The sequence below is a fragment of the Callithrix jacchus genome, chromosome 11 (assembly GCF_049354715.1).
Source record: "Callithrix jacchus isolate 240 chromosome 11, calJac240_pri, whole genome shotgun sequence".
Lineage (NCBI taxonomy): Eukaryota > Metazoa > Chordata > Mammalia > Primates > Cebidae > Callithrix > Callithrix jacchus.
In genome coordinates this window covers 11,008,203-11,251,995 of record NC_133512.1, presented here as the reverse complement: position 1 = coordinate 11,251,995, position 243,793 = coordinate 11,008,203, and the positions used below count along the sequence as shown (strand labels likewise).

At 41.6% G+C, this 243,793-nt stretch overlaps 3 protein-coding genes, 2 long non-coding RNA genes and 4 pseudogenes across 6 annotated transcripts; 3 read left to right on the top strand and 6 right to left on the bottom strand.

The window, feature by feature from the left end:
• Positions 1 to 17,126: 17,126 nt before the first annotated feature.
• On the bottom strand, positions 17,127 to 138,758 carry LOC144578321 (uncharacterized). The gene is made up of 3 exons (XR_013523843.1): positions 138,682 to 138,758; positions 106,693 to 106,769; positions 17,127 to 19,984 (listed from the first exon to the last, which is right to left on the bottom strand). It is a non-coding gene; the product is annotated as an uncharacterized LOC144578321 (long non-coding RNA).
• On the top strand, positions 32,222 to 85,650 carry LOC100413573 (prolyl endopeptidase-like; annotated as a pseudogene).
• LOC100413211 (large ribosomal subunit protein uL5 pseudogene) lies at positions 86,848 to 93,701 on the bottom strand (annotated as a pseudogene).
• A 6,987-nt stretch (positions 138,759 to 145,745) lies between the features above and the next one.
• On the bottom strand, positions 145,746 to 151,378 carry MRPL32 (mitochondrial ribosomal protein L32). Its single transcript, XM_002751360.8, has 3 exons — positions 151,232 to 151,378; positions 148,373 to 148,554; positions 145,746 to 146,274 (listed from the first exon to the last, which is right to left on the bottom strand). Exons 1-3 carry the CDS (start codon positions 151,359 to 151,361, stop codon positions 146,020 to 146,022), a joined length of 567 nt encoding a protein of 188 aa, XP_002751406.3. The 5' UTR covers positions 151,362 to 151,378; the 3' UTR covers positions 145,746 to 146,019.
• A 198-nt stretch (positions 151,379 to 151,576) lies between these two features.
• On the top strand, positions 151,577 to 166,956 carry PSMA2 (proteasome 20S subunit alpha 2). Its single transcript, XM_002751359.6, has 8 exons — positions 151,577 to 151,633; positions 156,611 to 156,687; positions 157,379 to 157,511; positions 159,322 to 159,444; positions 160,414 to 160,495; positions 162,277 to 162,350; positions 165,995 to 166,052; positions 166,140 to 166,956. The coding sequence occupies exons 1-8, from the start codon at positions 151,593 to 151,595 to the stop codon at positions 166,254 to 166,256; spliced, it is 705 nt and encodes a 234-aa protein (XP_002751405.1). The 5' UTR covers positions 151,577 to 151,592; the 3' UTR covers positions 166,257 to 166,956.
• LOC103794694 (serine-threonine kinase receptor-associated protein-like) lies at positions 163,916 to 165,547 on the bottom strand (annotated as a pseudogene).
• A 5,427-nt stretch (positions 166,957 to 172,383) lies between the features above and the next one.
• C11H7orf25 (chromosome 11 C7orf25 homolog) lies at positions 172,384 to 175,139 on the top strand. Of its 2 annotated transcripts, XM_078342258.1 has the most exons (3): positions 172,384 to 172,533; positions 172,905 to 172,910; positions 173,494 to 175,139. In XM_078342258.1, the coding sequence occupies exon 3, from the start codon at positions 173,515 to 173,517 to the stop codon at positions 174,775 to 174,777; it is 1,263 nt and encodes a 420-aa protein (XP_078198384.1). In that variant the 5' UTR covers positions 172,384 to 172,533; positions 172,905 to 172,910; positions 173,494 to 173,514; the 3' UTR covers positions 174,778 to 175,139. The 2 variants fall into 2 exon arrangements, with proteins under 2 accessions (XP_078198384.1, XP_002751403.1); XM_002751357.7 differs by lacking the exon at positions 172,905 to 172,910 and having other exon boundaries at positions 172,384 to 172,540.
• Positions 175,140 to 191,892: 16,753 nt separating this feature from the next.
• Positions 191,893 to 193,332, bottom strand: LOC100412857 (importin subunit alpha-1 pseudogene; annotated as a pseudogene).
• A 9,480-nt stretch (positions 193,333 to 202,812) lies between these two features.
• LOC118143844 (uncharacterized) lies at positions 202,813 to 205,380 on the bottom strand. The gene is made up of 4 exons (XR_004728338.3): positions 205,143 to 205,380; positions 204,730 to 204,813; positions 204,167 to 204,459; positions 202,813 to 202,976 (listed from the first exon to the last, which is right to left on the bottom strand). It is a non-coding gene; the product is annotated as an uncharacterized LOC118143844 (long non-coding RNA).
• Between the last annotated feature and the right edge of the window lie 38,413 nt (positions 205,381 to 243,793).

The following is a 243,793-nucleotide window of genomic DNA, read 5'->3' as shown; positions in this document are numbered from 1 at the left end:
AACCCTCGGTGGTAATGCAGTTTCTACCAACTTCACACAATCTGTTACATTCATTGATTCGTGGAATAATTGTGACGCTAACATGGATTTGTATGCTGGTGTTTACCAAGGGAATGTAAAAATATTACACTAGGTTTTGACAGATTTGGGCCAACAGGTAAATCTTTATTATAAAAACTTTGATTCTAAGAAACGGGATGTGCAAGGGAAATGGTAATTATGTTCGCAATCAGTAACTTCGAAAAGAGAGCGTAGACGAAGATTGTTTTCTATAGTTTCAACACAGAAGATTTAATACTCTATCAAAAAGAAGGCACCTTCTCCCTGTGGCCTCTGAAGCTCTCAGAGCACACTGTAATACAATTTCAAAATGAATCCACTTCTGTACATTTATACCCACCCTGGTGTGCAATAGACAGCTTCAGAGGTAACATTATTGGCTACTTAAACAAGAAAAGAGTCTTTATGCAATGCAAATTTAAATTTCCAAGTATTTAATATTTTTAAAGATATTTTAAAACCAAAATTTAGTAAATATTTTTTAAAGTCTAGCACCCTTTTTTAAAAGAATAGATCTTCTCATTTACTGTCTTGCATTTTTCATATCATAGTTGAATCTATGTAACATTTTCTTAAGGGATAAGCCTAATAACAAAATGAATACCTGTGAATCTACTACTCAGATTGTGAACTAAGATCTTCCCAGTCTCCCTGGAGTTACCTGAGTCATACAACCACACCACCTGCCCCACCAGAGGTAGCCATGACCCAGAAATCCATACCTTTCCATGTATACATAGATCTCTTAACATTATGTTGTCCACCTTTACTTGTACTTGAGTCTTAAAAAAAGGGGCTAGGCGAGGTGGCTCACACCTGTCATCCCAGCACTTTGGGAGGCTGAGGTGGGCAGATCACGAGGTCAAGAGATCAAGACCATCCTGGCCAACATGGTGAAACCCCGTCTCTACTAAAAATACAAAAATTAGCTGGGTGTGATGGCACGCACCTGCAGTCCCAGCTACTCAGGAGGCTGAGGCAGGAGAATTGCTAGAACCGGGGAGGCGGAGGTTGCTGTGAGCCAAGATCACACCACTGAACTCCAGCCTGGCACCTGGCGACAGAGTGAAACTCGTCTCAAAAAAAAAGAAAGAAAGTTTTAAACTGAATAATTTTTCTAAGATTTATCCATTTTGTTCTATTAGCTACAATTTATTACACACTAGTGAAATGAGTATTTTGCATACTGAATAAATACTTTATTCTACAATAAATAATGTGATTCTCTCGTCAATCAATATCAGGTTGTTTCCAACAATTTGAAATATCGGATAATGCTACTATGAGCATATTTGCATATGACTTCTAGAACACACATTTATGAAAATATACTTAAGAATGGAATTTCTGGATCACAGGAAACTCAAGTATTTAACTTTTTCAAGTAATAGGAAGTTGACACTCCCACTGATAGCGTGCATTCTGACACTTGGTATTATTAGCATTCTTATGTACTTATCCATCTAACAAAAATACGTTCTTGTTTTGTATTTCCCTGACTACTAAGCATCTATGAAGCATACTTCCCTATCACTCCATTTATCTATCTATCTATCTATCTATCTGCCATTTTTGTTTTCTTTTCTATAGAATGTCTATTCCTGTTTTATTCCTTTCCCAGTGGATTTATGATTAAATCATAAGGGTTTTTATATTTCTAGATATTAGTCTTTGTTGCAAGTATCTTCTCTGGATTATGACTTAAGTTTTTATTTTCATTATGGTATCTTTGGAAAAACAGTGTTCATTTTAAATGCTTTAATTTCATTAGTCTTTACATTGGTAGTTTTGGGGTCTTATTTGAGAAACATTTTCTTAAAGTCAGAAAGATAGTGTCCTATATTTTCCACCACGTGTTTAAAGTTACGACTTTTACCTACCCTTTGAGTCACTAATCCGTTAAATTTTCTGTGTGGTATGAGAGAAATTCAATTGCATTTTTTTCCATGCGGATAAACCAATTATCTCCACATCATTTATTGACGAATCTCCCCCCCTGCCTCTGATGGCAGTGGCACTGCTGTCACATATCAAGTCTCCCTATATGCGTTTGTTTGTTTTGGATTCTTTAGTTTTTGCCTTGGTCAGTATGTTTAATTCTGCATTAAAAACATATTTTAAAACATCATTTTTGAAAAGTGAAAACTGTAGAGTCAGAAGGAAGATCAGAGCTTGCTGAGGATAGGAGTAGGGTAAGGGACTGGGCACAAGAAAACATGAGGAAATTTGAGGGAGGAGGTCACAGAAATAATTTATAACCTGATCGTGGGGAGGATTATATGGCTACATACATTTGTTAACACTCAGAGGTGAACAAATTTTACTGTAATTTAGAAACATTTCCGAAACAGTAATTTTATATTTTGTTATTTTTCTTCATAAATGGCTTCACTCTTCTTGGGGTTTTGCTTCTCTGTATAAATTTTAAAATCCTATTTTGACAAGTTTTACCAAAAATAAAACTGTGGAAATTTTGATTGAAATCGTATTGAATATACATAGATTTTTCGAATGTGGCCTCTTATTCATGAAAACAGTATATTTCTCCCATTAAGACCTTTTAAATGTCATTTAATAATTAAATATTAAAAATATTTTAGGGCCAGGTATGGTGGCACACACCTGTTTTCTTTGGGAGGCAGAGGCAGGAGGATTGCTTATGCCCAGGAGTTGGAATCTAGCCTGGCCCACAAAGCGAGACTCATCTCTAAAAAAGAAAAAAACCCTAAATATTAAACATTAAAATATTCTATATACATATGGCTGGTTTATTAAACTATTGTCTCTTGTTTCAAGCCCAGCCTTCCATACTCTGCCATGGATACTGGACTAAGTCTCTGCAAACTGTATTTCTGCCAAATGGCTTCCTTTGAGGTTATAAACGAGGGATGCTGGGGAAGAATGGAAGCAGGAAGGAAGAAGAGCCTTGTGTTCCCTCAAGCAATGGATTTTTGCCATGGCAGGAACATTTGGTTCCGGAATAAGTGGGTCCAGTTTCCAGCTCGTTTCTTCCACTCTCAGACCCAACTTAATTGAGTTAAATTACCTTAAAGGTATAATCAACTTTATATTTTGTTATTTTTCTTCAGCCCAGGGGGTGGAGACTGTAGTGAGCCAAGATTGCACCACTGCACTCCAGCCTGGGCAAAAGAGCGAGACTCTGTCTCAAAAAAAAAAGAAAACTCAACTTAATTGAGTTAATCATATCACCTTAAAGGTATAATCATCACCTGGGTCATTTCCCTTTCTCAGAAACCTAACGCCTATTCTCAGTGTCCCCTCTTCAAAGATTCTGAAGCACCAACACATGTCAAGCAGTCCTTTCTGACTGGTATACAAAAGTGCAATTGACAGCTGGGAGTGATGTCTGACGCCTGTAATAACAGAACTTTGGGAGGCCTAGCCAAGTGGATTGCTGGAGCCCAGGAGTTCAAGATCAGCCTGGCCTACCTGGTGAAACTTCATCTCTAAAAAAATAAGCCTGGCATGGTGGTGCCTGCCTGTAGTCCCAGCTACTCAGGAGGCTGAGGTGGGAGAATCACTTGAGCCTCAGAGGTCGAGGCTGCAGTGAGCCGGGGTCACACTGCTGCACTCCAACCCTGGTGACAAGAATGAGATCCTGTCTCTTAAAAAAAAATAATAATTTACTTAAGTCTAATAATCTTACATCTGTATACCTTGCTATACTCTCAAATTTCTCATGAAGTGTTTACAGATTCTTTGAGATTTCCATACAGACAATCATATATAAATAATGGCAGCTTTGTTTACTCTTTTCTATTCTCTATACCTTTGTCTGGCTTTTCTTTTTTCTTTCTTCTTACTCTGCTGAATAAGATCTCCAGTATAATGACAGACAGAAGATATCTATTATGGCCACAGTACATATCCTTGTTTTATTCCTGGCTTTAAAGGGAAGCCTTCTAATGTTAAACCTTGATAATATTTATTATTTCCTGTAAGTTTTTTTTGTGGACATCATTTATCATGATAAGGAAATACCAGCCTGGCCAACATGGCAAAACCCCATCTCTACTAAAAATACAAAAATTAGCTGGGTTTGGTGGCGTGCACCTATAATCCCATATAATCCCAGAGGCTATAATCCTATAATCCCAGAGGCTAAGGAAGGAGAATTGCTTGAGCCCAGGGGGTGGAGACTGCAGTGAGCCAAGATCGCACCACTGCACTCCAGCCTGGGCAAAAGAGCAAGACTCTGTGTCAAAAGAAAAGAAAAGAAAAGAAGAAAAGAAAAGAAAAGAAAAGAAAAGGAAATAATACACTTATATTCATAATTTGCCAAATTTTGTATCATGTACAAGTGCTGAATTTTTCAAAAGCTTTTAAAAAATGTATTGAGATGATTACATTTCCTTAAATTTCCTTCTTCTTGAGGAGAACTGTATTTATGGATTGCTTTAATGTTAATCCATCTTTGCATTTGTGGGTTTGTTCCTCCCACCCAAGTACTAACCAGGCCCGACCCTGCTTTGCTTCCGAGATCTGACGAGATCGGGCGCGCTCGGGGTGGCGCGGCCATAGTCGGCGGGTTTGTGTCTCTCACTTGGCTGTGCTTATTATCTATCCTTATCCATGACTACATCATGTTTACTATTATGTTGCGTAGGATTTTTAATCTCTGTTTATGGATAGTATATTTAATATTTTCCTTTCTCACAGTACCATTTTCTGATATTGGTATTAAATTTAATTAGAAAGTGTCCTCTCTTTTAGATTTACTGAAAAAAGTTTGCATAATATTGGGAAGATTTGTTCTTTGAAAGTTTCATAGAACTCGACTATAGCGCCTTCTGAGCTTGATGCTATTGTGGGAAGACAATTGGTATCTTTAATGGTTAGAGAAGTATCCGAGCTTTCTATTTCACCTTGAGTTAGTTGTTTCATAAGCTATAGTATTCTCGAATTTTATTTATTTTTATTTTTGAGACAGCCTCTTACTCTGTCACCCAGGCTGGAGTGCAGTGGCACTGTGCAGTGAGTGAGTGCACTGGCTCACTGTGGCCTTGACCTTCTGGTCTCAGGCTGTCCTCCTGCCTCAGCCTCTCAAGTAGCTGGGACCACAGTTACGTACCACCACAATTATTTTTATTTTTTATTATTTGTACAGATAACAAAATTCTGGCCAATTATTTTTATTATTTGTACAGATAGGGTCTCCCTATGTTGCCAAGGCTACTCTTGAACTTCTGGGCTTAAGTGATCTGCCTATCTTGGCATCCCTAAGTGCTGGGATTACAGGTGTGGGCCACTGCGTCCTGCCTAGGATTTTATTTTGTCTACATTTTAAAATGTGTTGGCATGAAGTTGTTCATCGTATTTTCCCCTCGTATCTTTAATTCCTAATTTATGTATTTGTGTATCTCTCTCCCTCTCTTCCCTCCTTTCTCTCTTCTCTTTATTCATCTTGGCAGAAATTTGTCATTTTATAGGGATAGTCTGAAATTCAGCTTCCACCTCAGTATTTGGCCAAAATATAACATTAACTTTCTGCTTCAATCAAACTTTTAAAAATGCAAATAGCCAAATGCCTGTCTCAGTATCATTTGTACAGCCCTGACTGGTGTGGCATCAGCGATTATTTAATTGCTTGGGTTAATTACCAAAAGAATAATAATCCAGCAAACATTTATAGTTTTCATTATTTTATCACATCTTAGAAGACAGACATAATGAACCTAGATCGTCTTACATCAGTAGAAGCCCAAAGTGTACCAACTTCCAGCAAACAAGATCATTCACATTATCATATCATCTCACACCTGAGGCATGGGAGTCTAAAAGAACCGACATTTCAGGAAAATCCCCGGACCCCAGTCCATTTAGCAAGGAAATTTGACTTTCTAAAACTTCTTGCTTCTACTTCTCTCACAGATGGTTTGTTTTTATTTTTGGTCTTGAACATATTAGCGAGATCTTCCTTTTCCCTAACCTGCAGGTTATATGCTTATATTCAGAAGCCTTCCCTCCCTCCCTCCTTCCCTCCCTTCCTCCCTTACTCCCTCTCTTCCTCTCCCCCTTCCCTGCTTTCCCTCTTTCCCCCTTCCCTCCCTCCACCTCAGCCTCCCTAATAGCTGGAACCACAAACACGTGCCACCATGTCAAGCTAATTTTATTTTTTGTAGAGATGAGGTCTCACTATGTTGCATGGGCTGGTCTCAGACTCCTGGGTGCAAAGGATCCTTCCATTTTGGCCTCCCAAAGTGCTGGGATTATAGAGTTGAGCCACCATGCTTGACCCTATCTTTGTAATAATAATAAGCGATGCAGAGGTGTGAGACTCACTGGAGGTTAGGCGATTGAGACAAGCCTGGACAACACAGCAAGACTCCATCTCTACAAAATAAAAACAATTAGCCCGGCATGGTGGTGCACATCTGCAGTCCCAGCTACTCAGAAGGGTGAGGCGGGAGTTCAAGGCTGCAGTGGGCTAGGATCACACCACTGCACCCCAGCCTGGGCAAGAGAGTGAGACCCTGTCTCTAAAATAAATGAGTAGTAAATGGTTAATTCTCATATGGCATTTACTATGTAATAGGCACTGTTGTAGGCACTTTGAAATCATTAAATCATTTTATTCTTATAAAAATATATAAGGTAGTTGCCATTATTACTCCAGTTTTCAGATGAGTAAACAGAGGCACAAAATAGTAAAACGACTGACGCAAAGGCGATGTGGTGAATATGTAGTGCAGTTGGCATTTGAACCCAGACAGCTTGCTTCTGGAGTTCTTGTCCTTGACAGTGTCCCCTGATTTTTGTCACCCGGTACCTCTGACCCAGGCATCTGTGGCACCTGAGGCCAATGTGCTCAAAAGAGTTGAGAATTCCTTGCCATGATCGTATGTTCATAAATCATATTCCTGGGCAAACATGTATATACCCTCGATTAGAAATGGATTTTCACTGTTTTCAGGAGTCTGGGTTGGAGAAAGGGAAGGGCTGGTTACTCTGCTGTATATTCAATACATCTGTAAATGGCCCATCTGCAGATGAGCTCAAGGTGAATGGGTTTTCAGAAGACCATTTGCATCCAAGAATGTAAGACAGAAGTGAAACTCTGCTGAGGGCTCCACTCCTGAAATCTCCCTGTAGCACAGACTTAGTGGTAAGGAATGCCCATACACTGCGTCCCAACACGTGTCACTAAACTGCTGGCTACTCCAACAGAGCCTGTAACATTCCAGGGTTCTTCAGGGGCACAGCAGTCTGCACAGGAGCCTGACGGTCGACATGGGTGGGCTACCAAGTTTCCTTCCCATAGCAACCTATGAGGTAGGCGGATTGATCATGAGACAAGGTCTGTGACTTAACATCTTGGGAGGGGCAGAGGGAGGAGACGGATGAGACTGTCGGGAAAGTGTAAGGATAGCACCCACTTGTTAAGGTTCTAGTCTTTTAGGAACTCTGGGACCACTAGTATATAGGCCTTCTTGAAGAACAACTTTTTCCTAGTCCCACACGTCCCTCCCTTTAAATATGGAGAGACATAGCTGAGATAGCTGGTCTGGCCTTAACAGACTCTTACGTACAAGAATGTGCAGCTGTGTGCACACACACCATTTTCCTTACTTTCAGCCAAGGAGGAGTCACTGAGGGCACTCCATTTGCCCTCCCTCCCTCCCTCCCTCCCTCCCTCCCTCCCTCCCTTCCTTCCTTCCCTTCCTTCCTTCCTTCCTTCCTTTTGTGATAGGCCAAACATGCCCTGCTCCAGCTGTTAGAATTAATTCAGCAAGTGCCCAAGTGCCATGTGCGGTGGCTCATGCCTGTAATCCTAGCACTTTGGGAGGCTGAGGCAGATGGATCACGAGTCAGGAGTTCGAGACCAGCCTGGCCAACACGATGAAACCTTGTCTCTACTAAAAATACAAAAAATTAGCCTGGTGTGGTGGTACATGCCTATAATCCCAGCTACTCAGGAGGCTGAGGCAAGAGAATCGCTTGAACCTGGGAGGTGGAGGTTGTAGTGAGCCAAGATTGTGCCACTTCACTCCAGCCTGGACAACAAGAGTGAGATTCTGTCTCAAAACAAAAAACCAAAAAAACCTAAGTCTTGGGGTTGAGATTTTTATATAAGTAGGATAGGTGAGGTGGCATGTCTCATGCCTGTTACCCCAAAGCTTTGGGAGATCGAAGGGGGAAGGTCACTTGAGGCCAGGAGTTCAAGAGCATCCTGCACAACATAATGAGACCCCCCATCTCAACAACAACAAAACAATATCTGGATGAAGTTGTGTCTGCTTGTAGTCCCAGCTACTTGGGAGGCCGAGGAGGCAGGATTGCTTGAGCTCAGTAGGTTAAGACTGCAGTGAGCCAAGATTGCATCACTGCACTCCAGCCTGGGTGACGGAGCAAGACTGCGCCAAAACAACAAAAAAGACAAACAGAAAGCAGGGGAAACGGTTCTGCAGAAGCTGAGGAAGTACAGAACTTTAGAATTTATAAGAGGCTGTCCAAAATTTCCATGTAGCCAAGTTTCTGCTAGACAGGACTTGAAAATAAGGCGATGATCTTGAGAAAAAACGTGGCTGGTAACTTCTGACCGAGGAATACTAAGGGCAGAGCTAAAAGGTAATGGATTGAAGAGCAAAACCAATGGATCTACTGAATGTAGATTTTATTTAGTTCAGTCGAAACTTCGAGTAAGATTTTAAAAGGAAACAATAAGAAGGGAATTGCGGCACATGAACAAAGACAGGCATAAAGCAAGGGCTTTTTCATCTTTTCATTTATTAAAGGGGAGGTTTTATGTTATATACTCAATATGAATTTAATATTCTTTCTCTTTTGAAAAATAATTGTGTTTTTGAACTTTGTCTTTAGTTGTGGAATAAAGGGTAATAGGACAGGAAAAGAATTAGGGTCCCTGAAGTATTCTTTGTTACCCCTCACTTATTTGGCTAATCCTGACCTCAGGGGGCATTGTTATGAATTATTTTAGCATGGGATAGAGAAACAACATTTTGCAGTGAAGAAATGCTTGAACTATGAACATTTAATATAAATAAGTGCGTGTTCTACATAATCCTTTTTCCTTCTGAGAACATTTGGGGTTAGGATGCACTTGTGAGTTACAGTTCATCTTTGTCCAAGTAGCAATTCAGAGGGTGAAAAAGAAAAATGGGAGGAATCATTCATTCCCTTCCCCTGGCCACCTGTTCTAAATCCTTCTGGAGGCAGCAAGGGACAGAAAGAGCTATCAAAGTATCAGGCTTTCTAAATTGCTGGCAAAGACAGTTCACAAATGTCATCTCACCAGAAGAGCTCCAGCATCTTCCCATCCTAGGTTTTCTGCAGTGAGGCAGCAATCGCCAGGGGAAGCATCTGGAGCAGGGCTGTGGGGTACACAGCAGGTCTGCATTTTTCAAGGCTTGCTTCACTGTTTTATTTATTTATTTATGAATGACAGTATCTCACTCTGGCACCCTGGCTGGAGTGCAGTGGCATGATCTGGGCTCACTGCAACCTCCACCTCCCAGATTCAAGGGATTCTCACGTTTCAGCCTCCGGAGTAGCTGGGAACACCGGCTTGCACCACCACACCGAGGTAATTTGTGTATTTTTATTAGATTGGTGCAAAAGCAATTTTGGTTTTAATGGCAAAAAAACGCAATTGCTTTTGCACCAACCTAATAGTAGAGACAGAGTTTTGCCATGTTGGCCAGGCTGGTCTCGAACTCCTGGCCTCAAGTGATCTGCCCACCTCGGTCTCCCAAAGTGCTGGGATTACAGGCATGAGCCACCACGCCCAGCCCATTGTTTTATTTATAACCCTGAGACTATCTCTCAAACCCTTCCTAAACTCTGCCTGTATCCTATTTAGAATCTCTTCATTTCTGTGTGGCTTTCTTAACGAGGCTAGAATCTGTAACGAAGACATTCGTGAGGGAAACAGGCAGAGCTGAAATGTTGTGGAGACTTTCCATCATTTGGATGCATTCTAGCCATATCCTTAATTACTTGTAAATATAATTGAGAGTTATTTTTTCCCTGATTCTGTCAGTCAGCCATATAGTCTCTCTATTTGTCCTGTCGACCAAGATGCTTAAAACTTTTCGAGTATGGCCAGGCACAGAGGCTAATGCCTGTAATCCAGCACTTTGGGAGGCCCAGGTGGGCGGACCACCTGAGGTCAGAAGTTTGAGACCAGCCTGGCCAACATGGTGAAACCTTGTTTCTACTAAAAATACAAAAATTAGCCGGGTGTGGTGGCACGTGCCTGTAGTCCCAGCTACTCGGGAGGCTGAGGCAGGAGAATCACTTGAAACCTGGAGGCGGAGGTCACAGTGAGCAGAGATTGCACCACTGCACTCTGGCCTGGGTGACAGAGCAAGACTCCCATCCCACCACAAAAAACAAAGCCACATTTGACTATGTATGGCATAGACCTTCTTCCTGCTTATAAAGCTTCTTACTACATACAAGCGTAGCTTTCATGAGTATGTATACGTTTTGCTACAAATGATTATTGGCTTTATTCTAACACAATAGATTTTCTTTTAAAAGAAGCCTACCTCTTTATTTTCTTAGAGTCTTTCCTCATTTTTCAGACCCAGGACCTCCGCAAAATGCCTTACTCTGCTATTCAGTGGGAAAGTAGTAATGTTTAACCCTTAGGAACCACCTCCGGGTCAGGTTTGACTCCCAGTGATACCAGAACCAGGGAGTGAAGGTAGTTACAACTGAGTGAGGCAATTCCCTAGAGACGTGGGTTTCCTTTGTTTCAAGGCTGGCAGCCTAATTAATATGCTGAAAACACCTTCTTAACTCTAACTGGGCTTGAGACATTTGCAGAGGATGACTTGCAGCTGCCTGCAGGGTGGGTCAGAGGAGCCTGGGCCTTGCTTTTTACCAGTTGTGGCGTCATCGCTCAGTCTGCAGACCAGATTTCCATTTTATCACCTCTTCTGACATCCTCCTTCAGGAGCTCCACTTCACAAAAAAACGTGCTGCTCTCTTTTGTCCTCTTAGCCTTATGAAGCATTGGGATAAAAGCCTGAAAGCTTTGCATCTAAAGAGTTAATACCATTTACAAGGCAGAATCTCAAATCTCGCTGCTTCTCCCTGCCAAACAGGGAGAAAAAAAGAAAGCAGTAAGGAGGAAGGGAAAGCGGGGAACATCACTATTAGAAAATCAATCAGTTTCTGGAAAATAATCCTCTTAAATCCCTTCCTAAAGGTGGGGAGAGCCCTCTTATCAGGGTTTTCAGTGAAATCTATAGCAAGGTCTGGGAACTCTCTCATGGTTGATAGTTCACATTTAGTCCTATTTATCTGGATTTCAGGATCATCCTATGGAAATTATCCACTAGTACAATTATAGGAGTACTTAGTAATTTTATCCCTTTGCTCATTAATATTAATTAGTGCTTGGAGGGAAAAGAGGACAGGGAACAGCTTCTCATATCCAAGCTAATTAACTTGGTCTAGCTCGTACGAAAGTGAGAAAGCATTTTATTAAAAACCATAAGGTAAGCTCTCAAGGGACTTTTATTTTCTGCTTAGGCTAAACTGGGATAACATTTGGCTCTTAGCGAACTTCCTCAAATTGCCAGAGAGGATAAAAAAAATTGGTACCAGGAGATTAAAAGCTACTGCATCGTTTCCAAGACACCCACTTTATTGGTGGTAACGTACATTTGACGTTTTTAGGCTATTCTGGAAAATGAAGGGTAGTTTACAAGCTGCCTATTTAGGATATAATAGTGCTAGAAATGACAAGGAAAAGTGAGGCGCGGTAGTAATTGTTACTTCTCTTTTAGTAATATGTGTTGATATGTCATCTATTGACACTGAAGTCGTGAGTTAAAACCCTTTTTAATCTAATGCCTTAAAAAATATATTTGTCTTCCAATAGAATTGGGAAATTTTTTAACTATTTATTTATTTATTTTTTGAAACCAGATCTCATTCTATCACCCAGGCTGGAGTGCAGTGGTGCAATCTCAGCTCACTGGAATCTCTACCTTCTGGGTTCAAGCGATTCTCCTGCCTCAGCCTCCCAAGTAGCTGGGATTACAGTCGTGTGCCACCATGCCCGGCTAATTTTGTCCTTTAGTAGAGACAGGGTTTTGCCATGTGGGCCAGGCTGGTCTGGAACTCCCAACCTCCAATGATCCACCCACCTCAGCCTCCCAAATTGCCGGGATTACAGGCATGAGCCACTGCACCTCGCTGGAACATTTTTTAAACCAAAGATTTCATTAGACATATATTCCCCTGCTGAATCCTACATTCTTTGACTTTTTTTTTGTTTTTTTGAGACAGGGTCTCATGCTGTCACCCAGGCTGAAGTGCAGTGGCACAATCATGGATTCACTGCAGCCTTGACCTCCCAGGCTCCAGCGTTTCTCCCACCTCAGACTCCTGAGCAGCTGGAACCACAGGCGTGTACCACCATGGCTGGCTAATTTTTGCATTTTTAGTAGAGATGGGGTTTCACCATGTTTCCCAGGCTGGTCTCGAACTCCTGAGCTCAAGTGATCCACCCACCTTGGCTTCCCAAAGTGCTGGGATTACTGTGCCCGCCCAATTTTTAATTTTTGTGCATACATGGTAGGTGTATATATTTATGGGGTATGTATTAGGTCATTCTTACATTGCTGTAAAGGAATACCTGGGACTGGGTAACTTATAAAGAAAAAAGATTCAGTTGGATCATGGTTCTGCAGGCTGACAGGAAGCGCCAATATCTGCTTCTCGTGGGGCCTCAGGAAGCTTATAATCATAGTGGAAGGTCAAGGGGGAACAAGTATCTCACATGGCAGGAGTGGGAACAAGAGAGTTGGGGAGAGAGGACACTTTAAACAACCAGATCTCCCAAGAACTCACTCACTCAGTACTTTGAGGACGGCACTAAGCCATCAGAGATCCGTCTTCATGACCCAGACACCTCCCACCAGACCCCACCTTCGACACTGGGGATTATATTCCAACATGAGATTTGGGTGGGGACATACATTCAAACTATATCAGGGTACATGAGATATTTTGATACAGGCATATAATGCATAATAATCACATCAGGGTAAATGAGGTATTCATCACCTCAAGCATTTATCCTTTCTTTGTATTACAAACAATGCAATTATACTCTTTCAGTTACTTTCAAATGTATAGTCAAAGATTGTAGACTGTAGTCAGTCTGTTGTACTATCAAATACTACATCTTCCTCATCTATGTATATTTTTGTACCCGTTGACCATGCTCTTTCCCTCACTACCCTTCCAGCCTCTGATAACCATCATTCTACTCTCTATCTCCAGGAGTTCAATTGTTTTAAATTTCAGCTCCTACACATAAGTAAGAATATTTGAAATTTGTTTTTCTGAGCCTAGCTTATTTTACTTAACATAACGACCTTCATTTCCACCCATGTTATTGCACATGACAAATTCTCATTCTTTTCTTTGGTTGAATAGTACTCCATTGTGTGTGTGCACCACATATTCTTTATCCATTCATCTGTTGATGGACACTTAGGTTGCTTCCAAATCTTGGCTATTGTGAATAGTGCTGCAGTAAACATGGGAGTGCAGATACCTCTTCAGTAGTATTGACTTCCTTTCTTTGGGGTATGTACCTAGGAGTGGGATTGCTGAATAGCTGGTAGCTCTACTTTAGGTTTTTGAGGAGCCTCCAAACTGGTCTCCTTAGGTTGTATTCATTTACATTTCACCAACAGCGTATGAGGGCTCCCTTTCTCCACACCCTCGGCAGTATTGGCAGTGTTTGTCATTGCCTGTCTTTTGTATAAAAACCATTTTAGCTGGGGTATGATGATATCTCATTGTAGTTTTGGTTTGCATTTCTCTGATAATCAGTGATGTTGTGCACCTTTTCATATGTCTGTTTGCCATTTCTATGTCTTCTTTTGAGAAATGTCTGTTCAGATCTTTTGTCCATTTTTAAATATTATTAGGTTTTTTTTTTCCTGTAGAGTTGTTTGAGCTCCTTATATATTCTGGTTATTAATCCCTTGTCAGATGAATAGTTCACAAATATTTTCTTCCATTCTGTAAGTTGTCTCTTCACTTTTTTCACTGTTTCCTTTGCTGTGCAGAAGGTGTTTAATTTGATGTAATCCTATTTGTCCATTTTTGCTTTGGTTTTGGTGCTTATGGGGTGTCACTCAAGAAATCTTTACCCAATCCAGTGTTCTGGAGAGTTTCCCTGATGTTTTCATGGTTTGAAGTTAGTAGTTTCACAGTTTGTAGTCCTAGATTTAAGTCTTTAATCCATTTTGATTTGATTTTTGTCTATAGTGAGAGATAGGGGGCTAGTTTCATTCTTTTGCATATCGATGCTAGTTTTCCCAGCACCATTTATTGAAGAAAGAGTCCTTTCCTCAATGTATGCTTTTGGCACCTTTGTTGAAAATGAATTCATTGTAGATGTATGGATTTCTTTTGATGTTCTCTTTTTTGTTCTGTTGGTCTATGTGTTTGTTTTTATGCCAGTACCATGTTGTTTTGGTTACTATAGCTCTGTAGTATAATTTGAAGTCAGGCAGTGTGATTTCTCTGGTTTTTAAATTTTTGCTCAATATAGCTTTGGCTATTCTGGGTTTTTTGTGTTTCCATATAAATTTTAGAATTGTTTTTATTTCTGTGAAGAATGTCAGTGGTTTTTCAACAGGGATTGCATTGAATCTGTAGATTGTTCTGGACATTTTAACAATATTAATTCTTTCAAATCATGAACATGGAATATCTTTCAAATTTTTTGTGTGTCCTCATTAATTTCTTTCATCAATGTTTTATAGTTTTCATTGTACAGATCTTTCACTTCTTTGGTTGATTTTTAAATATTTAATTTTACTTGTAGCTATTGTAAACGGAATTACTTCTAAAATTTCTTTTTCAGATTGTTTGCTGTTGACATAGAAATGCTACGAATTTTTTGTATGTTAATTGTGTATCCTAAAAATTTACTTAATTTATCAGTTTGAATAGTTTTTTTTCGTGGCTCCTTTAGGTTTTTCCAAATATAAGATCATATCATCCGCAAACAAGGATAATTTGACTTTTTTCCTTTCCAATTAGAATGCCCTTAATCTCTTTCTCTTGTCTGATTGCTCTAGCTAGGACTTTCAGGACCATGATAAATCACAGTGATGAAAGTGGGCATCCTTGTAATGGTCCAGAGCTTACAGGAAAGGCTTTCAGTTTTTCCCCACTCAGTATGATACTAGCTGTGGATCTGTTGTATATGGTTTTTTATTATGTTGAGGAATATTCATTCTATGCCCAGTTTTTTTAGGGCTTTTATCATGAAAGATTACTGAATTTTAATCAAACATTTTTTAGCATCAATTGAAGTGGTCTTATGGTTTTGGTCACTCATTCTGTTGATACGATGTGATCATTGATTGATCTGTATATGTTGGACCATCCTTGCATCCCACAGATAAATCCCACTTGCCCATGGTAAATGATCTTTTTAATGTGTTGTGAATTTGGTTTGCTAGAATTTTGTTAATGATTTTCGCATCAGTGCTCATCAGGGATATTGGCCTGTACTTTTATTTTATGTGTGTTTGGTTTTGATATCAGGGTAAAACTGGCCTCAGAATGAGTTTGGAAGTATTTTCCCCTCCTCTATTTTTCAGAATAGTTTGAGTAGGATTGGTATTAGTCCTTGCTAAATGTTTAATAAAATTCAGCAGTGAAGCTATCAGGTCCCACGCTTTCTCTTTGCTGGGAGTCTTTACTTTTTTATTTTTATTTTTTTTTTTGAGATGGAGTTTCGCTCTTGTTACCCAGGCTGGAGTGCAATGGTGCAATCTCGGCTCACCGCAACCTCTGCCTCCTGGGTTCAGGCAATTCTCCTGCCTCAGCCTCCTGAGTAGCTGGGATTACAGGCACCCGCCACCATGCCCAGCTAATTTTTTGTAATTTTTAGTAGAGACGGGGTTTCACCATGTTGACCAGGATGGTCTCGATCTGTTGACCTCGTGATCCACCCGCCTCGGCCTCCCAAAGTGCTGGGATTACAGGCTTGAGCCACCGCGCCCGGCCTGCTGGGAGTCTTTATTATGGCTTCCTTCTCATTATTTGTTATTGGTCTGTTCATGTTTTGGATTTCTTCATGATTTAATCTTGGTAGGTTGCATATGTCTAGGAACTTTATCCATTTCTTCTAGTTTTCCCATTTATTAGCATATAGTTACTTGTAGTAACCTCTAATGATCCTTTGAATTTCTGCAGCATTGGTTGTAATGTCTCTTTTTTCATCTCTGATTTTATTTATTTGGGTCTTCTCTACTTTTTTCTTTCTTAGTCTGGCTGAATATTTGCCAATTGCATTTATCTTCTCAAAAACCAACTTTTCATTTCATTGATCTTTTGAATTGTTTTCTTTGTTTCAGTTTTATTTCTGCTTTAATCATTATTATTTCTTTTCACTGACTAATTTTGGTCCATTTGGTCTATAGTGAACATTAAGTCCAAAGTTTCTTTGTTGATTTTCTGTCTGGATGATCTGTCCAACGCTTAAAGTGGGGTGTTGAAGTCTTTAGCTATTATTGTATTGGGGTCTAGTGTTCTCTTTGGTGCTAATATTTGCTTTATATGCCTGGGTGCTCCAGTGTTGGGTGCATATATACTTACTATTGTTATATTCTCTTGCTGAATTGGCCCCTTTACCATTATGTAATGACCTCTTTGCCTCTTTTAATAGTTTTTGTCTTAAGATCTATTTTGTCTGACGTAAGTATAGCTACTACTGCTCTTTTTTTTTTTGGTTTCCATTTGCTCAGAATATCTTTTTCCATCCCTTTGTTTGCAGACTATGTATGTCTTTATAGGTGAAGTGTGTTTTTTGTAGGCAACAGATCATTGGTTTTTTGGATTTTTTTTAATCTATTCAGAAACTCTGTGTTTTTTGATTAGAGAGTTTAGTCCATTTACATTCAGTGTTATTATTAATAAGAATTTACTCCTGCCATTGTGTTGTTTTCTAGTTGTTTTGTGGTCTTCTCTTACTTCTTTTCTCCCTTCCTGTCTTCCTTTTAATGAAAGTAATTTTCTCTGGTGATATATTTTAATTTCTTATTTTGTATGTTTTTGTGTATTCATCATATGTTTTTTTATTCGAGGTTACCATGGGGCTTGCAAATAATATCTTATAACCTATTATTTTCAACTGATGACAATTTAACTGTATTTTCAAATAGCCTATCTTCAAGCTCACTAATTCTTTCTTCTGTTTAATCAGTTCTGTTGTTAAGAAACTTTGATGCATTCTTTAAATATATCAATTGCATTTTTTATCTCCAGAATTTCTGCTTGATTCTTTTAAACTATTTCAGTCACTTTACTAAATTTATCAATAGGATTTTGAATTTACTCCCTGTGTTATCTTAAATTTCATTGAATTTCCTCAAAACAACTATTTTGAATTCTCTGTCTGAAAGGTCACATATCTCTGTCTCTCCAGGATTGGTTTCTGGTGCCTTATTTAGTTTATTTGGTGAGGTTTTGTTTTCTTTGATGGTCTTAATGTTTGTGGATGTTTACCAGTTTCTGAGCACTGAAGAGTTGGGTACTTATTGTAGTCTTCACAACCTGAGTTTGTACCTGTCCTTTTTGGAAAGGCTCTCCAGGTATTTGAAGGTACTTGGGTGTTGTGATCTGTGTTTTTGGTCACTGCAGTCATATCTACATTAAGGGGCATCCCAAGCCCAGTAATGCTGTGGCTCTTTTAGACTCATAGGAGTACTGCCTTAGAGGTCTTGGATAAGATCCAGAAGAGTTCACTGGATGCCCAGGCAGAGACTCTCATTCTCTTCCCTTACTTTGTCTCAAATAGATGAAATCTCTCTTTCTGTGCTGAGCTGCCTGGAGCTGGGGGAGGGGTGATACAAACACCCCTGTGGTCACCACCACTGGGATTGCACTGGTTTGGATCTGAAGCCAGCATAGACACTGTAACCACTAACTCTTTCCTGCCTATGTTTGCTCAAGGCCTGGGGTTCCACAGTTAGCTTCAGGTGAAGCCAGCCAGGCTTGCATCCTTTCTTTTGGGGTGGTGAATTCCTCCTAGTCCTGGGCAAGTTTAGAAATGCCATCTGGGAATGAAGGGCTGGAGTCAGAGTCAGAAACCGTAGGAATCTACCTGGTGCTTTATTTTACTGTGGCTGAGCTGGCACCAAAACCACAAGACAAAGTCCTTCTCACTCTTCTCTCCCCTTTTGACAAGCAGAGGAGTATCTTCCCATAGCCACCACCACCACCACAAGCCCACGGGGAGTCCTGCTAGGCTACTCCCAGTGTCCACTCAAGGCCCGAGGGCTCATCAGTCAGCTTGTGGTGAATGCTTCCAGGTCTGGGACTCACCTTTCAGAATAGTGATCCCTTTTGGCCCAGGGCAGGTCTAAAAGTGCCACCCAAGAGTAAAGGACTGGAATCAGGGATTCCAAGAGCCTGCTTGGTGCTCTAGCTCACCGTGGCTCAGGTGGTACCTAAACTGCAAGACAAAGTCCCTTTTACTCTTCCTTTTCTCTAGAAGAATAAGTATTTCTCCATAGCCACCACCACTGGGAATGTAGTGGGTCACATCTGAAGCCAGCACATCTCAGAGTCTCTCTCAAGGTCTATGGTGTGTGTTACCTCATTACTGCTGCTAGTTATTCAGGGATCAAGGGCTTTTTAGTCAGCAGATTATGAATCCTGCCTGTACTGGATTCTTCTCTTTAAGGCCAACAAGCGCTGGTGTGGCATTTCAGTGGAGAAAGAAACTTGGGGAGAAAAACCCATCAAGGTTGTAAGAGAGGCTCCCAATTTAACTGTCCCTGTCCCTATTTATCCACCTTTATTCACCACCCAAGACCATCCATTATTCTAGAGCACTCTGATCTATAAAAGGGGTCAAAGCATCAGGAGCAGGCTAGGAGTGAGAACCAAAGGACATCAAGAAACCAATTTGCTTGAGAAAAGCAGCAATTCTTCCTTCACAGCCCTCCAGGGCTGAGAGAGAAAATGCCCAAGAGACCATCTATGTGACTTAGAGACTGCTTATTTATTGCGTTACTTTAGACAAGCTGACAAATCTTTCTGAACTTGCTTCCTCCTCTGTAATTTAGGGACCTTGTAGCTTACTGTTGGGACAGAGGTGAGGCAGCATACAGAAGTTAATCCTGAGGCTCGCCATCCAGACTCATGTTACCCAGGGTTTTTGCCTTCCTTTCACTTGGGGTCACTGGAAACATGCAGATCCCAAGCTTGGCCGGAAGAATTGCCCAAGCGCCAGGCATAGCCGCTCAGCAGCTTGCCGCACAATGCCTGAGCTGAGAGGGCCGTAGCCCGTTGGCCTCCTGGGGTCTTGCTGTGCTCTTGTAATCCCTCCTTCTGCCTGTGTGTCAAATGTTACCCCATGCTCTCGTTCTCACCATGATTGTATAATTATAGAGGTGGGAGGGAGTATTGTCCAAAAAGCACCAGTAGGGTAGGAAGCAAGGCCCTCAATGGCCCCATTCACCTGGACCTTTAGCAGTCAGTGGTCTACTTTCAGTGGGTTCCAGCCAAGGCATGACCCCTCTTTTGTCCTACTGCCAATTCATCTTCTCCTCTAAGTGCTCCCTCAGTCAAGGCTCTTGTATCCATCAAATTCTGCTCTTACAATCTTGCCCACTCCCCTCTATTAACCATACATTCTGAAATTTCCACATCCCCTATTCCCTCGATTACATACCTCAGAGGCATAGAGTCCTAACAGTGCTGGGAACGTGCAGCTCAGAAGCTGAGTAAGTGCCCCTTCTCCTGTTCCCTGTGTCCCAGAAGCCAGGTGGTCTGTGTGGCTGGAGATTCATGTCAGCTCTGTGGTGATCATCACACTGCTCTGTGTGGGATTCGCCTGCAAGTTGGTCTCTGAGAGACTAGCTGAGTTGGATATTCCTTCAAGACTCTAAAAAAGAGAACATTTGTTGAAATCATTTTTTAGTCCTTTTTACTGAATACGTAGAGGTGCAGTATTTGTGTGCTTAGTCCTCAATCTGTTTGCATTTTCATGAATAAAGTCATAGAAAGGAATACATAGCTGAGCAATGCAATGCTCCTGGGTTGTGGGAATTATACATTCTTTAGACCATGGGGAATCTGAAGGGAGAGGCATTTGTTAGTTTTCTGCAGCTGGTTTGGTTCCCTCAATGTCTTATATCAGACAGGACACAGTTTCAGTTGCAACAAGGGGCCCAGGTGGGTAGAGGGGCTCTCAAACAGCTGTTAACATATCTATGTACGTGATGACCTGAACAACGCAAAGGCTATTTCTGATGAAAGTGTCCGGGGTGGAGACTGTGTGTTAGAGCTAGGGCCAGAACTACGGTGAGGTGAGCAGGCACCTGGCTTGGGTGCAACATTTGTAAATAATATTTTAATGCAAAATTTTTAAAAAACTCAAAATAAATGAAAAAAAAATCCATGTTAGACAAAATATAAAAATTCTAAATAAAGACAGGATCAGTTATGCTGCTGTGTTGAGCCATATCTGAGCCTGTAATAAAAGAAAAAATCAGTAATATCTATCTGGTTTTCATTTAAAATTTTAATATTTGATTCATCATGAATTTTTTGCATTCATTTGATTTTCCAGGTCACATTAAAATATTATTTTTCGTAAAAACAAAAATAAAATTAAAACAACAAAAGCAAATAAAAAAATAGAAAGTATATTATTTCTCTTCATGACAGGGTCTCTAACACCCCCTCAAACATTTTACTCAAGGCGAGTTCCTCAACTTACCTCACCCTAGTTCTGACTCTGCTGAGAGCCACAGGATTTAAAAAGCATTGCTTTTGCTTCCTTTAAATCTTTCATTTTGCTTTCTTTAATCTTGTGCCGACTGGTAAAAGGCGATTATGGCCAAGGGCCACAAAGCTACTATATATCAGAAACCATATTGACAATATTTAATATTAATTTGCATGTGATTTATTTTTGGTTTTGTAAATCAATCTTTTTCTGTACCAGAAATCCTTCAGGGGAAAACCGAATACTACTAGAATAGATTAATAATGAAAACAATAAATGATTTTTAAAAATAGAATCTTAAGCACAATAAACCTTCAGGGTATTTTTAAATAATGGCCTTATTTTTCACTCCAACACATTTTCCAAGCAGAGTGGCATTCACCTTGTCTATGAGACTGTTGCCTGGCATATTTCAAACTCCCACCATTAGAAGCCACCATGAGTCTGCGACCTATGGGGTGCGGCAGCTGTTAGGAAAAGCATTCTTTACCCCACACCCCACACTCTATCATGACGGGGCGGCAGGGAGGCAGTGATACATTGGGAAGTGCACAAGATTCACGAGCAGAAGACATTGATTCCTCCCTCATTTGTAACTCATTACCTAGAAGAAAGAGCTTTGTCAACTGCCAAAAGGCTCTCCAGATGAAGCAAGCTCTTTCCTGATCAAGCCCTTCCACAGGGATGGCTCACTTCTCTGCTAGAGACAGAATCTGTCATCTAGGTTGCATTATCAGTTGTAGTATGTTATTCTAAAACACACTAAACATATAAATGAAACGAAAGGAAATCCTGAGAGGTCTTCATGGAAAAATTCCTGCTTATAAAGTACAAAATAATCATGAAGTGTGGCCTCAGCAAAGCTTCATGAGAAAGGTATATTGACTTCAAATAAACTCTAGTTAAGTCCACGAAACTTTCCTTGATGCGACAGTGTCAAAAAATGAAGAAAAAGTGGAATATGCCCCATAATGAGAATTGCTTCTTCAGGAAATGCAAAAGTTATACCAATTCCCGGAACTAAGCCAATACATCTTCAACTAATTGGACTTGAAGTTGGTCATCTCAACTTTAAAAGTGTCCTAGCTTTTGGAGATTGAAATAGTTCCTTAATATGTCTAACTGAAGCAAGAAAGAGATAAAATTATCCTCTAAGATTTTCATCTGTCATAGTCAGGTCATGGTGGCTCACTCCTGTAATCCCAGTACTTTGGGAGGCTAGGCAGAAAGATTGCTTGAGGCCAGGAGTTTGAGACCAGCCTGGGCAACATAGAGGGACCCTGTCTCTGCAAAAATAATTAAAAAAAAAAAAAAAAGATTTTATCTGTCATATATATATACATCATTTTTGAAGAATGTTTATTTTTCAAAACAAACAAAAACAGCTCAGTTCAGAGACTGACAGTTTCATTGATTTCACGGCCCTTACCTGCTCAGTGAGCAGGTGGTATAAGAAGATACGGTCTTTGGTTAAGTTGACGGCAATATCATGTGGCGAGGGAAAAATATTCATTACTCACTGACTGCACCATAGGATGTGCTGTGTTTGAATCTCAAGCTAGAGGTGGATCAACTCCTATCTGACAATGTCATAGATTGGCGTTAGTTTGATCTTTGGAGAACCTCAAAACCTTGGAAGAACTCTCTAAGGAATATACCACTGCCACTAAGGAGAAAATAGCCAAGGGGCTTATTTCCACTGTGAATTCACCCCAGATACCAAAAATACAGTTCTCTGAAGTGAAGGATTTACTTGATGTTGTATAGTAGTCAAGGTCTCCTAAAATATCTGCTGAAAGTAAGCTAAAATATCTTGGTGGGATGAGGCTATTTTTCAACAAACACCAGTGGCATTTGGCATCCCACCAAATCCCATTGCTTATCCAGCAACATTTAAAAACTTGACTTTTATGTAGAACTTATTAAAGGAAAGTAACAAGCATCTGTTATTGATTTTAATGGTTTTTATTGCACTGTTATTTAAAATACATCAAACATGGTGACGTATCAAGTAGAAGTGTCATACTTGCATGCTGTGTTGGCTGGGCAATGAGCAAACAGGGACCAGCAATTTCCTTCCCCTGGTGGCAGGGACTGAGCTGTCCTTTCCAGACCACTCCTGCAAATAGCTGGCATCCATATCCCAGCTGCTGGCACCATGCTGGGGTGATCTCCCCATTGACAAGACAACGTTTGCCTACTTGCTCTGTAAGGAGGAACTTTCGCCTGGGAAACACCCCTGCACTGGGACACAAGCCCCATCATGTGTCCCTCACATTCTGGCTGGCCCTGGGTTTCCTCTCTATGGAGTGACAGGAAATGGGTGGTCTCATTGCCTTTTCTTGTCTCATTCCAACATTGTTACTTTTTTTTCTTCTCACTAATGCCTATTCCTTATGTCGTTCCTTATGGAATTTGTCCCAAATTCTGGTAAATAACAGATAGAGACTTGTTAGGACTCAGTTTTTATGACAAACATGAAACTAGGTATAAACGCTCTTGTAAGCATGATTCTTAACCACAAAACTAAAACGAAATTTAAAATTAAAGTATAAAAAACACGCTAATGACCCTAACGTAATATAATAATAGATGTTATTTTGGTGAAACGAAATCATCCAAGTTGGACTTAATGAAATAGAGATAGCCTTAGTTTCAACTCTTTATTTAATCAATTCTTATATTTTAACTTGAATGAAATTTTTAGAGAATGCCTGTTTGGATAAGTTTGATGGGCACAGTTTATGAATAACTTCAAGGCTTTTTCAGTTTAGGATAAACAGACTTCATCTTTAACCCCAAGTCTGCTGGCAAGCAATCACGGAATGCCTGTTTTGAAGAGGCATCTCGTAGTAACTTGTAAGGCTGCCTAGTTCATCTGAAAATAAGATCAGCATTTTGATGTTATTGAATCTACAATAAATGGGTATTTAATCCAATTATTTCTGGAATTGAAAAGAGGAAAAAATCTTCATTGTAATTCCAATAGTTGCTGCTTTTGAATTTTTGTAAGTGACTACGGAGCAGGAGGGGCTGGCTGGACAGGGTGCCATGTGCCTGCCTGAAATGGAAACCTGGCTTGATTGTTGTCTGGTGCAGACATTGAGTTTTATAAACCTTGGCTCCATGCACTATGTGAGAACTCACATGGCCCACAACTGTTTTCTATTTAAAGCATGATGAACGTTTCCTTGCAGCAGTGAGCTACGCACAATTCAGTCTGCATTCTATTCAGTCACTCACTGGCTTGTTCACTCATTCAAGCACACTCCATGTGCCAGGCAGGCTCTAGGAAATTGCATACATTGGTGGACAGAATGGAAAAGATCCTTGTCTTCATGAAACTCCTATTCCAGCAAGAGGAGGCAGAAAACCAAAGTTATTTTAATAAGTCAATTTTATAGTGTGAAAAAAAGAGTAGGACAGGGTTTTTAGGGACTGCTGTGGCTGGAGTGGGGCAGGTTGCAGTTTGAAATAGGGGTCAGAGTAGGGCTCACTGGAAAAGTGCAATGAGAGAAAACTTTGGCGAAAGGTGAGGGTGTAAGCCAAGGGCCTGCTGAGGAGAAGTAAGCAGTTCAGGCCGAAGGATCAGGTAGAGCAGGTTCCTGAGGTGGGGATATACCTGGTGTGTACAGGTAAGAGCTGAGAAGTCAGTGCGGCTGTACGTCAGCAGGCTGGGAGTGGAGGAGTGAGAGGAGTTTGAAGAAGTAAAGGTTATCTTAGTCTGTTTTCTGTTGCTTACAACAGAATACCTAAAACTAGGCAATTTATAAAGAAAAGGAACTGAAATAAACTAAATATAATTTATTTCTTATAGTTCTAGAGGCTGGGACCAGCTCCAAGGTCAAGGTGGCATCTGGTAAGGTCCTTCTTGCTATTGGTGACTCTCTGCAGAGTTCCAAGGTTGCTCCAGGCAACACATCGTGAGGGAGCTGAGTGTGTAGCTTAGGTCTCTCTTTGTCTTCTTATAAAGCCAGCAGTCCCACTCTTGTGATAACCCATGGATCCATTAATCCATGAAAGCCCTCATGACCCAATCACCTCTTAAAGGCCCCACCTCCCAATACTGCCACACTAGAGATTAAGTTTCTACATGAATTTCAGAAAGGACAAACATTCAAAGCATAGCAGCAGGGCAGAATGTGAAAACTCCAGGAAATCGTGGTAAGCACTTTTTCCTTGGGTGAAGTGGAGAGCCATTTCAGTGTTTTTGAGGAAGGAGACCCTTAATCCTCCTAAGCTTCTAAGAGCCCCTTCCCCCTAGACTTCTCCATTGCATTTCAACAGGAGAGGTAAAGGCTGGCCGGCCGGGCTACCACCCTTAATCGCACTCCTGTAGATCACAGGCATGGTGTGGAGGATCTTTCTGGAAGGCATTGTTTTTACTTAAACACGATCACACCCCACCTAAGTCAGTACCCCATGCCTGCTTCATGGATCAAGACCCTTTCACATGTAATTTCTAGAGTTGAAGACTTTAAAAGGCAGGGATTTTCTTTGTTAGAGGAGCTTGGCTGTCAGGCATCTATGCCGTCGCAGCACCCGGCCGAATAAATCCCCACTTCCTTCCCAGTTCGGTGTTTGAGGGGTTTGTTTCATGGCCTTTCCTGCTTCATTATTTGGTTCCCTGACCAGGAAGCAAGTTTCAGTTGGCACAGCCTTTCAGGAGGTTCTGCCCTGTGAAGCATCCCTGCGGGGGACTTTAGCCCACTTGGGCAATGCAATTCCTGAGAGTGCTCCTGCGCAGGTATTGGCCCCAGTGGAAAGCCTTGCCAGGAAAGCACAGCAGGAAAGTCCCCCACAGTGTGGATCCACGCAGGGGCTAAACACTGAGAAGGAACAGGTGCCTGGAGTGTCTGGATGACAGAAACACAATGGGATCAAGCCTGGGAAACTTGCCCACCTCCTTTAGGTGGAAGCCTGGCCTGATCACTCACATGTGCTGGAATTGGCACTCTTGAACTCCGTTCTCTCTCTCTAACTAACCTCAGAAGTTTTGCTTTTGGTTTTAATTTGGGTAGAGGGGGGAGTGTGATTTTGTGAGTGATTGGAGGGGTCCAGCTGGACTCACCAGCCATGAAATGTGGGGGCTACAGGCCCGTTAGAGAGGTCCGTAAGCTCTGAGTGACTTGTGGGAACCAGTTGGGATTACAGGTGATCTGCATATGGCTAGACAGAGGTGCCCTCACAATCTAGGCATTTTGAGGTGAGTAATGAACTCACGAATGCCAAGCGGCGTCTGAAACACTCCCATGAGGGAGACGATTCTACTGGCCTGAAGCAAAAGTGAAAGAGACATGAAATGTGGGGGCTGCAGGTCCCTTAGACAGGTCCTTAAGCTCCAAGTGACTTGTGGGACTGGTTGGGATTAAGGGTGATCTGCATATGGCAAGATGGAGGTGCCCTCACAATCTAGGCATTGTGAGGGGAGTAACGAGCTCTCTGATGCCAAGTGGCATCTGAAACACTTCCGAGGGGAGAGATGATCCTACTGGCCTGAAGTGAAAGTGAAAAAGAGAGTGTGTCACGCTGTGCTGGGCAGGAGAAACTGAGGGTGGAGTAAAACTCTCTTAACTGTCTGTGAGTTCTGTTTTTCTGTGCAAAAACACGGGTCACACTCATAGCAAACCTACTCCTCAAGGGACTATGCTGAAAAATTTCAAGAAGAGATTTAGTGGGGATTGTGGAGTAACCATAACAGCAGGAAAGCCGAGGACCTCATGTGAGGTAGACTGGCCAGCATTTGGGTGAATTGGCTCTCAGACGGGGAGCCTAGACAGGTCCCTTGTCTCCAAAGTATGGCATAAGGTTACATGCCAGCCTGGACACCCTGATCAATTTCCATACATAGATTCATGGCTGCAGCTCATTCTAAACCCCCCACAGTGGCTGAGATGACAGGCAGCAACTGTACTGATGGCAAAGGGACAGGCAGCTAGGGAAGGACCCTGCTCCACCCGCGAGAGGCAGACTCCTAAGGTCCTGGCAGATCCAGCTGCAGAGGAGTTTTTGCCGAGGATACCCACTCCCCCTGGTCTGGAAGAAGGACTCCTCACCCCTGGGCCTGAAATCTCCACCAGAATTGCACACCCCTAAATCAACCAGAGTAGACAGGAGAGAATGTGGAGGGACTCCTCCCATAGCCACTCGCTTCCCAGGAGGAACTCCTTGTATAGCAGCCCCCCTGCAGCCCAAGGCAAAGGTGCAGATACCTTTAAGAGAGCAGAGGTATGTGGGAGTGGATGAGCATGGCCACATGGTGGTAAGGCATGTTTTTACATACTTGCCATTCACCTCAGCCGATCTTATCAACTGGAAAAATAACGCCCCATCTTATACCAAGAAGCCACAAGCTCTCATTGACCTATTGCAAACTATTGTCCAAACTCATAACCCCACTTGGGCTGATTGTCACCGGCTGCTTATGTATATTTTTAACATGGGTGAAGGATGGAGATGACCCCAAGCTGCTTCCAAGTGTTTGGAGGACCATGTTCCAGCGGATCACCAGAACCCTCAAGAGTATATGAGGGTCCAGTTACTGGGGACTGACCGCCAGTGGGATCCAAACACCCCAGAGGGCACGCAAAGGCTAATCTGGTACAGAGCAGCCTTAATGGAAGGATTGAAAAAGGGAGCCCAGAAAGCTACAAACATCAATAAAGTCTCTGAGGTTATTCAAGGGAAAGAAGAAAGCCCGGCACCGTTCTATGAGAGGCTGTGGGAAGCCTATCGCACCTATCGTGTGTACATTCCTTTTGATCCTGAGAGCCCTGAATACCAGCGCATGGCACATATGGCATTAGGCAGTCAGTGTGCAGAGACATTAGGCGAAAGCTACAGAAGCGGGCATGGCTAACCAGGTGTTTGTGAACAGAGACCTGGTAAGCCATAGGGAAAGTCGTAGAGAAATCAAGTGTCAAGCTCAGTGGAGCACGAATCTGATAGCTGCCACTATTAGAGGAGCGCCCCCAGAAGGGTGGGGAAAGGGGGGCTCTGAGAAGGCTACCCAGTCTACCCTAGAAGGCTTTAGAAGGCTACTGCCTATGCCTGCAGTGTAACCAGTGTGCTTACTGGAAGGACACGTGCCCCCAGTTGACAGGAAAAGAAGAAGATCTTGAGCACAGGGTTTCAGATGAAAGTGAAGGAGCTCTGTTCAATCTAATGGAAGGGCCACTGGATTGAGGGGGGCCAAGCTCAATCGCCCCCAAAGAGCCCATGGTCAGGACCACAGTCCTGTAACCTCCCATCAAAGGAAACAACAAATAGTACTGGAGCTACTGGGGTGTCAGAGAAACAGTCTTTCTGTTTGCCTCGGACTTGGAAGGTAGACGGGCACGAGGCGATTCACCGGTTCTTCTACATGCCCATCTTCTTAACTGAACCAGACCGGGAGACAGGACCTGCATTAGCAAAACGATGGCCTAAGATCTGGGCAGAGGACAATCCGCCGAGCCTGGCAATCAGCCAGGCCCTGTGCTCACTGAAGTCAAGCCTGAGGTTCAGCCAGTTAGGCAAAAGCAATATCCAGTTTCCCAGGAGGCCCTGGAAGGTCTTCAGCTTCACCTAAAATGCTTAAAGGACTATGGAATTAGAGTTCCTTGCCAGTCTCCACGGAACACCCCCACTTGCCTGTTTCCAAACCAAGGACCAAAGACTGCAGGCCAGCACAGGGCTTGCATTTGGTTAATCAGGCCACAGTGACTTTGCACCCAACTGTACCCAACCTGTACATGCTGTTGGGATTATTGCCAATGGAGGATAGTTGGTTCACCTGCTTGAACTTAAAGGATGCTTTCTTTAGCACTAGACTGGCCTCAGAAGGTCAGAAACTATTTGCTTTTCAATGGAAAAAATCCAGAAACAGGTGTAACCACCCAGTGCACCTGGCCCTGGCTGTTCCCGGGGGTTCAAGAATTCTCCCACCATGTTTGGGGAGGCACTAGTCCTTGACTTCTAGAAGTTTCCTGCTAAGGACTTAGGCTGCGTGCTTCTCCAATATGCTGATGACCTTTTATTGGGACACCCCACGGCAGTTGGGTGCGCAAAAGGAACAGATGCCTTACTTCAGCATTCGGAGGACTGTGGGTATACAGTGTCTAAAAAGAAAGCCCAGAGTTGCAGACAGAAAGTGCGATATCTGGGGTTCATCATCCAGCAGGGAGAGTGCAGCCTAGGAGCAGAGAGGAAGTAAGTCATTTGCAACCCGCCAGAACCCAAGACTAGAAGGCAGGAGAGAAGTTCCTGGGAGCCATGGGTTTTTGTAGACTGTGGATTCCAAACTTCGCGGTACTGGCCAGACCCCTTTATGAAGTCACTAAGGAGGGGCAAATAATTAAAGAGGGATGAATCCGGCTGCCATATGGAAGAGTAGCAGTGCTGCAGCTACTGGGGGCTGTGGCCATACAGGCTGTACATGAAGCCACTCACTTAGGCCAAGAGTCACTTGAGAAGTTGTTAGGCTGGCATTTTTACATCTCACACTTATCAGCCCTGACCAAAACTGTGGTACAGCGATGCATTACATGTCAGCAGCACAACATGAGATAGAGTTCAACTATTTCCCCTGGCATTCGAGCTTATGGAGAAGCTCCATTTGAAGACCTCCAGGTAGATTTCACTGAAATGTACCAGTGCCGGCGACTTAAGTATTTGTTGGTCCTGGTGTACACATACTCCGTGTGGGTAGAGGCCTTCCTGACTAGGACTGAGAAGTCCTATAAAGTAACCCATGTGCTTCTTCGAGAGCTCATCCTTAGGTTTGGACTGCCACTGTGCATCAGATCAGACAACACACCAGCATTTGTGGCAGATTTGGTCCGGAAAAACAGCAATGGCATTGGGTATTACTTGGAAGCTGCACACTGCCTACCAACCACAGAGCTCTGGAAAGTGGAGCAGATGAACCAGACCATTAAGAATAGCTTAGGGAAAATGTGTCAGGAAACAGGATTAAAGTGGGTGCGAGCACTTCCCTTGGTGTTATTCAAAATTAGATGTACTCGCTCTAAGAAGACAGGATATTCCCCCATGAAGTCTTGTATCATAGGCCCCCTCCCATACTGCAGGCACTCCTGGGAACTTCTCAGGAGTGGGGAGAGATTGAGCTAGGATGACAGCTACAAGCTCTAGGAAAAATCACTCAGGATATTTCAACCTGGGTAAATGAAAGAGGCCCTGTAAGCTTATTCTCCCCAGTTCACCCTTTCTTACCAAGTCATCGCATGTGGATATAGGACTGGAATGTAGTCTCTCTGAAGCCACAGTGGAAAGAACCCCAGACTGTGGTCCTGACCACTCCCACAGCCATAAAGGTGGAGGGAATCCCAGCTTGGATCCACCACAGCCACAAAAAACCTGCAGCGACGGGAAGCTAGACGAGACCCAGACAGTGACTACAGAATCACCTTAAGGACAACAAGCCTTGCTCCAGGCATATCCCAGAAGCTGGCTGGTTCATGCACAGCCAAAGCATGAGGAAATCCATCATTTTAAGGGCCTTACTCTCCTTAAAATTTGTACTTATATAGTAGAGACATTAATTGATTTCAGAGCATGCTATCAGTGTGTGCACCAGGTTACTGAAGTATGACAGAAGGTTGCTGCCGTTCTTCTGTTCTACAGTTGTTACGAATGTGCAGAACACAGAAGGGAGCCTGTTTATATAATGGAATTTGGTAAAAGGTGTGTAGCCCAGGGGAGGGACAACCCATTGTCTGCTAGGATCCATGAGAGCCCACATGCATACAACTTTTTTTTTTTTTTTTTGAGATGGAGTTTCGCTCTTGTTACCCAGGCTGGAGTGCAATGGTGTGATCTCGGCTCACCACAACCTCCGCCTCCTGGGTTCAGGCAATTCTCCTGCCTCAGCCTCCCAAGTAGCTGGGATTACAGGCATGCACCACCATGCCCAGCTAATTTTTTGTATTTTCAGTAGAGACAGGGTTTCACTATGTTGACCAGGATGGTCTCGATCTCTTGACCTCGTGATCCACCTGCCTCGGCCTCCCAAAGTGCTGGGATTACAGGCTTGAGCCGCAGTGCCCGGTGCATACAACTCTTGAAATTAAACTCACAACAGGGTGATGGAACAGCCCTACTAAGTTAATAGCTAAAACAGAGGATCAGGAAAATGAGAATGAGAGTGAGAATTCTCACTAATGTTATAGGTGAGATTCTCAAGGCAGGGAGTGAGGAAGGAGACCCTGAATCCTCCTAAGCTTCTAAGAGCCCCTCCCCTTAGACTTCTCCATTGCATTTCAATAGGAGAGGTAAAGGCTGGCAGGCCCGGGTGCCACCCTTAATCGCACTCCTGTAGATCGCAGGCATGGTGTGGAGGAATCTTTCCGGAAGGCATTGATTTTACCTAAACACAATCACACCCCACCTAAGTCAAGTACCCCACACCTGCTTCATGGATCAAGACCCTTTCACATGTAAGTTCTAGAGTTATAAGCCTTTAAAAGGGCAGGGGTTTTCTTTGTTAGTGGAGCTTGACTGTTAGGCATCTATGCCACAGCAGCTCCTGGCCGAATACATCACCACTTCCTTCCCACTTCGGTGTTTGAGAGGTTTGTTTCACAGCCTTTCTTCCTTCATTATGAGCAGAGTCCTGGCATGATCTCACTCACAGTTTAGAAGTGTCACTCAGGTGGCCGGGCATGGTGGCTCATTCTTATAATCCTAACACTTTGGGAGGCCAAGGTGGGTGGATCACCGGAGGTCAGGAGATCGAGACCAGCCTGGCCAACATGGCAAAACCCTATCTCTACTAAAAATACAAAAATTAGCCAGATGTGGTGGTGGGTGCCTATAATCCCAGCTACTCAGGAGGCTGAGGCAGGAGAATTGCTTGAAACCAGGGGGCAGAAGTGGCAGTGAGCCAAGGTTGTGCCACTTCACCCCAGTGTGGGTGAAAGAGCAAAACTCCATCTCAAACAAAAAGTGAATGATAAAAAAAGAAGTGTCACTCAAGAAGGATGGAGCTGCCTTCACCTGAGGCGGGGAAGCTGGAGGTAGAACAGGTTCCAGAGTGGAAAGAAATGACAAGCTCAGTTCTGACTTAAGTTTGGGACACCTGGTGGGCACCTAAGTGGGGTATAAATTGGATTCTAGCATCTGAAGTTTGGGAGAGAGGTCTGAGCTGCGGATTAGATGGATGGCACTGAATCAAGAAGATGAAAGGGAGTAAACAAGGCTGGAGAAACAAAGAGGACCAAGGATCCAGACCTGGGCCCCCCCATAACACAGAGGACACCGAAATCCTACAGGAAGTCTCAAGATAAGTTTTCATCCAGGTGCTCCACTCTACACTCTGGTAACATTGTTTCCAAGGTATCATCACAGTGAAAGCATGATTTACAGGTTAAGTGGAGAACTCAGACCGTGGTGATGCATCTAGAGCCCTCTTCTGCGAAGTCCCGCTTTGCGGAACTCAATCATAGGTGAGATCGTTCTTCAAGTTGAGACAGACGGATATGATTCTAAAATCGTGCTCATCACTGTCTTGCTCCAGGCGGGCAAATTTTCACATTTACACCCTTGTTCTACTTTACCAATGTATTAGAAATTATACCCAAAATATTCCTCACCACAGAAAGGGTAGAAAATTTAGAAGTGACAGCTTAAAAAATAAAGTTTTAATGGTTTAATTTCACACCCCACTGGGATGTATCCTACTTGCCCTTGGAGACTCCTGCCCTTGAGCAGTGATGTACATCAAAGTTCCCTTCCCTGGGCAATCAGTTTTCAGGCTCTCAAGGTTTATATGTTCTCTTTTCTCACACAGAACCACCTGGGAACTCATCTGCCATATTAATGTTTTCTCAAATTTCCTACCAGGACTTCCTTTCATGCATCTTACAAAAGATTCACCCAACTGAAATCCAACTCTGGTACAGTGACTCAAGTTGCAAAGGTGTCTGGAGCGCTAAGCAAAAGAACAATTGTCTGTATCACTCAGGAAAATCACCTTCAGCAAAGACCTCATAGAATTCCTCCCCCGATCTATTTTAGTAACAGTTTCATTTCTATTAAATTTTTTGTAGTTAAAAATAATTTATCAAAATGTATTATATGTTTAAGGTATTTTGATTTATATAATTAAACTAAAATGAAAAATTTAAGTTTAGAGAGTTTTAATCAGAAAAAAAATAAATTTTAGTTTATGGACATGTTTTCCTTTCAAAGAAATTGGACAGCATGAAGAATAAAAGTTGCGTTAAAATGACTCAATGGAGGAAGTGGGACGGAAATGTGATTTAAGTCAGGAGTGAATGATGTAAATTTTCTCCCTGTTAAATAAGAAATGTTCTTGTATTTAAAAAGTGGATGATGTTGGGTTTCAAATCGCAATAGTGTTTATATTCCATTTTCAGAACACATTTTATATTTATCAGAGCAATGTAACAGTTTTATATGAAAATTTTAACATTTACAATATGCCAGAAATCACATATTTTGCCTCTATTTAAGATGAAAAAGTTTTAGATATCATCTTTAAAATATAGAAGGAAATACATCATTCTCCAAACTCAATTCAATGAGAACATAGGTTTCAAATTCCACAGTGACTTAAACTACCAAAGACAATCTCAGCAAGGTCTGTATCAAAAGATCTCAACAGCAATGGAAAACTTCATTTTTCAGAGGAGACCAATCAGTTTTGAGCCAGCAATTTCTCTCTTTTGTAAGATTCATTCCTACAGTGCTGACCCCAACACCTTATTTCTTGACCATGGATTACAGCCAAAGTATTGATTATGGTCAACTGTTAACACCCACAATGGTATGTCCCAGACACATTTCTCACAATTAGCAGAGGACTGTGTATTTGATATAGGTCAGTCACTGAAGGCAGCAGTAACTCAGTGGCTCTGCACTTCACCGTCATAAGGCCACCACACTCATGTACTAGACGTTGTCCCAGTGGAGGACAGTTAGATACAAAGTCTCTTCCATCTTGACATCTTGCTACTACAGCGGCCTCCTGTTCCATTTCTCACTTCTCCCACCCTTAATTTCCAGCTTTGGGGAACATGGCTGCCTCAGCAACCATCTTATCTGCTCCCTCTACCCCACCATTTTGCAAGGAGGAAGGGGCACTGGTTTCTTTCTCACACTCGCACTACCTTCTTCCCTTTCCTTCACTGTTTTCTTTCATTTCCTCTTCACTTCCACTCTCCCTTGTGACCTTCTTTCCCTCTGGCCAGCCTCTGACTGCTGCAGAGTGGTCCCTTCACCCAGACAAAACCCTGGACTGATGCCAGGCACAGGGTATATGACCTATGCTGGCCTCTCCTATTCGGTCCCTGGGGACTGTGGCCATAGACATTCACCTCCCTCTGGTGCCATTGATAAAGGAGAAAGAGAGGACACAGCTCATAGAAAAGGAAGCTCTAGCCAGACTGGAAGCCACCAAAGCCAGGGCGTGGCTCCTAGGGTACTGCCATCTCTCAGGAGCTTCCCAAGGCTTATCATGTAACTCCCCCAACTCTTCTTAGCATCTCTCTTCTTACTCTTTATTTTTTATTGTGACAAAATATACATAACCATAAAATTTACTATTTTCATCATTTTTAAGTATACAGTTCAGTGGCATTAATTACATTTATATGTAATGAGTTTACAAATATATGTTCAAGTCCCTTCTTTTACTTCTTTTGGGTATAAGCCCAGAAGTGAAACTACATTTAATTTTTTGAAGAACTACCATACTGTTTTCTATAGCGGCTACACTATTTTACATTTCTAGCAGTGATGCACAAGAGTTCCAATTTCTCCACTTTCTCACTGATGTCGTCTGAATACATAACCCCGCCAAATCTCATGTGGAATTGTAATCCTCCATTTTAGAGGTGGGGCCCGGTGGGAGGTGACTGGACTATGGGGACAGATCCCTAATGGCTTGGTGCTGTCCTCCGATAGTGAGTTCTCACTAGATCTGGTTAAGTATGGGGCACTTCCGCCTCTACTCTCTCTTGCTCCTCCTCCCACCGTGTGAGATGCGTGCTTCCCCGTTGCCTTCTTTCGTGATTGTAAACTCCTTGCGGCTTCCTAGAGGCAGAAGCGCAGGTATGCCTCCTGTACAGCCTGCAGAAGCACGAGCCAATTAAACCTCTGTTCCTTACAAATTACCCAGCCTCGGGTATTTCTTTATAGCAATGCAAGAATGGACTAACACAGTCACCAACACTTGTTATTTCATTTATTTATTTTCATAGTACCCATCCTAACGGGTAAAAAGGGATATCTTTTTGTGGTTTTGCTTTGCATCTTGCTGTGAATAGTGACATTAAACACACTTTCATGTATTTTTGGCCATTTGTGTATCTTCTTCAGAGAAATACCTACATGAGTCATTTGGTCAGGTTAAATTGGATTGTCAGTTTTGTCATTGTTATTATTGAGTTTATTTTTATTAATTGTAATTATTTTTTCTCTTGATAAAAATAGTAATGCTCATTTTATGAAATTAAGAATTGAGAAAACATTGAGACAAATAAAAATGATTCATGTTACAAATAAAGAATATATTTTCTCGGGCCGGGCGCCGTGGCTCACGCCTGTAATCCCAGCACTTTGGGAGGCCAAGGTGGGTGGATCACGAGGTCAAGAGATCGAGACCATCCTGCAACAAGGTGAAACCCTGCCTCTACTGAAAATACAAAAAATTAGCTGGGCATGGTGGTGTGTGTCTGTAATCCCAGTTACTCAGGAGGCTGAGGCAGGAGAATTGCCTGAACCCAGGAGGCGGAGGTTGCGGTAAGCCGAGATTGCGCCATTGCACTCCAGCCTGGGTAACACGAGCGAAACTCTGTCTCAAAAAAAAAAAAAAAAAGAAAAAGAAGAAAAAAGAATATATTTTCTCAATTTATGTTACGTGTTTATAAAATTTATTTAGGCCACATTCTTTGAGGATAATATGAAGAAACTAGGATTCATTACTTAGGAATTAAAAGTAGACACTCCTAAATAAGTCCTAAGGAAAAGAGAAAATTTAAATTTAAAGCAGATCACAGACTATTAACACACGACTACCCAAACTAATGAAACATGTTCAGAGCCAAACTTAAAAGAAACTCTCTGACTTTAAATACTGTTATTACAAATTCGAAAGAATTGTAGTTAAGCATTCAATAAAATATAAATTCTTGGAAATCCAAATGCATAAAGGGGCTACAATCGCTGGTAAAGCATTATTTCTGGGTATGTCTGTGAGGATGGCCTGAAAGAGATGAGGACTTGAATGTGTAGACTGAGAAAAGATCACCACCACCAATGTAAGCAGTACCATCCATTCTCTCAAGGGTTCTGAATAGAGCAAAAGGGCAAATGACGGGGAACTTGCTCCCTCCGAGTTAGCGCATCTGTCTTCTTCTTCCTTTTTTTTTTTGAGACAGAGCCTTGCTCTGTTGCCTATGCTGGAGTGCAGTGGCCCTATCTCAGCTCACTGCAACCTCTGCTTCCAGGTTCAAGCAATTCTGTCTCAGCCTTCCCAGTAGCTGGGACTACACGCATGTGCCACCATGTCTGGCTAATTTTTGTATTTTTAGTGGAGGCTGGGTTTCACCATATTTCAAACTCCTGACCTCAAGTCATCCACTGGCCTCGTCCTCCTAAACTGCTGTGATTACAAGCGTGAGCCACCATGCCCAGCCTGCATCTGTCTTCTGATGTTAGACATGGGCACTCCTGGTTCTCAGGCCATTGGACTGAATCACACCATTGGCTTTTTGTGGTTCTCCAGCTTGCAGACAGACTTAGCCTCTAGGAGCCAATTTCTACATCAACCTCTTTCTCTAAGTATATGTAAATGTAGAGAAAGAGACAGATACGTTCTACATGTATTCTGTTTCTGTGAAGAACCCCAATATAAACATTGACAAATTTTTAAAAAACTCACAAAATAATATAATGGTTTAAGACTGGGTAACCCCCTACTGTGTTTTCAGTTTGCAAATTCTGGGATCATTCCTAAGAACATTGGTTTCATATCTCTAGATGCTGCGCTTTTGTTGGTCCCTTAATTATTTATGACCATTATAACTTCATTTGGGATTATGTATTTTTATTGATAAAGTCTCCATTGTTCAAGTGATTTTTCCTTAATTCTAGTTGGTCTTGTATTAATATTCTTGTTTTTTCATCTGGTGTGTCTTTGTCCACCTTTTCAAAAAATATTTCTGCTTCAATTTGTTTTACGTGTTTTTTTTGAAAATAACATTTAGCTAGATTTTGTTTTGCTGACCCAATTTAAAAATTACTATCTTTTAAAGATGAAATCTGATCAACTTACATTGATCTTCGTTGATGCAGTTGTGTTTCATGCTTTTCTATTGCTTTGTTCTTTACTTTTGGCTTTTTGTTCTTTTATTTTAGTGTATTATATTTTGTATTTCGACTGAATTGGAAAATATACATTCTACTCATAGTCTATCAGAGACCATCTTTCATTAAAAGCATGTAAGCCTTTATTTCTCTGTTATAAACATAATAAATCCTCAATCCCTCAAATAAGAAAAAATTCAGCTTACTTTAAGAAGTTTCTTCCTTTTTCTCTATTTCCCAGATTACATTATGATTATCTCAGATTTTAAAACCAGGGTATTACAAGTGGGGTTTTCACTCTGCAATTTCTCTTTCAAAACTATTTTGACATTTTAAGTGTATCTGCTAACCACAGAAACAGCAATTATTCACTGGGACACTTTGTTTCATTGTTACCGCTACTGTTTACTTCTTTCACCTTCTTTCTGGATATTTTTATGATAACATGGGTAATTGGCTCTTGGAATACTTGCCTATCTCTGAACACGTCTGTCACCTCCTGATGCTGTGATGATAAATTGTCCGGGTTTACAAGTCCTGAGCCACGTCCCTTCCCTCTAGACTCTGTGGATCTTACTCCATGCTCTTCTGCCTGACTATATTGCAGAGAAGTCTGGAGGTAAATCCTACTGTTAACTTGGTTTTACTCTCCATGTCTTTTGGGTTTTTTCCTTTATCTTTGAAAATCCGAAATTTCATCGGGAGAAATATGGGTGTGTCTTTTCCTTTTCTAAGGTAAAAAGACAAAACAAAACCCAGCTTGACACCCTGAGAGCAGCTTCAGTCCGAAGCGTCCAGCATTTCTGTGAGTCCTTTAACTTTGTGTTTGCTCCTCCACGTGCTCTGATTCTTCACTCCTAACCTTCATCTCCCATGACCTCAGCCTTCTTGTCTTCTTCATGGCTATTCTAGTTTCCATCAAAACCTCTTTTTTCCAGCATGCTGGAGAAGGTAGAAAGGCTGGGAAGGAAGTGAGGAGAACGGTGCATGCCATTAGCTGCCTTGCAAATTAACTCTCCTGTGGGGCTGGTGCGGCCTCTTGGCCCTCCAGGGTGCTGAGATGGCACTCAGTGGCTCCGGCGGACTCTGTCTTCATCACTGGCACACGCAGGCCATCTGCAGACTCCCCAGACAGATTTCTCTGTGGCACCTGAGCCCCTGTCTCATAGATAAGATCTCCTTTGTGACTGAAATTAAGCTGCTGGAATTTGCCTGCTGGAAATAGTCCTTATCACGGCCAAGCCTTTTTCTTTCTGCCGCCTGCGAAGGAGACTATTCCAGCTTTCTTTCCAGACCTGCGGCCAGCAGCCGGGCTCCAGGGGCTTCCCCTACCTGCATGTTCCTTCTCTACCAGGGGCTTCTGCCATTGTAGCTTTCACTTTCTCCTGGATGTATCAGCCGGAATATTTCACTTGGAAACTTCTGGTATGGACATTTGCCTCACGATTTTTCACCAAACATCCCAGTGAAATATTAATATTTGCAGTTTCTTAACCAGAGATTCCTACAATGGATGATAGGAAAATTGGCAGGGGTCATGTTGTTGATTTTAGGTTGGCTTGTTTTGTTTAGTTTAATCATTTAACTAAGAATTCCAGAAATGGCCTTTGGATATAGCCTCCCAAATACTCCAAAGAGCTTCAAGAAACATGAATGGTACCGGCTTGCATAGCTTGTGCTCAGAAACAGTCCCAGCAGGAAAGAAAATGGGTTGCAGAATGAGTTTGCATTCCCTTTGGCTGGAAACCTCAGCACTGGCCCTGGGCGCCTTCACGAAGCAAGAGCCTTTCCCAGCTGCGGGAGTCCTTGATTCTTGTGGTTCTCTGTTCTTTTAGACACCTCTGGGATCACATTGTGAGAAGCAAAATCTTAAGAGACTATCAGGATTCATTAATTCACATGGGGATGAAAGGGCTGGCGCCCAAGCTCCAGCTCTCAAATCCCACTTTTGATTCCTCCATCTCATTCTCCACCTCAGCCACACTCTCTTACGAAGGATTTGACTCATTTGGTCCCAAATCCACATGGCGGAATGCCTCTCTTCCGCCCATCTACTGAGCTTCCTGCTGTTAATGGATGATCTCTCTGGGATGTCTTAATTGAGCCCCTTCCCCTTTTTGACTGTGTTTTACACATGCTCCAACCATTGCACCAAGAGACAAAGATTCACCTGGGGACCAAATTCCGCTGTAGAATCTGGAAACCCTCTCACAGCTTCTGGCCTTCCAACAGGTGTTACAGTTTACAGCTGTGTCCTACCTTCTAGACTTGCAAAACTGATGTCTGGTTTATATGAACCAAAGGTCTGGCTGGAATAGCAAATGTCTGAAAGGAAGCTGGGCTAGATGTCACCAGGGCCTGGACCACCTCTCACATTCTTTTCTCCACTAACCCCCATTATCTAAGAGGATTCTGACTCTCTTTTGCTCTTGTCCTCAGAATGTTCCTCTGGCTTCCTCTCCCTCCCAGGGACCCAGTTTGGAACTGAACCCCTGAGGTGAGATAATCGAGGTGAGATAATTGCAATAACAGAATCATTCTTTATCAAGTCGCTGCGGTAACTCAGTGCCTCCCCCTTTCGTGTCGATGCTACACAAGGCTAAGCTCTGAACGTACAGCTATTCATGGGGCTATTTCTTTAAAAGCCTAGATATCAACAAATGAAACTACATTAATCCAATGTGGCAATCGGGTGCCGTGAACTAATCCTTACTTTAATTCTAAAAGCTGAACGCTCTTGGCAAAAGAAAATGATAGAATTTCTCTTCCTTAGACATTTCACTAGCCCCTCCATTTGTCTTCTGTTTTCTTCCAAGGTTTCCCACTACTAGGCATAGTAGTTTTTCTCTGAACCACTCTGAATAGCCTAAGGTAGTCTAATTAAAGCAAAGGATCATTCACTCTGCTTTTCAGTAATCCTATAGCGACTTAATGAAAAGAGTGCAGCAATTTCAACCTGGGATCCTACTCACTGCATCCTAACTGTATGTAAGTACTACACAATTCTATGGAGACGCCCAGACATTTCTTTCTTCTCCTCTTCAATGAAAAAGCAAACATTAATTGAACCATACCACAATCTGGGAAAATAACGTTTCATGTACATTGAAAAAAAATACTTTCTCTAGTTGTAACATGCACCATTCTTGTTTATTTGAGTTTTCTTAATTTTCTACAGAGCATGTACTAGTTTTGTTAAGAGAAAAAAAATAAATATTAATTGACAAAAAATCCTTGCGGTTGTCTTTAAGTCATGAGTCTGCCTTTTGAAAATAGCAGTGTGATATCTTTATCTTCAGAGGTAAGTGTTTTTACTTTAGATGGGAAAGATTAGAAGTGTTTCAACAAAAGAAATAGTGCGTTATGGTTTCAAACCTCAAAGCATGTTAAGGAAGGAAACCTGAATTCTGAGCTCCATCTGCAAAAGGGAGGCTGGCCATCTTGGAAGGAGATTCTGATTGCGTAACAGAGTCATTAATATCAGAAATGCTTTTCCATAGGCTTTTCCATTGACTTCATTTTTTGAATGAGACAGCTTGTCTTTAAAAACAACTTACTTTTTACTGTTACAGCGCTACACATGTATGGTCAAAATAATTCAAATGGTAAAAAGAAAGAGGTGTGACAGGGCACGGTGACTCACGCCTGTAATCCCAGCACTCTGGGAGGCCGAGGCAGGTGGATCACCTGAGGTCAGGAGGTCAAAACCAGCCTGCTGGACATCGTGAAACCTCATCTCTACTAAAAAGACAAAAAATTAGCTAGGCGTGGTGGCACATGCCTGTAATCCCAGCTACTTGGGAGGCTGAGGCAGAAGAATTGCTTGAACCTGGGAGGTGGAGTTTGCAGTGAGCTGAAATCACGCCATTGCACTCCAGCCCAGGCAATAAGAGTGAAACTCCATGTCAAAAAAAAAAAAAAAAAAAAAAAGAGGAAGCAGTGCTGTGATAAAGATGAAAAACTCCTGATATCCCAACTCTGCAGTCCTCAGAGATAATTATCATTTCTTGTGCCCAGTTTTAGAAATTCTCTGGGCATATACTCCTCTATGTCTCTATTCCTTTAAATCTATATATTATGCCACTTTTCACCTCAAAACCCTGCAATTACATCACAATAACAATTTCATATCACACTAATCATTTCAAATTCCTTATCAGGGTTGATCATATCTACCAAGGTCCATCTCCCAAAGGGACCTCCCCCACTGACCTCAGCTTCCACCTCTCTCATCTTACTTATTACCTGTGAGTCCACCTGCACTGGCAAGCTAGCTGGTCCTCGTGTACCCCAGACAGTATGCCGTCTTAGCACATCTGTTCTGCTTTTGGCCTGACACTCTTTCCCCAGATACTTGCATGCATCCTTTTCTTGCTTCATTTAAGAGTTTGTCCTAAATTCCATTTCAACTCCTCAGAGTGCATTTCAACACTCTCCTAACTATGAAACTATCCCCCATCCTCTGTTTCCCTATCCTGCACATAAGGGGCTTTCCTCATATGACTGGCAATTCTTGATGGTATGGTCAAGATAAAGAGTGGGAGGACAGAAAGCCTTGTGGAAGCTCCATGCTCATGCTGGTGTGGTGGGACTTGTCAAGTCTGAGTTTTACTTTAAGATATTTTGGGTGGGCCATTGGTTGGGCTGCCTTGATGTCAATATTTTCAGATCTGTTCTCTTGGTCTGAGCATATTCCCCAGAGAGGCATCTTGCCTGTTAGGTAAAGGCCAGACTGCCAGCTTTCTGAGAGCAAAGGAATGGCATGAGGCTGGGTAGAAGAGGTGTCTTGGGAGTCAGCATTCTGTATGCCGGCAGTCTACTTAATTCCCCTGATTTCGATAAGATCCAAAGTCGCTCAACTGTACTCCCAGTCCAGAAAACCTGTTTTAGAGTCTCTAGGGGAAGAAACCTTCAGAAATCTGGGAGAGAGGATGAGGGAGCAGCAGCAAGTGCCTTGTGAATGGTATAAGGAGTTGGGTCTTCCTCTATGACTAAGGAGTCAGTGCTTCCCAAACAACTTACCTGATTCTCCTTGATTTAACAGCCTTCTATGCTCCATGAGCCGGAGATTTAGAGATTTCGTGCTGACAGTTCTCAAGTATTTTGAGGATTCCGAGTGTAAATCAGGTTGGACTCTCAGGAGAGCCCCCACGGAGGTACAGGAGTATATGGATAAGAATGCTCTTCTAGACAAAGGCAGTTGTTGAGTCCACAGTGGCTTTGAATGAACTATCAAAGGTACTCCTTCTTCCAGGAAGACACAGCCCCTGGCAGGGCGCACTGCTTGGCTGGAGAAACGTGTGTTCAGGGTTTCAGCTTCAACTCAGCCTCCAGGTGGGCGCCTTTCTGCCATAACCAAGCCACACACAGCTGCGGGCTTTCAGCTTCCTCCATGATTGTCCTGTTTACACCTCTTCTATTTCCTTGCATCCATTTTCAAGAAATGTGTTGCTGTTGTCTTCTCCCATGTTCTCAATATTCTTGTGGATTTATGTGCTCTTTGTAAATGTCTTTTTTATGGGATTTTAGCAGGGTGCTGGGAAAGAATAAAATTAAATGAATGAGTTCATTAACTCAGAACGATGCTCCCTGTTCTGAATGCCTGCATTTTCCCATGTTGTCTGATGTCCTGTTTGTTCGTCGTTCTGTGGAAGGTATCTGTGTTTGCTCCATACACAATTGCTGCAGGCTCTGTCAAAAAAGGGTCTCATCCTGGTCCCTTACTTCAAGCCAAGATGAAGAAAGAGGTGGAAATTTATGCTTCCAGCCATTAAGAGGAATGCCCAGTGACCGTCTCTGAAGCTATTTTAGTCCACATTAGCTTTCACCTAACCTCTTAATAAGAGAATTAAATATATTTATACTTTTTAGTGTAAATTTCACATCCAACATAATGTTATCTTAGATTTGCTTTCTTTTTTTATTCCCGTTTCCCCTTTTTTATTCTGTTATATATTATTATACTTTAATTTCCCTAAAGATTTTTGACTTAGAATGATTTTTGATATGTGCACTAGTTTTAAATTCCACATTTAGGTGTTAATGTTAACATGCAATTTATTTATATGATAATTTTCTTTTTCATTTTATTAGTTAACTAGAAATGCTTTTGATACGTTTTATAGAAAGATTACATATGAGGTTTTTTTCAGAATTATTTAATATGAAATAGTATTTCTTTTGCCTTTATGATTATGTATCATTTAATATTGTGAAGGTGAAATCTGAAGTCTGATCTTTTTTTCTTCAGAATTAAGTTAGGTGAAATTTTCCTGTGGTTGAGACAGAACAGGGAGCTCACTTAGCAGTCTGTGATCTACCCCCTAACCCTGGCAAGCATGGAAATAAAGAACAATCTTGAGTTCTATGAAGGGAAATTCCAGGCACGTAGGTAGGCCTGAGAAGTAAATAAGCGACTTGCTAAGAAGGTAATGGCAGCCTGAAACAACAGTCAGCGACGCTGGAGGCAGGAGAATTGTTCCCTATAGAAACTGAAGCTAGCATCTTAACGTGTGTGTCATATTTTAACATATACAAATGTTCTTCAGAAAGTCAGACCCCCACCAAACGAATCTGCTGGCACAGACCTCAGAGGAGGGGAAGCTGAGGATGGAACCTTGACTACCATACTTCTTCTAAATTTCTTCCTCAGGGGCCTAGAGGTCACGTACATGAACCAGAGCCAGCATTCTTTTCTGATAACCCAAAATATTTAGACAAAAGCTTCACCTCCACAAATCAAAAAAGCTTCAAATCCACCTATGACTCATGGCCCCTGCTTTGAGATGTCCTGTCCTTTAGTCAAACCAATGTAGAGCCTCCATTGCTGATTTATGACTGCCCGTCGCTTCCACCTTCCCGCCTTTACAAACCCTTGCCTGTAAGCCATTGGCGAGGTCAGGACTGAAGCAACAGCTGCTCCAGTCTCCATACTTGGGGGCCTGCAAATAAACACCCCTGTTTCTCCTGCTGCAATTCTTAGTATAGATGTCTGCCTTACTGCACTGGCAAGCGGACCCCAGTTTGGTTTGATAACATGGTGAAGTAGACTTTGTACTATATGTATATGTAAGATGTGTGTTTGTGTGTGTGTGTGTCTTGCTGAATTCTTTCTTTAGTTTTGAAAGTCTAAATTTTACTATGACAGGTTGAGGTCTCTTCATCTATGCATGGAATGGAAATACAGATGACCAGCACAATAAAAAAGATGCCCAGACACAGAGGTCATCAGGGAAACTCAAAGTATCTGTAAGAAGATACTTTATTTAAATTGTCAAGCTTTTTTTTTTTATTGAATTCTAGCATGTATACAGAGAAGTGCACATATCGTAATTGTATAGCTTGATGGATTTCCACAAACTGAACACCTGCGTGTAAGCAGCAGCCGGACCAACAGCAGAACTGTGCCAGCCCCCAGGAATCCTCCCTGGGGCTTCTGTCCAGCTATTGCCTACCCGCAAGGCGACATGGTCCTGACTTCCAAAACCCTAGTTTCATATTTAATTTGCAAACAATTTAAAGTTTTGATGATACGTAAATGATGACAAGATCGAGGGAAGAGTATATAAATACTCTTTTTATGTATATACAAATTATATATCCATTTTTGCAGATGTTTGGAGAGCAGCTAGGCAACGCCCATATTCTTAATTTTTTTTTTTTAAGATGGAATCTCACTCTGTTGCCTAGGCTGGAGTGCAGTGGTGCAGTTTTGGCTCACTGCCCTCTGCCTCCCAGGTTCAAGTGATTCTCATGTCTCAGCCTTCCGAGTAGCTAGGGGTTACAGGCATGTGCTACCATGCCTGGCTAATTTTTGTATTTTTAATAGAGACCGGGTTTCACCATGTTGGCCAGGCTGGTCTCGAACTCCTGACCTAAGGTGATCCACCCACCTTGACCTCCCAAAATGCTGGTACTACAACGTAAGCCACTGTGCCCAGCTCATCTTCTTAGTTTCTCAGTTTTCCTTTCAGTTCATTCATTTCTTACTCTCCTTGTCCTCTTTAATACAGGTTTAATTATTTCCTCTTACCTAATTATGATTCATCCAATCAACATTTGCCATTGTCCTTCCTCAGAAAATAGCCTTGCTCTTAGAGATGACTGAATGTTTTGGCCTATGGTGTCTCTCAAACTCCTTCATTCCATGCCACCTGCCAAATATACCTTGGCTTAAAATACCTCTTTCAATGCCACCTTGTCCTTCTAGTCATCCTCAATTGCTTTATTTCCCTAATGAATATTTCTGCCAATTGCAAATATAACAAAGCTTCTCACAAATGGAATAAAATGGAAATGATGTCTATAAAGCGTCTACTACAGCAGCTAACACAGAGTTTTGTTTGAAATGTTAGTTTCCTTCCTTTTCTTCCTTTTCCTTTCATTCAGAAAGCCTCATTTACCCTCAAAACAGCTGTATACCGCATGAAAACCACTCTGAAGCACTTGCACCATGTATGAAGAATCCTTTTCTCTTTCAGAGAAACGTTCACTGGTGCACCAAATTTTTTTAAATAATATTTTTGCTTATCGTTTTAACGGTGATAAATACAATCTGTAAGCTTGGAGTTTCCTACAGACTAATTATACTGGGATTTTCCCGACTAGGAAAATCCTCATGGTGTTTTACATTCTGGGGCAAGAATTGTTGGACAAGAAATGAACCTGCAGGGACTGAGCACAGGCAACTTGAAGTATTTAGACACAGGACACAGCGTACAGCATTCACATGCGTGGAGCACACGCACTCACATGTGTGGAGCACACAATTATATGCATAGAAGTCAGAACAGGCTTCCCACGCAGAGCCTGCTGGGCTACACCCAGCATTTAAACGTAGTGGCATTTAGCCTCATTCTTCCCGTTTCAGTATTCCTCTGATACGGTTTCCCTGCAGGTCGCTGTGACTTAATTTGTCTGACAACCAAAATTTTGCTACAGTGCCCCAGAAAATATTTACTGTTAGTGGCCTAATTTTCTGGGATCTAGAAAAGTAGGCAAGAAGACCAAAAAACTGACATAATTCTTCAAAACTAAGCTGTAAAAGGATTTAAAGAAATAGTTGTGGAGTCCATTAGGATCATTAGTAGCTCAGACACCAAAATGAAATAGCAACTTGCACTCAGAGCAGGCTCTTTTCTTTCTGTCGTTTAAGAAGACATGCTGAATGCCCACGCAAGGACTTACACTTTGAGGTGTCTTCTTATTTTCTGGTTGAAATGGATTTGTACTAAACTCCTTCATCGGTCTCTTGCTGTAGGATTCCACACGACTTTTAATGTATGTGTCTGCTTACTTATTTACTACCTACAGCTTGGGAAATAATCTGCAAATAAATATCCCTTTCAGAGATCAATTCCCTAACTAGGGTTTCATTAGTACTTCTGCCCCCCATTTTCTTTGCTGGAAGGCAACGCTTTATATGATAGAGTTAGTAACTGACAAGCCCTTGGTCTTTCAGTTTCACCGGCCATTCTTCACTTGTTTTACCATCACCACTAATGTCAATAGAACCCCTTCTTGGCTCTTGATCTTCTGAGCCTCTCAAGCACTTTGTGACTTTAGCGATCGTGGTAATACTCTATGACTATTTAGAATGTGAGGGAAACTAGATGCTGTGGTGAATGCCTGTAGTCCCAACTATTCGGGAGGCAGAGGCAGGAGAATTGCTTGAATCTGGGAGGCAGAGGTTGCAGGGAGCCGAGATGGTCCCACTGCACTCCAGTCGGGTGACAGAGCAAAATTCTGTCTCAAAACAAACCAAAAAAAAAGAAGCTTAGCTTGGAAACAACTATTTTTTTTATATACACTTGTGATCTCCAAACTTCTATTTTCAGCTGCTTCTGGCATATTACCACTCAAATGTTCCCACTCTCTCACTTCAAAATAAAGACACCTGGAACTCAACTGCCTGTCTGTCTGTCTGTCTCCTAAAACCAGCTTCTTGTTCCCATTTCCAACATTATTCTGGTTAAATTTCCCAAAGGACTGGTGATCTGACCTGAAATCAGAAAGGGACTGAGTAATTTATTTTCTTCTTCACTGGTAAGAACAAGACATTGTTAGTTTCTAGAAGGTAGGAATTCCTTTTTATGATGTGTACCCCCTACAGTGACTTGTAAAGTATTTCAGTGAATATCTGTTAAGCAGGTGATTGATTAAAATGCTGTGCTAAGTGAGCCAAAACATTTTGCTTCCCAAATGCAATCATCTGTTGGCTAACAATTGATAAGATAATGTGAATATATAAGGTCCTACCCATTTCTGCTACTACCAAAATAATTCCATGTGCCTGCCTTACTAATGGTGGGTGGGTGGCAGAGTTCCTGGTTTCTAATTATTAGTTTTGGTCCTGTTTAACCAAACTCATTGGGCGGACAGAGAAGGAAATAAATTAGGCTTTACTAACCTAATTGTAATTGGCTCTTTGGGTAAAAAATACAAAAATTTACCCTAAGACTATCTTCAATCATGGGATGAACATAATAGTACCTGAAGCTACCGAGAACAAGATAAAACAAAGCAAACCAAAACCAACAGCCCTCATTTCAAAAGTGCCCAAACTTCCTTATAAGTGTAATGATTCTGTGTGCATAATTACTTTGTGTGATACGCCATTAATGGCACTGTGTACGGCCTAAATTCTTCAAAGGCATTTTCTTTCTGAAATAGAATTGATCTTCAGAGACTCTACCCTATAGTGATATAGGAACTTTTCACTTTGATGCAAGAAAAACATCAGCAGAGGCTTGCTGAGGAGTGCCTGGGAATTAACACTCTCTCCTTTAAGAATTACCCTAGAGTCCTAAATAATTAGTCAACTATGCATGTTTTTCTCTAGCTTTACAATCTAACTGTATTGTCATATGAAGGTAGGCGGGCAGGATTAAGGGCTTTGCTATCAGGTGACAATGGCTTGAATACCTCTGATGCCTTTGCTAGAAAGACACCATGGCTCCCTTGTGTGAAGTTCGTCATGGAAGTGATAAAATGTGAACTGCTTGGGAACATGACTCCCTTTTCAAATGCTGGCTGTGAAACCTATTCGCGATATTCCTGTTTATTGCAGTTTCTTCTTCTAAGCCCGGAATTTACAATCAAATGTGTTTTACTATCTAACATGTTTTTCATTAAAACAAGTTCTGTCTCTAGCAATAGTAAAAAATCTGTAAATGAATCTACTTTACATGGTGTTGAGGCTGTTTTTACCCCGACAGTTCTTCTGTGTAGACCCATGTCATTTATTCATTTAATTAACTATTTGCTGCCATTGTTATTATTGTTCAGCAATTACAACTGAGCACCCACAAAACAGAGAAAAATGCTTGTGCCAAAGGAAGGGGGGGCAGTAAAACCATGAATAAGAAAGTATACGAGGACTTCAGAATATAATAGCACAGCAATTTAGTACATGTTGCTAGTCGCCAAAATAAAAGCAGAGTATTAGAAATATCAGCCACCCATCTTACTCCAGTTTACTCCATCCGCATCGGCCACAGCCACCATGCACATGAGGGAGGGTTTTCACTTCCCCAGACTACCTGGCATCTGGATCTGGGCCTCATTTTTAGCCTTGAAGAGCATCGTTCAAAGTCTGTCTCTAAGTGCCCTCATTCTTCTCTTTCATAGTCTTCTCCTGTGGATAGATCTTACAGATGGGTCTTTCTAATAAAGCACTTTTATTGCTGCACATCTGACAGGCTTCTTAATGGGTCCACCTACCCTTCCATTGCACAGAATGGGGTTTAAAAACTCCTTGTACTCTTTACCCACAACACCATTTCATAGCAACTATGACTCCCTCCCACTGCTTTTAGCATTCCTGATCACCACCGTGACACCCTCTGGCATGCCAGGTACAGCAACATACAAATGCAAACAGGCAAAGAATTCAGGGGAGACCATCCGAAGTGAAGACCTGGCTGGTTTTCCTCCCGGCAACTGTGTCTAACCCACTTTTTCTGAAATCAAAGAAACTACTGCTAGGGAAAATCCAGCTTCGTGGAAGGCACGAAGGTATCGAATTGCAGCGTTCTACCTTTGGCTGTCAGCATCATGGGATTCTGTCCTTCTTTCTACAGCTTTCTCCAGGGCTCCTCCAGAGAGCCGAACGTGAAATCACAACACCCCATTCCAACTTCCCACACCAACCATGTGAAAGGAAAAAATAATTGGGCATGTGGGAGAGAAAGATGGGACTTTGGCCAGCACCTCACTCAGTTCTACTGCCAGTGGTGATTGAAAGGATATGGGTTGGAAAACTGTTAATGAATCTTCTTGCCACCTAAAGAGTGGCTTAAAATGCATCAAAGCAGCCCACTGGGTCTTCCCAGCACTCGGGGGAATGTGAGGGGACGGAGTAGAGGTGATTTCTGCTCCATCAAGGACATTTAATATGCTAACAACGTACTAAGGACTCACTTTCCCACCCTGCACCATTCCCAGATCGGCCAGCTTTAATTCTCCTACCCTTAGTAGTGTTGAGCCCCAGGTCCTAAACTCTTGGCTCCTCGCTTCACGTGTGATCTGGACCTCCACAGCTTTGTCGCTGTTTCTGTCTCTCCTCCTGCTTTTGTAGTCAGTGTGGTTTCCACTGTTTCTGAGTCTTCCAGCACTAGAGTCTTGAACTCATGCTGCCTCAGGGGTGGACTCCCAGCCCTGGCTCCTTCTTCCCCAGATCCTTTTGCCCTTTCTCCCCCTTGGGGTTAGGACGTTCAGACAGGCAGCAGTTAATAAGGTGCTCGTCATTTAAAAGTGTGAGATTAGAATTGTCAAATCAAGGCAATCCTTGGCCAAGATGAACTCAGATGCTTTCATTTTCTGCAACAGTGAGAAACAGCTCCGAGAAATCCGGATGGCTTATAAGAACAGGATTTATTGCTTAAGATACACGAGGGTTGTGGATATCTGGCACCCAGGTTGAACAAAAAGGTTCTATATGAGCACTGCTGCTCTCAGGGCAGAGGGCAGGAATGCGGAAGAACCTGGGCCATCTTTACATCACATTTACCATGTGATGTAAAGCTTCTAGTAAAATAAAGCTAATGTCATGGACATTTATAACCCCTTGGCTAAAGCACAGTGGGCCAAGTCCCTCAATGAGGTGATCTCATGTGCTCCTTCCCTAGGATGTGGACAGATCACAACACAGGGTGAGGATGCATAATCCTACTGTAGAGAAAAAGCAAATACTTGGAAACAATATTATGGGAAACAGGGGTTAGGGAAGGGCAAGAGGAATAAAGAACCCCAGTTACTAGATCGAGGTACCAGCTGGGTTTTGTGTGCACAGAATAAGCAGTAACTCTATTATTGACTTTCTGTGAATAATTTTTTTTATTACAAGCAATAGGTAGTAACTCAAATTAGCTTAAATAAAAAAGGAAGCAATGGGTTCGCATAACTAAAAGTCCAGACAGAGTTCAAGCATGAAAGAGCTATGCCCACAAATGTCGTCCTTTGGAACTGCTTTCTCTCTGTTTCAGGCAGCCTCTTTCATACAGTTTCAAAATGGCCTCAGGAAGCTCCAGGCTTCCACTTCACTGACTTAGCGACCCCAGTGGAAAGAAAAATGCCTATTTACCAATGGCTCTAGAACTATCCTCAGGTTGATGCTTGTTGGTTCTGATCGTCTGGTTTGATTCACGTGCCCAGCACCGGTTCATCTGTCAAGAGGGATGTGATTGTTGCATAGGCCAGAGCCACGTGTTCACACTTAGAAATGAGAGCAAAGTCAGTCGTGCCTGGAAACACATGCATCAAGACAATGGGTGAGTTCTCCCAAGAGAATTTGAGGTGCTCTTACCAGAAGGAAAGGCCAAAAGTCCCACAAAGTTATTAGGTGGAACTGTTGGTTAAGTTAAATTTATTCTTGCTGGGCAAGGGAAAACACTCACAAATGCAGTCTTATCAACAAGGAAACTAGGGCAGGATTTTTACAGGACTAGCGTTGGGGAGGTTGGGTGGAACTCCAATGATGTTGGAGTGGGATTTTGGAAGTGGAGAATAAGTGGGCAGTTGGAGGGAGCTTTCAAAAGGTTGATAGTGGAAGACAGTGTGGGTATTGCTCAAAGACTTAAAGAGAGAACTATCGTTCGACCCAGCATTAGTAGAAACCCAATTTCTACTAAAATCGTACTATTATGAAGACACATGCATGTGTTTGTTCATTGCAACACAGTTCACAATTGTGAAGACATGGAATCAACCTAGATGTCCATCAGTGATAGGCTGGATAATGAAAATGTGGTACATATACACCATGGAATACTATACAGACATAAAAAAAGAATAAAATCATGTCCTTTGCAGGGACATGATGGAGCTGGAGATCATCATCCTTAGCCAACTAAAATGAGAACAGAAATCAAATAATGCATGTTCTCACTTATAAGTGGGAGCTAAATGATGAGAACACATGGACACATAGAAGAGAACAACACACACTGGGGCCTCCTGGAGGGTGGATGGTGGGAGGAGGGAGAAGATCAGGAAAAACTGTGAATGGGTTCTAGGCTTCATACCTCAGTGATGAAATAATCTATACAACAAACGCCCATAAGTGTGCTATGTAACCAACCTGCACTCATACACTTGAACTTAAAATAAAAGTTAAAATCAAAAGGGTTGGAAGACATGAAGTGAGTCTTCAGCAGTAAACCTTCAGCGGAACACCTCAGTCCTCCCCAGAGACTGATTTCCACAAAGCAATAGTAGCAGTTTCCCTAGTTTGGCATTGCTTATTGCCAGTGACAGTCTTGGTGAATATCTGTTCACAGTGGGAGATAGGTGTCTGGCTGATTAAAAGCACTGATGTCCACCACAACTATTAAGTCACCTGTTTGACTAAACCCTTAATACCCCTCAGACCTGAGGACGAGGTAGGTCAGGAACTGGGTCATTACTGGGGGAATTGAGAGGCAGCCTCTGAGTGGGTTGTTTCTCAGAGTTGCTCCATTGGTCACTGCAATCTCCTCACAAGCTTCCAATTTCATTTTTTTTCTCTGAGCACTATAGATAGGCATAGACAGAATTACATTTCAGAGGGAACAGGAAGAAGGTTCAGAATGTTAGAGAATCAGACAGACAGTAGATGGTGGTAGACAGGAAATACAAGAAGACAATGTGATTAAGGCGAGAGTCAAATCTTTCCTTTTAAAATAACCTGGGTTGGGCATGGTGGCTTATGCCTGTAATCCCAGCACTTTGGGAGGCTGAGGCAGGCAGATCACTGGAACCCAGGAATTTGAGTCCAGGCTGGCCAACAGGGTGAAACCCCATTTCTACTAAAAATACAAAATTAGTCTAGCTGAGCATGGTGGCGTATGCCTATAATCCCAGATACTTGGGAGGCTGAGGCAGGAAAATCTCTGGAACCCGGGAGGTGGAGGTTGCAGTGAACTGAGATTGTGTCACTGCACTCCAGCCTCGGAGCCAGAGTGAGACACCATCTCAAAAGAAAACAAAAACAAAAGCGACAACATCCCGGAGGCTACTATATGAAGAAGGCTAGGAGCCAAAGATTTGAATAAAAAAAACAAATGAAACGCCACACTCATTGCTTTCAGTGAGCACCAAATAATAATTTCTTCCTTTTTTGTTTATGTTAATGACTCCTTTCCCTTAAGCAGGCTCAGAAATTTTGAGAAACTTGAAAAGGTCTCATTAATTACTGTGAGCTCAGAAAAATTTAATGTTCAGTGTTGCTGCCCCAAATAATTTTTGCATGATGGAGAAAAAAATATTTTTTCTTTCTTCTCTGCCTAGTATAAAATCTTATCAAACAGTGCTGAGAAATAGGACTCAGGCCACTCCTGTGAGGTAGATGAGACTGGGGACCTTGATGGCCAGCACGATGTGAGCAGCATCTAAAGCTGCCTTTTCCTGTCTGCAGGGTCTTGGACCTCACTTCCACACCCCTGTGTTTCTTAAATCATTCCTTTCTTTCCCATGCTTTTGGAAAACAATTGACACAATCAAATTAAGGGGCTACTGGCAGAAGCAAGGAAAGTCCTTTCTCTATTTTTCCAGTGTCTCTCTGGAAAGGGCCCCATGTGGGCCATTGCATGCCTTGACTGTTGACAGTTAGGATTTGGTGAATTCCACCAGCAAGGCCGATTCAGATCGAAAGCATCCTTCTAAAGACAGATGAATTCTTGGAGAATGTTTTCCTGGTGTTTAATGATAGGGTTATATATGTTTGAATAAATGAAGTTCAAATTTGCAAAACTTAAAAAAAATACATGTAGCACATACTGCTTCAGTCCTCCTCATGCTCTGAGTCTAGGAGTCTTCACAATGGTCCTGCTCTTGCTTTGCCTCAATCAGCCCAATAGCCTGAGCCAGCAACTTGCATTCAGTGTATTCTGCTAATGCGTGCACAGTGTGGCACCTGCTCACTTCCTAATAAGGGCACAGTGAGAAGCCTAACTGCTCCCCTGAGCACTGTGCACAGCATCATATCTTGCTTGGTGAGGCAGAGTTTGGGGGCTACTGCCCTTTTCCACATTTGCGACTGAGCAGAGAAATAATATTCCATTCCACTGCGACCATCAAAGACACTGACTGACTGTTTTCTAAAGCTGGAAGATGAATGGACATCTGTTGAAAGAATTAGCAAGATTCCCGATTTTACTTTTCAAATAAAAGTAGAGACATAGGTGTTGGAGATACGTATTTGGTTTGGAGTGTTATTAAGCTGCGCTTTCTGTCTTGTGACCTCTCAACTGGTACCTATTGCACAGCCAACCTTCCAATTCTGCATGTGTCTGTCTCTTCCGCCATTTTGAGGATGCATTGAAGCCCCAGTTGCCCAGACTCTGCTAGACAAGGGAAATAGGAAGGATAGAGGAAAAAATCAGTGAAAATAATACAATTACCACTTCAGGTATATTTTATATATGATAGATACTTCTCATAATAAGTCCACTTATTGTTACTGTTAGAAACCACTTTAACTATGGGTGGAATTAGAGGAAGGTTGACAAGACTGAATTGGAAGATTTTGAAGTTGTCGAGGAGTCTACAACCCTATAAGGGAGTCATGATGCTTCTCTCCTCCCACATCAGGCAGGGAGGAAAAATGCCTGAAAGCTGGTGGCTGTGGAAAAGAGTCAGGACCACCCTGCAATTAACTCATTGTCGGAACATGGACAAGTCTTTTTCTTTAAGTCTGGGTCTCTTCCTCTGTTGAATGAGCAGGTTCTCCTGGGCGTCTCTAAAGGCTCTTCTAGTTCTAAAATTTGATTATTATTTTATCTAGAGACTTGCCCTCTAAAATAACTCATGAAATTTATTATTTTTAAATATCCCATGAGAAATCAGGGACAATTATTTTTAACCCCACACCTTAAAGATGATTAATAAAGAAGAAGAAATTAATTTTGTACTTTACACATAATAACATAATATTAATGAAGCAACCAGAAAGAAAGATCCAGAAATAGAATAGAATACAAATTCATAGATGACCTGACTTCCAGTCACTTCAGCTTCCAGCTTCAGCAAGGCACTTGTAAAGAATGAGAGTAGACTGGAATCAGGCCAACGGAAATCCAAATTCCACTTCCACCTCCATGTGGCCCCAACTTACTTTCCTCCTTGTTTGGGAAGTGGGTGACCCCACACAACCAGGAGTTGTTGCAGGATGAAAGTGATTCAGCTGTGTAACTACTGTTCCACATGCTTGATACGAAGGAGACTTTCAACAGAGGATTGTTTCTCTCATACTCACCCTCTCTTCTTTCTGTTTATTTCCATTTCATTCACTTTTCTAGGGGCCTTCCCAGTAAAACTTCTAACAAATGTAGGGCAATAGCCCCTGCCCATTACTATGCTCTGATTATGTGCCTGACACCATGCTAAACCCTTTACCTGCATTGCCTTTATTTATTTATTTATTTATGAGACAGGGTCTTGCTCTGTTGCCCAGGCTGGAGTGCATTGGCTCAATTTCAGCTCACTGTAACCTCTGCCTCCTGTAACTAATTCTCTTGCCTCAGCTGGGATTATAGGTTCCTGCCACCACCATGCCTGGCTAGTTTTCATATTTTTAGTAGAGATGGAGTTTCACCATGTTGGCTAGGCTGGTCTCAAAATCCTGACCTCAAGTGATCCTCCTGCCTCAGCTTCCTAAGGTGCTGGGATTATAGGGGTGAGACACTGTGCCAACCTCTACTTCCTCTTTTAATATTTACAAAAACTCCATGAAGTAGACACTGTTTTTATTGTCCTCAGTTTCCAAGGAACTCCTGTGTTTAGAGATGTAGACTTCCTCAAGGTCATGCCACTAGTAGGCCCCAGATTTGAATAAAGTTTGGTTAAGCCCTAAAGTCCATGCAATCAGCCACTACTCTATAATTTCCTCTTTCCTATATTAAGAGGCATAGAATAAGAAATGATCAGTCTTTTTCTTAGTGTAAAAAATAATTGAATTAATATCCAACCAACTGTACTGCCAGACATGTAACCTAAAACCAAGAAGATACAGTTTTGATCGTGAGTCTTCGTGGACTACAAATTTCCAGATAGTTCTCTGGTATTTGACTTTAAGGTGAATTTCCAGGGTCTTCTGCCAAACACATGAATTCCAAGGGTTATGCATCACTATTGTGTTTTCTAAGATCACGTTTACTAAAAGAAACGTACATCAAAGAAAGAGATAGATGAAGATTGAAGTATACTCAGTTATTTTCTAAGTTGTACACTCTTTGAAAATTGCATGCAAATTGCATTTAATAAACAGATATGTATTTTCTATTATTGCCATTAATAATATTTTGATGATTAAATTCATACATGCCACGAGTTGAAAGATTTCCTACTGGGATGTGCATAATTACTTAAGAACTTCGAAGCAAGTTTCCTTCTTTACCAGAAAAAAAAATTACAATGTTTTTATTTTGCCTAGGACTTCTCTACATTTAATTAATAGATTTCTTTTAAGCATAAGCTTTGTTTAACTAGAGCAGAAGGCATAACATGAGGGTGAGCATATGAGGGTGAGCATGACAGCACGTGCTCCAGCATCAGACAGATCTGTGCTCCAAACCCAGCCTCACCACCTCCTAACTGAGTGATCATGACACTTTATCTTTAAAATTAGCACAACTAGCCAGGCGCAGTGGCTCACACCTGTAATCCCAGCACCTTGGGGTGCTGAGGCAGGAGGATCACCTGAGGTCAGGAGTTCAAAACCAGCCTGGCCAAGATGGTGAAACCATGTGTCTACTAAAAATACAAAAGTTAGCCAGGCATGGTGGTGGGTGCCTGTAACCCCAGCTACCTGGGAGGCTGAGGCAGGAGAATTGCTTGAATCCAGGAGGTGGAGGTTGCAGTGAGCCAAGATCCTGCCATTGCACTCCAGCCTGGGTGACCTAGCAAGACTCTTTTTCTACATACATAAACAAACAAACTAGCACAAGTGTTTAGTGCTATTGAGAGAATTGTGAGGAGAATTTAAAATTTGGGACCCCAAACTAACTTAGCCAATGGGAAAAGTCAAGCTGGGAACCAGGTCACTCAAACCTGCCTCCACCTTTCGGTTCCTAAATGAAATGGCTACAAGATGAAAAGCTACCCACTTTCCACATAATTTGCCAGCAAGGAAATACCTGGTGAGCTGTTAAAACTTCACCATGGCAATGCTAAGTGATATCTTTACAGGCAGTCACCCTGGCCTGCCAGACACAAATGCATATCCAATTTGTCCCCATGTTGTCTGTGTTATCTTATGTAAAATGCAGATTCCTCACATTTTTCCTTTGCCGTTTTGTTTAAGTGAGAACTATGTGCTTCTCAATATCCCACCCTTTCCCCTTTAAATGTGGAGCCCTCAAAATCATCTTGGGAGAAAGGCATACACCTGTCTTCCGGACACATCCTTAACTTTGGCAAATAAATCTCCAAAAGTGATTGAGACTTGTCTCATCATTTCTTTTTACTTACAGAATTAAATAGGTTTTTGGTAGACCTGGGGGCTTAAACATGTATTATCACCACTGCCTCCTGCAACCTAATCAAAGTGGCATCATTGAGATAAAAGCATATATATTCTTCGGGGAAAAGAGAATAGGAAAGAAAAGGACAGCTAATGGCACATATCAGCATATGTTTTGGAAGATGCAAAGTAAAATGAAACTGGCAAGTGACCTAGCAGAGAAAATATAATCTCATGTGTTTAAAAAAGGGATGACTGACAAGAAGCAAGGACTGTGCCACAGAATTCCAGAAAGGCCCAGGAGCTGGAGGCATGGCTGGGGAGCAGACTAAGTACAGGAAGCTCTGAGAAGAGCCTTTATCAGGAACACCTAGGTCTATAAACCTCCTCCTACTCCCATACAGCCAAGTGACTAGCCCTCTCCTACCCCAGCAAGACAAGGGAAATGTATTAGCTGCGGGAACTGAGCACACACAGCACAGAACTCAGAGCAGCAGGTGTGACAGAGGTAAGTTGAAGAAACATACTGAGGCAGGAAGAGTAAGTGAAAGTCTACTTGCTGAAGGGTGATGCCTGTGTGATTGATATGAAGATAGACAGAATATATTGGAGAAAATATTGGCAAATCACATATCTATAATAACTTAATATCCAGCATATATAAAGAACTCCTGAAACTCAATGACAAAACACCAAACAACCCAATTCAAAAATAGGCAAAGGATTTGAATAGACATTTCTCCAAAGAAGTCATACAAATGGCCAATAAGCATATGAGAAGGGACTCAACATCTCTAACCGTTAGGGAAATGCAAATAAAAACCATAATGAGATACCACTTCACACTCATTAGGACGGTTATTATTAAAACAAAGATCCCAGACAACTGGAGCCCTTGTGCATTGCTGACGGGAATGCAAAATAGTACAGATGCTGTGGAAAACATTATGGCGGGCTTCTCAAAAAATTAACGTAAAATTACCATATGATCCAGCAATTCTCCTTCTGAGTGCATACCTAAAAGAACTGAAAGAAGGGACTTCAGCAGATATAGTACACTCATGTTCATAGCACCATAACTCACAATAGCCAAAAGGTGGAAGAAACATGTGAAAGAGTCTTTGTTTTACAGTTTTAGAAATTACATGTGAAAGGGTCTTAGAAAAGGGAGTAGGAGGGGGGTGGGAGTTTGATCTTGTTTAAGTAAAAACAATGCCTTCCAGACTTCGATCCAAGATGGCCCTTTAGGAGCAGCTCAGGATTGCAGCTCCCAGAGAAAGCGCAGAGGGTGAGTGGATGCCGCATTTCCAGATGGATCTTTATTGCCCACAGACCAGGAGATTCCCAGGCAGAGGAGCCCTATGGGTTGCCGGCACGGCTGTTTTGACCGGTGTGGCTGTTTTGCTGGCGCCACAGAGCGGCAGCTCTCCGTACAAAATACACTGGTCTGGTTGCCCTTTTAAGCTGGCAATTGGCGCTCCGGGAAGGCAGATCACCCATTCACCTGATTAAATGGGTCTGAAACAGGGAGACAGGCCAGGAGATTCCCAGGCAGTGCCGTTGTTTCAGCCGGTGCAGTGGGTTGCTGCACGGGAAGTCACACAGATTCTGGTGCCCTTTCAGCAGATGACTGGAACACCCGGAAGAGAGTCAACCATTCAACTTAAAACAAAAAAAGGCTCTGAGGCAGAAAGCCAGGTGATCAGGCTCAGCGGGTCCCACCCCCACAAAAAACAAACAAAACAGCAATTGGAAATGCTTGGGGTTGAGAGTTTCACAGTAAGCACAGCTGAACCCAGGACAGTGCAGCTCAGTGGGGGAGGGGCGTCTGCCATTACCGAGGCACTCCACCCCTACAGAGGTAGTCTGCCATTGCTGAGACGGCCTGCCGTTGCTGAGACAACCCACTATAACAGAGAGAGTCCACCATTACTGAGGCGGGCCACCATTGCCGAGGCAGTTCTAACCACACCCATATAAACAGGACTGCAGGGAAGCTCACATGGCAGCAGGGAGGAGCTGGCAGCAGGGTGGAACCCAGAGCAGCTCAGCAAAGCCTCTGCAGGTAGACAGAGACTAGGCTGCCTCCTTGCTGGGCAGGGCAGCCATGAAAAAAAAAAAAAAAAAGCAGCAGCACAACGGATACTCATAAATAAAGCCATAACTCCCTGGAACAGAGCACCTGGGGGAAAAAAGGCGGTTTATGAGTTCTGCTGGAGCAGACTTAAACGTACCTGCCTAGCGGTTCTGAATGAGCAACAGAGCTCACAGCTCAACACTTGGGCTCCTATAAAGAACAGACTTTCTCCTCAAGCAGCTCTCTGACCCCCAAATATCCAAAGAGTCACCTCACAAAAGACTGATCAGACTGATATTTGGTGGGCAACATTCTGGGACAAAGATAGCAGAAGAAGAAACTGGTAGCAACCTTTAGTGTTCTACAGCTGATGCAGGTGATCCCCAGGCAAGCAGGGCCTGGAGTGGATCTCAGCAGTCCTACAGCAGAGGGGCCAGACTGTTAGAAGGAAAACTAAGGAACAGAAATAACTTCATCATCAACAACCTGGACATCCACATAGAGAACCAATCTGAAAATCAGCAACTACGCAGAAGACAGGTGGATAAATCCACAAAGATGGGAAGAAACCAGCACAAAAAGGAGGAAAACACCTGAAACCAGAACACCTCTCCTCCTACAAGGGACCACAACTCCTCACCAGCAAGGGAACAAAGCTGGATGGAGAATGAGTGTGATGAAAGGACAGAATCAGAATTCAGAAGGTGGGTAATGAGAAACTTCTGTGAGTTAAAAGAACATATTCTAAGTCAACGCAAAGAAACTAAGAACCTAGAAAAAAGATTTGAGGAAATGATAACAAGAATGAACAATTTAGAGAGGAATATGAGTGAATTGATGGAGCTGAATAACACAACACAAGAACTTCGTGAAGCATGCACAAGTTTCAACAGCCAAGCAGAAGAAAGGATATCAGAGGTCGAAGATCAACTCAATGAAATAAAATGAGAAGGCAAGATTAGAGAAAAAAGCGCAAAAAGGAATGAACAAAGTCTCCAAGAAATGTGGGACTATGTGAAGAGACCTAATCTATGTTTGATAGGTGTACCAGAATGTGACGAAGAGAATGAATGCAAGCTGGAAAATACTCTTCAGGATATTATCCAGGAAAACTTCCCCAACCTAGCTAGGCAGGCCAATATTCAAGTCCAGGAAATACAGAGGAGACCACAAAGATATTTCACAAGAAGAGCAACCCCAAGACACATAATCGTCAGATTCACCAGGGTTGAAATGAAGGAGAAATGCTAAGGGCAGCCAGAGAGAAACATCGGGTTACCCACAAATGGAAGCCCATCAGACTCACAGCAGATCTCTCGGCAGAAACCCTAAAAGCCAGAAGAGAGTGGGGACCAATATTTGACATCCTCAAAGAAAAGAACTTTCAACCCAGAATTTCATATCCAGCCAAACTAAGCTTCACAAGTGAAGGAAAAATAAAAACCTTTGCAAACAAGCAAGTACTCAGAGATTTTGTCACCACCAGGCCTGCTTTACAAGAGCTCCTGAAAGAGGCACTATACAAAGAAAGGAACAACCAGTACCAGCCACTTCAAAATCATACCAAATGCTAAAGAGCATCAACAAAATAAAGAATCCGTATCAACTAATGGGCAAAACAGCCAGCTAGCATCAAAATGGCAGTATCAAATTCACATATAACAACATTAACCCTAAATGTAAATGGGCTAAATGCACCAATCAAAAGACACAGACTGGCAAATTGAATAAAAAGCCAAAACCCATTGGTGTGCTGTATCCAGGAAACCCATCTCACATGCAAGGACACACAAAGACTCAAAATAAAGGGATGGAGGAAGATTTATCAAGCAAATGGAGAGCAAAAAAGAGCAGGAGTTGCAATTCTGGTCTCTGATAAAATAGACTTTAAAGCAACAAAGATCAAAAGAGACAAAGAAGGACATTACATAATGGTAAAAAGATCGATGCAACAAGAAGAGCTAATGATCCTAAATATATATGGACCCAATATAGGAGCACCCAGTTACATAAGGCAAGTTCTTAATGACTTACAAAGAGACTTACACTCCCACACAATAATAGTGGGAGACTTTAACACTCTACTCTCAATATTAGGCAGATCAACCAGACAGAAAATTAACAAGGATATCTAGGACTTGAACTCAGACCTGGAACAAGCAAACCTGATAGACATTTACAGAACTCTCCACCCCAAATTCACAGAAAATACATTCTTCTCAGCACCACATCACACTTACTCTAAAATTGACCACATAATTGGAAGTAAATCACTCATCAGCAAATGCAAAAGAATGGAAATTATAACAAACAGTCTCTCAGACCACAGTGCAATCAAGTTAGAACTCAGAATTCAGAAACGAACTCAGAACCACACAGCTCCATGGAAACTGAACAACTGGCTCTTGAATGTTGACTGGATAAACAATGAAATGAAGGCAGAAATAAAGAAGTTCTTTGAAACCAACGAGAATGAAGACACAACATCCCAGAATCTCTGTGATACATTTAAAGCAGTCTCTAGAGAAAATATACAGCAATAAGTGCCCACATGAGAAGAGTGGAGAGATCCAAAATTGACACCCTATCATCAACATTGAAAGAGCTGGAGGAGCAAGATCAAAAAAACTCAAAACCTAGCAGAAGACAAGAAATAACTAAGATCAGAGCAGAACTGAAGGAGATAGAGACACGAAAAACCCTTCAGAAAATCAATAAATCCAGGAGCTGGTTTTTCAAAAAGGTCAACAAAATAGACAGACCACTAGCCAGACTAATAAAAAAAAGAGAGAGAGAGAATAACCAAATAGATGCAATTAAAAAACGATAAAGGGGAAATCACCACAGATTCCACAGAAATTCAAACCATCATCAGAGAATATTACAGACAACTCTATGCACATAAACTAGTAAACCTGGAAGAAATGGATAAACTCCTGGACACTTGCATCCTCCCAAGCCTAAACCAGGAAGCAGTCAAAACCATGAATAGACCAATAACAAATCTCAAGTTGAGGCAGCAATTAAGAGCCTAACACACAAAAAAAGCCCAGGTCCAGATGGGTTCACAGCCGAATTCTACCAGACACACAGAGAGGAACTGTTACCATTCCTTCTGAAACTATTCCAAATAATCCAAAAAGAGAGAATCCTTCCCAAATCATTTTATGAGACCATCATCATGCTGATACCAAAACCCGGCAGAGACCCAACAAGAAAAGAAAACTTCAGGCCAATATCCATGATGAACATAGACACAAAAATCTTCAATAAAATACTGGCAAGCCAATTGCAACACCACATCAAAAAGCTTATCCTTCATGATCAAGTAAGACTCATCCCGGGGATGCAAGGCTGGTTCAACATACACAAGTCTATAAATGTAATTCACGACATAAACAGAACCAAAAACAAAAAAACACATGATTATCTCAATTGATGCAGAGAAGGCCTTTGACAAAATTCAACAGCGCTTTATGATAAAAACCCTCAGTAAACCCAGTATTGACGGAACATATCTCAAAATAATAAAAGCTATTTACAACAAACCAATAGCCAATATCATACTGAATAGACAAAAACTGGAAGCACTGAAATCTGGCACTAGACAAGGATGCCCTCTCTCACCACTCCTATTCAATACAGTACTGGAAGTTTTAGCGAGAGCAATCAGGCAAGAAAAAGAAATAAAGGGTATTCAAATAGGAAAGGAGGAGGCCAAATTGTCTCTATTTGCAGACAACATGATAGTATATATCTAGAAGACCCCATCTTCTCAGCCCAAAATCTCCTGAAACTGATAAGCAACTTCAGCAAAGTCTCAGGATACAAAATCAATGTGCAAAAATCACAAGCATTCCTATACACAAAAAACAGGCTTAAAGAGAGCCAAATCAAGAATGAACTGCCATTCACAATTGCTACAAAAAGAATAAAATACCTAGGAATACAACTAACAAGGAAGTTCTCTTCAAGGAGAACTACAAACCACTGCTCAACAAAATAAGAGAGGACACAAACAGATGGAGAAACATTCCATGTTCATAGTTAGGAAGAATCAGTACCGTGAAAATGGCCATACTGCCCAAAGTAATTTACAGATTCCACACTATCCCCATCAAGCTACCAATGACCTTCTTCACAGAACTGGAAAAGAACACCTTAAACTTCATATGGAACCAAAAGAGAGCCTGCATAGCCAAGTCAATTTTAAGTAAAAAGAACACAGTGGGAGGTATCAGACTACCAGACTTCAAACTATACTACGAGGCTACGGTAATCAAAACAGCATGGTACTGTTACCATAACAGAGATATAGACCAACGGAACAGAACAGAGGCATCAGAGGCAATACAACATATCTACAACCATACAATCTTTGATAAACCTGACAAAAACAAGAAATGGAGAAAGGATTCCCTGTTTAATAAATTGTGTTGGGGAAACTGGAGTAGGCAAGGACTTCATGACCAAAACACCAAACGCATCGGCAACAAAAGCCAAAATAGACAAATGGGACCTAATCAAACTTCACAGCTTCTGCACGGCAAAAGAAACAGTCACTAGAGTAAATTGGCAACCAATAGAATGGGAAAAAATTTTTGTAGTTTACCCATCTGACAAAGGGCTGATATCCAGAATCTACAAAGAACTCAAACAGATTTACAAGAAAAAAAATGAACAAGCCCATTCAAAAATGGGCAAAGGATATGAACAGACACTTTACAAAAGAAGACATACATGAGGCCAACAAACATATGAAAAAATGCTCATCATCACTTGTCATTAGAGAGATGCAAATCAAAACCACATTGAGATACCATATCACACCAGTTAGAATGATGATCATTAAAAAATCTGGAGACAACAGATGCTGGAGAGGACGTGGTGAAATAGGAACACTTTTACACTGCTGGTGGGAGTATAAATTAGTTCAACCATTGTGGAAGACAGTGTGGCGATTCCTCAAGGACCTAGAAATAGAAATTCCATTTGACCCACCAATCCCATTACTGGGTGTATATCCAAAGGATTATAAATCGTTCTTCTATAAGGACACATACACACAAATGTTCATTCATGCAGCACAGTTTATAATAGCAAAGACCTGGAATCAACCCAAATGCCCATCGATGATAGACTGGACAGAGAAAATGTGGCACATATACACCATGGAATGCTATGCAGCAATCAAAAATGATGAGTTCATGTCCTTTATAGGGACATGGATGAACCTGGAAACCATCATTCTCAGCAAACTGACACAAGAGCAGAAAATCAAACACCACATGTTCTCACTCATAGGTGGGTGTTGAACAATGAGAACACATGGACACAGGGAGGGAGCACTACACACTGGGGTCTGTTGGGGGGAATAGGGGAGGGACAGCGGGGGGTGGGGAGTTGGGGAGAGATAGCATGGGGAGAAATGCCAGATATAGGTGAAAGGGAGGAAGGCAGCAAATCACACTGCCACGTGTGTACCAATGCAACTATCTTGCATGTTCTTCACATGTACCCCAAAACCTAAAATGCAATTTAAAAAAAGAGGAAAAAAAAGAAGAAAAGAATCCTAACACACATCATGGCTTTGAACTCTAAGACTAATGTGAAACATCAATATACAGATTCAGAATTAAAAAAAAAAAAAAACCCAAGCCAGAAAAATAGAAATGCCCATCTAAAAACATCAGAGTAAAACTGTGGTGGTGGTGGAGGAGGGGAAACTAAAAAGAAAATCATAGGAGCAGAAAGAAAAAAAGATTATTTCCAAAAGAATAACAAAGCAGGCTGGGCAGTGTGGCTCACACCTGCAATCCCAGTACTTTAGGAGGCCAAGCAGACAGATCACTTGTGCCCAGGAGTTTGTGACCTGCCTACCAACATGGTGAGACCTCGTCTCTACATAAAATGAAAAATAATTTGTTGTGCATGGTGGCCTGTGCCTGTAGTCGCAGGTACCAGGGAGTCTGAGGCAGGAGGATTGCTTGAGGTCAGGAGATTGAGGCTGCAGTGAGCTGTGATCGTTCCACTGCACTCCAGCTAGGTGACAGAGTGACATACTGTCTCAAAAAAAAAAAAAAAAAAAAAAAAACAGCCAAAAATCAATGGCATAGTATCTTCAATGTTCTGACTTCTAGTTCCCAGAAAATATATTCTAGAAAAACATGGTGAATTAAATATATTTTCCTATAAACAAAAGCTGAAGTAATTAACTAGCAGACCTGATCTACAAGGAAAACTGTATCTATATCTACAAGAATATAGGATATACTTCAAGCAGAAGAAACCTTATCCCAGATAGAAAGTTTAACAAACAGGAAAGAATAAAATGATATATAGATTAATCAAAATGAATATTGACTGTATACCATTTTTATAAGGCTTATATTGCTGTTAGAACTAAAATTGCAAAACAGGAAGTAATTAAACTGAGTGAAAATGCTCCAATATCCTTGCCTTGCCCAGGAAGAAAGTGGAAGTACAAAGTAATGTCAGACTCTGATGAGTCAGATGCATGCTGTGATCTCAGGAATAAACTGCTAAAAAATATTAAAGAGTGCATATCTTCCAAGCTGCCAAAAAAAAATGAATAATTTTTTTAATCCAAAAAAGCTAAGAACAGAGAATATAGAACAAAAATTAGAAATTATGTAGTAAGAGTATAAATTTATATTAAAATATATACAGATATTTAATAGAATTATAAAGCAAAAGAATTAAAACTTAAAAAACTTATAAGACTGACAAAAACCTATATACAATTTAAGAAAGACATATCTTAAACAAAGATACAGAGGGATTGGAAACAAAAGGACTGATGCTTTGGGAAGCCAAGGCAGGAGAACTGCTTGAGCAAGGAGTTCAAGACCAACCTGGGCAAGACTGGGAGAAAAAAATTAAAACTTAGCTGGGCATGGTGGTGCATGCCTGTAGTCTCAGCCACTGGGAAGGCTGAAGCAGGAGGATGGCTTGAGCCCGGTAGACTGAGGCTACAGTGAGCATTGATCGTGCCACTGCATTCCAGCTTGGGCAACAGAGTGAGACCCTGTCTTAATAAATAAATTAATTAATTGAAGAATCCAAAAAGTGTATCATACAAACACCCCCAAAAAATCTGAAATAACAATATTAATATTAAAGTTCATTTTAGGGCAATGAAAATTACTAGCTAAGGGAAGAGACATCGAAAGTATAAAATACTTCATTCCCAAAGAAGATGTAATAATTTTAAACATATATGCATTTAATAACAGTCTTATATAAAATAAAAAATTAGACAAATATAACATAAAATACACAATTAGAGCAGCAAATAATAAAACAAATAGACAAAATATCAGTAAGGATTTAGGTTTGAATGACATAATTACCAATTAGACCTAAAAGACATACATAGAATACTGCATCCAACAACTGCTTATTTTGAAAATAAGCAGAATGAGCATTATTTTCAAAAGTAAATGGATTGCTTATAAATACTGATCATATACTGAGTCATTAAGCAAGTCTCTACTAATTACAAAAGATTAAAGCATACAAGATCTTCTCTGACCACAAAGCAATAAAGAGAGAAATATGGTTCATAAAACATCATGTGTTTTAAAGTTAAGAAAATGTTTATAAGTCATCTAAACGTGAAAAGAAAAGCAATAAGAAATTAAAGTTAAACTTAAATTAAAATCAAATAAAATTGAAATAGAAAAGAAAAATGGAAATTAGAAAATATTTCAAATTAAATAATATTCTGTATCAAAACTTGTGAGATATCCCTAAAGCTGTGTATAAAAACACGTGTTTAAACATTTAATGCTAAAAAGCATAAGTATCTGTCTCAATAAATCAGAAAAAGAACAATAAACAGTACCAAAGCAGAAGAAAATGAATAATAAAGGCAAGAACAAAAATAAATGAAATAGAAAGGAAATATACAAACAGAATTGACAACCCAAGAGCTGTCTTTCAAACTGATTTTTACTGAGTGTATTGTACATACCAAAAAAGTTGCACATCATTTAGCATATAGCTCCACAAATTTTCACAAAGTGAACATTTTTGTAAGCAACATCAGATCAGGAGAAAGGGCACCCAGGCACTCCTGATGCGCCATCCTCATCCCTGCCTGATACTGTGACTCTCACAATGAGACCACTAGCCGGACTTCCAATTCCACAGATTGATTTGTCTTATTTTTTATTTTTATTAATGAACAAAAATTTATTTTTAAAAGATGAATGAAATTGATAAACTCCTGGTGGGGATTTCTCATCAAATTGAAAAGGAGAGCAAGCACAGGCATGCCTCACTTTATTGCACTGTGCGGATACTGCGTTTTTTGCAAAATGAAGGTTTGTGGCAACCCTGTATTCAGCAAATGTGGTGCCATTTTTCCAAAAGTGGGTGCTCACTTTGTGTCTCTGTGTCACATTTTGGCAATACTCACAATGTTTGAAACTTTTTCATAATTAAAACTCTTTCATAATTATTGTATGTGTTATGATGATCTGTAGTCCGTGATCTTTCATGCTATTATGGTAATGGTTTTGGAATGTCATGAACCACACTCATATAAGATGAATAACTTATTCAATAAATGTGTGTGTTCTGGGCCCCCACAAACTGGCAATTCCCCCATCTCTCTCCCTCTTCTTGGGCCTCCCTATTTCCTGAGACACAACAATATGGAAATTAGGCCTATTAATAACCCTATAGGACCTCTAAGTATTCAAGTGAAAGGAAGTGTCACATTGCTTTCTCGAGATCAAAAGCTAGAAATGGTTAAGCTTAGAAAGGAGGCATGTCAAAAGCCAAACTAAGCTTCTTGTGCCAAACAGCGAAGCTGTGAATGCAAAGGAAAATTGTTAAAGGAAACTAGAAGTGGTATTCCAGTGAGCACATGGATGATAAGAAAGCAAGACAGCCTGACTGTTGATAGGAAGAAAGTTTTAGTGGTCTGCAAAGATGATCAGAGCTGCCAAAGCACTCTCTTAAAGCCTAAACCAGAGCAAGGCCCTAACACTCTTGAATTTTATGAAGGCTGAGAGAGGTGAGGAAGCTGAGGAAGAAGAGCTGGAAGCTACCAGAGGTTGATGTGTGAGGTTTAAGGAAAGAAGCCAGCTCCATAACATAATGATACAAGCTCCATCATACACAGTGAAGCAGCAGGTGGTGAAGTTTTCTAGAAGACCTAGCTAAGATCTTTGATGAAGGTGGCTACACTAAACAACAGATTTTCAGTGGAGACAAAACAGCCTTCTACTGGAAGAAGATTCTATCTAGGACTTTCACAGCTAAAGAGAAGTCAGTGACTGGCTCCAAAGCTTCAAAAGAAAGGATGGCTCTCTTGTAAGGGGCTAACGCAGCTGACTTTAAGGTGAAGCCATTGCTCATTTACCGTTCTGAAAATCCTAGGCCCTTAAGAATTATGCTAAATCTACTCTGTCTGTGCTCCATAAATGGAACGCTAAAGCCTGGATGACAGCACATCTGTTTACAGCATGGGTTGCGAAATATTTTAAGCCCACTGTTTAGATCTACTGCTCAGATCAAAGATTACCTTCAAATATTGCTGCTTATAAAAGATACACCTGGTCACCCAAGAGCTGTGATAGAGACGTATAAGGAGAGGAATGTTGCTTTTATGTCTGCTAACACAACATCCATTCTGTAGCCCATGGATCAAGGAGTATATTTTGACTTTCAAGTCTTATTATTTAAGGAGTATGTTTCCTAAGGCTCTAGCTGCAATCAATAGTGATCCCTCTGATGGATCTGAGCAGAGTACATCGAAAACCTTCTGGAAAGGATTCGCCATTCCAAATGCCATTAAGAGCATTCATGATTCATAGGAAGAGGTTACAATCTCAACACTAATAGAAGCTTGGAAGAAGTTGACTTAACCTCATGGATGACTTTGATGAGTTCAAGACTTTAATGGAGGAAGTCACTGTAGATATGGTAGAAATAGCAAGAGAACTAGAATTATAAGTGCAGCATGGAGTTATGACTGGCTTGCTGCAGTCTCAGAATCAGACTTGAATGGATGAGGAGTTGCCTCTTCTGCACCACTTTATTGTGGTGATCTGGAACCAAACCTGTAATACCCTTGAGGTTTGCCTGTATATAGATTTAATACAAACCCCCAAAAACTCCCAGATATTGCTTTTTTTTTTCTGAGACAGGTTCTTACTCTGTTTTCCAGGCTGGAGTGTAGTGACAAGATCATATCTCACTGCAGCCTTTGAACTCCTGGTCTCAGACAATGTTCACACTTCAGCCTCCCAAGTAGCTGGGACTGCAGGTGCACACAATCATGCTGAGCTAATTTTTAAATTTTTTGTAGAAAAGGGGTCTCACTAAGTTTCCCAGGCTGCCAAACTCCTGGACTCCAGTGATCCTTGTGCCATGCTCTCCCAAAGTGCTGGGACCACAGGCATGAGCCACCATGCCTGGCCCTACATTTGTGTGTACATATGAGTGGGCGAAATTTGACACGTCAATTTCAAAATTGATATAAAATTGCAAGAAGAATTTAGGAATACTTGCTCTACTGAATTTCATAACAAAATTAAGTTATGGTAATTAAGATAATGTGAAATTGGTGGATAGAAAAACAAATAGACCAATGTAAAGCGGGAAAATTCCAGCACCAGAAGTGTGTGTGCATGAACACTTGATTTAGAGTGAAAGCAGCACTATGAAGCAGAAAATCACAGATTTCAGTGAACCGTGCTGGGACAATCTACATGTATAATATCGATTCTTGGTGGATTTTAAGTTTAAATAAATAAGGATCTTTGTTCATCAGAAAAGTCAACATTAAAAGCACAGTAAGTCACCATTTCACACTCCTAGAATGGCTAAAATTAAAGAAGACAGACAAGACTAAGAGTTGGTGAAAAGCAACTAGTGCTCACACACACTGCTGGTTGGGGTGTAGATGGGTGGACCATATTGGCAAACATTTTGACGTTTTCTACTAGTTATGATATGCCTACTTTGTGACCCAAGAAGCCTACTTCTACGTCAATGTTTTATATAAATATCTATCGAAAGTTAAAAGGGCTGGGTGTGGTGGCTCACATTTGCAATCCCAGCACTTTGGGAGGCTGACGCAGGTGGATCATCTGAGGTCAGGAGTTTGAGACCAGCCTGACCAATATGATGAAACTCCATCTCTACTAAAAATACAAAAATTAGCTGCACGTGGTGGTGGGCACCTGTAATCCCAGTACTCAGGAGGCTGAGACAGGCTGTCTATAGGCGTACGTCAGGGATATTGCAGGCTTGGTTCCTGGGAGGTGGAGGTTGCAGGGAGCCGAGATTGCGCCATTGCACTCCAGCCTGGGCAACAAGGGCAAAACTCTATCTCAAAAAAAAGAGAAAAGTCAGAAGGATTAACACACTGTAACATATTTATATCAGAGACTGCCATAAAGAATGAACACGAATGTACAAAATTATGTGCAACGTGGATGAATTTCTCAAACCTGAAGTTCAGCCAAAGATTAAACATAATACATACAGTGTCATTCCAGTTATATGTTTTTAGGAAAGGCAAAACTAAGGTTTTTAAAAGCTATTATTATTTTTTGAGACACAGTCTCATTCTGTCACCTAGGCTGGAGTACAGTGGTGTAATCAAAGCTCACTGAAGTCTGGCCTTGTGGGCTCAAGCCATCCTTCCACCTCAGTCTCCTGAGCAGCTGGGCCCACAGGTGCCACCATACCCAGCAATCTTTTAAAAATTATTTTTATTTTTTGTGGAGTTGGCAGTCTTGCCATGTTACTTAACCTGGTCTTGAACTCCTGGGCTCAAGCAATCCTCCTGCCTCGGTTTCCCAAAGTGCTGGAATTATAGGTATGAGCCACCACGCCTGGCCTACATATCAAGTGTTTAGGAATGCATGATTAGATGATACAGTTCTGTAATGAAGACAAGCATATGAGCTGCTATAAAACTCATAGGAGCTCCATCTTGGGGCTATCACAGGACTGTCTGGAGAAGGCCCTGTGTGACGCAGCTTTGGCGTGGTTGGCAATGTTCTCTTTCTGCTGAGACTGGGGGTTACAGGGCATTCCTTTTATAGTCATTCATTAAGGTATACATTTGTTACATATAACTTATTCTCATGTGCTGTTTTACAATTTTTAAAAGAGGAAAAAACAGAATAAGAAACTTTCTTGAGAAACGAAAATGTGATTTTCAGAATTAAAAAAAAAATAATAAATTCAAGAAGAGACTCCAGTATATTGTCCATAAAAGCAAAGAAAAGAAAACAGATTCATGCCCACCCAGGGACACCAAAAAAAAAAAAAAGAAAAAGAAAAAACAAAATAAATGAGACAGATGATCAGCCTTGAAGGTGTTATTATATTAATTGGTTAGTAGATTCAATAATAAAAAAGAGAAGGTGGATAGGAGGATATTGTCAAAGAAACAGAACAGTTTTCCAGAATGAGATAACACTGTTTTAAGGGCCCCACAAAACAGCGCCACACCAAGGCTCACAACTGTGAACCTTGCCCTTTAGAACAAGAGAGGTAAAGAGAAGATCCTACAGTTTCCTGAAAACAAATAACAAATTACAAACAAACAAAATGTGCTTATCTAAAAGATCAGGGATCAGAATCACATTGGGCTTAGCAACAGCCATACTGGAAACCTTGGCGTTTCCTAAAAATTATTACCAACTTCTAATTCGGCAGCAGCCAAATTATCAGCCCCGTGCAAGGTTAGAATCAAGAAACTCATGATGTCTCCATCTCCATTTACTTCCCTTGTTTTCTTTCTGAGATAGAAACCTACCTGTGGTCCACAGATAAGCTGCTAAGAAAGAGCCAGTCGTTTGACACAGTGCTGGGATGACAGGCGCCGGCCATCACACCCAGCCTATGAATTTCATAATTTCACAATCGGGTGTTGAAGAATCATCATGGCAAGAGAAGGGTCAACCTAGCACAGCAAAAGAAGTTTCAGGAAAAGAGTGGAAAAAAGAGCCAGGCCATTCGTTGCACAGTGAGACAGCAAAGACCAGAGGAACAAAAAGTGACTGAAAGGCCCCAGGGGTTGTGTCTGAAAAAGCCATAAGAAGAAGGATGCGGTATATTTCCTGACTGGTGATTGGTGAATGTATTGAAGAATTTTGGAGTTCTTTAGGTGAACTTGGGCAAGATTTAACAACAGTATATAGAAAATTAAGCAAATGAGGCCGGCATGGTCGCTCATGCCTGTAATCCCAGCACTGTGGGAGGCTGAGGAGGGTTATCACTTGAAGTCAGGAGTTTGGGACCAGCCTGGCAAACATTGTGAAACCCCATCTCTACCAAAAATACAAAAATTAGCAAGATATGCTTGCTTGAATCCAGGAGGCAGAGGTTGCAGTGAGCTGAGTTTGTGTCACTGCACTCCAGCCTGGGTGACAGAGCAAGACTCTGTCTCAAAAAAAAAAAAAGAAAATTCGGCAAATGAAAAAACAGGTAGTTATTAGCTCCAGAAAAAAACAAATATATACATAAAAAAAAGTGTAAGCATGAGTCTGTCGCATTGGCTCACACCTGTAATCCCAGCACTTTGGGAGGCTGAGGAAGGAGAATTGCTCGAACCCGTGAGGCAGAGGTTACAGTGAGCTGAGATCACAGCACTGAACCCCAGCCTGGGTGACAGAGCAAGACTCCATCTCAGGGGGAATAAAAAGTATATGCATGGTGCATGGCTCAACTGAGAAAGGAAAATAGTACAGATTTAACCAGATCTAGTATGATACTATATGAAGAGATGGAGGGAGGTGAAGGTGGGGACAGTGGGGAGGGTCAGAGGGCTAGAGGTCTTAAATTTGATATTAGGAAGTCAGTCAATAATGACTCAACTTGCAAAGTTAAGAAGCATGTTATTTAAACACAAGAGCTGTAGAACTTCTAGAATAAAACATAAGAGGATAGGCAAAGATTTGTCAGCTAGAACGAAAAAGTATAAAACTATAACAGAAAAAAATGGATAAATTGCACTTAAGTAAAATTGCCAGATTCACAGTGTCTTGATTACTGCAGCCTTAGAGCAACTCATATCAGGTAGTGTCAGTTCTCCAATGCTGCTGTTCGTAAAGGTTTCTTTGGCTATTCTAACTCCTTTCTTTCCATAGTCGTTCTAGCAGCTAATTTCTACAGAATAATCCTGTTGAGATTTTGACAATCAATTCATTTGACTAAAAATATTAATATATCAAAGCTGGCAATCATTAGTCATAAAACCTGGATCCCATTTGTGAGTTCTGCTTATAACAAGGCAAGTAATGCTTTTTGAATCAGGGGTGTAGCTTATTAGGATTGTGCATACCACAGCAAGCTGGCCTGGGTTCAAATCCTGTCTCTGGACTTACGAGCTGTATGCACGAGGTTTTTCACTCTCTCTGTCTCATCTATACAAGTAGGGGTCATAACAGCCTGTAGTTCATGAGGTGGTTGAAATGTAAATGAGTTACTATACAGAAAATTCTTAGGTTGATGTCTGGCCTGTATCAAGTACTCTTGTTCTTATAATTTTATTGATTTTTTTTCTTACCTTATCCCCAAATCTATTTAAAGTGGCTTACAAGGACACAGAAAATATATCAGTGTAGATTAAATTAAAAGTCAAAACAAAAACAAAGAAAAAATAATTCTAGAACTTCTACCAACAGATTCTGTATTTCTGCATTTTCCAAAAACTCTCGTTAAAAATGTCTTTCTCTCTATGGGTGTTATATTTATCAGAAATTTTACATGTCTAGTTAGATACATAGTTGAAATAAAAATAAACCTCAGAGAAGGTCCGAGCTAAGTCCACAAGGAAGCCTGCTGGAGGAACAAAGCCAGCAGGACAGCAAGCTCAAAGGTGCCCTGAGAGTGACAGAAGGGGACTGGGAGCTCACTGCAGGTCACTTCATAACCAGCTTGAAAGCCACTCTGAAGAATTCCATCCAGGCATAACCGAAAGACAGTAAAGGCTTTGGAGAAAGGAGACTGCATCGCTCAAGTGATGCCTCCAAAGAATGACTGCTCCTTGGTCTTTATTAATTTCATAATCAGGCGCTTAAGAGTTATCATGGCAAGATCTAAGAAACCCATTTAGTTTAAGGAAACACACAAGTAAAATCAAACGAAGATAAGAAAATAGAGTTCTCAGTTCTTTTTATTAGGATCGGCCCATTCACAGCAGACTGGCTATCGCTCATTTTTGGAAATCTAGGTCTGAAATAAATATGTCCCTTGGGTAACTCATGCTGAGAATCAAAGAGTAATATTTTAGAGCCCCAGAACTCCAGACTTCCTTTAGTTTTTCACAACATCTCCCATGGTACAGATACATGTAATGGAGAGATAGAGAGCCAGTGTTCCTGAAAAATTACTTTTCCTTTTTATGCTTCTTTGCAACCAAGGTTGAAGTAACCTGGGAAACATTAAGCTTGTAGGTTACTTTGGTCTGGAGTTCTCTCATTAGCCCGGACAGCTAGATCTGCTTGCAGCTTTGCTATAATGTGTACCCTGAACTGGAACAGGGAACCCCTGGAGACAAGGAAGCATTTATCACCCTAAGGACTGATTTGCGCTTTCTCTAGTTTTCTAGGGGTAACAAAGAGGTGATGGCAGTTTAACCCGCAGAGTAGAGCAGTCATGCTCTCTTGGCTGGGCACTGCAGTCCCCTGGGAAACTAAGGAGTGCAGACGCCTGAGCTGTATTTCAGGCTCCCTGCGTTGGAATCTCTACAGGTAAAGGGAAAGCATCTGTACACATGAGCAAAGCCCACGCGGAGACCTGCTGGAGACTCAAAGCTGCGGGAACCAGCACAAACGTGCTCCAGGAATAGCAGAAAAGGACAGGGAGGGCACTGTAGGGTCACTTCTTAAACAGCTCATTCACTTCACACGTGACCATGAGCAGCCACCCTTGGTAAGCATGAACACCGAGGGACCTGGCACCTGAAGAAGATTCCCTGGGGGAGTTCATGCAGTGCCCTCCCACCCGCCCTGGGTGCCTCTCCCCTGCTGTTCCTGCTGCCCAGCGCCAAACATACTAGGGGCAAGGTAGCAGGTGGCGGAAAGGATGCTCCGTGGTTCTCTGTCCTAGAGACAATAAAGCGTACGGTGAAATTTATTTTGTGTCACGTTATCTCAGGGTCAGCTGAGACGACCTAAGGATCATATTTGATTTTCAGGCTCTAAAAGCCCGTTTTGTTTTCAGCCAATACTTCGTGCCCCGCTTCTCCCTGTTATAAAAGGAATCATATTTTCTCTCTCAAATTTCATCTGAATATTGTTCAAATATACTGAGAAGAAATTTCAGAAGTTGTGTTTTGTAAGGTTAAATTCAAAGTAAGATCTGGGAGGAGAATAAAAATCCTTCTTGTGCAGTGGAAGCACTGTAAATAGAAGTTTCACCCAGATGATTATAAACTCATGTTGCATCTTTTGGTAACATGTTAAAAAAAATAGTAAAGAAATAAAGAAACCATGTTTGTCATCTATCTTGACTCAGCCTTCTGTACCAAAAAAGGTGGAACGTTGAGGGAAAGTGGCTCAAGCAGCAAATGCGTTGAGGTTGGAAACCTATTACTAATTCAGGAGCAAATGCATTAGGAGGTGCAGTCGGGTCAGATTCTACTAAAGAGCAGCACATGGAGACTGCCTTTTCATAATTCATAGGGCAATTTCCCTTGCTTTTGGGGGAGAAAGATTCTTATCAATACAAATTTGTCCTTGTGAGTAAATTGTTAGGATTGTCAATTATGTGTTTGGCTATTTAATTCCACAGATACTCTTAGTTAAGTTGTGAAAGTGTGTAGCTGATTGGAATCTTTTTACAGTGTTGTTTTTTAACTGTTCCAGTCTTGTCATACGTTGGTTGATTAAAAGCAAAGTTTATTAAGAATTTCTTTGGTCTTTAAATAGTCTAAGGCCAAACCCACCTTTGACAAAAAACAAAACACAAATACACACACAAAAAACACTGCTAACACTGATGCAAGGAAAGTAATATTTTTTTAATTCAGGGTTTAATCCTCTCTTCTATTGACTTGCAAATTTAAAAAAAAATCCAGTTAGCTCTATGAAAACAAATGGCTTCATTTATACTCAGTTCCAACATATTTAACTTTTTTTTTTTTTGAGATAGGGTCTCACTCTGTCACCTAGGCTGGAGTGGAGTGGTGCAATCTTGGCTCACTACAACCTCCATCTCCTGGGGTCAAGCGCTCCTCCCATCCCAGCCTCCCTGGTAGCTGGGACTACAGAAACATGCTACTGCTCCTAGCTATTTTTCTTATTTTTATCTCTTGTAGAGATGAGGTTTCACCACATTGCCCAGGCTGGTCTTGAACTCCTAAGCTCAAGTGATCCTCCTGCTTTGGCATCCCAAAGTGCTGGGATTATAGGTGTGAGCCACTGCATCTGGCCAATTCCTATGTATTTAAAGATGGTGTGTTTTAAAAAAAGAAGAAACAGAAGTTGGGATTTGGATTGGGATTCCTTGTGCATAATTACATTTTAATAGCTCTGTTAAAAAATCATTTCCCATTTACTACTAAGAATTACTGATTTTTAAATGTATTGCTAAAATTCAGCTAGGAGCTTGCAGCATCTCTGTACCTATTTTCATGTAACGTTAATTAAGTTAGCAACCAGATAGGACAAAAAAGTAAAATTTTTAAATGGAAAACAATAAAAATTACACTTAATCTCTGAGATTAGAAAAACATAGATATTTGGTTTTGTCCCAATAACCAATTATTACTCTCAATATAAAAATAATCCTAGGAAAACAAAAGTAACCTCAAAAGAGAGATACTTAGAGAAAAGTACTTGTTTATCCCAAAACGTCTACTTGGGAATATTTAATTGAAAGATGTCTGATACCCTTGTCTTTTTTTGTTTCCAAGGATGTGTATTTTAAAATTCTGTTTTTGAAATAGACACGAAAATGAATGAATACAATAGAAATCCCTTGGAAAGCTCAGGATTCATATGTACGCTGAGAATTTGAAAGTAGGCATGTCATGGGGAATTTGGGCCATGGCTTTTCCTTGAAGGCTACCAGTGATGTGACTTAGAAATGGCCACAGCAAGGTATCTGTGGATTTATGAAAGAATCGTCCAAAGGAGTCAGGATTCTGGTGTTATACAAAAGGGCGGATGTCAGCATCCAGGAAGAAACCGAGTGGTTTTAGTTAGATATTCCCAACTTCAGACAGTGAATTTGGTGTGCCATCCAAGCACAAAAAGCAACTGTAGAAGTTGAACCTGAGTTCAGGAGACTGTCTGATCTGAAGATGGAGATTTGCTGAAACCACAGTAGCAGACTAGAATCTTAGGTGGGTTGCTTTGATGATAGGACTGGAAATTCAAAACAGATTTGGGATATATTCAAATTTAGTGTATAATGGGGGGGAAAGAAACCAGAATTGGAGGCTTCCCTATGGCTCTTAACACACATTTAATTTCTGGTATACAGATTTATTTACAAAGTTTAATTATTTTCTTGATATTGGATGGGAGAGTCCCTAAGGGCTTATATTAATCACAGTTTCTCTATGTTTTATTTTAAAAAACTCAAACATTTCACACATACTCCCACCACATGTGCACAGTATCATAAATAATTTCACTAGTCTTTCAGCCAGGCAGTATTTTTTCCCTCTACTTATCACCACGTTCCATGTTGAGCCAGTTTCTTAACAAGGCAAGGTTATTCCCCATTTCTTCATCTTCCCCACAGATCTTGGGAATAGAATTTTTAAAAATTTAAACAGTTGAGAAAGCTTGCAATCTAATGCAGTTTTGCATGTTTGAGTGATGATGACACTGGTTCCTCCAAAAGACATTTTCTGTATCTGCTATAGAATTAGCTCATTACCTCGTTCCATTTAGAATCGTTTTGAAAATCTGAAGCACTCAATGCACAATGAGCATTCAAATCACGTCTTTAAGTCTTGGTTATAGAAAGGGAAGCATTCAGATCCCTGATAGGATGATCACACTTGAGGCCTCATACCTGTACAGCCAAGGCAGACTATACAAAAGTAAATCATGATTTGAAATTCAAGCCTACCTCTTGCTCTATTGTACCTAAGACTTCAAGTCTCCTACATTTAACCACTGGAATGGGTTGCTCCCTCTGAAGGGAGTGTGGTAGCTGGGTCAAGTGGCCAAAGTGATATTGGGTTTCTCAGGCTGGGGCTGGGGGAAGGATGCTGCTACCCGAAAAAAAGGGGGAAATCAGAGAGTGAAGCTGTGAGATAATCCAGGGCCCATAAAGGAAATTTGAGGATCAAATATTTGGAAGAATAAAGATGGAATGAGATTAAAGATAAAAACTGAAGTTTGAGTTTAGGTTTGATTTTGGGAGGCAAGAGAACGTGAATGGGAAGATCAGGCAGGGGTTCTGAGCTACTTTCTTTACTTCTGTTACTTGCTGTGTTTGAAGCTCACCTTTTAGAATGTTACATGGTTTACTGTACCTGTTTCAAAGGACTAGGAGTGGAGCAGACCAAACTCTAGTCAGGCAGAAAAATCTCCCAGTTTGATTTATTGACATTTGACCTGACCTCCATCTTGGGCAATCTTAGGTGGGAGGTAAGAGATGGAGGTGGGGAAATCAAGATTTTAACCTTGCCCTTCTTTAAATTCCAGGACTGAGCATTGACCACAGTGCTGACAAGGGTCCTGCACTTCATGTTCACCCTGTTCTTGTGTTGTTATAAAGAAATACCTGAGTTTGGGTAATTTATAAAGAAAAGAGGTTTATTTGGCTCTCAGTTAATTAAAGGCTCTACAGGAAGCATGCTGCTGGCATCTGTTTGGCTTCTGGTGAGTCCTCAGGAAGATTTTACTCATGGCAGAAGGTGAAGCAGGAGCAGCAACTCACACGGGAGAACAGGGGCAAGACAGTGAGGGTAGGGAGAGGTGCCACACTCTTTTAAACAAGCAGACTGCCATGAACTCAGAGTGACAACTCATTCATTATCACAAGGATGGCACCAGGTCATTCATGAGGGACCCACCCTCATGATTCAAACAGCTCCATGGAGGCCCCACCTCCAACATTGGAGATTATATTTCAAGATGAGATTTGGAGGGGAAAAACATCCAACCGTATCATGTCATTACAGACTGCTTGTCACAGCTGATGAAGAAGGTGGGTTTTCTATAATGGAGAGATTGAACCTGGGCTGAATTCCTGTAGACAGTGGTGCATGCAAATATAGAGGTGATTGTTTCTATGACTTTAAATGATTTTTAAATAAAATTTTTCGAGTTTTCCAGAAGGAATCATGGGCCAAAATTGGTCTTTTATTCTGATAATGTGACTTCGGCATGATGTTTCTTTATTCTTTTCCTACTCTTTGACTCACTGAAGAGTGTCCTCCCCAACTTTACTTTCATGCATAATCCAGAGAAGAGCTAATGAGCCTCTGGACCATCCTACAACCAGTATCAAAACAATGGTTTTAATTAGGTGAGAAACTGGGTCTCCTGTCGAGCCTTGACGCCCACATATTCCATAGTCGATGAAAAACAAAATCATGCCCATTTAAAACATTTTTTTCTTAAGCTTTGTTTTTGTAACTCAGATGCCCAGAGTTAGGCAAATCATGTTCTTCCGTCATGACACGTGGATATCAGTGGTCCATTCAAGGCCTTGCTTTTGTTTTAGTTACCTTAATCCTCTACCACACTCCTATTTATCTAATTATACATGTCCTACTTCTATAACATCTCTTCTTTTCCACTTTTGATGCTGCCTTTGGCATTGATCAGACAGCCCATTAGAATATTGTATTAGCTGGTTTACCTCATTTCAGCCTAAACCTCTCAACCCATTCTTCGCCCTTCTGATATCCTGAAAATATGGTCATTCAATGTCCCATCTTTGGTCCTACAAGATAAAGCTCAAAGTTTTTCACAAAAGATAAAATACCCTCCAACATCATGCTCTCTGTACTCTCACCAGTCTTACCTTCCTTCTACAGCCACACCTAACCCCTACACCTTTCCTCTTTTCTCCTATCCTGCACCTTTGGGTCTGTCTGGTAAACCCATATTTATGCTCCGAGGCTCTGATCATGGATCCTCTATGAAGAGTTCTTAATTGCCTGTCCATCATATAGAATTGAATATATATATATTTTTTCTACCACACCTTATACTTATTTCTATAAAATAACTCTAGCACTCGATTGCATTTACAGTTTACAGATTTGAGTTCTCTGGAGGGAGTGACCACGTCTATCAGTCCTGGTGCCATTTTGAAAGTGCTTGGCAGGGACAAGGTCTTCATTAGATGTAAGTTGAATGAACAATGAAATCTCATGATTAAGCACAATTGTCCCAACAATTACGTCAAACTTGTGTTGGGTATCTATGGCTGATTATTATTCAGGAAGGAGAAAAACGTGTGTGGAGAGGAGGTGGGGTGCAGAGGGTCAGCCTGACCTAGAGCATTGTTCTGATCACGTTACTTTCTCTGGTCAAACACTTCAAAGGCTCCATTAAAAATAAGGCAGCCAAGCCCAACTCTTAAGCCTGATGTGCAAGTCCCTTCATGATCTAACTTTGACTTACCTTTCCAGGCTTATCTTTCATGATTCTCTTTTATGTATTTTATGTTCCATACAAAATAGGTCACCCATGATTGCCAAACCTGCCTGTACCTGCCCATCTCTGCATCTGTGTTTGCTGTCCTTTCTCCCTGTTAAGTCCAACCCCACGTCTCTCAGCTTTGGCCCCTAATATTCCATGAGTCCTTCAAGGTACCAACTGAATGCAACCTGTTCTAGGAACATTTCCTTGATTCCGCTAGCAAACATCTCCTTTTTAAAATCTTCTTTTCAGGCTGGGCCTGATGGCTCATGCCTGTAGTCCCAGCACTTTGGGAGGCTGAGGCCTGCGGATCACCTGAGGTCAGGAATTCAAGACCAGCCTGGCCAACATGGTGAAATCCCACCTCTACTAAAAATACAAAAATTTAGCTGGGTGTGGTGGCATGCACCTGTAATTCCATCTACTCAGGAGCCTGAGGTAGAAGAATCTCTTGAACCCAGGGAAGTGGAGGTTACAGTGAGCTGAGATTGCACCACTGCACTCCAGTCTGGGAGAAAGAATGAGACATCATATCTCTCTCTCTCTCTCTCTCTCTCTCTCTCTCTCTCTCTCTATATATATATATATATATATATATATATATATATATATATATATATATATATATAGTGTGCTTTGTGATTTGAGGATGCATTCATTTCACCAAATCCACCAGGCAGAAATTAAAACACACCTCATTTTATCATACTTCACTTTATTGCACTCTGCAAATATTAAACTTCTTACAAATTGAAGGTTTGTGGCAACTCTGAGTCCAGCAAACCTTCAGAGCCATTTTTCCAACAGCATGTGCTCACTTCATATCTCTGTGTCACATTTTGGTACTTCTTCCAATATTTCAAACTTTTCCATTATTGTTACATCTGTTATGGTGATCTTTGATGTTACTATTGCAATTTTTGGGGGTGCCACAAAGTGTACTCATTTAAGGCAGTGAACTTAATCATAAATGTGTGTTCTGACTGTTCCACTGACCAGCCAATCCTCCATTTTTCAGGCCTCTCTATTCCCTGAGACACAAAATGAAAATTAGGTCAATGAATATTTCTACAATGGCTTCGAAGTGTTCAAATAAAATAAAGAGTTTCATATCTCTCACTTTAAATCAAATGCTAGAAATGATGAAGTCTAGTGGGAAAGGCATCTTAAAAGCTGAGCTAGGCCAAAAGCTAGTGTTCTTATGCCAAACAGTTAACTACATAGTGAATGCAAAGAAAAAGGTCTTGAAGGAAATTAGAGGCTCTACTCCAATGAGCACATGAGTGATAAGAAAGTGAAACAGCCCGATTGTTGATATGGAGAAAGTTTGAGTCGTCTGCATAGAAGATCAGACCGGAAACAATGTTACCTTAAACCAAAGCCCACTCCAGAGCAAGAAGTGAGGAAGCTGCAGAAAAAAGCTGGAAGCTAGCCTATGTTTGTTCATGAGGTTTAAGGAAAGAAGCCAGCTCGACAACATAGAAGTATGAGGTGAAGCAGCAAGTGCTGATGTAGAAGCTGCAGTAATTTTTCTAGAAGATCTAGCTAAGATTATTGATGAAGGTGGCTACACTAAACAACAGATTTTCAACGTAGACAAGATAACCTTCTATTGGAAGAAGATGCCATCTAGGATTTTCCCAGCTAAGGAGGAGGAAAAGTCCATGGCTTCAAAGCTTCAAAAAACAAGCAGACTCTTGTTAAAAGCTAATGCAGCTGGTGACTTAAAGTTTAAGCCAATGCTCATTTACTGTCCAAAAAAATTCTAAGCCCTTAAGAGCTTGAATCTATTCTGCCTATGCTCTATAAATAGAACCACAAAGCCTAGATGACAACATATCTATCTATTTACAGAGTGGTTTACCAAATATTTTAAGCCCACTGTTGAGACCTACTGCTCAAAAAGAATCCTTTCAAATTATTACTGCTTGTTAACAATGCACCTGGTCACCCAAGAGCTCTCGTGGAAATATACAAGGAGAGAAATTTTATTTTCATGCTAACATAACATTCATTCAGCAGCTTACAGATCAGGGAGTAATTCTGGCTTTTAAATTATATTATTTAAGAAACACATTTCATAAGGCTATAGCTTCCAAAAGGGTTCTTCTGATAGATCTGAGCAGAGTACATTGAAAACCTTCTGGAAAGGATTCACCATTCTAGATACAATTAAGAGCATTCATGACTCATGGGAAAAGGTCAAAATATAGAAATTAACAGGTGTTTGGAAGAAGTTGATTCTACCCTCATGGATCACTCTGAAGGTTTTAAGACTTCAATGGAGGAAGTCACTGCAGATGTGGTAAAAATAGCAATAGAAATAGAATTAGAAGTAGAGCTTAAAGATGTGAATGAATTGCTATAATCTCAGGATCAAACTTGAGTGGATGAGGAGTTGCTCCTTACAGATGATCAAAGCAAGTGATTTCTTGAGATGAAATCTACTCTTGGTAAAGATTACTGTGCTATTTCTCAAGCAGTGTCCTATCAGCGGTTTATACAAAGAGAGAATGACTGAACTGTATGGTTATCTCAAGTATAGTTGCCACTTCAAGAAAGGAAAACAGTCTTTTTATTTTTACAATGCAGTTTTGCAGAACCAGCGAGTATTATATGTACAGGATTCCTTAGAGTGTGAGGCCAAAGGATTCCTGGACCCCAAAATACTGTCTGATGATGGCATGGTGGCACTCTGAGGTTATGCGTTTGGTGAAGATGGTGAATATTTTCCTATGGTCTGAGTGCCAGTGGCTCAGACTGGGTGATGATCAAGTTCATGAAAGATGATGGTGCCAAAGAGCTTCCAGATGTGCTCGAAAGAGTTAAGTTCAGCTGTATGGTCTGGACCCATGACAGGAAGAGAATGTTCTACAACTCATACCCCCAACAGGATGGAAAAAGTGATGGTACAGAGACATCCACCAATCTCCACCAAAAGCTCTACCATCATGTCTTGGGAACAGATCAGTCAGAAGAGATGTTGTGTGCTGAGTTTCCTGATGAACCTAAATGGATGGGTGGAGCTGAGTTATCAGATGATGACCGCTATATCTTGTTCTCAATAAAGGGAGGTATGTGATCCAGTAAACTGACTCTGGTACTGTGACCTACAGCAGGAATCCAATGGCATCACTGGAATCCTAAAATGGGTAAAACTGATAGACAACTTTGAAGGAGAATATAACTACGTGACCAATGAGAGGATGGTGTTCATGTTCAAGGCGAATCGCCTTTCTCCCAACTATCGCATGATCAACATTGACTTCAGGGACCCTGACGAGGCTCAGTGGAAAGTGCTTGTTCCTGAGCATGAGAAAGACGTCTTAGAAAGGGTAGCTTGTGTCAGGCCCAACTTCGTGGTCTTATGCTACCTCCATGACATCAAGAACATTCTGCAGCTCCACAACCTGACTACTGGTGCTCTCCTCAAGACCTTCCCGTTCCAGGTTGGCAGTGTCGTGGGGTACAGCAGTCAGAAGGACACTGAAAACTTCTATCAGTTTACTTCCTTTTTATCTTCAGGTATCATTTATCACTGTGATCTTACCAAAGAGGAACTGGAGCCAAGAGTTTTCTGAGAGGAGGCCGTAAAAGGAATCGATGCTTCTGATGACCAGACAGTCCAGATTTTCTACCCTAGCAAGGATGATACGAAGGTTCCAATGTTCACTGTGCATTAAAAAAGGCATAAAATGGCCGGGCGCAGTGGCTCAAGCCTGTAATCCTAGCACTTTGGGAGGCCGAGGTGGGTGGATCACGAGGTCAAGATAAGGAGAGCATCCTGGTCAACATGGTGAAACCCCGTCTCTACTAAAAATACAAAAAATTAGCTGGGCATGGTGGCGCGTGCCTGTAATCCCAGCTACTCAGGAGGCTGAGGCAGGAGAATTGCCTGAACCCAGGAGGCGGAGGTTGCGGTGAGCCGAGATCACGCCATTGCACTCCAGCCTGGGTAACAAGAGCGAAACTCTGTCTCAAAAAAAAAAAAAAAGGCAAAAAATTGGATGGTTCTCCTCCCGCTTTCTTATATGGCTATGGTGGCTTCAACAGATCCATCACACCCAACTACAGTGTTTCCAGGCTTATTTTTGTGAGACACGTGGGTGGTATCCTGGCAGTGGCCAACATCAGAGGAGGTGGCAAATATGGAGAGATGTGGCATAAAGGTGGTATCTTGGCCAACAAACAAAACTGCTTTGATGACTTTCAGTGTGCTGCCGAGTATCTGATCAAGGAAGGTTACACATCTGTCAAGAGGCTGACTATTAATGGAGGTTCAGATGGAGGCCTCTTAGTGGCTACTTGCGCAAATCAGCGACCTGACCTCTTTGGTTGTGTTATTGCCCAAGTTGGAGTAATGGACATGCTGAAGTTTCATAAACATACCATTGGCCAGGCTTGGACCACTGATTATGGGTGCTCAGACAGCAAGCAATACTTTGAATGGCTTGTCAAATACTCTCCATTGCATAATGTGAAGTTACCAGAAGCCGGTGACGTCCAGTACCCGTCCATGCTCCTCCTCATTGCTGACCATGATGACCGCGTGGTCCCGCTTCACTCCCTGAAGTTCATTGCCACCCTTCGGTACATCATGGGCTGCAGCAGGAAGCAAAGCAACCCTCTGCTTATCCATGTGGACACTAAGGTGGGCCAGGAGCAGAGAAGCCCACAGCCAAAGTGATAGAGGAAGTCTCAGACATGTTTGCTTTCATAGCACAGTGCCTGAACATCAACTGGACTCCATAAACAGTTTCCCACTCCCGCCTGACAGTGACAGAAAACCTCAAGGGCTTTCCCACTGTTCAAACGGAGAAACCACTGGGCATAATGCTTCCCCACGGAAACATTGTTCCTGCACTCACAGACTACAGTGGAACAGAACTGCCGTGGGAATTTCCTCTCTTTTAGGCTTCTCCTTTTTAGCAAGCCCTTGATGTTTCTTTTTCCACCCTGTCTAGGCACATGTGTGGTTTTTTTTTTTGACAACAAAAAAGACAAAAGGCGACAAAAGGACAACAAAAGATTTAGAATATTACACAAAATTAGTGGCAGATGTTGAGAGAAGTTACTCCAATTTTTTTTTAAAAGTTGTGCTGTGAATAAAATGCTATCAGAGTATTGCCTACTACAGAGAAATCTTCCATGAAAAAAAGGGTCCGTTGCTGCAGCAGCTTCACTGTCGTGTTATTTTAAGAAATCTCCACAGCCACCCCAGCCTTCAGAACCACCACTCTGATCAGTCAGCAAGACCCTCCACCAACAAAAAATTACAGCTCACTGAGAGCTCAGATGATCATTAGCATTTTGTACCAGAAATGTGTTTTTTTTTTTTGAGACGGAATTTCGCTCTTGTTACCCAGGCTGGAGTGCAATGGCGCGATCTCGGCTCACCACAACCTCCGCCTCCTGGGTTCAGGCAATTCTCCTGCCTCAGCCTCCCGAGTAGCTGGGATTACAGGCACGCACCACCGTGCCCAGCTAATTTTTTTTATTTTTAGTAGAGACGGGGTTTCACCATGTTGACCAGCATGGTCTCGATCTCTTGACCTCGTGATCCACCCGCCTCGGCCTCCCAAAGTGCTGGGATTACAGGCTTGAGCCACCACGCCCGGCCCAGAAATGTATTTTTAAATTAAGGTATGTACATTGTTTTTCTAGACATAATGCTATTGCACAGTTAATACACTGCAGCATAGTGTAAACGTAACTTTTGTATGCACTGAGAAACTATGAAATGTGTAGGGTTCATTTTATAGTGATATTTACTTTACTGCAGTGCTCTAGAACCAAAGCCGTGATATCTGAGGTATGCCTGTATATACTGTTGATTTTAGTGCAGCGTTCTTGCTGCATCTCAGTACAAGTAAAAGGGTGATTAAAAAGCATTTCCTGAGCACCTGCCATGCAGTAGGCACCAGTTGAAGTACATTTATACATTATGTCATTGTCCACGTTGACACACGACAAAGTGAAGAATCTGCTCGTAATCACTGATCTAACAAGTGAGGGGCCGGGACATGAACTCAGGCCATCTCTCCCACCTCCACAGTACTACTGCTCAGGGCACTGTCAACGTGGGCTGGCACATGAGTCGAAGTGATTTCCGTTTGCGGACTTCTCTCTGCTGCTGCTGTTCAAACGGAAGGGAGACCTGTGAGCCACAGCTCATACCTCATTACTCAGACATGAACTCTGGGGCTCGTGCATTATCCAGGCTCTATATTCTTTCTTTCCTGTTCCTGGAGCTTTGATCATTGCACTTGCTCTTCCGTATGACCTTTACCCAGAGGAACCTCAATGGAAGTGGGGGGCGCTCTGCTGTAGACTTTGCTGGAAGCTCTGGAGAAATGTTGTACTTTGAAGTTATTTGCTTAAGTTAGTTTCATAAAGCAACATTCTGACTTCATAGAAATTTAACGTTTAGTTTCATAAAGCAACATTCTGACTTCATAGAAACTTAACGTTTAGTTTCATAAAGCAACATTCTGACTTCATAGAAACTTAACGTTTAGTTTCATAAAGCAACATTCTGACTTCATAGAAACTTAACGTTTAGTTTCATAAAGCAACATTCTGACTTCATAGAAGCTTAACGTTTTCTGTTTTGAAGGGATTTGAGAGATCATTTGTGCATCTATTTTCTTCCTATTTCTCATTACAGATAAAAGTGACTATGTGAAGGGCTGGGCACAGTGGCTCGTGCCTGTAAACTCAGCTCTTTGGGAGGCCACGTTGGGCAGATCACTTGAGATCAAGAGTTTGAGACCGGCCTGGCCAATATGGTGAAACCCTGTCTCTAGTAAGAAATATAAAAATTAGCCAGGAGTGGTAATGCATGCCTGTAATCTCAGCTACTAGGGAGACTGAGATAGGAGAATTGCTTACACCTAGGAGGCAGAGGCTGCAGGGAGCCGAGATTGTACCATCATGCCACTGCACTCCAGCCTGGGCAACAGAATGAGACTCCATCTCAAACGAAAATGTTTGTTAAGAAGGGACTATGTGAGTTATACCCTGGAGGTCTCTGGTGTTAAGGCCTATTGTTACATATTATAGAACGTCTCCTCTGGTTTGTTTTTTTTTGTTTGTTTGTTTGCATTTATATCATAAACAAGAGATGCAGAAGTGAGAAAGGCCAAGTGTCTAGAATGTTTTCTCTTTTTGCAGTAGAACCTCAGAAGGCAGACATTGAGCAAGAAGCCTGCTAAACTGGAGATGAATTCCCTCCAACGTTGGTTAAATTTCTATCCCCCCATCAAAACCCCCAGAGCAAAGTCATTAGCAGCATTCATTGCTCCCTGTAAGAGCTGAGAATACACCCCAGATGTTGTGTTGTGAGCACAAAGGCCTGTGTGCCAGATTCACAGCATGGCTTAGAACCTTCTGAACCCCGCCCACCCTGCAAGATATTCTTTGTGGGCTCTCCTAGGTTTCCAACATTATTATACAACCCCAGGCTCCTTCCTCCTTTGTAACCTCTCAGACAAGTAATGGATGCACTATAGTCTTTGCCAGAAAATAAAATGAAAAGGAATGAGAAGCCCCTGCCAGAGTAGTTTTCTTTTGATGCTTTCTTTCATCTTCCTTCACCTCCCCTGTGGGGAAAAATAAGGCAATGTATTTATCAGCTTTTATTATCTTGATTTATAACCTCAGGTCCCAATTAGAAGGCAAAACATAAAGGCATAGATTTAAATGGTGCTAATTGTGCCCTTTCCATTTCATTCTTTTCTCTCTTTTGTCAGAAAAAAAATCCTTTGATTTCATTTCTTCATTCTTTGTAACACTGTATTGATCTGCCAGTATAGAAAATGCATCAGCGACTCTTATCTTTGGCTAATACTACATTTTTCTGCATTAACTACAACCCACGAACTGTACATTTCGTCATTACATGCCTGGTTTACACACATTAAATTAGATGTACAATGTGCATTCTATACTTTATCGAGTTATGACAAGAATTGTGATGAATGGCATTTAATAGCTTTCATTTATCATCTAGAAAGCTTCATTTTCCAACATCAATCAGGCAATTAAAAGAACTACTAGTAGGCTGGCCTATTGTGTGTCTTCATTCCCTTGCTTCATTTCACGTTCATTATGGTTCACAGTACAGAAAGTTGACATTCCTGCATTCATTCATTCAGTCACTCAAACAGTTTTCATTGCATGCCTGCTATGTGCTAGACGGCAGTTGAGGCACAGGAAACAGCACTAAAATAGCAGACAAAATCCTTTCTCTTATGTGGCTAACAAGAAAGGGCTGGGAAGGATAACAGACCAATAAACAGTGTATTTGTAATATATGCAGAGGCATGAGCACTGGGCTGGGGAAGGGGCTAGTGAGGACAAGAAAGGGAATGGAGGCCACAGTTGTCAGGGAGAGCCTCATTAAGAAGGTGACCTGGAGCAGATGCTTGCAAGAAATAGAGAAGCAAGCTCTGCAGCCACCCATGAGAGCCTTTCAAGCACAGGGAGCCACTGAGGATGGAGCAGAGCCAGCATATATGAGAAACTGAAAGGACATGAAATATGGAGCACAGGGAGTGACAGGGAAAGTGGCTGGAGAGTAGGTAGCAGATGGATAGATTTACGTAAGGTCGTGTGAGCCAACAACAACTAAATTTCATTCTGAGAAAGTTGGGATTCCATCAGAGAGTGTTGGGCAGAGGGGACATACTCTGACTTTTGCTTTAAAAGAGTTACTCCAGCTGTAGTGAGAATAGACAATTGAGGGTAACAGTAGAAACCAGGAAACCAGATATATTACAATAATCTGGGGGAAAAATAATAGGGGCTTGGACCAGGAGGGCAGTGGTGGAGGGGAGAGAGACAGGGCTAGGTTTGTATTGTGCAGGTAAAGCCAGTAGGCTTTGTTGATAGAGTGGATAAGTGATGACGGAAGCAGGGACAAGGATAACTCCAAGAACTGGGGATGCATAGCTGGTGCTTACTGACAGAGGAAAGCCTGAAGAAAGAGAAATTAGATACAGGCAGAAAGAAACCAAGAGCTCTCTTTTGGGCATATTAACTTGGGGCTCCTACCTCTCCACAATCACCAATTAACGAATTGTCATCCTTCTCATACGTTAGGCTTGGTTGCAACATAGCCTCGTGGTCGAGTGTGGTCTCAGGAGCCTGTCTTCCTTGTCTTGAAACCCACCCATACTCACTACCGTGATCTAAAAGAAATGACAACCTTTTCTTATACAAAAAACTTTTTTCCCCTAAGTTATTGGAATACAGGTGGTATTTTGTTACATGAATAAGTTCTTTAGTGGAGATTTGTGAGATTTTGGTGCACCCATCACATGAACAGTACACACTGCACCATATTTGTAGTCTTTTATCCCTCATCCCCCCCCACTCTTCCCCCCAAGTCCCCAAAGTCCATTGCATTATTCTTATGCCTTTGCATAAGAATTAAATTAGATGTCCAATGTGCATTCTAGACTTTATAGCTTGCTTTTCACATATCAGTGACAACATACGATGTTTGGTTTTCCAGTCCGGAGTTACTTCACTTAGAATAATAGTCTCCAATCTCATCTAGGTCACTGCAAATGCTGTTAATTCATTCCTTTTTATGGCTGAGTAGTATTCCATCGTATACATACATATATATACCACAGTGTATACGTATGTGCGTGCGTGTGTGTGTGTATGTATATACTACCGTGTGTGTGTGTGTCTGTGTATTTATATATGTATATACTGCAGTTTCTTTATCCACTCATTGATTGATGGGCATTTGGGTTGGCTGCACGATTTTGCAATTGGGAATTGGATGCTATAAACATGCATCTTTTTCGAATAATGACTTCTTTGCTCTGGGTAGACACCCAGTAGTGGGATTGCTGGATCAAATGGTAGTTCTACTTTTAGTTCTTTAAGGAATCTCCACACTGTTTTCCATAGTGGCTGTGCTAGTTTACATTCCCACCAGCCCTGTAGAAGTGTTCCCTGCTCACCACATCCATGCCAACACCTGCTGTTTTTGGATTTTTTGATTATCGCTATTCTTGCAGGAGTAAGGAGGTATCTCATTGTGGCTTTGATTTGCGTCTCCCTGATCATTAGTGATGTTGAGCATTTGGCCGCCATTTGTATATCTTCTCTTGAGAACTGTTCATTCATATCCTTAGCCCACCTTTTCTTTCTTTTTCTTTTTTCTTTTTTACTTTTCACTGGCCTTTTGGATGGAAACGGGAATTTGTCAGGGAGGATGATCGCATCGTACTTCTGCTGGAAGCAGCTCATGGTCTCCTCTTTGCTGATTCTGTGTTTGGCCCCAGTGCAGCCTGTCCTGTGCTTTTTCTCTGTGATGCTGAAATCTGGCCTACCCACCGCCACACAGGAGTCCAGACCATAGATACCAATGCCTGGGTCATATTTGATACCCAGATCAATGTGTTCCTGGATCCCAAAACCAAAGTTTCCAGTAGCTGAGAAGTTGTTTTTTCTGAACTCACTCCCACACCTTTAGACCCTTCTTCAAGATTTCTTCTGCCTTGGCCCCTAAAACTGTGCAGTGGACTGCAATCTTTTCATTTCTCTGGTTGCCAAAGGAACTGACAGTGTATCTAGCTTTGGAAAACATGGGAGTCTGCCCTGTGAGCTGCTCCCGCACCTTGGCTGCTCGGGTCAGTCTGTCTCCACTCTCCCCAACACAGATGTTGAGATAGAGCTTATGGATGTGAAGTTCCTGCATGAGGTTCTCCTTTTCACCTTGATCGTGAGCCGTTATGGAGAACAGAAAGAGCCTTAGCCCATTTTTTGATGGGATTGTTGGTTTTTTGTTACTGATTTGAATTTGTTGTAAATTCTGGATATTAGTCCTTTGTCAGATGTACAAATTGTGAAGATTTTCTCCCACTCTGTGGGTTGTCTGTTTACTCTGCTGACTGATCCTTTAGCCATGCAAAAACTCTTTAGTTTAATTCATTCCCAACGATCTTTGCTTTTGGGTTCTTGGTCATGAAATCCTTGCCTAAACCAATGTCTAGAAGGCTTTTCCAGTGTTGTTTTCTAGAATTTTTATAGTTTTGGGTCTTAGGTTTAAGTGCTTAATCCATCTTGAGTTGATTTTTGCATAAGATGAGATGTGAGGATCTAGTTTCTTTCTCCTACAGGTGGCTAGCCAATTATCCCAGCACCGTTTGTTGAAAAGGGTGTCCTTTCCATTTGCCAAAGATCAGTTGGCTGTAAGTATCTGGGTTTATTTCTGGGTGTTCCATTCTGTTCTATTGGTCTATGTACCTGTTTTTGTACCAGTACCTGCTGCTTTGGTGATCAGGTAGTGTGATGCTTCCAGATTTTTTTTTCTTAGTCTTGCTTTAACTATGCGGGCTCTTTTTTTGGCTGCATGTGAATTTTAGAACTGTTTTTTTTTTCTAATTCTATGAAGAATGATAGTGGTATTTTGATGAATATTGTGTTGAATTTGTAGATTGCTTTGGGCAGTATGGTTATTTTTATAGTATTGATTCTACCCATCCATGAGCATGGGAGGTGTTTCCATTTGCTTGTGTCATCTATGATTTCATTCAGCAGTGTTTTGTAGTTTTCCTTGTAGAGGTCTTTCAATCCCTTCATTAGGTATATATATTTTTTTTTTGAGACGGAGTTTTGCTCTTGTTACCCAGGCTGGAGTGCAATGGCGTGATCTCGGCTCACCACAACCTCCGCCTCCTGGGTTCAGGCAATTCTCCCGCCTCAGCCTCCTGAGTAGCTGGGATTACAGGCACGCACCACCGTGCCCAGCTAATTTTTTTTGTATTTTTAGTAGAGATGGGGTTTCACCATGTTGACCAGGATAGTCTTGATCTCTTGACCTCGTGATCCACCCGTCTCGGCCTCCCAAAGTGCTGGGATTACAGGCTTGAGCCACTGCACCCAGCCAGTATATTCTTATTTTAAAATTTTTGCAGCTATTGTAAAAGAGGTTTAGTTCTTGATTTGATTCTCTGCTTGGTCACTGTTGGTGTTTAGAAGAGCTACTGATTTGTGTACATTAATCTTTCATTGAGAAACCTTGCTGAATTCTATCAGTTCTAGGAGTTTTCTGGAGGAGTCCTTAGGGTTTTCAAAGTAAATGATTGTATTGTCAGAAAACAGTGACAGTTTGACTTCCTCTTTACCAATTTGGATGCCCTTTATTTCTTTCTATTGGCTGATTGCTCTGGCTAGGACTTCCAGTACCATGGTGAAGACGAGTGGTGAGAGTGGGCGCCCTTGTCTTGTTCCAGTTCTCAGAGGAAATGCTTTCAATTTTTCCCCATATAGTACTCTGTTGGCTGTGGGTTTATTATAGATGACTTTTATTACATTAAGGGGTGTCCTTCGTATGCCAATTTTGCTGAGAGTTTTAATTATAAAGCAATTCTGGATTTTGTCAAATGCTTTTTCTCCATCTATTGAGATGATTATGTGATTCTGTTTTTAATTCTCTCTATGGGGTGTATCATATTTATTGACTTGAGTATGTTAAACCATTCCTGCATCTTTGGTATGAAATCCACTTGATCATGGTGTTGTTGGGTTTGATTAGCTAGTATTTTGATAAGTATTTTAGCATCTATGTTCATCGAGGATATTGGTCTGTGGTTTCTCCTTTTTTGGTTATGTCCTCCCTGGTTTTGGCATTAGGATGATGCTGGCTTCATAGAATGATTTAGAAAGGATTCCTTCTTTCCCTATCATGTGCAATAGTGTCAAAATTATTGATACCAATTCTTTTTTGAATGTCTGGTAGAATTCTGCTGTGAATCTGTCTGTTTTTGGATATACTTTGGTTGGTAATTTTTTAACTACCGTTTCAATCTCACTGCTTATTATAGGTCTGTTCAGGGTATCTAATTCTTACTGATTTAAACTAGGAGTGTTGTATTTTTCCAGAAATTTATCCATTTCTTCTATGTGTTCTATACTATGTCTGTAAAGTGTTCATAGTAGCCTGGAATGATCTTTTGTATTTCAGTGGTATCAGTTGTAATATCTCCTATTTCGTTTCTTAGTCAGGTTATTTGGATTTTCTTTCTTCTTTTCTTAATCTTGCTAATGGCCTATCAATTTTATCTTTTCAAAGAACTAGCTTTTTGTTTCATTTATCTTTTGTAATTTTTGTTTTGTTTGTTTCCATTTCATTTAGTTCCATTCTGATCTTGGTTATTTCCTTTCTACTGCTGGGTTTGGGTTTGCTTAGCTTTTGCTTCTCTAGTTCCTTGAGGTATGATCTTAGAATGTCCGCTTGTGATCTTTCAGTCTTTTTGATGCAGGCATTTAGGACTATGAATGTGCATCTTAGCACTGCCTTTGCTGTCTCCCGGAGGGTTTGTAGGTTGTGTCATTATTGTCATTCAGTTGGAAGGATTTTAAAATTTCCATCTTGATTTTGTTTTGACCCAATGCTCATTCAGGAGCAGGTTATTTAGTTTACATGTATTTGCATGGTTTGAAAGTTCCTTTTGGAGTTGACTTCCAGTTTTATTCCATGTGGTTTGAGAGAATGCTTGATATAATTTCAGTTTTCTTAAATTTATTCAGGCTCGTTTTATGGCCTGTCATATGACCTATCTTAGAGAAAGTTCCATGTACTGTTGAATAGAACGTGTATTCTGTGGTTGTTGGATGAAATGTTCTGTATATATCTGTTAAGTCCATTGTTCCAAGGTATAGTTTAAATTCATTGTTTCTTTGTTGACTTTCTGTCTTCATGACCTGTCTAGTGCTGCCAGAGGAGTACTGAAGCCTCCCGCTGTTACTGTGTTGCTGTCTCTCTCATTTCTTATGTCTATTAGTAATTGTTTTATAAATTTCAGAGTTCCAGTGCTAGCTGCATATATGTTTAGAATTGTGATCTTTTCCTATTGGACAAAGCCTTTTATTCTTATGTAATGTCCCTCTTTGTCTCTTTCAACTGCTGTTGCTTTAAAGTTTGTTTTGTCTGGTAAGAATAGCTATCTCTGCTTGCTTTTAGTGTTCATTTGCATGAAATGCCTTTTTCCACTCCTTTACTTTAAGTTTATGTGAGTCCTTATGCATTAGATGAGTCTCCTGAAGGCAGCAGATAGTTGGTTGTGAGTTCTTATCCACTCTGCGGTTCTGTATCTTTTAAGTGGAGAATTTAGGCCATTTACATTCAATGTTAGTATTGAAATGTGAGGTGCCATTGCATACATCATGCTCCTGGTTGTCTGTGTACTTTTTTTTTTCTTTTATTTCCTAACTAGTATTTTTGTTTTATGGATCCTGTGTGATTTATGATATTTTTTTTTGAGGTGGAGTCTCATTCTGAAAACAAGTCACTAAGCACATATTCAAGGGGTAAGGAAGTAGACTCCATCTCCTTGAAGGGAAATTACCTACATCAATTTTTTAAATTCTTCTATATGTGACATTTATCTCTCATTTTCATTTACTTAGTATTCAAACATTTATTTATTTATTATTGAGATGGAGTCTCACTCTGTCACCGGCTGGAGTGGAGTGGTGCAATCTCAGCTCACTACTACCTCTGCCTCCTGGGTTCAAGCAATTCTTCTGCCTCAGCCTCCTGAGTAACTGGGAGTACAGGCACGCGCCACCACATCTGGCTAATTTATGTATTTTTAGTAGAGACGGGGTTTCACCATGTTGGCAAGGCTGGTCTCAAACTCCTGACCTCAGGTGATCCACCTGCCTCAGCCTCCCAAAGTACTGGGATTACAGGCATAAGCCACCACACCTAGTGATTTATGCTTTAAAGAGGTTCTGTTTTAATGTGTTTCCAGGATTTGTTTCAAGATTTAGAACCCCTTTTAGCAGTCCTTATAGTGGTGGCATGGTAATGGCAAATTCTCTCAGCATTTGTTTGCCTGAAAAAGACTGCATCTTTCCTTCATATATGATGCTTAGATTCACAGGATGCAAAAGTCTTGGCTGAAATTGTTTTGTTTGAGGAATCTGAAGATAGAGCCCTAGTCCCTTCTGGTTTGACTGTAGGGTTTCTGCTGAGAAATCTGCTGTTAATCTGAATAGATTTTCCTTTATAGGTTACCTGGTACTTCTGTCTCATAGCTCTTAAGATTCTTTCCTTCATCTTAACTTTGGATAACCTGATGACAATATGGCTAAGCGATCTTTTTGTGTTGAATTTCCCAGGTATTCTTTGCGTTTCTTGCATTTGGCTGTCTAGGTCATTGGCAAGGCTGGGAAAGTTTTCCTCCGTTATTCCCCCAAATGAGTTTCTAAGCGTTTAGAATTCTCTTCTTTTTCAAGAACACCAATAAGTCTTAGGTTTGTGCATTTAACATAATCCCAGACTTCTTAGAGTCTTTGTTCATATTTTCTTATTCTTTTTTCCTTTTCTTTGTCAGATTGGGTTAAAGTGAAGACCTTATCTTTGATCTCTGAATTTCTTTCTTCTACATGTTCTGTTCTATTGCTGAGACTTACCAGAGCGTTTTGTATTTCTAAAAGTATGTCCAAAGTTTCCTGATTTTTCGACTGTTTTTTTAAGCTATTTCCTTGATATTTCCCCCTTCACTTTTTGTATTATTTTTTGGATTTCCTTGCATTGGGCTACACTTTTCTCTTGTGTCTCCCTGATTAGCTTAATAACTAACCTCCTGAATTCTTTTTCAGGTAAATCAGGAATTTCTTCTCAGTTTGGATCCATTGCTGGTGAACCAGTCATTTTGGGGAGGTGTTAAAGAGCCTTGTTTTCTCATATTACCTGGGTTGGTTTTCTGGTTTCTTCTCATCTGGGTAAGGCTCTGTCAGAGGGAAGATCAAGGACTGAATGCTGTTATTCAGATTCCTTTGTCCCATGGGGTGTTCCCTTGATGTAGTACTCTCCCTTTTCCTATGGATGTGGCTTCCTGTGAGCTCAGCTGCAGTGATTGTTGTCTTTCTTCTGTGTCTAGCTACCCAGTGAGTCTACCTCCGGGTAGTACTGGGGGTTGTCTGTACAGAGTCCTGTGACGTAAACCGTCTACGGGATGCTCAGCTGTGGATGCCAGCACCTGTTATGGTGGAGGTGGCAGTGGGGTGCAATGGACTCAGTGAGGGTTCTTAGCTTTGGTAGTTTAATGGTCTATTTTTGTGCTGCTTGGCCTCCTGCCGGGAGGTGGTGCTTTCCAGAGAGCATCAGCTGTAGTAGTCTGGAGAGGGACCAGTGCTGGGCAGGGCCCTAGAATTCCCAAGATTTTATTCTCTTTGTCCTCCACTACCAAGGTGGGTAGGGAAGGACCATCAGGTTGGGGCAGGGCTAGGTGTGTCTGAGCTCAGACTCTCCTTGGGTGGGTCTTGCTCTAGCTGCTGTGGGGGATGGGGTGAGATTCCCAGGTCACTGGAGTTCAGTATCTGGGAGGATTATGGCTGCCTCTGCTGAGTCATGTAGGTTGTCAGGTAAGTAGGGGAAGCTGGCAGTCACAGGCCTCCCCCAGATCTCATGCAAACCAAAGGGCCAGTCTCACTCCCATCATGTACCCCCCCAACAGCCCTGAATCTATTTCCAGGTGGAGGGTGAGATGGGCTTGAAAACTTCCCCAGGCTGCCCGCCTTCCAGCTATGAAGACAAGGGCTTGGATTTTCCCCCATATGTGGAGTCTGCACATCACATTTGCACCCTCCTCTGAGTTCTGGCCAGAAGGCATCCCAGTTCTTACACCTTTCATGATTTGTAGAACCTTGGGCCATCAACAGGATAGACACTAAAAACTCTGAGAACTCCAGGGCAGTGTTTTGTGGTTGGCCAAGATCAGGCCTGTTTGAAGAACCCTAGCAACAGACAGGTCCCTGAAACTGAGGTACACACAGCAATAGCACAGAGATGGTTGGAGAGCAGAGGGCACTCTGTGAACCCCTACTAACCCGATGACTACTGTGCTACCAGCAATGTGTGTGAGCACCCAGCTCTTGTACCGATCAATATTAAAAGGTTTTTCTTTTCAGTCATGAGACTAAAATCTGTAAGATAAGTTTTGGCCCTTGTAGAAAGCTCTACTCAGAATGTTTTTTTTCCACTGAGGCATTTTATTTATAAATGTGTATTATATCCTGGCTGGATATAGTGGCTCACACCTATAATTTCAACACACTGGGAGGCTGAGGCAGGCAGACTGCTTGACTTCAGGAGTTCAAGACTAGCCTAGGCAACATGGGAGACCTCATCTCTACTAAAAATACAAAAATTAGTTGGGAGTGGTAATGCCTGCCTATAGTCCCAGTTACTCAGGAAAATGAGCCAGGGGATTGCTTGAGCCCGGGAAGTCGAGGCTGCGATGAGCTGAGATTGTGCTACTGCACTCCGGCCTGGATGACAGAGACTCTATCTCAAAACAACAACAACAACAAACAGTTATATTACATCCCTAGAAAAAGAATCCCAGGAGTTTCCCTCCCGTGTTATCATTTTGCTTCTTCATGGTCCACGATGCCAACTAAGGTTATCAGTACAATGAAACCAAACTGGCAGGATGGGAGCAGATTACTAGTCATTTTTCTAGATCTTTGAGTTCCACATCGAATTTGGGACTAATCGCTTCACACTTGTTTAACCTGCCGGTGAGGTTGACAACCACTTTCCCCGCCCTGTGAGGATCAGGATTTCAAATTCACAAGGTAGCCATGCTTTGTCATCATGGTTAGAAACTGGACAACTACTTGAGAGCATGGCCTAGTAAGAACCTAGTGTTTGCTTCTCTTATCAGCAGCACTGATGCTCTTGAGAACATCAGCCAGGACATTCATGCACACCATTGCGGCAGTGCTGAAAGATGGCAGAAAGCGTTGCACTCAGGATTTTAATTCTCACATCTCCAGCTAATATTAGAGGATGAGATAAGTTGCAAGTAAATGAGGAAGCCCAAATATCACAGAATAATCTGCACAAATGTAAAATGATCTTTACAGGCTGAAAATACGTTTATGTTATAACATAGAAATGAAGCAAGCAAGTGATTATATATATATATATATATATATATATATATATATATATATATATTTATAGCTGGATCCCCTGCTAATTAAAAAATTTACTGTGAATGAATACTATATAACAGTCTCTACCAAGAGATATACATTTATAAGTACATATGCCAGACTGGTGCGGTGGCTCACACCTTTAATTCCAGTAATTTGGGAGGCTGAGGTGGGTGGATCACCTGAGGTCAGGAGTTTGAGACCAGCCTGGCCAACATGGTGAAAACCCAACTCTACTAAAAATACAAAAAATTAGCCTGGCATGGTGGTGCTCATATGCAGTCCCAGTTACTCAGGAGGCTAAAGCAAGAGAATCACTTGAGCCCAGGAGGCAGAGGTTGCAGTGAGCTGAGATCATACCACTGCACTACAACCTGGGCAACAGAGCAAGACTCCATCTCAAAGGAAAAAGAAAAAACGTACATGCACCAAAATATTCACAATGGTTATTTCTAGGTGATAGGATTATGAAGAACTTACGTTTTACCTTTTATTTATTGTTTTCTCTAATTTCTCAGTGAAAATATATATTGTTTATGTTACAAAGTAGTTCTTTTTCAAGGAAGAAATTCTGGTGACAGAAGAATTAATATGCACTGAAAAGGCCGGGCGTGGTGGCTCAAGCCTGTAATCCCAGCAATTTGGGGGGCCAAGGCAGGTGGATCACAACGTCAAGAGATTGAGACCATCTTGGTCAACATGGTAAAACCCCGTCTCTACTAAAAAAAAACAAATACAAAAAATTAGCTGGGCATGGTGGCATATGCCTGTAATCCCAGGTACTCAGGAGGCTGAGGCAGGAGAATTGCTTGAACCCAGGAGGTGAAGGTTGTGGTGAGCCGAGATCATGCCATTGTACTGCAGCCTGAGTAAGAAGAGCAAAACTCCGCCTCAAAAAAAAAAAAAATATATATATATGTATATATATATATATATATATATATGCACTGAAAAATATGGGTAGGTAAATTATTTATGTTAGAAACTTGAAAATCATTTAAAGACAGAATCCAAACAAGGTTTGATTGGAAGGAAAAAAAAAACAGTAAAATACATTTTTGAAGCAATCTGGAAAATTTCACCATGGACTGGAGATTAGATTGCATTTGTCAAATTAGAGGCTGCTGCCTCTTTTGATAAATAAAATTTTGGTAGAGCACAGCCATGCTTGTTTATGAGTAGTCTAAGACTGCTTTCTCTTTATAACAGCAGAAATTGAGTAATTTTGACAAAGACCCCAGAGCTCATGAAGCCAAACCAGTTATTATTCGGCCCTTTATAGAAAAGTTTGCTGATACATTAAAGTTATATGAAAAACATTCAAAACTTTTGGAGAGTCAAATGGAATAATCTCTGCATATTTCACTCTCCTATCTAGGATTTACTTTGCTATACTTCAACAAGAAAGACTAAAGTAAAAAGGGATAGACGGAAAGAATCTTGATAATTGTTGAAGCTAAATCAAGATCATCTTAGGATGCATTTCATTTTCTTCTCTACATTTTGTGACTTTTGTTCAAGAAAAAAATACAAAACTTTTAAGTCAGTTAATTAGTATACATGACAGATTATTTACCAAAGTGGCTGCAATTACTCTTCTGCATATCCTTCAACTGGGGAATCCTGCAGTGTAGTTAGTGAAATATTACTCAGCAATAAAAAGGAAGAACTATTGATCCACTCCACAACCTGGATTGGGGGAGAATCCAAGATGGCTAAATAGGAACAGCTCCAGAGTGCAGTTCCCAGTAAGAACAATGCAGAGGGTGAGTGCCCACCACATTTCCAAACAAATTTTCACTGCCCACAGACCAGGAGATTCCCAGGCTGAAAGTGCCACAAGTTTTCAGCATGACAATTTCAGCCGGTGCAGGGTTGGTGCACAGAAACTCACACAAATCTGGGTGGTTGTTTCAACTGGTGCCTGAAATGCCTGGGAGACAGAGCCACAATTCAACTGAAAGGGAGGGGGCAGAGACAGGGAACCAGGTGATCTAGCTCAGCGGGTACCACCCCCACAAAACAAGCAATCTGAAATGCTCTGGATTGAGAATTTCGCAGCAAGAGCAGCTGGACCCAGGATGGTCTAGCTCAGTGTGGGGAAGGGCGACCACCACTCCCGAGGCAGTTCACACAGCAGCTGGGCAGAGCCTGCAGCAGCTCAGCAACACCTCTGCTGGCAGACTGTGACTAGACTACTCTGTGTGGGGAAGGGCATCTATTAAAAAAAAGGCAGCAGCACAACAGGCACTTATAAATAGAGCCAACCTTCCTTGGACAGAGCACTTGGGAAAAGAGGTGGTTATGAGTTCTGCTGCAGCAGACTTAAAAGTACCTGCCCAGCAGCTCTGCATGAAACAATGGAGCTCCCAGCACAGCACTTGAGCTCCTATAAGGAACAGTCTCCTCAAGCAGCTCCCTGACCCCCATATACTCAGAGACACCTCATAAAGGAGAGCTCAGGTTGACATCATCAGGTACCCTTCTGGGAGCAAGATAACGAAAGAAGCCAGCAGCAACCCCTACTGTTCTGCAGCCCTCACGGGTGATCCCCATGCAGGCAGGGTCTGGAGTGGACCTCCAACATTCTTGCAGCAGAGGTGCCTGACTGTTAGAAGGAAAACTAAGAAACAGAAAGAAATAATTACATCATCAACAAAAAGGACGTCCACTCAGAGACCCCATCCAAAAGTCACCAACTACAAAGACCACAGGTAGATAAAGCCACTAAGATGGGAAGAAACCAGCGCAAAAAGGATGAAAACACCAAAAACCAGAACAACTCTCCTCCTCCAACGTATTGCAACTCCTCACCAGCTAGGGATCAAAGATGGCTGGAGAATGAATCTGATGAATTGACAGAAACAGGCTTCAGCAGCTGGGTAATAACAAACTTCTCAGAGCTAAAAGAACAGGTACTAACCCAATGCAAAGAAACTAAGAACATAGAAAAAGGGTTAGATGAGATGGTAACTAGAATAAACAGCTTAGAGAAGAATTTAAACTACTTGATGGAGCTGAAAAACACAGCATGAGAACTTTACAAAGCATACACAAGTTTCAATAGCCAAACTGATCAAGCAGAAGAGAGGATATCAAAGATTGAAGATCAACTCAATGAAATAAAATGAGAAGGCAAGAATAGAGAAAAAAGAGTGAAAAGAAATGAACAAAGCATCCAAGAAATACGGGATTATGTGAAAAGACCTAATCTATGTTTGACAGGTGTACCTGAATGTGACGGAGAGAATGAATCCAAGCTGGAAAACATTCTTCAGGATATTATCCAGGAGACCTTCCTCAACCTAGCAAGCCAGGCCACCATTCAAGTCTGGGAAATACCGAGAACACCACAAAGATATTCCTCAAGAAGAGCAACCCCAAGGCACATAATCATCAGATTCACTAGGGTTGAAGTGAAGGACACAATGCTAAGGGTAGCCAGAGAGAAAGGTCGGGTTACCCATGAGAGAAGCCCATCAGACTCACAGCAGATCTCTCAGCAGAAACCCTACAAGCCAGAAGAGAGTGGGGGCCAATATTCAACATCCTTAAAGAAAAGGACTTTCAACCTAGAATTTCATATCCCACAAGGCCTGCCTTACAAGAGCTCCTGAAAGAAGCACAAAACAAGGAAAGGAACAACCAGTACCAGCCACTCCAAAAACATACCAAATGGTAAAGACCATCGACACAATAAAAAAAAAATGCATCAATGAATGAGCAAAACATCTAGCTAGCATCAAAATGGCAGGATCAAGTTCAAACATAACAATATTAACCTTAAATGTAAATGGACTAAAATACCCCAGTCAAAAGACACAGACTGGCAAATTGGTTAAAAAGTCAAAACCCATCAGTGTGCTGTATTCAGGAAACCCATCTCACATGCAATGACACAAATAAGCTCAAAATAAAGGGATGGAGGAAGATTTATCAAGCAAATGGAGAGCAAAAAAAATGTAGAAGTTGCAATCCTAGTCTCTGATAAAATGGACTTTAAAGCAACAAAGATCAAAAGAGACAAAGAAGGGCATTACATAATGGTAAAATGATCAATGCATCAAGAAGCGCTTATGATCCTAAATATATACACACCCAATACAGGAGCACCCAGGTACATCAAGCAAGTTCTTAATGACCTACAAAGAGACTTAGACTCCCACACAGTAATAGTGGGAGACTTTAACACTCCACTGTCAATATTAGACAGATCAATGAGACAGAAAATTAACAATGATATCCAGGACTTGAACTCAGATCTGGACCAAGCAGTCCTAAGAGACATCTACAGAAATCCACACCCCAAATCCACAGAATATACATTCTTCTCAGCACCACATCACACCTACTCTAAAATTGACCACATAATTGGAAGTAAAGCACTCCTCAGCAAATGCAAAAGAACAGAACTCATAACAAACAATCTCTCAGACCACAGGATAATCAAAATAGAACTCAGGATTAAGAACTAACTCAGAACAGCACAGCTTCATGGAAACTGAACAACTGGCTCCTAAATGTCAACTGGATAAACAATAAAATGAAGGCAGAAATAAAGATGTTTTTTGAAACCAACAAGAATGAAAACACAACATACCAGAATCTCTGGGACACATTTAAAGCAGTGTCAAGAGGGAAATTTATAGCAATAAATGCCCACCAGGGAAGCAAGGAAAGATCTAAAATCAACATGCTATCATCAAAACTGAAAGAGCTAGAGGAGCAAGATCAAAAAACTCAAAAGCTAGCAGAAGGCAAGAAATAACTAAGATCAGAGCAGAACTGAAGGAGATAGAGAAACAAAAAACCCTTCAAAAAAACCAATAAATCTGGGAGTTGTTTTTTTTTTTAAAGATCAATAAAATAGACCACTAGCCAGATTAATAAAAAAGAAAAGGGAGAAGAATAAAACAGATGCAATAAAAAATAAAGTGGATATCACCACTGATTCCACAGAAATACAAATTACAATCAGAGATTACTACAAACAACTCTATGCACATAAACTAGTAAACCTGGAAGAAATGGATAAATTCCTGGACACTTGTACCCCCCAAGCCTAAACCAGGAAGAAGTTGAAACCTTGAATAGACCAATAATAAGGGCTGAAGTTGAGGCAGCAATTAATAGCCTATCAACCGAAAAAAGTCCAGGTCCAGATGGGTTCACAGATGAATTCTACCAGACATACAAAGAGGAGCTGGTACCATTCCTTCTGAAACTATTCCAAACAATACGAAAATAAGGAATCCCATCCAAATCATTCTATGAGACCAACATCATCCTGGTATCAAAACCTGGCAGAGACTCAACAAAAAAACACAACTTCAGGCCAATATCCATGATGAACATAGACGTAAAAATCTTCAATAAAATACTGGCAAACTGAATGCAACAGCACATCAAAAAGTTTATTCATCACAATCAAGTAGGCTTCATTTCAGGGATACAAGGCTGGTTCAACATACACAAGTCTATAAACATAATCCAGCACATAAACAGAACCAAAGACAAAATCCACATGATTATCTCAATAGATGCAGAGAAGGCCTTTGACAAAATTCAATAGCACTTTATGCTAAAAACTCTCAATAAACTAGGTATTGAAGGAACACATCTCAAAACAATAAAAGCTACTTATGACAAACCTACAGCCAATATCATACTGAATGGACAAAAACTGGAAGCATTCTCTCTGAAATCTGGCACTATACAAGGATACCCTCTGTCACTACTCCTATTAAATATAGTATTTGAAGTTCTAACCAGAGCAATTAGGCAAGAAAAAAAAATAAAGCATATTCAATTAGGAAAGGAGGAAGTCAAATTGTCTCTCTCTGCAGACAATGTGATTGTATATTAAAAAGACCCTATCATCTCAGCCCAAAAATCTCCTTAAACTGATAAGCAATTTCAGCAAAGTCTCAGGATACAAAATCAATGTGCAGAAATCACAAGCATTTCTATACACCAATAACAGACAGAGAGCCAAATCACAAGCAAATGTCCATTCACAATTGTCACAAAGAGACTAAAATACCTAGGAATACAACTAACAAAGGGATGTAAAGGACTTCGTCAAGGAGAACTACAAACCACTGTTCAAGGAAATAAGAGAGGACACAAACAGATGGAGAAACATTCCATGCTCATGGTTAGGAAGAATCAATTTTGTGAAAATGGCCATATTGCCCAAAGTAATTTATAGATTCAATGCTATCCCAATCAAGCTACCAATGACCTTCTTCACAGATCTGGAAAAAACAACCTTAAACTTCATATGGAACCAAAAGAGAGACCACACAGCCAAAACAATCCTAAGCAAAAAGAACAAAACTGGAGGAATCAGGCTACCTGATTTCAAACTATACTACAAGGCTACACTAATCAAAACAGCGTGGTACCAAAACAGAGATATAGACCAATGGAACAGAACAAAGACCCTGGAGGCAATGCCACATGTCTACAACCATCTGATCTTTGACAAACCTGAGAAAAACAAGCAATGGGGAAAGGATTTCCTATTTAATAAATGGTGTTGGGAAAACTGGCTAGCTATATGCAGAAAGCAGAAACTGGACCCCTTCCTGACACCTTACACTAAAATTAACTCCAGACAGATTAAAGACTTAAACATAAGACCTAACACCATAAAAACCTTAGAAGAAAACATAGGCAAAACCATTCAGGACATAGGCAAGCACTTCATGACTAAAACACCAAAAGCATTGGCAACAAAAGCCAAAATAGACAAATGAGACCTAATTAAACTCCAGAGCTTCTGTACAGCAAAAGAAACAATCATTAGAATGAACTGGCAACCAACAGAATGGGAAAAAGTTTTTGCAGTCTACCCATCTGACAAAGGGCTAATATCCAGAACCTACAAAGAACTACAACAGATTTATAAGAAAAAAACAAACAAACCCATCCAAAAGTGTGCAAAGTATATGAACAGACACTTCTCAAAAGACGACCTATATGAGGCCAACAAAAATGAAAAAATTCTCATCACTGATCATTAGAGAGATGCAAATCAAAACCACACTGAGATACAACCCCACGCCAGTTAGAATAGTAATCATTTAAAAATCTGGAGACAACAGATGCTGGAGAGAATGTGGAGAAATAGGAACACTTTTACACTGTTGGTAGGAGTGTAAACTAGTTCAACCATTGTGGAAGACAGTGTGGCACTTCCTCGAGGACCTAGAAATAGCAATTCCATTTGACCCAGCAATCCCATTACTGGGTATATATCCAAAGGATTATAAATCATTCTATTATAAAGACACATGCACACATATGTTCATAGTGGCACTGTTTACAATAGCAAATACCTGGAGCCAACCCAAATGCCCATCGATGATAGACTGGACAAGGAAAATGTGGCACACATACACCATGGAATATTATGCAGCCATAAAAAATGATGAGTTAGTGTCTCTTGTAGGGAAATGGATGAATCTGGAAACCATAATTCTCAGCAAACTGACACAAGAACAGAAAATCAAATACCGCATGTTCTTACTCATAGGCGGGTGTTGAACAATGAGAACACATGGACATAGGAAGGGGAGCGTCACTGTGTTGGGGTCTGTTGGGGGCAGTCAAGGGAGGGTTAGTGGAGGAGTGGGAAGGTTGGGGAGGGACAATATGGGGAGAAATACCAGATGTATGTGACAGGGGGATGGAGGCAGCAAACCACATTGTCATGTGTGTACCTATGCAACAATACTGCATGATCTGCACATATACCCCAGAATCTAAAGTACAACAAAAACAAATGGATAGATTTTAAATGTATATTGCTAAGTGAAAAAAGCCTAGACTCAAAAGGCTGCATATTTGTTTTAGTCCATTCTTGCACTGCTATGAAGATCTACCTGAGACAGGGTAATTTATAAGAAAAGAGGTTTAATTGGCTCACATTTCTGCAGTTGTTCAGGTAGCATGGCTGGGGAGGTCTCAGGAAACTTTCAAGGCAAAGCAGGCACTCTTACACGGCTGGAGAAGAGAAAAGAGAGAGACGGGGGAGGAGTTACACACTTTTAAACAACCAGATCTCAGGAGAACTCACTGACTGTCATGAGAAAAGCAAGTGGGAAATTTGTCCCCATAATTCCAATCACCTCCCACCAGGCTCCTCTTCTAACATTGGGAATTACAATTTGACATGAGATTCGGGTGGGAACACCAATCCAAACCATATCAGTATTGCATGACATTCTGGAAAAGGCAGAACTATAGGGATAGAGAAGAAATCAGTGGTTGTCAGGGGTTAAGGGACATAGGATGGGCTTACTATAAAAAGAAAATTTTGAGGGGGTATGGGAACTTCTTAGTATGCTGAGTATGGTGATGGCATGATTTTATTCTCAGTCTTGGGTGGTTTTAGTTATTTTCAGTTAGTCACCAGTGATCCAAGCAACTCTGCATTAGAAAGAATATCCAACTTCTGAGAGGCTGACACTGTAACCCTCACTTTCTAATGAGGTGCTGCCCTGAGAAGTTCCTAGCTTTTTACTATATTCGCTCTCATCTGGACTCCCCATACCTAAAAACTGTCCATGCCAGCCTCCTCTTATAACTCCCTCTCATCAGAGTGCCTTACCTCTCTTTTGTTTAGCCTCATAAACCTTTGTCCAAAGATTAGAGAGTGGTGTGTGCAGAACCTCTGGTTGTCACTCAGCTAGCTCCTGGCCAGTCCCTGAGGGACTTGAGCCTAGGTCTTAAGGAGAAAGTGATTGAAATAAGCTGAATGAGTCAAGAGAAGACGTGATCTCAGGGGATGACACGAGAAAACTAAAGCAAAATCTGTTCTGTCTCACAGCCTATAACAGCAACAAGCATAATGGCAACACAGGGAGGCAAAGGTTGAGTGTAAGAGAGACTAGTTCCCCACTGGAAAAGGGTCTGACAAATGAACAATCAGGAGCACGTACATGGTGACCAAAGTGAGGCCACCAGCGGCATTTATGGTCCCAGGAGCTGTGACCCATAGAAGCACAGCTGGGTCTACAGAGCACAGAGTGAGTCACAAGAGCACAAAAGAGTGGCCATATTGACTTCATGGAAGACATGCAATGTGCTCGAACATTTTGTGACCAAAAAAAAAAGAGAGAGAGCTAGGAGACCCTCAATGAAAGGATTCTGTGGCTGCGAAACGACCACTTAATTGTATCCTTCATTAGAGACCTGGGAAATGTGGCTGATGGATGCTTTCTTGGACACCATTGTGACACTGAGGGTCACAATAATCCTCTAAGATTGAGACATTGTTATCCTTGCTATGTGATACAATTTGGATATGTGTCCCCACCCAAATCTCATCTCAAACGGTAATCCCTCCCCCTGTGTCAAAGGAAAAGCTTGATAGGAGGTGATTGGATCATGAAGGTGGTTCTCCCCTACTGTTCTTATGATAGTGAGGGAGTTCTCATGAGATCTAATGGTTTTAAAAGTGGAAGTTTCCCCTGCACACACGCTCTCTCCTGCTGTCATGAAAATATGCTTTGATTACCTTTTGTCTTCTGCCATAATCATAAGCTTTCTGAGGCCTCCCCAGCCATGCAGAACTGAGTCAGTTATGCTTCTTTCTTTCCGTTATAAATTACTCGGTCTCAGGTAATATTTTTATAGTAGTGCAATGAAGGACTAATACAGAGAATTGGTACTGAGAGTGGGGTACTGCTATAAAGATAACCTGAAAATGTGGAATTGACTTTGGAACTGGGTAACAGGTAGAGGTTGGAACAGTTTGGAGGGCTCAGAGGAAAACAGGAAGATGTGGGAAAATTTGAGACTTTCTAGAGACTTGCTAAATGGTTTTGACCAAAATGCTGGTCATGATGTGGACAATGAAGTCCAGGCTGATGTGGTCTCACATGGAGGTGAGGAACTTATTGGGAAGTAGAGTAAAGGTCACTCTTGGTATGCTTTAGCAAAGTGACTGATGGCATTTTTGTTCCTGCCCTAGAGATCTGTGAAACTTTGAACTTGAGAAAAATGATTTAGTGTGTCTGGCAGAAGTAATTTCTAAGCAGCAAAGCATTCAAGAAGTGACCTGGCTTATTCTGAAAGTATTCAGTTATATGGGCTCACAAAGAGATGGTTTGAAATTGGAACTTGTGTTTAAACAGTAAGCAGAGCATTAAAGTTTGGAAAATTTGCAGCCTGACCCTGTGGTAGGTGCCCTCTGTCTCCTGCAGCCTTTTGAAGATGTGCCTTGCTTCCCCTTTGCTTTCCGCCATGATTTAAGTTTTTTGAGGCCTCCGCAGTTATGTGGAACGGCGAGTCAATTCCTTTATAAATTACCTAGGCTCAGGGAGTATCTCTGGAGCAGTGTGAGAATGGACTAATACACTATGTAAGAAGGGGAGGAGAGGCTCCTGACCACCGCAGGCAACCTAAGATGCTCGCTCCTCAGGAATAAATCCTTGCCACATTCCCTGAAAGAAGACATAGAGTTCCACCTGCACCTGTTCAGAATCCCTCCCACCTTTGGCTACCAGTGGCCCACAATGCAAAGCTCTCTCATCAGCTAATTTTGAGTTTACTATTCTGTGTCTTCTCACATGATTTTTTAAAATTCTGCACCATTCTTTCTCCATCATCTTCTGGAATCCCTCATTTCCTTCTAGTCCCCCTCCATCCTATCCTCTTCAAAGAAGCTTCCATCCATGTCCATGTCTGGGCATCATCACCTTCTCCCAGTCCCGCATTTTGCTTTCTTTTGTTCTATATGCTCCACCCCCTCTACCTTTGGTCATCTAACCCTATGTCTGTGCTGCAGATCCCCTGGCCACTTTTCCTCATTTACTGAGGATGTTACCTGAGCAATAGTCTTCCAGTCTATTATATCACCAGAACACCCCAGTGCTCATGTCTTGAGGCTCAGAAACATCCTAGGCTCATAACCTTTGTCCTCTGACCTTTTTGTTTACTTCACCACTGTAAAAATTAAAGAAAGAGAAAAGAAATACAAAAAGTGGCTTGCCAGTCGAGACAGATTTATTTTAGAGAAAATAAACCTGAGAGGAAGCTTCTGGCAGAGTTAGGTCAGAGGCACACTCTTTTACAGACCAAGAGTTTTTAAGGACCCAGGGTGGGAGAGTTTATCAGAGGCTTGGACTGCTTCTGTGTCTCTTTGTTGTGCTTATCTGGGAGGGAGAGTTGTATATCTGTTCCCATACATTTTTCTGCAGCTGCAGGCATGTCCCTCGAGTCTGCTTTTAGCTTTCCCATCTTAGTGCACCTGAAGGGAAAGGAATGTGCTTATAAAGGCCCACTGGTTTACTGAGGCCCACTGTATGAGGGTGACGCTTGGCAGTTACCCAAGAGACTTTCCCCCAATCTCCCTCTGTGCCCGAGCTCTCTTCTCTGTGTTTTACTCTCTGCTCTTTCTGGCTGCTTGTAGTTAGAAGAGATTTCCTTGAAATGCATGAGGCTGGAAAGTGAGCTGAAATTTAAAGTAGTGGTGTTTGACCGAGATGACAGTGCTCCCACTCTATCAACCATCACTTCTCATTACCCACCCTTCTGTGACCACACATGCCAGCAATGGCAAACATGTGGCACTACTGCCAAAATGCCTGCATCTTGAGATCCTTGCAAATTGGTTGTGTCATTTCATTTATTATTCATAGATGGGGTCTTGCTAAGTTGCCCAGGTTGGAGTGCAGTGGCTATTCACAGGTATAATCATAGCATGCTGCAGCCACAAATTCCTGCCTTCAAGCAGTCCTCCCACCTCAGCATCCTGCATAGCTTGGACCATAGGTACAAGCTACCATGCCCAAAGGTCATGTCATTTTTTTCCCCAGACCTGGATAAGGCATTAGAACTGTCCCCACACAGTGCAAACTATGTGACTATTTTCCATGTGTCTGCATGAGGTCATTACCGAGAACTTCACAATGCCTACAATCTTAAATTCCCATAAACTAGTCTCCATCATTACCACCTGCTCTTCAAATTCATGGAAAACTCTATCACTCCATTTACCTCGTTCAGGGCTACTTGACATCCTAGTCGCCTTGCCTTTCTTCCGCAGCTATCCCAATATCCTAAACCCAGGATTAAACCAACCATTGCTTTTCTCTGGTTTCTCTTCCTTTCTGGTTTCACCTGGCACAGCTGGGAGAGATTTATACAATCATACTAAAATAAAAGCATGATCACCAACATCAAACGGTCCTTCAGTACCATTTGGACATCTTTTTATGTGCCACATTTTCTGCCTGCCCCACACATTTTTAAATGCCCTTTTGGAAAATTGGAAAATGTGCACTTTCCTCCTTTTCTGGCCGCCTGTACAGCTAAAGAACAGGCCTGTGATCTATGTATTCCCAGGTAACTCACCCTTACGAGATCTTTACTCAGAAGTCAGCAATGTAAAGAAACAGGCATCAGTTTGTGAGGCATCAGTTTGACTGGTGAGGGCAGTAGCAGGAGCCTCCAGCTGTTGGAGAAGGCAGTGGCTACAGTGTTGAGAGGACAGAAGTCCTTTCCACCAAAGGCCAAGGCAGATGCATGGAAGAAGTGAGAGAACACGTCCCATACTGTATTAAAGTAAGTTCTCTGACTGCCTATTTGTTTACAACCTCTATTCTTATGTACTTGGCTTATAGTAGGTGCTTAATGAATTTTTAGCACCAAAGACCTGCCCAAGATCACTCAGTGGGTATAGGAACCAGATGTCAAATTCATGTCTTCTGACCTTAAAGCCACTAATCGTTCCCAGATGTAATTAGCAGAGCTGTTTTCTATGTCTGACTCCCATTGGGCCTTGGATAAATAGTGATGGTTGTTTGCAATAAATTAGCCAGTCTCTGGCTTTCCTGTTTTGGCTCAGCAGCAGACATAGTGGGACCATTTACAGAGGTCACAGGGAATTCTATATTTGCTAAAAGGGATGATTCACTGCGCCCTCTAAAAGGAGCAGCTGAACTTGTGTTCCTGTAAGAGACTCGACCTTGAGGAAACTGTGAGCAGGCACTGCGGGAAGCCCGGCTGTTGAAAAATGATGAGGGGCTTGGAGGTCTTCCAAATGCCAGAAACGTTGCAAGGGAAATGTTCAGGGTTAAAGGGAAACAGTTCTCTCCATTCCTAAAATGGAGAATAACAACAGCTTGAAATGAATGCAACTCTTCAGTCATTTCAAAAGTCTTTTATACTACTGCTCCTCAAGACTTTCCACAAATGTACTATGAAACAGTTGGCAGAAACAATGCTCTGTGTTGACCTATTCCTTTTTTATCCTAGTACAGCAAAATTGCATTTCCTAAGCTCCTCGTCTCTCAAAGGGTCACATGACTTGTTCTAGCCAATAGAATGAGGGTGGAAGTAATGCTATCACTTTCAGCTGGCCCTTAAAGTCTCCTGTGAGATCCTCCAGTCTTGCTCTCCTCTCTCTGTGTAGCTGGAAGTGATTACTCTGATATTTGAAACCACATGATTGAAGAGCCACATTATACTATAATATACTAGTATTAGCTAATATTACAATAACTAGTATCACAATAACTAGTATTAGCTATCCTGATTAACAGACACCATGACAAGATTCTTTTTTGCTTAAAAAAAAAAAAAAAAGCAATGGCTGCTACCATTTAAAATAAAACTTGTATCCTGAGACTTTGCTGAAGTTGCTTATCAGTTTCAGGAGTTTTTGGGCTGAGGCGATGGGGTCTTCTAGGTATACTATCATGTCGTCTGCAAATAGAGACAATTTGGCTTCCACCTTCCTATTTGAATACCCTTTATTTCTTTTTCTTCCCTGATTGCTCTGGCTAGAACTTCCAGTACTATGTTGAATAGGAGTGGTGAAAGAGGGCATCCTTGTCTAGTGCCAGATTTCAAAGGGAATGCTTCCAGTTTTTGCCCATTCAGTATGATATTGGCTGTTGGTTTGTCGTAAATAGCTTTTATTACTTTGAGATACATTCCATCAATACCGAGTTTATTGAGGGTTTTTAGCATAAAGGGCTGTTGAATTTTGTCAAAGGCCTTCTCTGCATCAATTGAGATAATCATGTGGTTTTTGTCTTTGGTTCTGTTTATGTGGTGAATTATGTTTATAGACTTGCATACGTTGGACCATCCCAAAAATCACAAGCATTCCTATACACTAATAACAGACTTAAAGAGAGCCAAGTCAAGAATGAACTGCCATTCACAATTGCTACAAAGAGAGTAAAATACCTAGGAATACAACTAACAAGGAACATGAAGGATCTCTTTGAGGAGAACTACAAACCACTGCTCAAGGAAATAAGAGAGGACACAAATAGATGGAGAAACATTCCATGTTCATGGTTAGGAAGAATCAGTATCGTGAAAATGGCCATACTGCCCAAAGTAATTTACAGATTCAATACTATCCTCATCAAGCTACCAATAACCTTCTTCCCAGAACTAGAAAAAACCACCTTAAACTTCATATGGAACCAAAAGAGAGCCCGCATAGCCAACTCAATTCTCAGTAAAAAGAACACAGCAGGAGGCATCACACTACCAGACTTCAAACTATACTACAAGGCTACAGTAATCAAAACAGCATGGTACTAGTACCAAAACAGAGATATAGAACAATGGAACAGAACAGAGGCATCGGAGGCAACACAACATATCTACAACCATGCAATCTTTGATAAACCTGACAAAAACAAGCAATGGGGAAAGGATTCCCTGTTTAATAAATGGTGTTGGGAAAACTGGCTAGCCACATGCAGAAAGCAGAAACTGGACCCCTTCCTGGCACCTTACACTAAAATTAACTCCAGATGGATTAAACTCCAGATGGATTTAAAGACTTAAACATAAGACCTAAGACCATAAAAACCCTAGAAGAAATCTAGGCAAAACCATTCAGGACATAGGAGCAGGCAAGGATGTCAAACACCAAAAGCATTGGCAACAAAAGCCAAAATAGACAAATGGGACCTAATCAAACTCCACAGCTTCTGCACAGCAAAAGAAACAGTCATCAGAGTGAACCGGCAACCAAAAGAATGAGAAAAAATGTTTGCAGTTTACCCATCTGACAAAGGGCTGATAACCAGAATCTACAAAGAAATAAAACAGATTTATAAGAACAAAACAAACAAACCCATTCAAAAGTGGGCAAAGGATATGAACAGACACTTTACAAAAGAAGACATACGTGAGGCCAACAAACATATGAAAAAATGCTCATCATTACTGGTCATTAGAGAAATGCAAATCAAAACTATATTGAGATACCATCTCACGCCAGTTAGAATGGCGATCATTAAAAAATCTGGAGACAGATGCTGGAGAGGATGTGGAGAAATAGGAACACTTTTACGCTGCTGGTGGGAGTGTAAATTAGTTCAACCATTGTGGAAGACAGTGTGGCAACTCCTCAAGGACCCAGAAATAGAAATTCCATTTGACCCAGTAATCCCATTACTGGGTATATATCCAAAGGATTATAAATCATTGTACTATAAAAACAGATGCACACGAATGTTCATTGCAGCACGGTTTACAATAGCAAAGACCTGGAAACAACCCAAATGCCCATCGATGAAAGACTGGACAGGGAAAATGTGGCACATATACACCATGGAATATTATGCAGCCATCAAAAACAATGAGTTCGTGTCCTTTGTAGGGACATGGATGAACCTGGAAACCATCATTCTCAGCAAACTGACACAAGAGCAGAAAATCAAACACCGCATGTTCTCACTCATAGGCGGGTGTTGAACAATGAGAACACATGGACACAGGGAGGGGAGCATCACACACTGGGGTCTGTTGGGGGGAAATAGCAGAGGGACAGCAGGGGGTGAGGAGTTGGGGAGAGATAGCATGGGGAGAAATGCCAGATATAGGTGATGGGGATGAAGGCAGCAAATCACACTGCCACGTGTGTACCTATGCAACAATCTTGCATGTTCTTCACATGTACCCCAAAACCTAAACTGCAATAAAAATAAAATAAAAATAAAACTTACAATTAGAGCAATTCAGTTTGAAAAGTGTTTATGAAGTTATTTTATAGCACTAATTACAATTCTAATAATACGTATTTCTGTATATGTATTTTCAATTGTCTACTAAGTAGTAAGCTCTGTGGGACTGGAGGTTGTACATGTGCTGTTCTTCACTGCAGAGCTCACATTCCTTAGAGTACAGGATCCACGGTGGGAAATATTACCTTCATGAATGAGTGAATGAAGGACCACACAAGGTTTCTTAAGTGGCATCCAGGGTAACAAAGATAAATACAATGAATTAATGATTCATAGTGAGGCTTAGTCAAGTACACAAAAGAAACAAGATGAAATGCAACATAGTTGTGATACTGTGAAGTATATACTTGGTCTTCATCCCTGTTTACTGTCATATACACAATTCCTAAAATCTTTGGAATCTCCAAAGTGCTGTGTCTTTGTACGTTAATGTTGACTGATAACTTCAGGATGGAGGTGGTCACCGAAAGGGCAAAGGCAAGATTAGAAGGCTGGAACTCCCAGGCCCACCTCTCCAACTTCCAGGGAGGAGAGTGGGGCTGAAAGACAAACTGATCACCAGTGCCCTGTGGTTTGATCATAATGAAGCCTCCATAAAAACTCAAGAGGACAGAGTTTGGCAGCTTTTAGATAGCTGAACACCTGGAGGCTCCCAAAGGATGGCATGCCCAGTGAGGTCATCAAAGCTTCATACCCCTTTCTTCATACCTTACTGTACACATCTATTCATGTGTATTCTTTGTAACATCCTTTATAATAAACCAGTAAACGTAAGTAACTGTTTCTCTGAGTTTTATGATCTGCTCTAGCAAATTAATTGAACCCAAGGTGGGGTCATGGAAACCCTAACCTGAAGCCAGTTGGTTGGAAGTTTCGGTGGCACAGACTTGCTACTGGTCTCCAAAGTAGGGAGCAGTTTTGGGGACCGAGCCCTCAACCTGTGGCATCTGATGCTATCTCCAGGTAGATGTATCAGAACTGAAGTAGGGGACACCCAGCTGGTGCCTTCTGCAGAACTGATTACTTGTTTGGTGATAGGCAGAAAACTTCCCCAACATTTGATCACAGAAGTCTTCTGTATTGATGATTATTGCAGCGTGAGAGCAGAGGAAAAATATGCTTTTACAAAACAATCGTATGTTTTAAAAGTAATAGAGTAAAAAGCCAACCTGAAGAAGCTCCCAATGGGACCTAGGAGCAATAAAATAACATTGTATTGGATTATGATCTGTAAACCAAAAAAAAAAAAAAAAGGTCTGAAAAGAGGTCTCAACCAATTTAGAGATTCATTTTGCCAAGCTTGAAGATATACCCAAGAAAAAGAAACACAAGCCACTGTAGGATCTGGGGCCTACAATTTTTCCAAAGAGGATTTTGAGGGCTTCAATATTTAAAGGGGAATAAATGGGCAACAGGGAAAAGGAAAAAAGAAAAAAAGAGGCAGCATATTCATTGGTGTTCCCTGAATCCACATGTTACACGTGAAAAGAAGAGACTGTAGGGACAGTGAATTGTGTATTTTTCTCCTGTTCAGTAAATCTGCGCTTTACATAAGATAAAGTCAACGTGGAGTAGAAGTAGTCAAATAAACGTTTGTCTCAGGGTGGGCAGAGGGGCAATCTCTGGTCTCTTCTTGTCCCATAGCCATGAAGATAAGCTGTTAATCTACATTGTCAGGGTGCAGAAGTCCTCCTGGGAAAATATTTAGCCTCCTGTCTTACAGTTATCTGTTTAGGAACAAAAGAAAAGGCAGGTTTTTATGTGACTCAGTTTCCAAGTTTAATGTTCCCTTATGGCGTATTGAGTTTGAGGTCTCAAGATTTTGTTTTCCTTTCACATATCCAAAGCATGAAATCATTATCCAATAAATCATGATGATATAAATAAATGTTTGGGCCAGGTGTGGTGGCTCAAGCCTATAATCTCTGCACTTTGGGAGGCTGAGGCAGGTGGATTACCTGAGGTTAGGAGTTTGAGACCAGACTGACCAGTATGGTAAAACCCTATCTCCACTAAAAACACAAAAAGTAGCCAGTGCAGTGGTGCATGCCTGTAATCCCAGCTACTAGAGAGGCTGAGCCAGGAGAACTGCTTGAACCCGGGAGGCAGAGGTTGCAGTGAGCTGAGATCATGACACTGCACTCCAGCCTGGGTGACAGAGTGAGACTCCGTCTCAAATAAATAAATAATGTTTGAATAAATAAGTAAATGAAAATGAGCGATAACTCCCACATGTAGAAGAATCCGAACAGTTGATGTAAGTAATTTCCTTTCAAGGAGGTGGAGTTGAATTCTTTACCCCTTGAGTGAGTGTATACTTAGTGACTTGTTTTCACAGAGCAGAGTGTGAAAAGATTTCGGAGGAGTAAGTTTACTGTAGAGAAGTCTAGAAAAAACTACCTTGGCCAAGTGATTGAGCCTAATATTATTAATAATAACTCATATTGAAAATGTGTATTCTTGCAGTAATGTGACAGGAAAGGCATTTCACCTTTGAGGTTTCCCTCCCAAAGACATGTAACCCTGGTGTAGTAATAAGAAAAGACATTAGACAAACCCAGATTGAGGAGCATCTCTTCCTCAAAAGTCGTCAGAAACCAGGAAAGTCTGAGAAACCACTTTAGCTAAGAGGAGCCTCTATTAGAATTCTCCAGAGAAACATGTGATTATGAAGCCTGGCAAGGCCAAAGTCTGCAGAGCGCGTGTCCCAGTTCAAATCTGAAGGCCAGGAGAGACAATGTCCAATTTGAAGGGTGTCAGGCAGGAGAAATCCTCTTACCTGGGGGAGGGTTGGTCTTTCGGTTCATGCTGGCCTTCGACTGACTGGACGATGCCTATCTACATTATGTACACAATCTGCTTTACTCAGTTTTCCAATTGAAATGTTTATCTCATCCAAAAACACCCTCATAGAAACACTCAGAATAATGTTTAACCAAATGTCTGGGTACCCATGGCCCAATCAAGCTGACACAAAATTACCTATTCCAGAGCCAAAGGAGATATAATTATTAAATGTAATGTGGCATCCTAAATCAGATCTTGGAACAGAAAAAGGACATTGAAGCCAGGTATGGTAACACATGGCTGTAGTCCCAGCTAGTCAGGAGGCTGAGGTGAGATAACTACCCAAGGCCAGGAATTCAAGGTGGTAGTGTGCTATGATCGTGCCTGTGAATAGCCACTTTACTCTAGCCTGGGCAACATAGAAAGACCCCATCTCTCAGAAATGACAGCTGCGGGTAACCCCCCCCATAGGCACCGAGGAATGAGAGCTAAGCAGAACCCTGGCACAGTTAGGGCTTGAGGAATATCTCACTTTATAGTGTTACTACTCCGCTATTTCCTTTTATATAACCCTTTACATAATCATATATTAGTTTATAGAATTAGGGCTTGATGGATCCCTTTATCTAATCCTCTCTATATAATCATATAATAGTTGATTATATGAGTGCCTAAAGAATATTTCCCTACATATATACCTACAATTATATCTTGGTTCATAATCGGAGGAATGCCTAGAGTGGACACAGTACAGAGCATGAATTAAGAAATAAGGAGCTTATAATCGGAGGAATGCCTGGAGCAGACACAGTGCAGAGCACGATTTAAGGGAAAAACAGTTATACCAGGACAAGAATCCATGGTCCAGGTGGCAGCGTTAAGTATCGTAAAGATACCCGCTGTGTGGCAGGCTCGGGGCAAGAGCCACTCCTCCTGATAAAGGAGTTGTAGGACCTTGCTCCAGTTCTTGTGGAAGGCTGCCCTCAGACCGGCAATCCACCCCGGTGACTGTGAACTTTATCAGCTCTTGCTATTGTGCTGCTTGAAAAGCATCTTCCCATAGAACCCACTGGAAGCTGCCAGAAGGTGGTGGTAACCTTGACAGCTCTGTCACTGCTATGTGACTTAAAGCAACCTCCTATAAATCTTCTTAGAAGTATTTTGCCCATAGATAGAAGTATTGCACACTGCACCCTCCTCACTGTGCACGGCCCACCTTCAAACCTTGGTGACCTAATGGGGGTGGACCCCTTACTCCACACGGCCCTTGCCTTCATGGGAATGGGCCCCTTGCTGCGCACTGTCCACCTCCTGGCCTAGGTGACCTAACGGGGGTAGACCCCATGTTTTATTGCTCACGACCCTATCACTATCTTTAAAGATGATTTCACTCACTGCCCTGCTCCCTAACCTATACACAACAAATACTCATGCTTCTGGACATTCGGGGCCTCGCCTGACTCCGCTTATAGGTGACGTGGCCCCCTGAGCCCAGCTGCATACTTCTGTGTCCTGTCTCTTTATTTCTCGGATCCTGCACCTCAGCACAGCATAAGGCTCACCCCATGACCCTCTGGGGCCCAATGAGCCCTACAGACAGCAACAGAACATTACACAAAACTAAAGAAATCCAAATAAAGTATAAATTTTAATCAACAATAATGTACAAACATTGGTTCAATGGTAACAAATGCACTATACTAACGTAAGTGGTTAAGGGGTTTGTGGGAACTCTGTATTATCTTTTCAACTTCTCTGCAAATCTGAAACCATTATAAAATTTTAAAAGTGTACTTGTTTAAAAAAGTGATATAGTTTTATATACAGGAAACACCACATCAGTTGATGAGTGGCATCAAGGATGGCTTTATGGAGGAGGTGGCTTTTGCAAGGCAGATTTTAAATGCAGAAGGGTACCATATTATAAAAGCCTTTGGCCAGGTGTGGTGGCTCATGCCTGTAATCCCAGCACTTTGGGAGGCCCAGGTGGGTTAATTACCTGAGGTCAGGAGCTCAAGACCAACCTGGCCAACATGGCAAAACCCCATATCTACTAAAAATACAAAAATTAGCCGGGTGTGGTAGTGCGTGTCTGTAATCCCAACTACTCAGGAGGGTGAGGCAGGAGAATCACTTGAACTCAGGAAGCGGAGGCTGCAGTGAGCCAAGGTCACACCACTGCACTCCAGCCTGGGTAACAGAGAGAGACTCTGTCTCAAAATAAATAAAGCCTTCGAATGGCAGATTGTCGAGTATTTATGCCTGATGGTCTTAGTCAGAACTTTAGATATTAAACATTAGATCAGCAAAAGAGTGGGGAAAGGGAACCTAAATTGAAAAATGATTTCTGGGTAAAGGCAGATCCATGCAAATCAGTAAGAAGTTTTTTAAAAAAATAAATTTTAAAAAAGATAAAAATCAAAAAAATTTTTTAAAAGGCATATCCAGTGTGGAGCTAACTGTGGGAATGGAAAGGAGGCGGTGGCATTGAACACTATATTTTCTACTGCTATGAAGAAATATCCATGACTGGGTGATTTATGAAGAAAAAAGGGGTTTAAGGACTCACAGTTCCACATGGCAGGGGAGGCTCACAGTGATGGTGGAAGGCAGAGGAGGAGCAAAGGCATGTCTTACCTGGCGGCAGGCATGAGAACATGTGCAAGGGAACCGCCTTTCATAAAACCATCAGATCTCGTGAGACTTACTCGCTATCATGAGAACGGCATGGGAAAGATCTGCCCCCATGATTCAATTACCTCCTACCGGTCCCTCCCACAACACAAGGGGATTATGGGAACTACAATTCAAGATGAGATTTGGGTGGAGACAAAGCCAAACCCTATCAGACACCAAGGAGTGACCTGACAGGATTTAGAAACTGACTGGATAGGACGTGGTATAGAAGAATTCAGAGGATTTTAAAGGATTTTAAGGGACTTTAACTTGTGTGACTTGAAGGATGATCTGAAGGAAGATAAGAATGTTAATTACACAAATTGAGTCATCCTTGTTACACCCAAGCAAATCAGAGTCGAGGGACCAGGAATAAAAGCACTCATGGCGCACTATACCTGCTCCAATAATTAAATTTTCCACAAGCCCAGCTGCTGAAACCACGTGCCGTGACTCTTTAAGACTGGTTTACTATCGCAATCACTCACCAATTAGAGCTCGCCAGCTCCCAAAGCTTCTCTAGTGCCTACAAGCTTTCTTTCAAAAACAATGCCTGACATTTCTCTAATGAAACTCCCAGCCTTCTCTTAGTTCTTTGAATATACTTAATACTGCACTCTGTTTGCCCTGAATCTCAATTCTTGCTTCTCAGATAAAGTGTTTTAACTGTAGAGATTCATTTCTGTTTTGTTTTACTTCAATGAGGGTAAAACAAGAGCAAGAGCAGATTTAGGAAAGAATTAGATGTTGGATTTGCACCGTTCTCAACTCTCCAGACAGGGCGTCTGGAAGGCCTTGGGAAACACATACAAGGTACTTGGGAGGGCCTGTCTGTTTAGACATACAAGTCCCTGGGTCCTCATCAGAGATGGGAAGTAGCTGCAGCCCTGAATGTAGAAGACTGCCCAAGGAAAGATGAAGGAAGAGGGCTAAGGCCAGAGTGCCAGAGGACACCAAGCTTTCAGGGGGAAGTACAGGGAAACAGAGTGCTTAAAGACATCAGAGTATCTCCAGAAAATAGTGTGCAACCAAAGCTTGACATTACCCTCCTGCCCCCTTCTTGAAGAAACAAAGTAAAAGAAAAAAACAACAAAACCCTGTAAGATGCACTGTAGATAACTCTAAACCAAAAATTCAGGAAAAGAGAAGGTGCAACCTATTCAGAAGTCCTTTTTGTTCAGAAAAAGACCATTGTAGATACGGTTAACAAATTGAAGGCAAAGACAAAAATTACTTAGGGGGTGTGTTTCAGGGGGTGGTTGTTGATATAATGAAGGGAATATTACAATAATAATCTAGAACTATAAATTCCAAATAAAATGAACAAAGGATCATCGAATTAAAGACATATTTAAAGAATACTCTGTGATAAAACAAAAGTTATTGTTTCGAAGGAATCACAGTATCATTTCATCATATTGTTTTATCCTGATATGTGTTTGTTATTTACTTGGTAACTTTGAAGGCAAATGGTTTCAAACTGTGATTTAAAGCACAATTTCTAACATCTGTGTTACTTCAAAAGAGAAAATAAATGAAACACAGCCTATGGAAGATGAAAACTTAATATTCAACAAAAAAGTATACAACAAAGAAGAATAAAAAGCAGGACACCTTAAAGGCATCAGAGATATAGAAAATATGCCAATTTCACTATGTGTGCAAGCCATTTAATCAAAACTATGAAATACAAAAATATTAGGTTAGGCGAAAGATACCAGAAAAGTTAAAAAACAGACAAAGATACACTCACGAAAATGCAAAATCGTTTATGCCCAGTGCCCATGATTTGGACACTGGTTGGATAAACATCCACACGGTGGAGCGCTACTCTCTCTTCTGACCTTTAACTGAAATAAGGATGATCTCTGCGCCCTGCTGTGGATATGTTCCAGGTGCAGTGAAACAGTCCTCTCTGTCTGATCCCTGCAGTCACCAGTTAGATTCTTCTCCCCCTCTAGACAATGGCCAGGGTTCACGTCTCTGCTATAGGATAGAAAAATAGCAAAGTGTTTTTCCTACTCTCTACTCTCAGTCACTCAACGCAACACTTCTGCAACCAGTTGAACAGGGGTTTTCTCCACACGAAGCAATTCTTTCCCCGCATGAAGCAATTTCATGTCCTCTCTGTCTGCCCGAAGCACTTCCATGCATTCAGCTATGTGGAAGCTCCCCAAACCCAATCATTTTGGGTTTCTATGACGGCTTCATTACGTAGCATGACTGATTACCTTAATACCCATAGGTGTCAACTTGACCTTCAGCCCTTCTCCCCTCCCAGGTGGCTGCTGAAAGTCCCAACTCTCTGATCATGCCTAGGTCTCTCCATGGCCAGTCCCCATCCTGAAACTATTTAGGGACTGCTAGCCACTAGTCATTCATTAGCATACAAAAGACATTCTTATCACTCCAGGAGCTAGCTCTTATCACACTTAGGAGCTGTATGCCAGGAAATGGGGAGAAAAACCAAATATATATTTCACAATATCACATCCACCCACTGGAATTTAGTCTTGCCAATAAAATAGAAGTGAAAGTGATGTGCACCACTTTTCTGTGAGCTGTTAAGAGGAAGCATGATTCACCTTTCTTTTCTGTTTGCCAAGGCTACACAATGTTCTAGATGGTGGCTGCTCCTTTAGTGTGGATCCAAGTCAGGATGACAGGGACACAAAGCAGAGCTCCTGGCTGATGGGCAAAGGGCATGTAACATGAGCCAGACAGACCTTTGTTGTATAAAGTCACGGAGACCTTGTGTTAGTTTCTTGCCGTAGCTTAACACAGTATCCTGACAGATACATAAACAGACACCCAGAAATAGAGTGTTTGGGATATAGAGAATGATTCCCCAAAATATGACACTTGGGCATACTGCATGCTCTTGAAACTTGAAGCCCAGGGCAGTGGCTCACGCCTATAGTCCTGGCACTTCGGGAGGCTGAGGCAGGAGGATTGCTAGAGCCCAGGAGTTTGAGACCAGCCTGGGCAACATAGTGAGACCCCTATCTCAATAAAAAGGAAAAAGGAAAAAAAAGAAAATGGAAAGGACTCAGAAATAAGCCTTAGAATGAAGGTTCCTCTAACCTTGTCTTTTCTCTTCTCCCTCCTTCCTCTCCGCAGCACAGTGACTGTTTCTGAAATTTCCTTAGCTTACCAAGAAAGCTTCTTGCCAAAAGAAATATAATTGCCTGTTCCCTCCCCGTTACCTCATTACAACAGAAAAGAAGATTGAAGAATGTAACCCCACCTGGATAAACTTTTCCACAAAACAATGCCTGCCTCTCCACCTCAAATTCTAAAGATAATCATCATTTACAAGTTCATTTCTGTATCCCTGTTCCATTCATTGTCCCTAATAATCATTTACTACCCCTTAAAAAACTGTGTACATTCCCTATATCCTTTCTCCGCTATGAAAATGGGTATAGAAGCTTCTGTTCCCATTAGGAGATTGGGGTAAACACTGTTTGATTCCCTCACACACACATTAATAAATTTGTATACTTTTTCTATTAATCTGGCTTTTGTCAGTTGATTTTCAGTGAACTTTTAGAGGGTGCGGGGGAAGTTTCCCTTGGCCCCTACAGTTTTGCACTGTGAGCAGGGCCACAAAGCTGCTCCGCTTTTCTGGAAGCCACAGTCAAGGAAGCCCAGGACTCGACAAACAAACAGGATAAGAAATTCTTACCAGCCAAGCTCCACGCCTCTCCTTATGCAATCTGGTCCAGTGGACAGTAAAAGTCACTGTCCTTTTTCCTCTCCAAAGTATTTTTTTGTTGTCGTTGTTTTTTTGAGACAGAGTCTCACGCTGTAGCCAAGGTTGGAGTACAGTGGCACGATCTTGACTCACTGCAACCTCCTCCTCCCAGGTTTAAGCAATTCTCATGCCTCAGCCTCCTGAGTAGCTGGGATTACAGCTGTGCACACCACTACCTACTGGCGGTGCTAATTTTTGTGGTTTTAGTAGAGATGGGTTTTCACTATGCTGGCAGGGCTGGTCTTAAACTCCTGACCTCAGGTGATCCACCCACCTGGCCCTCCTAAAGTGCTGGGATTATAGGCATGAGCCACCGCTCCCAGCTGAAAGTCTTGATTAATGGGGGAAAAGGATTTGTGAGCCTAGTCTTAGGTATAGCAACACTGGTACATTTTTTGATATGAAAATTCATATTTTTTTTTCCTCCCAGAACTAGTCTTTTCTTTTGTCTTTCTATGTTGTTCCGTCATAAGGAGGGGTTGTGTCGATATGAAATGCTAAGAAAGGTCAGAATTTAGTTTTAAAGATTTTATTTAAGTGAAAACCTGGGAATGGCCATTCTGGGACACACAGATTCCAGAGAAATAGGGTCAGTGCTCTGAAGTTAAAAGTTAAGTTTTTGCTTATATAGGAAAAAGACAAAAAAAAAAAAAAATAACAGGATCGCATTTCCTGTATACTGGTTCAAGAGTTATAACTCATCATTTACAGTTTTTCTTCTCTGTATGGCTTGTTTCCTTCATAGCTGATTTTCATTTCCTTTCCAATATGTGGGAGTGTATTTAATAGTCCGTCTTAAGACAATGTGATAGTCATGACATCTTTCTGTGAGAAAGATAAGAGGGAGGTTTATCTACAATAAGGATCAACAGAGGAAAAGAAAGGGGTATTCCTTGGTGACCTTCTGTCATTCACGTCATTTTATAAATACAAAAGAATGCAGGTCAGGAAGGAGGCTTAATCTATAATCGGAGAAACAAAGATTACAGCTGTCTGTTACGTGACGCAGGCCCATAATCATATTCCTTTAAGATTCGGAATACTTTTAGAGTTCCAACAGCTTCAATTTGGATGACTTTTTAATATTTTTCCTCTTTTTGGAGGAAAGTTCTTCAAGAACTTTTTGAAGAAACCATCGTAGATGAATTGAACGGTTGGATTCCTTTTATGTTCAGAAGTTTTGATCCCATGTCACTAGAAAGGCTCATTCCTGGCATGTCATGTCCCACGGCAAAGGATGATTAAACCAGCCGTAAGCTGAATATAGGCTGAATTTAAATGAACATAAAGAAAGTGATTTTGCGAGTCAAGCTAAATAGCTGTATGTTCAATTTATGCAATTATTTGGGTGACCATTATTTTAGTCTTTTCAGTCACATGTTGACTCCATTTTAAACAAATGATCTAACAACAGTGTAGACAAAACCAGAAAAAACACAGCATGCAATTACAATTCCTAGAATAAGTAACAGCTTTTGCTGTTAAGTTACCCGGGATCCAAACCATCTACTTAGTCACTTAGAGACGATTTTGGATCTGAAAAGTTGGTTATTGAGGTTTTCATATCAGCCACTAATTTACTAATGTTATTAGACTCATCTAGGATATAGACACAACATTCAGTTTGTATGATGATCCCTTCGGCTGCAGTGGGTGTGTCTAAAGCTCGTTGGGTAATACGGCCTTTCCTGTAACGGCAACATCATTGTTTAATAACAAAATACTGGTGTGGCTATCATTAGGGCCTGTTATGTGTAATTGATCGGGGCCTTTACATGCCAAATGACATCCTCAATACCCGCTTGTGGGATGAAGACGGGAGCTAAATGATCATACCAATGGAACACAGAGCAAGCCCAGCAAGATTGTAAATGTGTTAAATGTGGACAATTTGTAGGTTTTGACAGGGTATGAACTATTTAACCTTGTGCACAAGCATAACCCAAGGAACATGGTCCTAGCCATCCTGGGGCCATGGCCACAGATTGGTGCCACATGGCCAAAACGTTCCATTTGAAGCTAACCACGAAATACTCAGTTGTCGTTTCTATTCAGTGGCAGGCCAATCAGTATTTTGCAATATAATGGTGTGGAAACACTGTTCTTTGGGTATCCATTCCACATTTCTGATGCAATTAGGCCAGGTAACTTAAATGTAATTTCTCTGTTCCCAACATAAAGAGACAAAGTAAGCTGAGCTGACGAGAGAGAATAAGCCAGATAAACCCATCTTAAATTTGTGTTATATGATCCTGAAGTTGAGTTTTCTTATAATTGAGTACCTGATTTTTAAGGATTTTTTTCCTTTGCCTTCGGCAGTCCTTTATATTAATTTTTTAGTAATGAAATAATATCCTTTACTCTCCTGCTTTCCACCAGGCACTCCTTTGCATTGCTAGCTTATCTAATTATGTTTGCTTAGAAGTTCCAGAGATTGAATCTTGAGACTATCCAGGTGCTTATGGAATTATGCCCCACCAGGAGATTACTTCAAGGCTGCAGCTAATTTACAACCTGCTTGAGCCCAAGATGGCACCAGCTCATTCACAAGTTGGGGCAATAACTCAAGATAGGTCATCAAAACAAGTCATATAGACCCACACCACCTTGCCTCACCCCCAGCATTTCCTCTCTACCAAACTTCTTCTTAAGCCCTAGTATTTTGCCTGAGAATTTTAAAGTGGTTTCATTAAGGTAGGAGCCTGAACTACTTCCCCACTGTCACCATTGGAACATAAAGTCACTTCACTTTCTTTCTATCTCACCTTGTCCTTGTTACTTGATTTTGCAAGTGACAAGCGGCCAAACCCGCATTCAGTTACAATTTTTGGTGCCCTGTACAGGGAAGCTGTGCATTCTGGGTGATCCTAGTCAACTTACTTAAAACTGATATTTAGGACATATATTGTTTTAAAGCCCCTGCTTTCTCTCTGTAAATACTTCTTAGAAGAATTCTGTCTGACTCTCCATATGTACTCCTGCCTGTGGTTCCTTCCCCTCTTATCCAGTCTTTTTTATTTTGTAGAGGAAACCAGAAATTACTCAGCATTATGAGAAAATTTTGACCTTGATTGTAATAGCTACATTAAATGTAAAATTGTAAAATGGGTGATGGCAGTTGTAACAAATAATTCTTCTTATAGGGCCACACTTCTTTCACTGGGCATTTAAATTAAAAAAAAGTGTGCTCTTGGACAATTGGAAGGTATGGAATGGGGTATGGGCTGATTACAGAATGGGCTGATTGGCTTTGGGTTGCCCACCAGCTCACCGAAATGTCCTTTCAATGGGATACACTGTGAAAGCATTGCACTATCTCTTCCTATAGCATTTCCCTCTTTGGGGAGCCAGGATATGGTGGAAAAATGATATCCTTGATTGGTGGTTAGAGGGGGTGGTCTGTTTGCCTTCCAGCTGTGCCTGACTGTCAGCCCTACAAACTGTGTGCTTTCCTGGCCCTATTCCTTAAAAGCCTCCACCTTAAAGCCAATAATCCAATTAAGAAACTTAGATCTTTTAGAAAATTTCCATTTGTAAGAGTGTCTGCTTTCATTGGCTATCTAGACCGAACTTTTACCAACACCATTTTTCCTCACTCTAATATATGAATTCTTAGAGAATTCATATTTCACCTAAGACATATTCCTGTAAAAATGTAAATTTGAAGCTGTCGGGCTGACAATTGTTTGGAACAGGGAATAGGTAATCAAGAGACCAATCAGCTAAAATAAGAAAAATAAACTTAAAACTCACAAATGAAAAATCATATCACCTTAACAGACCTTCCTCTTCCTGTGTATTTATATGTGTTGTGTGTGTGACATTTCACTACTAGAATATAGAAAATAGCTCTAATTAATTGGCTCAAAGAAAAATAAGCACCTAAACAAAGTATTTTATTAGAAAATAGAAAAACTTTAAAATGTCATGTGACTTTAGTAATATTTGGGAAATAAAGACAGTGGTAAAGATTATTGGTAAAATAAAATAAAGTTGTCTTCAGAATTTAGACAGTTACTCTGAATTAGGCAAGGGAGATACTGTCTTTGCTAGATGTTTTAGGATTACAAACTTCTTCTATGACATTTAAAATAATTGTTGGACTTGCCAGCTTTGGAGCCATGAAATTCTGAGTAAAGCCAGAGGACACATGGACTTAGCTCTGCTCCCTGGCTATGCTGGTAAAAGACAAACATTATCTGAAGTTCTATCCTGTCTCCTAGGTCCTACACCTGGTACGTAATTAAAATTGCTTACTCTCTCTGTCTTTCACTAGGAATAAAAGTTGCTAGGAGTTTACATTATGACATATGTAATTGGGACTACTAGAAAAACAGTTTTACATGCAAGTTGTCTGAACGAGGTAGCATATGTTGGTAAAAGTTATAAAAAGGTATGAAAACATAGTTTTTATTAAAGATAAATTACTTTTTCCTAGTTTAGGTGGTTTAAAGATTATTTTAAGTTAAAAAAAAAGATAAAGTTTAAGCAAGTTATAAAAGGTTTATAGAAGATTTTTTTTTTTTTGAGATGGAGTCTCACTCTGTCACCCAGGCTGTAGTGCAGTGGTGTGATCTTGGGTCACTGCAACCTCTGCCTCCCAGGTTCAAGTGATTCTCCTGCCTTAGCCTCCCTGGTAGCTGGGATCACAGGCACACACCTTCATGCCCGGTTAGTTTTTGTATTTTTAGTAGAGACGGGGTTTCACCATGTTGTCCAGGCTGGTCTTGTACTCCTGACCTCAAATGATCCACCCACCTCAGCCTCCCAAAGTGTTAGGATTACAGGTGTGAGCCACTGTGCCTGGCCTGATTAATCTTATAAAAGAAATTCTGTGGAGAATAATTAAAGAATATTATTTTTTATATCTATAAATTGAGCATTAAAATAAAAGGACACTGATGTAGGCCATAATCTGGGCCCATGTGTCAAAATAACAGAGCTCTCTTAGAGCACTGATCTGCTCTTTAACAAAAAAATTTTAAAAGGTTACAGAATTTATAAAAATCTTACCTTATGGTCAAACTAATAGATTGGCTTATAAGATTTTATAAAAAATTAACTTTAGGCCAGGTATGGTGGCTCAAGCCTGTAATCCCAGCACTTTGGAAGGCTAAGGTGGGTGGATCACATGAGGCCAGGAGTTCGAGACCAGCCTGGCCAACATGGTGAAACCGGTTTCTACTTAGAATACAAAAATTAGCCAGCCATGGTAGCACGTGCCTGTGATCCCTGCTATTGGGGAGGCTGAAACACGAGAATCACTTGAACCTGGGAGGTGGAGGCTCCAGTGAGCTGAGATAGTGCCACTGCACTCCAGCCTGGGTGACAAAGTGAGATTATGTCTCAAAAAAGAAAAGAAAAAGTTTCAATTTTAATGATGCACCAATACAAAGATGAAATTTGTTTTTATTTTTAAACAAAATTTTAATGTAATATTGAAAGAAAATGAAAGGGTTTTCTTTGCCTTTTGAGTAAGCTACAGGAAAAAAAAGGAAACAAAGAAAAAAGAAGAGAGAAGAGACAGATTTAGTTGGCCTAGTGATTATTTTATTGGGTCTTTGTATTAGGCTTTTCTTGCTATAAAGAAATACCTGAGACTGGATAATTTATAAAGTAAAGAGGTTTAATTGGCTCACAGTTCTTCAACCTTTATAAAAAGCGTGGTGCTGGCATCTGCTGTGCTTCTGGAGAGGCCTCAGGAAGCTGACAATTATGACAGAAGGCAAAGGGGGAGCAAACATCTCACAGAGCAAAAGCAAGAGAGTTATAGTATGGGTGCCACACACTTGTCAACAGCCAGATCTCATAAGAACTCACTCATTATTGTGAGAATAGCACCAAGGGGATGATGCTAAACCATTCATAAGAAATCCACTCCCATAATCTAATCACCTCTCACCAGACCCCAGCTCCAAATCTGGGAAGTACAATTCAATAAGAGATTTGGGTGGGGACTAATATACAAACTATATCAGTTTATTGTTTAAAAAACCGAGTCTCCTCTCTATTAATGAGTAAAGGATTTTGTCTTTTGATATTTTTGAGTTGTCATTTCAGCCAAATGAATAACCTGTGGTTCCATTTTGTGTTATCAAATGTTTTGTCTTTGATATTTGACAAACCTTCCAAAATGGTAATTCCAAGTTCTATATTAAGCCTTTTTAGACCTTATAACCTTTTCAGATATTATGTCTCCTGAAGTCTAAAGGAGACATATCTGGCTTATTTGGATATTAAAATCATACAGGAAGCATTGTAAAATGTAAAATAATGTTTAACTTCCTTGGATTCATTATACATTTATATAAATGTATCACTAATATCTGTTTCAAAACTGTATAAGATTTTTATAATTCTGATATGTCTCAGTATATGCTATCAATAATAATTAATGATTGCTATGTTAAATTACTGTGTGCCACAGAGATGATGGAATTTCCTTGTCAATTGTGTCAACCATGGATGTTCTGAAACTGCTGTCATCCATAATTGTTGTTTTATTTTGATTCTTTTCAAAATGTGGTTTTATTATCAGCTATAGGACTCTGATCCTATAGGTAGGTATTCTTGAATGCAAGTTTCTGATAACTTTTGAGATTGTTACATTAGAATAAAGTAAAAAACTTCCAGGACCCCCAGGAAGAGCTAATGTGTTCATGAATATCAAGCAGAACAAGAGTTGATTACACAGACTGAATTAATGGAAGAGCAAAACAATCTTTTTATGACTTTTTGTTTAAAGTATTGGTAATTCTATTATTTTTCAGAGTCCAGAAAACCTTTCTTCTCTTTTGAGTTATTTACAGAATATATTCTTGTGAAAAATTTTGAAACATTTCTGTCTCTTTATCTGATTTCTCCAGAGTTTGAAAACTATTTGTAAGTATACTTAATTTATGGCAGTATAGTTATTTGCATAAGCTCAATAAAAATCTGTTGTTGCTTTGTTTTAACAGGACATTGGAGGCACTTGCTATTTTACTAAGGCTTTGACTGGAATAGGGTGCTTTCAGTTATAAACAGACTGCTTTAAGGAATCAAAGTTGACTTATAGAGCTGATAAAAAGCCCCTAAGAAAAACTGGCCTCGTATCTTGTCTATGTAGTCCCTATATAGATTTCCTGACCTGTGGTAAGTAAAGAATGTCACTTTCTGACAGGCTTAGGAACCCCAAGTTAATATGGGATCTTGAAAGAAAAATAATTTACCTTATTCATGCAGATATTTGCAGGCAGATAAATCTGTGGCTGAACTCAAGGCTTTAAAAGGTCTAGTCAGAGATTGTTTATTAAAAAAAAAAATAGCATTCTAGAAGAAAAAATAGCATTCCAGCAAAGTCCATTTTTAAAAAATGACCTATGTGGAAAATATTCTTGTTGCACTTTATACATATAATAATGAGGCTAATGAGGCCAAATATAATAATACTAAAAGTTGTTTTACAAATGAATTTGTTCTGCTATGATTTGTCTTTAGTAAAAATGGGGACTGAAAAGAGAAAATATGTGTTTCAAGAAAAACTATAATACACCCATCGTTAGAGTCTAGACTTGTCCATTGTTTTTGAATTTTTATTTTTTTCTGCAATTTGGATTGAATCTTTAATTTCTTCCAGGCAACAAGTCCCCAAACTAATGCTTTTAAATTTCTTTTTCCATTTTTTTTGACTTGGACTCAATGAAATTGCTGCTACCTTTTTACTGAGGCCCTGTAAGCTAAAGCTTATTCCTTGAGACACAAGTGAGCAAACTGTGTCAGACTGCCACTGCCTTCTTCCTCTGAAACTAAAGATAGATTGTGCCCAACATCAACCTTTGTTTTTCTTCTGTTACCATAAAAATGCCTCATATTTACCTTCGTCACATATTGAGACCTAGCCCATCTGTAATCGCGCCTCCTGGAAGGGGAAACCACTGTTTAAGTAAACTGATCCATTCTCAAGAACTAGACAGGGTTTATCACCATCGTCATGAATATTCATAGCTCCTCCTGTAATCTGTTAAATATATATACACACACACAAATACACATATGTATGTATACATATATACATAAGACATGCATAAGCAAAATTCCAGCCATAACAGACCCAGGCCCAACATTGTCATTAGATGGTCTACATCCTAGTTTGAGTCAGGACCATCCTAATGGGAACAGTTACTGGTGACTCTCACTATAATTTTTTTTTTTTTTTTTTGAGACAGAGTTTTGCTCTTGTTACCCAGGCTGGAATGCAATGGTGCGATCTCGGCTCACAGCAATCTCCGCCTCCTGGGTTCAGGCAATTCTCCTGCCTCAGCCTCCTGAGTAGCTGGGATTACAGCCACGCACCACCGTGCCCAGCTAATTTTTTTTGTATTTTTAGTAGAGACGGGGTTTCACCATGTTGACCAGGATGGTCTCGATCTCTTGACCTGGTGATCCACCCGCCTCGGCCTCCCAAAGTGCTGGGATTACAGGCTTGAGCCACCGCGCCCGGCCGACTCTCACTATAATTGAGGGAAATAGGGACACTTCTTTGATGTGGGTTTTACTGCTCCTGCATCTTTTGCATGGGATACAAGATAGACTTTCCCAGAGCCTTTCAAGGTTCTACACTATAATGCTGCAACAGGTTTCATCTGTGAGCCCAGGTATTGTGAACACTTCCACCTCCAAGTAGGTCACTTCCATTTCAGTACCTTTTAACTACACCCCCTTTCAACAGGAAGTAGCTAGAATGAGTATGTCATCTAGGTTCCATAGAAATAAAATGGCGTTTGACAATGAGGCATTGTCACTAAGGACTGTATTTTTGTTATTTTTTCTTTTTCCTTCTGCAGCCCTTTGTACAAGTTATTAGTAATGAAATAATAATGCTTACTCTCCTTCTTTCCACCAGGTACTTCCTTGCATTGCTAGCTTATCAGATTATGTTTGCTTAGAAGTCCCAGCGATTGAATCTTGAGATAATCCAGGTGCCTATGGAATTATCCCTCACCAGGAGATTACTTCAAGGCTGCAGCTAATTTACAACCTGGCCAAGCCTGAGATGGTGCCAACCCATTCTCAAGATGGGACAATAACTCAAGATAAGTCCTCAAAACAGGCCACATAGACCAGCACTGCCTCGCATGCCCCTACCCCCCACCCACCGCATATCCTCCATATCAAACTTCCCCTTCTTAAACCCTAGCATTGTGCCCAAGAATTTTGAAGCAGTCTCATTAAGGGAGGAGCCTGACCTACTTCCCCGCTGTCAGCTTTGGAAAATGAAGTCACTCTCCTTCTCCTGCACCTTGTCCTTGTTACTCAGTTTTGCAAGTGGTTAGTGGCTGAACCTACATTCGATGATAGTCTTATTTCTCAATTGTGGCAGTGTCTGTTTCGTCTCTCAAATGCGGCAGCACAGCATTAAAGCTAGTGAATTCGTTCCTTTTGCTGAGAAGTTCTTCCCTTACCCTTTGTTTTGGAAGTATTAGTAGCAGACCAGTGATGGTCATTATGTTTAGTCATAATAGCGCTGTGTACCAATAACTATTCTGGAGAAACGTGGATATATATCGTGTCCTTGGAGAAGAGATTTCCACCATGAGAAAGCCAGAACTACTGGAAAGGGACATGTGACCACATACCCATTGAGCATCCTTTTGTAACCTGTTAGTATTGTCTTAAGCCCACTGCAAAAAGAGGTTGCTTTATGGGCAACAAGTGATATAGTAGAACCAAGGCATGAGAACTAAGAAGAAAAAGAAAGAAGTTTCATGGAAGCTTGTAAAATAAAATGTTCCCTATCTATTAACAATTATTAACATGAAGCATTAATTTAGATGAAGACCTGGTCCAGGTCTTGGGAGAGCCAGCCATGTCTGCTGCCATCTTCTTCTCAATTGGGTGTCACCTTATCTTAAGCAGAAGATTACCCTCTGCTGAAAGTCTACTCAGGAGCTCCATTTTCCTTAGATGTGAGATGTGAATCCAGGAGTCTGTCTTCTAGTTTACCTGCACAAACCCTAGTAAGAAGTACCTGCTGAAGTCTGTCGTATCCTGGTAGAAGAGAGTCCTTTGAGAAACGTTTCCAATAGACAAAATATCCAGGTTCGAGTCCGTGGTTCTTTAGATTTATGTTTCCAGAAAGCTCCTTATGAAAAGATTATTTTACTAAGTAATAAGGAGACACAATTTCTAGGAGACATTTTCATAGGTTTGCCTGTTATTTTAAATGGAGATAACTGGAATTTACCAAAAGGAGAAAATATTTTGTTTTGCAAAACCAATGGGAGGGATTTTGGCCAAAGAATTTTAAAAGCCTCAGTTAATTTTGCCAGTTGCGTTTTTATTATTCCGTTTGTGCATTCTACTAACCCAGATGATGGGGAGTAATAAGCACAATGGAAATGCTGAAAAATAAGCCAGATGCTACATGCTGATTGAATTATCTCTCCGGTGAAGTGGGTATCTCTGTTGCTATGAAGTTCCCACGAAATGCCCAGGTCGGAATAACTTTTTCTACAATAATTCTTACGGTTAAGGCTATTGCTCTTCTTCATGGAGATGCTTCTACCCAATAGGAAAACATGCAAATAATTACCAGGACATGTTTGTAGCCTTATGAAAGTGGCAGTTAGAAAAAAATCTAGTTACTGTATTTCAGTCTTTGGGAACTAAGTAATGCAGAGTTACAGGTTGAGGCTCATGTGCTGATACAGGAGTATTTCTAACACCCACCATTTGGACCAAGTGTTTAGTCTGAGGAATGGGACCTTGTAATAAGGTGGGAGGCATTAGAGATAATGTTTGGAACCCAGGAGGGGCCTTACCAGGGGCTCCTGCAAACTTTGGCAAAAGTCCATTGGATAAAAACAGTCCTGCTGGTACCAGGCATTGATTGACAAAGCAGCAGGGGTCAAGGCAAGATTTACTTTGGGTCCCTTCTTGGGTAGCCACATATGTCAACCTGAAATAATATAATCAAAAAGGGTCAGAATCCAGTTTTAAAGAGTTTATTCAAGTGAAAAGCTGGGAATGGTCATTCTGGGACTCAAACTCTAGAGAAATGGGATCAGTGCTCTGAACTTAAAAGTTAAGTTCTTGCTTATATAGGAAGAAGACAAAGAAATTTAATAGGATCTCAACATTTTCTATACACATTATAACAAATTAATTAGGTAACATTTGTTTCTTTTCTGTATGACTTGTTTTCTTTAGAGCTGGTTTTCATTTCCTTTCCAAGTGAAAGAGTGAATCTAACCTTCCACCTTAAGACAATGTGATAGCCCAGAAGTCTTTGTGTGAGAAAGGTGAGAGGGAGGTTAATCTATAGTGAAGATCAACAGTGTGGAGGGAAGGGGGCTTCTCTGGTGCCCTTCAGTCATTTACAACATTTTACAAAACTGCAGGTAAGGAAGAAGGCTGAATCTATTATCAGAGAACAAAGGTGACAGCTACCTGTCATGTGACTCAGAGACCATTGTCACATCCCTTTACGGATCAAACAGAATTTAGGGTTTCAACAGCTTAGATTTTGAATTACTTATTTTCTAAGTACCATGAGGGTAGAACATGGGCCTAAAACCCCGATAAGCCTATTGTTCAAGCTGGCCTTGCAAACTGCAGAGTTTTGACCAGACTTTTGTCTATTTAGATCCACATTTTGCTGGAAGTCTCCAAAATAAAACCGGATGAGGTTCCCCTCTCATCTTATTTTATATCCTTGAGAGTCTGAGTCGTGAGAAAGTGCTCTCTTTTGGTCTCTGCCATCTGAGAGGCGTAATGTTCTGCTCACAGTCAGTGGCCAGACTAAACAAATGAGAAACCCCAAGAAAAGGGATCTTTTAAGCAGCACACTCTTTGTTCCAAACCAGCCAAGCTTCAGGATAGGCTGTCGTAAGTAGTCCCATCTGTAAGTGGTCTCAACCCTGGTTGCCTGGTTAATCCTTGGGAGGTTCTATCCTAGGAGCGCCCATCTGGTGACTGGCAGCCCCCCAGAAATTTGTGAGATATTCAAAGCAATGAATTGATGGGTTTGTGATGACTGGCGGCCCCCCACCAATCTGCGAGATACCCAGAGCAACATAAGCACAAACACTATACTTAACTGTCTTTAGCTACAAGAATCTTTTGCTATCTCAGTCTATTCCTGGGAATAAATACTGGGGGCTCATGGGGACTGCACCTTCTATGCCCTTTCCAGGAACACCCCTTATTCCAAAACGAAATCACTGGACTAGACATTTCCTTTCAAACTATTACAACCTATTCTGCCGTAAATATCCATATTCCAATTGAGAGACCGACAAATGAATACCGTGTTTCGGAATTTAAAAAGTATAGCTGGCCAGGTGTAGTGACTCATACCTGTAATCCCAGCACTTTGGGAGAACAAGGCAAGTGGATCACCTGAGGTCAGGAATTCGAGACGAGCCTGGCCAGCAAGGTGAAACCCTGTCTCTACTCAAAATACAAAAATTAGCCAGGCGTGGTCGTACGTGACTGTAGTCCCAGCTACTTGAGAGGCTGAGGCATGAGAATTGCTTGAACCAGGAGGCAGAGGTTGTAGTGAGCCGAGATGGCACCACTGCACTCCAGTGTGGGTGACAGAGTAAAACCCTGTCTCAAAAAGAAAAAGTGCATCTTTAAAATTAGTACGTACTAACTCTAGGGAGGCAGCGAGGCATGTGGAGAAAGAGCCAAGACTGCGTTCACACACTGACTTCGCTCCACGAGCTCTGGATTGTGGGCAAGTGTTTTCATCTTCCTGTGAGTCATGTTCACCATCTATAAATCCCAAGGCAATCCAGCATAGCGTTAGAGTCCCCAGGATTTAGAATTTAGAGTCAGTTTAGGCTCAAAGCTTAGCCCCTTTGCTGGTTTGACACTGGCAAAACTTGGCTTCTACACCCAAATGTACAACACGGGGTTACCTAATTCCTACTGTGAGGCTCTGTTGTACCAGATCATGACACAATTGCCAGCTCGGGACAGTATGTTCCCTTTGTACCCAGCACCACACACACACACGCACACACAGCACACTGTCTTTCCCACAGACGCTTTTACTTTTTTTCTCTAATTGTTGGTGGGCTTGCCTAGTGATAACAGAGAGAATGGGGATTCTCAGCATCCAATGAGAAGTCATCAGACTTCTGGCCCTTAGTCTTCGTGTACTTACAATCTGAACTGTCATCCTTGGTTCCTGTCTCCATGACCTTATCAGGACCAGAGACTGCTGTGTTCCTTCACTTCTCTGAAATACTCCAAAGGGCTCCACTCACCTAAAAACACCACACATCCACTTCCTCCTGGGAGTCTTTCTGCCTCCCTGGGGCTCCACCCAAAAAGCTAACAGCAGCCCTCCCAGTGGGGGTGGACCATGGCTGGGGACTGGGTGAGGTGGACAGGACAGGGATCTTTTCGGACTCCTGCCCTTTGACAGGGTTGTCCAGGGCAGAGAATACAGTCATGGGTTCTTAGTTTCTATTTCTGCTTGGGCTAGTAAAGCCCCTTCCGTAGCCCTCTTTTCTGCTCATCACAAGGGACAGAAAGTAAAAACCATGGCTTCAGGCTGCTAAAAGCCTAAAACGAAACTAACAGAACAGTAACATTCACAATAAAAGGTGGGTTGGACAAGCTGGCCGGCTTCCCTCATACAACTCCCCTCCCCCTCCTCAGGCCCAGGGCATTTTTGTCTAGTTCTTGGGGCAGAAAAGCCCAGCTACTAAATAAACATGTTTTCCCCAATCATTTTTCCAAAACTTTCATTCTTTGCTTTTCCCCCTCCAAAAGCTAAGATTTTGAAATGCTTTCCTCTCCAACTTTCTGCTTTTCTGTCCTTGGGAATAATGAATAAAATGCTCTGGCTCTCTGAATCAGATGTAGACCAAAAGACACAAGAACATGTCACAGAAAAAAATACCAGTTAAAATTTTATAATATGCCATATAAAAATTTAATAAGTGGTAAGAAAAGAAAAATAGCTCAGAGCAGCCTGCACTAGGCGAGGTCTGCAAAAGCCTCAGAGCCTTTGCAGACCTTTGTAAAAGGCTCAGAGAGACAGAACCGCAGTCTTCTGTCACGACCCCCACCTGGGGCAATTGTTTAAGATTATTTTCTTCCTGACTTGAGGGCTCACTGTTGTCCTCATGTTTCTGGAATATGTGTTACAAAGAACAATTCATAGCTAATCAACAGCTTGTGCTACTGAATGCAAATTTTTGTAAACAACTTAGAAATTGCTTTTTTTTTTTCCTTTGAAAACCTGCTTCTAACTGCTGCTTATCTGAGTGTGTATTCAGGGCAACTTGAATTTGTTTCTGGGCTGCAGTTCTCAAACTTGGCCCAAACAAGCTCTCTACTTATATTAATTTAGCCTCAGTTTTTTTTCCTTTATGTCAACAGTAATTTATGTAAAACTCTTGGCACAGTGCCTGATGCATAGTAAACACTAATAAATAGTGACTGTAGTCATTACTCTCTGCTCCATATTAGTTTAAGGATTAACATAGGGAAAATGCCTGACATATAATAGGTGTTGAGTGAATGCCACCCATCATACTGAAGAGAAATAATTTTGAGCTCAATGTAAAGAATATGTTAATATTTAAAAATACCAAATATCTGTACATTTATTAATAAACATTGATAAATATGTAGTTTTTAAATGAGGAAATTTACTGGCAATAGCTTTTTTCAAAGCTTTGAGAGTGTTTCTTACCTTTGCTATTTGTAACCCCCTATAAACTTCTGTGCTAACTAGAAGAACACACATTGACTTCCCTGGTCTTCATACTCTGCAAGATAAAATCAACAAAAATACGCATTAAACCTTTAGAAAAACACATGCCATATGACACTGGCCATTAAATCATCAATATCCTTGACTGAATAGAGTTTTTTGTTTTGTCTAAATCTCGTGGTAGAAAAACAGGAAAAGCAAAATGATAGATGAGGTTCGGACACTCAGGCTTCTACCCGTGTATGAGCTCATTTTTGCATTGCTAGAAACACCGGAGGCTGAGTAACTGATAAGAACAGAAGTTTACTCGGCTCATGGTTCTGCAGGCTGTACAGGAAGCATAGCAGCATCTCTCCCGGTGAGGCCTCAGGAAGCTTCCAATCACAGTGGAAGCCAAAGCAGGGGCAGGCACATCCCATGGCCAAAGCAGGAGCGAAAGAGCGAGGAGGGAGGTGCTACACACTTTTAAATGACCAGATCTCGCGAGAACTTGCGCACTATCGTGAAGATAGTACCAAGAAGATGGTGCTAAACCATTCATAAGAAATCTGCTCCCGCTGATCCAAACCCCTTCCACCAGGCCCCACTACCATTAGGGATTACATTTCTTTTTTTCTTTTTTCTTTTTTTTTTTTTTTTGAGACGGAGTTTCGCTCTTGTTACCCAGGCTGGAGTGCAATGGCGTGATCTCGGCTCACCGCAACCTCCGCCTCCAGGGCTCAGGCAATTCTCCTGCCTCAGCCTCCCCAGTAGCTGGGATTACAGGCACGCGCCACCATGCCCAGCTAATTTTTTGTATTTTTAGTAGAGACGGGGTTTCACCATGTTGACCAGGATGGTCTTGATCTCTTGACCTCGTGATCCACCCGCCTCGGCCTCCCAAAGTGCTGGGATTACAGGCGTGAGCCACCTCGCGGGATTACGTTTCAATGTGAGGTTTGGTAGGGACACAGATCCAAACCATATCAACATATTCCGGAAAAGTAGGAAAGTAAATCGGGCTTCTAAGGTCTTGTCCTAGGTCTTCCTCCTGGTTTAACCTTCAGGTGTAACGATAGAGAATGCATTCCTCTGAACAAGTGCAGGCCTTGAGGCCCATCCTCTCACGATAGAGCTGCATTAAAGACCTCCCCTGAGCCAGGCGCGGTGGCTCACGCCTGTAATCCCAGCAGTTTGGGAGGCCGAGGCGGGCGGATCACGAGGTCGAGACATCAAGACCATCCTGGCCAATATGGTGAAACCCCATCTCTACTAAAAATACAAAAATTAGCTGGGCATGGTGGTACGTGCCTGTAGTCCCTCTACTCGGGAGGCTGAGGCGGAAGGATCACTTGAACCCAGAAGGTGGAGGTTGCAGTGAGCCGAGACTGTGCCACTGTGCTCCAGCCTGGCGACAGAACAAGACTCGGTCTCAGAAAAAAAAAAAAAAAGACCTCCCCTGAACCTGGCATCACTGGATCAACAGTCTCCTCTCCTGCTCGACAATTCCCAGCAGCATAAATCCATGTCGAGCTCTCAGTTTGCAGCACACACGCTCACAGACAATACACACAGTGGCCTCTGAATTCCCTATCTTCCACTAGCTATTGCCTCATTTCTCTACTCCTTTGCAGAAGAAAACTTTTGGGAAGAACTGTCTAGGAACACTGCCTCTACCACCTCAGCAAACATCTCTTTAGCCGACTTCAATCTGTCTTCTGCCATCAACACTGAAATAAAATCACTTTGTCATCTTGCAGATGAATTCCATTTGCCACAGTCATTGGGTACTTTCCTATCCTCATCTTCACCTCCCAGCAGCATTTGACAGGGTGGCTGCTTTCCTCTTCTTGAAATGCTCTCCTTCTTGGATCTGTGGCGTGACAGTCTAATGTCCTCCTGGAAAGGTTTCCCCTCCTCAGGGCTCAGTTTAGGGTTCTCCTCTTTCATGAGTACTTGCCGTGGATAATCTCATTCGTTTTAATGGCTTTAAATACACCCCATCTGCTGTTTTCAAATTTACGTACTCGCATATCCATTAGCCTGCTTGCCATCTCAGTTTGGATGTCCAATAAGTATTTCAAATGTAGCTTATTGAAAATGGGTCTCTTGAGTTTCCTGCATAATCTGCCCTCACCTCTCACAGGCTCCCTAATCACATCCTCTGTTACTCAAGCTAGAAACCAGGGAATTATCGAGTTTCCCTCTCGCTTGCATTTCTACAACCAAGGCATCATCAATTCCACTTCTGGAATATACATCTCTATTTCCTCTAGTTCTTTCTGTCCTTGGCCACCATTCTGGTCTGGGCTACATCATCTCCAGCCTAGATTTCTTCCAGAGACCCTTAGCCTGTCTCCCTAGATCCATTCTTGCTCCTTTCCAGCACATTCTTCTTACACTGGCACCCCTTCCTGTCACTGCAAACTCAATGCCACTTGGGACTCAGGATATGTTATGGGGGTAGAGTCAAAGGAGTTGCTTATGTAGGATGAGAAGAGAGAAATCGAGAATGAGTAGGATTTTGCTGGAGCAACTTGATTTTTGTCAAGGTGGGAAAGTTTGGAAGAGGTACAAGCTTGGCTAGTGGGGTAAGGAATGGGGTGCTCAGCAGTTGTTTTCAATGTGCTTACCCGGAAATGTCCATTAGTCAATCAGAAGTGTGCTATGGTTGGAAAGAAATGTTAGACATATTTGTTGAATGAATAAGCAAACCAAGCCAGGCTACCAGCAAAGCAAATTTATAGGGAGAGATTTGGAAAAGTTGTTACGTTATGATGTGTTTGAGATTTATGTGACATTCTAATGGAAACCTTGTATTATTTGGAAACATGGGTCTCGAGATTAGTGGAAAAATGAGACCTAGATACATAGACCTGAGGGTCATCACGAGTGCTTAAATTATGGAAGAAAATAAGATGGCTTAGTGACACTTCCAGAAATACAATGTTTTTATGTCACTTTAAAAAAAGTAATTTTATTGAGTCTGATAGAGGGAAATAATGAGCATTGTCCTTGGCTTCTAGCCACTGGAAGCCGGTAGTGCTCACCATTCCCCATCCCCTACCCCAGTCCGACAACCAAAAATGTCTGTAGGCATTGCCAAATGTCCCCTGGGGTGGGAAGGGGATCACCACTGGTTGAGAACTACTGATTAGAAAAATGTAGGTGAGAAAATCAGTACTTCTTTTTAGTCAGCAAAATTTAATATTGGGGAATATTGGAGAAAGAGCTACATAGCGGTAGCATTCAGCGCTTTTATCCTGAAAAATTGTCTTGGAAAGCATTTAGAATTAAGCTCTCTGCATGTACCCAAGGATGTAGGGTTGGAAAAGAAGAGGGTCAAGAAGGGCATATTGGCGGAGAGCAAAACTGACCCAGGGCGGAGGAAGAGAAGCCCTGGACACAGTGAGAGCAGGCTCAGTTTTGTTGGCAGCCCGTAACCTTCACTCAGCGTTGGAGACAGCCTTTTCTCTCCCTGCAGTAATCCTGTCCTCTAGCCACAGGCTGATGGCTTTGGCAGAAACACGATATCCCCAGCATTGCTGGACCTGATGGTTTATTATTTCATTTGAGAATTTCAGTGCAATTCACCTGCTGCCCCCTAGTGGAGCCGCTTGGTGATGCCTAGTAAATTGTAGTAGTTCTGCTGTGAGTTTAAAGGCTGAAACTGTCAAGCTGGCTCTGAGCTTCAACACTAGGGCCCAGGGACTGGAACTTGTTAACCCTCTAACTTTCCTCCTGTCCTTCCTCAAAATGGCATCCCTAATGCTCACTAGCGACTCCACAAATGTGGAGGAGGTGAGCACACAGTCAGTCACCAGGGCCAGCAGAGGAACACAGGGGCAGGGTCACACAAAGGCATGATCGTGGAAGGAGTGTTGTCAGTAAGGTAAAGAGAGGCCCAGGACGTTCCCCTGAGCACCAGGGAACAAGCTCTCCATCCGCCTTAGGTGCTGCTCTTCCGGATGCCCTTTGCTGAAAAATCGGGAGGACAGCAGCTGGAAGCGACACCATCCTGTTTACAAAGGCAAGATGGAAATATTATTCACTAATCTAGACCATGGAATGAAATTGCTCCGTAAGAGTTGCAGCTGAAGACAGAGCATCTATGTTCGTATATTTGCCAGAAAAACGCTAATCATAGACAGCAGAATTCCTTAGTACAGGTTTGGAAAAATTGAGGGGCAAATCTTGCCCCTGAAACATAATTGTATAAGGAGGGTGGAGGTAGGTGTACAAAACAATTCTCTGAGGAGAGCGGGAGGGCAATCCCATATCACCAAAGTTACAAAGGCCCCTACTCATGTACTTTTTTTTTTTTTTTTGAGATGGAGTCTCACTCTGTTGCCAGGCTGAAGTGCAGTGGCACGATCCAGGCTCACTGCAACCTCTGCCTCCTGGGCTCAAGTGATTCTCCTGCTACAGCCTCCCTAGTAGCTGGGACTACAGGTGCACACCACTATGCTCAGCTAATTTTTGTATTTTTAGTAAAGATGGGGTTTCACCATGTTAGCCAGGATGAGCTTGATCTCTTGACCTCGTGATCCACCTACCTCGGCCTCCCAAACTGCTGAGATTACAGGCATGAGCCACTACGCCTGGCCTGTACTTCTTTAAATAATAGATTTTTAACTTAAAAGTCACACCACACAACTTAGGAAAAAAATCATATTTTAAAAAGATCACAATTTACATAAACTGGGGTCATCATCCATAGTGCACCAAAACTATTTTTGATTTCTAAGAAAAAATATGTATGCATAAAACTTCACGTTAAATGGTCAGATTCTAAGTATATATTGAAGGTAGAACCAGTGGGATTTGTGGATTTGCTCATAGGTTGGATGTGAAAGGGAGAAAAGGTGAGATGTCAGAGTCAAGGATGACTCCTTTCAAAATAACCTAGTAAAACATCTCAGTATCTTCATGTTGTAGGGAATAAATAGGGACACGGGACTTAATTTATTATTCAAAACATGAATCCCTGACATAAATGCTTTAATTCAAACTCCTAAGATTTTCTGCCATAGTGAAAGCCGGAGGCATGAAGTGATAGAATACATTCTAAAGAAGACTTTGAGGGGACAACCCCTTCCTAAAGTCTCCTTTATGACATGGTTTTCTGACATGAGCTAGACATCTGGTTTTGCTATCTAATAATTGCCTCATTTGGGGATGCATTTTTTAGTAAGTTTCTCTGTTCATGTATTGAAAACAGAAAACAGTAACTCTGCCCACATACTCTCACTAGGTCACCTGCATAGACAGCCTTCTGTCTTAGCTCAAGCGCCTGTTAAGAAATTAACAAACAGGGTGTCTTAAATGATTTATCTCACAGTTCTAGAAGCTGGAAAGTCCAAGATCAAGGTGCCAGCAGATTTGCTTCTAGCGAAGACCTGCTTCCTGACTCGCAGATGGTCTCCTTCGAACCTCGCATGGCAGAGAGCAGAGAGAACAAACTCTTGTGTGTCTTCTTCTAAGAGCATCAGTCTTATTCATAAGGGGTCTACCCTTATTCCCTAATTACCCTTCAAAGGCCTCACTTCCTAATACCATCATTGGAGGTTGGGCTTTCAACATAAGACTTTTTTTCTCTCATACCCATAGCAGCCCGACCAATATATGAATTTTGGGGGAATACATTCAGTCCATACTATCAAAGGACAATTTGTTACCTGGAGATACACTTTGCAACCTATTAGTCAGCTGAGGATACTGAGTGGGCAGTTGAATATATTCAACCCTGTGTCCACGAACCATTGATTCCACCTCAAGTATATCTTTGACACATAGCATGTGTATGACTTCTCAGTTAAAAATAATTATCTGTAGAGGATTCTTAATAATATGCAGATAACCACTTCCTGTGGAATTTCATATCCATAGCATAATGCTTAATGCTTGGATTAAGCCCAGTCTTGACAGAGCTATTTGCTGGGATTCCAACACTTTGGAAATTTTAAAGATTTGCTTTTACTGAATTGCACTTCAACATATCATTGACTTATACTGTACCCAATGAAACTGGTGATTTTACCTCTAGGAATGTTAACATAGACTGCACCGTTACACAATTTTTATGAACTCCCATGAAAGAAATACTCTTCAGGCCTTAGTGCCAAGATAGTAATGCATCTTCTAGATTATGTCTGACTTTGTGAAGACTGATCTATGCAAGTGAAGCTTCCTTCTTTCCAAAGAAAAAAAGTTCAGCCGATAATCTGGCACTTGGAAGGCCAAGGTGGGCAGATCACCTGAGGTCAGGAGTTGGGAGACCAGCCCAGCTAACATGGTGAAACCCTGTCTCTACTAAAAATATAAAAATTAGCTGGGCAAGGTAGTGGGTGCCTTTAATCCCAGCTAGTTTGGAAGCTGAGGGCAGGAGACTCTCTTGAACCTGGGAGGTGGAGGCTGCAGTGAGCCAAGAATGCTCCATTGCACTCTAGCCTGGGTGACAGAGCGAGACTCCGTATCAAAAAAAAAAAAAGTTCAGAGTTAAACATGTTACCTAATATAATATGTGTTCGGTTATTGCAACATGTATTTGCTGTACTTTCCTGGGCTTTATCTTGTCTACCAATGTTCCCTTTAACTGTAATTAACCTAAGTTGCTTATTACTATGTGTTTTAAATAGCTTACCCTCACTTTTTCCTTCCATTTTGAATGAGGCAGAAAACAAAATAGCAAACCTTGGGCTCAAGGTGGACACAGAGAGGTAGAAGAAATAAGAAATGAACTGCAGAAAGTGAAGTTAAAGAGCCTGTATCTAATATATTCTGAATATGATTCTGATTAAATGTAAAGAAGTACTTCTAGCGCCTAAGTAAATCAGTATCATGTGTTCCAGAAAAGTAACTTCCTCCAAAAGCAATTTGAATTTGCTAAGACAAAAAAAAGTACAAAACCTTTTCTTACTGCCATAAACAGCATCTTAAAAGAAACACTAAAAATGCAAATAATAGCCCATTTCCAGGTGTTACTTAAATAGTTATCTGTGTTAAGTATTCTTGTCTAAGAAAAAGCACTGGCAAACAAACAAAATCAAAGCCAAAACACAGAATTCTTGCTATGAATTTTAAATTTATTTTCGTTCTGGAAATTTTATGTTTACTTAAAACCTTGTATGTCATAGAAACATAATCCATTGAGCCTTTGGATAAACATTTTCAGAGTTTACTCATAATATATTCTTCAAATTATCCCACACAAAACTGCTTAGAAAGAACGTATTAAACTATATTGATGATTTAAAAACAGGCACAACAACATAAATAATCTTTCTCTATTTCAGGAGAAATGATTACTGTGAAGTTATCATTTTAACATCTTTGGTGTCAATTCTGGGTGAACCAGGACGGTCGCTTTCTGTCGCGTTCAATGATCCTCTTGCCCTGATCTTGTTCAGATGGCGTCTCTCCCGAGTACAGCACCACAGTCTCTATGGTGGGAGCCTTAAAAGGGCCCCCTTCTTGTTTCCCTATCTGTCGTCTGATTTCTGCAGTCTCCTTGCACACCTTCTCATAGCAGTAGCCACAAAGGACATGTTTCAGTTTCAGGTGACCACATTCAGGACAAACGTCTATATTGTTCTTTAAAACAACAAACAAAAACATGGTTTAACAAGAGGCAAGATAATGAACAAATAATCACTGACGGGAGCAATGCTTCTATTTTAACTTTCTCAGAATGTTCAGGCTACAGGGTCATCATACACCATCTAGTTCCACCTCACTTTAACGGAACACTGAAGACAAGCAACACTGAGTTTGAATTAGTGAAAAACTCGAACTAGAATTCAATCAACTTGAATCTGATACATTTTTACTTAAACATAGCAGCTGTTATGTAAAAACAAAGAACACAAAAAAACCTCATTTCCTCTAACTCCAAATACTAAATACCAAATAAGGAGTTCACCAACATAATGAAATGACCCATACAATCAGCATCTTAAATAAGACACCAAAGAAAATTGACTTCCCTTTATCTTTCAATCTACCTTAGGGAAAACAAGATGATAAGAACCTTACAAGTTGACTTTCTCAGCTTCCCCTTTTTGTCAGTGTAATTCAAATTCCTGTATAGAATACAGGTTAGGCATATGGTACAATTTTTATTTTTAAAAATGAACACTGACTATTCCTTAATGTAAAATATTTTATATGTTACATTTTAAGGGGATTTTGGATGAGTTTTTATATGTATCTATCTAACTTTAACTATAAAATAGAGTAATTATAACCTCTAAAAGACTTATCAACTGCAGGTTTGACAGGGAATACAAAAATAGTAAACAGGAACATCAAAGAATCTTTAAACACTTGACAAGATTAATGTACCAGCATCTGTAAGGCAGATAACGGAAGAATTCGCTTTCCGAAAGGAAGAAAGAGGCCTGCCACTTTTCCTCGCTTAACCATGTTCTCATTTTACTCCACTCTACTGGAAACGGGACTGCACGTACAACAGAAGGCATGAAGGCGCCGACGGTCAGGTGGTCTTCTTTTCATGATCAAGTACCCAACATAATACACTGTATGTTGTTATAGAGCATACTCTATGTTACACAGTATACACTGTGTTACAGAAAATCACTCAAGGAAGAAAACAAATGCACAGGATAAGAACTATGCCCTCAGAATAAATGCAATCAGGGAAGTCACATAACAGATCAGGGCAAGATCTCATTCCTAAAACCCTAAGTCCTCTTGAGCAAAGTTATGAGTTATTGTAAGTCTTAAGAAATAAAGTGTTTTTATTATCTACATTTAAGTTCGACCCAAACATGGTACTCTATAATACTTTTTGGCTTAAGTTCTAACGTTTTTGCCTAACAATGTGGAACCTTATGAAAGTCAGTTTTCTGTTCTGGAGTTTCATCCTGAGATTCAACAGTGCCAATGGATAGCACTGTTAAAGCCATCCAATAACAGATCAGAGATAATTCACACTGTCATTTTTCTTTTTACTAGATCAATGAAGCCAGTACATCCATGTTGTCAGAGAGGAGAATGTGGAATTGTCTGAAGACAGGAGAACACAAAAAAATTTCAAAAGAACATGAGCTCAAAAACCTACTGCTTAATAGCTGTGTGACCACAGGCAAATTCTTTTTGCCGCAGTTCCTTCATCCTAAAATGAAGCATTCATATTTGCTTTGGAGGGCTATTGTGAAGACAGAGATACAATAAACATAAGGCACTGAGATACATCATAGACTCTTAATAGAGGATAGCTATTTTATTACTTATCTTCGGGTTTTCCTTCACAGTTTTTTTTTTGGAAACAATTAAAAAATAATTATGTAAGTGTTTGTAAAACCCAAGAGTCAATATACCTACTGCTTCGAGCTTTAACTCTAGGCTCTGCATAGTTAGGATGTTTACTATCTGTAGTTCAAAACTCACAGCTCAAGACCGACACAGTTCACAATTCAAGTCACATAGGCACTTCACAGCCTCATTCCTTGTCCAGTCTCCAAACTCACACCTTCCTTGACTGTGTTTCTAACATTTAGGCTAGAAAACAGCCGGCATACATAATGAGAATATTGCATTTCATTTAGGCCAGAGGAAAGCAGACACAGATGATCTGAGAATAATTTATTCCTAGGCTATAGGAATCTACCATGAGCTTATTCAATGGAGGACTTGAGGAAAAGCATACCCACAAGAATCAATGCATTACCTTAACTTTAATAAGCTTCTTAGGGTTTCTTCTCCTACACCGGTTAACTTCAATGGTGCGTCTGTTTTTGGGAGCTGCCATCCAAAAGATACTATCTAAAAGGCCAGAATTCTCTTTACTTCCACTGGTATCATTTGCTGGCTCTGTAAATATGACTGGGCCCTGTACTGCTAATGCTGGTCCTAGGAAATAAAATGTAAGAGATACAGAATCGGTTTCTAGCTTCTAAATTTCTATTTACAGATATCATTTTCCTTAACAATCAATGGTCAAACATACACACACGCACACACACAATGATGACATATGAAATTTAGAATGTGAAACTCAATAACAGGAAACCTTAGCTATTAAAAATTCACTAAAGCAGCCAGGGCGCGGTGGCTCACGCCTGTAATCCCAGCACTTCAGGAGGCCAAGGCGGGTGGATCACGAGGTCAAGAGATCAAGACCATCCTGGTTGACATGGTGAAACCCCGTCTCTACTAAAAGAGTACAAAAAATTAGCTGGGCATGGTGGCGCATGCCTGTAATCCCAGCTACTCAGGAGGCTGAGGCAGGAGAATTGCCTGAACCCAGGAGGCGGAGGTTGCGGTGAGCCGAGATCGCACCATTGCACTCCAGCCTGGGTAACAAGAGCGAGACTCCGCCTCAAAAAAAAAAAAAAAAAAAAATACACTAAAGCTTATACAATACAATTTTAAGGAACACAGATTTTTTTCTTAGTGGATCCTGCTGAAATGAGATCAGTGAAATTCCATCAAGTTCCTTACCTCTAAAATACAGGGTTCCGATAGGCCTTAACTTGAACAAAACAAGCAAAGAATCACTCAACTCTCCACAATCTGTTAATACTTGGTAGGCAGTAAGTTCTGGATTAATTTACAGGTAAATCTAGACAGATTTCCTGAATATACTTCTGACCAGCACTGAGGTAACTGTTGATTGGCCCCTTCTTTTATTCAAACTGAGTCGGGCCCTTTATCATACAACCCCTTAAGTCACTTAGTTCCTCATAATATTTAATCTTGATTCCTGTCTGCTCTCTAAAAAAACAGCCAGCTCATCATTTCTCTGTTATGGCCTTATTTATGTGACTATCAAAGTTTCTCTTTTTCTGAATTGCTTATAAAATCAAGAGACTCCTTGACCCTTTCTTTGCTCTTCCTTAAACGTGCCATACTTCTTTTGATCTTAAGAACTCTTAAAAATACACAAAGCTCTCTAACACTTAACAACTGGCATTGCTTTTCAATGTCCAAAATTATTGCCAAGCATAGCCTGGTGGTTAACAACACAGGCTCAGGACTGTGAACTTGGGACCATTGTGAGCCTACCGCCTCGGCTGGGAAGTGTAGACACCCGATGGGGCTGTTGTCAAGATGATCCCAGGAGTACATGCAGAAAGCTTGGCACATTGCTTGGCCTATAGTCGTGTCTCTTTTCTTGGTATATTTGGGTATTATCACTTTTGGGCTGCTTAGAAATTGAGTGGAATGTAAATGCCAAAATAGTAACAGTTTCAACATTCAAGATACTTCTAATTAAGATTAATTCTGAGGGAAACAGAATTCGTGTCTTCAGAGCTCAAACACCACAGAAAACAGGTACAGCGAGGGAAGAGAGAGAGGGAGGGAGGGAAGAAGGGAAGGGACGCGGTGGCTCCCGCCTGTAATCCCAGCACTTTGGGAGGCCGAGGTGGGTGTATCACGAGGTCAAGAGATCGAGACCATCCTGGTCAACATGGTGAAACCCCGTCTCTACTAAAAATACAAAAAATTAGCTGGGCACGGTGGTGCGTGCCTGTAATCCCAGCTACTCAGGAGGCTGAGGCAGGAGAATTGCCTGAACCCAGGAGGCGGAAGTTGCGGTGAGCCAAGATCGTGCCATTGCACTCCAGCCTGGGCAACAAGAGCAAAACTCTGTCTCAAAAAAAAAAAAAAAAAAGAAAAGACAAGACAGAGTCAGAGAGCGGTGAGCTCTGATGCCAGGTGAGACCCGCATAACTGTCCTCTCTGGACAACTCTATACAAATCCCTGAACTCAAGAAACCTGACCAAACTCTAGCATAGTTTCTAGCAGCATAAGGCTGTATCCTAGGATGACCTCGGCCCCCCTTTAAAGTGCCTGCCTGAGAAAACTCAACGCCGCCTGGAAATTTTCCAATTTATTTTAGCCAACATATCCCTGAAAATAGGTCCCTGAACTCCCTTACAGCATTTCCTAGAAAGGGCTTCTAGTGGTAAATACGTATCCTTTGCAGCTAACTGGGAAGCGTTTCTCTCAAGGCCCTGAGAGCCATTCCTTTGAAATCTAATTAGGAAGGATGGGGCCTCTGTCTCCCGGTCTCCGCAGGGCAGAATCCTCCCTTCCGTAACTGCGAGCTAGCAGACACAGCCGGCTAATCACATCTGCACGGACTTCACTGCGCTACACTTAACTTTGACTCTACTGAGCCCCCACACTCCCGCCTCGCTCGTTCTCCCTGCCCAAGTCACCTCTGCACAAACCGGGATGGAGCTCAGCTCCTTACCTAAAGCTGAGCCGTAGTTACTGAACAAAATCTGTTTTCAGCGCTTTAATTACTGGCTGGCTGTGATTTATCTTTGACACAAACTTGGATTACACTCTGTGTGCGAATGGATCACGCAGAGGATTTTTTCTTTTCTTTGGCGGTGGAGGGAGGGCAAAAACAGCCGTTGTGTTCGCGCTAATATGTGAATGTCAGGAGCAACGTCCCCGACGTACGGCCGCGGATCAGAACCTGGGCTGAGGGCGAAGAGTGTGAGCTGCGTCTGCTACGCGCTGCCTGGGGTCGCGTCATCAGCCCCTTCTCCCACGAAGCCCTTCTTTACCTACCCCAAGGAGGACTAGGAAAGCCCGGCCAACCCTGCGGAATCTTCCGCAGTAGTCGCTCCCAGTGGTTTCGAAGCAGTCCCCGGGCGGCAGGCCACGGCGGAACCACCACCAAGAGCATGGCCAGCGCCATCTTCCCGCCGAAAGACCGCCCCTTTCTCTCCCGGGCCCCGGGATGCCCGTTCCGCCCCTGCTTTCAGCATGCGCACAGTTACAGAATCGGGCAAGCCTCCCTCCTAGAACTACAATACCCAGCATGCTCTTGAAGCAGCTCTGACTCTCCTCAAGGAGAGGGGCGGGGAAATGAAAGAAAATCCACCACAGTGCGCATGTGTGCGAATGTTCTTCGGCTCTTCGGGTAAAGATGGCGGAACGCGGGTACAGCTTTTCGCTGACTACATTCAGGTATGGAAGGGGCCCTCGAGGTCCTTAGCGTAGCCGAGGTTGCAGGAGCTCCGTCGACTTAGTTTTTCCCATCCTGACGTCGGGATTGGTGCTTCTGGAGGGGTCAGTAGGGAAAGGAGGTGGAAATGCGGCTTTGCAAAGTCACTTGCCGGGCTGGCCCGGGATTCCGGGAGCTTCCATGGTCGGAGGCTGCTGGAGGGTCTGGGGTATGCGGTTCTGCGGGGTTAATTTGGGGCTGCGGGACGGTGAGGCACATATCCAAGGATTTGCTTTCACTTTGGAGTCTAGAAAAGAAGAAAGTTTTAGATTAATCATCTCTGGGTGGCCCATTCGGTACCCAGGATTTTTTTCCTGTCCCAAGTAGACCTGATGCGGTGCTTTCTGAAACTCGGAATCTTGGTCAAATATGTGGGGTCCCCTTTTCTTGGAGAACTCTCAGCTTTACAGTTAAGTCGGAGTCTTGGCCTCCATTTGGCACTAGTGTCTTTTAAAACCTCCCGCTTTCGGTTTCTGCAATGTACCAATTAGAAACATAAGGACTAAAAACCGAAAGCGCTTGTCTATCACTTTTTTGTGAACGCCTAACAATGAGGCAACAGTTTACGTTTGGGCCTGTTTTTGAGGTGGGGGAATGTGGGAGGGGGATATTTACGTTGAACGAGATCGTAGACTTTTCTGTTGTAGTACAGAGGATTAGAATGAGTTTACTTTCCAAAATACAATTGAAGCGAACCGTGGCTCCCAGTGTGAGAAAACCATCACTGAAGACTTTTAAAAGTTGACTTGGAAAGTTTTCTGATTTAACCATGTTCTTGAGGATCAGTAATGCCCAGTTTACTTCAAATGTACTCCTGACAACTGAAGGCAGGCGGGATCTAACTTGTTGAGTACTTTGTGTGTAGGTGCAACTTAACCTTAACCTATTCCATCTCTTTGCACTGCTGTAATCAGTGTTATCTCAGCTTCTTACAGATGAACCAAAACCAGCTTGCACAAATTAAATAACTTGTCTAAGGTCATCGATGAGTAGTTGAGTTGACATTCAACCTGGGTTTTTTTTTCTGATAACGAAAACTAATTCACCTTCCATTAGATAATGTCTTAAATTCCAAAAGTGCTTTTTTTGTTGGCAGTTTTCGATAAGCAGTGAGTGCATGTAATAAGTTTTTTTGTAACCTTTGAACGAGATTCATTATGCAATAAAAGTCTCATATATGACAATAGTGTGTGCATTGTGTAGTCACTGTTCATATTTGTGCAGAAAACAAATGTGCTCCCTCTTTTAGAGACAGACTTGGCAGCCTCCAGCTCTTGGGCTCAAGGGATCATCCTGCCTCAGTATTTTTTTCCTTTTTTTCCTTTTTTAGACACGGGGTCTTGCCATGTTGCATAGCCTGCAAATGTGGTCTTTTATCTCGAAGAAAGTGTAATTCTAGTGGAGCGGAAACATAAAACAACCATATACTCTGAGGGACTGAATCTTTTTTTTTTTTTTTTTGATAACAGATTTCTTTATTAAACTTTTGGCCAGACCCGGTGACTCACATCTGTAATCCCAGCTACTTGGGAGGCTGAGGCAGAAGGATTACTTTAGCCCAGGAGTTCAAGACTAGCCTGGGTAACACAGCAAGACCCTATCTCTGAAAACATTAAAAAAATTAGCTAGGCATATGCCTGTAATCCAAGCTATTTGGGAGACTGACAGCTAGAGGAGCACTTGAGCCCGAGAGTTTAGGATGCAGTGAGCTGTGATTCTGCCCCTGCACTCCAGCCTGGGTCACAAAGTGATACCCATATCGAAAAAAAAATTTTTTGAAAATGAAACTTATGTTTTTAGCATAGTGGATTCAACTGTTTTAGATAAAAAGAAAATACTGTAATCCCAGCACTCTGGGAGGCCGAGGCAGGTGGATCACGAGGTCAAGAGTTCGAGACCATCCTGGTCAACATGGTGAAACCCCGTCTCTACTAAAAATGCAAAAAAAAAATTAGCTGGGCACGGTGGCATGTGCCTGTAATCCCAGCTACTCAGGAGGCTGAGGCAGGAGAATTGCCTGATCCCAGGAGGTGGAGGTTGCGGTGAGCCGAGGTCGCGCCATTGCACTCCAGCCTGGGTAACAAGAGCAAAACTCCATCTCAAAAAAAAAAAAAAGAAAGAAAATACTTGTTTCTAGCCTGTTGTAATCAGAATTAAACTAAAGGTGGAAGGGACTAGAGACCATACAGGATGAAACAGTTCTTGTGGACTGCGTTTGGTTGGGGCATTGACAATAAATGAGTAAACAAATTGGTGCCTGCTAATAAATTCTCTTACTAAGGAATTGTATTTTTAAAAGGGTGAAGGAAAGAATAAGACTTGAAATTGAGTAGTCAGGAAACATGAAAGGCTTGTTCTTGGGGTGATTTTTGAGACTGGAAGACTAAAAATAGCCAGCTATTTGAAGATTGAGGAATAAGGAGAGTTGTAGACAGAGGGAACAGCATGTGTAAATGCCCTGAAACGGGAAAGGAGCTTGAGCTCTTAAAGGAACTGAAATGAGGCAGATGTGCTATAGTGAGCAAGGAGGTAATGTGGGAGAGGGTAAATGTGTGGGGCTTTGTAGGCTAGAGAAGGAGATTTTATCTTAAGTGAACAGAGAAGTTATTACAGACTCTGTAAGTGGAGGTGACATGGTACAAAGCTGACTTTGCCTGGGGGTGAAAGTAAGGTTGAGAAGGAGGAAAACCACTTAGAAGGCTATTTCAGTTACCCCATGTAGGGATGCTGGTGCTATGGAATGGGATAGTGGCATTATGGAACATAAAATGGTTGATTGCTCACCCAGCTCACAGGTTTGTGACCTTTCAGGCAGAAAGATGCAGTGGTAAAGATAGATACGTACAGGTAATGGAAACAGAGAAAAGGGAACTATTAAGTTTACATGAGCCTTTAAATGTTACCCAGGGGTATATGAACTGGTATTGAACAGTAATTGAAAGCTGGATGGACCTAAAAGTCATGATATGATTATTGAAATAGTGACTATTGAAGGAAAAAAAGTTCAGCCTAATTTTTTAATTTAAATGTCAGTTGATGTTATTCTGCTCATATTAACTAATTATATCAAAAGTCTTAGAGCTGTCACCCATATGTCTGTTTCTCTAATTGGTCTAGATGTGTCTCTGTCAGCCAAATGATTGTGGATTTTTTTTTTTTTTTCAGTTTGCTCATCATGAGCGTGATTGTGGATTCTTGATACTAGGTTATGTGCTGGAATCCTGACTGAACAGAGCTAACCGTATTGAGGAAGACAAATATTATAAAAATAATAAAGAGGCTGAGGCAGGAGGACTGTTTGAGGCCAGGAGTTTGAGGCCAGCCTGGGCAACATGGCGAGACCCTGTTTCTACAAAATAATAATAATAATAATAATAATAATTCAGATATGATGAATCTTAGGCAAAGAGGAAGTACAGGACATCACCGGCTTCAGTGACTAGGTATTCAACTTACTGTGAGGGGTCAGGACAATTTCCCTGAGGACATGATTGAAGGATTGTCAGAGAAATTCACAGTGCAATAGAGAAATGCATTTCAGACGGAGGGATTAGCTCGTCAGTGAGGGTTTTGAAGTCTGAGAGTAGTCTTTGTGTTTGGAGCAAGGAGAGATGGAATTGAGTTTTGAGTGACAAAAGGAATATCTGTAATTATATAAAGAGAAAACATGGCCTTCTGAAATTAACTTTTCAATAGTAGACAGAAGATAAGGATCCAGCCGTGTCACTTTGAACAAATTAGTTTCACTCAGACTTTTTGTTTATCTATGAAATTAGGTTGGTTTATGATGATTCTAATTAAACAACTAGGTAACTAGGTTGAAATAAAATATAACTCTAAAAGGCCAGTTTGAGGCTAGTGTTTAGCTACCAAACCCATGGAAGCAGATCTGTTAAGTTTGACAATCGTGTGGTTTCTAGAAATGGTTGTATATTATATATATAGAAAATACTTCATTGTGAGTGATATCTAGGTCTTATGTCTTAGGCCATGTCAGCTTTTTAAAACCACCCCCCTCCTACATAAAATATATGCTGCTGTTTGGTTTTTAACAGACACATACATGTTCTTAGTAACATTACTATTCAGTATGTGCTTGTTACTGATTTTGTGCCAGACAGTTTTATGGGAATGATTTCACTTCATCACAACAATGCTTTGAAATAGGTACGTTTGTCCCTGCTTATCCTCGGGGAATTGATTCCGGGGGTCCTGTAGAGGGTGGTGATTTCAGGACCCCCACGAATACCAAGTCAAGGCGTACTCAAGTCCTGTAGTCAGCGCTGTGGAATCCACTGATATGGAAAGCCAGTTGTAGTTACCGTGTCCCCATTTTACAGGTGAGAAAACCGATATAGAGAACCTAAGTGGTGAAAAGAGGCATCAGTAATGCCACCGCTCCGTGTGGCAGACAGAAAACAACCAAAAAGAAAGTAGTGTTTTGGGAGTAGTATGTTCCAATTGCCTTGTAAACTTGGTTTCTTTTTTTTTTTTTTTGAGATGAAGTTTTGCTCTTGTTACCCAGGCTGGAGTGCAATGGCATGGAACTTGGCTCACTGCAACCTCCACCTCCCAGGTTCAAGCAATTCTCCTTCCTCAGCCTCCCAAGTAGCTGGGATTACAGGCATGCACCACCACACCTGGCTAATTTCTGTATTTTTAGTAAAGATGGGCTTACCATGTTAGGCTGGTCTCGAACTCCTGACCTCCGGTGATTCACCTACCTTGGCCTTCCAAAGTGCTGGGATTACAGGTGTGAGTCACTGCGCCCAGCTGTAAACTTGGTTTCTGTGCCACTTCATGATAGACGTCAAAGGGCAACTATTCCCTGGGGTTGGATTAATAGGATTTGACCTGTATATCTGTCCTGTCTCAGAAATGTTCCTACAATAAATATTTGATGATATGTCAACTTAACAAATACCTGTGTTTCTTTTAAGCCCATCTGGTAAACTTGTCCAGATTGAATATGCTTTGGCTGCTGTAGCTGGAGGAGCCCCGTCAGTGGGAATTAAAGGTAATGAAATGCTTCATTCATTTCAAATGCCTGTTAGTAGATCCTAATTATTTTGGAATTAATTGGTAATTAATTTATACAGAGCTGTGGCACTATAATTTTTAACAATTTTTTGTTAATTTACAGTGTTTTGTAATTTAAATCGTAATAAGCCTAAGGTCATTCAAATTTATTTTTCAAAGTAAACAATAATATCTTTATCTGTTGTGATATCCACAGTAGTCTTTCCCATTCAGAAAACTAAGTCTTTTTTTTTTTTCCTACTGATTATATCACTAGTGGCTGGCAGTTTTTAGCTTTATAATTTAGGAAAGATGTTTTAAGAGTTTTGCCTTAAAAGTCTGTATCATTTATTGTAAATTTCATGTTATAAGAATAGTGGGAAATGTAGGCAGAAATCCATTGTTTTAAAATGTATAATAAACTCTCAGGTATCCTTAGAGTGCTTTACGAAAGGTTATGTAATACCTTTAGCTGTAGGGATTTTTTTTGTGTATGGTAGTAAATGACCAGAGAGGGAAAAACTGACTTACCATTCCTTAGCTAATTTGGTAATAGGAATCTGGAAGAAAAGGTTTTATAAATGAGAGAAAATAAAGAAGTTTGAGTTTAGTGCATCCATAATTAGAAAGCTATTAAAACAGTCATATAAATGATTAAACATTTAGGTCTCTCTCTTTTTTTTTTTAAGCGGCAAATGGTGTGGTATTAGCAACTGAGAAAAAACAGAAATCCATTCTGTATGACGAGCGAAGTGTGCACAAAGTAGAGCCCATTACCAAGCACATCGGTTTGGTGTACAGCGGCATGGGCCCAGACTACAGGTACTTTATGCTGCTTAGAGTGTTTCTCGCCGTCTCATGAATTGATTGTAATCTGCATTTTCAGGAGAAAAATCAAGGTGGTTTTCCCTTCCGATTCTTGGTTTTTTTTTGAGCTTTATTTAGCAATAGCAGCCTCATTGAGAGCTGAATTTGGTTTGCCTGTACGGGTTACCTTAAAGAGAATAACTCATGTGAAAGCGGAGGTAGATAGAGCACATAACTCCTCTTTTCTCTGTTTAGTGGACTTCCCCTTCTGACGTATTCGTCTCTTACTACCCAGGAACTGGGCATAAGGGTTTTCGTTTTCCTCAGTGCAGTTTAAAAATGATAAAAAGCAATACATTTTTTTTTTTTTGGATTGCAGCCATTTATTGAAATTAGAGACATTTTTTAATTTTCTTGAGACTCCATTATCAGGCTGTCTACAAAGTCCACTGGGAGACAGAGGATCATTTGAACCCAGGAGTTTGAGGCTGTGGTGAGCTGCAAAGGGCCACCACACTACAGCCTGGGTGAGGAAACACCCTGTCTCAGAAAATAAAAAGACAACTTTTAGCCACATTTCCACACTTAAAATTAAAATGCTACATGGGGAATGCAGAGAAGCAATACATTTTATAGTAAACTGTATTTTTAAAAATATGAGGCAATGAGAGAAAGCATCACCATCAGTAGAACCTTATCTTTCTTCCCCGTTCTTCACAAAGAGACAGAATTCTCAACCACCACTGCAAGTGGTTGAGTATGGCAGCCGACCAGGATCCAGATGCTCATATAATCACCCCCTTTATGTTTCACAGGAAGAGAGAATAATCTTGTTACCCAGGATATCAGCAAGTTGAAAGAGATGGATAGCTTTCTGTGTCTGTAATTTAAACAATAAAAGGAGTATTACTTTATTGCTAATGATTTTGTGGAGCAAGATAGGTAGAGCCAAAGTTTCACTTTAATGAATCATAAAATGCAACAAGATCACTGGAATGTGATCAGTGAATCTTGTCACCACTATATAGGATGGATACTACAGTGTGCTGCCACTGATAGGATAAACTGAGGGATGGGACGTGACTGTCTCACAGAGGGGTAATGTGCATATTTCAGATCAGTAGCATACAAGCAAGTAAAGATAAATCCTATTTGTCTTGCTAATATATTTGATTGTTGTGTAATATCTTCTTAATCTCTTTTGACAAATTTTACTTTTGAAAAAAATTTTAAGAGACAGGGTCTTGCTGCGTTGCCCAGGCTGGTCTCAAACTTCTGGCCTCAAGTGATCTTCTTGCTTCAGCCTTGTAAAGTGTTGGGAATACAGGCATGAGCCACTGCACCCAGCTGAATGTAATTATTTCACCCAGCTGAACTAGTTACAAGTCGTTTCTTGTTTCTCAATCTCTGAAAGATTCTCTTTGAAGTGCAGGCAGAGAGATTAAAACAGTCTGCAGAAAGTAGTGACCTGAAACAAGAAAAATATACCCCGAATTGTGTGTATGTGTGTCGGGGGGTGGGGTGAGATATAAAAAGACAAGTGGCTGCCCTTGCATAAGGTTGACAGTCTTGAAGAAGCTGTGGAGCAAGAGAAAGTTCTCATTTTGTACATTCAATCTGTTACTTTTAAGCTGACTGGTACTCTGATGCTCTGTATTTTCTGTATCAACTGGAATCCAGTGTTAGAGTGAGAATAGCTGTGAGCCTATAGCCACCACTAAAGTGATACGTGTTAAACTTGTGTGGCAGGTACACGCCTGTAAAGGAGAGTGAGTCTAGGTAGTGGAGCATCTTCCCTAATTCAATCTTATGTTTTCCTTGTTAGAGTGCTTGTGCACAGAGCTCGAAAACTAGCTCAACAGTACTATCTCGTGTACCAAGAACCCATTCCCACAGCTCAGCTGGTACAGAGAGTAGCTTCTGTGATGCAGGAGTATACTCAGTCAGGGTAAGTTGCTTTTTTTTACTTGAAATGTGCCATGAATTGTTGGGGGAAGCATTTTATTTTATTATTTTATTTATTTATGTATTTATTTTTCTTTACCAGGCAGCGCTGAAGGAATAGAATATTTACTTAAGGAAAAAGTGTTTTCTTGTTGCTCATATAATAGCAGAAAGCAGCTTCTAAATATTAAAAGTCGTTTTGCCAGGGGTTAAAACACTTTATGGGCAGACAATCTTGCTACTTTTAATTTTTTTTTTTCTTTGAGTCAGAGTCTCACTCTGTCACTCATGCTGGAGTGCAATGTGGTGATCCCGGCTCACTGCAACCTCTGCCCCCTGGGCTCAGGTGATTCTCATGCCTCAGCCTCCCAAGTAGCTGGCACCACAAGCATGCATCACCATGCCCAGCTAATTTTGTTTTGTATTTTTTTGGTAGAGAGGTGGTTTCACCATGTTGGCCAGGCTGGTTTCAAAATCCTGACCTCAAGTGATCTGTCTGTCTTGGCCTTCCAAAGTGTTGAGACTGCACCTGGCTGCTACTTTCAGATTTATCTTTCTAACCAGAAATGATTGTAAGCATATGATGAAAGCAGCTTTTTGACACATTCATATTCCTTTTAATTCCAGTTTCTTAAGTTTGGTTGTGGATGAGAGGGGATACAGGTAGTTGTTGATATGTAAACCTAGTAGAAAATTGAAAGTCGTCATTTTGTTAGGACACTAACCCCAGTGTCTTAGGTGACACTGTTCAATCCAAAATTTTTTTTATTTTGCTACTGTTCCTCACTCACTACTGTAAAGAGAATTAGTTTTGAATTGATTCATTCAGAAAGGTGTTAAATACTTTTTCAGATACTTACAAGTCCAGTTCAGTTTGCCTGATAATTTGCTTTATTCGAGAGTACCGATAAGTTCTCGAGGATGACTTTAACACCATGAAAATGCCAAGTAATTTTCATTTTCCCGTCTACAGTGGTGTTCGTCCGTTTGGAGTTTCTTTACTTATTTGTGGTTGGAATGAAGGGCGACCATATTTATTTCAGTCAGATCCATCTGTAAGTATCATTGGATATATTTGAGGAATTTGTTCAAAGTGCTCTTTGAATATCTGACAGAAATAGAAACCATAACAACTTTACAATTTAGCAGTATTCTTTTTCACTTGGGCTTTAGAAAGCATGAAGTCGTGCATTTTTGTGTATATGTTTAAAATTTTGGTAATTTGGTCTTCTGATAAGGAAGCTGTGTGAGTTCTGCCCTCTTCTGCCATGTTCATTAGCTTCATACATTTGGGTGATTTGTTGAAATAGTTGTTATCAAATGTATTTAAACCTGTTACTTTGGGAAGTACTGCAATTGAAGATGGGGATCTGCAGAACAGTGTTGTACTGTTTGCCATTAGTTGAATCTTGGGGCTGACTTGAGTGACTCCTCCAGCAAAAACATTGATCTATCTTGAATCCAGTGTTTTGCAAAAATGATTGTTTAATTGGTACCTTGGGTGAGTTGTCTGCTCTAATGCAGAAGATTGGTGTCTGAGTAGAGGGTGTTTGTAAAGGATACTACTACTCCACATCTGTTGCATTTGCTATGAGAACCTTCAGACAAAATTCAGGATTAAGAAACGATCTTTCATGTTTTATGACTTAATAGTTCACTCAATGCAAACCTTATGATCTACTCTTATAACCTGAGATGGCAAAAGAGAAATATTTTGGTTGTTACTTAAATCAGAAAAATAAGTATTTAGGGAACTTTGATAGTGTCGTTATTCCATCTCTGAGCTTCTGAAGCTAAATGACAAGCCCTCTTACCTTCCTTTCCTGAAGGCGGCAGAAGCCACCATTTCTGGAATCCCGATTTCATCTTTTGTCCTATTTTCCCTTGTTGTATCTAAAAAAGCAATTGTTATTTAAAACATATTGGATTATGTTTCTTTTGGTATTTTGTCTAAGCGCATTATGTGTATTTTTCAACAGATGAGGCCATGACATGTGACATATTGCTGCCACTTGTGCTTCACCCTCATATTACAAAATATCAGGAGCTTTGGATATTTTTAATGAGACACTCTTTATTCGCCAGTGATCAAGAGTTGATTACCATTTTTCAGATTTATATGATAGATTTGTAAATCCCTTCGGTCTATTAAGCTAAAATATGAGTCTCATTTTCTTTAACTTCAGTTTCTTTGAACTGGCTTTTTCGCACAGTTTATGTACACTGAATTGCATCATCACCAACTCATCAGTTTGATGAGTTCTGATATATGTAAATGCCTGAAGAAACCATCACTGCAATCAGGATATCAGAAATTTCCAGAACCAGCAGGGCACAGTGGCTCATGCCTGTAATCCCAGCACTTTGGGAGGCTGAGGTGGGTGGATTGCCTGAGATCAAGAGTTTGAGGCCAGCCGGGCCAACATAGTGAAACCCCATCTCTACTGAAAATACAAAAAATTAGCTGGGCGCGGTGGCAGGTGCCTGTAATCCCAGCTACTAGGAAGGCTGAGGCAGGAGAATGGTTTGAACCTGGGAGGCGGAGGTTGCAGTGAGCCGAGATTGCGCCATTGCACTCCAGCCTGGGGAATAAGAGCAGGGCTCCATCTCAAAAAAAAAAAAAAAAATTTTTAGAACTTCCAAAAGTTTCTAAATGCCTCTTTGATTTCCATTCTTCTAGCCTTCTTAAAAAATAACCTACTCTGTGATGTTTTCCATTCTAATAATATGCTGTGACTTTCAAAGTTAGAACAGTTAATAAAGCTAGAAGTTAAATGGCAGGGCAATGTAATTAGTGTTTTAAAATGTGGCTCTTTACTCTTTCCTTCCTGATTAGGGAGCATACTTTGCCTGGAAAGCCACAGCAATGGGAAAGAACTATGTAAATGGGAAAACTTTCCTTGAGAAAAGGTAGGCTTACTCACTCTAACTACATTCATTAGAAAAGTCACTTTATGGTTTTTGGTGCTCTTTAATTAATTTCATGGGACGAAAGACATTTGCTTTATTACTCTGTATATGAATCTAGTTGCAGAAAAACAAAAATCTTCTATCCCTCCTAGTTTCCTAGCCTTCAGTATGCTAAGCGGTAATTAATATTCATTTCCTAAGGAGTTCTCTTTCTACATTCTATGGTTGCCTAATTTTTTTTTTTTTTTTACTTTTTACTTCACTTTTCCTGTCATTTCAGGAGGGGAAAAAAAAGAACATTGAATCTGGAATAAAAAATTTGGGGAGAAAAATTGTTTAATGATTTAATGGTAACAGTTTACATTATGACAGTAAAAAAGAATTGTGAAAGCAAATGCCTGGAGTTGAAGGTATATTAAATATTTGATGTATGTGCTTGATAAAAAGTGAAACACTCTAATAATCTGCTGTCAGTGCCCAAGCACAAACTGCTCTCCCTTATTTCCAGCTGTATTCTAGTCTTAGTGTTGTAATGGTCCTTCAAACCTCTCCAGGCTTTTGAAGAGGAAACTGTTTTATTTCTTGATATGTAACAGTTGCGCATGTCTTTGCAGTACATGTGATATTTTGATACCTGTATACAGTGCCTTTTCTTTGTGTTGGGAACATTGCACATCCTTTAGCTATTCTGAAATACACAGTAAATTGTTAATGATCATTTCCTGGCTGCACGATTGGACACCAGAACTTACTCCTTTCATCTGATCGTATTTTTATAACCCTTAACCGACTTCCATCATTTCTTCTTCCTCCTCCCTTCCCAGCCTCTAGTAATGGCTGTGCTACTCTCTACCTCAGTGAGATCCACCCTAGCCCCCACATATGAGTGAGAACATGCAATATTCATCTTTCTGTGTCTGGCTTATTTTACTTAACATAATGACCTCCGGTTCCATCCTGTTGCTGCAGATGACAGGATTTTTTTATGGCTGAATAATAATAAAAAATTTTGTAACTCCGTTTAACAGATAAACATTCACAGTACATTTTTCATATAATGCTAAGGTTATTAAAAATCTTAGGCCTGGTTTTAAATGGTAAATCTTAGGCTCTTAAAGCACTTTCTCTTTTACATATTAACGAGTCTTCCATAGATGACACATTGTTATTACATTTTATGTTTGTTTTATTTTTGTTTTAGAGGCATTTTATTTAGACAGTTAAAAACAATTAGATGTTCAAAAGCAGTGTACAGTAAAAATTAAACCAGTTACTTTATGTGTATTCCTTCTTTACAACAAAAGCAAAAAACAGTAACAACAAAGACATTCTGCTTTAAGGGAAAAATCAGACAAATATGCCAATATATTTTTCTTCTCCGCAATGACATAAATAGCTGCAAGAACTGTAATTGCAGTAAGAGAAGTCAGATGTTGTCTTGTACTACATATTCATTAAAAAGATAACAGGCCATTGTACTACAAGAGGATAACTCAGCCTCCCTTCATCTGATGCTCTTGAGATTTCACTTACAGGTAATGCCAACTTAGTTATTCCAGCACTGGAGCTGATTCATATTCCCCATTATTTACTGCCGCTTTTGCCTTAAGCAGAGAGTAACTCTGGAAGGCTGATGCTTTCCTCTGCTTGTTCATTCTAGTCCATAGGTTGTATACTATCTGTGGCACATGCTTGATGCTCAGACCTTAACTTGAGGAGTTGAAGAGCAGGTAGAATCTGAATTCTCTGAAGCGGTTTCTTCCAGCTCCTCTTCTTGTCGCTGGAGAACCAATCCTAGGCTCCGCCAGCTCACCAGTATCTTCTTCGGGAAGCACACATTTCCAAAGGCCATGTGTTTCTCCTACCACAGTTTGCCAGTCTCATCGTTCCATCTTCGGAAACACTGGCATAGAGTTCTCCATCAGGACCAAATCTCACACAGTGAATAGGACAGTAGTGTCCTTTGTAGGATACTAATTCTTCTCCACTGTTACCATCATACTTATAGGTTTAAAGTCTTCACCACCTGCAACAAGGAATTTTTTTTCTCAGGATGAAGAGACGGAGAGTATTGGTTTCAGGAGCTTGAAAGGATTTAATTGGTTCCAAATTTATTGCACTATCAAAAGCAATGGATCAGCCATAAGTTATTACCAAAATCTTTCTCAGGAATAGATTCTATACTACTGGGAGGCATATTAAAATTTAAATATTTTACTTCTGTCATAATAGCATGATCCCGAAGTCAAACTGTTGTCATCAGAAGAAGGAATCCATTTATCCTCACTGTACCACAGGGCCTTTTGTATACCAGAGCTGTGGTCACTAATTTCCTCAGGTTCTGCTTCGGGTTTGTTCAAATCATATATGTGTAACATTTACCCTGTCCACCGGTTAACAAATAATTACTATCCATGAAATCCATAGTCTTGACACTGTGTTTATGAGCCAGGGTTATCAGTTCATCTCCTGGGACAGCATCCCACACTTTGGCTATGAAATCTGCAGCTGCAGTGGCTGCTTTTGTGGCATCCTTATTCAGTGTTGTACCCCAGACAACATCTTTATGACCCAAAAATCTTCCAATCCAGTCGCCTGTATCTCCCTGGCATAGCATAGGTTTACCATGTTTGCAAGCACTGATTAAGAAGTACTGGTAAGGCTGGCTGGGCGCAGTGGCTCATGCCTGTAATATCAGAACTTCAGGAGGCCAAGGCGGGGGTAGATCACGAGGTTAGAAGTTCAAGATCAGCCTAGCCAACAAGGTGAAACCCTGTCTCTTCTAAAAATGCAGAAATTAGCTGGGCGTGGTGGTATGTGCATGTAATCCCAGATATTTGGGAGGCTGAAGCAGGAAAGTTGCTTGAACTCAGGAGGCAGAGGTTGCAGAACCAAGATTGTGCCACTACACCCCAGCCTGAAAGACAGAGCAAGACTCTGTCTCATAAAAAAAAAAAAAAAAGCCTGTAAGGCATGATGCCACTGAAGGCCAAGTCAGCCACAGGCCATGGGTGGCCAGAACAGATGAGCAATATCAGTCTCATTGCCATGGCCACAGCGAACCCAGTGATTGGGCTGTTGGGCTGAGGTTCATCCTTCTCTCCTCTGCTGCATCGCCTTGGGCTCCTCCAGGCCTTATCCTGACTCTGGGACTTGGCCAGGAAACTAGAAAAGGTGGCTAGGGAGGGGCCAGGGAGTCTGCAAAGGGCAAGCAAAAGTTGACGAGGGATGACTGAAGAACTGGCCCAGCCACTGTTTGCACTGTCCACACTGGTATCGCCAGGAAGTGACACGTTAGGTTTTAGCTTGTAAGAAAAAGATGAGATTTTAGCAAAGGTTTGATTTTTCTGTGTTTTAAAAATTATACTGCTACCACATCCTGATTATGTTAAAATATTTATACTTAAGAAGTTTCCTAAAATAAACTCATTTTAGGGCCATACTCTTCATGATGTTGGGAATTGAGCACCAAATATTGTCAGTTTTTTATCTGGGACAGCTATCTCAAGGAGGTGACTAAAAGTAAATGTGTAATTTAGTATTTTTAAGATTTTTAGAGTTTTAAAAACTTAATGTTGTTGCTGTTGTTGTATTCAGAGTCATACAGAATATAAACAATGCTATAACTTTTTCTGATTCTTCAGATATAATGAAGATCTGGAACTTGAAGATGCCATTCATACAGCCATCTTAACCCTAAAGGTTAGCTCAGTAGTTAACAACTGGATTTATAATGCTTTTATAATTAACCACTTAGCAAATTGACCTTTTTTCCTCCCTCCTCAATAGGAAAGCTTTGAAGGGCAAATGACAGAGGATAACATAGAAGTTGGAATCTGCAATGAAGCTGGATTTAGGAGGCTGACTCCCACTGAAGTTAAGGATTACCTGGCTGCCATAGCATAACAGTGAAGTGACTGAAAAACCGAGAATTTCAGATAATCTGTCTACTTAAATATGTTTAAAGTATGTTTTGTTTTGCAGACTTTTTGCATACTTATTTCTACTTGGTTTAAATCGACTGTTTTTAAAATGACTTATAAATCCTAATAAACTGCTAAACTCACCTCCCAGCCTTTTAGGAGTTGCTAGAGTTTTAACAGTTAATTCCTGCTTTTTTATCGTAGTTGATTTCTGAAGACCACATTGCAAAGCAGAATGATGAAATCACTGCTTTTAGTTGTCAGACTTTTGGTGAAGTCAAATCTTACTGCCCTCTTCACTACAGATGTTGCCTGTGTTTCCATAAAGCAAAATGCTGATTTTGGTAAAAACAGCACTGCTTCTAGAGCTAGAAGGATCTGCAGACTTTCACGGACTCGTGGGACAAGAAAAGCATAGGTGCTTTTAGGTGCCATTAGGTAGTGATCAGTGAAATTCTAGGGTGCTCTATGAGATTGTATTGGGGCTATGAAGAGTGGTCAGCTGAATAGGTCTCCATGGGAGATACATGATGTCAGTAAATAAACTGGTTTGCTGGTTCCTGTCGGTGTCTCCATCACAAGTAGGTAGATGTTTTAAAGGAACCCCTTAGATTTTTGTTAGACTTTTTAACAAGGATGAGCACAAGTGTTTGAAATAAAATGTTAATACCTAAGTGTCAAAACTGTGGCTTCAGGCTCTTGTTAATTCATTAATGTAATCAGTATGATCAGTACCTTTACTATAATGAAAGTTATAATTATCTGAACTCTCATGTGAAGGCAGTGCTTAGTTTTTTGTTTTTTTTTTTTTAAGGTATCTTAGGATAAAAAAATCATTAATCTGGATTATAGAAAATAAGGAGAGTTTATAAGCACAATCATTCTTACCAACGTGAAAGTATAGTGGGCAATTCCATGATTTAAGTGTAGCTCAAAAGATTCTAAGATTTAGTTTAGGGGAAAAGAACCTTATTTTGGAGATTTTTGTCAGGATCACCAGTTCTGTTACCTACCGTCACTGTAATACCCATATCTTGTTAGGTGACAAAAGCATTATAGGAAATCAAAGATGGTAACTCTGGCTTCCTGTTTCAAGATGTTTATCTTGGCCTCATCTAATAATCTCTCTTGTAGGCTCTTGATATATTTTGACTTTAGCACAGTAGAAAGGACGTAGTAGCAAAAAGGAATCACCTTTGAAGTCAAGTCTCAACTCTCCCACTTACTGGCTGAGTGACGGTGGAGGCAATCTCAGCGTTGGTTTGCTTTTTTTGAGACAGTCTTGCTGTGTCACCCAGATGGGAGTGCAGTGGTGTGATCTTCACTGCAGCCTCATCCACCCTGGCTTAGGTGATCCATCCGTTTACCTCAGCCCCCCGAGTAGCTGGAACTACAGGTTTGTACCACTGCGTCTGGCTAATATTTGTATTTTTAAGTAGACATGGGGTTTCACCATGTTGCCCAGGCTGGTCTCCAGCTCCTAGGCTCAAGAGATTTACCTGCCTTGGCCTCTAAAAGTACTGGGATTACAGGCATGAACTTCTGTGTCCAACCTTATCTCAGGGTTTTCTAAGGACTGAATTTGATAACAAGTTAAAAGCCTGGCATGGTTAATAGTTAAGTACTTGTTTAGCTGCCGTTAAGTTTGTGTAGTCTCTCTGTAATGTCCAGTATCAAAAAACCAAAGGAATGTCAAAATTCTACAAAGGAGGGAAAATTAAAGGCATATAGTATTTAAGATGTAAGGAAAACTCATGTAGGTTTTTATTGTGTGCCAGCAGAATTAGTCCTAAAGAATAAAGAGAGGAAAAATCAGCTGAATCAGATTTGATCCAGGTTCTGTTTTCTGCCTCTTGCCCTCATTAAATGCAAAGCCCAGTTCCAGTTGAGGCTGCCTACAACACTTCTCCCTTTGTTCTGTTTATTTTTTCCATAGGCCTTAAAATTAAATTGTTCCTTTTTGTTCTAGTTCTTGGGAAAGAGTTCTTTGATGTAGCAACCCACTGCATCCCTGAACATTGCAAAACTCTTGAACGATTTCCAGCCTGTAGATTTTGGCTTAAGTGTCATAATGTTCCTAATGTTCATAGCCTCTCCCTTCTTTTGGTTCATGTTGTATCTTTTCGTTTTTGTGGTTTTCACCCTTTAAACATTTAAACTCCATTTGTTCCACTTCTTCCCAGTTCCTTACTGAACCGTGAATTTAAATTTGCAAAGCAATTATTAGCAGTGAAACATGGAGATGTTGAAAATTCACATACACGGGGATAGGAGGCAGTCGAAAGGGGGAATAAAGAAGACTCATACAGAGCTCTATAATTATCGAGTGCTGATACACTCAAGCATCCCTGTGGGGGAGGAAAAGAAGCAACCCAACCTTGAGATAATTACCTTGCACAGCCTCTCAGGCATCAAGTAGGTGATAAGGGAACATTGAAAGGTTTTTATTGCTCAATTTTTTTTCATAGAATGAAACTGTCAACTCTTGGTACTTACCTCACCTTTTTTTTTTTTTTTTTTTTTTTTTTGAGATGGAGTTTAGCTCTTATTACCCAGGCTGGAGTGCAATGGCGCGATCTTGGCTCACCGCAACCTCCGCCACCTGGGTTCCGGCAATTCTCCTGCCTCAGCCTCCCGAGTAGCTGGGATAACAGGCATGCGCCACCATGCCCAGCTAATCTTTTTTTGTATTTTTAGTAGAGACGGAGTTTCACCATGTTGACCAGGATGGTCTCGATCTCTTAACCTTGTGATCCACCTGCCTCGGCCTCCCAAAGTGCTGGGATTACAGGCGTGAGCCACCGCGCCCGGCATTACCTCACCTTTTTATCAGGAGACTCATCACCCATGTAGGCAAGCTCTCTGAGCGCCCCCTCCATTGCAAAGAAGAGCAAGTTGATGTTCAGTGAATTGCCCTAGAGCATAGGAGTTGAGAGTTCCCTTGGATTCGAATCCTAATTTCCTGAAAACTAGTCCTGGTGGTTCTGTATGAAAGTCACATTGCCTCAGTTCCTTCAATTTAGAGCTCTTCCCTCCAACCTGTTCTCAGAGAACTTACAGACCTGGCAATATCTGCTGCCAATTAATTGATAACTTAAGCAAGAGCATATTTAAAAAGTTAAGTAACACGTGAGTTCTCCCTGAAAGCCGTCACTTTTGACTTTTTTAGGTATTTCATCAGGTACTTTCCTCCATATTTCAGAATAGAATTATATGCCTTTTTCTTGGATTTCTGGAGTTGAGCTGCCAAACTTTAAATTGTGCAAGATGAGAATTTAGAATCATATCACACTGACTTCCCTCTCCTTTCCTCGATTAAATCATGTTGAGGGTTTTTCTTATGACGGTATACTACTATTACATTCCTAAACAGCATTCCTGGGGGATGATACGGCCTTTTTTAATTTTTGATACACTCTTGCTCTGTCGCCCAGGCTAGAGTGAGGTGTGAGGTGGCACAAATCAGTTCACTGTAGCCTTGAGCTCCTGGGCCTAAATGATCCTCCCAGCCTGGTCATTGCAGTAGGTGGGGGTACAGATGTCAGCTACCATGCCCAGCTAATTATATTTTTTGTGGAGATGGATCTTACGACATTGCCCAGGCTGGTTTTGAACTTGTGATCAAGCAATCCTTCCAACCTGGCCTCAAAGTGTTGCGTAATCCCAACACTTGTAATCAGATGAGCCATGGCGGCACCCCGCCCACTTTTTTGGTTACTTTGTTTTCGGAGAAAACACCCTCTGCATACTGGTTTTGTTTTGTTTGTTTGTTTTGTTTTGTTTTTTGAGACGGAGTTTCACTCTTGTGACCCAGGCTGCAGTGCAATGGCGCGATCTCGGCTCACCACAACCTCCGCCTCCTGGGTTCAGGCAATTCTCCTGCCTCAGCCTCCTGAGTAGCTGGGATTACAGGCACGCGCCACCATGCCCAGCTAATTTTTTGTATTTTTAGTAGAGACGGGGTTTCACCATGTTGACCAGGATGGTCTTAATCTCTTGACCTCGTGATCCACCCGCCTCGGCCTCCCAAATTGCTGGGATTACAGGAGTGAGCCACCGCGCCCGGAGCTTACTGTTTACCTCATAAATAAGATATTAGGCAGTCTGTAACAGCTCTCTCCCCCACACCTCAGAGAAGTTTCTCTTAGAACCCTCTGACTTCCTGTTCCAATCCAGGCTAGATGCTTGTTTGAAACTATTATTCTCCTTGCTTTCTCTCTGAATTGGCTGGGTTAAAAATTCTAAGTTAGAAATAAATTTATCTCCACGTTTTGAAAGCATTACTCCCTTCTAAATTCCAGTGTTGCTGATGGGAAGCCTAATACTATTGTGTATGTGATGCCAAATCCTCTGTAAGTTTTCCCTTCTGCAGCTCTTAGTTTTTCTCTTATCTGCTGTGTTCTGAAACTTTACAACCACGTTCCTTTGTGTGAGTTTCTTACTAGTCATTGTGGTGAGCACTCAGTAGGCCCTTGTGCTGTGAAAAACAACCTTTCTGTTTGGTAAATTTTCTAGTATTAACTTTTCGAAAATTTTTCTCTTCGTTTTCTTTGTTTTTGTTTCTAAACTCCTGCTAATTGGATATTGAATCCTTTTGTTTTTGCTCATTTTTCATCTATTTCTACTTTCTAAATTTTTCCAACTCTTACATTGATGTTTTAAAATTTGGGATATCATTTTTACTATAGAAGAACCGCTTCCTGTGCTCTGCTGTCTCTCCTTAAAAAAAAGAAACCCTTTTGTTTCGTAGCTGAAATATCTTTTATTAGAAGATGTTAGTTATAGAATACTTTTTGAGACCATTTTGTTCCGTTTTCCATTTCCTTCAAATTCCAAACAAAAATGTTGGAAAATGCTGTTTGTGAGGCTCACACCAGGGGGATGTAGAATGTTGGTATCTCCAAGACATTTCTCTAGGGTCTCTCATCTACTCATTTCTTCAGAGAAAAATAGGGTTTTGGGGAGAGAGTGGTAGGGAGGAGTAGAGGGGTGCTTTCATTATGGGAGGGGCAGAGAAGTGGATACTGGCATTGCGCTATTCAGTAGGGAAACTTCATGATGGCACCTCTCATACTTGTCAGGCTTTGTGTCTGGAATCCCTCTGATGCCCTGTCTTCAGCTTCTTAAACTAGTCTTCGGCCCGAACAATTTACATTTTCAATCCTGCCTCCCCGTCTTTCTACCTACAAGGTATCTGAAGCCTTCTGGGGCCCTGCTTTGTGAATCACTGGCTAAATATCCCCTTCTACAGGCAGTTTCCTCAGCTCTCCTGACACCTCCATCTGCAGAGAGGGTGTCAGGAGGTAACCTCTCTGTGCCTCACTTATCTGTAAAATATATACCTAATATCCACATTTTAGGTAGTTTAGAGGATTGAATAATGTGTCAAACACTTAGAACAATGTCTGCCACGTTCTAAGGACTGAATAAGTTATTGCTCTTGTCCTCCAAAAATGTTGGTAGAACCTGTCTGCAGCCATCTCGTTCTTTCCGTCTTTGTGGGTTTATTTCCTTTGTCATTGCTTTACTGTTATTTAAGATTTGGAGAAGGAGCAGAATACACAGGATTAATTACAACTGGAAGTCCTCTTTAAGATTTTAAATTAGCTTTACTTTATTATAGCCCTAATCTTTCTGGGTGACTTTGGACACTCTACTAGGCTAACATGAATATCCCAGCTCCTAGGAAGCTATGCAGCATTTCTCCTCTTCAGAAAGACAGCACACGTTGTGTGGAGGGTCCAGGACAATGCGGTGGAAGTGCTTTGGTTCGGAGGCAGAAGTCCCAGCGGCAGTACTTCTCAGCTGTCAACAATGACAAGCTTCTCCAGTGTGTTTCTTCTGCTAAAATGAGCCCCCAAAATGCCTAGGACCCGTTTGCGATCCAGTGGCCGATGCCCCCAGTGAGAGTGAGAACCCAGCCTGCGAGTTAGGTCCCAGCTTTTTCCTGGAGCCAGGTGGGTGCGCACTTCCAGGCCCACCCGACGGCGCAAGCGGGAGAAGTCAGTTGCCCTCAACAAACATGGACGTCGCGCCAGCGTCAACCCCGCTCTGGAGGCCGCGCTGCCGCTTGGGAATCTAAGGTTTGGCGTCACTCGGCCCGGAACCACGTGACGCAAGAGGCGCCCGAGACGGCGGGGCTCGCGCGGGTGGAGCCGCCTCGGCGTTCGAGCCGGGTGGGGGCTGCCCGGTTGAGGTTTCCCGGCGGGTCCTGGCCTTTGCGTGCACGCGCTTGCGTGCTCGCGCTCGCGGTTCTGGGCGCTGCCGGTGAGGAGCCGGGGAGCTACGCGGGGAGGCTGGGAGCGGGGCGCCCCTTGTGTGGCTAGAGGGGGTTGGGCCGGGCCGGGCCGGCGGGAAGGGGGTCGGCCGCTCGCTCTCAGCGCCTCGCCCCTGAGTCGCGGCGCTGGCCGTGGGGGCTTTTCGCCCGGCCCCTCCTGGCAGGGCCCGGCTGTGCAGATAGCCTGCCAGGGCCTAGGGCGCGCAGCCCACCGGGAAGGCCCCGCCGGCCTCTGGCCCGCCCACCCGGCGACCGGCGCTGTGGGCGCCTGCACGGCCGCCGCGGGGTGCAGCTTGGAGTTTAGTTTCATCTTCGGGCTTTTCATTCAGAGTCGGAGTGGGAGGGAGACGCAAGTTGGTGGTCTTCTTCGGTCTTTTAAAATAGTCTGGGTTGACGTCAAATGCAAAAGTGAGGCAGTTTTTTTCCTGGGGGAAACCATGAGGCACCCGGTTAAAGCAGCCCAGCCCGGGAAGGAGTAAGATGAGGGAGCTGAAGTGCTCAGTTTAGGACAGACACTTGGTTTGGACAGTTTGTGTGCATTTTTGTGTTCAGCATTTTTACCTTGACTTTCCAAGCCTTGTATTAAAATTTCTCAGCAGTTAGGCCGCTGATAGACATAAGGGAATTATTTCTGTAGCAGATTGCCCAAATCTTGCATTTTATCCTAACCTAGGACATACCGTGTCCCCATGGCTTTCAAGCTGAAGAAATGAAGGTCTAAAATGTGTCAGACATACCTGAAGAAGAGTTCAAAAGTGTAGCTGCCATCCTTTCCGTAGCTATCAGAGGTGAGAGTCACACCAAAATGAGACATACACAAGCCCAGATTCTAGACTCAGCCTCCATAAGCTGTCTTGCTAGATTGAAGTTTTTAATCATCAGTGAAGAATTGATGGTCATACATTTAGGAGACTACTCAAATTTGCCTTGTTTCTTTCCCTAGGAAAGGAATAATGCTGACAGCATGTCTGCACATTCCATGCTCTGTGAACGAATCGCCATAGCCAAGGAACTGATCAAGAGAGCAGAATCACTTTCTAGATCAAGAAAAGGTGGCATAGAAGGTGGTGCAAAGCTGTGCAGCAAATTGAAGGCAGAATTAAAATTCTTACAGAAAGTAGAAGCTGGGAAAGTAGCTATTAAAGAATCTCATTTACAGAGCACCAACCTAACACACCTGAGAGCCATTGTGGAATCAGCAGAAAACCTCGAAGAAGTTGTTAGTGTTCTTCACGTCTTTGGTTACACGGATACCTTGGGAGAAAAGCAGACCCTTGTGGTAGATGTAGTTGCAAATGGTGGTCATACTTGGGTGAAAGCCATTGGCCGGAAGGCTGAAGCTCTTCATAACATCTGGCTGGGCAGGGGCCAGTATGGTGACAAAAGCATCATTGAGCAGGCGGAAGACTTCCTCCAGGCCAGTCACCAGCAGCCCGTGCAATATAGCAACCCTCACATCATCTTTGCGTTTTACAACAGTGTCTCCAGTCCCATGGCAGAGAAGCTGAAAGAAATGGGCATATCTGTGAGAGGAGACATAGTAGCAGTCAACTCTCTGTTAGATCACCCTGAAGAGCTCCAACCTAGCGAGAGTGAATCAGATGATGAGGGCCCTGAACTTTTGCAGGTGACCAGAGTAGACCGAAAAAATATCCTGGCAAGTGTTGCATTTCCAACAGAAATTAAGGTCGATGTGTGCAGAAGAGTAAATCTGGACATTACTACTTTAATCACATATGTATCTGCCCTCAGCTATGGAGGCTGCCACTTTATTTTCAAAGAAAAAGTGCTGACAGAACAAGCAGAGCAAGAGAGGAAAGAGCAGGTTCTACCTCAGCTGGAGGCCTTTATGAAGGACAAGGAGTTGTTTGCTTGTGAATCTGCTGTCAAGGACTTTCAGTCTATTTTAGATACCTTAGGAGGACCTGGGGAGAGAGAGAGGGCCACTATGTTAATTAAGCGAATTAATGTAGTACCAGACCAGCCTTCTGAGCGTGCCTTGAGACTAGTGGCCAGTTCAAAAATTAATAGCCGCTCATTAACAATTTTTGGGACAGGAGACACCCTAAAAGCCATCACAATGACTGCTAATAGTGGTTTTGTCAGAGCTGCGAACAACCAGGGTGTTAAATTTAGTGTGTTTATCCATCAGCCCAGGGCACTTACTGAGAGTAAAGAGGCCCTAGCCACCCCCTTACCAGACTACACAACTGACAGTGAACACTAAAGATGCCCTTTAAATGTTATTGTGGAAGTAAGTTATTTACACCAAAGGCTGGCTCTTCCCATCTAAACGGGGGAAAAAGGGTCTATAGTAAAAGTAAAACTTAGAACTCTTAAACCAGTAGAGTTTCTTTGTGTCTCATCTAAAGTCTGTAACTCCCCAAAGTAGAAAAAGCACAAGAGACAAGCTTATCTATCAAACTGTCTACATTAGTGCAAGTAAGAACAGAAATACGTCTATATAAAGCTTTCAGCTGTATTGTAATAACTTTGATTCGGTAGGGCTACGACTCCCCTACTGGTAACCACATTTCATGGAATATGGCTACACTGCATCTTGCATTAAATATCTGGAGAAAACTAAAAGTCTGCTTTTCATTGTATTGCTTTATATGGTTTAGGCTGGGCGATAGTCGTTTATAATTAATTTTAGATTCTAAAGTTAACCATTAATGAAGAACTTGATTGCTGTATGTCAGGTGCAGTCTGATAGGTGTATTTACAAAAAGTGAATTATGGTTATCTGTGCTGGGAACCCATTGGTATACTTTTGTGAAAAGAAAGCCAGCAATCTTAGTACTATAAAATAGAACACTTAAGGTAAAATACTAATTTGAATGAATTGAAAGGAACTGTAAAAGATTTTAAATATTCAAATTTTATTTTTAAATACAAAGAGCCCCCATATTGCAAGTATTAGAACAATGAATACTATCTTTCATGTTTCATTTGCAAGTGGCAAGTGACAACTGCATTACCTCACTTTCATGAGAGAGTGACAGGATATTCCATGCCAATTGCGTGACACAAGTTGTGGTTAAAAATACACTTTAATGGCTACATTGCACTAGATACTTTATCAGTTTGCAATAAAGCAAAACTAGCAAAGTTGATAGGTATTCACCACACTTAAAAGTTTGGAATTTGAGTCTCGGAGCTTAAATATTTATGCTTAGTGTAGGAGCTGGTTTAATACTGGCTGTTTGTAGCCACAGCCTGATCTACCAGGCCAAATGCCCTATTTGTGTGAAGAGACTCAGTTTACAACCACAGTGTTTGTTGAGGGGTGGAATTTGGTTATTGGCATTCATGAACAGCCTGAAATGAATGCAGATGAAGTGTATGGGGGCAGTTCTCGGGAGAGATTGTTTTACTAAGTCAGAATACATTTCCTACCAGAAAGGCTGTCATTTGCTTCCAATTTAGTGTAGAGTGGTATATTGTCTAGTGTTAGAAATTGAATTTAAGCTTTTTGAACACTTATTAAGGTCATGTAGTGCTTCATAGAACTATTAAGTACCAAGCATTCTAATAGTTTGGTATGAAAAGATGAATATTTGCTCTAAGGAATTCTCAAGTCTAAAATGGAAGTAAACAACTGAAGTGCAATTAAATTTACTAAATTCTCTAGGTTATGTTGCAAATGCTATGGGGACAGAGTAAAGGAGTACTTGCTATGGGGTCAGGAAGTCAGAGAGGAAGTGACCTTTGAGGGCTTGGGGTGTGAAATTTCACAAGATGTGTGAGAAAGGGTACTCAAAAGTACATGGGGGAGTGGGACTGGAAAAGTACACAACTGTGAATATGAGGACCTGTTCAGGAGCCAGGCTCAAGTGGACAGTTTATAAAATAAGATGGAGCTAGAAAAATAGTCGTTCTCTAAAGAGTTTGGCATTAGAGAGCAATTGGTAACTTTTAAGAAAGGGTGGTTTATGATCAGGTGTCTTAAGGAAAACTCAAAAGTCTGTAGTGTGGAGAAGGAAGAAAAGCTCGGACTATGATGACCTTAGCTAGATCAGGAATGATGGTCTGTAGAGTCATAGATACATGTTGGATTTGTTTGAGGCAAAATTGACATGAATGTACTCATTCATTAATAAGCATTGAGGGACAGCCATGTGCCAGACACAGTACAACAGGAATGACATATAAAAGACTTGTTTTTAAGGAGTAGCAGGAACGGGGTAGATTTCTATCCCTGCTCTCTATGAATCAGTCAGTACTAAGAACTTGGGATGTTTGCCACCTAGAAAGTGGACAGGCCACAGCACTCTTTGAGGAAACTGCTATGTGAAGTGGCCACAGATGTGGCTCTGCCAAAGACCATGATGTTCTTCCTAGCATTCTAGTGATTACAATTCCTAACAATGTAATAAATAATGCAAGGAATGGATATGTGCCAATAGGAGGGCACTGCATCCTGGAATGTAAGAAATGGCATCTTCCCTAGAAACCACACACATGACCTACACCCAAGGTCTGTTCCTACTGGCCAGAACATTCCTTTCATAAAGGTAAAAAATGAAACAATAAAGGCTGGACGCGTTGGCTCATGCCTGTAATCCCAGCACTTTGGGAGGCCGAGGCAGGCAGATCACCTGAGGTCAGGAGTTCAATACCAGCCTGGTCAATGTGGTGAAACCCCATCCCTACTAAAAATACAAAAATTAGCCAGGCATGGTGGCAGGTGCCTATAATCCCAGCTACTCAGGAGGCTGAGGCAGGAGAAAGAATCGCTTGAAGTAGAGGCTGCAGTAAGCCGAGAGCAAGCCATCATCTCAAGAAAAAAAAAAAAAAGACAATAAAAACAATGAGGGAAGTTATAAAAGGAAGGTTAAATTAAATATCACTTAACTGGCAAGTCAAAGGAATCATAGCTATAAAACAAACGAATGTCCAGATAGTTCTGAAGAGTGCAGATATGTAATAAACTCATTATGCCAGGGAATTGGAAGTGGTCGAGGAAAGTAAAAGCAAGCTAAAAATCCTCATCTTACTTACAGTCAACAGACACAGGGAACATAAGTGATAGTATTAATTAAACCAATCTGAATAGCTGAATAAATTCCAAATGAAGGGTGAGGAGGCAGAATAAATGTAGTCCATGTAGAAAAAGACAAGTCAGGCTGGGCACTGTGGCTCACACCTGTAATCTCAGCATTTTGGGAGCCTGAGACAGAGTGGATCCCTTGAGCACAGGACTTTGATACCAGCCTGGGCAACATGGCGAAACCCCAGTTCTACAAAAAAAAACTGCAAAAATTAGCCAGGTGTGGTGGTGTGCTCTTTCATTCCCAGGTACCAGGGAGGCTGAGGTGAGAGGTTCACCTGAGCCCGGGAGGTGGAGGCTGCAGTGAACTGTGATTGTACCACTGCACTCCAGCCTGGGCATCAGAGTGAAACCCCGTCTCAAAAAAAAAAAGATAAGTCAAAAGAATTGTGAATAGACATAAAAACCAGACAGCATAAAATAAGAGTGCTAGCTGCAAGCCCAAGAACAATATAAAATAGCTTTAGAGGGAAATATATAGATAATTGTGAAATACTGGGAAATCTCATTGGAACAGATGACTGTCTTAGAAAATGTAAATTAGAATTGAAGAATAGAAAGCCTAAATAAGCAATAACCATTTAAAAAATTGTTAAAGTAGTTAAATAAGTTCTCCAAAATATGTGCAGGTCCAGTTGACTTTATTAGGCAAGTTTTTTCTTACTTTTAAATACCTAATAATCCTTGTGCTCTAAAAGGTAATATGGAGCACAGCCCCATAAGTGGGGTTAAAATATGTAACGTGGTAAGATGCGGTGTTCCACTTACTCCTCATCCCTTGCTCCAGGAGGAGAACTTTGGCCTGCTCTCCTGCTTGAGAACAGGGCCTGGGTGCAGGACTGACACCTGTGGGGTGTTTCTTGACTTATGTAATAATAGGCTGACTGTCTCAGGTCATCACTGTATTGGAAATGTTTTCAAACTCATTTTACAGAAGATGAGTATAACTCTGATACTAAAACCTGACAAGATTGCATAAAAAAGAAACCGGAGCAAAATTTCAGTTTAAAAAGATACATAAACATCCTAGAAAAAATGGTCTTGCAGATAAAATGGATTCAGGCAAAGAACACTTCACCCTGTGGGAATCTTGTTTTTTTGTTTTTTGAGATGGAGTTTCACTCTTGTTGGGCAAGCTGGAGTGCAGCGGCGCAATCCTGGCTCACGGCAACCTCCACTCACGGGTTCAAGGGATTCTCCTGCTTCGGTCTCCTAAGTAGCCGGGATTGCAGGCACACACCACCATGGCCAGCTAATTTTGTATTTTTAGTAGAGACAGGACTTCGCCACATTGGCCAGGCCAGTCTTGAACTCCTGACTTCTGGTGATCTCCCTGCCTTGGCCTCCCAAAGTGCTGTGATTACAGGCATGAGCCATCGCGCCCAGCCTGGGAATCTTGTTCCCAAGAGGAAAAAAGGCAAGGATGAGTTCCCAACTTTAATAGTAGGGACGTGGGGATTAACCTTTATGCTGGGATAGAATCAGAGGCATAAGGCCTGCTTGAGGTAAAGAGGTAACTCCAAGACCTCCCTTGCATGACTCAGAACCTTATGGTTGTAGTGTCCATGAAAGAGGATCTTGTAAACATTGCCTAGGGACACAGCAAGGATTTGACTCTAGTGGTTCTCAGTGGGGGAGGGGGAAAAGTCTGAAATAAATCAAAGCCCAGCTTGTGCCCCACAGAGTTCAAATCTTTTAATAGTGTCACGGGGGAAATGTAGAGATGTGTACTTAGTATAAACATTGGCTGCTGGCAAGTACTCTCCTGCAGACACCTGAGAGCAACATGTGCAACCTCATTCTGGACTTAGGGATTTTTCAGTTTCTCAGCTACACAGATTTCCATAGAAAAGCTGAGCTTTGATTGGATGCACTTAGAGTGAGAAATTGTCAAAACGTAGAAGGAAACCTTTTACCACCAGTCAATCAGCAATACATAAAGAGCATTAGTTCAAGAATTTAAGATTATAACAAAATACGTAAAATCGAATACATATTATAGAATATATAACATGCAATAGCAAAATATAATATAAGGTAAGTTTGGGGGTCTTCGAAGTGTTCCTTATTTATCCTTTGTATAAAAAAAAAGAAGTAGAAATTCAAAGTGGCAGAGGGAGGCTGAAAATACCACCTGCAACCAAACATTGCACACACGGCGGAGGTGGAGGATGTGGTTTGTATGCGCAGCACGAATGCGTCCTAATAATGAAGCCCAGAATCAGGCAGGCGTTAACTACCTGCTTGCAGGTAGTTCTGGGGCATGTGGCAGGGAAAGCTTGTCCCAAGAGGGCTGCAGAGAACACCTCACTCTGTGGCAAACTTGTTCACAAGAGGAAAAAGCACAGTGATGAGCCAAGAAAAGCCTCTGGTCATTCCTCTCAAACTTGCAATCAAATACGTTTCTCTATATTCCCAGGAGAGAAGGGCTAGGCGTATGCTGGGGGATATAACCGCACTTCCCTACCATCATGCAGATCTGAAGGCAGAAAAAAGGCATTTCCCTCTTCACCTAAATAGCAAATGATCAAAGGGGATAACAGAAGGTATAGAAACTATAAGGGGCTGGGCAGGGTGACACCTGTAATCTTGAACTCCTGACCTCAGGCGATCCGCCCCCCTCAGCCTCCAAAGTGCTTGGATTACAGGCGTGAGCCACTCTGTCCGGCCGAGGTCAGAGTTTGAGACCAGCCTGGCCAAAATGATGAAACCCCATCTCTACTAAAACTACAAAAATTAGCTAGGCATGGTGGCATGTGCCTGGAATCCCAGCTAGTAGGAAGGCTGAGGCAGGAGAATCGCTTGAACCCGGGAGTTGGAGGTTGTAGTGAGTTGAGATTGCGTTACGGCACTCCAGCTTGGGCGACGGAGCAAAAAGAAAAAGAAAAGAAAAAAAACCAAGAAAGTATGTATAAAAAAAGAGTACAAGCAAATAAAATTTCAGGAAATAGAAAAACTCACTAAAATTAAAAATCTCAGAAATAAACCTTAAAATAGTAGGCAGATAAGCTAAAAAAAAATTCTGAAATGAATAGATCTTAGTAAATTTCCCAGGATTCAAAAAGAAATTAAACAATAAAAAAATATAAACAAGATGCTGAAACATGGAGAAAAGATGAGTCCATTCCATCAAAGGTTCTGGCAGAGAACATCAGCATAATGCCTGGCTCCCGGTTCTCACTGCCTTTGCCTACCTGTGCCATAGAGGCTGGAGACTAACACCCTCATGCTCCCAATGTTGCATTTAGCTAGGGCGGCCAGATTCCTTGCCTCCGAGACTCGAGTGGAAGTGCAGTAGTGCTGCCTTCTCCTTCCTCTGCAGGGTTGGATGTGGTTGATGGCTGTGCTTGCCTCCATGTTATGGTAATGAGAGAAAGATCAAGTGTAGGTGTAGGCTTTGGGGCTGACGTATGCTTCCTGCAGGAATTCTTGCTATGTGAGAAGATCAATCCCAATTTACTTAAGCCACTGTAATTGGCTTTTCCATTACTTGTAGTTGAAAATATGTCTAACTGTTATTAAAGTTTATGTGTTCCCAAAAGATGCAATAGACAGAATGGGGGAGATGGAACAAATTCAGTTTTCAAACATACAGAAAAAAATTAGAATACAAACACCAGTGTACCATTCGCTAAGGTTTAAACAGAGTGATTATTTTGCCGTATTTGGTTTATCTCGGTTTTTCTTTGCTGAAATTATTTTAAAATAAATTACAGACATTATGATATTTAACCTGAATATCCCTCAGTACTTGGCTCTAAAAAGAACCTTGTTCTATACAACCATGATTCCTTGAGTACATCTAACGAAATCAGTAATTCTGAGCATCATCTGGTGCCCAGTCTATATTCAGATGTCAGGGGAGTTGTCTGCCAGAATCCGGTGAAACACCAGATACTGCATTTGGGTTTAATGGTTCTTAATTCAGCTGCAATCTATAGTACTATCCAACCCCTTTATGACTTTGAGTTTTTTTAAGACGCCAGGACAGTTGTCTTACAGAATATCCTATATTCTTGATTTCTCTGGTTGTTTTCCAGTGGTCAATTTTATTTCCTATAAACTGAAAAGGAAATCTAATTCAATTCTGGTTAAACATTTCAGGCAAGAACACTTTGTAGTTGATACTGCGTTCCTCGTTTTCATTACATCTGGGGCCACATAATAACTGTTTTGTCCACCGTTCGTGATGTCAAGTGTCAAGTATCGTCCCTTGAATAAGGTGGTAACAGCCAGAACTCTCCATTGTGAAGTTACGTTTTTACCCTTGTGACAAGTCAACTGTGAAGTCATGCTTCGGCACCAGTGTGAATGTTCAGTTACCGACTGCCCTCTTGCCTAACATGATTATTACCCCAATCAAATATTTCCACTCAAGTGACAAAATGGTGATTTTCCCAGTTCTATCATTTCCTTTACACTTGTTAGTTATCTTTCTTTCATAAAGAAGCACTTTCCCTTAGGAACTGGGGTCATTTGGCTCCCCTTCTGGAATGGCAGTATGTATCCTTGATTTTTTTTTTTTTTTTTTTTGGTGATGGAGTTTGGCTCTTGTTACCCAGGCTGGAGTGCAATGGTGCGATCTCGGCTCACCGCATCCTCTGCCTCCTGGGTTCAGGCAATTCTCCTGCCTCAGCCTCCCGAGCAGCTGGGATTACAGGCATGCACCACCATGCCCAGCTAATTTTTTGTATTTTTAGTAGAGACGGGGTTTCACCATGTTGACCAGGATGGTCTCGATCTCTTGACCTCGTGATCCACCCGCCTTGGCCTCCCAAAGTGCTGGCATTACAGGCTTGAGCCACCGCGCCTGGCCTCCTTGATTCTTTCTCTCCAGTTAATGATTTCAGAGGGAGGGAGTCCTGTTATGCTCACCTCCAGTATCATCATGTGAACCTTTTAGGAGGAAGATTCTATCTTGTGAGTACTATATTGGACTCACGAATCATTATGTATTCAAATATGCCCAAATCAATTACTTTACTTTTTAAAATTAAACTTATTGTTTTGAGATAATTATAGATTCATGTGACAGAGAGAACCTATGTAACTTGTACCCAGTTTTCCCCATTGGGAACATCTTGAAAAACTGGTACAATATCTCAAGGATATTGACATTGATTATGTCAAGATGCCGAGTATTTCCATCACTGTGATCTCTTATGTCGTCCTTTTATTTATTACTGTTTCTGATACTTTAACTGTCCAAACTTTGGCGAGTAGAAACGCCTTCAAGATCCCTGTGTCTTTTTCACATAATCCCATTCTCTTTGATTTCATGCTTTCTGGCAGAACAAGATGTCTCAGAGTTGCCTGTGCTTTCTGCCAGAGACCTGGAACTACTATTTCTTCAAGGAGCCTTTCCTAGTTCGTGGCATTTCCGAAGAAAAGTCCAAGGGCTATTAGGGGTACTCAGTGCCACTCAACTGTCATTGATCATGGGCTCTTGCAATGCACAAAAATGGAAATGTTCATGTATTTCAAATTAATTAAAATATCTTTGACTGATGGGGAAGACCAAAATTAACATTATATAACATTCCTAGATTTTTACTTAACATTAATTTCAAACTTATTTCTCTTTCTCTACATATCTTTTTTCCTAACATACTTATTTGCTTTATGCTGTGCTATACATGAAAAAGTTTCAAAATATGATTATTACTGCTGACAATAAGGTCACTGAATGAATACGAATATTTATTTGCAGTTCTTGTGTCCTTTTAGCCCAGATACAAGGTTAAAGTACTGTTTTAAAGTCATATGATTAGGTTTTTTTTTTTTTCTTGTGGGGCTGTGTTACTAATTTGACATCTAATGAGCTTCATTTGTTCTTGTTTATTTTCAGTTTTAGAGTTTTCTTTTTTGACTTAATTTTATTCTTTAAAATATAAGGATATAAAATTTGTGGCTCAAAAGTAAAAACTATATAAAAATTGGCATCGCAAATGTATTGTATCTATATGTTCTTCTCTCTCCACCTCATTACTCTCCCCTCCCCTCTCATTCCCTCCCTTCTTTCCTTCCCCCCTTTCTTCCCTTCTCCCTCCTTCCTGTCTCACATAAAGCACAAGCACACAAATACTCCTTTTTTCCATTGCTTTTCTTCGTAAGAGGTAGAAATTTGGCTTTAAAATAATTTATTTAAAAATACAAGTCTGGGGTCACTCCTTGAGACAGTGGTCCTCATCAAGCCTATGGAAGGGGCATCGTACTCGAAAGTGTGGGTCGGCCACAGTGTAGGCCACTACCCCTGTCCTGATGGATGTTTGTGTTGTTTTCAATCTTTCGCTTTTATAAATAAAGCCAGTAGGATAGCTTGTGCATGTGGGTTGTTTTGTTTTGTTGTTGTTTGTTTTTGTGTAAGTGCATCTATACGAGTGAGAATTCGTTATCAAAGGGATAACCTTGGTAGCCAGGTATTATCCAGTGTTTCTCACTGGGGATTTTAACAGTTTGCATTCTCACCGGCCATGTGTGAGTGTGACTGTTTTCCATAGCTTCATCAGAAGAGTGTAGTCTCACTATAGCATTATTTAATTAGTTAATTATTTGCATTTCCCTTTTTAAGAATGAACTTGAGAAACTTTTTCTGCAATTAAGTTTGCATTTTTATTTTTTTTCTGTGAACTTTTCATTTGTTCTTAGGGTCTACCTTTTTAATTATGTTATTCATTTCTTTTTCTTTTCTTTTCTTTTTTTTTTTGAGATGGAGTTTTGCTCTTGTTGCCCATGCTGGAATGCAGTGGCATGATCTCATCTCACTGCAACATCTGCCTCCCGGGTTCAATTGATTCTCCTGCCTCAGCCTCCTGAGTAGCTCTGTTTTTGTGCTGGTTGGCCCCCTGCCAGGAGGTGGCACTTTCCAGAAAGCATCAGCTGTAGTAGTGTGGAGAGGGACCAGCTGTGGTTGGGGCCCTAGATTATATGCCCTTTGTCTTCTGCTGCTGGGTGGGTAGGGAAGGACCATCAGGTGTGGGCAGGTCTAGGTGTGTCTGAGCTCAGACTCTCCTTGGGCCAATCTTGCTGTGGATTCTGTGGGGAATGGGGTGAAATTCCCAGGTCACTGGAGTTGTGTACCTAGGACGCTTATGACTGCCTCTGCTGAGTCATGCAGGTTGTCAGGGAAGTGGGGGAAAGCTGGCAATCACAGGCCTCACCCAGCTCCCACGAAACCTGAAGGGCTGGTCTCACCCCCACCAGGCACTCTTTCCGCCCTGCAACACCCGGAGTCCATTTCCAGATGGAGGGGGAGACTCTGAGGCTATCTGCCTCCCCGCTTTGAGAGAAAGGGGCTTTAGTTCTTCCCTGGCCTGTGAAGTCTGCATACCCAGTTTGTGCCCCCCCCCCACCCACCTGCTCAAGTTCTGGCCAGGAGGCTTCTCACCCCATTCAAATTGTTCGAAAGTTCGGCTAGAGAATTTCTTCTCCCTGTGGAGTTTCACCCCTGCTCCTCTGGCCACCCTCCTGATGGATTCCTGTGGTTCCAGGCAGGAATGAGCTAGTTGGAGACCCAGAGAGCTCCCAGTGCCTTTCTGCTGCTTCCTCTACCCCTGAACTCTGCTCGGCTGTCTAACCTCACTCAGGTCCAGGTAGTCAGAAACTTCTCCCATAAACAGAACTTCAGCTTCTCCAGTGAGGGTGTGTGTTTTGGAGAGGAGGGTCTCCCTTACCCACTTACACAGTTGGGGCACTCACAGTATTTGGGGTGTCTCCGGGGTCCTGTAGGAGCAATCCACTTCCTTCAGAGGGCCTGTGGGCCCTCTCGGGATTGCTGGTTTTTTCTTGCAGTTGATCTGGAGCTAAAATTCATAGTGCAAGCCTCCACATGCTGCTCTGTCCAGAGCTGCAATCTAGTCCTCTGAGTTATTATATTTGAAATATGTCTCTTGTTTTATAGCACGGGTTTGAGTTTTGCTATGTGATCATGATATTTAATTTGAAAATCATGATATTTAATTGGTCAGTTAAGTTCATATATGATTTTATGTTTCATTTTGAATGAAATTCACTGCAATTCACCTCTCGATGCCTCGGCATCTGATTTCAAAGTAAGGTAGTTGTGGTTGAGTGCTGGAGATTTCTCAAGAGTAAGGGGAGAGAGGGATCATAGCGGTTATGTTTGGAGATGCAGGGCAAGAGATTGTGGTGAAAACTGGAGGGGCTTAGTAGGAAAGATTTCAGGGAGTGGGTGGTCGTCTTCTCAGGGAGCCACAGGGTTGACTGACATGGGGCTGGTTCCTCCTGGGAAAGACAATAATCTTCGTTCATCTTAGTAACCTGTATGGGAGTCTGGAGGTAGCAGAGAGTAAGAAGAATATCCAGATCTGGCGGACAATGAGTTCAGGAAGAAAAATAGTAAGTGTCCTGTGAGCGTTTTCTGCTGTTGGAGAGGCCGTCTGTGAGTGTCACTGGGTGGAGATTTGAGTGCCTGGAGTGAAGCCGTCTCTGGTACAGGGAGCAAAGTCGTCTCCAATGCTGAGGTCTTGAATTGGGGAAGTGTCCTCCAGGAGGTGTGACTGGGGTGTTCTTTCTAATGGGTAGTCACCTGAGTTGGTGTGGGCCTCAGAATTTGTCATAACTGGTTGAAACAATGGTCCACTGGAGAGTTTGGGTGTCTGGTTATAAACCAGTGAAAACACCCAGACTGGGAGAAATTAGACCAGCAATCAAAGGAGTGATGAATCGCTGTACCTGACAGGGTTTCGTTTGTGAAGTTTAGGTTCACATGGGTTTCATACAAGATGAGCAGCTGCCAGGCCTTGGGACAATGTATGGTTCATGAGTCCCAAGAGAGTCTATGTCCTTGTTCTGACCTACAGCCCTTAAGGGATGGGGACAAGATAAAAAATTTGTTAAAAAAAAAATAGGTTAGGGCCTGGGGCAAACTAGAGGACTTTAGTTTATTTGTGGTATCGAAGTTTGAAAAGGAGTTGTTTAAGGCCATCCTGATGTCTCTTATTGAGACCAGTTATTTGGGTCCCGTCATGGACGTGAAAGTTCTATTGAATGATTCTCGAGAGCCCAGCGTGCTACGTTACAAGAAGTGAACCCAGTGCCTTGGTTACTGTTAGTTAACAACCGTGACTGAAGGGAAGAAGGCAGGGCCTAGCAAGGCCTTACATCGTGGCCTTCCTCTTAAGTGGAGAAGTGTGATTCTAATTTATACTTTGTGTGTATGCGAAGTATGGTATTCTATGTTAGGCATAGACGCTGTGACGCAATAAATAATACATTAAAATTTAAGTAAGTCTTTGGCACTTACAAATTGGCTTAATAAAATGGAACGCCTGGTACCCCCAGTTAATATAGTTAATTTTAAGATATTAGATAATAGTTAATCTTAAGATATTAAAAGAGATTCCCAGAGACTTTTTTTTTTTTTTTTTTAACGTTGAAGGGGACAGTTTTTGGTAATGGCCTAATGGTTTATAATAAACATGAAGACAGGACTAGTCGTTGATCAGGGTATCCAGTGCTAAGATGACCTCCTGGAGTTTCGGCCTAGTGTGTTGTGTTTGGGCTCATCCTTTATTAGGGCATCCTGGCTAAGGAATGGAAAGCAGCACATCCCGGCTTCACCACACACAAGGGCCGGCAGTGCAGTTCACATAGTCTCTGAACTCCCTTTACTGATCACTCAGTTAACCCACAGGGGTTCCTAAGTAGTCCAGGGGTTTGGGGAAGGGGTGTTATCCTCCAGCATGCTGGCATCTGGCAAGGAGCTTAGAACAGGGGAAGCCATGCCTTTCTGTGGGTAGAATACACCAGAGGACTCAGATTTGTTCCCATCTGTCTTAGGGGAGCCTCAATAGCTGTGTTGAGCTTGTGGGGTGTTTCTGTGGCCCAAAGCATAATGGGCAGGTGGGTATAGAGGGTCATGAGTTCAGGGTCTGGGAGAGCCTCTATTTTGGGAGAGCCCAGGAAATGGGGGCCAGTCATCTGTTGAATTAATGCTGTATAACATGAGGCCAGAAATCCTGGGGCAACTGATGGCCGTGCTCAATGATCAAGAGACTGTAGGCAGCATTTGGTCCCCTATTTCCTTTTTTTTTTTTTTCCTTTTTTCCTTTTAAGTATGATCTTCAGAACAGCTTGTATTTCTAGGTGGCTAAAATAAACATTTTTCTTCCTTCCTCTCTCTGGATGTTTACCTGACAATCTCCTGGTGGTATGAGTAGCCTTCTGGTGTTCTGTCCTTACAGATTGTCACACGAAAAAATTGGGGCGGTGTGGGGGTGACCTCTGTATCTGCTGGCCTTGCAGGCAGCGGCTTCCTTTTCCAGGGTGACCCACTGGAGCTCTGGAGGTGGTGGGAAGCGGGTAGCGAGGAGCGACAGCAGCAGGAACCGACAAGGGAGGCACACACTCTCCCGGGGCCCGTGGGACGCAGGTGAAGTTACCCCCATTGAGGTTAGGGTTAGGCCATCTAATCCTTTCGCGCTGGCTCCATTTTATCAACACAGTGAAGCCTAGTGTCGCATCACCCTTTCCGACTGTGGCTAAGGAGAAATCGCTGCCTCCCGGAAGCCTGCTGATGGGTTGTCCAAAAGCAGCGCGCCGCGGTGCCCTTCGCCACGGACAGGTCCGCCCCGCACCGAGGCCCCAGGCCACGCAAGGGCGCACCCGGCTCAAGAGACAAGGCATCCTCCACCGGAGGCCGGCGACCGAGAGTCCCCACGGTCCCAGGAGGGGGTCTGATTCTGCAAAGGGAAACACATCCTCCTACCACCGGGACCTGCCCTCCGCGCTGCAGGCAAAGAGTCGGATACAGCCGCCGCAATTCCGGAGAGTCCCGGAGGCGACACAGACACCGACGACAGCAGGACCCCGTAGCGCGCAGCGGCGAGCAGCGAGATCCAGCGCCAGCAAGCCAGCGCGCAGACCAGACCTACTGGGCCAGCTGATACGGCAAGGTAGCAAGCCCTCTGCTGGGGACAGACGCCGGGATTGTGCCCAAGCCGTGACCGCAGTCTGGCTGGCTAGGCCAATTCTTCGGAATGAAACTTTATCAATTTAGCCCGGCAACCACGGTCCTCAGCAGCTGAGAGGCCAGATAAGAGAGCATCAGCATGAGATCCACCTGCTTGGGGCCCTCTGGGGCGGCTTCACCCTCAGGGATTAGATTTCAGGCACTGCTTCAGTGACACAACCGCAGTGTGAAAGTTTAAGCGTTTTCGGTACTTACAGATCCTGGAGGGTGCGCGCACACACACACACACACACACACACACGGAGCACAGGCAGATATATATATATATATATATATATATATATATATATATATATATATATGGAGAGAGAGAGAGAGAGAGAGAGAGAGAGAGAGAAGGGACTCTTGGGCTAATACCTTTATTGGGTTCAGACTTTTCTCCAAATGGGTTTAATTGGTGAATTTAAAGCAATTAGGCACTGGTTCCAGGAGGTCCCCCTGACTGAGAGGCTGTCACTTAAAGTTTGCAGGCAAATGTCTAAATGGTCCCTTGAAAGGAAGCAGCAGGAAGGTAGAAGCCCATCCGACTAGGCAGAAAGATGCCCCTGTGTTTTATCTCTGGCCACCGACTGGAGCCATTCCAGTAGGGAATAGTATTAGAAACGGTGCCAAGGCCGACTGAGCCTTGCTTCTAGCATGAGAAAGTTAAAACATGTTTTAAGATGGATGCCTGTCAGGTCTCCATAGGCAAGCCTGGAGCCTAAAAGTCAAGTCTGGAGTCCTGCTTGCCTTGGCTGATCGTCTCCCCCCATCCCCCACCCCTCACCCCCACCCCCGACCCCCGCGTTCGCCATTGTCCCTGATCGCCCAGCGGAGCTTCCCCGGACAAGCCCCTCACCCAACCCTGCCATCCACCCATCCTGCCATCTTAACTGCTCTTCTGCCTCACCCCCACCCGCCATTGTAACTGAACTCACGGTAATGTGTACTCCTTGCCCCTTCCCCCACCACTGTAACTGATCTTACTCTGTAACTTTCCGCTGCCCACCCCAAACCTATAAAACCAACTCATCCCACTGCCGTTTGCTAATGCCCTTTTTGGCCTTAGCTCACCCTCACCTGCACCCAGGTGAATAAACAGCCATGTTGCTCACACAAAGCCTGTTTGGAGGGGGTCTATTCGTTCAAAGCACACGTTTTTAACAATGCCAAGGCAACATAAAATTATAAGCACTCACAACATGTTGATACTCAGTTCTGGCTTTAAAAAAATGCTTCATTTTTTTCAAAAAGAGTTATAAAAAACGTTTACTTTCTGTTCTGTTTTCTTAGCTTTTCTGCTGTTTTTTTTTTTGCTCTTGATAATTGGAAATGTTTGAACTTTTGTATTAGTACTCATCTTTTTATAATACCCATCCTTCCTTCTTTCCTTTAGGTGAGACTGGCTGGATCTCTACTGTAAGCAAGAATATAATTTGTTTTGCAAATTCTTTTTTCCTCTCCTCCCTCTCTCTCTGTCATTCAATTTTAATTATTGTAATAATGCATATTCTCTTTCTTTGCTTTCACTCTCTGCACCTAAATATATTTAAGCTTTTGCTACTTTTTTTTTTTAGCTTGAAATGATGTCATTTGTTTCCCAACTCTTGTAAGTAAATGAGTGAGTTAATTATGCTTTTCCCTCTTTCTCTTTTTAGGTTGTGCTTTTTCTAACTTTGTCAGAGAACATGTTTCCATGTCATCCTTTGACTCATATCTCACCTTTGTTTTAGTGTTAGATCTTCATTCAGCTGCATATATGAAACACTCACTACTAATCGGGTTTCAGCAGTTTTCCCGGGTGTCAGGTTTCTCAGAGAGCTCCTGGGTCAGCCTCCCCTGAGTTTCAGTGTGTTCAGAATTGCTTCTCCGCAGCCTGAATACGCGAAAGAATCTTGCTTGGTTACAGAAGCCTCACTTCACACTTTCCTTGTTTACTCGTAAACATTCCTCCATGTTTTCTTGTAAGCGTTCTTCCATTTCATTCTCTTTGACCCCCTCTTACTTTTTAAAAACCTGTGCTGTTTTAAAATACCAGAAATAGCCTAGTGTATTGGCTGACGCCTGTAATCCCAGCACTTGGAGGATTGGGAGGCCGAGGCCTGCAGATCACCTGAGGTCAGGAGTTTGAGACCAGCCTGGCCAACATGATGAAACCCTGTTTCTACTAAAAATACAAAAATTATCCAGGTATGGTGGAAGGCACCTGTAATCCCAGCTACTAAGGAGGCTGAGGCAGGAGAATCACTTGAACCCAGGAGATGGAGGCTGCGGTGAGCTGAGATCTCACTATTGCACTCCAGCCTGGGAGACAAGGGGGAGATATGGTCTCAAAAATAAATAAATAAATAAATAAATAATAAATAATACTAGTCATAAAGCCAGCTAGCGATTACAAAGATATGTGTAGTTACTTTAACACAAATTTTATTTTATTAGATATATTGTTATTGCTATTACTATTATTATACATTTTGTGAGACAGGGTCTCACTTCGCAGCCCAGGCTGTAGTTCAGCGGTGTGATCAGGGATCCCTGCAGCCTAGACCTCCCAGACTCAAGTGCAACCACCATCTCAGCCTCTTGCGCAGCTGGGACTACAGGCATGTGCCACCACGCCCAGCTAATTTTTTGTATTTATAGTAGAGAAGGGCTTTCACCGTGTCACCCAGGCTGGTCTCTAACTCCTGGGCTCAAGTGATCTGCCCCCCTCTGCCTCCCAAAGAGCTGGGATTACAGGCATAAGCCACCGTGCTCAGCTCACAAATTTTACATGAAATGACTTCCTATTACTTTTAGATGAGAAGGAAAAAGCACATAGTTGGTGCTTCCCACAAAACTTTAACATGTTAATTTTAGTGGGGAAAATAAGGTACTTTTCTAGTTATCCACAAGGGGGAAGACTGATTCTATTTCTTTTTTTTCCATGCTGAAGTAAAGGGTGGACTTTAATGTTTATTTCCAGGATGCTGTAAGATATAAAATTCCACATAGAAATAAGAAATCTAGCCAGAGGACAAGTTTTATACCGTATGTACAGTTGGAACTGTTCAAGTTGAGTTTCAGTGTAAAAAGTGCTACAATAACCACATTTAGAAGAGTTCTTTGTAGAGAAACAAAAAGAAAAAATACCAAACATAGTACACAACAAATGTATGCCTCAGCTACATGATGGAAAAGTTAAAGGTCCCAGGAGTCCCACCCTGAACTCGGACGGTGCAGCCTTCAGACGTGGCTTCTGGGACAACATTTTGATCTTCCTGTTTCTCTACAGAGAAATACTTCTCAGTTAAGTTTAATGAAGCCTTATACACAGACTCATTTTCATGGTTTTATGAAAATAAACAGCTTCAGTTTTGTCTAAGCCTCCACATTCTTCAATCATTATACTAAGTTACTCAGTTTCACCTTGTTTCTCAGCAGCCTGAAAGATATTTGAAATGGCATCCAGGATAACCAGAATAATCTTTTGCAGTTAAGAGGTTCATCAACGGTTCTGTTAAGTCACAATGAACGAGGTACATATTCTGTTCAACTGTTCCACCACTGGTCTAGTTGGTCACAGCCCATATAGCTTCCTTCTGTGTCTTAAAATCTGCCTTAGATTTAAGCACTGATAAGGAATGGGACTAATCCATGATTCACAACTTGCTGTATCTGGTCCTGACGGCCAGCTGTGATGTTTGACATTGTCACGTAGCTTCCTTCTGAATGTTAGTTTTGGGGTTGGTGAGCAGGCTGGGAAAGACAGCGAGGGCTCCTGCATCGATCACGACCTGAGTCTGTTCATCTGTGACAATATTCCCTACAGCTCTTAGTGCAGGAGTCACAACTGGCAATTCCAAAGCTCCTAGAAGCTTCACAAGTTGGGACACAACTCCTGTTTTTCACAACCAAGTCAATTCGTTCATTTGGACCGGCAGTAAGGTAGGAAATAGCCCAGCAGGTATCTGCTAATACTTCTGGATCATCATGATGCAGGAGCCCAGCTAAGGTAGGAAGAATCTGCTCAACAGCATCTAACGGGGTGCAGGATTCTTGTTGCGGCAAAGATTTGAAAGTGTCCAGGTAAGATTATGTAAGTAACCACATGCTAAAGATGACATATCAGGAACTGCAAGAAGAGCCAACACTGGATCAGCTGCACCGTACTTAATAACCAAGTCTCGGAACACTGAGCCATCACCTGCAATGTTTCCTAGAGCCCATACAGCTTGTTCTCTGATGTGAGCATGGGGAGATGCCAGCAGAGAAATGAATGCTGGGATGGCAACTCCTTCTACCACAGCCTTGGTTTGTTCTGATGTCCCAGAAGCAATGTTAGGGAGTGCCCAAGCACATTCAAACAGAATGGGACTACAATCAGTTCTGCCCAAGAAGGGCACAAATTCTGGAATCAAACCAGCCCAGATTTTGTTGTCTATGGGGGGCTGTTTTTTTCTAGAAAGTAGTTTCCCGTCAGCTTGAGAGGCTTGGAGCTGATTTTCCACGTTGCTGCTATTTATGCCTATGGTAATGCCATCAACAGACCAATTTACAGTGCCCTGGTTGTTGTGGTTTTCCTGCAGCAGAGAAGTAGCACCATCAGGAAATGAGCTTATGTTTCTCCTGTTCAGCATCTGGTCAACCTTCTTAGCTTTCCTCAGCTCCACATTGACTTCTGTTCTGTGACACCTCATTTCTGTACTGTCTTTTCCCCTGTTCTTGAATCTGTTAGGACGAGCATCTGGTGTATTAGCATTCTCATTGGTGGACATGATTATGAGACAGAGGAAGAAAGCTGTGAAACGGGCCTGGGCTTCCATAGGAGGCTATGCGGGGATCGGCAGCTGTGGGGTGGCTGGGCTGAAAGCGACCACCTTGGCTCCGACTGATTCCATATCTTCTGGAAGGTATCCACTGGGTAATCATTAATGATTTTTTATTTTATTTTATTTTTTATAGATTTAGGGAGTATATGTGCAGTTGTGTTACATGGATATATTGTGTAGTGGTGAAGTCTAGGCTTTTAGTGCTCTATAAATCCCAATAATTTGTTAAGATATACCTTGCCGTCTATTTTTCATGTGTGCTTTATCTTTGCCATATGTAGATTCAGAACTTATATTTTTTTCCCAGAAAGTTTTCTTGATCATAGTTTTACTATTAGTCCTAGTCTATTATTGTTTGTTTATTCTTCAGGTTCCCTAATGACATTTGTGTTAGATTGTGCTTGCATCCTGTTCTCTCTGCTTTCGTTTTCTTGGCTTTTATAATTTCTGTTACGTCTATTACTGTACTGTTTTGTTTTCCTATTCTCCCTTGGCTACCTACTAATGCAATTTTTGTTTCTAAGATTTGTCTTTTTCTGAAGTTGTTAATTGTGTGAGTTCTTCTTTTTTTTTTCTAAATGGAGATATTGCTCTGTCACCCAGGCCGGAGTGCAGTGGTGCAATCTTGGCTCACTGCAACCTCTGCCTCCTGTGTTCAAGCGATTCTCATGCCTCAGCCTCCTGAGTAGCTGGGATTACAGGCATGTGCCACCATGCCTGGTTAATTTTTGTATTTTTGATAGAGACAGGGTTTATCCATGTTGGCCAGGCTGGTCTCAAACTCCTGACCTCAAGTGATTCGCCCACCTCGGCCTCCCAAAGTGCTGAGGTTACAGGCATGAGCCATGGGGATTGGCCGGTTAATTCTTATTTCACTGTTTGTTCATCTGATTTCTGAGTTGTGATTTTTGTATTTGTGGTATTATTTAATATCTTACATTGCTTATTTAATTATTCTTTCAGGTGCCACTATGTTCCCTAGTGCCAGCCATGAAAGCTGATTGTGGTACACCTGGTCCAGCCACAGACTCTCAGGGAGCTGGCACCTGTGCCAGTGCCTGGAACTGCCCACCCCACTGCAGCTGGCATGCCTGGCTGTGCACAGTGGCTGGACTGAATGCTCGCTCACACACCCCTTGCTGCTCTGTGCTTGGCTTGCCCTTGGCAGGCATGCAATCCAGGCAGGTAGTTCTAGCTGAATGCAGCCTGCCAGGCCGAGTGGGTGGAATGACCCCAGTAAGTCCACGTGATACTTGGGCAAAGGTGCCAGTGGCCACAGAGGTTCTGGATGGCAAAGCAATACCCCCCAAATCCCGTGACACTGGGACTACATGCAGGCCACCACACTCAGCTAAATTTTGGGTTTTTTTTTTTTTTGTAGAGGTGGGGTCTCCCTATGTTGCCCAGGCTGGTCTCAAACTCCTAAGCTCAAATGATCCTCCTGCCTCAGCCTCCCAAAGTGCTGGGATTATAGATATGAGCCACCATGCTTGGCCTGTTTTACTTTCTTAATAGTAATTTTGTTATTGCCTGATAGGTTCTTCCCGCCTGCTGCACAAACAACGTTCATCTGCTGAGACCATGACATTGCAGTGAAGAAAGGGTTTAATTAACACTTGGCTGGCCATGCCACATGGAAGACAGTTGTTACTCAAATCAATCTCCCCAGAAATTTGTAGACTAGGGTTTTCCAAGGAGAGTTTGTTGGCCAAAGGGGTCCAGAAGGGGGCATGGTGATTGGTTGAGGATGCAGTTATGGGGTGTGGAAAATGATCCTCATGTGCTGAGGCTGTTTCTGAGTGGGGTTTACTACAGGAGTCCAGGTCCAATGTCTAGGTCCATGTGAAACCATCTTGGTTGTCAGAAATGCAAAGCCTTAAAAGACATCTCAAAAGGTCAATCTTAGGTTCTACAAGAGTGATGTTATCTGCAGGAGTAATTGGGGACGTTGTAAATTTTGGGATCTCCAGAATAATGACTAGTAATTATCTAACTAGGCCTACATCTAGGAGAATTCAGGTGCCTTTCATCCTCCTAACTTTGTGGCCTTTCGTTAGTTTTACAAAGGAAGTTTAGGTTTTGGGAAGGGCCATTATCATTTAAACTGTAAACTAAATTTCTCCCAAAGTAAGCTTGGTCTATACCCAGGAATGAATGAAGGCAGCCAGCCTGTGAGGCTAGAAGCAGGATGAACTCAGCCACATCGGGTATCTCTTATTGTCGTAGTTTTGCAAAGGCAGTTTCAGTTTTGGTGCCACATTTGAGAAATATTTTGCCTCTTCTAAGCTCATGAAGACATTATCCTATATTTCTTACAGAAACTTGATTTTCTCAGCTTTCATGAAGTAGGGGGCCAAGGGTTCTTGTTTATATGCCTGGTGCGGTGACCCAGCACCACGTACCTTTCCCACTGAATTGCAATGGAGTTCCCTCTCTCCCCTTTAAGGTGTGGGAGACTTGTGGGTCTGTTTCCGAACTCCTCTTCCTATTGCACTGGTCTGTCTCCATATTCTAGAATCAGTACTGCACTGTCTTAATTTCTGTAGTTTTCTAAAAGGCTTTCTATTCATGGTTTAAATATGTGAGCTTTGGTCTACTTCCCTATGTCCTTGGGCATCTAGGCTCTTTGTATTTCCATACACATTTTAGAATCAGCTTGTCTGCTTGGAGTGAGCCTAGCCAGTGGGGAAAAAAAAGAAGAATCAGCTTGTCAATTCCGCCCCCCCCGCCCCCCCCACCAACACAACAACAGAAAACCAAGGGAGTTTTACTGGGATTACTTTTAATTACATTGAATCTATAGATCAATTTTGGGAGAATTGACATCTTAACAACATTGAGTTTCCAGTCAATGAACAGGATACATCTTATTTACTTAAGTATTTCAAACATTTTCTTATTAATGTTTTGCAGTTTTTGGTATAAAAGTTTTACACACTTCTCATTACATTTATATAGTGACCTTGATAAATTATTTTATGAATAGTCTGTTTCTAGGTTTATTTGAATTTTACCAGTTGGTTTTTCTCATTTGTTTTGTTAATACGAACAACCACATTGACTTTTAAATGTTAAACTACCCTTTTATTCCTGAAATAAACTACCCTTGTTCAAGATGTATTATCCTTTTTCATATGTACTTGCATTCGATTTACCAAAATTTTCTCCTATGTTCATGAAATATATTAGTTTGTGGTTTCCTTTTTTAAAATAATGCACTTGTAGGGTTAGAAATAAAAATTCTGATGGCCTCATAAAATGTGTTGAAATGTTATTTCTTCTTTTTATTCTCTCTCTCTCTTTAAGAGTTTGAATAAGACTGGTTTTAGTTTTTCTTAAATGTGAAGGAGAATTCACTAATAAAGCCATCTGGCTTAAAGTTTCCTTTGTAAAAAAGTTTTTTTAAAAATTAAAAACAACAATGATTACAGATTCAATATCATTCACATTTTCTTTTTTCTTTTTTTTTAATCATTCACATTTTCTATTTCATCCTGTGCCAGTGATGCTATATTGGGATTTTGAGGATTTTTTTTATCTCCATGTAATCCAGTTTTTGATACAAAATTGACAAAATGTATGGGCATGAAGTTTTTCATAATGCCTTTTTAATATTTCTAAGGTCTGTGTGATTTTTCCTTTTCTATGCCTGATACTGATAAATTGAATTTTCTCCTTTTTCCCCTTGATTAGTCTACCTAGGGACTCATTCATTTTACTGACGTTTCCTAAGAAGCAACTTTGACTTTTTATATTTTATTGATTTCTGCTATTATATTTATTATTTCCTCCTCTTATCCTTGGGTTGAATTAATTGTTCTTTTCCTCATTTATTGAGATGGAGGCTTACCTCAGTGATGTTCAGTCTTTTCCTTTTCCCTAAGATGTGTATTTAAAGTTGTTAACATTCCCCACAGCACTTTTCGGTAAACACCACAAGTTTGGTTTATATTTTCTTTATCTTTCCGCTCAAAATAGTTTCTATTTTTTCATTGTGATTTCTTTTTTAACTCATGAGTAATTTGAAAGGTGTTGCTTTTTTATCTTCTATTTATCTTTCTCTTACGGAGCACTCAATTCCACAGTGGTGAGAGAACATGCAATATAAGATCGAAATCATTTGAAATTTGTCAACTTGTTATACGAACCTAGGATATGGTTCCATCTTGTGGTCTATGGTAAATGTCTTATGTGGAATTTATATATGGAAATATAGACTCACAGCTGTGTTGAAATTTTCCCAGTTTCTGTGTGTGATGATTAATTGCACGTGTTAATTTCACTGGGCCACATGATGCACAGATAGTTGGTTAAACACTGTTTCTGGGTATATCTGTGAGGGTGTTTCTGGGTAAGATTCATATCTGAAGGCATAGACCGAGGAAAGCACATTGCTGTTTCTATTTTGAGTGGGCCTCACCCAGTTTGTTAAAGGCCTGAATAGGATAAAAGGCTAAATAAGAAAGAGTTCTCTCTCTGCCTGTCTTCAGTCTGGGACACTGAAGGTCTTCTCATGCCTTTGACTAAAACTCAGACTGGAACTGATACCATCAGCTCTTCTGGGTCTGAACTTCTCAGCCTCCATGGTTGCATGACTTAATTCTTTATAATAAATCTTTCTCTTTCTTCTCTCTGCGCGCGCACACACACACGCGCACACACACACGCACACACAATTTGTTCTGTTAATCCCTAACTAATATATCTTTCATATTTTTAAAAATTTTATTCAAGTCCTTGTATGCTAGCGACCAAACATATATCTTCTAGATCAGTATTTCTACTGGTTACTTTTTCTCTTAACTATCTTTAAGTTTTTCCTTTTTTTTTTTTGGAGACGGAGTTTTGCTCTTGTTACCCAGGCTGGAGTGCAATGGCACGATCTCGGCTCACTGCAACCTCCGCCTCCTGGGTTCAGGCAATTCTCCTGCCTCAGCCTCCCGAGTAGCTGGGATTACAGGCACGCGCCACCATGCCCAGCTAATTTTTTGTATTTTTAGTAGAGACAGGGTTTCACCATGTTGACCAGGATGGTCTCGATCTCTTGACCTCGTGATCCACCCGCCTCGGCCTCCCAAAGTGCTGGGATTACAGGCTTGAGCCACCGCGCCCAGCCAAGTTTTCCCTTGTGCCTCATCATAATCTTTTTTTTTTTTTTTTTTTTTTGAAGACATTGTGGATTATAATTTTGGAGATTCTTCCTCTAAAGGTTTGCTAATTTTTTTTCTGGTGGACAGCTCACATACTTACAGGTTACTTGATCCCGTCAAAGCTTGGTTTTGGTCTAAGGTGTGGTCTTTATGTTAGAGGACCTTTGGGGTGTTGCTTTTCTGGCTGGAAACATGTGGCCAGTCACCTTTGCTCAAGTTTACTTGATCCTGTGGGGCTTGTTCTGCCCACTCAGCCTGGCAGGCTGTGCTCAGCTCACACTACCAGCCTGGCTCCCATGCCTGCCAAGGGAGACCGTGTGGAGAAGCAAGAGGTGTGTGAGTGAGCCTGCTGTCCCGCCACTGGGACATGCTGGCTGCTGGAATGGGCGGGCAGCTCCAGGTGCTAGCCTTCTGTGAGGCTGTGGCTGGACCAGGTGGACCGCAGGCAGCTTCCACAGCTGTTACCAGGGAACATGGTGGTGCTTGGAAGCTTGGAGACACCAGGAACCACAGAACTTCAAAGAGGAAGTCACAGACCTGGCTCAGACAGTTCCCAGGTCTGAGGTCCCCAAAGGCCTATAGCTCTTCTTCTTTTTCCCTGCAATTTGGTGATCAAGGGGTATGTTTCAGCCTGTTTGTGTTATAGCTTTTTCAGCTCCAACACTCGACAAGTCCCCACCACTTGATGCGTCCCAAGTTCTTGTCCTGTGACAAGGAAGAATGAGGTACACAGACAAGTGGAGGGTAAGCAAGATAAAGAGAAGCTTTATTGAGCAATAGAGTAGCTCCTTTCCACAGCCAGGGTGTCCCAACAAGTGTTCAGCTCCTGGCAGAGAGGAGACCCTGAGGTGGGAAGATCCTCTGTGCAGGTAGGTGGTCCTATTGTCTGCCTAGCTCTCAGCAGAGAGGCAGCCCTGAGGTGGGTTGCTCTTCTCTACAGCTGGTTGTCCTGATGTCTGCTCTGCTCTGGCTGATCCTGGGGCTTTTATGGGCCCTGGAGAGGGGGAAGTATGTGCTGATTGATCCATGAGTGACCATGGGCAGGCCTGGAAAAGGCACCACAAATTCTCACTCTGGTCTGCAGGACTGGCAGACTGGCCCTTCGCCTTCAGGCCCTCCTTGGCCTGAAGGTGGGGCCTCACCAGGGACCTGCCCCCTTTATTGTTCAATAAAGCTCCTCACCTTTAAGGGTAGAATTGTTAATTGAGTTTTATATATATATATATATATATATATATATATATATATATATATAATTGAGTTATATATATTCATTGAATGACTTGAGTTATATATATTCATTGAATAACTTGAGTTATATATATATTCATTGAGTTATTTATATATATATAAATTTATATATATACATTCATTGAGTTATTTATATATATATATATATATATATATATAACTCAATGAATAATCCTACCTTTAAAGTTAGGTATCTATATAGACATATATATATATATATATATAACTCAAAAAATAATTCTTGATGAATATTGTTTTATGTATATATGTATATATATAAAACTATATATATGTATACACACACACACACACACACGCGCACACACACACATATAAGTTAATGAATAATTCTACCCTTAAGGAGTGGGGAGTGCAGGAGGGTGACTGGTGGGCAGAGGGCTGTGGTTCCTAAATCTCTAGTTGAAGAAAAAGCAGATGAAAAAGGAAGATTTCTCAGCCAATGGAATTACCCCAGAACATGAAGACAAAGATAACAGCAGCAACAGTACCAATCATAGCAGTATCAGTGATAAAATGTCCTCTCTGGGCCTATTGTAGTTACTTATAAAACAAAGAGAATAAACCAAGTAATCCTTAACTTCAACTTAGCTCTGAAGATCCACTGTTTGCCATTTTTCCTTCCTTTTTCTCAAAAAGGGGAGCATAGCGGTGGTTTAGTGATCTTATGTTAATCCCTTAGTATTCACCAGTCATCTGTGAGCCTGTCTAGTGTGAAAGACGTTCTTGATGCCAGGAGCACAGAGGTGAAGGAAGTTGACTTGTTTCTGGTTCTCACGGGGCCTTGTATATCCCACTAATAACATTCCTTGGGACTGGGCTGTGCAACTCATTATTCATTACATGTAATTTATAAATTCTAGGCGGAATGAATTGCTATCGTTTGGTCATGAGGTCAAGATATTTAAAAATCAATTTGATATGTGATATGTGAAGAAAACGGACCTTGGGGATCATTTTTGTTCAGACTATCTCATGTTACAGGTGAGGACAGAGTTTTCTTTTTCAGTTTGGATATTTTCACTAAGCATGGGGTCTCTGAGCTTCATTGCTGTTGCGTGTATTAGCAGCGTATTCCCTTTTATGGATAATTAGTTATGTATGGATTTACCAAGATTTGTTTATCCCTTGACTCGTCTATCAACGCTGGGGCTGTTTCTTGATCTTGGCCGTTGTGTATAAATCCTCTATGAACCTGTTTAAAAAAATTTGAAGTTCTGGGGAAATGGAGTGACAGAGCCAGAATTTAGGCTTGGTAATTACCAGCTCTTGCCACTGGGAGGCAGCACATGCTATGGTCAGAGCTTGGCCTTTGGAGTCAGGCCCTAATTTGATTGCTAGTTTTGACATGATCTGTGTAATCTGGGGCAAGTGACTTAACTTCACCAAACTTTAGTTTTCTTAACTGTATAATAATAATAGTATCTTTGTTTTAGACCTGTTATGAGGACGAAAATGAAGTAAGATACTGTACTGCACTGAGGGGAGAATTGGGCACAAAATAAAGACTTAATAGCCTTGTGAGTTATACTTCGAGTACCTTTTAAATACAATTGTTTTAATTTTCATGCCGATTGCTTACTTTTTGAATAATGTGTACGTTTGCATTATATGTACTAAATATGTCTCTCACACATGCTTCTTTCTTGATGGTCTATTATTTCGCATCTCAACTGCTTTTCATTTTGAGAATTCCAAATTTTTCTGCTTTTTTGCTTGACTACTAATAAAATTGCACCTCTTTCCTGATAAGAATTCTGGCAATAATTCAGGCATGACAATTAGAGGACCTGGTGAGGTTTGAGGACGGCATTCCGTGAGCAAACACCACCCCAGAACAGGTTTCATGTATTGAAAAACCAACTTCAGTTTTTACTCTAGATGCAGTTCTTGTCTTTGTTAACACTGGTTCTAGTTTGCCCCATTATTAAAACCACCATCTGTAAGATTCTAGCTCTCTTGCCATTTCTGCTGTTGAAGAGTCTTGCGATCTTAGTGACATTTGGCATGGGGGCTATTTTCAGTTTCAATGAGGAGTCTCTTGGCCAGGCCATCTTACCTGTATGTCTGTGTGTTTTAGGAAGCAGCGGAGGAGGGCAGGTAGAGTGCGGGAAGATGGGACTTTTGTGGGCAGGTGGATTGGATGTGGGGAAAGTTTCCGTGCTGGTGGTAAACAGTTTAAAGCCAAACCAGATGTTCCAATTAACCTTGGTCCCCAGTTCAGGACTGCTCGTCTGTGCATATGCTCAACAAATTCTGAGTTTGAACTCCATCCACGTGTGCGTGACCCCTCAGGGTAGACAGTGGTGGAAAAGATGACACAGCCTCTCCTTGGTTACCCACTGTAAATGTCACCCAGAGAAAGCGTGGAGACTATGTAGTGTTTATTTCTTAAAAACCATCTTCTGGCTGGGCGTGGTGGCTCAAGCCTGTAATCCCAGCACTTTGGGAGGCCAAGGCGGGTGGATCACGAGGTCAAGAGATCAAGACCATCCTGGTCGACATGGTGAAACCCCGTCTCTACTAAAAATACAAAAAAATTAGCTGGGCATGGTGGTGTGTGCCTGTAATCCCAGCTACTTGGGAGGCTGAGGCAGGAGAATTGCCTGAACCCAGGAGGCGGAGGTTGTGGTGAGCAGAGATCGTGCCATTGCACTCCAGCCTGGGTAACAAGAGCGAAACTGTGTCTCAAAACAAAACAAAAAACAACAACAACAAAAAAACCAACTTCTGTTATTACTCTAGTTAAAGTTCTTATTTCTGTTAACTCTCTTTCCTTCTAACCTTATTAACTACCTTAAATCTTTTTTTGAATCAAAGTGGTGATGAAGTAAAATACACCCCTATTAAATATTCTCTGTGATTTTAATATCCATCAATTATTAAAGACATGTATGACAAAAAGAGTGAATCATACAGTGTTGACAGTGGAGCATTTTTGACTGTGATGCATGGTTCTATTTTCTATGATGAGGAAAGGAAATGAAAATATTTGGCAAATAAGGAGAATTGGAGGGGGAAGATTCATCTCACGACATTTATATTCTCTGTGTTATTTTCAGGCTTCATGCCTTTGCCATTGGTTCTAGTTTCCTCCATTATTAATATCACCATCTGTAAGATTCTAGCTCTCTTGGCATTTCTTCTGTTGAAGAGTCTTGTGATCTTAGCCTATGAAATAAAAACAAATGGGGGATGCTTGAGTTGGGACCAGAAAGTAAATTAATTTCTGCTTATATAAAAGGGCGCCCTGTACATTCTCTGCTGCACCTCTGTCGCTTCTGTTTTGCACGATGTGTATTGATCTAAGGGAACACGTTATGCTCTTCCTACGTGATTTCTGGAATACAGAACATTGGTTCAAAAGAAAAGATGTGACAGCAGGGCAAGATTACAACTCCAAAGAAAACTTTGCAGGAAGGAAATCAAATGGGAAATGCTAATAGAGCCTATTCATTTCTGAGAAATGAGTTAGAATATATTTTGGCTGCAGGAGAGGGGTTGTTTATTGTTCCACATCTATCAAGGGTGATAGAATGGAAGCTATATCAGGCCATTCTTGCACTGCTATAAATATCCCAAACTGGGTAACTTATATAAAAAAGAGGCTTAATTGGCTCATGGTTCTGCAAGCGTTACAGGTAGCATGGTGCTGGTATCTGCTTGGCTTCTGGGGAGGCCTCCAGAAGCTTACAATCATGGCAGAAGGGGAAGGGGGAGCAGGCATGTTACAAGGTGAGAGCAGGAGCAAGACACGGGGGTGGGGGGTGCCACACACTTTGTTTTTTGAAACAGAGTTTTGCTCTGTCACCCAGGCTAGAGTTCAGTGGCATGATCTTAGCTCACTGCAACCTCTGCCTCCCAGGTTCAAGTGATTCTCCTGCCTCAGCCTCTGGAGTAGCTGGGATTATAGTAGCTACCATCATGCCTGGCTATTTATTTTGTATTTTTACTTTTTTTTTAGTAGAGATAGGGCTTTACCATGTTGACCAAGCTGATCTCAAACTCCTGACTTCAGGTGATCCGCCTGCCTCGGCCTCTCAAAGTGCTGGGATTATGGGCATGAGGCACTGCCAGTGCCACACACTTTTAAACAACCAGATCTGGCAAGAACTCACTCACTATTGCAAAGACAGCAACAAGCCATGAGGGATTCCACTAGGAATTACAGCCCTGGGAATTACAGCTTAACAGTGAGATCTGGGCAGGGACGAATAGCCAAACCATAGCATGGTAGACTGTAAAAGGGGCATGAATGAAAAGGAAAAACAGACAAAATAGGCAAATCCAAATGAGCAAACTTTGCACTGGAAAGTCAACCAACAGCCTCTGCATAAAGTCAAGAAGCAGAGCTTGCTTACCGGCCATGAAATCCCAACATGTGCTGCTGGTCCCTGAGCAGGGTGCTGGACTCTAACTGCCAGTGACACTGCTGGGCCCTGGCAACTGAGTGGGCTCTTGAATGGTCTCTTCAGTGGAGAAGGTGGACGGTCTTCCTCGAGCTAACTTCATTTTCAGTTAGTTCTATAACCGGGTACAATCCTCTGTGGAGCGTTGGCTAGTTCCTTGCTTAGGTGTAATAGTTGTTTCTTCTGTAAGTATTGGACTTGTGTTCTCAGGTGGCAAATTCGGAGATACGTGTGGAAAACAAGAACTACAATGAAAGAAATGCAGTTCCGTGTAAGATTGCTTTTATCTTTCCGCTGAGTTTGCCCCATTTTTAAATCAAGGCAATTAATAACCAAAAGGGTGTAAAGACTCAAGTTATGTTGGAAAAATTTATTTCCACTTAAAAATCATGCCTGGATCACAATGATTCAGTTTATGTAACCTCTCCCACTCCCTTCCATGAGAATTGCTGTTGGCCTCCAAATGCTGGTACACAAATGATCAGATAATCAGGCCTAGAAATTAATGAGTTTACCAGATTCACATATCTTAAGGCATCTGATATGTTAAATCCAGACGCAGTCTTTCCATAAAACCAGCAGTTGTATTCGAATGTGTCCTAGGAGGGAAAATGATATTTTTTACGTCTAGAAATCAACAGAAATACATGACAGTCAACTCAACACAGATAAACTTCCAAAACATTTGCTTTTCCTTGCTGGAATGTGTCCAGACGGTGGTTTAGATGACTGGAGAGTTCTATGTTTAGCTAGAAATGGGTCTGTGGCAAGCCAGCAATGGAAAATAAACAATCTTTTCATTAAGGAAGATACAAAATCATGCTGAACACATTTTCTTAAGTTAAAAAGCACAGAACAGTAAGTTCTCCGCTTCAGAATCAATATAGCAAAATACAAGCCAATAAACAGAAAACAAGGTTGTAATTACCTTGCCATTTTATTGATTCCATCCAAATCAGAGCTATTAGGCCTGAAAGGTTCAAAATGTGCTTCAGTATCTTGGCAAGTTATCTCGTGTGAGGGGTAGAAAGGAACTGAGGCACCTGTTAAGTCAGCTGGTCATGTTGAAAGAGACTTGGTCCTTTGGTATTAGTGTTCTCCACCCATCATGAAATGTTGCTACAAACATGAATAGACCTTGTAAGTCAAAGTTAGAGTCCACCAGTTCCATCACCATGGAAACATCTCAATGTTTCCGTTCATTCCTATGGGGAAGATCTTGGGTGAAGTCAGGGCCAGAGGGGTGACTCGGAATATGGCAATGACAGGAAAGTCAGGAGGTGGGATGAACTGGAGGATCAGGGTATCCACTTGGGCTTCTGTTGGAGGCCCTGGGCCAAGGAATTCTATTCTGATGGGGTAAGCTGAGCTTTCTTAAAGTTGGCAGGAGCTGACTGTGAAATAGACCTGACTGAATTCTGGCACAGGGAAGCTCTCTTTTTCCTTCTTTATTCAGACCAGGGATAAGTGGGGCATAATTTAAAGATAGCAGGAACCATTTTAAACTATGCATTTTTTTCTTTTTCTTTTCTTTCTTTCTTTTTTTTTTTTTTAAGATGAGGTCTTGCTCTGTTGCCCAGGCTGGAGTACAGTGGCATGATCATAGCTCACTGCAGCCTTGAACTCCGAGGCTCAAGTGACTTTCTGCCTTAGCCTCCTGAGTAGCTAGGATTACAGGTATGTGCCACCACCACACCTGGCAAAATTTTTAATTTTTTGTAGAGAAGGGGTCTCATTGTGTTGCCCAGGCTGGTCTTGAACTCCTAGGCTGAAGTGATCCTCCTGCCTTGGCCTCCTGTTGGGATCTCCTGCTGGGATTACAGGCATGAGCCATGGCACTCAGACTTTTTTTTTCTTTAAAAACTGATTCTGGGATGCCCAGGCAAGACAGCCAAATAGGAACAGCTCCTGTCTGCAGCTCTCAGTAAGACCCACACAGAAGGCAGGTGATTTCTGCATTTCCAACCAAGGTAACTGGTTCATCTCACTGGGACTGAGTAGACAGTGGGTGCAGCCCACGAAGGGCGTGCCAAAGCAGGAAGTACAAGGGGTTGGGGAACTCCCTCCCCTAGCCAAGGGAAACCATGAGGGACCTTGCCATGAGGGATGGTGCTATCTGGCCCAGACATTATGCTTTTCCCACGGTCTTCACAACCCACAGACCAGGAGATTCCCTCGGGTGTCTGTACTATAAGCGTCCTAGGTTTCAATCACAAAACTGGGCTCCCATTTGGGTAGACACAGAGCTAGCTTCAGGAGTTTTTTTTTTTTTCGTACCCCAGTGGCACCTGGAATGCCAGCAAGACAGAACTGTTCACTCGCCTGGAAAGGCGGCTGAAGCCAGGGAGCCAGGTGGCCTTGCTCAGTGGATCTCACCTGCATGGAGCCCAGCCAGCTAAGATCCACTGGCTTGAAATTCTTGCTGCCAGCACAGCAGTCTAAAGTCGACCTGGGATGCTTGAGCTCGGTGGGAGGAGGGGTGTCCATTGTTACTGAGGCTTGAGTAGGTGGTTTTCCATTCGCAGTGTAAACAAAGCTGCCAGGAATTCTGGACTCGGAAGAGCCCACTACAGCTTGGCAAAGCTACTGTAGCCAGACTGCCTTTCTAGATTCCTCCTCTCTGGGCAGAGCATCTCTGAAAGAAAGTCAGCAGCTCTAGTCGGGGGCTTATAGATAAAACTCCCATCTCCCTGGGACAGAGTACCTGTTGGTATGGGCTTATGGGCGGCTGTGGATGCAGCTTCAGCAGACTTAAATATTTCTGCCTCCCAGCTCTGAAGACAGCAGCAGATCTCCTGGCACAGAGTCTGATCTCCTGCTCAAGCTCTGCCAAGGGACAGACTGCCTCCTCAAGTGAGTCCCTGACCCCCGTGCCTCCTGACGGGGGTCAGGAACAGTGGCAGACATCATACAGGAGAGCTTCAGCTGGTGTCTGGCAGCTGCTCCTTTGGGATGAAGCTTTCAGAGGAAGGAACAGGCAGCAACCCTTGCAGTTCTGCAGCCTCCACAGGTGAAACCAAGGTAAACAGGGTCTGGAGTGCACCCCCAGCAAACTCCAGCAGACCTGCATAAAAGGGGCCTGACTGTTAAAAAAAAAAAACAAAACACCTAACAAACAGAAAATCTGGTACCAAAACAGATATATAGACCAATGGAACAGAACAGAGGCCTCAGAAATAACACCACACATCCACAATCATCTGATCTTTGACATCAACCTGACATCGACATCAACAAAAAGGGTGTCCATACCAAAATCCCATCTGAAGATCACCAACAGCAAAGACCAAGGGTATAAAAATCCATGAAGATGTGGAAAAACCAGCACAAAAGGCTGAAAATTCCAAAAACTAGAATACCTCTTCTCCTCCAGAGGATCACAACTCACTAGCAAGGGAACAAAACTGAACAGAGAGTGAATTTGATGAATTGAAAGAGGCTTCAGAAGGTGGGTAATAACAAACTCCTCCAAGCTAAAGGTGCGAGTTCTAACTCAATGCAAGGAAGCTAAGGACCTGGATAAAAGGTTAGAGGAATTGCCAACTAGAATAACCAGTTTAGAGGAGAACATCAATGACCTGATGGCGCTGAAAAACACAGCATGAGAACTTCGTGAAGCATACGCAAGTATCCAGAGCTGAACTGATCAAGTGGAAGAAAAGATATCAGACCTTGAAGATCAACTTAATGAACTAAAGCATGAAGACAAGATTAGACTCCCATTCACAATTGCTACAAAGAGAATAAAATACCTAGGAATAAGACTAACAAGGGATATGAAGGACCTCTTCAAGGAGAACTACAAACCACTGCTCAAGAAAATAAGAGAGGACACAAACAGATGGAAGAACATCCCATGCTCATGGTTAAGAAGAATGAATATTATGAAAATAGCCACACTGCCCCAAAGTACTGTTACCAAAATGGATATATAGACCTCAGAACAGGACAGAGACCTCAGAAATAACACTACAACTATCTGATCTTTGACAAACCTGACAAAAATAAGCAAAGGGGAAAGGATTCCCTATTTAATAGATGGTGTTGGGAAAACTGGGTAGCCATATGCAGAAAACTGAAACTGGACCCCTTCCTTACACCTTGTACAAAAATTAACTCAAGATGAATTAAAGATTTAAATGTAAGACCTAAAAGCATAAAAACCCTAGAAGAAAACCTAGGCAATACCATTCAGGACATGGGCATGGGCAAAGTCTTCATGACTAAAACAGCAAAAGCAATTGCAACAGAAACCAAAATAGACAAATGGGATCTAATTAAACTAAAGAGCTTCAGCACAGCAAAAGAAGCCATCATCAGAGTGAAGAGGCAATTGTAGAACTGGAGAAAAATTTTGCGATCATCCGTCTGACAGAGGGCTAATATCCAGAATCTACAAAGAACTTAAACAAATATACAAGAAAAAAAAAAACCCCATCAGAAAGTGGGCAAAGGATATAAACAGACACTTTTCAAAAGAAGACATTTATGTGGCCAACAAACATATGAAAAAAAGCTCATCATCACTGGTCATTAGAGAAATGCAAATCAAAATCGCAACGAGATGCTATCTCACGCCAGTTAGAATGGCGATCATTAAAAAGTCAGGAGACAACAGATGCTGGAGAGGATGTGGAGAAACATGAACAGTTTACACTGTTGGTGGGAATGTAAATTGGTTCAACCATTGTGGAAGACAATGTGGTGATTCTGCAAGGATCTAGAAATAGAAATACCATTTGACCCAGCAATCCCATTACTGGGTATATATCCAAAGGATTATAAATCATTCTACTATAAAGACACATGCACACTTATGTTTATTGCAGCACTGTTCACAATAGCAAAGACTTGGAACCATCCCAAATGCTCATCAATGATAGACTGGATAAAGAAAATGTGGCACATGTACACCATGGAATACTATGCAGCAATAAAAAAGGATGCGTTCATGTCCTTTGCAGGGACATAGATGAGGATGGAAACCACCATTCGCAACAAACTAACACAGGAACAGAAAATCAAACACCACATGTTCTCACTCATAAGTGGGAGTTGAATAATGAGACACATGGGCACAGGGAGGGGAACATCACACACCAGGGCCTTTCGGTGGGGGGGGATAGGAGGGCAAGTGAAGGGAAAGCATCAGGAGAAATGCCTAATGCAGGTGACAGGTTGATGGGTGCAGCAAACCACCATGGCACATGTACACCTATGTAACAAGCCTATACATTCTGCACATGTATCCTAGAACTTAAAATGTTAAAAAAAAAAAAAAAAAAGAGAGCGAGAGAGAGACAGAAAAACTGACTCCTAGCATTTATAAAATCTATACAGCATTGAAAACTGGACATGGACCCTTTGGTTTTTAATCTTTGGTAACAGCTATCAGACCACAGCTTCGATTTAGCTAAAATTTTGGAAGTTAAAAAAGTATTTATAGGCCGGGTGTGGTGGCTCAAGCCTGTAATCCCAGCACTTTGGGAGGCCGGGGCGGGTGGATCACGAGGTCAACAGATTGAGACCATCCTGGTCAACAAGGTGAAACCCCGTCTCCACTAAAAATACAAAAAATTAGCTGGGCATGGTGGTGCGTGTCTGTAGTCCCAGCTACTAGGGAGGCTGAGGCAGGAGAATCACTTGAACCCAGGAGGAGGAGGTTGCGGTGAGCCGAGATCGTGCCATTGCACTCCAGTCTGGGTAACAACAGCAAAACACCGTCTCAAAAAAAAAATTATTTGTAAATGACACTGACAAAAATCATCTCACTCAAAATAAAAACCACTGCTGTGATTCTGCATGCTTTCCAGTGCTTCCCTGGGTGGGTGCTTGGGAGGACCTGGCAGGCAGAGGGGTCAGAATTGTCATGACTGTCATTCAGCTCTACTTCCTCCCAAGTTTCCTACTTTTGCCTTCTGCATATTTTACATATCAATAAAATATTGGATACGAGCAGTCTCTGCAGGTCATCTCAGGAAGGTACAGTCTAGAACTATGGCCCAAAGGCAGATATAAATGACCCTGAAGCCAGACCCAGAATTGAGAATCACATGTGATGCCAAAATAGGTTCAGGATGGAGCTATTGAAAAACTTATGGCCAGACCAGGATCTGAGAGGTGATTGTTGAATAGATGCATCTGACTTTATGTGTGTATTACAAAGGAATATTTGTTCTCATGCAGTTTAATATAGGTTGCCATAAATAATTATAACAAACGGACTTAATAACACATACCCCAATAATTTAAAATTACATGTGATTCTAAAATGCTCACCTGGAGTTCACTGCACCGTTGATGCAGGAAAATAGGTTTGCAAAGCGAATTAATAATTAGAAGAGGAAGAAAACTAACAGTTGGGATGTGCTGGGTAGGGTGCCAGATCCATTTATCTCATTTAATTCTGACAAAAGCTATGGGAAGTGCTATTCTTCTTCTGCTTTTTTATTTCCTACAGATTAGGAAACTGATGTTCATAAGGTAAATAACCCACCCAAGTTAGTAGTGAGTGGGACCCGAAGCCCAGGACTTCTAAGTCCAAAGCCCGACACGAGTATTTTTTAAGAATGAATGGTAACGACCTGTTTTCAAACACTTGAGAACCTGCTTCAACAGTGGTCTCATCTGACAACACCGGACATGTTTGTTATAGTATTTTAAAATATGTTTATTATAAAACTAAGATGTGTGGAAGCTGAAAGTCGACTAGTTTGTAAAAGCATTGCATTTCAAAGGACCCATTTACTCTGAAATTTTCATCTTTACTAAAGAGTTCATTGTGACTAAGTAATTAAAAACATTTAAATTTGAGTTTAGGAGCAACTCAGTTCAGGTGCAGGGCTGGCCATTAAAGCGCCCAAAAGTAGGCGATGGGGATTGCTCCAGGGGCTGGTAATTCAGCCTGCGTTTCATTCACAATGCCTGTGACTTAAGTCGGCCCAGGCAATCATCAATCATCCACTTTTCACTCTCTTTAGCCCGGGGCATGGGGGAACCACCTTCAGATTCATCCTGTCTGGGAGGATGGGCCCAGAAGGCAGAAGTGTGAGGGAGAGAAAGTGCGTCTTCTGAGCTTTCTCTTCATTCTCATCTCTTTCTGAAATTGGTTATTCCCCTTCCCCTTCCCCTTCCTTTCCCTTCCCCGCCCCCCCCCCTTTTTTTTTGAGACGAAATCTCGCTCTGCTGCACAGGCTAGTGCGGCGCGATCTCTGCTTACTGCAACCTCTGCTCCCGAGTTCAAGTAAGTCTCCTGTCTCAGCCTCTAGGAAATTGGATATTTCTTTCCACCTCTCGATAATGATTTCTCCAGCCACAGGACCATGTCTGAGGCCGTCCAGTGGTCTCGACCATCCCCAGCGCTCCTCGGCTGCAGCAGCTGTGCCGCCCACGCTCACTGAAGCCAGCGGGCCCTTCCTGGGTCCTGGTTTTACATCCGGCAGCATCAGCAGCCCAGTGGCCCCACGGCCCAGGCTCCATGCACGCTGCACTTGAAGAAGCACAGGCCAAGGGGCAAAAATTATGACTCCAGAAATTATGGAGGGGGATTCCGTTCATCGACCCAGTTAGCCTTTGGAATATCCATGCCCTTTCCCCATTCTTTCTCCTGCGCACGCGCGCACACCGCAGAGCCCTTCATTCTCCGTGCCCCACCTCATCCTCCTCTCCCACGTTTTTCCCAGCTCTCACTTCCATCACCGCACCCCACTTTCTCTCTTACTCTAAGTATTTTACTCTGTCCTCCACGTGCTTTTCCTCTCCTTCATGCTGATTCCCAGGAACTGGTCTTGCAGGTGGGGACATTGGATAAGGGCTTAGAATGAGGAGCAGAGGCTGATTTTCTTAGGCAGGCAATAGTCCCGCTGTCTCGAACATTCCCAGAGTAATGAGTTTTATTAATAACTGCTGCTGGCAAAGGCCCTCGGCCCCTGCCCTAGGTCAGCTCCCCGGCTCCGGGGCTGTTCCAGGCGGCGCGCTGCGTGGAGGTGGAGTGAGTGCGCCTCCCGCACGCAGGTGTCACCGTGCAGCCCCACTCACCCTACCTCCGCGCAGGGCCAAGACTTTCCTAGCAGATGGCATCGCGTGGCATTTCTCCTCTAGTTTTGTTTGTGGGGGCAAATCTGTACTTTGAAATGCAATGATCAAACTCAGCCTATTTCCAATATCCAGAGTGTCAGCGCCTCAAAATAATAGCCAACGTATAAATATTTATTCAAAATTTTTTTTTCTGATTGGAAAAGCTTAAAAATGAAAGCTTCAAGACATATAAAATAGAACTATAAAAGGCCTCACATTCAAGGGATTTTTTGGCCCACCTTTTGGTTATACATTCCTGGAGATATTTTCAGTATACACACTATTTTATAAAAAAGGGAAATACTACAGATACCACTTGGAAATTTGCTTTTTTTCTCAGTTACAATATTTATATCTTGGACGTTAATAATGTCAGTTCCCAAAACCAGTCTCCAAGCATCTCAGGGCACAGGACCAGTTTCTTCACAGGACTTTTTTTTTCTTTTTTTAGGAATATACCCTTTTTTTAAAATTAGATTTTTACATTATGTAAATAGAGTAGTTTTGGAAGGAATTCACTATTATGTGGTGCTAACTGAAGACATAAAGTATCTGCCTTTAATCTCTAAGACAAAGGATGCAAAAATGGAGCAAGATTCTTTCCTAAAAGTAAGTCACACCACCCTTAAGCCATTGGGCACACATTTCTGAAAGTTTTATTATTATTATTTTGGCCTTGAAATTTAAAAATATTATTAAGGATTTAGAAATACTGTGGTCCAGTCTCAAAGTAACTAGGTAATATTAACAAATGGACATTTTTGTGATCATTAAGTGTCTTTTACTTTATTAGGTAGGAAGCTAAACCTCCAGACTGTTTTATCACATACATTAAAAGAAGTCCATGAGAATTGCAAATTAAGTGAAGAATTCTCTTTCAGCTTTGGAATGCAATTATCAAACTCCAGACGGTTTTGTCACATACATTTCAAACCGTTCTTTGTAGTTTATTCAAGCCAAACTTTCTGCCACTTGGCCTGTGAGATTTTGTCACTGACCATACTGATTCTGTCAGGGAAACCTCCTCGTTGTGGAGATGCATTCAAGACATCTTTAAAGAAACAAAAGGACAGTCAAAGGGGCAGTGAAGACAGGCATTGTGAAGTGGCTCACCAATTAGCCATCTGCGTTAGATAATCGGGAAAAGTGAGGCAGGGAGTTTAGTTTATGAGCACTTTATTTTTTCTTTGAAAGATTATTACTGACACCCCCAATCCCTAACCTGTCTGATCCCTCTACAAGGTCTGAATCGTTCAGGGGTTTATCTTACCCCACAGACACGACAGCAGCCTTAAAACCCATGGCTGGAGATGTCGCTGTGATGACTGGCCTCGGGTGCTCTATTGAAAGTGTTCATGTTTCTCCTCACTGTAATCTCAGCCTGCACCTAGAAAAATACACATCACCTCACTGCCAGTGCTCCCTGCCAGCAGCTTTCTTATCATAATATTTTAGTTAGGAGTCTGAGGAGTGGGGCATGGCAGCCATAGATCTTCACCAGTAAATTATCTGGAGACTCTCACTGTGCCCCACTGTCCTTAGGTCCCACATGAGGGAGTCTCCAGAGTCCCTGAGCAGAAACAGGAGCCGGGGTGAGGGGTTCTGAGTGAGTATCTTCAAGAGGTTCACCAGCCACTGTTATATCTTCCTTTTCCCAAACACCACGGCTCTGCCTTAGCACACTGGACATGCTGTCACTTGATCCTTTAAGTCTCTGTGGCTTTGGGAAGGAAACAAGCAAATGTTCTCCAAATGCACCTTTCCTTTCTCCAGGCTCTCCTTTCCATCCATCAGTGTCTCTAGGATCAGAGGACTTTGTTACTCACTATGTCCTTCTCTTGCTTTGGAGTGTCTTCCATAGGCTTGTTGACCAGAGTCCTGTCTGCCACCCAGGTGCCTCTGTGCACTCCCCTAGAACTGGTTCATTTGTCAGCAAGAGAGACAGAGAAGCCACAGCCACCACAGAGGTGACCAGATCAAATGGTGCCCTTTAACAGGCACGATCTCATGGGACTCTTGCAGCATCTGTAAGGGAGTCTGTACTGTGGTGCTTTTTTGGGGCGAGGAACCGAGGCACTGAGAGAGTGAGAGCCCCACAGAGACGCGCCCATGATCATGAGCTCCGAGGCTAACTCTCCTTAGTTCACCTGCGTCCACACCATCTGCTGCAAGTATAGCTCTAATGGAAACAATGATATTACTAAGAATTTTTAGTGAAAAACTTATATATACACCTCAGAAATAACAAAACTTTATGTGTGTCTTAAAATCAGGAAATTCACCAAGACTGGAAGACTTTACCAGGTAACACTTCCCGTTACTTGAGCTGTGTATCTAGACAGGGTTTTGTTCTAGGCATTAGCTAGATTTCTCTCCCACTACAGATAACTTCTGGGAAGATGTTTTCATTAAAGTCTTTTAATTGTAGGTTTTTACTACGATGACTGTTGTAACCGAGCGAGTTGCAAGGAAAGCGCCATGCTCTGAGATTGAATCGGGAGCCCTTTATTGCCAGGGATCGAGAGACGGCGAAGGCTCAAAATTCTCTCCATCCCAAAGAAGGGGCTTGATTCCTTTTTGAACCTTGCTTAGAGAAGTGGGGGTGGCAAAACGGAATTTTACAGAAGCAGAACAAGCAAGTTAGGTAAGGAAGCTGGTAACCAGGAGGCAGGAGGTTCCTGCAGTTGCTGTTACCAAGGATATTTCCATACAATCATCAAGGAGGGTTGCAGGGGGGACTTTCTATACAATCAATCACCAAGGAGGGGGTTTTCACAGTAGCAGGTGGGCTTGCCAGGCAAGATGCAGTTACATCAGTTGCAGGTACCGAGAACATCATGACCCAGCTATGCATCCAAAACACAAACGACAGGGAGGGAGAGGCTAAGATGGAGTCAGTTAGTCTTACACAGGTTAGTCCATCACTGACATACTTCTTCCTGGAGCTCCATGCAACTGAGTATAAGCAGAGTGTCTTAGGCTCACAGCCAGACAGAGCTTATAGAAGTCCAGAAAATGCAGGGTTTACAAATGAAACATATAAATAGGGAGTGGGACAATAAAACAGTTGATATCTGGTATCTCTTAAAAATTTTTATGGGTAAAGTTAGATGAAAAATTATGCCTTGGTCAGTGCAGTTGAATGAGATATGGCACTCTTTCTCTCCCCCATCCCCCCCATTTTTTTTTTTTTTGAGACAGAATTTTGCTCATTGCCCAGGCTGGAGTGCAATGGCACGATCTCGGCTCACCACGACCTCTGCCTCCCAGGTTCAAGCAATTCTCCTGCCTCAGCCTCCAGAGCATCTCGGATTACAGGCATGTGCCACCAAGCCTGGCTAGTTTTGTATTTTTAGTAGAGACAGGCTTTCTCCATGTTGATCAGGCTGGTCTCGAACTCCCAACCTCAGGTGATCTGCCCACCTCAGCCTCTTAAATGCTGTGATTACAGGTGTGAGCCACAGCGCCTGGCTGTCTCACTCCCTTTGAAGATTCGGAGTCTCGCTATGTGGCCCAGGCTGAAACTCCTGTGTTCAAGCAATCGTCCCACTTCAGCTCCCAAAGTTCCTTGCACTATAGACATGCACCACCCCACTTGGCTGGATCTCTCTTCTTAGACAAAAACAGAAGTACAAAAAGAACAAAAAGTACCACTAGGTTTTTCAGTGTGGGCTGCATTATGGCACATGCTCACAGGTGTGGGCTTTATAAACTAATATTGGTGCAACGATGAGCAGAGACCTTACTAATATCTGTTTTCTTTTTGTCAGGACCCTTTTATTATGGTCCTTTATAATCCTTTTATTGTGATTCTTCACACTGTCTCAGTTCCATGGTATAGTTTATATAGGATTAAATTTGAATGGGCCGAAAGTATACAGTTCACCGCATTTAGCTCCCATTGCAATAATCAGTTGGCCAAACCTGCTAACCTGAACGGTGGTGGCACGCCGGTGTTACACAGCAAAACCAGCTGCAGGTGTTCAGTCTCATTAATTTGGTGTTTCCGGTGGGCTAATCAATGAACAATTATGGATAAATTTTCTTTTCTTTATTATTGTTTTTTCCAGATAGGGTCTCTGTTGTCCGGGCTAGAATGCAGTGGCACAATCGCAGCTCACTGCAGCCTCCACCTCCTGAGGCAAGCCTCCCACCACAGCCTCCTGAGTAGCTGGGACCACAGATGTGCACCACCCTATCCAGCTAATTTTGTTTCTCATTTTTTGTAGAGACAAGGACTCACTATGTTGTCCAGGCTGGTCTAGAAGTCCTGAGCTCAAGGGATCCTCTTGCCTCTGCCACCCAAGGTGCTGGGATTTCAGGAGTGAGCCACTGTCCCCAGCTGATAACATTTTCAGACGCAATACTCATCAGTGAGATAAGACACATAGTTTAATGAGCTGCATCTTGAGTGGCTGTACTTAATGTATTCATGAAACAGCAGCCTTGACCGCTAAAGAGAGGAAAACCTTCAGTAAACCAAAAAGAAAGGTAATTACCACTTGTGCCCTGCTACTCTCATATCTCATATTTTGTAGATTTTCCTTTGGTTATACCTTGAACGAGTGTAATGAAAGTGCAGAGCTTAAAGTTTTCCGAAGGTAACTCAAAATTGCTTGGGAATTTTGAGGAAACTTTGTACCACATAAACAATCCAACCGAACCACTTTGATGAAAAATTCTGGTCTTGTCAGCAAAGATCAAAATCAGTAGGTCCATCTAGTTCTAGGAGGTGATAAAAACTCCTAAACTCTACAGAGTTCAGGAAACTAACACATTGAAGAGGTTAAGAGCAAACTGGGATTTTCACAGGTCTGGAAGAAAGGGACTCGTCATGTATGTTGACTTAGAAAACTCTAATATTGGTTCTTCCTCAATGAGAACACCTCCAACCCATATGTAATTTTTTCCTAAGAGAGTCTGATATGTATTATTTTCATTCAGGTTTAACCTCCTCCATCAATATGCTGTTCAATTTGGTTTGCCAGTGTTTTGTTGAGGATTTTTGTGACTATGTTCATTAGAGATATGGGCATGTGACTTTCTTTTCTTGTAGCACCCTCACCTGGCTTTGGTATGATGGTAATTTGGTATGAGGCTAAAATGAGTTTGAAAGTGTTCTCTCTATCTCTCTTTTTTTTTTTTTGAGACAGCGTCTCGCTCTGTCACCAGGCTGGAGTGCAATGGTGCGATCTTGGCTCGCTGCAACCTCTGCCTCCCAGGTTCAAGTGATTCTTCTGCCTCAGCCTCCCAAGTAGCTGGGACTACAGGCGCACATCACCAAGCTCAGCTAATTTTGTATTTTTAGTAGAGATGAGATTTCACCATGTTGAGCAGGATGGTCTTGATCTCTTGACCTAGTGATCACGCCCGCCTGGGCCTCCCAAAGTGTTGGAATTACAGGTGTGAGCCACCGCGCCTGGCCAGCGTTTTGTCTTTTTAAAGTTATAGGCAGAGTTTGAGAAAGATTGGTGTTAATTCTTCTTAAATGCTTGGTTAGAATTCATCTGTGCAGGTGTCTGGTCCTGAGGTTTTTTTCGTTTTTGTTGAGAGGTTTTTGATTACTGATTCAATTTCCTTAATCAATACTGGTTTGTTTCGGTTTTCTATTTTTTCGTGGTCAGTCTTGGGAGGGTGTATGTTTCTAGGACTTTATCTAGTCTTAAATTATTCAATTTGTTCATAGCAGCCTCTTATGACCCTCTTTGTTTCTGTGGTATCAATTGTAATGTCTTCTCTTTCATTTATAATTTTATTTGAATCCACTCTCTTTTATTGGTTAGTCTAGGTAAAGGTTTGTCAGTCCTGTTGATTTGTTTTTAAACAACTTGTAGTTATGTTGATTTTTTTCATTGCCTTTCTAGTCCCTATTTCCTTTATTTCTGATCTTTATTACTCCTTCCTTTTGCTGACTGTGGACTTAGTTTGTTCTTTTTCTAAAAGTTCCTTGAAGTATAAAGTTAGTCGTTTCTTTGAGATCTTCCCTTTTTCTTAATGTAGGTCACCGTCAGCCGTAATTCTTATCAAGTGCCTACAATATGTTAAATGTTATACCAAAGGCTCCACTATAATATGACATAAGGTGTGAAGAAATTCTCAGTAAATCTGAATGGTAATTTGTTTCATGGTGTTAGAAAGAAAAGTCCAGCATCTTTACTGAGTTTTAATTCTGAGGCAGATTTTGTTCTTGGCTGGAAACCTGAAGCCAGTGAATGAAGTTCTAGAGCAGTAAGACCTTGAGAAAGGCCTGGGGACTGCACTGAAAAGTCAGACAAAGATGGTTCGTTCCTGATGCAAATAGAGGAGGCAGGTGGGGCCAAAGGGGCAGTTGCCACAGGTCACGGCTGGGCGTAGGTCTCAACTCTGTAAATCTGTAAATTCAATCTCCTTCACATTGTGGGACAGAGCATGGGCAGACTCACCATAAGCAAAACTCACAAGAAAATTATGATGGACGGGAATCATCATGTATTAGTCTTTATGAAAGACTGCCAAGCCGAGCAGAATGCTCTTGTCAGCTGATCATATAGTATCAGGAGATGAAGACACTCAGGAAGCACAGGTATCCTTAGAAGTCGCCTAGAGCCTGGCACATGGGCACATGATCAGATGCTTCTAATGGTTCTTGCTGTTCCCCCAAGAAACACAGGAGACCGCTGACAAATCCTGATTTGCTGTTTCTGCATTTCACGTCGCAGAGTTCACATAGCCTTTCTGAAGATTAACTAGAGTGTCTGTTCTGTTCTGTTTGGTCATTTACTTCATTCTTAGCCTGGCTTCTCCTGGCTCTGCTTGGGAGGTATCACATCTTCTAAAGGGCAGATGACATGTTTCAACAGATCTGCATTGATTTTATGAGTTTGGCTCTCAGATCAGGGGTTGAGGGTGCCTACCTGATGATAAGGAGCATTGTTACAGAAAATTACATTCCTTTGTTCCGCGAGGGAGAAAGTCAGGGCTCGCAGAATTTACCTGCCCTAAGGACAGAGTGAGAACTGAATGCAGGGATCAGGTCTGCTGACACACACCAGTGCTCTTGGCCCCAGTGACATGATTGCTCTGTTGATCTGAGAAGGCCAGAGTGGAGGGCAGTGGGTTGCCTTCTATTTGCTTTGTAGGACAAACTTGCTGCTGGGGAAAATTGGCAAGCTCTGGGGATAATGCTAAGAAAGCTCCAGTAAGCTAGCTTTTCTCTAGAGTCAGCACAGAAAGAAGGTGATTTGAGCACCTCATTGACAGGCATGCAAGCCAAACGTGGCTGATTCATACTCTACTAGTTAGTGGGCTGCAGTGGTTCCTCCAACAAAGCTCTAGGATGTTTCTAATGCTAGGGGGCCTCAGATGCTTCCAAAGGAGTGGGAAGAAACTAGCATTAACCAGGGTTTAATGAAGAACAGTTGCTTGAGAAGAGAATATTTAATATGCTCTATTCTTTTTTAGAACAAATCCACAATTCCGTATCTCAAATCTTTGCAAACAGATGTAGTTTGGATTTCAGAATATTTTGAATTTCAGGAAAAGGCATGCAGCATGTGTTACATACTCCTAATGGTATTTGGAGCAGCATCCTCTAAAAATATAAATATTTCAGTAGTGAAACATACAAATAGTTGCATCAGGTGGGATATGTAAAGAATATGAATAGTCTGTCATTGGTCCAGTTCAGGTTTTGCATCCACATAAATTTGTTTTAATGTAGCTGTGAGGGCTTTGTGGGTCTCAGAATTTCAGATAGAAGACTGTCGACCAGTGTCATTTTTTATGTGATATTTTAATCTGGACATGTTTCTGATGAGTAATTAATTCAACAATTAATATTTTCAAACATTTGCATGAGAAAAGCCCCCAAAGTTTGTGATTCTAGTTTGTTTATCTCATTCTCACTCTACTGTGCATCGAATTGTCTGGAGAGTTGGCTAACTGTGTTTATTCCTGGGCTTCCTACCCAGGAATCTGCCTTTAAAGAACACAGTGGATGACTCAGATGCAGGTTGAATTGGACCCCATAAAGGGGCACCGCTGCCATTTGTTGCTCTGAGGTGCAACCTACAGACCTGCAGGTCCTGGAGCAAAAGTTCTTCTTGCGGAAGTGACTCCATCTCCATGGCAGTGGATACCCTTTGCATATACTCAGCCCCATCTACCCCCTTGCCTTAAAAGATGCCGGAGGAGCTTGTCCTGGGGCATGCTGGGAAGATCAGCGAGGCAGGGACCCAGGAACCAGGAGCGTAAGGTGACAGCCCAGATGCAGGAAGAGGAGAAAAGAGAGTTAACAGTAGATTCTTGCTATGTGCTGGATGCTTTTCAGAGGCCCAGTCATTGAATAACCACAACAGGGGTACACCTGGGTGGCGTGTGGGGGTGAGGTTATTCCATTTTTACTAGAGAAACAGGATCAGAGAGATGAAGTCACTTTGTACAGAGGTGAGATTCTAGTATTTTTGGATCCAGTCCTCTACCCTTGCTTCCCTCCTTCCTCTCTTCCCTTCCTTTCAACCGCAAACACAGACTTTTGTGCTAATTATGCTGCTCAGTCATTCACATCAGAGGTCTATGCCAGGACCCTTTCTTGTTTTGTTTTATTTAATTACTTTTCTCTTCTCTTCCCCCAACCTCACTTGCATTTTCCTTCCTTCCATATCAACTGCGCGTCATGTATCTTTGTGAACTCTACTGGGTCTCTGCAAAAGTTCACACCTAAGACAGTAAACGTATATGAAGTATCGAAACATTTTGGAAACCCTGTTATTGAAGATTTCAGGTGGTCGTTCTCTTCCAAAGAAAAAGAATTTCTTGAAAAATTAATTTATCATAATTATTAGGATGGGAGGTTTGGATTAACCTTTAAGAGGGTATCTGACCTAGCAAAGTGAATTCTCCAAAAGTCTCTGGCTCCAGCTATCCTTAGGACTGAGGATAAGGAGGTACCCAGCTACTCACAAGCATGGAGTTGAGAAGCACGGCTTGTTTTAACCCACACTAACCACACGGGGGAGCTTTAAGCCTTTTCTGTACAGCCCAGTCGCCCCTCTCCTTATATACATGGCGATGTGGCAAGGACCACAGTCAGGTTTTGGCCAAATGTACGCGCCTTTTCCAACAAGACCACCAAATCTGGTCATCTTTGGTGGCACTAAAAATTAGTGTCAGTTTCAATTTAAGCAGAAGAACATCATAAAATTCTCTTGTACGGCTTGTGTGGAACAGGTCGTTTTTGCGGTAAAGAAAGGAATAGATTTGCAAATAAGCCCCAGACTGCATTTGCTCTATTGTATTTTGTTAAGAAAAAATTCAAAAAATATTATTTTCAAAAAGAGACGGGATTTCACTATGTTGACCAGGCTGGTCTTGAGCTCCTGGACCCAAGAGGTCTTCCTGCCTCAGCTTCCAAAAGTGTTTGGGATTACAGGTGTGAGCCACTGCTTCTGGTCCGATTTTATAATATCACTAAATATAATTTGTCCCAAGTTTGGAAGAGAAAGGATGCTATTTCTTTTCTTTTCTTTCTTTTTTTTTTTGAGACGGAGTCTCACTCTGTTGCCCAGGCTGGAGTGCAGTGGCATGATCTTGGCTCACTGCAACCACCACCTCCCGAGTTCAAGTGATTGTCCTGCCTCAGACTCCTGAGTAGCTGGGATTACAGGTGCATGCCACCACATCCGGCTAATTTTTGTATTTTTAGTAGAGATGGGGTTTCACCATGTTGGTCAGGCTAGTCTGGAACTCCTGACCTCATGATCCGCCTGCCTTGACATCCCAAAGTGCTGGGATTACAGACATGAGCCACCGCGTTCAATCAGGATGCTATTTCAGATAAGTCTTTGAGTTTTTAAAAAAACTTTTGTATTATTGAAAAATCAAATAGAAAGTAGAGAAAATAGTAGTGGACCTGATATATCAGTATTTTATTTGTACATACCATACACAATTATCAGTGCCTGGGGACTATTGTTTCAACTCTACCCTCTTCAGTGTTATTTTGAACTAAATCCCAGACATCACACTGGAATACTTTGTATGTACCTCTCAAAGATAAGATAACCACAATCTTATTGCCACACTCACATAATTAATTCTTTAGCGGCAGATTTCTGATTGTCAGGTAATTTTTTTTTAATATTTCATTTTCTTTCTTTTTCATCTGTTTTGTGATGGTAAGATAATTTGTTTTAATAGTTTGTTTATTTTAATCACAATCCAAATATAGTTGAATTATGATGATCTATTGACATTTCTCCTGTGTCTCTCCTGATTCATGTGTTATTGTTGATAAAGAAACTGGGTTTTTTCCCTGGAGAATTTCTCACAATTTTGATTTTGCTGTTCACTTGTGGTAGTTGTTTCTTATAAATCGGGAGTTTATAATTACAGGCTTGGATAGATCTATCTATCTTCTATTATTTATAATCTCTCTATTCAACCTATACTTATTTCTCTTTTTACCACCTTGTCAGTCATTATGATCACTCATACTGAACAGCTGTGAAGTGATGATAACAGTTGCAAAGTGATAATAATTCTTTTCATTAACTGGAACACTTCTATAAAGAGACTTTGTTTCATCAAGTACTTGGCTGTCTCATGTTCAGATGTTACAGGAGAGACAGGATACATGTTTGAGACTTTCTCTTTGTTTACCAGTTTTCTCAAGAATATGCTGATTACCTAGTCATATGGTTCGGCTGTGTCCCCACTCAAATCTCATTTTGAAATGTAGCTCTCATCATTCCCAGGTGTTGTGGGAAGAACCTGATGGGAGATAATCGAATCACAGGGATGGTTTCCCTCATACTGTTCTCATGGTGGTGAATAAGTCTCATGAGTTCTGATGGTTTTATAAGGTGAAACCCCTTTCTCTTGGTTCTCATTCTTTTCCTGCCGCTGTCATGTAAGATGTGACTTGCTCCTCCTTGCCTTTTGCCATGATTGCGAGGCCTCCCCAACCATGTGGAACTGTGAGTTAATTAAACTTCTTTTTCTTTATAAAGTACCCAGTCTCGGGTATGTCTTTATCAGCAGCGTGAGAACAGACTACTACACCTAGCATCTGCCAAAGGTGACCAATAAGGTTTTCATTGTGGTATCATTATGAATTCATGAATTGAAGCATATTTGTTTATCAATAACCCATTACAGTTACTGTGCTGTCTTTCCCAATGGGGGTTTATTTGGATTGACTTTTGGATACTTTGGTCATGATCCCAGTGGTCACCAAGAGCTTTGTTGCGGTTTGGTATGGCAAGATGTGCCGGGCTCATCTTGGACTTTTTTACAGCCCTTGAATCAGTCATTTCTTCTGGTTCCCTCGAGAAATGATATTGCAAGGCCATAAACTGGGTGTATCCTAGACATTTTATGAAGAGAAGCTACTTTTTGGCTCCTGAGGATGAGGAGGAGAAAGGGACCAGGCATCATCAGCCAACTCATAGATCTGCTGGGAAGATTAAGCAGCAGTGTACCCGGCGTGCTAAAACGTTCTACACTTTCTTTATTCAGCCCGCTTGGTGCTGCTGAGACAGTGCCTTCACAAGGGCCTGAGGACTGCCACCCTTCAGCTCCCCCAGGACGCTGGTTGCTTGGCACGGACCTGCTCACACCTAAGTCCACCTTGTAGCTGGCCACTTACTAGCCCTGTGCCATGGCCAAGTTATTCAAGTTTCCCAAGCCTCCATCTTTTAATATTTAAAATGGAATTAATAACATCCACCTCAGGCATTTTTTATGGCAATTAACATAGATGATCTTTTCTAGTTTAATGAATTTAACCTGTAAAAAACCCAGCACAGTACTTGCACACAGTAAGTATATTAGGCAGTTAATATAAACTATCACCGTATATCCCAAAACAGCAAGTTGGGGATTATCATTTCACCCTGATTAGAAATTAACTAATCTACTCCCAACTGAATCAAGCATCCTGCCAACATGAAAATGAATAATGAGGAAGAGGTGTGGAAAAGGAAGAGACGAGCTGTTTGCTGGCCTGGTGTCGTCTATTAGATTAAGGTCTAAAACTTTTTCTGTCTTTAGATAAATTTTCTAGGGTAAGTCCCTTCCCATTTTCCATCTCCCAACAAATACTGGCAAACATGATAATCCTCACACAAGAACAGAAAACCAAACACCGCATGTTCTCACTCATAAGTGGATGTTGAACAATGAGAACATATGGACACAACAAGGGGAACATCACGCACTGGGGTCTGTTGGAGGGTCGGGGGCTAGGAGAGGGATAGCAGAGGGTGAGGAGATTGGGGAGGGATAACATTAGGAGAAATACCTAATGTAGATGACGGGGGGATGGAGGCAGCAGACCAGCATGGCACATGTATATCTATGTAGCAATCCTGCAAGATCTGCACATATACCGCAGAACTTAAAGTATAATAATCAAAAAGCCCCTAAAACCAAAAACACCAGTACTTTGAGATAAGATATTGGGTACATGTGAATCTGACAGAAAGACTATCTATTTAATTTTGTCCAAAAAGCTTAAGTCACCTGATTGTACGTAGTATTGTGTACTGTGTTTTTCGGCTGAGACCTGTACAACCCTAAGGTAAATGAATTCAGCCTGGGCTCCATGGCTCATGCTTATAATCCCAGCACTTTGGGAGGCTGACAAGGGAGGATCACTTGAGCCCAGGAGTTTGAGACCAGCTTGGGCAACAGATTAGGACCCTGTCTCAAAAATAAAATAAAATAAAATAAATAAAGTTAATTAAAAAAAAATCATTCAACTTAAATTCAGGTCAGAGGTCTACTTCATAAGCATTAAATTCCAAAGGCATGCCCAGATAGAAGGGCACCGGAAAGCACCAGGTCTCTCAGAGTCTCTGATGTGGCGCTGCCTTTGTTCCTGTTTAGTTACCTGGGAAGGACCTTGCTCAAGCCTCTGGCTTTGCTTCTCTAGCATGGCCCAGTGACAGTGACTCCTTGCTTTCCAAAGTCCTGTCCTTCGACCCTGTTTCTTGTATGTGTAAAAGTCTCCACAAGTAAGACTACAATCATTGCCCATGTTACTCTTTCCAGATAGAGTAAAATCTGCCTTCAGCACTTTACGCCTTCTTGGACGGGGTGAGGGTACAAACACTGTGAAGGAGGAAATGAATCCAGGTGGATGTATTCCTGCAGGTCATATCATTAATATACAGTTAATACGTTCTGAGTCTCACTCTGATAGAATTAGTTCCTTCAGCTGCTGGGTCTCTGCAGTGCTATGTGCTCACATTTAGCCACACCTACCTCGTCACACGGTTTACTTAACTGAGGGGTGAGACCTCCTTTTTTCTCTTATTTAGAATGTCGAGTGCTAGGGAGGTGGCTGTTACATAAAAGTTTAAAGATACATCTTTAGTGGTGGTGACTGAAATCTGTTAAGATCGTTCAAAAATACTTTTTTTCACTATAAGTAACATTCAAATGATACAAAATTTAGAAAATAGTGACAAGAAAAAAGATCAGTGATAATCCCATCATTCATACAACTTCTCTGAATGTTTCGCTCTTTGTAAAATACATAAAGAAAATTTAAAACTTAGTTTATGCACTTACTACATTGTATTTTTTAGCCTAACATGATGTCGTAAGCATTTATATGTCTTTATGTAGTTATTATAATCATATTTGAATATTGCACTATTTTGTTTTGTTTTGTTTTTTGAGATGGAGTTTCGCTCTTGTTGCCCAGACTGGAGTACAATGGTGTGATCTTGGCTCCCTGCAACCTCTGCCTCCAGGATTCAAGTGATTCTCCCTTCTCAGCCTTCCGAGTAGCTGGAATTACAGGTATGTGCCACCACACCCAGCTAGTTTTGTATTTTTGGTGGGGATGGGATTTCTCCATATTGGTCAGGCTGGTCTCAAACTTTTGACCTCAGGTGATCCGCCCACCTTGGCCTCCCCAAGTGCTGGGATTACAGAAATGAGCCACCACACCTGGCTAATTGCACTATTTTGGACATTTAGATCGTTTTCCATTTTTCTCACATAATAAATAGGACATTAATAAATATGTTAGTGAATATAATTTTTAATCAGTTTTAAATTATTTCTCTATGAAAGAGTTATGTCAGATTGCTATATAAGAGGATATGCATAATCTTTCAGATTTTTATAAATATTGTCTACTCAAAAATTTTATGTCATCTTATAATCCATCACATATGTATTTGAAGGTCTTATATCACACCCTGAGAGCTGTAGGTGTTTTCCTGAGGCTTATAATAATAACATTGGAAAAATCGAATTGTGTTTGATTATTGTTAAGGGTAAGCATTTTTTCATATTTTTGGTTATGAGTTGTGTTTCTTCAGGTTAAAGAATAATGGATCTTGACTAGATCTTAGCAATCATCTGCTCCAATGTCCTTCAGATGTTTCTTAGAAACAGCAGTATGCACTTTTCAAATGCAATTTTATACAGCCCAGTCTTTAAAACAGATACAAATACAAGTACTCTTGATGGAGTGGAAGTGGAAGGTCCCATGAAACGCCACTACTCAACTTTCTCTCAAGCCCTGAGGCTGCCTAGGGCTCCAGAAACAAAGTTTGAAAACCACCTGTTTGTCTCTGCCCTGGTTTTACCCTTGACAGACGTTCCTGCAGAATCCATGCAGAGATAATTTAGTGATGTGTGGAGCCACGGGCTGTGTGTGCTCTCTAGAGGAGCGAAGTGAGGGCTGCCAAGAAGTACCGACTACAAAACCTCTTTGGGGTATAGACAAGGAGTGGTGTGTGTATGTGTGTGGGTGGCAGTGCTGGGAATGGTTCTGCTGGGGAGATGTAATCTCTTTCTAATAAATAGCCTTTCACATTTTTAAATAGTACACCTAACGCTGCGTACTGAACATCTTTCTTACAAAGAGGAACAATAAGGGGTGAAATGACTCATATTACAAAAGGACCATAGGGTCTCTTTAAGCGGCATCTTCTCAGGAGCTTGTTTGCAGAGTATTAAATACTTAATAGAGGGAGAAAGAAATAATTGATGTGTTCCAGGCCACTGGTGATTAAGTAGCAATCAGATATAAAACAAAGCAGATCTGAAGTTACACTCATTTGTGTCTGGTGTTGAAATTCTGCATTTTACCAGCCAGGGAGTGAACTCCTGATACTATGCAATTCGCTGTCCGAGTACTTGCCAATTAAAAGTTGTCTCTCCAATCCATACACGCCTGCTGCTGTTGCCTATGCAATACATTTTCAATGTACATATCGGCATACTGGAGGTCTTGTTAAAAATGTTGGTTCTCACTGAAAATCTCAGAGGTAGGACTGGGGCATCTTCATTTCTAACAAAGTCTCAGGTGGTGCCAGTGGGGTTGGTTTCTGGACCACATTTTGGGTGGGGAGGTTCTAGGGATTGCTTCAATAGCTTTGTAACAGATTCAAAATTTCCTCCATCTTTTATTCTTAGAACGCTTGAATTCACTCACTTAAATTAAACGCACACTAACTCATGAACAAACTAGCAAAATACACACAATCCCAGGAAGTTTTCCTGCTCCTCACAGTCATCTCATGCTCTCCTCCCAATTTCACTGTTTTACTTGTTATCACTTCATCTTGTGGGGTTCAATACAAGCACGCTTATGGAGCTAAAGAGCCACTGAATAAGCAGACACAGAACAGTGTGTGGTTCCAGGATTTCCCAACCTCAGCACTACTGACATTTTGGGCTGGATAATTTTTTTGTTATGAAGACTGGCCTGTCCATTGTAGGATCCTCAGCAGCATCCCTGGCCTCTGCCCAGTAAATAACAATGGCTTCCCCATCCCAACCCCTCCTGATACCCGTTCACGACAATCAAAAATGTCTCCAGATATTGCCAGATGTCTCCTGGGAGAATGGGGAGTTGCTCTTGGTTGAGAACCCCTGCTCCGGACTGTGCATGGCCTGGGGGCAAAACAGAAGAAATTTTTGAGTTAAGAAAAGAAGAAAGCAACATTTTTTTTTTTTTTTTGCTAGTTGTCAACACCAACAAAGTCAGGGACTGAGCACTGGAATCTCTGCTTCAGCCCAGCATTTCCAATTCTGTGATTGTAGAAGAAAGACAAGAAGCAGCATGAGGACCGTGGACCTCCTCTATTTTTGCTGCCACCTTCCCACCCAAGTATGGGTGCACGTCATGTGTGCAACCCCAATCGCTTGGCACACCCTACTTGCAAGGGGGTTTAGGAACATGGTGGTATCTTAGTCTGTTTTGTGTTGCTATAAAAGAGTAACTGAGGCTGGTTAATTTATAAAGAGAAGAGGTTTATTTAGCTCATGGTTCTGTAGGCTGCACAAGAAGCATGGTGCTGGCATCTGCTCTACTTCTGGTGAGGGCTTTTGTGCTGTATCAAAACACGGTGGAGAAGGTCACAGGGGAAGCAGACATGTGAGAAGAGAGACCGTACCTGAGGGGGTGTCCTGGCTTGATAATAATCCACTTTTGTGGGAACTAATCCTTCCCTCAAGAACCAATCCAGTCCTGTGAGAGAAAGAACTCCCTACTACGAGAATGGCACCAAGCCATTCATAAGACATCTGCCCATGACCTGTACACCTCCCACTAGGCCCAACCCCATAATACAGCCACATTGAGATTCAAATTTCAGCATGCCTTTGTGGGGACAAACAAACCATATCCAAACCACAGCAGGTGGTTAGCTTTTCACCTCTGCGTGAGGGAAGACCTGTGAGAAGAGTCTGGGACGGACGTGGAGTGAGCCAGTCCTTGCGTCCACCCTTTCCCAGGCTTCAGACTTCCCAGTAGTGGGTAAGCCTGGAGAAGTTGCCTTTGGCTAAGCCAAAAGGCCCAGTGCTCCAACAAAGCTTTAGAATGATCATTTTCTTCTTTTCTAAAAAATAATTGTACTTCAGGAAGGTTAGAATGAATAGAGAAATACACAAACTCTAAGCTAGAAACTTTTACCAGGCACATCTTATGGACGATTATTGAATATTACAAAATGGGCAGAGATTCTATCAATAGAGTGTTCTATCTCATGAAACAGCAACAATGTATAGTTACTAATGCTTATATAATGTATTTTGCCAGGGACTGTCTTAAGGCCTTTTTCTATATTATTTAAATCTCACAACAAATTTCAAAATAATACTTTTTGCAGATGACAGAACTGAGACCCAGAGACTTTAAGTGTCTTGCCCAAGGTCACCTAATTAGAAAATGGCAGGGCTGGAATTCCAATCCATGCAAATTTCATTGCAAGGTTTATTTTTCATAACTATGCTGTACCTAACTATAAATAGCTATTTGATTAGGTGTCATCTTATAATCTATAAAGCTTCTGTGGCCCTAAGAGACAGGGTTAATATGAAAAAAAGTGCAAGAGGTCTTTGCACCTTTAAAAAGACATTTAAATATTGTATGAACGAAGGGAATAAAAGAACCCAATTAAGTGACATAACAGCATAAGTGGGGGTAGCAGATTTTCACTGAGATTTTCATCCATTTAGGGGAAACTGTATTTTAAGGGATCTAGGTTCTCTGTGATATCAGCCCCTTCATTATGTTATGAAGTCCCTGTTACAGTCTGTCCATTAGGGTGGAGTGGGCCATTGGTGTCACTGACAAGAATTCAGTTTGTGTCTGGCCTGATACTCTTAGCTGTTAAGAATGTCTAGCTGTTAAGAAGGTATCCCTTAAATTTTGGAGAGTGACATATTGTATTTTAGTTGATTAGCATCTTTTACCCTGAAAAAGGTTTAGATTAAAGTTAAAAACTGTAAGAGAATCAAAACATAATGTTAGTATTTTTGTAATAAGGCATCTGAATATGTTTATAAGATTTTGTCTATTAGAATAATAGTCAACCTTATCAATAAATTCAAAAGTGTAATTGAGTAACGATTTAAACTTGTCATTTCTAAGTTGAAATTGCTTTGTTTGTAAATAATATTAGATCATTTAAGAAAGCTTGGGCTGGGGCAGTGGGTCAAGCCTGTAATCCCAGCACTTTGGGAGGCCGAGGCGGGTGGATCACGAGGTCAAGAGATCGAAACCATCCTGGTTAACATGGGGAAACACCGTCTCTACTAAAAATACAAAAAATTAGCTGGGTATGGTGGCGCGTGCCTGTAATCCCGGCTACTCGGGAGGCTGAGGCAGGAGAATTGCCTGAACCCAAGAGGCGGAGGTTGCGGTGAGCCGAGATCGCGCCATTGCACTCCGGCCTGGGTAACAAGAGTGAAACTCCGTCTCAAAAAACAAAAACAAAAAAACAAAAAAAACCACAGAAAGCTTAAAGTCTTTATTTGTAAGTTTAATTTATTAAACATACAGTGTAATTTTTACATATTTAGGAAAAGTTTGTTCAATCAGACAATTGTAGTATTTAGAAGAAAATCAATTATTTGAAATTTATAAATGTTGTTTTATACATTTGAAGTTTTAAAATTAACTTTGTAAATAGGATCAAGTATGAATTAAAGTCTCATTAAAAGTGACTATTAAAACTTTTTAGACTGATATTTATAGTTATATATAGATTGGATTTAAAAGTTTATGGAAGAAACAAATATTTTGAATTTTTAATTCTCAAAAGGCTGAGACAAGATGAATTTGTAACTAATAAATTGAATATCAATTTTTAAATACCAAAGTAAACCCCTGAATAATCTTTTTCTCAGCCCAGGCACTCTCCTTGAAGACATCATAAACGAAAATACCTCCCCAGCCCACTCACACCTGCAAAGCCTCCAATGCAAAGTGATCTAAGAAATAGCAAAAAGCTTCTTAGCGCCACCAGTAGGAAGGCAGATTAATTTAGGAAAGAACAGAGGCGACCCATGTCCGTTCCCTAAATTAGGACTCTAAGCTTTCCAGTGTGAGAGAAAAACAAAAAATGGCATATTTTGGTCAGTAATGGATTTCAGCACTTCTGCACGTCGTACACTGCTCTCTTTCCTCAGAAACATTTGGAAGAGTTTTACCACGCAAAGATCAAAACAGCAAAGCAACTCTTCACAGCAATTATGAATTTCACAATAGACTCTTTAGTGTGGGTTGTAAACGCTTCTCAGCATATTTCCTCATTTCCGTATGTAAAGGAGAGCCGTCAGCTTTGAAAACTTCAGGCTTGAGGGCTAAATCGAGGTAGGGCTCATGAAAAATTCAGAACAAAACTTTGTTCCTTCACATTAGAATGTAATTGCTATTTCTTTATAATGGATTCATACCTAGGTAGATTCTGGAAACTTCTAATTACACAACTGTTTTTTAATTAGCAAAATAAACAAATGCATTCAATGGAAAAACTGTACAATATGATGGAAATATTGATACCACGAGTGTTTCTTCAGTTATAAACAATGTAGTTGCGGAATTATATAGACGATCACATGCCTATTTAGTTGTTGAAATTGTGAAAAACCCTGTTTTATTTACGTGCATTTTGGTTTCTTTTTTCTTGCTTTTTTTATTGAGTCAGAGTCTTGTTCTGTCACCCAGGCTGGAGTGCAATGCTGCAATCTCGGCCCACTGCAAACTCTGCCTTCTGGGTTCAAGCTTTTCTCTTGTGTTAGCCTCCTGAGTAGCTGGGATTACAGAAGCCCACCAATACGCCCTGCTAATTTTTGTATTCTTAGTACAGATGGGGCTTCACCATGTTGGCCAGGCTGGTCTCGAACTCCTGACCTTAAGTGATTTGCTCACCTTGGCCTCCCAAAGTTCTGGAATTATAGGCATGAGCCACTGCGCCCGCCTGTTTTTTTTTTTTTTTTCTAGAATTGTGGCTGGCTCTTGGTCCTGCCCTAATGAGAAGTGGGGGCAGCTTGTGCATCTCGTGAGCAATGCTGCTTCACACCACTGGCCCCCTCTGGCCTTCAAAATCTTCATCACTAAAGGGAGGGCTGAAGAATGACCTTGGAAGAATGTCTTGGTATTCACAGGGTATTGTTCTGGAGTTTATTATTCAGAATTACTCTTGTTTGTGGTGAAAACAGTAGAAAAATAATAATAACTCTATTCGTGGCTATTTGAGCAGTCATTATTGGGGCTCGTAGGTGGTTTTGCTTCCTAGAGCAAAGCTCCCTAATTCTGGGTAAGGTACTAAACCTAAGTTTTCTATGTGTAAGTTGAGAGATGTGTTTCTTCCTCACAGGATTGTGAGAGGGTTCCGTGATAGGGAACTGGGCACCGTGTCTGACCCATGGCACAGCACTCGGTATGTGGCAATGAAGAGCCATCAGTGATAATTAATAACCCCAAACCACATCCTGGCTTAGCAACACTATGAGCTGATCCAAGTCTCCTGTTAGCAATTTCAAGGCTCTTTATTCTAGAAGTCATCTCCCACTTGGTATTGTCACACCTCCCTCAACTTCTCTTTAGATGTAATGCCCAATTTATCAAGGAAGGAAAGGGTTCATTCCTTTTTATCTTATTTTTCCAGGTTTGTTGAGGTAAAAATTGACCAATAAAAATTGTATATATTTACGGTAAATAGCCTGATGCTTTGATATACTTATACATTGTGAAATGATCATTACAATCAAGTTAATTAACATATCTGTTGTCTCATATAGTTGCACCTGTGTGTGTGTGTGTGTGTGTGTGTGTGCACGTGAATACTGAAGACTCCCTTCTTAGCAAATTTCAAGGATTCATACAGATCTGGAAACTCTAGTCACCATGTTGCACAAAAGATCTTACAATTTATTCATCTTACATAACCCAAACCTTGTACTCCACGAATAATGTGTCCCTTTAAAAGGATCACATGGCTCTAGGCCAAAAAAATAGAGCTTAAATTCTGTATTTTAGGCTATAGGAACAGAGTAGCAGAGGCATCCTAGGGCAAAACACTTGTCTGAACTCTGGAAATTATGCCTTTCATTATTCGCCTTCTCCACCTACTTGTAAACCTGACCTCACTAAGCTGAGCGATTTCTGGCACCCTCTTTCCCCTGAAATCTGTTTTAGAGGTTAGAGTGACCTCTTAAGGAATGAGTTATTCAGGAATGTCAAATCTGTCAGAAGGCATAATTTAAAAATCTTTGGGCATGAGTGGGGTGTGGAGTACTTACCAAATAAAATCCTAGTTTTAAATTTGAGCACACAAACTTTCAAACTTTGGAAAGTAAAAACGTGCTTGACTTTGCGGGTGTGTGGTGTGAACACGTGTCGATAAGTATGTGTGAATGTGTGTGTGAGTGGTAAGTGTGAGTGTGTGGGGAATGTGTGAGTGAGTGTTAAGTGTGAGTGTGTGGGGTCTGCGGTTGCATGTGCATGTGTGTACAAACACGCGAGTGGTGAGTATGAGTGTGTGTGATGTGTGGCCTGTGCGATATGTATGTGCGTGACTGTGTGTGTGTGTGTTGTGTGAATGTAGCATGTACGACAGCATGTATGGTGTGTGTATGTGGTGTGTGTGACTGCATGTGTGTGTGGCATGTATTAACCTCTACTGAAACAGCAGTTCAGGTGATGGAAGTCTCCTGTTCAGCCACAAAACAGATTGTTTTCCTCCAAATTCCTGGGACATCATGGAGCCCTGAGCCAGGATCACTATCTCCACCGTGGAGAGGGAGTTCGTTTCAAATAAACATTGTCTGTGAGGTTGACAGATCCCTGAGATGAACTTTAGTTTGAATTTCTATTTACTATAAGTTCCTAAGAACTATTTGAGAGTATAATTTGTGATTAAATGCTTCAGTCAGAGTGAGTTGTAGGATGGAAGGGATAACTTGAGTTTTTAATCCGTGCAAATGCTGTTTCTTTCTTTTTTTTTTTTGAGATGGAGTTTCGCTCTTGTTACCCAGGCTGGAGTGCAATGGCGTGATCTTGGCTCACCGCAACCTCTGCCTCCTGGGGTCAGGCAATTCTCCTTCTTCAGCCTCCTGAGTAGCTGGGATTATAGGCTGGGCACGGTGGCTCATGCCTGTAATCCCAGCACTTTGGGAGGCCGAGGTGGGTGGATCACGAGGTCAAGAGATCGAGACCATCCTGGTCAACATGGTAAAACCCCATCTCTACTAAAAATACATATACTTTTTTAAGACTATTTTTTAAGAGGTGGTTCCGACTGTGTCAATAGCATTTCTTCCCCTGGCCAAGGCCACTTGATCCTTTTGCCTTTGGTGTTCTTTCTGAGCTGAGCCATGGCCTGTCATTCCGGGTATTGCTAATTCAGCACATACATGTCAGGATCCCATGCCCTTGGGCTGCGCCTCTCCAGGGGGACTATGTTGCACTAACACTAAGAAAATGGGGAGCTCTGGAGCCAGCAGAGGGAGCTTTCTGTCCAAATTGGAACTGCCTTGAAATTTGCAGCACAGTTTCACACTGTTTAAAACTTTGGAATGAATTTCCAGGCACCCTGGCTCTGCGCATCAAGTAGCATGTATAATTCCACATCTGAGGCCTTCAATGCTTCTCGTGAGTGCCTTCCATGTGTTAGTTTGCCACTGAGGGAGAGCGCCTGAAACCCTCCTGAACGTTGATTTCAGATTAATCCTCCCTCTCCACGGTAGAGATAGAGATCTTGGCTCAGGGCACCACAATGTCCAAGGAATTTAGAGAAAAACAGTCTGTTTTGTGGTTGAACAGGAGGCTTCCATCACCTGAACTGCTGTTTCAGCAGAGGTCAAAACATGCCACACACACCCATGCATTCACACATACCAAATACGCACACCATACATGCAGTCATACATGCTATATCCATACAATACACACAACAGTCACGCATATATATATATATATATATATATATCACACACACCACACATCACACACACCCACACCACACATCACACACACCCACACCACACATCACACACACCCACACTCACCACCCACACTGAATCCTGTTTCATTGCTCTGGCCTCAGCATAAAACCATAGTGTGAGACTGGACTCTACATGAACTTTCTTGTTCTTCGTTCCTTCATTTATAAAATGAGGCTGCTACAACCATGTGGTAAAATAAACAATGACCTCAGCAATATAATATAACTCAGTGCTAAAGCCAAAACCAAGATCAGAGAATAACAGCATCTCAAAGCTGCGGAGACCGGGGTAGGAGAGCACTTGATCCAAGCCCCTATCTGGGGAGCTAGAAAGCTTCCAGGATGGGGGGTGTTTTTCACATGGCAGGAATCCCGGGACTTAAGATTGTAGCCTCTTGTCCAATGTATTGGGTTTCTTCAGCCTTGTGTGTGTGACTTTGAAGAACCACACTTTTTAACTCCAGGGAAATGAAAAGTGAGCTATCTGATGTGGCTTATGCATGAACCCACATCCTTCCATGAAACAATACCATTCCCAATAGAAGCAGCAATGGTCAGCCTCATTATGTTTCTGTTTCATCTATAGAATCATGTTTTGTGTGATCATTCCTCCAGCAAATCTTTTTTGAGCTCCTCCTGTGTGTCAGTTACTGTGTTACCTAGTGCAGCTGTAGCCACACTGCAAGCACTGCTTCTGAAGCTTATGAAGAGTGCTGCACTGAATGGGGCTAGTCTGTCCATCTTCTACGTTCACCTCTTTCCATTTCCTTACTCTAGTGTTCTAAATCTCCACACTGCACTTTGATGCCTACTGAATCACTGCTTCGTTTGTTTTCAGTGGTACCAGACATGCAATTTATCAAATATTCCCAGCTTCCTGCCTTGCAGGCCCATGGGAAATTTGCATTTCCTGGCCATTGGGGTGGAGTAGAACCACGTGACTAGTTCTGGCCAGGACCTGTGAGTATGATGTATTTCACTTCTAGGTCAGAGCATCTCCACCTGGCACTGTATCCCTCAGACAAGGAGCTCCAGAGAAGGGCTGATGTTGCTCCCCAGTCTGGCTCCCAAAGGGACTATAGGAACAGAGCCTTTTCCTGACTCCCAAACCCAGGGGCCAGGTATGAGAAATAAACAATTGGTCTGTTTTTTTGTTTTGTTTTGTTTTGTTTTTTACAAGGATCCTATCCCAACTGATTACCTTCATAGAGAACATAGCAGTTGGGTTCCCGCTTTATTTGGGTTTCTCACCAGCATATATTCATTTATTGATTCATTCATTTAACAAATAGGCTTCCAGTCCCTCCTGTGTGTCAGTAACAGTTCTGGGGATTCAACTGGGAACACAGAGTCAATCATTTTCCCTGCGTCAAGCTTATCTTCCAATGGAGAAGAAGAGGGGTGATAATGCTTAATAGGAAAAACAAGCATGAAATAAAAACAAAAACACCTATCCAGCTGGGCCTTGTCATTGTCAAGACTACTCCTGATAAATCCTGACACTTCAAGGTACTGTGCAGGACCCTTACAGACAACGACACCAGAAACCTGAATGTGGCATCCACCTGGATAATGCTGGAAGGAAACATGAAAAGCTAGAGAAGGCCCAGACCACATGAACTTGTTATGGACCACTGATGATATGTCAAGACTGCTGGTCAGGTGAAGGAAACACCATGATCACCCCAAATCAATCACATGGGATTCTACGACTGAGGAAATTCTCTCATTCTTTGCCTCCTCCAACACCTGCTCTCACGCAGCTCAGTCTAGCCTCTTCTTTTGCCACGTGGGTAGGGTCAGGAGTTAGCAGGAAATAGAAAGACGGGAGTAGGAGAGAATGTCTGCAAGACAGGTGGAATGATTCCCTTCCCCTTATCCCTCCAGGCACAAAGGGGAGACTCAAGCTCATGGATACTGAGAACAATTTAGCAGCGTGTTCAAGCTGAATCCCAGTCCTCTGCTTTCTAGTTTATGTGGTCTTGGGTAAGCCACTTGCTCGCTAGGTACCTCGATTTATTCCTCTAAAATGGAAATAATACCTGTCTTACAGCATCACTGTGCAGGGGAAGGCATGTTTAAGGGTACTGACCACAAAAGAGGGACTCACTGGCAGCCATTATTTGATGAAGGTTTCTTTCCAACTGTGTTAGCATCTGTTGTTCATTTGCTATTTTAAATGATTTGTAGAGATGGGGTCTCACTATGTTGCCCAGGCTGGCCTCAAACTCTTGGGGCTCAGGCTCTTCTCCAGCTTTGGCCTCCTGAAGTATTGGGATTACAGGCGTGAGCCACCATGCGTGGGAGTTGTCTACCTTCCTATATCACTCCTGAAGAGGATAGAGAGAGAGGAGCTCATATTGTTGTAATCCCCCAGTGGGAAAGATGCATACTGGTCTACAAAATATTGCCTCTTTGTTGTTAGGCCACTTCTTAAGAAATCTACTTTCTACTGAACATTAATTTATATTTGAAGTAAATAAACATCTGTAAGAAGAGAGGTCTGATTGAATATAAACAGGGTGAGTTTTTAGATACTTGGATCATGGGGATTCTAATGCTAAATTCTGTGTGTACCTGGAATTCATGAATTAAGAAATCGGTCCAGTGGTGCTTATTAGTTGGTATTTTAGGAAGCTGAACATCGAGTAGAAGTATTTAGAAATATTCCATCTGTGCTAGTGAACTCCCAAGGACTGACGTAAGCCTGGAAATTGTGAACTTCTGAATGCTCGTCTGTGCTGAATTCTGCAAGGTCCGTGGGCTTCCCTTACTCAACAACCCAGACTAGCTCTTAACTTATTCTGCATGGGAGATACTCTGGAATTCAGATCCCCAAGCAAGCATCCATTTGATTAGAGTTTATGGTAGTTTTATGCATAGAAAAATCCCTGACCACTTGCTCTTTCTTTTAGGGGGTTGGCTAAAGAATGATGGCAACCTTGGCACGTTATGCTTAGAAGACCTACTGCTTTCTAGAAAATGCTTTCTTGTTGTACGTATGCCATAACCCCGTATGTGGGTGTTGGCATTGGTATTTTAGATGATGAATAATAAATCATGCTAAATCAAGTCAATGCTCAATGCCATCACTCTGATGGAGTGTTGGGTATTATTGTGATAATATCCTTAAAATAACTGAGTAAAAAACAAAAAAATCTTCTAACCACAGCCAGTTAACTTCCCTATATAAAAACTGTAGGTTCTTTTTTTTATTAGGTTACAAAACTGTTTCAAGCAAATGAAAACCAAATGTGTACCCAAAAAGAGCCCATGTGTATTTTCAAAGTTGCACCTCAATGGTCCATGCCTTTGAGCTCTCGAGCAAAGAGCAGCTAAGTTTCCCTCTTCCCTTTGTGCTTAGGATGGCATAAAATACACACCTGTTGAGAACATGTTCATGTGATCATATTAAGCAAATGATATATTAAAATAGTCCCAAATGTTTTCAACAGAACCATTTTAATATTAGATTAAAAACTACCAAAATAGTAAATACATGATTGTTAAGCTCCGAATTCTCTACTTATTGGAAGAGAGCATCTAAAAAAAAATAGAGAGTTTAATTTTATTTTTAAAAGTCCTGAGATGTGGACTTCTCTGATTTCTTGAAGTCTCATGAGCAAGGACCCCTGAGTCTTTAATCACTAATGCCAAGGGAATTTAATGCTCTAAAATTAAAATTTCCCCTTTAAGTCAATAGGTGCTTCTCTCATACCAAGAGGGTCTGAGGGGTAAGCAATGTATGAGAATATGATGAGGACAGACAATAATCAAGAAAAAGAAGTAGATCCTACACAGGCACACACACATCAAAGCCCACACTCACACATGCATAGTCACACCCACAGACTCTCAACTTCTAAGGCTTAAGTTCATATCATGTCGAACATCAGAGAGGTTTAAATTTTTATTTTCAAGCCAGTGCCCAGGGATGAGCCTCTCCAGGGAGCTGAGGATTAGTACCCGTCAGCCCTGCCAGCCATGCCTACATTCCCATGGGCACAGAGCAAGCCAAAGCCTTCGCTGTATGTTGGCAATGCACTTGTATGAATGTAACTTCTATTGCTGTTTTTAGCCTTTTCACATCATGTCATGTGAGGCCTTATGCTTGCTAAAAACATTTATTTTCAAAATTGAGAAAAATGGCATTCAATGGCCAATGTTTTGAGAAAGTTTCTTGAATTTCCTGTGTTTTAATCCTTGAGTCCTTCCTGCTCTTGGGATTCATACAATGCTATGTTCTTGGCAAGCCGGGCTGCTGTGGCAAACACTGTGTAATCAATAAAGGAAAAATGAAATGTCCAATTATGGGTAAAGCAGGCCTGGACATACTCCAAGCGGAGCCTTTCCTGTCCTCTATATTTATTAGACTTCACATTGCCCCTGTTCACATTCGCCTTAATAAAAGCTACAAGAGGTGCCAAAGAATAGATTTGTTGAATACTTGATGCCTGTTTTTCTCACTATTGAAGCATCAGCGCTGATTAGGAGAAGCGCTATATCCATTGGGAACCAGAGCCAGTAGTGGCATTTGATGGGTGATTTCAAATGCACAGATGTGATCTTTGAACAATGAAAAATCAAATGAGCTGAAGTTGGACGAAACCAGATGTAGAGCCTCCAAGCTCAACCGAATGCGTTGTAAAGAGGCAGTTGTGCTGCTGGGGTAAATTGGTCCAAAAGTTAGACATTTGATGGTGAGCTAAATAGAGCATACCCAGCCCACACAATGCATCATCTTGAGGTTCATATCTCTGTTGCCCGAGGTGAGGAAATCATATCAGCACGAGTGTTTTAATGGGATGTAAAGGGGATGATCATCTGTTGGAGCCTCAGAAATGCAGCATCTGGATGCGCCCAGGTTTTGGAGGGTGCTCGGGATGAAAGCTCATGCACTCTCCACTTCAGAGGTATGCATTTGGAAGGAAATGATTCATGCTGATCTCCAACTTTTAAACCAGAAAGACAATGTTTTCCTAGTGGAGTCCAAACCCCCTTCTTGGTATGAATGTTTTGGGGAACCAACTTTGCTTTAAGCATTCAATAAATGAATAAATAAATTCATTTATTAAGCCTAGGATTGGAACAAACATTTTGAGAAATCCGTCAGCCAGCGCCTTATGAACTGCTCCCTGCTCTGGTGTAGAGTACAGCTCTCTCTAGAACCAACTCTCAGGCTCCGGCATGAATTATCTCACTTGACTTGAGCTGTAAAACCATTGGCACCGACTTACCTTTTCTATCATAATGCCTGTGAATCAAACCCCATAATCCTTCTGTTTGTTCCTTCTGTGTCTTTTTCAGTTCAACTTCCTTTCATGATGTGTTAAAAATCCCATTGATGATGGGTGCCAAAAGCATTTAATTCCACCTGTGGAGTATGAATTCAAGGTAGCTTCTGCTCACGGGTGGCTCCTTCCCTCCAGAACAGCCTTATCCCTGAGCTGGCATTCACCACGAGTCTGGAAATTAATCATTCTGTGGATTTGCAGTCCAAAGGAAGTGAACATATGAATATATGTCTGGATAACTGAAGGAAGGGTGATTATGAATAAATCACAGTATAACTATCTTGAAACTGATTTGTTGACTTTAAATTGTGGTCTAAGATGTTCAGAATGGGGAGGCTTTTGGATTCCTCACGAAGAGCTCTCTGCTGGAAAAGAATGAAAAGGTTAAAGCTGAATGGGCTTAGTAAATGTAGGATCGAATTCCTATTCATCAGGAAGCTCAGAAAGGTGGGGGCAAGGAGTGAGGACAGCATTCCTGTGAACACTCAGGGAAATAAAATCACAAGTGAGTTGAACCAGTCAACAGAACGTGAGGAAAGAAAGTAAGGCAGCTTTTCCCCTTGTTTATTTCTGATCTGGCAAAGGAGCTGATCCACCGCAAAGAAAGAGCAAGGGAAAATGTACTTTAAGACCTTGTTTAAATCCAGCCATTTATTCACAAAGATGATCAGTAACATAAAGACATTCACATGCATTATAACTGTATGCTTCAGAGAAGGCCCTGAACTAGCTTAGTGTTAACACATTGTTTAATGGAAGTGTTCAGAGAAGTTTATGATGAAAAGGACCTGCCTTCTTTCCCACCTTTTTCCTTCCCAAGGCCAGTCTTCAGAGACCACCACTTTTGATCCATATTATTTGGGAACTGCTCATATTTCTAAATATGTGATTTTATACTGATAATCAGACTGATGAAGTGGGCTTATACTGATCTTTCTCATTAGCTTTTTGATATTTTTGACATGCAGGTAGATGAGCTTTTAGCTTTCTCAGGCCTCTTCTCTCCCGATGTGCTGTTTATCCATTAGTATGCATTTTATTTTCTTTAAAGTTTTTATTTTGAAATAACTACAGATTTACATGCAATTGTAACAAATAATGCAGGAAGAGCGCATGTACCTTTTACTCAGTGTTCCCCATCTTGCACAGGTAATAGTACAATATCATCGCCAGGATACCAATATTGATATAGTCAAGGCACAGAACAATACAATGCCACAGGGATCTCTGGCTTGGCATTTCATCGCCACTCTACTTCCTTCTCACCCTCAGCCTCTTTTTAACCCTGACAATCACTATTGCATTCTCCATTTTTATACTTTTGTCATTTCAATAATAATATTATCATTAGTATTTGAGACAAGGTCTCACTGGAGACCAGTTGCATAGGCTGGATTGCAGTGGCACAATCCTAGGCTCAAGAGATCCTCCCACCTCAGCCTCCTGAGTACCTGGGACTACAGGTGTGTGCCACTACACCTGGGTAAGTTTTCTTTTTTTGTTTTTTTGTTTTGTGGAGACAGGGTCTCACTTTATTGCCTAGGCTGGTCTTGAGCTACTGGCCTCAAGTGATCCTCTGGCCTCCGCCTCCAAACTGTTGGGATTACAAGCATGAGCCACAGTGCCTGGTCTAATAATATTATATAAATTAAATTATACAGTATGAAACATCTTGAAATTGGCTTGTTTTCATTCAGCACAATTTGTTGGAGATTCATTCAGGCTTTTGCACATTATCAATAGTTTGCTCCTTTTATTGCTGAGTAATATTCCAAGGTATGGCTTTACCATAGTGTGTTTATTGAGTCACCCATTGGAGGATATCTGCATAGTTTTCAGTTTTTGGCAATTAGGAGTAATGCTGTTATAAACATTCATGCATAGGTTTTTATGTGAATCTAAGTTTTCATTGCTCTGGGATAAATTAAAGGAGTACAATATTTGTCTTATATGGCAGTTCCATGTTTAGTTTTTTAAGAAACTTCCCGACTGTTTTCCAGAGTAGTCGTACCATTTTACATTACCACCAGCAATATTTGAGTGATCTCGTTTCTCCACATCCTCACTAGCATTAATTTTGTATTTGTGTCGTGATGTCCGGCTTATTTCACTTAGCATAGTGTCCTCCAATTTCATCTGTGTTGTTGGCAAGTACATTTCAGCCTTCTTTTAAAGGCATGCATATGTATATATGTATGTGTATATGTATTTGGAGAGAGAGAGAGAGAGAGAGAGAGAGAGAGAGAGAGAGAGAGAGACAGAGACAGAGAGACAGGGTCTCACTCTGTTGCTCAGGCTGGAGTGCAGTGGCACAATCATGGTTCACTGTAGCCTTGACCTACCCAGCTCAATGATTCACTTCAGCCTCCCAAGCTGCTGGGGCTGCAGGCATGTGGCACCACACTCAGCTAATTTTTGTATTTTTGGTAGAGAGGGTTTTGCCATGCTGCTCAGGCTGGTCTTGAACTCCTGGATTCAAGTGATCTACCCAACTCAGTCTCCCAAAGTGCTGGGATTACAGGCATGAGCCACCATGCCCACCCTTGAATAATATTTTATTGGATTTATATATCATGTTTCCTTTATTGGTCATCCATCAATGGAAATTTAGTTTGATTTCATATCTTGGCTATTGTATAGAATGCAAAAATGAACAGTGGCAGTTCAGATACCTCTTTGAGGTACTGATTTCATTTCCTTTGAATAGGATTAATTTTCTCAAGATTCTTTAAAATTTTTCTTTTGATTTCTCTTTTGACCCAAAGGGATGTTCAATAGTATTGTTTAGTTTCCACATATATGTGAATTTTCTGATTTTCTTGCTGTTATTGATTTCTGGTTTTATTTCATTGTGGTCAGAAAAGGTACATCCGATAATCTTGATTTTTCTTAAGTGAAGATTTGTTTTGTGTGTGACCTGATATGTGATCTATGCTGAGGAATACTCTGTGAGCACTTGAAAAGATGTAAGTATACTTTGGTTCGCTCGAGTTGAAAGTTTTGTATATGTCTATTAGGCCTATTTGGTCTATAGTGTTGTCCAGGTAGCTACTTAATGACTTCGTGATTGGATGTTCAATCCATTATTCTAATTGGGCATTGAAGTTCCCTATTATTACATTGCTGTCAATTTCTGTCTTCAGATCTGATATGTTTTCTCTCTGTATTTAGGTGCACTATTACTGGGTGCGTATATATGTAAATTATTATATCTTTATGTTGAATCAACTCTTTTATTATTATAAAATGGCCTAATTTGTCTTTAGAAACACTTTTGGCCTTATTTTACACTTATATTTTATCTGTAGCCACTCTTTCTTTTGGTTGCCATTTGCAAGAAATATTTTTTTTCCATCTCTTTACTTTCAGCCTATGTGTATCTGTAAAGTGAGTCTCTTGTAAAAAACATATCACTGAATCATGCTTTTTAAAAAGTCTGTTCAACCATTCAATGCCTTTTAATTGGTGAATTA

Excerpts from the sequence above, each read along its gene's own strand:
- MRPL32 (XM_002751360.8), bottom strand. The coding sequence starts at position 151,361 with ATGGCGCTGGCCATGCTCTTGGTGGTGGTTCCGCCGTGGCCTGCCGCC. Across the intron at positions 148,555-151,231 it reads CTTTCCTAGTCCTCCTTGGG|GACCAGCATTAGCAGTACAG; the intron begins GTAGGTAAAGAA and ends TTTATTTCCTAG. Across the intron at positions 146,275-148,372 it reads AGAAGCTTATTAAAGTTAAG|AACAATATAGACGTTTGTCC; the intron begins GTAATGCATTGA and ends GTTGTTTTAAAG.
- PSMA2 (XM_002751359.6), top strand. The coding sequence starts at position 151,593 with ATGGCGGAACGCGGGTACAGCTTTTCGCTGACTACATTCAG. Across the intron at positions 151,634-156,610 it reads TTTTCGCTGACTACATTCAG|CCCATCTGGTAAACTTGTCC; the intron begins GTATGGAAGGGG and ends GTTTCTTTTAAG. Across the intron at positions 159,445-160,413 it reads CAGGAGTATACTCAGTCAGG|TGGTGTTCGTCCGTTTGGAG; the intron begins GTAAGTTGCTTT and ends TCCCGTCTACAG.
- C11H7orf25 (XM_078342258.1), top strand. The coding sequence starts at position 173,515 with ATGTCTGCACATTCCATGCTCTGTGAACGAATCGCCATAGCCAAGGAA.